At 54.6% G+C, this 278,060-nt stretch overlaps 12 protein-coding genes and 6 pseudogenes across 23 annotated transcripts; 5 read left to right on the top strand and 13 right to left on the bottom strand.

Moving 5' to 3' along the window:
* The first annotated feature begins 20,182 nt into the window (after nt 1-20,182).
* LOC311444646 (START domain-containing protein 10-like) lies at nt 20,183-24,579 on the top strand. The gene is made up of 6 exons (XM_084535926.1): nt 20,183-20,420; nt 22,551-22,698; nt 22,772-22,875; nt 22,952-23,069; nt 23,642-23,694; nt 23,852-24,579. Exons 1-6 carry the CDS (start codon nt 20,256-20,258, stop codon nt 24,062-24,064), a joined length of 801 nt encoding a protein of 266 aa, XP_084392052.1. The 5' UTR covers nt 20,183-20,255; the 3' UTR covers nt 24,065-24,579.
* Nucleotides 24,580-27,981: 3,402 nt separating this feature from the next.
* Nucleotides 27,982-46,754, top strand: ARAP3 (ArfGAP with RhoGAP domain, ankyrin repeat and PH domain 3). Of its 3 annotated transcripts, none has more exons than XM_084535880.1 (34): nt 27,982-28,118; nt 29,439-30,395; nt 30,927-30,985; nt 31,215-31,288; nt 31,493-31,563; nt 34,095-34,364; nt 34,594-34,663; nt 35,259-35,379; nt 35,577-35,764; nt 37,797-37,903; nt 38,183-38,382; nt 38,483-38,568; nt 38,688-38,870; nt 39,098-39,260; nt 39,531-39,647; nt 39,754-39,907; nt 40,078-40,180; nt 40,286-40,484; nt 40,559-40,622; nt 40,904-41,067; nt 41,203-41,415; nt 41,538-41,643; nt 42,089-42,236; nt 42,412-42,480; nt 42,763-42,837; nt 42,958-43,072; nt 43,186-43,314; nt 43,429-43,562; nt 43,648-43,730; nt 43,874-43,909; nt 44,424-44,487; nt 44,562-44,699; nt 44,935-44,973; nt 45,594-46,754. In XM_084535880.1, the coding sequence occupies exons 2-34, from the start codon at nt 29,479-29,481 to the stop codon at nt 46,161-46,163; spliced, it is 5,229 nt and encodes a 1,742-aa protein (XP_084392006.1). In that variant the 5' UTR covers nt 27,982-28,118; nt 29,439-29,478; the 3' UTR covers nt 46,164-46,754. The 3 variants fall into 3 exon arrangements, with proteins under 3 accessions (XP_084392006.1, XP_084392004.1, XP_084392005.1); XM_084535878.1 differs by having other exon boundaries at nt 30,924-30,985; XM_084535879.1 differs by lacking the exon at nt 27,982-28,118 and adding an exon at nt 28,953-29,319 and having other exon boundaries at nt 30,924-30,985.
* LOC311444644 (proteinase-activated receptor 3-like) lies at nt 46,706-49,480 on the bottom strand. Its single transcript, XM_084535924.1, has 2 exons — nt 48,789-49,480; nt 46,706-48,028 (listed from the first exon to the last, which is right to left on the bottom strand). Exons 1-2 carry the CDS (start codon nt 48,868-48,870, stop codon nt 47,016-47,018), a joined length of 1,095 nt encoding a protein of 364 aa, XP_084392050.1. The 5' UTR covers nt 48,871-49,480; the 3' UTR covers nt 46,706-47,015.
* An 876-nt stretch (nt 49,481-50,356) lies between these two features.
* Nucleotides 50,357-55,724, top strand: FCHSD1 (FCH and double SH3 domains 1). Its single transcript, XM_084535909.1, has 19 exons — nt 50,357-50,416; nt 50,517-50,614; nt 50,714-50,759; nt 51,637-51,710; nt 51,950-52,094; nt 52,177-52,313; nt 52,391-52,454; nt 52,552-52,680; nt 52,832-52,954; nt 53,045-53,140; nt 53,215-53,322; nt 53,415-53,519; nt 53,781-54,044; nt 54,149-54,232; nt 54,374-54,551; nt 54,629-54,834; nt 54,913-55,009; nt 55,079-55,146; nt 55,298-55,724. Exons 1-19 carry the CDS (start codon nt 50,396-50,398, stop codon nt 55,355-55,357), a joined length of 2,103 nt encoding a protein of 700 aa, XP_084392035.1. The 5' UTR covers nt 50,357-50,395; the 3' UTR covers nt 55,358-55,724.
* Nucleotides 55,704-66,050, bottom strand: RELL2 (RELT like 2). 3 transcript variants are annotated; one of them, XM_084535922.1, is made up of 8 exons: nt 65,800-66,050; nt 63,440-63,653; nt 62,473-62,538; nt 62,329-62,395; nt 61,798-61,986; nt 57,937-58,468; nt 56,467-56,509; nt 55,704-56,299 (listed from the first exon to the last, which is right to left on the bottom strand). In XM_084535922.1, exons 2-7 carry the CDS (start codon nt 63,645-63,647, stop codon nt 56,468-56,470), a joined length of 1,104 nt encoding a protein of 367 aa, XP_084392048.1. In that variant the 5' UTR covers nt 63,648-63,653; nt 65,800-66,050; the 3' UTR covers nt 55,704-56,299; nt 56,467. The 3 variants fall into 3 exon arrangements, with proteins under 3 accessions (XP_084392048.1, XP_084392047.1, XP_084392049.1); XM_084535921.1 differs by lacking the exon at nt 65,800-66,050 and adding an exon at nt 64,163-64,676; XM_084535923.1 differs by lacking the exon at nt 65,800-66,050 and adding an exon at nt 63,998-64,111.
* Nucleotides 66,051-67,077: 1,027 nt separating this feature from the next.
* Nucleotides 67,078-81,228, top strand: HDAC3 (histone deacetylase 3). Its single transcript, XM_084535918.1, has 15 exons — nt 67,078-67,217; nt 67,315-67,397; nt 72,232-72,374; nt 74,018-74,099; nt 74,597-74,653; nt 74,748-74,803; nt 77,074-77,207; nt 77,488-77,568; nt 77,660-77,733; nt 77,962-78,026; nt 78,406-78,495; nt 78,612-78,670; nt 79,096-79,175; nt 79,585-79,742; nt 80,020-81,228. The coding sequence occupies exons 1-15, from the start codon at nt 67,163-67,165 to the stop codon at nt 80,087-80,089; spliced, it is 1,287 nt and encodes a 428-aa protein (XP_084392044.1). The 5' UTR covers nt 67,078-67,162; the 3' UTR covers nt 80,090-81,228.
* A 66-nt stretch (nt 81,229-81,294) lies between these two features.
* On the top strand, nt 81,295-116,704 carry DIAPH1 (diaphanous related formin 1). The gene is made up of 9 exons (XM_084535929.1): nt 81,295-82,008; nt 82,652-82,977; nt 83,153-83,334; nt 83,906-84,004; nt 85,554-85,660; nt 86,259-86,816; nt 86,927-87,107; nt 89,302-89,549; nt 114,373-116,704. The coding sequence occupies exons 7-9, from the start codon at nt 86,973-86,975 to the stop codon at nt 114,398-114,400; spliced, it is 411 nt and encodes a 136-aa protein (XP_084392055.1). The 5' UTR covers nt 81,295-82,008; nt 82,652-82,977; nt 83,153-83,334; nt 83,906-84,004; nt 85,554-85,660; nt 86,259-86,816; nt 86,927-86,972; the 3' UTR covers nt 114,401-116,704.
* Nucleotides 116,705-119,449: 2,745 nt separating this feature from the next.
* LOC311444398 (uncharacterized protein) lies at nt 119,450-167,340 on the bottom strand. The gene is made up of 11 exons (XM_084535512.1): nt 155,171-167,340; nt 152,541-153,219; nt 149,737-152,213; nt 148,002-148,010; nt 146,988-147,102; nt 143,812-146,410; nt 141,116-143,456; nt 138,012-140,414; nt 135,948-136,006; nt 125,958-126,046; nt 119,450-121,692 (listed from the first exon to the last, which is right to left on the bottom strand). Exons 1-11 carry the CDS (start codon nt 157,613-157,615, stop codon nt 121,466-121,468), a joined length of 13,443 nt encoding a protein of 4,480 aa, XP_084391638.1. The 5' UTR covers nt 157,616-167,340; the 3' UTR covers nt 119,450-121,465.
* LOC311444397 (protocadherin gamma-A10-like) lies at nt 167,282-169,807 on the bottom strand (the record flags this gene model as incomplete). Its single annotated transcript, XM_084535511.1, has 1 exon — nt 167,282-169,807. One exon carries the CDS (start codon nt 169,805-169,807, stop codon nt 167,282-167,284), a length of 2,526 nt encoding a protein of 841 aa, XP_084391637.1.
* A 6,304-nt stretch (nt 169,808-176,111) lies between these two features.
* LOC311444396 (uncharacterized protein) lies at nt 176,112-185,801 on the bottom strand. The gene is made up of 2 exons (XM_084535510.1): nt 182,995-185,801; nt 176,112-178,815 (listed from the first exon to the last, which is right to left on the bottom strand). The coding sequence occupies exons 1-2, from the start codon at nt 185,510-185,512 to the stop codon at nt 176,249-176,251; spliced, it is 5,085 nt and encodes a 1,694-aa protein (XP_084391636.1). The 5' UTR covers nt 185,513-185,801; the 3' UTR covers nt 176,112-176,248.
* On the bottom strand, nt 185,576-196,939 carry LOC311444395 (protocadherin gamma-A10 pseudogene; annotated as a pseudogene). The gene is made up of 2 exons: nt 194,161-196,939; nt 185,576-186,012 (listed from the first exon to the last, which is right to left on the bottom strand). The product of its transcript is annotated as a protocadherin gamma-A10 pseudogene (transcript).
* Nucleotides 196,940-200,918: 3,979 nt separating this feature from the next.
* LOC311444618 (protocadherin gamma-A10-like) lies at nt 200,919-225,026 on the bottom strand. 2 transcript variants are annotated; one of them, XR_014697983.1, is made up of 2 exons: nt 220,987-225,026; nt 200,919-203,518 (listed from the first exon to the last, which is right to left on the bottom strand). XR_014697983.1 is itself a non-coding variant. In XM_084535897.1 (2 exons), exons 1-2 carry the CDS (start codon nt 224,946-224,948, stop codon nt 221,922-221,924), a joined length of 2,652 nt encoding a protein of 883 aa, XP_084392023.1. In that variant the 5' UTR covers nt 224,949-225,026; the 3' UTR covers nt 221,666-221,921. The 2 variants fall into 2 exon arrangements, 1 of the variants encoding a protein (XP_084392023.1); XM_084535897.1 differs by lacking the exon at nt 200,919-203,518 and having other exon boundaries at nt 221,666-221,996; nt 222,372-225,026.
* Nucleotides 203,512-206,327, bottom strand: LOC311444630 (protocadherin gamma-A10 pseudogene; annotated as a pseudogene). Its single transcript has one exon. The product of its transcript is annotated as a protocadherin gamma-A10 pseudogene (transcript).
* Nucleotides 213,008-215,898, bottom strand: LOC311444629 (protocadherin gamma-A5 pseudogene; annotated as a pseudogene). The gene has a single exon. The product of its transcript is annotated as a protocadherin gamma-A5 pseudogene (transcript).
* Nucleotides 225,027-229,901: 4,875 nt separating the features above from the next.
* On the bottom strand, nt 229,902-251,165 carry LOC311444623 (protocadherin gamma-A5-like). The gene is made up of 2 exons (XM_084535899.1): nt 250,841-251,165; nt 229,902-234,157 (listed from the first exon to the last, which is right to left on the bottom strand). The coding sequence occupies exons 1-2, from the start codon at nt 251,049-251,051 to the stop codon at nt 231,810-231,812; spliced, it is 2,559 nt and encodes an 852-aa protein (XP_084392025.1). The 5' UTR covers nt 251,052-251,165; the 3' UTR covers nt 229,902-231,809.
* Nucleotides 238,840-242,617, bottom strand: LOC311444636 (protocadherin gamma-A5 pseudogene; annotated as a pseudogene). The gene has a single exon. The product of its transcript is annotated as a protocadherin gamma-A5 pseudogene (transcript).
* A 6,115-nt stretch (nt 251,166-257,280) lies between the features above and the next one.
* LOC311444394 (protocadherin gamma-A10 pseudogene) lies at nt 257,281-261,570 on the bottom strand (annotated as a pseudogene). Its single transcript has one exon. The product of its transcript is annotated as a protocadherin gamma-A10 pseudogene (transcript).
* A 4,299-nt stretch (nt 261,571-265,869) lies between these two features.
* LOC311444613 (protocadherin gamma-A5 pseudogene) lies at nt 265,870-269,534 on the bottom strand (annotated as a pseudogene). Its single transcript has one exon. The product of its transcript is annotated as a protocadherin gamma-A5 pseudogene (transcript).
* Nucleotides 269,535-278,060: the final 8,526 nt, after the last annotated feature.

Genomic DNA, 278,060 nt, shown 5'->3' with positions numbered 1-278,060 from the left:
GAGCACGTCTTCTACCTGTGTGTGTCCTCTCTCCTCATGTGCATCCATTCTCCTTATGTGCATCCCTTCTCATAAGCATCCTTTTGCCCTTTGTGCATCCCTTCTCCTCATGCACATCCCTGTTCTTCATACACTTCCCTTCTCATTTTGTGCATCACTTCTCCACATGTGCATCCCTTCCCCACATGCACATCCCTTCTCTCCATATGCATCCCTTCTCCCTTTGTGCATCCCTTCTCCTTGTGTGCATCCCTTCTCCCCATATGTGTCCTTTCTCCCCATATGCATCCCTTCTGCTCATGTGCATCCCTTCTCCACTTGTGCATCCCTTCTCCCCGCAGGCTCCCATCATGACACAATGTCTGGGGGCAGTGCAGCCCCCCGGGAACCATCCAGACCCTGCCTGGCCGTGGGGGCTCCATGCCCGGGCACCCCAGGGCCAGCTGGGCTGGGCAGGGGTCCCGCAGCCCCAGCGCCCTGCCTGCTGGATTTGGCCTGCAGGGATGATGGAGCAGATGATGCTCTTGGTCTGAGGCAGAGCAGGGTTGCCATGGAGACCAGCGATGTCATTTTAAGGAGGCGCGGAGGCGTTCGCACCCATCCGTCTGGGATGCAGCCGGTGGCGGGAGCGAGGGGAGCGCGGACAGTGGGATCCCCTTAAATCCTGGGATCCCCTTAAATCCCAGTGTGGGGACAGCTGGTACCCGCAGTGTCACCCCGTCCCCATGGGGACAGCTGGGAGCAACTGGTGGCACTGGGGCTGAGCGCCAGCCTCAGCTGGCCACAGGGGAGGGACTGCAAGTCGCGGGGATCAGCCTGTGCCCCCTCCTAAAATTTCCCCTGCTCAGGAGAGGAAAGGGGCTGGGGTGAGGTTTGGGGTGACAGTGGCAGTGCCCTGGTTTCCTTCACTGTGTAAGCTTTAATTAAACTGAGGCTTTATATATTTGCAAGCTGCAGGAGCAGTGTTGGCCTCTGCCGGAGCCCCCCTGCATTGCCACAGCTCCTTTGCACCGAGGGGAAAAGTACTGGAGGGGGGGGGATAGATGCAGCAGGACCTCCAACAAGGCAAAGCAGCCCTAAATTCAGAGGCAAATAAAGGGACACACCAATGCCCCCCTTGCCCTGTGAGCAATATCACGCTTGTGCTGATCCTTGGGGCTGGCACTCGCTGCCTGCAGATTGCATTAGGTCCCCTGCAGCCCCGTGGCCATTGGCTCCGAGCTGCTGCCAGCCCTGGGGTGGAGGAGAAGCAGCACGGCCACACAGTGAGTGTGCACTGATGGTGTGTGCACACAGGCTGCACGGGAGGTGTGGGTGTGCAGAGAGAGGGAGGCGTGAATGCACCCAGTGTTCATGCAGGGCGAGCTGCATGAGGCCCTGCTTGCAGCTGCAGCAGCACCAGGAGCGTTGTGTGTGCGGCGCGAGGAGCGTGCACGCCTGCAGCACGGCGTGTGCAGTGAGCTGGCAGTCTGCCCTGCAGCCTGAAATGCGAGGTGAGTGCGTGCAGTGCGAGCTCACCGTGGGAGCTGCAAGCTGTGCAATGAGTGTATGCCATGCGTGCTCGCTGTGGGAAGCATGAGCTGTGCAGTGCAACGAGGTGTGTGCATGCAGTGTGTGCAGCAGGAAGCATGAGATGTGCAGTGTGGAATGCAGTGTGAGGTGTATGCATGCAGTGTGCACAGTGCAAGGTGCAAGCTGTGCAGTGCAGAGAGGTTGTGCATGCAGTGCACACTCACTGGGAGGTATGAGCTGTGCAATGTGATGCACAATGCAACGTGTGCGCATGCAGTGTGTGCAGCAGGAATTGAGTCGTGCAGCGTGGTGTTCAATGAAAGGTGTGTGTGTGCAGCATGCACGGTGCAGGGTATGAGCTGTGCATTGCAGTGAGGTGCATGCACACATTGTGTAGAGGAGGAGGTGTGAGCAGAGCAGTGAGGTGTGTGCATGCAGTGCGTGCAGTGGGAACTGAGTGTGGCACATGCTGCAAGGTGTGTGCATGCAGCGTGCACACTGCAATGTGCAAGCTGTGCAGTGCAGAGGTTGTGCGTGCAGTGTGTGCAGTGCAAGGTGCAACCTGTGCTGTGCAGTGAGGCGGTGCATGCAGCGTGCACAGTGCAAGATGCATCCCGTGCAGTGCAGTGAGCATGCAGTGTGCGCAGTGCAAACTGCAAGCTGTGCAGTGCAGAGAGGCTGAGCATGCAGTGCACACGACTGGGAGGTGTGAGCTGTGTGATGCGATGCACACTGCGAGGTTTGTGCATGCAGTGTGTGCAGTGCAAGGTCCGTCCTGCCCTCAGCAGCCCCTGGGCAGCTCCAGGAGGGGCAGCAGAAGCAGCTCCTGCCCTGCCTGCCAAGACTCCCACTGATGCTCTACGACAGCAGAAAAGGGAACAAAAATTCACGTTTTCACATTTAGCTTCCTTTGTACTCAGCTAATTAGCGCCTGAGTCTGGTGATGTCATTAAAGCAGCACTAAGTCTTTATTGGGGTAATTTAATTTTCCCTTTCATATCAGGATGATTTCCTTTGTTGGGGTAGGTGCTGGGGAGGGGGAAGGGCCCGTGCAGACAATTCCTATTGTCGGGATAAATAATTCCCCTGCGGATTGACAGGGGGGCGGCGGGCTGGGGGCTGGGCGCTGTCACTCACTGGGTGCCAGCAGGAGCTGGGTGCTGTGGGTGTTGTGGGGTGCTGTGGGGTGCTGTGCCTCCTCCAAACCATGCAGCCTCCAGGCTCAGGAGAATGCTGGGTCCTTTTTGAGTGTCCCCCATGCATCATGGGACCCGAATGGGTGGGTGATGGGGAACCCCATTTTCTGCTCACCCCCAGCACCACATCCCCAAGGAATGGGGTCCCTGCAGCCCTCCTGCAGCCCACCCCAGTGGTCCCACTTTTCCCAAAGCTCCCAAGCGAGGGGGAGAGGGGCTGCAGTGGGGGGACGTCACGCCCGGAACGCAGCCACCGGCTTGCGGGTAATTAGCAGCCGCTTCAAGAGGAGTGATGAGGAACCAGTGACAGGCGGGCGGGTTGCTATTAAAAGCTGCCACGTGTGATCTTCCCCGAGCCTGCCGGCCCCTCCTTACCTAGCACACGGGGGGGAATCAGATGCAAACCTGACATTATCGCGCCGTTCGGGGCCAGCTCTAATTGCAAGAGCCAGGGCTTGGGGGGAAGGCAGCTGGGCGATGGAGCCCTCGCCTTTGGGTGCCGAGGGGGGAGGCACGAGGCGGCTGCAGCATTTCGGTGCCCCGTGGGTCCCCGTGAGCGCAGGCACTCTCCGAAATGTTAAGGGCTTGTTTGCATCCAGCGGAAGGGAAGCACCAGCGGAGGGCCGGCGTGCCAAGTGCTCCCGCATGCCTTCCGGAGCCGAGGGGCCGTGAGGAGCTCATCCACGCTGGGAAGCATCCTCGAGTGGCTCCTCCACATGCTCAGCCCCTGAAATGCCTCTTTCCAGCCTCACAGGGCTTGTTTTCCCCGGTCTAAAGGCTTTCCAGGGCATCCTGGGCATCAGAGGAGGTGCGAGCATGGAGAGGGTGAGGGAGCGGGTGCATGGTGATGGGGTGGGCACTGCCCTGGCACCCACGTACCGGGGGATGCTCAGGGCAGCAGCTCCTGGTCTGGGCTCAGGGGGATCCACCAGCAGTGGGAGGTAACCTAATTGTGTCTTGGTGAGATTGGCTGCCCCCGTCCCTGCTCCGGGATTTGAGAGTGAGCAATTGCAGTCTGAGCAGCGAAGGAGGGCATCAGCCCAAGGAGATGTACCTGGGGCTCCTGGTGAGCTGCCCGGGAGTGACGTGGGCTTTTCTGCAGGGCTGTGGGGCTGCCTGGTCAGAGACCTGCTCCCAGCAAGGGGATGGGAAGCTCCTTCCACACCGGGTCCCCTGCCTGTGCAGCCGTGGCTCTCGGTCAGTGAGGGACCTTCCTGCTCCTGGTACGTGGTGGAGATGCTGCGGGAAGGCAGACACATGTCTGGGGACATCATTGCCCCCTGCTGCTGAGGCAACCCCAGCCCAGCAGGAAAACCCCAGTGAGGGTGCTTCGGGGTGGCCAGAAACATCTCCGGGGGTTATTACCCAAAGCAGTCCCACAAGGACCCTCTGGGGAAAGGTCTGCAGGGGCTGACCATGTCCTAGGGCTGGGGACAGCCACGAGGCAGCATCTCCTCGCTGGGTCTGCCTTGGACCCTTTCTGCAGACCCCAAGCATTGGCAGGGTGCTGTGGTGTCCCCTGTGGATGGTGGCACCTTCTTCTTCCCCTACCTGCTGTCCACATTGCCCTCATCACAGCCTGGAGCTTCAGGCACTCCCTTGGTTCCTGCCTGGTGCTTGGGTAGGGGCTTGGCCGTGCTCTTGTCCTCACTTTGGGGCCATCCCCCTGCTTCTGCCACCTCTCTCTCTGCACTCAGCCCCTTGTTTTAATCCTGGGGCATGCACTGGGGCTGCTTTGAGGTCTCCACCCCATCATCTGAAGCCACCAACTGAAGCCTGCCTGCTGTGGAGGGGCCAGCGTGGTGGGGATGCTCCACGTGAGCTGGAGAGGAGAGCCCAGGGAAGGTGTCTCCAGCCCATGAGGTGCTAGGGCGGGGGCCACAAGTGGAGGAGGTGACAGGGAGGTGCCTGAACTGGAGGTGATGCTTGCGGGCAGGCACCTGCTCCATCCCGAGGAGCTGGGGATGGAGCTGGGGACAGATCTCCATCCTCATCTCCTGGAGCACCTGTCCCCACGTCCCTTGCTGACCCAAGCCACCCAGACAGGGTGCCAGGAGGTGGCACTGCCACTGCACAAGGCAGGGAGAGGCACAGGGAGCCAAGCAGGGACACAGAGGGGTCCTGCCTCGGATAGAGGGGCGAGGAGCACGAGGAGAGGTCCTCAGCCCCGTGCTGCGCAGGAGATGGAGCACCAGGGGCCCTTGAGTGCCTGCAGGCAAGGAAAGGCGGGGAAAGGGGGGGGAGAGATCTTTTCATCTAAAAGGTTACATTTGTCCTACTTCCTCCCATCTCCAGCAATTAACTTGAAGGGAGACATCATTGCTAATTGAGCAGTGAAGATCAGGAGCAACAATTACGCCTTTTGACAAGAGACAGCACAAGAGGGACTGCTCCGAGGCTGAGAATGGTAGGGAACGGTTTCTATGGCAATATAACTTTCCTCTCTTCCTCTCCAGCCATAGAAATGATAAAAATGTAGATTTCTCCCTGATTAATGATTTAATGAAAATAAAGAAAATTCTTAAAAAAAATGAAAAGGGGGGGGGGGGAAGAAAAAAAAAAAAGAAAAGGAAAAATCGATAGAATGCAATGGTTAGCACGAGTCTGTGGCTGCGGGGAGAATCAATGTCCTTCTGGAGGCTGGACGCAGTGAAATCTATTACAGCAACGTGCCGAGGACTCGAGGCGGCCCCGCCGCTCGGTAATTAGGCAGCGGGCTCACACGGGGAAACGTGAGGGCTCTATTCAGATCTCTGATCAAAGGAGCTGCCCATCAAAGCGCTCCTCACACCGGCTTCTCCAGCAAACCTTCTCACTCGCTCCACGTCTCCCTTCCTTTCTCCTGCCTGCCTCCCCTCACCCCTCCCCGAAATCATTATTTTTAATGTTAATTATTCAGCCCGCTCCCTTTGCGAGGCAGCGGCGTCCCCCCGGGCGGGATGCTGCACCCATGCAAGGTGCGCAGTGCGCACAGCAGGGCGTCGGTGCAGAGCCCTGCAAGAGCACCCATGGCTGTGCCACGTGCTCTGCTGCCCATCTGCTTGAAGGAACAAATTGGGGCAGTTTGGGGTAAATTTTTCCATTTCAGGAGGCAGCAGCCCTGCCGTTCCCCATCACTTGCAAGGAGCTGGTGGAGCCCCGGGACAAGCATCTCCAGCCTAGGCGCACGGAGGGACTTTCCCACCTCCTCAGCTCCTGTTTTATTGCCAAACCGAAGCATAAAACACACATAAACAAACCCAACGGCAAGAAATGGGTTGCTACCAAATCAACAAATTAATCTAATTACAGGGCTGATTAAATCGTAGCGGATAAACCGCCGGCTCCTTCCCAGCGCTCCTCAGCCCCGTTCGGCTCTGTCCCCGCCGCCGTGGGGACGTGGTGGCTGGGTGGCAGCCGAGGTGGGGACGTGGTGGCCAAGTGGCAGCCCTGGTGGGGACGTGGTGGCCGAGTGGCAGCCGTGGTGCCCGGCGGAGCAGGGGCAGCCCCTGTCACAGCCAGCTCGGCTGCAGATGTGAATGGCAAAGGCAGATGCAAAGCGCCTGATTCCCTGGGATTAAAGATGCAGCTCCAGCCTGCGAAATGTATGCGGGAGCCGTCTTTGGAGCGAGATTGCTTAAACCTAAGCCTGCTTTAGGTATTTGAGGAACAATTTTATCAGTGCTGTTTGCAGAGCTTTGCCAGGGCCGCTTGCGCTTCGCCGTGCGCCTGCACATGCCCGCACACATGTGCTCATCCCGGTGCGCTCGTGCAGCAGCTTGCACACGCAAAGCCCTCCCTGCCCGTGTGCAAGGCAAAAATTTCATTTACAGCTAATCTGGGGTGAGGGCTGTGAGTGCAGGACTGCAGCAAGAGCCAGGCGGGCACCAGGTGGCTGCAGGTGTTTGCTGGAGCTGGCAGGCTTCACGGCTTCGTGCCCTGGCCACGCTCACTGCTCCCTGTGGGTGCTGAACTTCAGCTCCTGCCTCTTGTGAGCCTGCAGAGGGGGTGTGGGGAGCAGCAGGTGCCTGCCAGCATGAGGTAGGGTGAGCTCCCCATGGGCTTCCACTGCGCTACAACATCTCAGAGCATCTCGGAGAACCTTGGAGCATCTCAGAGCATCTCAGTGCATGTCAGTGCGTCTTGGTGCATCTCAGTGCCAGCGTGCACGCTCAGTGGCAAAAACCTTTTAAAAAACAAGTGTTGGGTCTGGTTTCACACATCCTGGAGTGTGGCAGTGATTTTGCCGCCAGCAGCAAGTTGTTTTCCTCTTTCCAGGGCATCCTTTGTTCCTTGCCATCGGTTCTATCAGCTGTTATTCCTCTCTTGCTCTTGTCCTGGCCATGTTGCTCTGTCCTAGGAAGAAGGGGGTCGAGCAGCAACCCCTCGTTCCCCAGTGCAGGATTATAGCAGAGTGCTGTCAAGCTCAGGAGAAGATAAGAGGAGCTGCAGAGCCCGGCACGGTGCAGAACTCCCTCCCCTCTCGGTGCTCCCAGCGGGACCTGCGTTGCCATAAGGTCAAATAATCAGCAGTGGGGCAAAGCAGAGCATCACCCACCTCAAGGGCTCGGAGGACTGGCAGGGAGCACGGGAGGTGTGAGGTGGTGCTGTCCTAACACACGAGCTCTCAGCTTGATTTTATTTTTTATTTATTTTTTAAAAATTTTATTTTATTTTAATTTATTAATAAATCAATCCTTAACCTGTCCTGGGTACAGACCAGCCCCTTGCTTGCACCCGGCTGCTGCAGCAGTTTGCAAGCTTCCTTCTGCATGCCCATGGAAAATTTTGTGTAGAGCTATATGCTGGTGTCCCTACACATACATGTGCACACGCGTGTGCATGCCCGTGTGTGCCCGCGTGAGCGCCGGGTGAGCAGTGCTGTGCAGGCAGGGGCGGGGGAGCTTGATGGAGAGGAACTGTTTTCCAGCCCGCGCTGATGTAGTGTAGCAATCAGAATAACTTCGCTGATGAATATTTAAGCCGAGTGCTGAATATTTAAAGCATTCAATTATTTTAATGGCTTCTAAGTGTGACAGCGGGAGGGGACGGGGGGCTGGCTGTCCCCGGGTCCGGCGGGCTGTGGGGCTGTGCTGTCCCTGGCGTGATGGTGGCACCGTGGTGCGGTGCCGGAGCACGGCTGTGCCGGGCCCTCCTGGCACGCCAAGCAGTGTCCCGGTGCCCTCATTCTTCCTGCATGCCAGCGCCACACAGTGCCAGTGGCTCCTCTATGACCAGGCACTCCCTGGCCACCAGCTGCCACCTCCCCAGTGCCTGCTGCCACCTCCCCATGCCGTGGGGACAGCTCGGTGGCACAGTGCACGGCAGCCCCATGGGCACCCAAGCGACATGGGCACTCAGCTGGGTGCTGCAGCCCCCAGTCCCCGATGTCCCCTGGAACAGGAGGTGTCAGGGAGCACAGAGGAGCACTTTCCCACTGCAGCCATAAATATTCATAGTCTTCTACTAATTTTCCATGTACTTTTCTGTCACATCCAATTTTATTTTAATTTCCCTTTATAAACCTTCGCAGCTAATGCACTCTGTGCTCCCATGATTACCCCAATCAGGCGGCACTTTCAGCACAGTCCCTGCTGGCAGCTCCTGGTGGAAGCTCTGGGATGGCCACATGTCCCTGCCGCATGCACTTGTGTCCTGTGCGGGGACACGGCTGTCCGCGTCACTGCTTCTCCTGCGCCTGCACCCAGCGCGCTGATGCTGCGGGTCCTGCTCCTGCTGCTCCTTCGGGATGGGCAGGAGGGAGATCGGGACACACCATGCAGTGGCTGCGTGCTGGGCTGTGCCATCCCTGCAATGCTGTGCCGTGCTGTGCCATGCCATGCTGTGCCATGCTGTGCTGTGCCATGCTGTGCTGTGCAAACTGCCCAGGCTTGGTGGTGCTGTGCTTTCCAGGAGGCACTGAGAGCTGCAGGACAGCACGTGTGTGGCTGTGCATGGGCTGTACACATGTGGCTGGCCCATGACAGCCCATTCCAAGGCTGGTGGCTGAGCTGTGCCCTGCCTGGTCGCCACACAGCCCAGGACCCGTGCTGGATGTGTCCCCTCCTGCACACCACTGGCTCCCCAGCAGATCTCAGTGCCACCGCTGCTCTCACCATACCACAAGGCACAGAAGCTGTGCAAAGGCTCAGCCAGCACCAGGGACACCAGGGATGTCATCGGTGTCCCACCTGCAGCATGCCAGCCTGCCCAGGGGACACATCCCCACCCCGTGTGCTGGGACAGAACACATCCACAGAAAGTCAGGAGACACCCCCGGTGGGACAGGACACGTCCCCTCACACAAGGACAGGGCTGAGGAGCCCCCGGCAGGGTCACACAACAGCAGGCGATGGGAAGCGCCGCTGGCAGAAGGAAACAGCGTGGATGAAAATTTGTTCCTTGCCATCCACGGGGACATGAATTAAGGATGCTCTGGGAGCCGGCACTGATTTCCTCCTGGGGGTCCCATGAGCCCCCCCTCCCTGGGCAGGGCCACGCTGTCCCCCCGCTCCTGCCAGCCGCGGGAAGCCGCGCAGGCTGCGCCAGCTCACTTCTGAAGACCTCTTGATAAACATTTATAAACATTTGTAGTATTTTAAATTTCCCCTCAATAATTTATGACTAGTTATTTTATATACTTTAAAGTGGGTAATAATGTAAAATTCATAAGGCGGGAGCGCTCGGAGTGGCAGCGCGGCGTCGCGGGGCTGGGAGCGAGGCGCAGCCTTCCCCGCCTCCCGCAGCCCAGCTCCGGTGGAAACTTTGAAGGCTGCAGCAGCGGCGTCAAACGGGGATGCGGAGGTGACGAGGGGCATGGGGGCGAGGGGACAGGGCAGGCAGCGTGGAGGCTGGACCGTGGTGGGGTGGGATGAGGGAGGGATGGAGAGGAGAGGAAGCTGGGGATGGAGGGGACGGGTGGTGGGGTGAAGAGAAGGGGAGCACGGTGAGGTGCAGGAGGCTGAGCAGAAGCAGGGAGGAGGGATGTGTGCGAGGCAGTGATAACCACGGCGAGAGAGTGGGGAGAAGGAGGGACGGGGGCTGCAGCGGGGAGAGGCGAGAGCAGCTGGGAGACGAAGATAAAGCAGGAGGAGAAGGGTGCCCGGCACTGGGCATGGGGAGGTGGCAGACGGACAGACGGATGTGGGGGTGGACAGGGATGAGCAGAGATTTGGGGGAGGAATCTGCAGGGCTGCGCATGGGTAGGGTGCTTGCATAGGTAGGGTGCATGCAACGGTAGGGTGAGTGCATGGGTAGGGTGTGCATGAGCAAGGTTTAGGGTCTGGGGGCACGGGGCTGCTGGTGTGTGTGCAAAGTGTGACTGAGTGGCAGAGCACAGGTAAAAAGAGCACAAGTGCAAGGGCAGGAACGTACACGCAGGCCACAGGTGCATGAGGGAGAGATAAGCATGCGTGCAAGGGTGTGCAAGGCATGAAGAATTGTGCAAGGGCTGCGTGTGTGCCCTGTGCATGAGCAGGGCAGGAATGCTCGTGCAGGGGTGCGCGTGCACGTGCTGCGGCAGAGCACGGGGTGGGCATGCACGTGCTGAGCGTGCAGAGCATGAGTGCACGTGCATCTGGTGGCACCGAGGTGGCTGTGTGACGCACGGAGGTGCCTACCCCCTGTCCCCGCTGCCACCAAGGCCCTCCAAGGCAGATCCCCAGCTGCCTCAGACATCCAAAATGCCCAAGAAAAATCCATCAGGAGCTGGCAGACACAGAGAGAGCCCTGCCACAGAATGATCCCATCTTCCGTGCTATATATAGTGCTGCCTTTACCTCCACACACAGATATATATTTATGTGTTCTGCTTCAAGGAGGGTGTCAGGGAGAAGGGCAGTACGCAGGCAGGGCATGTGCAGGACAGCAGGGGAGAGGTGTGCAAGGTGTGAGCTCAGGTATGACTGTATGTGCAAAATATGAGAGCCTGTGCAAGGTGTGAGCACACACATAAGGCAGGAGGAGCGTGCAAAGCGTGGGTGCTTGTGCAAGGTGTGCGAGCTGTCTGCATGCAGGGCACAGGCAGGGCAAGTGCATGCAGGTCTGCAAGCTGTCTTTGCAGGTTTCAAGTCCGCATGCAAAGCACGAGTGTGTGCAAAGGGCCAGCAGCCGTTTGCAGGTGGGAGGGCGCTGGACCCCAAATCCCTGTCCTCCCCCACCCGCTGCCCCTGCAGCATTTTGCTCCCCATCTCCAAAAGCTTTTGCAGAAATGGGGTGTAGTGCAGGAGGCCTGGGCACCGCGTCTCCAGCAGGGACAGTGACGCCACTGCAGGACCCAGGGTTCATGAGGTGCAGTGGGAAGCAGGGAAGGGTCACCCAGGGTGCCCAGCGTGGGAAGGAGTGCTGTCAGCAAGGGGAGGATTTCTGTATTTTGATGATAATTTCCCGTGTTCGTGGCTGTCAGGTTCCTGGTTAGCAGCTCCCCCTCCGCAGAGTTGCTCCGAGGATTTGACATTGCAATTGTTTTCTGAAGAGAACACGCGACTCCCTTCTTATGTATTCCCTTTCCCGGTGTTTGTATTTGCTTCAAAGTCTCCTCATCACCCTGTTTGGTGACAAAAACTCATGTCTGGAGATCAGGGTAATGTGTTGCTTTTCAAAGTCGGTGGAGGAGGGGGGTGACAGACACGTGTTTTGCTGCGTTATTTACTTCCCTGCGGTGCCCACCTGCCCCCCCGGCACCCACCCTGCCCGCCGGGGTGCTCATCCTCCTGCCTGGGGCACCCAGGCGCTGCTCCATGAGGATGCTGAGCCCACCCTGCTCAGAGAGACAGGAGTGCATGGCCATGCTCTGGGGTGCTGGCACCCCGGCCCCAGCTGCTGGTGTCACCTTGGATGGTGGCTGTCCCCTCCGCTGTGACCCTGTGGCTGGTGAGAAAACTGGGTGGAAAATGGGGTTTGGGACACCGTGGTGTGTGCAGCTCCGGGGCTCAGCGTGTGCCCGCCGCAGCAGTGGGCAGGCATGGGGAGTGCACAGGGGTGTGCACAGCTGGGTGTGCACCCCATACAGCTGGGTGTGCACGGCTGGGTGTGCACCGTATACAGCTGGGTGTGCACCCAAGAGAACCAGGTGTGCATGGCTGGGTGTGCACGGCTGGGTATGCACTGCATACAGCTGGGTGTGCACAGCTGGGTGTGCACGGCTGGGTGCACACCATGACCATGACCGGGTGTGAACTGCAGCACCCGCTCGCTGTGAGCTGGGACTGGCGCGTGGGCAGCTACACTGGCACTGCCTCCCCTCCATGTGCGTGCAGTGCCACGAGCACATGCAGTTCTCTATCTAATGGATCAATTAATTATCTCCAGCATTCACCTGCATATTGGTTTTAGATGATGGGATAGGCTAACGAGCGGATTAGGCGTGTGTGCCTTCAAGGGAAGGGACGGTGATGGGAGACGGGGGGGTGCTGGCACCAGGGTGCAGCCACAGCGGTGCAGAGGTGCTGAGCTGCAGGGGGGGTGCTCCAGGAATGATGCTGAGGCAGAGGACGCTGCAGGACTGGTGGTGCTGAGGCAGAGGTGCTGCTGTGGCACAATGGGGGTGCCCCCCCGCAGCATCAGCCCCCTCTTCCCCCCAGCCAGGACCTCTCGGCAGTGCCTGGTGGCTCCGAGCCCCCAGGGATGGCCCGAGGAGGTGGCTGCAGGTGTCAGCCCTGCCGCCCCGTAAGGGGGCTCATTAGTGGGACAGGCTGTCACTCAGGCTGCAGCCAGCCCTGGGGACACCCCTGGGGCTGTAGGGACCCCCCGGCCACCTGCAGGCAGGTGGCTTCACAGCATAGTGCTGTGGGGATGTAGGGGAGGCTGCGCGCTGTCACCGATCCCCACGGGCACCCACCCGGGCAGTGCCACCCTGCAGGGACAGGGATGCAAACGGGGCAAGGAGCGGGAGGCTGCGTGTGGGCAGGGGGGTGGCAGTGCCTGCCACTGTCCCTGCCTGTCCCCATCCCCTGTCCCCACCCCTGAGAGCACAGCAGCACCGCAGCCCCTGTGGCACTGTGGGCACGGGGTGTGACAGCCCCTGGTGACCTCCTGGTGCAGCAGGGCTGTGGACATCGGGGAGGGACAGCAGATGATGGGCTTCCATCGCTGTCACCTGCTCTTTGGAGGCCAGAAAGACACCTGACATGGTCCAGCCACCTCCCATGCCATGCCTCAGCGTGCACACATGCACATACACACCTGTGTACACACACACATTTACACACACACGTACAAACACAAGCACAAACCCTGTGCTCTGCAAACCTGCATTGTTTGCACACGGTATAACTCACAAACACGCACACCCAGCGTGCACACGGATCCTGCATGCACCCAGCAGGGAGCTGCACGCACGGAGCTGTGCACACATCCTACATCCCTTGTGCACACTGCTGGTGCACGCAGACTCACATATGTACACATCCCTTGTTCTGGGGGCATTCAGCATCAAGATGTGCCCAGGTGCTCATACACATCACACACACACCAATACACACTTCCCTGGGAACGCGTGCTTGCACACCCAGCCTGAAGAACACAAACACACCCATGCAGTGCTCTCAGACCCATCACCTCCATCGGGCACACAGCTGTGAGCAGGGAGCGCATGGATGCCCTTGCAGGGCTCACGAGGCACCAGCACATCCCAAACCACCCATATGGGGACTCTGGCCTGACCCTGCAGAGCCTGGCTCTGCTCACATCACCCCAAAACCTACCTGGGGAGGATGTGTGTGTCCCAGATGTGCAAGGATCATGTGTGAGTGTGCACAGATGTGTGCCCATCCTGCTACTGGGCTGCTGTCGCATCCCTCAAACGATTGCTCATGCAATGAGGGATTTGAGGACCTTTTCCCAGCTGCAGTGGTGTGAGCAGCACTACGCACAAATCTGTGTATCCACCCCTTAGGGAGAGAGGGAATAAAAAAGGGAGATGGTGTTCGCCATGCAGGGCATCCCAGATTTCATGCAGCATCTGTCTTTATCCTCTCCTGTGAGTGGGGAATTTTTTGCTGGAAGCTTTTTTCGGAACAGCAGAGGGTGGGAACAGCCTTGGTGAGGGACCTTCCCTGGAGACCCAGGGTCCTGGGCCACTGACAGCCTGGGGACAGGCACAGTGAGCCCAGCGCATGGAGCTTCACCCCTTCCGAGTGTAATATCAAAAAATGAAAAACCCGAGTGAGTGATGGGGCCGTAGCGAGGCAAATCAATAGTTGACACAGCCAACGACGTCTCCGCTCATATTAGCGCTGAATGAAGCTGTTTACTCCAACTTTCCCCGCACAAGGAGAGCCGGGGCTGGCGCAGGAACAGAAGATGGATGGCGTGCTGGGGGGCCGGGGGGATTTGTCTTGCCGTGACAGACAGCTTGCAGCAGCAGCCGTGTCCCCATGTCCCCACCTGCCTGTGGCTGGGGAGCGGGGTGCGGGCACAGTGGAAGCAGGGCTGGCACCGTTTTGTCCTGGTTCATGTCACCAGCAAAAATCTGGGGGAAGATCAAAAGGAGCAGGGGGCTCAGGTCAAACCCAGCCTCCAGGGTCCAGCTCCTGTCCCCGGGTGCAGAGCATCACCAGGACGCTGGCGCCCGGCGACATGGGTGACAAGTGGGCACAGGAGGGGGCCAGCACCCACCTCCTCCTCCTTTTAATAAAACATGAACGAGGTGCCAGCATGGATTAGATTCACTTCCCCAGTGACAGAAAATCAAAGGCTTCTCCCATCTTTTCTAGAGGCGCGTTCCTGATTGATCTGGAAGCAGCAGCTCGGTGCGAGGGAAGGAGTCTATACACACCGCAACAGCTCTTTAATTTCTTAATTTAATATCTGACACGTAAAGATTCTCATTAAGCCAGTCAATGAAGCCTGGAAATACAATTTTCGTGCAAACTGTCGCTATCATAACTTACACGAAACTTCAGCTGGTGCCCTGTAAGCGGCGTGATTAAAACCATTCATCTTCCCTGTCAGCCTCCCCGTCACCGTGACACCCGTGCCCAGCGCCGTGCCACCGCCGCGCGGGGCCCGTGGGTGCTGGGTCCAACGCTGCAGCCCCAGCACCCGCGGGTGGGGTCTGAGGGGCCGGATCCTGCGGGGAGGCGTCCCCAGGGTGGGAGGTGCGCAGGAGGGAGGCCTTGCCAGAGATGCTAATTAGGGAAATGAATTCCTGTTGAGTCTCAGCTCTTCTCGGCCATACGGAAGATAAAAAGCATTGTGCTTCAGTGCTGATTAAATCCCGAAGACCGAGGCAGGGATTAGTGCCGAAGCTGCTCCTTGGGGTGTCTGCAGCACGTGCACCAAGCGAGGGGCTGGGGGACACGGGGCTCACATGGGGACATGGGCGGTGACATCGCCATCCCGACAGGCAGGGGCTGAGGAAGAGGAGGGGACCCGAGTGTGCAGGTTGGGGTTTGTTCCAGAGGGGTTCGCTCTGCAGGATGGTTGGTTTGTGGGGCGCTCAGCTGCAGGTGGGGGACCTGTGGGCTGCACCCACGGTGCTGGGGCACTGCCGTGTCCTATTGCTGGTGGTGCTGTCGGGTAACACCAAGCACTGCCCCCCACCCAAAGCTGTCCCCACGTGCCTTCCTCGTAGAGACGGGGAGCATCCCTGCATCCACACCAGGTCCCTGTCTCTGCACCTGTGCTGTGCCCCCATCTCTGCACCCACATCCCGTGCCCATCCCTGCACCCACATCACATTCCCATCCCCACCGTGCCCCAGCTCCAGCTGCAGGTTGGCTCCAAAAGCTTCCAGCTCCCACACCCCACCACCCAGGGCACCCCAAAGGAGAGCTCCACGTCTCCAGGAGGGCACCTTGTGGGTGGCCCCAAGGGAAAGGCTCTGCAGGACGGGAGCCGCTTCACTCGCCTTCCTCCTGCCTGTTATCTCCAGCCGTCGGAGCTGCCAGCTCCTGCCAGCGCTCGTGCAGCCTGACGCTGGTGCAGCTTGAAAGTGCCGCGTGGCGTGTTTGATGTCAGGATTACCGGCTGGCTGTATTGTAAATGCTAAAATGAAATAAGAAGATTAGAGAAGAAAAGCGCCGCTCCGCAGCGCGCGCCTGCCGATTGCCGCCCGCCGGATCCCCCGCGGGTGACGGGGGCTCAGGCGTCACGCGGCGCAGGCGGTGGGGCCACGCAAAGGGTTAAAAAGGGCCACGAGCGCTGTCTTCCAGCCCAGGCAGGGGCAAAAGGCAGGAGGGAGCCTTTTGTGTGTCCCCAGAGCCCTCCACGGGGCAGGTGGGTGCTCCCCAGTTCCCCACCCGTGCAGTGGGAGCTGCTGGAGCTGGCCCCGTGCAGCACCATGCACCTGCCTCCCCCCTTCTCCAGCATCTGTTCCTGATCACGGCATCGTTTCAATCTGTTTGGGAGAACATTTCTCCCCCCGGTTCCTCGCCGGCTACCAAATGCTATTGTTTTTCTGTAGGTGTGGATGCTCGGCACCTGCCCGAATCAGCCACATGTGGGCACGAGCCTCGAGTGGGGACAGAGCCAGTGGCACCCCAAGGGGTCGGAAAAGTGAATTGGAACAACTGATGCAGCAGCTGGACTGTCTGTCCCCAAAATGCAGCGGCCTTGGGGCTCCCAGCACTGCCCCTGTCCTCTGCCCTCAGTGCCACCGAGGTGGCAGGGCCATGGTGGTAATGAAGTCCGCAAGGGTCAGGGCTGCGGGTGTCGGGAGGCGGGGTTGTAAATGCTATTTTCTAGCTCAGTGCCCTGTAACTCTCCCCGACGACGGTTGTGCTTAAATAAAGCAAATGGTGCATTTTAATCACCTTCACCATCCCGGCCCTGCTCCCTTCCGCAGGGCACAGGGCAGGAGAGGGGGACACCCAGGGGTGTCCTGCAGTGCTGCTGGGGCTGCCCATGGTGGCACTGTGGGGTGGGGACAGAGGTCACCGCGGTGCAGCACCCATCCCTGAGTGGCAGAGCAGTGGTGGGCTCAGTCACTGCTCTGCCAGCGATGGGAGAGGAGCCACGGTACCCTTACGTGGCCATGTGTGTGTCTGCATGCACGCTCACGTGGGCAGGAGCATGAGTGTGCAAGTGCATGCATGTGCAGGTGCATGCATGCAAGTGTGAGTGCGTGCACAAGCAATTGTGTGCACACAGAGATGCACATGCACATGTGCATCTATATACACACGTCTGCATGTGCGTGCACACTCATGAGGCACACCCATGCCTGCACAGGACACTCATGCACAGATATGTTTGCACCAAGCATGGGCGCACACATGCACAGCCTGTGTGTTTGCTTGTTGTGCACTCAGGTGTGCTTGCACAGCTCCCCACACCGCACGTTTGCAGCAGCCTTCAGCGCTGAAATCTCGGGGGAATTTCTCCTGGTTTTGCTGGCGGACGGGGCTGGGCGCGGGAGCAGCAGCAGCTGGCACAGCGCGCCCGCGCCGCAGATAAGTTCCTGCCACCAAGTTTCCTTCCCCTGCTCATTTTCTGATTAGCCCCTGTCTGATGCGTCGGCAGCCGCGCTGCACGGAGCTTATTCAAAGGCGGCGTAATCTTTGCAAAGCAGCAAACAGGGGGCAGGGACGCATCCAGCTCCCAGCAGTCGGAGGTAATAACTCCTCGGGGACGCGCTGACAAGCCGCCGGGAGGGCTGTGGAAATCCTTTCTGCGGCTGAGCCGAGAGGATTCTCCTGCTATCCCCTAAAGCCTGCGTGTCACCTAGTCCAATAAATGGCATTATCGGGAAGGTGGCACTTTGTTCCGGCGTATCTTGGCGCTGTGCTGGCTTTGCATGGGAAAGTGAGGCTTAGGGGGTGGGGGTGAGCGGGTGGCCGAGGGAGCTGGGGGTGGGGACGGCACGGAGACATCGCCCTGGGGTGGCCCTGGTTGTCCCATGTCCCTGCATCCTGCCTGGTCCCGGTGCCGCTGGGCACCATGCGGGCCAATAACTTCAAAACAACGTGGAGATTTGCAGCCAAATCCTCTCGTGAAGAGATTTAGGAGGATGACGGAGATAATTAACCATCTCTCCCCGAGCATTGACTTGCGGCTGAAAGGGGGAAAAATAATGATGTTTTTCACACGCCTCTTAAATCACCCTGATGCCCAGCCGGGGTATGGTGCAAACGCAGCTCAGCACAGCAGCTGTGGGGCTGGGAAAGCCGTGGTGGAGCTGAGCAGAGAAGGGATTTGGGTACAGGGGGACAGCCAGGGATGGGGACGCCTCGCAGGCCACCTGCACAGCGCTGGAGGAGCTGACTGGGGAGGGACCTGCCCTGGCCCTGCATCAGCTGTAGGACGCCGAGGGGTGGCACAGAGGTGCACAGCTACTTTGGGAAGCTTGGTGACATGTCACCCTGTGACCCATCTCTGCTGGGACCCACAGCCCTGCCCATGCCAGCAGGAGGTGGACCCACCACTGTGGAGGCACGAGGGGAGGAGGGCAGGGAGATTTGGGGGCAGAGGTGCCTGAGCCTTCCCCCAGCAGCCTGTATGAGCCATCTGCACCCCAGGCAGGGCACAGTGCTCCAGCAGGGCTGTCCCACCGCTGTCCCCTTGTCCTGCTGTGTTTCTCCATGCCAGCCCCTGGGGACAGGGAAGTGACCCAACAGGGCTTGACACCCCGGGTGTGCTGGGCGTTATGGGGGGCAGAACGTCCCCTCCCACCCCCCAAAACATTTCCCTGCCGCCCAAAGTCCCCAAAGTGGCAGCAGATGCCCCGCATTGGGGCACGGAGGAGATGCCCACCGGCAGCATCCAGCTGCACGGTGACACCCAGAGCTGTCCCCGCCCTGTCCCCCCATCCCTGGCAGGGCTCGGGGCGGCCAAGGAGGGGACCGTGGGTGGCTTCAGGCCCTGCCAGGAGCGAGGAGGACGCAAAGCAGAGGGAGGAGGAGGAGGAGGAGGAGGAAGGCCGTCGGTGCTCCATCCCACCCCCTGCCTGACGGCGAAACGCAGGCGGCTCCCCCCGGCCGCGGCTCGCCCCCACCTCCCGGCCCTCCCCCGGCCTCTCCCTGTCGCTGTCACCGGTGGAGCACGCGTGACACCCAGTGGGCGACCCACGGACTGCAGGGCCGGGAGCCGGGGACGCCCCGAGCCCAGCCCCAGCCGGGGGCCGGCCCCGATCGCTCCCCGCGGCTCGACCGCTCCGGGCGCATCCAGCCCCAGGACGGCCCCGGCACCCCCAGCACCCCCCCTGGGGTGGATCCTGCGGGGGCAGCCTGCGCAGGGCTTCACCGCCCTCATGGTAAAGAGTTTCTTCCTAACACCTCGTCTCAATCCCTCCTTTTTTAATTTAAAACCACCCCCCTCATCCGAGCACTGCGTGTCCTGGTAAAGTCCCTCCCCAGCTCCTTGCAGCCCCCTTCACACCCCCTTGGCCCCTCTCCAGCAGCCCCGAGCGGACCCCGAGGGCAGCGCTCTGGGGGCAGCAGGGACAGTCCCTCCCTCGCCCGCTGGCCTCGCTGCTTGGGGTGCAGCCCAGGATGTGGTCGGCTTTCCGAGCTGCTTACACACACGTTGCTGGCTCGTCATGCACTTCTCATCCAACAGCACCCCCGGGTTGCTGGGGGCCGCTCTCAGCCCATTCCCTGCCCAGCCCACACTCACATTTGGGGTGGCCCCGACCCAGGCGCAGCACCTTGCACTTGGCCCTGCTCAGCCTCGCGAGGTTCCCGTGGGCACAGTGAAGCCCTCAGTGACCCCGCAGTGGGGCCTCACAAACCAGGGGGTGGTTTTGGTGACTTTGGTTGTGCAGCTGAGCAGCTGGGGAGCTCCTTCCAGGGGCGTTTGCCCAAGTGAGGGTGCCTCAATGCCTGCTTGGTGGCTGGGCTCAAGCTGGGCGCTGCAGGGTGAGGGCTGGGGCTGTGTTCAGCATCCCCCCTGTGGGTTGGTTGGGGACCCACATCACCCGTGGCACAGCCCTGCAGGCGAGGCTGCACTGGGAGTGCAGCACAGGCCGAGCCTCAGCCCAGGTGGACACCGAGAAGCTCAAAATTGTGACCAATGGGGAGCTCATGGACATCACCCAGGGGGGACTGATAACGCCAGATTCCACCCAGAGCATGGGCAGGATCCCAGCAAAAAGCACCGGGGACAAGGTAGCAGACAAGAGGGTGACAACTGGGGCAAGCTGTGTCCTGGGACACGGCAGGCGCGAGGCCAGCAGCACGAGGGATGGGGCTGTCCCCTGCTGGGTGCCAAGGAGGGCACAGCTGGGTGCTGCATCTCCTCCTCCATGCTCCTGCCAGCGAGCTGCTGCTGCGAAGTCAGGCTCAGAGATTGCCAGGGGATGGCAGGGATGACAGGAACGTGGACACAGGGGGCCAGGGGCAGCTCTGCCCTGAAAACCGAGCCACCCGCGTGCTGCTACCTGCTGAATAATAGAGGAGCCGGCGGGCAGCCGGAGAGAAATGTGATCCCGGAGAGCCTGGGAAGACATCTGAGCTGCTGGCAGCTGCCGTAGCACCCGCAGGGCAGGAGCCTTCCTCCCCGCCGTGCCTTGTGGCCGCAGGGCTCTGTGCATCCTCGGGGCCGTGAGGATGAGGATGGCCGCGTGAGCCGCGCGCAGGAGCTGGCTCCCCGGGCGGTGAGGCAAAAGGAGCCTCCGTCAGCTCAGCCCCCATGTCCAGGGCGGGGGAGATGGTTTATATCCCGGATGATTCCGACTTCAGCTCCTTCAGGGAGCAGTGCGAGAGCCTGGAGGGCTGGCACTGCCACTACAACAAGGCTGGCATCACCGTCTGGAGCCAGGGCCAGGAGGAAAGCTGCACCGTGCAGAAAATCAAGGTGAGCCCTCCCCTGCGTGCCCCCTGCCACACCAGTGCCCTGCTGCAGCCCACCCCAAACACCGGGGCTTGGGGGATTTGGCCCCAAAAGCACTTCTGCTGCTGGCAAGATGCTCTGTGGGCTCTCTGCCTGCGCCACGCTCTCAGCATCTGGACCAGGATGCTGCTGCAGCATGTAAATGTGCCCGGGGCACACCCCTGTGTGCTCACCTTGCTGCTGCCCTTGCTCCAGACACATGTGGGAATGACCTTGTGGAGCTGGCCTTTTTGGGAGCCCCCAGGGCATGAGATGGGCAGGTCGGTGCCTCTCCCCTGGCTGTGCCATCCTGGGGCACATCGCCTCACTTCCCACACCAGCCGAGCAACCCTGAGGGTTTCGGATGCCCCACGTGCTGTGCCGAGGACTTTGCTGCCCGCCAGGGGATGGATCTGGGATGCTGTCCCTGGGGCTGTCACACCGTGCTGCTCACACCAGTGACAGTGCTGGGTGACCCCGAGTGTATCAAGGGTGGCTGTGGGGTGAGGGAGCCCCATCACATCCTCAGTCCCACTGGTGGGAGCATCCTGCGGGGCAGCGCTCAGCTCCAGGGCACTGTTGTGGCTTTTCTGCCACAGGATCCTCACCGAGGATCAGACAGGGATGGGGTCTGCCAGAGCAAATGGGGCTGGAGCACCTGACCAAGGGGCTGACCTGGCAAGGAGGGCATCTAGCTAGGAGCACCAGGGAAGGGTGACCACGACCTGGAGAGCTGGGAGACACGGGAAGGTGGAGAGGATTTTGGAGGAGGCTCTTGCACCTCTCTCCTGATCGCAGAGTGGCCGCAGCCCAGCGTGACACCAGGAGGAGGCTGCGGATGCCCCATCCCTGGGGGTGCTCAAGGCCCTGGGCAACCTGATCCAGCAGGTGGCATCCCTGCCCGTGGCAAGTGGCTGGAACAAGGTGATTTTAAGGTCCCCTCCAACCCCAAGCATTCTGTGATTCCTTGAGGAGCTGGGCATGCAGGCACGTGGTGATTGCGATGCTGCTGTGGATGGGGGCCCATCATGGTCAAGGCGATGAGGAAGAGGAGGAGGAGAAGAGGCAGGGATGCAGCTCTGACATGGGACGGGTGGTGAGCCAGGGCAAGCTCCCAGGCCAGGACCGAGCAGCACACAAGCCAGCTGGGCATTCACAAGTCCACAGGACTGTGTAGGATGCACCCAAGGGTGCTAAGGGGTCTGGCTGAAGTCATGGAGACTGCAGGAGGTCCCTGATAACCAGCAAGAGGCAAACATCACATCCACAAGGGCAAGAAGGAGGCTGCAGGGCTCCATCCCCGTACAGGAGGTGAAGCACAGCCAAGTGCAGGCACCCGAAGGACAAGAAGGGACGTGGGGACAGCAGCAGGGATTTTGGCACAGTGGTCAGGACAGGCTGGCAGGGTCCTGGCAAAGTCCAGCCCTGTTCAAACAAGCACAGCCCAGCAGAGGATGCAGCATTATAGCTCCCCTTTCCACCACTGAGCCCCATAGAGAAGGGGTCCCAGGAGGGATCGGGGGGCTGAGCATCGTCACGCCATCGCCCAGCCGGGGGCACTGCCAACAGCTCCTTGGTGCAGATTTTGGTTGGGCTGCAGGAGGATGGGCAGTACGCTTTAGGGGGGGATTTTGGGAGTGCAGTGATCCCACTGGGGCACCCAGTGCTTCCAGGAGGATCTGTGGGCCCCTCCTGCAGTAGCAGGTCCGGGTGAGGAGGGGCTGGGTGCTCCCACCCCACGGAGCCCCACGGGCACAGCTCCAGCCCCGCGGGGCAGGCACCTCACCCCGGGGAAAGCTGGCCCGAGATTGATGGGACCTGCCACCCGCGTTCAAAGGGCCGTCTCCCATTACACGGCGCTGCCGCGCACCTCATCAAAGATGCAAGGCCTCTAACGAGGAGCAGATGACATCTCCTTCCTCCAGCGCCAGGAGGAGCAGGGATGGGGCCATCAATAATGCACGCGCCTGCACCCGCGGGTGTCTCCAGTTGCAGCCGGACCAGCCAACAGGAGCAGCCTCAAGACCCCGTCCCCGGGGGTGGGCATGGTGCCGGGGACCCGAGGGGGACCCCAGGGGGACTTGAGGGGGGACCTGACCACCCATCTCCCCACAGACCCGCATCTCCTGCAAGGACGTCCCCGCCGAGACGCTCTACGACGTGCTGCACGACACCGGCTACCGCAAGAAGTGGGACTCGCACGTCATCGAGACCTACGACATCGGGCGCCTGACCGCCAACGCCGACGTGGGATACTATTCCTGTGAGCAGCCCCCAGACCCTCCCCCTGCACCCCTGGGTGCCCCCGGCCGGGCTGTAACCGGGTGTCTCCGCAGGGAAGTGCCCCAGCCCCCTGAAGAACCGGGATTTCGTCACGCTGCGCTCCTGGCTGCCCCTGGGCGATGACTACATCATCCTCAACTACAGCGTCAAGCACCCGGTGGGTGCCCGCGGCCCCGGGGCAGCCCTGGGCAGCTGCTCGGGCAGGCTCTGAAGCTTGTGGGGTCTTTTTGCAGAAATTCCCTCCCCGGAAGGATTTTGTCAGGGCCGTGTCCCTGCAGACCGGTTACCTGATCAAGGCCAACGGCACTGGTGCCTGCGTCCTCTATTATCTCACCCAGGTGGACCCCCGAGGTGAGAGCCGGGAGGGGACGCTGCGGTGTGCTCCCACGGGGATGGGTCTCCAGAGCTGAGAGCCGTGGCACTGCGGAGTGGTTGCACTGTGGGGTTGGGGTGGAAGGGACCCTAAAGCCCACCCAGTGCCACCCCTGCCATGAGCAGGGACATCTCCCACCAGCCCGGGCTGTCCCCAGCCCCATCCAGCCTGGCCTCGGGCACTGCAGGGATGGGGCACCCACAGCTCCTCAGACAGCCTGTGCCAGGGCCTCGCCTCCCTCAGAGGGAAGGATTTCCTCATTAGAGTGGAAATTCCTCATTAGAATCTAAACCTATTTTCTTCCAGTTTAAAACCATTACCCCTTGTCCTATCTCTACAGGCCCTTGTACAAAGGGCCCCATCTTTTTTATAAGCCCCTTTAGGTATTGGATGGGGAACCCTCCAGGGCACGGCATGGGGCAGTAGCCATCAGACCTGGGGGTCTTGGTCCAGCACCGGGCACTGCATTTTGGCCAATGCACCCGGCAGGGATTTTGGAGGTTTGTGGCATCTCCGGCTCAGCTCCGTGATGGGGCTTTGGTTCTTGCAGGGTCGCTGCCGAAGTGGGTGGTGAACCGGGTCTCGCAGTTCGTGGCACCCAAGGTAAGCAGGGCGTGGGGCTGGTGGTGGGGCCCCAAAGCAGCCATGGGACTGGGGGTGCCGAGGGGCTGGTGTCCCAAACCCAGACCAGCCCCCTGGAGAAGCAAGCGGTGGTGCGGTGCGGGGTGGCCGTGAGGGGCTGGACCGGCTCTTCCCACAGGCGATGAAGAAGATCTACAAGGCAGGGCTGAAGTACCCCGAGTGGAAGCGCAGGCACGACCCCGGGTACAAGCCCTGGGTGTACCCGGAGCAGAACACACTGCCCAGCCTCAGCCTGGCCGAGCTCTCCCTGCAGCACGCTGACTCGCTGGAGCGCATCGATGAGACCGGGCTGACCGAGGACCACCTGAGCACCAGCGACCACGAGGCCTGACGGGCCCCCACAGCGAGGGGGGGTGGTGGGAACGTGGCATTGATGCCCCCCAAATCCTCCGTTAGTCCTCCTGTGGGAGCCTGCAGCATGGGTGCTGGGAAGGGGGCAGGACCACCCTGGTGCCCATGCGCGGGGTGCCTGTGGAGATGTCCCCACGCAGGTGGCAGAGTGGGATGTGGGAGTGGGTGCCCCAGGGAGGCAAAAAAAAGGGGGGAGGAGACAACCTGGGGTGGGAAGGAGCTTGGTCTTGCTGCTCTGAGACCTTCAGGGTGTGCTCCTCACACTCCTGTGTGGGACCTGCCCAGGCTTGGCAGCAGCACAGGATGGGACCGTCCCTCTCTGTCCCGAGGTCCTGCCCTGCCAGCCCCACTCCAGGTCCCCCCCCAGGCTCTGTGTGACCCCCATCTCCAGGAGCCCCCCAGGTCCCTTCCTGGGCGACAGGTTCACTGCCTCTAGAGTTTGCTGCTGCTGTGGTTTCTGGCACGACAATAAAGGCGTTGGTGTGTGCACAGCCACCGAGCTGCGGGACGGCATGGGGCACCGAGCACCCCCGGGCTGCGCTGGGTGCCAGCACCCCAGGGTGCCCACCCAGCGGGTGCAGGGGCTGGGAGGGGGCAGTGAGGGGGACGCTGGGCTCTGCACATCTGGAGGGAGCAATGCTGGGCTCTGCACATCTGCACGGCCGCGGGTGGGTGTGCGTGGGCACGGGGCGGCTTCCGCCGGACAGCGGGAAGTTTGTCTGGACAGACGGCGCGGGGGGAACAAGCTGACGAGTGCTGGATTTTTCCACCCACCCGTTTGCTGCAGGATTCCTGCCTCGGAGAGGTTCCAGCCTGCTCTGTGCTGATGCAAACAGGGACATCACTGCCAACGGGGCTGGGCCCGAGACCTGTCCCAGCAAGGTTAAGGGTAGGGGACATGGGCCAGGATGTGGTGGCCCCCATGAGGATAACCCCCAGGGCCTGCAGAGCCACCAGCCCTTGGGGGTTTGGGGTCCCTCTGATCCCCCAGCCTCCCTCTGAGTGCTGCTGCTCTGTGCTCACTGTGCCTTGTGCTGCCCCTTTTGTGCTTCTCCCCATCTCACCCGGCCGCCCACCCCAGCATCCCAGACACAGATGCTCACTGCCCCCCTTTAGCCACCCCACACCATCACCGATGTCCCCTGTGGGATAAACTCCCCTGGGTGCTGCCCTGATGGGCACCCAGACCCCGCAAGGTGCTGAGATGAAGACCACCCCGCATGGTGGCAGCCTCCCCTTGCTCCCCAGGTGTTTCTCTTCCATAACCAGGCTGCAGCTTCTCCTGCGGGGGCATTTTCAGTGAATTTTCTGTGATTTTCAGCCAGCCCTCAGTAGGGGTGAGGAGCTGCTGCCTGAGCGCCAGGAGGCTGGTGGGGAGTCCCTGGTACCCAGCCCGTGATGCTGCCCCAAATGTCCGGGGTGGTGGTGGCATCGGGTGCACGGGGAGGACAGGAGGGGTGTCGGGGACAGGGACCCGCAGCCAGCGCCAGGCTGTGACCGAACTCCCAGCATCAAAAGGCCTGGGGGGCCTTGTGATACCCGTGGGGCTGGGAAGGGGACACCCCCAACTTTCTGGGGTGCTGGACCCCCAGCATGATATTTTGATCCCCAAAAACACCTCGCTGATGGTTTCCCCAGCAAGGGGCCACATGCCAGCATCCCCCAAGCGAGGGAGGGGGCAGGCAGGGTGCCAAGGGGGGGTGTGGGGGGACCGGAGCCCCCCTGGGTGCCCTTGCTGGGATTATGGGGGCGCGGGCAGCGGGGGCTGCGGCCCCCCAGGAGAGTGCATCTGGCCGGCTCTTCCTGCCTGGCCCCAGTGCAGGGATTGGAAAGGAAACGGGAAGCTGCTGCTGGGGGAGAGATTAGTTCAGCAGCGAGCGATGTCAGCCAGCCCCACGGATGGGGGGGGCGCAGGACCCGTGCTGCCCCCGTGCACCAAAGCATCCGGTGTCCCAAATGTCACCGGGCTAGGGGAGGGTGTCACCCTGTCCCTGGGATCTCACGCTTTGCAGGTGACATCTCCTGAGCTGGCAGGGGGGTCCCGTCCCCACCACCCACGCTGGGAGCAATGGGGCCCCCCGAGCAGGCTGCCCCATGTCCCCCCTGCAGCAGGTCTGCGAGAGCACTGCCTCCAGCCCCCTGTCCTGCTCCTCACCCTCCCTGCCCCTCTGCCGTGCCCCACAAAACCCCCGGGGCCACTCAGCCCCACGCTTCCAGCTCCCCCATGGGGTAATCGCCCTGAGCCCCCCACCCTCTGCTGCTCCTGCGTGGAGGGACAGAGGGAGGGATGGAGAGATATAGGGATGTATGGAAGGAAGGAGAGGTGGCCGGGCAGCTGCACACATGGACCTTGGGGCAGTGTCATCATGGGGTTTCCTAGAGGCTGGAAGGAGCAGGCCAACGTGCTGGAAGGATCCTAAATTCACTTTGATCTTCACTTCCTCCAACCCTTGCCTGCATGTTTGCCAAGCCCAGTCCCCTACCCCAGAGCTGTTTTCCCCAACCCCAGAGCTGTTTTCCACTCCTGCCCATCTTCCTCCCCCCAGGAGTGGGTGAGACCTTCCTGTTGTTGTCAGAGCCTCTAAATATAGATCCCATCAGCAGGTTGGCAGGCGCCAAAGCGATCAAGTGGAGTCCTTGAAAGCTGCACAGTAAGAGGCGGGCAGGTCGGAACCCCCCGAGGACCTGCGTGTGCCCTGCCTCCACCTGGGCGCACGGGGCTGGGAGGTGCTGCGGGGTGCCGCGAGCACGGGTCGGTCCCACACAGCACTGCCCCTAGCACACGTGCCTCCAGCACGGCGGGATTGAAACCGCATCCTTTGCTGCCACCACAGCCTCCATGTGCAGCCAAGGGGCTTCTGCAACGAGGCACGGGGCACGGGGTGGGTTCGGAGGGTCCCTGAGCACCCTGAGGGTCCCTGGGTGCCCTGCCTCTGCACCCCGCCATGGGGAGGACCATGGGGCCCCCCCTATGCCATCCCCAGCCCCAGAGCACCCAGTGGGGACAGGGGAGGAAGGGGGGTCTGCACCGGGGCTGTCACTGAGTTCTGCTTCTGCTTTGCAGGAGCAAGCCTGCGAGAAGGAGAAGCTGCATTTCCCCCCGTTGCTGCATGCACAGGCTCAGACAGGGTGGCTCTCGCACGCCAGGGGGGATCCCCACAACCTCCCCGCAGGAAATTCTGGAGCTGCAGGGATTAGAGGCAGCCCCGAGGTGCAGCACAGGGAGCCCCCAGGGCATGGAGCAATTATCAGCCTGGCCACAGGGCGCAGAGAAAGGCTGGAGGCAGTGAGATACCATCTCAGATAAGGGCAGGGTTGGGTAACAGCAGAGCTGGGCTAACTGTACGGGACTCTTGCAAAAAGCGTTGTGCTAGGAGCAGCCAGGTGGGTGAACGAGCAGGGTCCGTGCCGGGCAGGACCCCCTGAGCCCCCCTAACCCATCCCCGTGGCCATCCCATCACCACCCCCTGGTCACAGCGGTGGGATGCAGGGTTGTACCCACAGAATCCCTTGTGGGAATCCCAGTTTTTCACCCACCCAGTCAGTACCCATCCACCTAAATGCCCTCAATGGCCTCTTTGTAGCCTCTTTTAGCCCGATTTGGCCAAGCTTTCCACAGCCTTCCCAGCACGCCAGTGTGAGACCGTGGTGGATGTGGCGATGCCTCCCACCACCTGTAGCACCCAGGGCTGGGTGCACGCAGCAGCTTCAGGGATGTGCGGGTGCAGGGGGGCACCCAGGCTCCCCCCAGCCGTGCCATGGGAGCGGGACTCTCGCTGGGAAGAGGCAAGAAGAAGAGAGCATCAGGGGGCAGCACCCAAAGGAGGGCAGAGCCTGGAGAGGGGCAGGTCAGGAGGGTGGGGACAGGGCTGGGGACCAGAGGGCTGGCCCGGAGGAGGGACCGGCAGTGGGAGGCGCAGGCTGGGTGCTGCCATCGCCGCGGGCTGAGCCCCCTGCGCCCGGCGGGGACACCTTGGCATCACCCCTGTCACCATGCTGCCACCGCGCTGGAGCCGGCCCCGCTGAGCCCAGAGGTGAGGGAGAGCCCCAGGGGGCAGGGGATGGGCAGGCTTGGGGACAGGGCTCCGTGGGAAGGGCCCATGCCCAGTGCTTGGTATGGGCTGGCGGGGATGCGGAGGGTGGCAAGGTGACAGCCGGGCTGTCCCCAAGAGCCCCCCAGCCAGCAGGGAGCCCCAAGGGGAGGTCTCAGGGCAGGAAAGCAGAGCTGGCCGCAGATCCCCCGGGGTGATACGGCCACGAGAAAGGGGGAAATTGCCCCATTTCAGCAGCAAGCCGGCAGGCAGAAGCGGGGACATCACCCTCCACCCTCCCCACCCCAGACTTTCATGTAGGTCCTACATCAACAAGCCACTTTCCAGCGGCGATGTCCCCATATCCTGCTCCCTGTGCCCATCCCGGCCACCTCCTGCTGCGTGCCCATCACTGTCACCGCGGGCTGTCACACAGCCATCCCCTCGCACCCTTATGTGTGCATTGCTCCCAGAGCACCGTGCTCCCCCCACGTGCTCCCCACGCAGCCCCTGCCCACAGTCCCACCGGCAGCAGCGGTGCCAAAGCGCCGGCGGCGGCGCAAGCAGGAGCCTGGGACGGCCGGGATACGGCCCCCGCTGGAGGGGGCAGGGGGATGCGTGGGAGAGCGCAGGCAGCAGGAAGGAAGCCTGCGCTGAACAATAGCGGGAAATGGAGGAACTGGAAAAAAAGAGCCTGTGGCAGCACACTCAGCACAGATGGTTTCGTGCGGAGCAGCGTGATTCATGGGAAAAAGGCCCTCAGCGCCCCGCGGCTCCCTCCGGCGAGGAATTTGGGGATGGGGGTCCCCGGGTGGGTGGGCACGGTGCTGGGCGCCAGCCCTGCGGCTCGCCCCGCGCAGTGCATCTCTCCCAGCCCGTGAGTCATGCTGAACTCTCCCATGCCCTCGCTGGCAGCCGGATAGATTATGGTCTGGCCCTTCCGGCAGCAGAGCCCTCCCTGAGTTGGCCGGCACCAGAGCTCGTCCCCTGGGAGGGGCCCAGCTGCTGCCCCCCTATCGCCGGCGGCAGCCCCCCTCCGACGTGCCTCATCCCTTCCCGACGAGCCCCGAGCAGCCCTGAGCTGCGGCCCCTGGCCTCGGCTCGCCCGTGCCCCCTGCTCGCTGCTGGCAGCCCCGGGGAGGGGCAGAGGAGAGGCTTTGGGCTGAGAAACAACAGGATGCGGTCCTGGCTTCGGGTGCTAGAGGTGAGAGGTTCTGGGCAGGGTGGCGAGGCCGGGGGGGCCTCCAGGAGCATCCTCTGCGTGGGCAAGCCCCCGGCCTCCCCTCCTGCTGCCTCCTCACCCTTTCCTGCCTCCTTCCCCAGATGATGGGCTGAGCATCCGTCCCGGAGGCACCCCAGGGCCATGAGCTCGCCGTTCGGTCCTGACTCGGACATCGCAGACTGGCTGGCCACCATCCACCTGGAGAGGTACCGGGACGTTTTCAAGCAGCATGGGATCCACGTGGTCCGAGATGCCCTCACACTGGATGGCGATCACCTGCAGCAGCTCGGCATCACCGCCACCGGGCACCGCAAGAGGATCCTGAACCTGGCACAGCAGACACGGTTGCGTGCGCAGCCCCGGGCAGGAGGCCCCCAACCCCGAGCCCCCCCAATGGGTGAGGATGCCATGAAAGCTGAGCCAGGAGCAGCCACCGATGCTTTTGGGATGCAGCAACGCGGCACGATGCCCAGCCACGCATCATCCCTAGAGAAGGACCCATCCCCTCCCCTGGTGAAGCCCGTCCCCAAGCCCAGGACTGTTTTTTATCGCCCCAAGTCGGAGCCAGGCTCGGCACCCACACCACCAGCACGCACCACGGCACCGGCACAGAGCCCCGATGGGGCACCCACAGCCTTCGTGGTGCTGGAGGGCTTCGTGCCGGGGGAGAGCTCCACAGACATGGAGAGCCCAGGGACAGCTGCAGCCATGGGCACGGGGACATCCCGGCTGGAGGCACGGCTCCCCGCGGCCCCGGATCACGGACAAGCCCTGGATGTGTCAGAGAAACCCTTCCTGGGGGTCCCATCCGTCCCACCACGGCTCAGCCACAGGGTCGCAGTGGCCGAGCCCAGCCCTGCGAGCACCCCAGAGGGTCGCCCCTCACTGCCGGGCGCGGGGCAGGGCAGGCTGGAGATGGTGTCCAACGTCATCTATGAGGGGCTCAAGCCACCACCAGCACCCACGGAGGAATTGAGAGGGGAGAATGGTCCCCAGCACCGGGATCTTGCTCAGGAGCTGACCCCACAGGAGCTGACCCAGCTGGCCGAGAAGCCTGAGTAAGCAGATGCTTTCCTTTAGGGAGGGGAGGGGAGGCAGATCAGCCAGAATCAAGGACCCCCTACCCCACGGGACCCCAACCCTTGGGAGAATCACCCTCCCTGTGCCTTCCCCGGGCTCTGCATGGAGAGATCAGGAGGGAAACACATCCCGTGGGAAGCTGGGTCCTGGAGGGCTCATTCAGGTTTGGGGTGGAGGATGCTGCTGTCCCTCCTTGGCCCCCCAGGGCAATAGGGCTGGGGTCCCAAGCATGGTGTGGGGATGGCTGAGGGCTGGCTGGGAGCAAGGAGGGAGATGTTAGAGGGGATCAGGATGGAGGGGGTGGAAATGTATCCCCGGGAGATGCAGCCTCAGTGGGGAGAAGGGAGCAGGCAGCAGGGCAGGGATGCTGCACATCCCATGGGGACAAACCCAGTTTCAGCCCTGGGCAGATGCGGCCCCCAGCCCACCAAAAAACAAGGAGGAACCCCTCCAGCTGCCATGAGCCCCCACCCGCAGCCACAGTAACCCCTCTTCTGTTTTTCCAGCAGTCCCAGCTGGCCCATGGGGGTGCTCCCCCCTGTCCCACTGAGACCCACCGGCAAGCCAGGTGAGAGCCCCGTGCCCCCCGTGCGCAGTGGGGACCCGTGGGGAGGGTGTCCCCAGGGACATGGGGACCCCCCATGTCCCATCATGCTGCATGCCCTGGATGGATGGAGCTTGCTGGGGGGTGGGGGGATCAGCTTGAGGGGGTCTACAGGGGTCCCCCAGGGTTGGCAGGTCACTGTCCTTCGTCAGGCACCGCTGATGGCCTTTCCTTCCCGTGTCCCTGCCCGCAGAGGTCAGCGAGCCGCCCATCAGCCCCTACAGTGAAACCACCTTTGTGCATGCAGCCCTGGCCCGGGAGCAGAAGGTGAGAGGGGGCAGCGGGGACAGCGTCCTTCCCCTGCCATCGCTCTGTGTCCCCCCGGACCCTGTGCACCGCGGTGGATGCAGCTGGTGGGGCCACGGTGCCTGGCTGAGCATCGCTGCTGGGCAAGGTGGGGGGCACGGGCTGAGCGCCCTGGTGGGGTGTTAGGGGGTCTGGGGCAGGGATGTGACCACTGCTTCCCCGCAGGGCACGAGCATCCCCTTGGGGCAGAGCTACGAGGCGGTGGCTGAGCTGGAGCTGGAGCGAGAAGCCCGCAGGTAGGCACGGGGGCAGCGAGGGTGCATGGGGCACCTTAAAAATACGCTTCTGAGACGTACTTTCCGTGAGTCCTGATAGCATCTCAGAAAGAGGAAGGAAAGCTGCTCTTCCCATTTCGGATGGGGAGGGTTCCTTTTCCTGTGTTGCTTACAGAGAGGGAGGGAGCTGAGCCATGGCTCTGCATCCCCCAGCTCCTGCGGCCAGCATGTCCCTGCTGCCCCCTGCTTTGGGCTGGTGCTGCCCCGGGCTGGGCACGTGGTGTGCCTCGAACTTGGGCTGCGGTCAGCCCCAGCACTGCAGGCATGTGGGCTGCAGGGGGGAACTGAAAATACCTGGGAACGGGCTGAAGAAAAAGAGCGAAATCCCCGATCTCCTCTGGAGCTGCAGCGCAGGGCTGGGTGCTGGTCGTGGTCTCTGCTGGGGGCTCACAGGGAGCCGGGACCCCCAGCACCCCAGGGACAGCACCGGGCACCCACTGCACTGCCCACACCTCCTGCAAGTGTGGACCTGCTGGTCAGAGGCAGGATGCGGCCTCCTGCAGGGTGTCTGAGGCAGCATTCACAGGTTTTCACCCCTGGTGGGGCTGCAGCGGGTTGAGCAAGAGACACAAAACCTCCAAAGACCTTTTGGGCTGTGCCCTGGGGCCCCATCAGCCAGGTGCCCCAGCGCTTTCCTTCCCAGATACCCATCCTGACGCCCCAGGAAAAGAAACCCTGGGCACGGTGTGACCCCAGCAGCTCATCCTGTACCTCCCTGCCGGCCCCAGGTGCCCACCAGCAGGCTGACTGCCTGGCCCCGAGCCCCCAGCTGCAGCAAGCAGCCCCATCAGCAGCTCCTCAGTCCCGATGTCCCCCCTCCATCCCTGATCCTTCGTCCTCCTCCAGCTGTCCCACGCAAGCAGCAACAGGCTGAGATCACCCCAACTCGGTGCACCTCAGGTGTCACCCTCCAGGCTCAGCAGATCTGGAAATACCTCTGGTAAAGGGGCCTTCCCTGCTGAAGAAGCTGGACACACAGGCTGGGACTCCAGCCAGGCAAATCACCCGGCCAAAGCTCTGTTATGATAATTAAATAGCAATTCTGGCTGAGCTCTGAGCCTCCCAGCCCCTCGTGGCCATTTCCCGAATTTTGTGCAGACACTGGAGCCAGACGGGCCATCGTCCCTCCCCAGCCACCTCCTCAGCCCCGATGCAGGACAGCCGGTCAGGACCCTCTCCCAGACCATGCTCAGTGTTCCCTTTGGTGAGGCCTGGGGCTGTCCCTTCACTGCTGTCCCTGGTGCTCCAGCCCCAGCCTCCCCTCCCCTGGCCCCAATTCACCGCAGCGGCGGCGGACCTTGCATAGACAAAGGCAAACCGTTTTGTGTGGTTTCAGCCCAACATCTTCACAGGCCAACTTCAGGTCTTGCTTCGAGCCTGTGGTTCAGGGAGATCTGATGTCTGATGGCCTCACAAGGACACACGAAGGGCCCAGGTCAAAGCACAGGTCAATGCAACACCTTGGCTCCCATGATGAGGCACTAAAAAGCAGGTCTTTGGAGAATTTATGATGGGGGGAGTGCATGGGATAATTCTCCTCCTCCGAAAGCATTTCTAGACCATGAACTTGTAAGCTGGAGGAGGTCTCTCATGTGCAGTAGCCCCCAGTGGATTTCTCCACACATTTCTCCATTTACAACACCTCAAGCATGGGGACTCCCCCACACAGCCTCTTTCTATCTGTCTCTGGACCCCACTCCTGTTGGTGCTGTCTGGTGGCCCCCAGCTCCTGGGACTGGAGCGGAGGTGGCCGGGAGATGCCTCTCTGCCCTCCCCATGCCCCTGGTGACCTCTGGAGCCTCCCTCCATGGAGAGATGGAGCCCCTCAGCCTCCTCGGGCGCTGCTCGGGCAGAAGCTGTGCTATGGCTTGGTCCTACCCCGCCACCCTTCCTGCAGCCCGCTCCTCATCCTGGTGCTCGGTGCCGGTGCTGCCGCCTCCTGCCCATCGCCGTAGTGCCTGGGCAGCTCCCCCGTGACCATCAGACATTTTCCAGTCCGCTTCCTTTCGGGGAATGAAAAGCAGCTCTCTGAGGAAGGGGCAGGCGCAGTGGTTTATTTTTATGATTTCCTTTTATTGTTATGGCTGGATGGTCTCGACAGGCCTCTCCTCACCGGGGCTCCCCAAGAAAGCAAACTGACGCCAGAGCTCCCCCTGCACATTGTTTTTTTTCCCAGACCCTGTAGCTGTGCATGAGGGGGACACCCCGGGGACACAAACACTAGTGGGGCATGGGGAGAGGCCAGCCTGAGAGCCAGGATGGGGGCAGCTCTTACCCAAGGTGCAGAAGACCCTTTTACCAACTGCCCCCAGCCTCGCCATCAGGCAGGGAGGGCTGCTGGGGGCCATGGGGCTGGTGAGCACCAAGCCCTCATCCCACCCCACTCGTGGAGATGCAGAAACCCAAGGGTCTGGGTGTCCCAAGGAGCCCAGGATGAGGCCAGGAGTGGTGAAGAACATCTCCTGATGGTCCCATGGCCCCGTTCCTCGCAGGACAAGCAGCGAGTGCAGCAGCGAGGGGAGGAGTGAGGATGAGGAGACGCGCACCAGGCTCATCGAACGCATCGCCCAGAACGACACGGAGGGGTACTCCACCGTGGAGGCTCCGCGGGCCGAGGGCACCCCGTTCAGCCTGCCACCACATCTCTACCCCGACGAGGTGCTGGATGACCTGACCATCTCCCCCTACGCAAGCTACACCTCGCTCTCTGAGCCCCGGCCCACCATGCTCAGTGGTTGGCTGGACAAGCTGTCCCCACAAGGGTACGTGCCCACCACGGGGCGGTGATGGGTCCCCACGGTGAAGCCCCCTTGGGCAGGGTTGGTGAGGTAGGCACAGGGGTCTCAGAGCCATCCAGAGCTGCTTGGGTTCTGGGTCCCGTCAGTGTTCTGTGAGGGTCCTTGTGCAGCACCTCTGGGGTCTGTGTGTGGATGTGGGGCCCTCAGGGGACCACCCTTCTCCTAACAGCCCATTTTTCTGCCATCCCAAAAGGAACTATGTCTTCCAGAGGCGCTACGTCCGCTTCGATGGGAAGAACCTGATGTACTTCAGCAGTGAGAAGGTGAGAGGGGGCAGGAGGGGGCTGCACTGTGCTGCCTAAGCAGGAGAGGCTGAGGGCTGGGAGTTTCAGCCTGGGGAAGGCACAAAATAAACCAGAGGAGGCTCGCTCTGAACACCTGAAGGATTTCTGTGCTCTGTGGGTGACTCAGAACTGGCACAGGTTGCCCAGAGAGGCTGTGAAGTCTCCATCCTTGGAGTCTCCAGTCCACACCCTGGAATATCTTCAAAAACCACCTGGATGTGGTCCTGGGCAACCTGCTTGAGCAGGGGTTGAAGCAAGTGGACCCAGAGGTCCCTGCCAGCCTCTGTGACCCTGTGGCACAACATCAGCTGCCACTGCCCCTTGTCCACCTTCTGCAAGGAGTCAGCACAGCCCCAGCATCACCAGGGTCGAGCTGCTGTGTCCCTGCACCCAGGGGACCTGCCTGGCCCTGTTTCAGTGGCACCAAGGGGAGAGGGCCCATGTGTGGCCCCAGAGCAGCTACTATTGCTGGGGGCTCCTGCCCATTACCAGCGTTTGGTACTGGTGTGCCCAGTGAGGCAGGTGCGGGGGTCCCAGGGCACAGCGGGGTGACCCCCCCCGGGTCTGCTTTCAGGAGTCCTACCCCAAGGGTGTGATCCCACTGTCCGTCATCGAGATGGTTCGTGCCAGCAAGGACAACAAGTTCCAGGTGGTAACCAGCCACCGGATCTTCGTCTTCCGTGCCGAGAACGAGGGTAAGCCAAAACCTGGGCTGGGGCCATCGGTCCCCAGGGACCCATCCCTGCCTCTGTCCCACAGCTTCCCCAGGGCAGCCCTGTCCCCACAGCGGCCGTGCTGAGCAGGGGACGCCCGTCCCCACCATGCTCTGCCCCATAGCAGGGCAGAGGGAAGGGCTCGGGGCTGCCCCCTCAGCCCTGCCCTCCCCACGCAGCCCAGAGGAACGAGTGGTGCTCCACGCTGCAGAAGAAGGTGACCGACCAGCGCCTGGGGGGCTCCCGGCCACGGCCCCCCAACACAGCACACTGCCAGAAGTCGGGGACCCTGGAGCTGAAGGGCCAGAAGTCCAAGGTGTTCGCAGCCCTCAGCCTGCCCGAGATGTGGCTGTACAAGAGCGAGCAGGTTGGTGGCACTGCCCCGGCACCCACAGCGAACCCCACGGAAATCCCACCTCCTGTCTGCTGAAGTTTCTCAGCACCGTTTGCTTTTTTTGGCCAGTTTTCCTGCTGCGCACTAAGCCACCCCAAGCGGTTTTTGCTCAGGCTGATACTTGCTGTATGAGTGTGCTTGGCTCGGTGATGCCTTTTGTTTTAAGATCACACACAGAATCACACAGAATTTTCTAGGTTGGAAGAGACCTCAAGGTCATCAAGTCCAACCTCCAACCTAACGCTAACAGCCCTCCACTAAACCATATCCCTAAGCTCTACATCTAAGCGTCTTTTGAAGACTTCCAGGGATGGTGACTCCACCACTTCCCTGGGCAGCCTGTTCCAATGCCTCACAACCCTTTCTGTAAAGAAGTTCTTCCTAACATCTAACCTAAAACTCCCCTGGCTCAACTTAAGCCCATTCCCCCTCGTCCTGTCACCAGGCACGTGGGAGAACAGGCCAACCCCCACCTCGCTACAGCCTCCCTTGAGGTACCTATAAAGAGCGATAAGGTCGCCCCTGAGCCTCCTCTTCTCCAGGCTGAACAAGCCCAGCTCCCTCAGCCGCTCCTCGTAGGACTTGTTCTCCAGGCCCCTCACCAGCTTCGTCGCCCTTCTCTGCACCCGCTCAAGCACCTCCATGTCCTTCTTGTAGCGAGGGGCCCAAAACTGAACACAGTACTCGAGGTGCGGCCTCACCAGAGCTGAGTACAGGGGGACGATCACCTCCCTAGCCCTGCTGGTCACGCTGTTCCTAATACAAGCCAGGATGCCGTTGGCCTTCTTGGCCACCTGAGCACACTGCTGGCTCATATTCAGCCGACTGTCCACCATCACTCCCAGGTCCTTCTCTGCCTGGCAGCTTTCCAACCATTCCTCTCCCAGCCTGTAGCTCTGCTTGGGGTTATTGCGCCCCAGGTGCAGGACCCGGCACTTGGCCTTGTTAAACTTCATGCAGTTGACCTCAGCCCATCGGTCCAGCCTATCCAGATCCTCCTGCAGAGCTTTCCTACCCTCAAGCAGATCGACACACGCACCTAACTTGGTGTCATCTGCGAACTTACTGAGGGTGCACTCGATGCCCTCGTCCAGATCATCGATGAAGATATTAAAGAGGACCGGCCCCAGCACCGAGCCCTGGGGGACGCCACTAGTGACTGGCCTCCAACTGGACTTGGCTCCATTCACCACGACTCTTTGGGCCCGGCTATCCAGCCAGTTTCTAACCCAACGAAGCGTGCGCCAGTCCAAGCCAAGAGCAGCCAGTTTCTTGAGGAGAATGCTGTGGGAGACGGTGTCAAAAGCCTTGCTGAAGTCAAGGTAGACCACATCCACAGCCTTTCCCTCATCCACCCAGCGCGTCACTCTGTCATAGAAGGAGATCAGGTTCGTCAAGCATGACCTGCCTTTCATAAAGCCATGCTGACTGGGCCTGATCGCCTGCTTCCCCTTCAAGTGCTGCATGATGACTCTCAGGAGGATCTGCTCCATGAGCTTTCCTGGCACTGAGGTCAAACTGACAGGCCTGTAGTTTCCTGGGTCTGCCCTCCGGCCCTTCTTGTAGATGGGCGTCACGTTTGCTAGCCGCCAGTCGATTGGGACCTCCCCCGATAGCCAGGACTGTTGATAAATGATGGACAGCGGCTTGGCCAGCTCCTCTGCCAGTTCCCTCAGTACCCTTGGGTGGATCCCATCTGGCCCCATCGACTTGTGCACATCTAAGTGCCGTAGTAGGTCACCAACCAGTTCTTCATGGATAATGAGGGCCACATCCTGCTCCCCATCCCCTTCCACCAGCTCAGGGTACTGGGTATCCAGAGAACATCCGGTATTGGATGTGACCTATGTGCAGGATGCTTAAGCCAGACAGGGCAGGATGGGTTGGAAGGTGTGGGTGCCAGCTCTAGGTGGGCCGGGCAGTGCAGGGACGCAAGGCTGGAGGTGCTGGGTGCATCCACCGCGGCTGTGGGCAGAGCCAGCACCGACGTCGCTCTCATCTGCAGTTCTTCAAGATGGGCATCGGCATCTGCGTGATCGAGATGCGCGGCTCCACCATCCGCGAGGCCAAGAACCGCAGCTTTGAGCTCATCACCCCCTCCAAGATATTCAGGTACTGGTGGCGGGAGGGACGGGGACAGGGACAGGGACAAGGAAGGGGACAGGGACGGGGACAGGGACAGGGACAGGGAAGGGGACGGGGATAGGAATAGGGATGGGGATGGAGGATGGGGATGGGGATGGGGATGGGGATGGGGATGGGGATGGGGATGGGGATGGGGATGGGGATGGGGATGGGGATGGGGATGGGGATGGGGATGGGGATGGGGATGGGGAGCAGCTGGCTGCTGGAGCCAGGATCTCTGTGAGCTTTGGCCGCTTGTGCCCGCAGCTTTGTGGCAGAATCGGAGCGGGATAAGCGGGAGTGGATGGAGGCCCTGCAGGAGGCCATAGCCGAGATGCTCTACGACTACGAGGTGGCAGAAAAGATCTGGTCCAACAAAGCCAACAAGTACTGCGCAGACTGCCAGGCTCAGAACCCCGACTGGGCGTCCATCAACCTCTGCGTGGTCATCTGCAAGCAGTGCGCAGGCCAGTGCATCGCCCCGGGGGAGGGCAGGGTGCGGGTACCACCTGGCAGCAGTTCCCCTGGCCCTGCCAGAGGATGCTCACCCGCCTGCTCCCCCCACAGGACAGCACCGCAGCCTGGGCTCCAACATCTCCAAGGTGCAAAGCCTGAAGCTCGACACCAGCGTCTGGTCCAATGAAATCGTGCAGGTAGAGGCACTCAGGGTCCCTGGGGCAGGGCAGCAGCCCCACGAGCTCCATGGGGACACAGGGATGCTGGGCATCCCCTTCTACCTGCTGCTCACCCTCACTGTGGGACTCCCCCCCAGCTCTTCATCGTGCTGGGCAATGACCGAGCCAACCGATTTTGGGCTGCCCGCCTCCCCCCCGCCGAGGCTCTCCACCCAGATGCCAGCGCCGAGCAGAGACGGGATTTCATCGCCCGCAAGTACCGGGATGGGCGGTACCGCCTGCCCCATCCCCACTACGCCACCCAGGAGGAACTGCTCCAGGTAGGGGCCACCACGGGGTGCCTGCAAGGTGCCGGGGGGCTGAGAATGACCCTGGATCTCCACATCTGAGATGCCAACACCTTCTGCTTGGTTGATGTGCCTGTGTTCCCATGCTGGGCTGCCCCATGGGTGTGGGGGTTATTGTGCCAGCTTTGAGCACCCTGGCAGCGGGATGGGGCTCTCCATTAGCCAGGACGTGGTCCCTATGGGTGCCTGTCTCATTCCAGGCACTGTGCGCTGCAGTGGCAGCCCCAGGCTTGCTCAAGACCATCCTGCAGTTCTTCTCCTCCTCGGAGGCTGGGCTGGCTGCTGAACCTGCAGCCTACGAGATGGCCCCAGGGGCTGACCCATGGTGGGATCTGGAGAGCAAAAGGCCCAGGAATCATTCAGGTAACTCAAGCACCTTCAGGCTGTGATGGGGGGGCTTCCTCCTTGCTGCTGCCCCCGTGCACCAGGGCTGGGGACAGCCAGGGCATCAGGGCATGCCCAAGGGCACCCCTCCTTTGGGGAGGGGCAGGGTGGTAGCTACCTCTGGAGCCCCTTTTTTGGGAACCCCCATGCCTGGAGCATCCCTTTGCCTACACCTACATGAGTGGGGGTGTCCCTGCCCCTGGTACCCACATTTTGGTAGGTGCCTCCTCACAGTGCTGTTCCTCACAGGGGAACCAGGTCCGGAGGGCGTCTACAATGAAATCACGCAGCCGGTGACACACAGCGGGTACCTGCACCGGGCCACGGCTCCCCCCCGGCTCCCAGGCACCAGGAAGAGCAGAGAAGGTAAGTGTGGGGTGCATGGGAAAGTGTGGGGGGCATGGGAAAGTGTAGGGTGCATGGGAGAGTGTGGGGTGCCCACCCCACCAACACTAACTCCACCATCCCACAGACTTCCAGCGCGTCTGGTGCTCGTTGGAGAAATCTCTGCTCTTCTTCGAGACGGAGAAATGCACCGAGCCCCTGGGCCACATCGAGAGCGGGGAGCTCCTCTCCCTGGGCGTGAGCAGAGCCCAGGCACCCACCAACCCAGGCACCACTGAGAGGTATCCCCAGGGTGCCCCCTCCTCAGCACGGGTGGACCTGCAAGCCTGGAGAGCCCATGGGCATGCAGAGGGCAGGGATGGGCACCGCACCTTGCTTGGTGGCTGGGCACATCCCAAGCATCTCTGGGTGCAGGGAGGGAGCAGCCTTGATGGTTTCTCATCCTCCACAGGTTTCGCTTCACCCTCGAGCTCTTCCTCACTGGGGAAAAAGTGCAGCAACTGGGGGCTGAAAGTCCCGAGACGCTGCAGGCATGGGCAAGCACCATCGGCAAGGTGAGCCGGGCACCATCGGCAAGGTGAGCCCACCGGGCTCGGTGGGGACCTGTCCCCATCCTGAGCCCTGCCTTTGCCCATCTCATCTCTTGTTCCATCCCACAGTGGTTCACTCCCGTGAGCTGTCACTGCCTGCTGGGCTACGAATTCCAGCGAGCGGGCCAGCTGCGCTACAAGTGCATGCTCAACCCCGAGCGCTGGCAGCAAGCCTTCTTCATCCTGCAGAAAGCCCACCTCTTCATCTGCCCCGCCGAGGAGGACGGGGCCGAGGACAGCATCAACCTGCGGCGGCTGCAGGAGCTCAGTGAGTGCCCGGGCTGGGTGCATGGTGCGTGGCCGTGTCCCCCTCTGAGCCCTCTGCTTCTCGCCCCCACGCAGGTCTGGTGCCCCCCACAGATACACCGGAGAAGAGGGAGATGCTGCTGCTGGTGGAGATGGGGAGGTGAGAGCTGGATGTGGGATGGATGGGGAGGGTGCTGAGCAAGCTCGGCTGATGCTGGGATGAAGACATTGGTGTGGGGGCCAAGGATGATCCTGAGCCCACCACGGAGATGCTGCGGGGGTGGAGGCATGGTCATGGACAAGGGGCTTGCAGAGGTCACCCCGGATGGGGGTCTCTAAGGGTTGGGTGCCCCTTGGCTCAGCCTGGTGTGTGGGGCAGAAGGGGACAACCCAGCTCCCCGGCAGCCTTCATTCCCAGTTCTCCACCCTTGTTGTTCTCAGGACGTTTTACCTGCAGGGCTTGTCACGGGCGGACACAGCTGCGTGGTACGCTGACATCCAGGCAGCAGCAGGGGGCCGGGGCAACGCGCTGCGGGACCAGCAGCTGAGCCGTGGGGACATCCCCATCATCGTGGACAGCTGCATCGCCTTCATCACGCAGTACGGTGAGCGAGGGACCCACCCCAGCACTTGTGGGGTGGCCGAGGGGCACGGATAAGAAGCCCCTCTCTCCGGACACCAGTCCTGGTGGGGACATGCTGGGCAGGAGCAGGCCCTGTGACGCTGCGCCCCTTCCCCAGGGCTGCGGCACGAGGGGATTTACCGCAAGAACGGAGCCAAATCCCGCATCAAGGTACTGATGGAGGAGTTCCGGCGGGACGCCCGCAACGTCAAGCTGCGCATCAGCGACAACTTCATCGAGGACGTCACCGACGTGCTGAAGAGGTTCTTCCGCGAGCTGGAGGACCCCGTCTTCACCCATGAGCTGCACCCGCAGTGGAAGGAGGCTGCAAGTAGGTCCCTGATCCTGTGCTGGGTGTGCAAACAGTGTCCTGTGGGACGGGGTCCCAGTGCCAGGCCGGCTCTGGGCCCACCAGCCCCAGTGATGGTCCGTGGCTTGTTCTCCTCCCTGCAGAGATCTCCTCTAAGCCCCAGCGCCTGGAGCGGTACAAGGAGCTCATCCATCGCCTGCCTCGCCTGAATCGCAAGACCCTGGCTGCCCTGATCGGGCACCTCTACAGGTCAGCGTGCCACCTCCCCAAGGGGTCCCCCAGTGTGGCACCTCCCCGGGGAACGCTGGATCCCACCCCTGAGAGCCAGGCAGAGCCCAGTGCCCCTGGGACAGTGCTGGGAAATGTGGGAACATCTGAGACAGCTCAGACGTTCCCAAGGTTGTCCTGCAGTAGGAGGGAGGTTTGGGACTAGGGGACATCCCCTTGTAGGACGTCGACTTCACCCAGTGCCCAAAAAAGGGGAAAGAAAGTAAATTCCCACCCCTGACTCAGCGCATGGCAGGATGGCAGCTGGCAGTCCTGGAAATGGGAACTGCCCAGAGGGAAGTTCCCAGTCCTGGTGATCTGGGGAGCTGGGGAGAAACAGGCTGGTTTTGGGGTAGAAGAGGGTGGCTGGGGCCGACGGCCCCTCCAGAGCGGGGCCAGCCCCTCACTGCCTCTCTCCCTGCCCCAGGGTGCAGAAATGCGCAGACCTCAACCAGATGACCACCAAGAACCTGTCGCTGCTCTTCGCACCCAGCCTCTTCCAGACCGATGGCAAAGGCGAGCACGAGGTGAAGGTGATGGAAGACCTCATTGACAACTACGTCAGCATCTTCAATGTGAGTGCTCTGCAGGTCCCCCCTCCGTGCTGGCCCTGTCCTTGTCCCCACGCGTCCTCCCACGCTGGCCCCGTCCCTCAACCTGCATCACCCATCCTGGCCCTGTGGCCCTCTCCCACTCCACGTTGACCCCATGTGTCCCCCCCTCTCTCCCCATCCTTTCTTCCTCTGGCAGATTGACGAGGACCAGGTGTCCCAGATGGAGCTGGAGAACAGTCTGATCACCACCTGGAAGGACACCCAGGTACTAGGGATGCGCTGACCTTCAGCACAACAGGGCCCTGGGCTGGTGGGATGGATGGGGACGCACCCCGCTGCATGCTCTGGGTCCCTGCTGTCCCACACCTCCCCGTGGTGAGGCCAGACATTTGGGGAAGGATCTTCTCCCCCTTGTCTCCCTGTCATCCATCACCCTGAGGCTGAAGCCCAGCTCCAGCTCCCCAAGATGCCATCCCCAGCCCCTGGGGAGCGGGGACGTGCACAGCACCTGTACCATCACGGCACCAAAGCCACCCCTCTCCCACAGCTCTCGCAGGCTGGGGATCTCATCATCGAGGTGTACCTGGAGCAGAAGCTGCCCGACTGCTGCGTCACCCTGAAGGTGAGTCCCAGAGGACAGCCGTGCTGAGGAGGGGTGGTGGGACGTGGCCTCCTGGCGCAGCCTGTGCCTGGGTCCCTTCCTGCCACCGCCCACCGCAGCTCCCCATGTGTCCGGCCCCAGGTGTCCCCCACGATGACAGCGGAGGAGCTCACCAACCAGGTGCTGGAGATGCGCAACGTGGCGACCAGCCTGGACATCTGGCTGACCTTCGAGGTCCTGGAGAACGGGGAGCTGGGTGAGCACCGCGGGGCTGGGGATGCTTGGGGGAAGGTTTGCTGCCAGGAGCAAGGGGGACGGTGGCTGGAAAAGGGAAGGGACATGGTAGTGACAGTGTCCCTGCCCCCTCAGAGCGGCCCCTGCACCCCAAGGAGAAGGTGCTGGAGCAGGCGTTGCAGTGGTGCAAGCTCCCGGAGCCCAGCTCTGCGTACCTGCTGGTGAGGAAGGTCCCCATCAGCGAGGCCAGCTGCCTCTTCACAGGTGAGGTGACCACAGAGGGACACAGCACCCACGGGTGGCCCCAGCCAGCACCCATAGCGGGAGCCCCCTGTGATTAATCCCAGCCTCCTGACCCCCATCTCTTCCACCGGGCAGGGGCTAAGCGCGAGACCCCCAAGTGTGGGCTGCTGAAATGCCGCGAGGAGCCCCCCAAGCTGCTGGGGAGCAAGTTCCAGGAGCGCTACTTCGTCATCCGGGACAGGCAGCTGCTGCTGCTCAAGGAGAAGAGGGTATGGAGTGCTCAGAGAGGGGGACCTCGGGGACCACGGTGGCACGGTGGTGGCCACAGAGGTCAGCCGGGCTCTCTGTCCCCAGAGTGCCAAGCCGGAGCGCGAGTGGCCACTGGACGCAGCCAAGGTTTATATGGGCATTAAGAAGAAGCTGAAGCCACCAGCACAGTAAGTGGCAGCCTCCTGGATGTGGCCCTGGGGCATGCACCCCCCCAAAAGCTGTGCCAATAGCAGGCTGTGGGGCAACCTGACCCCTGCGCCCCGCTGCGTTGGGTGATGCCGCCCCACTGCCTGCCTCTTCCCTTCCCCAGGTGGGGCTTCACGCTGAGCCTGGACAAGCAGCAGCTGTGAGTATCTGCACCAGCTGTCCTGGGGCTGGGGGTCCCCTTGTTTAATGGGGCCAGGATGGCCAGGTTCCATCCTGCAGGGTCCTGAGGGCAGGGCAGAGCTGGTTGGACACTTGAGGGACAAAGCGGTGTGTCCCCATGCTCCCTGGCACAAGCTGGAGACCAGGCTAGGGGGGGAATCCACCTCCCCTTCCTCGCCAGCACCCCTGGGAGATGCATCTCCAAGTATTGGGCTCTGGTGGGACCTGCCCAGGTGGGTGTGCCACCCGTGTGGCTGTGTCCCCATGCAGCCAAAACCAGGCTGCTGCTGGGTTCTGAGCTGAGCTGCCTCAGGGGGGCTGGGTTAGCTCTTGCCTTGCACCAAAGCAGTTGTTTGGACATGCAGGGTGTTTTTGGGGGGTGTCCCACCAAGAGGAGTTGTGCTGGCAGCACCTCACTCACAGGCAAGGTGACAAGGGGACCCAAACCCCACCGTCCCTGCTGCCTGGCAGCTCCTCAGCTGTCTCCTCTGCAGGTACCTGGTGTGCTCGGGGCAGGCTGAGCTGTGGGACTGGACCACCAGCATCCTCAAGGCTCAGGTGGGTGCAGGCAGGGCTGGGTGGGGAGGGGGCCGGCCACGCAGCCTGGTGTGATACCCCTTTCTGGCTCTCAGCACGACGACCTGCGCCCCGTCATCATGCGCCGGCGCTCCTCCTCTGACCTCGCCAAGCAGAAATTCGGCACCATGCCCCTGGTGCCCCTGCACGGGGACAGCACCGACGCCACCATGCTCTCCGCCAACCAGACCCTGGTAAGACCCCAGCACCGACCCGACCCTCGGGTGCTCCTGCACCCACCCGTGTCCGTGCACCCACCCAGGAGCCGATCGGGTGCTTTGGGTGTGCATCCCCGTGCCTGGTGTGTCTGCATGCTGTGCTCGTGTCCGCTGCCCCTCCGTGCCCCCCCTGCCCAGGCAGGTCTCCCTGCACCCCTGCCCCGCTCTGTGCTATCAGGTGCTTATCTCTGCCTGTCTCCTCTGTTTCCAGCTCCGCCTGCACACACGAAGGACTTTGTCCATGTTTTTTGTAAGTACCCGCATGCGTGGGGCGTGTTTGTGCTTTGCGTTGTGCATCCCAGCTCCGGGGGGGGAGGGCTCGCCCACAGCATCCCGCTGCCCACCGGGGACGTGCCCGCACCGCCCTGCTCACGCTGTGCCCACCGTCCTGTGTGTCCCACCCCAGGGCTGGGGGCTCTGCGTGGTCCTGGTGTGCGCAGCCAAGAGCAGGGATGTCCAGTCCAGGTCCTAGCACCTCCCCAGAGGGGCTGGATGTAAGAAATGTGAGGAAGTAGGGTTGGGTGCTGCTCTCCATCAGGTTATTTTTGTCTGGCCAGGTGTCATCTTGCCTCGCTTGGCTTCGTGTGTGGGCACACGTGGCCTTTCCCCCCCCGCACCACCACTGCCAGTGGCTGTGGGACAATGCCCCCACTTGGTGACACTGATCTGGCCCCACTGGAGCCCAAAGTGCCCCATCTCCACTGGCCAAAAGGGCAGCAGGGACGTGTCCAGGGACCCAAAGCAGGGCCAGTGCCCCACAGGGGCTCTGCCTGGAGCATCAGCCCCACGGCAGGGGTGCAAAGCTCCCCGGGCAGCACCCTTGTGCGGGCACACGGGCACTGCCCTCACCCCACTCCCCGTCCCCCCCAGCCCATGAAGGTCCACCAGGACTCCCTGGAGGAGGAGCAGCAGGAGAACGAGGCAGACACCGAGCCCGTCTACGAGGAGGTGGGAAACTTCCCTGAGCTGGCGGCGCTGGAGCTGGAGCGGGGGCTGCTGGCGGACCCCTCGGCCGTGCCCCCCGTGGACAGGTCCAAGAAGCCGACCCCGAGCCCCGAGCACCCCCCGGCCCCGGCGCTGCGCTCCTCGCTGCCCACCAGCCCCGCACAGAGGCCGCCGGGCCTCTCCGTCACCAAAGCACTGTCCCTCGAGTGGGGGCTGAACCTGGAGTGTGACACGGCCCCGTCCTGCGGGCCCAGAGCCACCCACACGGCCTCTCTGGAGAGGAACACGGAGCCGTCCGCGGCACCGGCTGGGGACCAGGAGCCAGTGGCCGTGCTGGAGAGCAGCCCCGGCACCGAGAGCTCGGTCAGCAGGAAGAGGAGCATGCAGCTCTCCGCGTCCATCAACGAGAAGCTCATCCAGGAGCTCAGCAGCATCATCCTCAGGAAGAACGAGGGCCAGCCGCCAGCGACGGGGCCAGGCCAGCCGGTGACATGACCCGGGGTGGCACCGACCTGGGGGTCAAGTCACATCTGGTGGCAGCAGTGATGGGGAGGGGACTGCAGAGCCAGCACCCTCCTCCTCCTCCTCCCAGCCTCCCCCCGGGGCCGGGCTGGGAGCGGGGACAGGTGGGGACCAGCAGCCGGCACGGTGCCACCCCCCTTGGGGGCACAGGGGACGATGACGTGTGTGTCTGCGTGTGTGGACAGCACACCCGCTGCCGCCGGGCTCAGCGCCGAGGGGAGCGAGTCATAGGGAAAATAAAAGCAGAACTGAGATGCTCGTGAGCATCAGACGGGGCACGTGGTGCCAGGGACACGGGGTGCACAGGGTGCAGCCTTCCTCCCGCGTGAGCTCTGCCCAACGTCTCCTCCCCAGCCCCAATCCCCTGGCGCAGGGTCGAGGCACCCGTGTGCCCCCCCTTTCCCTTCCTGCACGCATCGTGGGGCATTTTTGGGGGGTGCCCAGCAACGGAGCTGGCCGCGTGTGCCCAGTGCGTGGTCCTGGCGATGGAGGACAGCTCCTGCCCAGCTGGGGCGTTTATACCTGCTCCTTGCACCAGCAGGGAGAAATAAAGGTTTATTTGGACTCTGGGGGGTTCGGTCACCGCAGGGCGAGCGGTGGGGGACACCGGGTGGGGAGGGACCCGCGGGACTGGGGCACAGAGGTGGCAGCACCAGGAATGGGGCAGTGGGGACCGTGCTGCCGAAGGTTTCGGGGCAGCAGCTCTGTCCCCCTTGGGTCATTCCCAGCTGGGGACGGGGGGCTTGGCGGGGATGAGCCCCGGGCTGGCAGCTGGAGCAGGGTCCCCTCTGTACAGGGGACACAGCCCCGTGTCCCCAGCCCCACCTAGAGCTGAGTCTGCTCGCTGGACCTCAAGCACGAGGCTGCCTTCTCCCACCCCCTCCGCGTCCGGAGCCGTTGGGGGCAGCAGCTGTTGCGGACCCAGCCCCGAAAATCCCGGGAGACGTAGAAGTAGATGAAGGGATCGAAGCAGTTGTTGAAGGCGCTGAAGGCCAGGGCCAGCGTGTACCAGATGTAGGCGGTGTTGCTGCACACCCTGTCCTGCAGCAGGTAGTGGATGAAGAGCAGCACGTTGCTGGGGGTGAAGCAGAGGATGAAGACGAGGAAGACCACGGCCAGGACGCACACCACGTGCCGGTAGTTCTTGTTCTTGGCCAGCAGCCGGGCCAGGATGCAGCTGTAGAAGATGGTCATGAGCACGAAGGGCACGCCGAAGCCCAGCCCCACCAGCGAGAGGAAATAGGACTTAAAGAACTTTTGCTCGTCCTTTTCAAGGACATCATGGCACGTCGTGATGTTCAGCTGTGAGTTGTGCTTTGTCTGGGGGTAGAAGAGCAGGGGGCTCATGCCCAGCCCCACCAGCAGCCAGATGCCCACGCAGACGCCCGCCTTGCCCCACGTCCACCTGGAGCCCCTCAGCGCAAACGGGTGGACCACGGAGACGTAGCGCTCCAGGCCGATGCAGGTGAGGAAGAGGATGGAGCTGTACATGTTCCCGTAGAAGAGGGACACCGTGGCGCGGCACAGGTAGTCCCCGAAGAGCCAGTGGTTGCCCAAGAGGTGGTAGCAGATCTTGAAGGGCAGCAGGAGGACGAAGAGGAGGTCGGCGCCGGCCAGGTTGAGCAGGAAGAGGGAGCTGGAGCACCTCCTGAAGTTGGCCGCCAGGACCCAGCAGGCCACAGCGTTGGCTGGCAGTGCCACGAGCAGCACCACGGAGTAGAGGGCGGGCAGGACGCGGGTGGACATGGTGCCGTTGAGAAAAGCTTCCACGGAGGCGCTGGGGCACTTGGCTTCTTCCTGGGGGGTGAGGGGCCACAGGACGCGCCCCTTGCCACGGGCTGCGGAGGACACGAGGCGTGGGGATGGGCTGAGAGCACCTCCCAGTGCCCCTTCCCCACAGGGACCCCCAGGTGCTGTCACCTCTCCCAGCGGAGGTGGCTCCCTGCAGCGTGGGCACCCAGGAACCTGAGCACCCCGCTGGGTGCAAGCCGGGGTGCCCGGGATGAGGGACCCTGGGGGGTCTCACCCAGGTTGGGGGGCACAGGACACGGCCACCCACACCAGAACAGGACTGGGACGAAGCCACCAGGGTCCTGCCTCCTCCTCCTCTTCCTCCCGGCGCAGCCCTGGCCGCATGCAGCTCGCCGGCTCCCTGTGGTCGGAGGCTTTTCCCCTGACGCAGCAGCAGGGAACAAGCAGGGACCCAAAAAAGCCACCGCCGAGCAAGTGACAGCCGGCCCCTTCCTGCAGCCGGGGCACCGCAGCCCCCCAAGACCTCCCCCTGCATTTTGGGCCACCGCATGCCTGGATGTGCCCCTGGGACCCTGCATGGGGACAAGGTGCCCTGCGAACCCTGCCACCGCTCCCGGGACAGGGGACAGGGGACAGCGTGTTGCTTTTTGGTGCCAGGAGGGGAAGTTGTCCCCTGGCACACCTGGACCAAATGTCCCCTGGGCTCAGGGGTCTGCACCACCGGAGCTGTCACCATGTCACACAGCCACCCCCTCCGAGTGCCAAGTGTCGTCCCCCCTGTCCCACTGCACCCAGCCCCATATCACCCGTGTCACCGCGCCAGGGGACAGCCACCAGGACACTTACCCAGGGGGAGCTGGGTGGCCAAGCCGAGCAGGAAGGTGGCGGCGGCGGTGGCAGCACCGGGAGAAGTCACCGGCAGGGACATTTCGGCAGGGTGGCCTCCGCCAGAGCTGCGTGCCCTCGAGAGCCACGGCCAGGGCTGGCCCCGCCGTGCGTCACCGCGGCTGGACGGCCACCGGCTCCCTTCCTCTTCCTCCCCTGCCACGTGCGTGCACGCTGCCCCCGTTCCCGGCAGCCCGGCGGGATGCGGTGGCCGGGGGTGACTCCTGGGGACGGGGGTGACCCCCCCCCCCCGGGGATGTCACCGGCTGTGGGGGACAGGGGGGTTCCCAGCCTCCTGCATGGACGGGCTGGGGAGGAGGAAGCAGGCGCCGGTGGCCGCGGGGGAGACGATTTGCAAACCACAGCAGGGAGGTGACACGCGACGTTCACCAGCGGCGCAGGGACATGCTGGGAACAGATGTCCCCGGGTCTGGTGGCTTCGGATGAGCCTGTTCCACACCGCCAGTGGGACCTCCTGCTGTCCCCTTCATGCGCCCAGATCGGTGCTGTGTTGTCCCGGGGACGTTGCCCTGGCTCCCCGTGTCACCCCGCAGCTGGTGACAGCTGGTGACACGGCACAGAGCAAAGCGTCACTGGGCAAAGGGACAAAAAGCCCCCCAAAATTCCCTGAGGGGGCAACAGGGATGGCAGGGAGCCCCCCAGGGACAGAGCACGGGACGAAAGCGCCAGCAGAAAGAGAAGAGAGGGGCAATGGGGACAGGGGACAGGGGGACAGGGCAGGGGGGTGAGGGTTGAGGGGACCCTCATGGCACTGTCCCCCCCACCCGTGTCCCTGCAGCAGGGGCTGGCTGGGCCAGGGTCCCGGCACCCTTCCTGCAAGGGGTGGCAGTGTCCCCGCACCCCACATGTCCCTGTGTCCCCCTGTCCCTGTGTCCCCATGTCCCCATCTCTCTGTCCCCGTGCCCCCTGTCCCAATGTCTCTTTGTCCCCTGTCCCTGTGCCCCTGTGTCCAAATCTCAGTGTCTCCATGTCCCACTGTCCCCCTGTCCCCATGTCTCCCCATCCCCATGTCCCTTTGTCCCCATATCCCCATGTCCCACTGTCTGTGTCCCCCCGTCCTCTATCCCAGTGTCCCCACATCCCCCTGTCCCTGTCCCCGTGTCCCTATCTCGGTGTCCCCATGTCCCCCCAACCTCCCCATGCCCGCATTGGGGGGGGGGGGGAGGTGACAGCATAGGGGGCGGAGCTTACCCCGGTGGGCGGGGCTTATAGGGACAGGAATATACTGAGTGGGCGGGGCTTCGTTTACAGGGTGTGGCTGTGTGGGCGGTGCCTAACGCGGAGGGGGCGTGGCCTATTACGGAGGGGGCGTGGTCAAACGCGGAGGGGGCGGTGCCTGTTGAGGGGGGCGGTGTCTAACGCGGAGGGGGCGTGGCCTATGGAGGAGGGGGCGGTGCCTTACATGGAGGGGGCGGTGTCTAAGTCATAGGGGGCGTGGTCTGATGCGTATGGAGGCGTGGCCTGTTGCGGAGGGGGCGGGGCTTTCCGGGGGCGGGGCGGGGCCGCAGTTCCGGGCCCGGCGGGTCGGGTCCGGGGGTGCCGGGGGGATGCAGCCGCCGCCGCGCAAGGTGGGCGCGGGGCCGGGGAGGGGATGGGGACGGGATGGGGATGGGGCCGGGGGGTCCGTGGCATGCCCCGGGGCTGAGCCGAGCCGTGCCGTGCCCGCAGGGTAAGCTGAGCCAGGAGGTGAAGCTGCACTTCCTCGAGCAGCTCTGCGGGCTGCAGGGCAAGCAGCAGCGGGACGCCGAGCTGCTGGAGGACATCAGGTACCGGGGGGACGGGGGGGAGCGGGGGGGTACTGGGAGGGTACCGGGGGGGTGCCGGGGTCTGCCACCAGCCCCGCTGCCCCCCTGCTTCTCCCGCAGGTCGTACAGCAAGCAGCGCGCTGCCATCGAGCGGGAGTACGGGCAGGTGAGGACGGGGCCGGGCTGTCGGGAACGGCCCCGGCCCCTCGGGGGGGCTCCCGGTGCCTCCCCGGGGTGCGCGGCCCTGCGGGGATGGGCACGGGGAGGGGGGGTGGCGGCTCGGCCCGGCCCGGCCCGTGCTGGCTCATCGCGGGGCTCCAGCACCGCAGCACGGCCCCGCTGTGTCCCTCGGGGTCACGCTGTGCACAGCCGGCACCCCACGACCCTCACCTCGTGTCCCCTCTGCCACAGCCCCTAAGGTTGTGGCAGTGCCACTGCGCCTGGCACCCCCTGCCCTGACCCCTCTGACCTCCCTGACCCCTCTGACCCCGTGACCTCCCTGACCCTCCGACCCCCTTGACCCCCTCTTCTCTCCCCCAGCAGCACCCAAGGGGCTCCAGGGGGTCTCGTCCCCCCGCTGTGCTGCGCCTCCTGCCTCCCTCCCGCTGCTGCCCCGCTGCTTTCCCGGCCGCTCGCCTGCTCTGTGCTCTCGGTGGACTCTCCGGTGGGTGCAGCACCCCGTGGGGACTGTTCCCGTGTCCCCCCGTGGGGCTCAGATCGCTCTGCGCTTGGCTTTGTTGGGGCTCCTCTACTCTGCCTTCGCAGCCAGCATCCCTCACCGATGTCCCCTTCCTGGTCCTTGCTCCTGAAAGCCACCACCCTGGGGGGCTTTCCTTTACCCTCCGCACACCCTGGCGCTGCCTTGGGGCCAGCCTTTGCCTCCTTTCCCTGCACGGGCTGCCTTCTGCCCCCAGCCTGGCCCCCCGGGGACACCCACAGGGTGGGCAGCCATCCCCAAAGGACCCACTCTCACCCCCGGGGTGGGTGGCAGGGTGCTGGGGTGCCCGGCGAGGGAGCAGCAGTGACAGCGGGTCTGTCCGCAGGCCCTGCAGAGGCTGGCCAGCCAGTTTGTGAAGAGGGACTGGCAGCGGGGCCGCAGCGATGCCGGTGACTCCAGGTGAGCTACAGGGAATGGGGACAAGGGGCAGGGGTTGATACGTGGCCCTCCCGGATTGGAGATGGCAAATGCTGGCCAGGATTTGGGTGCCTCAGGGATGCAGCCGTGGGTGGGATGTCCCCATGGATGCGGTACGCGGCTCAGCGGGGATGGCAGGGGCTGGTTTTGCTGTTTTTTGGGCATCCCCAGAAGCACAGGAGCCCCACGGTGTGGCTGATCCCCTGCCCTCATCCCTGCAGGGGCGTCCTCACTGTCTGGAAGGGCATCATCGAGGGCACCACGTACGCCGGGCAGGCCCGCGTCAACGCCTCCGAGAGCTACCGCAGCCTCGCCACCGAGGCCGCCAAGACCGCCCGCCTGTCCAAGGAGAGGATGCTCAAAAAGGTACGGGCTGAGGGCACATCCCCACCCCGGGACAGGGTGAGGGCAGTGGGGATGTGTCCCAAGGATGACGTCCCCCTCCCAGAGCATCGAGCAGCTGCAGAAGGCGCAGGCAGAGCTGCTGGAGACGGTGAAGGAGCTGGACAAGGCGAAGAAGGAGTTCACCCACCTCCAGCGCAGCAGCGAGGTGGCCAAGGACAAGGCGGCCGACGTGGAGGCACGGTGAGGAGGGGACGGGGGCTGCAGCGGGAGTGGTGGGGACACACGGGGGGAGGTCACGCTGTCCCCGTCCTCCCCAGGCTCCGCAAGAGCGACCGGAGGATTTTCCACACCAAGGCCAGCCTGCAGAAACTCAGCGCCAAGGTGGGCAGCGCGGGGACGGCGAGGTGCCCGGGCAAGGGGGTGGCACGGGGCGGTGTCCCCCACCTCGTCACCACCCCTCGCTGTCCCCATCCCCCAGTTCTCCGCGCAGCTGGCCGAGTACTCAAGGCAGCTGGCGGGCGTGCAGAACGAGTACGTCCTGACGCTGGTGTCCGCCAATGCCCACCTGGACCACTACTACCGCGTGGAGCTGCCCGCCGTCATGCAGGTGGGAGCTCTGGGGGGACACAGCCCCTGGGCAGGGCACGGCGGGGGTCTCGCAGGGCTGGGACAGGTCCCCGTGCTGTCAGCGTGGTCCCCTGCCCTGTCCCCGAGGGGACACGGGGGCCGTGTGGGGGTCTGCCACTGGCTTTCCGCAGGCCCTGGACGGCGACCTCTACGAGCGGCTGCGGGACCACTTGAGCACGGCGGGCCAGGCGGAGGTGGAGACCTGCAGGGCCACGCAGGAGTGGTTCCAGAGCGTTTCAGAGGCGGCCACGCGGGTAACGCCACCCGTCCCCGGGTCCCCGCTGGCTGGCAGGTGGGGACGGGTGAGCATCCCTCCCCCAGCCCCCTGCTTCTCCCCGCCGCAGGTGTGCCGGGAGCAGGACCTGCTCCTCTTCCTGCAGGACCACGCCGCCTTCACGCTGGCACCCGAGCAGCGTTTCCAGCTCACTGGCATCCCTGAAGTAGGTTTGGGGGGCGGTACAACACGGGCAGGCCGCACACCCAGACCCTTCCCAGCCACCCTGTCCTCGCCCAGGTGTCCCTGCTGGAGCCGGAGGACGGCGGGGCCAGCCTGGAGAAGGAGGCCCGGCGCTGGGCCACGCGGGTGACCCGGGACAGCAAGAATAAGGCGCACGGCGAGGAGGTGGGTGCGCGGCCGAGGCCATCCCTCATTGGGGGTCTCGAGGAGGGACAGCCCAGCCCCATCCCACCGCCCCCCGTCCCAATCTGCCCCAGGTGCTGCAGAGGCTGGAGGCCAAGAGGCAGCAGGTCTCCGAGGCGGAGGTGGCCGCTGTCGAGCGGCAGATGGAGGAGGTGCGAGAAAACATCCGGAAGGCAGAGGTGGGTCCCGAACGTGCTCGGGGTGGCCTCGAGGTTTGTCAGCCCCGAGGGGTTTTGGGGACGGGGGATACAGGGATGTGGAGCTGCAGTGGCAGCACGGTGCTGGGATGCTGTGCCACGTAGCAGCCATGCTGGGGGCCGGGTGCTTGGGGATGGGGCTTGGCTGTCCCCCACCCCACAGCAGTCACCTTATCCCTTGAAAACATCCCTCCCCATCCCTGCCCTGTCCGTGCCCTTATCCCCTCCTGGTCCATGCCTCAGGTCGGCAAGGCGAAGGCAGAGGCTCGGCTGGCGCTGCTGCGTGCAGCGGGGCTGGATGTGGACGCCTGGCTGGCTGGGGCCGTGCGGGCAGGCGAGGAGCACCCACGGACCCCCAGCAGCACCCGGCCAGGTGAGGAGGAGCCCGCGGGGCTGGACCCTGCTGAGTTCGATGACTACGACAGCGACGAGACGTTCGAGGATGCTGAGCCCGGCCACGCCGCCCGCACCTACCCCTACACCTGCCGGGTCATCTTTGGGTACCAGGTAAAGCCATGGGTGCCCTGCCTCCTGGGGATGGCACCACCAGCCTGGCTGTGACACTTTGTCCCCTGTCCTGGCTGTGACACGCTGTCCCCTGTCCCCCGCAGGGCCGCCAGGCAGATGAGCTGTCCATCGCGCAGGGAGAGGAGCTGGAGGTCATCGAGGATGGTGACATGGAGGAGTGGGTGAAGGTGGGTGTGGGCAGCCGGAGTGGACCGGGGTCTGCCCTCCACCTCATCCCAAAGCTGGGGGAAGTTTCGGAGGGTTCTGGGCCAGGGGGACCCGAATGCCATCATGTCACTGGGATGGTAGCGTGGCTTCTGCCCCACCAGGCTCGGAACAAGGCAGGCCAGATCGGCTACGTCCCCGAGAAGTACCTGCTGTCCCTGGGCTGTGTGGGCAGCGAGCCGAGTTTGGCCACTGGGACCGGTGTCGTGGGCCCCTCGGGGGCCGCCCTGCAGCGGCAGCTCTCCAGCATCATGGCTGCGGAGCTGGTCCTGGAGCCCGGAGGTGGGTGTGTGGGGCATCATCACCCCGGGATGGGGCTGTGGCACCTCGTCCCATGGTGCTGAGCCCCCTCCCCGCAGCCTGGCTGGTGCGAGCCCTCTACGACTACGAGGGGCAGAGCCCCGAGGAGCTGAGCTTCCCCGAGGGTGCCATCATCCGCGTGCTGCCCCGCGCCGAGGACGAGGTGGACGACGGCTTCTGGACAGGGGACTTCGACGGCCGCGTCGGCGTCTTCCCCTCGCTGGTGGTGGAGGAGCTCACCGGGGCTCGGGGGACGGCTGGGCAGGTTGGTGACAGTGGCCGTGGCTGCAGGGGGGTCCCGGTGCTGCCAGCCCTGCTCCAACACTCGGCTCTGTGCTCGCAGGAGCTGCCCTCACCGTCCCCGCCGCCCTTTTCCCCACCTGGCCTCGTGCCTGGCACCAGCCTGGGCTCCAACCCATCTCCCGAAACTCTGCTGGGAGGTGAGTGCTGGGGGTTGGGGGTGTCTGGGAGGGCCCACACAGCATGTCTGAGCTCCTGCGTGGGTCCAGTTGGCAGGCAGGAGGGCACAGGCAGCGGGCAGAGCTCTCCGGACCTGTCGGCCACCCGCATCCGTCCAGTAAGTGCCCCTTCACTGCGATGATCTCCCCAAATCCTGTCCCGGGTCCCCACAGAGGGGTTGTGCATCCCCACAGCCTCTCTACTGGCGGTCAAGGCAATGGGGAGCCCCTGGCCTCAGCCTGTGAGCATCTCCTCTCCTCTCCTGGCAGCTCCGTGCGCCTCCCCCACCGCCCGGCAGAGCCCCCGAGCCCGAGCTGGACTTCAGCTGACCCTGGGGGTGCCCCTGGCCCTCCCTGGGCTGCACAATCTTCACCTGAGCGAAACGTGCCCCCCACCCTCGGGCTGCTCCCCTGGGGCAGGAGGTGGTGTGGAGGGGAGCAGGACCTGCCCTGCACCCCGCTGTTCCCCGAGCTGGTCTCTCTGGGGGCCGCATCCTGCCCAGTGCTGCTTGCAGGGTGCTCCTGCACCCCTGTATGGCACCGGGCAGCCGTGCCCCTGCCCCTCGCCCACAGCATTACTTCCCCAGGCCCCTCTGCCCCTCCTCGTGCTGGGCACCGCACCGTGTTCGCTGCGGGCAGGGGGTGGCCGTGCCCCAATAAAACCAGTTCGCTCCACCGCTGTGTTCAGCAGCTTTAATGGTTTTAGCTCGTCTATTTACAGTGCACTTTAACACCAAAGCTCGCCGTGGGGGCCGGGTTGCCCTGTGCCAGGGCAGGGCTGGAGGCTCCCATCTCCATCAGCGTCCCCCGGGCGCTGCGCAGTCCCTCCCCAGTGGCGCTGGGGGCTTCGTGCCGGCGGGTGCTGCGCCGCGTCCTGCTCGGTGGCACCGCCGGGGCTGTGCTCTGCGGTGAGTTGGGGGATGCGGGGGGCTCGAGCTGGTGCCACTGCCCCTGCAGCATCCCTACAGCATCCTTCTGGGGGGTGCGGGGACCGGGTGGCAGCAGGGTGCTGGGGGAGGGGGAATCCCCACTTGTGCCAGGCTGGGGGGACCCCCGGGGTGGGGGGTGTTGGTGGTGGGTGGGAGTTGGGTAACTATTGCTGATGGGATGAGGTCTGTAATGTCCGCGCGTCGCTCTGGCCATGCCAAGCTGCTCGCCCAGGCTGGGGCTGGGGCCGGGGCCGGCTGCCCCCCGCGGCAGAGCCCCCAGCCCGGTGTGGGGCCGGGGGCCCCGTCCCTCCCGTCGGCTGCTGTGGCCGGGAGTGGAGAGGAGCTGCGGGGAGAGAGAAGTGGGATGGGGCTGGCCCACGGCCACCGCGGTGGCCAGCCGGGTACCCCCCACAGGTCGATGGGCGCTCTGCACCGCTCGGCCCCTCTCTGCAGCCGTGCCCCCCTGCCCCACCCCAGGACCTGGACTTGGGGCTGGGGACGAGCACTCACGTCACACGGTGGCTCCTCGGTCCTGTACCATGGTGCTGGGCTCCTGCGGGAGGGGGAGAGATGCAGGCGTGAGGCAGCGCTCCTGGGGGGACCCAGGGGGACCCAGGGGCTGGTGGCTGTGACCCTGCTGACTTACAGCCCCATCCCCATTTCTCTGCCCTTCTGCCGCCTGCAGGACGTGCCAGGCAGCAGATGACAGCCCTCAGGGTGGCCCTGGCAGGGACCTAAGGGACAGGGTAGCTGCTGAGCAGCTCCAGGGCTTGGTGGCCAACATCTCATTGACGTCCCATCGCTGTCCTCCCTGTGGCCACGTGTCCCTGATCATGCCAAAGCAACACCACAAAGCCCAGTGGAGCAGCCTCAGGGCTGGGTGCTTGGCTGTGCCCAGGGCTGTCCGTGCTTCTCCTGCCCCACATCTCAACCTTCTGCTTTGTCTGTCCCACACCTTCCCTGCTCTCCTCAACAGTGAACCAAAGGGAGGATGAGCAGAAGGAAAGGGCTGCGTGCTGGGCCACTGGAGGAAGGAGGACCTCCTGCTGCCTCTGCAGTCCTCTGGAGAGGCCTCTGAAGGAAGGCTGCAGCCCACCAGCCCATCCTAAGGACCTTCCTTAGGCTTTCCACATTCATGTCCATCCTCCTTCCTTCAAGCAGGCTCCCAGCCCTGGGACAAGTCCCCAGCACTGAGACGCACAGGTTCTTTCCCCAAACCCTTTGCTTCCCTCCTCCTCTAGCAGGTAAGAGCCTGGAGGCAGCAACGGGGAGCGGGCTGGTCCACTGAGGTCCAAGCACCCCATCTCTTCACCAGTGCTGCCCCGAGCTCGCTAGCAGCTCCAGCACGGTGTCAGGTTGGGAGGCTGGGAGCTGCCCAGGTGCTGCTCCCTGCTCCAAGCCCCAGGGTGGGAAGAACAACCAAGCCCCAGCCAGGTGGCTTCAACCCTTCCCAGACTTCAATCAAGGCCAGAAGGGCTCCTGGGGACATCTTGCCCTGCCTGCAGGTTGCTGGCTGCGGTGAGCTCCAACGGAGAATAAGCCCTGTGCAGAGGAGAAGGTGACTTCCCAGGGAGAAGTCACATCTCCTCTGACCTATCCCATTAGAAGCGCTCAGAGGGTGTCCATGGAACGAGAGCACCCCTCTTTGCCATTAGGCATTAGAAAAAGGATGGGAAAATCCAGCTAGGGAAAGGGAGCAGGGTGTGCAGGACACGGAGCAGGTCCCACACCGCAGCCAGCCCCGGCTCCTCAGTCCCTGCAGTGGGGCTCACACTGCTGTGTGGAAAAGAGGAGCCCCCAGAAGACCTCGTTGTGGCCTTCCCATGTATAAAGGGGCTCAAAAGAATGACGGAGGAAGACCTTGTCCTAGGGCTTGTAGTGACAGGCAATGGTTTTAAACTGAAAAAGGGTGGATTTCAGTTTGGATCAGCCCTTCCAACCCAGACGACCACCAGGGGACGAGGAAGAGGAGGAACCCACCTGCTGCCCCATGGCCTCCACTGCGGGCTGTCTTCGGCTGCTCTCCTCCCTTCCCAGCTCCTCCGCCCCTTCGTGTAGGCTCAGGCTCCCATGAATATCCGACACCTCATCTGCTGACCCCAGTCCGGCCTCCTCCTGGCAGATGCTGCCCCTCTGCCCTCCTTCCTGCCCCAGCAGCCCCGGGATGCTGGGGCTCGACCCTCCCAGATCCCGACGGCTCAGGTGCCTCCGCTGGTGACTTGTGCTGCCAGGAGAGCTGCCCACCCTGCCCGCCGCTCTGCCGTCCCGGCTGCCGGGCGTGTTTGGAGCTGGGGTGCTGGAGCGGCTCAGCTCCGTGCTTTTTACTCCCCCCTGGATGGCCCCGTTCTCCAGGCCACCCGTGGGGACAGTCCCGTTGCGAGCCCGCTCCCTCCGCAGCCGCTCGCTGCTGTGCTCCAGCTCCTCCGTGCTCGGCTCCCTGCTGCCATCAGGCTGGGCGCTGTCCTGCGGCTCAGGGAAGGTGGGCTTCTTCCCAATGTGCGTGACACGAAACCTGCAACGGGACGGGCAGGTCAAAAGCTCTTCCCTCCGTTCTCCCACTGTTTTCTTCCCAACACTATTTCCAGCTTGCCTCCAGCTTGGGATCCTCTCTCTTTGTCGCCGACCCGTGCTGATCTCCAAACCCTCAGACCTGTTCAGCATTGACTCCCACCCCAGCCATGCCCTGGCCACCTCACCCCAGATTTCCTTAATTTTCTGCGGAAAGCAGACCCAGTACAAAGTGCTGGTAAAGAGAAGGATGAAAAGGCCAATACAAACATTGGTGCCAGTCCTGGTGGTTTGTCATCCTGCAGCACTACGGGTGACAGCCCTGAGATGCAGTCTGGCCAAAGAGGGGCTTGTTCAGAGCCTTGGATGTGGATTTAGTGCATTTTGGGCTGGTCCCAGGGGGGAAGGGATGTGTGTGAGGGGCTGCAGGGCCGCTCTGCCAGCTGGGGCTGAAAGAAGAGCAAGACCTGAATGTAAAGCTAATGGTCATCCCGAAGGAGAACGCTGAGAAGGAGGGTCCAAGAAAGAACAGATCCAGGATGAGCTGCCAGAGCGAGTGAGTGAAGGAGACCGCCAGTGGTCGTGTGTCAGGAACAAGGAAGGACAGGCCAGCAAGCAGAGGACAGCAACGAGGAATGTGACTTCAAGAAGATATTTGGGTTACCCAGTGGTAGTTCTTAAGCCCTCTTCAAGCATGGGGGAGCTCCAGACAGAGGCAGTGCAGGCCTCAGCAGATGGCCAGAGCACCAGGTGGCCAGAACCGTAAATAACATCACCAGGGTAGGCAATACAGACTCCTCAGCATCACAGCTTGAAACGCTGCTCATAAATTGGGAGGGTTGAGAAGGGAAATACTCCAGCTCGGCATGATGTTCCCAGAGGACTGCTGGGGTTGGGCTGAGCCACAGCAAATGTGACCTTTGAGGTCTATCCAGGTATCTGGAGGCAGGGCACCAGCACGGTGATACGAGAAGGCCACAGAATGCTCCAGTCCCAAAAAGGGACCAGGAGGAGGCAGAAATGATGGGATTATTTCTCAGTAACACCTTTGAGCAGTGTCAGCCTGAAGGAGACGGGGAGGCACTCAGAGGAGGAGGCAGGATTCAGGCTGGAGAGGACACAAGAAAAACCTCCCTCCGGATGATGAGGAGAAGGGCAGGAGCGTTTTGGTGTCTGCCTAGTCAGCACGGCTAGGGCACATGATCCAACAGGACACGATGTGCTGCAGTGGAGCGAGCCAGGGATGAGACCTCTGTGAGATGTGGATGGGCTGCGGACGAGCTCCGCCGCTGGCAGGTTGGTGCGTGGTGAGGGAAGGCTCCTCTGATGTGGCCGCTCATTAGCATGGTAGTGATGGCAAAGATGAAAGGTTTAGGAAAGCCCTAAAATAGATGGTAAATTATTCAATAATATGAGAATACAGATCATTTGAACCTGAATACTGCAGAATTAGAGGACAGTTTAGGTGGGAAAGGCCTCTGGTACAACCCTCCGCTCAAGATGGAGCCATCTTCCACCCTTGGTCAGGCTGCTCAGGGCTCTCCAAAACCTCTCCAGCTGGGTTTGGAGATCCCCAGGGATGGCAATCCCCCTGCTGCTTGGGGCCACAGGGCAGCACAATTCACAGGGCACAATGCTTTCTCTTTGTGCCTCATCCAGATTTCTCTAGGTACAACTTGCAGCTGCTGCCTCTTGCTCTTCTTGGTGCATCTCGGAGAGGAGTCTAGTTCCATCTTCACTTAAACTCCCCTCGCCCCTCTGAGTGGTTTCAGAGCAATTAGATCCCTGCTAGACCTCTCCAGGCCAAACAAACCCCATTCCCTCAGCAGCTCCTCACACACCGCGTGCTCCAGCCCCTGACAGCCTCTGTGGACCCACTCCGACCACTCCGGACCTGGTTAATAGGAAAGGGGATCAGACTCCCAGCCTCTGTCTCCAAGGCAAAAGTGACAGCCAAAAATGGATGAACAAGACCTGAGGGCTGCAAAGAGAAGCAGGTTAAAGTGGAGTTTTTGTGTGTGGTCATGAATCAAGGTGGCTTGTGCAATCAGGATACTCATAGCAAGACACAGCAAGGGCACTCCCTGAAAAGTCATCAGGGAACTGGAAAAGCAGAGAGGCCAGCTGGGAAACACGAGCCAGAATTTGGAGGTAGTTTTGTACCTCACGGACACACAGGCCCCTTAGCAGTTGGACCTCATATCAAGGAGATTCAGGAAGTGGAAACTTCTAACATATAACCTTGGAAAAGGCTTATGTGACATGGGAACTTAACAAGGATAAGGAGAGAAAGTAAGGATGTGAGGGAAGGCACATTTAGGAGGGGATCATCTTCTCCAGGCACACAGAGCTGAGTGAGAGGAGATTGAGAAGAACATGGGTGAAGGACACAGAGGAGCAGAAGGAGCTGGGCTCCAGCCAGGGAAGATTAGCCATGAACACGCAGCTGTGCAGAGATCTGGCTTACCAACCACCAGCCCTGACACCAAGGACAGCTGGCAGCAACCAGCCCAGAGGAAGCCAGAAGCTTTCCTCCTGCAGAAAGGGGTGATCTCTGCCAGAGCTTGGCACGGGGAGGTCCTCCCCTTTACCAGCTCCCCATAAAGCTCCCATTTCACCTCCCTTCTGAGATTTCTGGCTCCGATGGTGAAAACAACCCCTCCCAATGCCCCATCTGGCTCATCATCACCATGGCAGGACCAGACCTTTCTGCTGGGGAATGGGGCAACCTGGGCAGGGTCGCAGATTGTATCAAAGGTTGATGACTGCTCAGAGACCACAGGCAGCTCTGGGAGTCCCTTGAGGTGAGAACAGATGGGGGCTGGGAGACTCTTTGTGGGAAGTGTCAAGTACACTCCCCTGCTCTCATATTCCTCCCACAGCATCTGATTACAGTCATCATTGCAGGCGAAGACCTGGAGGAGAATAGCCACTCTTTCATTCTGATGGTGGCAACTTGCAACAGGGACCTGTGTCACCTCCTCCCTCTCCTCACAAGATCCCTAAAACCTGGGGCCACTGCCCCTACAGCAAGAAGGACCCCAAGTCACATGTAGGTGGGACAGCAGGCTTTGAAGGGACATGGATTTGGGGCTCTGCCTGGTTCTGAGTCAGCAGAGCAACCTAGGCCTGAGTCACCTTGTGGAGAAGGAAGGGGAAAGGCACCCATGCGTCACGGCCTGCTGCACACCACGGGAATCTGGAGGTGCGGGAGGCACGTGGCCCTCAGGGATGTCTGGATCAAGGGATTTCTGGCACAGGGTAAGTGGGGAAGGGGAACTGAGAAGTCTCTCTGTAATGCTTGCTCCATCAGAGCAAGGCTCATTCCAGTACCTGCCCACTGAGAAGACGGTGGTCTCTCCGGGATGCATCCTGCCTTTGCCATCCTTGGACCTTCCTTGCCGGTGCAGCGGGTGCCTCTTCCTCTTGCTGCAGTGGATGCAGGGGGCCTGTGTGGAGCCCAGATGCACCGTGTGGTGGTGTGGGGGGCCCCCGTCCTGGCTGTTGCGGTGGGGACAAAGGCTGCAAGAGAAAAAGGATGTGACAGGTCGTGATATCTGAAGGAGCCTTCCCTACCCTGCTGCAGCACAGCACCATCAGCGCAGCAAGCTCTGAGAAGCAGCAGTTGCTGAGGGAACCTCCTGTGAGAACAGGAGGAAGGGATATTCCTGTTGGCAAAGAAGTGAAGCAGTCCTCACAACCCCCATGTCCCAGGGGAGAGGGACTTCTTGTTGGGAAGATGCTTTGTAAGAAGCTGCCGACATGGGAAGGGGCTGGGTGCAGAGTCTGAGGACCCAGGTGATGCCCAGCAGTTGCTTCTCCCTTACTGTGGAAGAGCCACAAGCTGGAATTGGCTTCCCTCACCTGGGCACTGGCAATGGGATGTCCCCTTCATTGTCCCCCAGCATCTCCTTGAGGGCCTCTGCATTGGCTGGAGAGAGAGGAAAAAGGCAGCGTGTCAGCCAAAGCGGTCAGCAAGGCTCCGAGCCAGCCCAAGGAAATGCTCACCTTCATTTTGGATGATGCATCTCACGATCTTCTCCACGGTGTCCTCGTTCAGCTCCTCCTCTTCATCTGAAAGGAGAAAGCATGGCACTGAGGGCGTGGGGCTGGGAGGCCCAGCTCAGCAGGAGCTGTGAGTGCCGACAGAGTCCCGAGGAGCTGCAAGTCCCCACGGCTGCAGGAGGAACCTGAGGAACTCCAGAGCTCCACCCTGGAAAGGAGGGAGGCTGAAATGGCAGCCAGTGGTGTGGCGAGGTGGGGGCACGTTGCTCCTTCTGGGGAGCATCCAAGGACACGAGTGGGTAGCAGGTTTGGAACAAGCTCCAAGAGGAGGCTCCTCGTGAGGACAGTTGAGCCCTGGGGCTGCCACCTTCAGGATGCTGCGGTGCTAAAGGCCTCCAAGGGTAAATGGGACAGGTTCACAGCCAAGAAAACCATGGGGGGCTTGCTAAATACATAGAAACCACCTCTGATGGAGAAAGTCCCTGAGATAGAGTGTTAGAAGCTTAAAGGAGCGTGCTGGGGAAACTTGGCTGGATGTCTGCCCTGTTGTGGCACCCGTCGCCAGCATTCATCACAACCTGCTTTGAGGGGGCAGGGGGCTTGGCTGAGGTCTGGTGGGCAGCTGCCCTGCACAGCACGGTCAGTGGCCACTTCTGCACTCCTGGAAGCCCACAGAGATGTTTCCCTGGGCTGTGGCGTCTCCAGCAGGCAAAGCCCACCTGGAAACTTCACACAGTGTCTTCATGCCCAGCCAACTCAACCTGCGAGCTCTGGCGTGCGCCCACGGGGCACAGCTCGGGGCTGCACGGACTCTGCGAGCACATGGTGGGGACAGGCCCTGGGGAAAAGGGTGGGCACCACATCCCACCACAGGGTCCCCAGCCACCCCCAGCCCGCACCCAAGGGTTGAATTTAAGGAGCACCAAAGGGCAGCGCCGCAGCCCCCCGGCACCCCGCTGCCCGTACTCACTGGCCTGGAGCTCCGCCAGCACGTCCTTGTTATCTGGGTCGAGCTCGTCCCGGAAAGTCCGGCAGCGGTAGCCCTTCTTCTTCAGGACATGGCAGATCAGGAATCCTACCAGCCCCATGATGAAGAAGACGAGGACGAGGAGGAAGACCATGGACAGGCTGTGCTGGGGGTCGGACTCCCCATCATCGCTGCTGCTCTGGTCGGACATGCGGATCTAGGCGAAGGGGGAAGGCGGCTCGGAGACCCCCGGCAGGCTCCCTGCACCTCCTCCTCTTCCTCCTCCTCCTCCTCCTCGTGTCCTCTGCGCTGCTGCCGGGCCCTGCTGGGTCAGACCCAGCTCCCAGCTCGGGATGAGGGCTCATCCCCGGCCCCGCCATGGCCGGCCCAGCGCGGTTTCCCAAGGACACATCGCAGCCGCCAAAGCATCCCAAGGGCAGCAGCGGCACCAGCCCGGAGGCTGCTGCATCGCCCCCCCCCACCCCGCCACAGGCAGCACCCCAAGGACACAGGCCCCCAGCATCGCCCTTGCCGGAGCCCCTCGCCCCTCTGGCTACTCACGGCAGGGAGCGGTGGCGGCGAAGGGCCGAGCCAGCCGCCAGCTCCCGCATCCTCCACCGGTCCCCCCGCAGCTCCTTCCCTCCGCCGCCGCCGCCTGCTCTGCGCGGGGGCTCCGGGGGCCCTCCTGTCCCCATCCCCGTCCCCGCAGCAGGGCTGCGGCGGTACCTGGGCCTGCGGTGCTCCGCAGCGCTGTCCCCGTCACCTTCACCTGCCTCCTAGCAACCCCGCATCCCCGCGGCTGGGGACCGCCGCGAGCATCCTCCGCTGCCCCGGCTTCCTCGGGAAGGAGCCAAGCGGCTTCTGCCTGCCGAGGCAGCGCCTGCCAGGCAAAGCACCCGCTTGTCCTCAGCTCGAGCTCTCCGGAGCGGCTGCGGCGGGGGCAGGCTGCAGGGGAGCTCAGGGAAATGCTGCTGGCAGCTGCAGCAAGGGGCAAACGGGAGCGCCGGGTGCTGGCGCGCTGCTCCCTGCCCCAGGGTAGCCTCACCTCACCCCAGCTCTGTCCGGGCAGCCCAGCTTTCCCAGCACCATCCTTTTTGGGCAGTTTTTGGGGGGAGCAGGGTGGAAGGGGTCTCGGCACGGGGGGTGAGGTGTGTTTATCTGCACCAGTGGGAGCCTGGCAAAGGAGCCCGCACACCCCAATACCCCACACTGGGGACACTGGCTCTCCCTCTTTCCCCAAAAAAGGACCGAGCTGTTCAACATCTCCAGCTGTGGCAGTGCCACGACCTCCTTCTCCTCGTCTATCCTCACTCCAGGAGGCTTTACCCAAATCTACTTTGCTGCAGCACATGAAGCCTCTGGGTCCTTCGACCGGTGCTGGTCCTCCACCCCAAAAGCACATGTCACCTCTGCAAGCCCTGGTGACACTGACCCTCCTGTCCCACCGCCACCAAGCCTCCTCCACCTCAAGGACAGCTGAACCATCCCGTGAGGTTGGGTACAGGTGAGGAAACCCATAACCTATCCACCGGCTGTACCACTGTGACAGCTCCTGTCCCCATCCAAAAGTGGCCAGGAGAGCCCTGGAAGTGGCCACAAGGAGCCCAGGACCTTCCTCCATCCCCGTGACTTCACGGGGTCACCATGTTTTACGTGCCACCCTCCTGCGTGCTGTCCCGGCAGGGAGACAGGCTGGGATGGAGGCAGAGCAGCCACAGCAGGAGAAGACCACGGGCAGTGGGACAGGAGAGGGCTCCTGCTGCTGGTCCAGCACTCTGCGACGAGCCACAGCATGGCACGATCTGCTGTCAGGATGTTAACAGGGGTTTGCTCCGTGGTCAAAGAGGGGCTCCTCGCATCTCCCAAGCCCTGGGGTGAGGCTGACTCCTTCTGCTCTCACACCCACGCTGTCCTGCACAATAAATCCTTTCTGCTCCCCGGTGCTTCCACCCACCCGGTGCATTTCTGCGTGGCAATCCTACAGGGGACGGAAACAAGCTCCGGTCCTGCCATCCCCCTTCCCACAGCCGGGGCCACCCTGCATGGGGAGGAGGAGGTGGAAGCAGGGCTCTGCTCCTGCCTGGCTCCTTGCAGGGTACTCCCAGCCCGTGGTGTTTCTCCTCCCATCCGTCCTTCCTTCCACCAACAGCTATAGGGCAGCACTGGGGCATGGAGTGGTGGCCCTGGTCACAACATCCCCGTGGAGCTGCTGCATCCCCATGGAGCTGCATCCTCCACCCCTGCTCAGTCCCTTCAGAAGCCTTCAAGGCTTTGAAGCTGGAGGCTCTGGTCCCCTCTGGGAAATTGCAGCATCTCTTCCCCGGTTCCAGCCCATCACCTTGCCCCCTGTCCCCTGCTCTCACCACAGCGGGGTGGCAGCCCCCAGGACACCACCCGTCTGCGCCGTGCTCGGCGTCCCCGTGGCAGCTAATGGGGACGGGTGTGGGAATCCCACAGGCGGGCTCCTCCTGGGGTCTCTGCTGCGACGCTCAGTGCGGAAATTGCCATAATTTCTATAAAAACGCTACGGCCAAAACCAACTCTCGCCAGACACTTTGCCCAATCTTCACCCCCCTGTAAGATTTCCAGACGTCGCTGGCACGTCAGTGGCCTTTAAAACGAGGGTGTTTTCATTTCTGGGGCCCGAGCCCCCCCCCCGTGCTGCCGCCGTGACGCCCAAGCAGCCCCGTGGGCCCGTCCGGGCGTTATCTGCCCCCCGCACCTTGAGGTGCCAGCGGGGGCGGCCCCAAGAGCTTTATCCCAGGGATCCCTGGGGTAGGACGGGTGTCACAGCACGTCCCCGGTGCCCCACGGCTGTGTCCCTGAGCCCCATCCTGCCAGCGCCTGCGGCTGGGCAAGGGGCAGGGGAGAAAGTGGATATGGGGCCGTGATACTGGGAGCAGTTGGGAGCTAACTGGGGGTGGGTAGGGGGTAACTGGAAGCTGATGGGGGGGAACGGTGGGCAGTTGGGGGTAACTGGGAGCTGATGGGGGTAACTGGGAGTGACTGGTGGGTGATTGGAAGCACCTGGGAGTAACTGGGGGGTAGTTGGGGATAACTGGGAGCAGCTGGGGGGTAATTGGAAGTACCTGGGAGTAACTTGGGATAGCTAGGGGGTAACTGGGGGCAGCTGGGGGGTAATTGGGAATAGCTGGGGGGTAACTGAGGGCAGCTGGGGATAATTGGGAGCAGCTAGGAAGTAATTGGGGGCAGCTGGGGGGTAACTGGGAGTAGCTAGGGGTAACTGGGGGCAGCTGGGGGGTACCTGGGGGCAGCTGGGGGTAATTGGGAGCAGCTGGGGGTAACTAGAAACAGCTGGGGGTAACTGGGAGCAACTGGGAAGCAACTGGGGAGTAACTGGAGGCAGCTGGGAGTAAATGGAAGCAGCTGGGGGATAACTGGGGGTAATTGGGAGATAACTGGGAGCGACTGGTGGCAACTGGGGGGCAGCTGTGGGGTTAACTGGAAACAACTGGGAGATGACTGGAAGCAGGTGGGGGCAACGGGGAGGTAACTGGGGGCAGCTGCGAGCAACTGGAGGGTAACTGGGGGATAAGTGTGAGGTAAGTATGAGGTAACTGGGATGTAACTGGGAGCTAACTGGGGGTTAACTGGCGCTGACTGGGGGGTAGACCCCGCCCCTCGGGCGGGCCGTGCCCCACAGCGCGGCGCGATGACGCAGCGGCGCCATGACGTAGCGGGGCGCGCGCGGCGGCGGCGGCGGCCATGGCGAAAACCGTGGCCTACTTCTACGACCCCGACGTCGGCAACTTCCATTACGGTGCGGGGGGGGGGCGGGCCCGGGAGGGGGCGGCGGGACCCCCGGGAGCCCCGGTGAGCGCCCCCTGACCCCCCCCCTTCTGTCGCTGTGGTTGCAGGAGCCGGGCACCCCATGAAGCCGCACCGCCTGGCGCTCACCCACAGCCTGGTGCTGCACTACGGCCTCTACAAGAAGATGATCGTGAGCGGGGCTGGGGGGCCGTAAATATAAAGAATAATTGATTTTATAATTAGTATAAGCGATATGTTGCTTATAATTGATGTAAACAGTGATTGATGTTTGTAATTGTTGAAAGGGGGAGGGGTGGGGGGAGGTAGGCCCTCCTGGGGGGCGGCCTGTGGCAGGGTGAGGGGCGGTGGGCGCGGGCTGTGGCACAGGGAAAATAAATTCCTGTTTTAATAGGAAAATAAATATTTTTCACGGTGAGGGTGACGGGACGTGGGACAGGTTGCTCAGGGGCTGTGAGGGCTCCTTTGCTGAAGATATCCCAAGCCTGGGTGCGTTCCTGCATGGCCTGGTCCAGGTGTGCCCGCCCCAGCAGGGAGATCGCACCAGGTGGTGTTTCAAGGTGCCCCCCAGTCCCTAAGGCGCTGTTCTGCTGTGTTGCTGTGGGATGGCAGCCTCCTGTGCAGCCTCTGCTCACAGTGCTCTGACTGGGGCTGGAGCGGCAACGCTGGACCTGAAGCACCCATGGCTGCAGCTGCTTGGCCAGCACTGTGTGAGCGTAACTGGTGAAGCTGAAAAAAGCTCCTCAGGAGGCTAGCCGGTTCATCTCGGTGCCCAAATGGGGTTCATTAACCCTGTCTTATACCTAGTAAGCAATATTCACAGTCCTTACTGACCACCCAATTCCCCCAGTCTAGGCCAGTGCATTCCTGGTGTCACTGTTAGAAAGATGGTCTCTTCTTGAACTCTGACCTGATAAAACATGGTTAGTATTTAGTGATGACCAGAAAGAAAACTTAAATCTTCACATGTTTGAAGAACAAGATTAGTTTGGGAATAATAGAATATCAGGACAAATATGTGGTACCGCTGTTGTGCACTACTTTATTTCACTAGTGCGAGGGGAGATGAACTGAGCCCCTTCCCTTCCAAAGCCCTGTTCCTCTTGCTGCCCACTCTTCCAGCATGGGGCATGCAACGTAGCACCTCGCAGTACCAAGGCAGGGCTGGTGAGAGGCACGTGCCTGCCCTTTACTTCTGAGATGGCTGCTGCACGCTTTGACCTGCAGAATTTGACGTCTGCAGCTGCTGCGTGCTTTGGGGCAGCTTATTCTCAGCTTCAGTACTGCAGGATGGCTTCTGGACTGCTTTGGGACAGGATTCCTGTGACAGGCAGCACAGTTCCAGCTCCCAGGTCACGGTGTCTGTGTGTGAGGCCAGGTCTGAGCGCTGCCTGCTGTCCCCAGAGCCTGAAATCTGCCTGATGTGCCCTGGGGAAGGACCGTGCTGCAGCTCCAGGCCCATCTGTCTGTGTGTGTGGTGTCCTCTCAGGGGAATTACCTCATTAAAAGGAGCGAAGAGCACTTCTGTCACTGGCATCATCACTCATGGTTAGCACACAGGGTGTAAAACCAGGGGTGTTGCTCCTTCCCCTCTGTTCCTGCACCCCAGCAGCGTTCCTTGCAAAGTCTCTGGGACGCTCCAGATTCCTGTGTTGCTGGTGTCTGAGCTGGGTGACCAGGGGATTACGCTGATACAGGCATTCTCAAAATGATTGTAGGCAATTACAAGTCACTGATAAAGCAAAAATAATCAGGACTTACTCTAGAGTTGTGAAGAAGAAAGCCTGGTCAGGCTCCGGGATGTGTTCTCACGTTTGCAGCCTGCTTTAGGGGCAGCTCGTGAGCTGCTGTAAAAACCCCATGGCTGCGCGTTTCTTTGCCACTGCTCTGTGCAAGCAGCAGTCTCCAGCTAGGCCAGGCAGCTCCCAGGTTCCCTCATCCCCAGCATCAGAAGCTAAGCACCACTAGCCAGCTCCCACTGTGCTTTCAGGGACCTGTCTGCATATTTAGCTATGACTGCAGAGCAGGGCTGTCCTTAAGGGACGCTGGCCAAGCTCTTGAGAATCGGGTGATGTTGGATCGAAGCTGTGTTACTGTGAGCACAAGAGAGCAGTGGAGATCCTGGCACATCGCACTCCGGCATGTTTGCAGTGTCTTCTGCAGGATATGAGGCAGGGCACAGTGCAAAATTCTTGCAGGTATGATAGCAATGAAGTTTTCCTGCTCTTTTTTTTTTTTTTCGTGGCAAAGTGTGAGCAGCCAAACCAATATCAGTGCCTGGCACTTGGAGCAGGCTCAAATTCAAGCTCCTCCATTCTCTATGCTGAGAGACCTGGCAGGAAACAGAAAATGAGCTGTCCCCAGTTTAACACACAATACCAGTTTTTAAAAGGGCATGTTAAAATGGATCAGTGAAACTGTTCCTTGATGCAATATGTGAAATTAATTTGGTATGCTTAAACTTTTTTTTTTTTAAACCTCTCTGTTGGAATTTATACAATTCCAGTAGCTTGATATCTGGTAACATAAATCCTTTGGATTTTATGGCTGCCCTCATAGGAGCTTTTACAGGTGTAGTAACCCGTGGCTGCTGAGTATTGTGCCCTCTGTAGGGTCCAGCCTGGTGCGAGATGATTTCCCGGTGCCTGCTGGCTGAAGTAAAAGCATTGGGAAGCCAGTCCCTGCTTCGTGCACTGGCAGGATGCAGCACCTTCTGTATTTAGCTTTCCCTGTCTTGCTTTCCGATCCTTTGTGTCCCCTGTCCTATCTGATCTCTTCCCAGCTCCTGGCCCTTGTCACCCAACTTGCCTTTCCCTTTGATTTTCTTGTCCCCCTCTCCTGCCCAGCTCTCCTGCTGGTCTTCTTTCTCTTTCCAACCTCGGATACTTCTGTCTGTTCCCCCTTTACTTTTTCTTTTCTTCTCAGATGCATCTCTGCCTTTTAATCAAACTGCTCTCTCCTGTCTTGCCTGGGTACCAACACTTGAGACCACTGAAACAACAGAAAATCGCCCCATTCCTGCTGTGCTCCCAAGGGAGATCTGGCTGGAGTGCACTCAGAGAATTGCACTCAGAATTTAGCTTTCAAATGTTTGCTGCAAATGTATGAACATGTATGAGTAGCTTCTTTAAAGTTTTTTTTCCTGCAGAAATGACAGAAAGCATGTTCAGTCATGGCACTGCTGTGTCAGGTCCCTGTCTGGATGAGGCAGTAGGCAGGGCTGTGCACTTCGATGTGTTTTTAGCCTTGAAAAGGTTTTTTTTGGTTATATTTTCCACAAAATGTCATCACGAAGCTGCAAACCGCAGAGGAAACTTCATCCTGAGCAGTCAGCAGCTGGCAGAGTGACAAGCAAATAAAAACAGGGGATTATTGGCCGGCTGTGCCTATAAAAGGCCCTGTTGACTTCGTGTTCTGGTTGCATCATTATCTGCCTTCTCCAAGCAAGAGGCTGCTGTTTTGTCGAGGTAGCTGAAGTGGGGTTTGCCTCTTCCCAGCTTATTTATGGCTGTGGTGAACAGATCCTTAGGGCTCAGCGTTGCTGAAGGACAGACAGTGTCTGCCCAGCTGCGTATCTTCCCTGCTCCTCAGCTGCTTGTTCTTGCTGCCTTGTGCCACATCTGGGTCCCTGCGAGAGCTGCTGTGACCTGGTCACTCGGCAGAAGCAGGGGAGCCCGGTGCTGAGCTGCCGGAGTGGGGTGCTGAGCACCAGGGCCTGCCCCAGAAACTGTGTGGGATCCTGTGGGTGATGGGCACGGAGGGGAAGGAGTCAGCTTTCTCCTGCTGCCAGCAGCTGAGTCAGGCTTGAAGCTTTCCGTCTTGTTTTTATTCCCCCCCTCCCTTTTCTGCTTTGAATTCCACGTCCCTGCTTTTCCTTGCCCAAGAGAGCCTCTTGATACCCCGTGAGGGTGGCTTCTTTTCCGTGGCGATTCTTCAGTGTTGCTTTTGGTCCTGCTGGAGCTGGTGTCTCGGGGAGGGTCTGGCCTCCACCTTCAGCTGCTGCAGTGTCATCCTGTCCTCCTTGTCCCAGGCAGCAGCCTCTGAGAAACACCAAACCCTGCACATTTGTCTGGAAAGCAGCGTGCTGCACAGGTCAGTACAGTTGTGCACTACAGGAGATGTTACGTGGCTTAGGCTCTATTTTCCCTCCGAAAATCAGCAGGTCTCTGCGGGGTCCTGCATAGCACAGGGAGCAGGCGTGCTGTGGGAGTTGCCCTGACACATTTTCCCTCTGGAGACAAGCTCGTTTCATATTATTTTCATCTTCCCACTGTTCTATTAAGTGCACAGTTTAATTAAGACAAGTTGTGAAACACCGAAGATCTCTTATTGATTTCAGTGTAGCTTTAATTTCCTCTTACGGGGTACGTGGTGTTGACTTTTAACTTCCTGGATGTTGAGGTATGTGTGGTAAGTGCCAAACTGGCAAGCGCGTGTTGTCACGAGAACTTCAGTTTGAATCCACCCAGCTCCATGGTTGTTTCTTGCTGACTTTCCAAAGGAAACAAAGCTTATGCGTATGTTCCATCTATCCCTGAGCCTGCTGCAAACAACTTCTGAACTCACCAGCCTGCTGCAGGCTGATCCGATGGAGGGACAGAAACCCCTCTTACATCAAGGTGGTTTGGGTTTGGTGACAGATGAGGGACTAGTGCTCCCCAGTGAAGAAAAATCTCAAGTTTAGAGTCAGCTGTTTCCTTTTGCTAGCTGGCAAGCCGTGGGCTGGGGGGGATGTTGGTGAAAAGAAGGGATCTGAGTGTAAGGGAAAAGCTGCAGTTGTTACAGGAGGCAGGAGACGCTCTCATGGCCAGAAGATAGACATCAGTAGGCAAACAGGCTTTGTGGAGCAGCTTGCTGCATTTAAATAAACATGAATGTCAGGAAGCCAGTGTGCTGGCCCACTTCTAGATACACCTCGTGCGGGTCATTTGTCAGCCTGGGACTTCTTGCGGCCAAAGCAAGCACAGCTTTGAATGGGAAATAAGTCTTGTCTTTCTGTCTTGAAGGTTTTCAAGCCGTACCAGGCATCCCAGCACGACATGTGCCGGTTCCACTCCGAGGACTACATAGACTTCCTGCAGAGAGTGAGTCCCAACAACATGCAGGGGTTCACCAAGAGCCTCAACGCCTTCAACGTGGGCGATGACTGGTGAGTGCTCTGTGCCTCCTGAGAACCGGGACCAGAAAGGCTGAAGTGATCCTGCTGGGTTTATGTCCGCAGAGCTCTGATAGCATGTGCTGGTTTTTATTTTCTTTAAACAGATCGAGCTGCATGCCCCTCCTGAGTATATCAGATTATCAGAACCTCCTTAATTCATTTCCCTTCTCTTTGGATCTTGCTGTCCATCTTTTTGGATTTATATTTACACTAAACATGTTGAGTTAGAGACTGTATGTCTGCTTGTTCTTGCAGAACCTCCAGTTCTCCTCGAGCATGCTATTTTTTTAAATAATTGCCTCTCTTTTCATCTACCTTTATATGTGCATGTTAAATTCAAGGCAGCTCTGAGAGCCTGATTTTCAGGTAGGACAGAGGAGAGTTTCAAGCTTCTGTACAAAACCACATGAGATCTTGCTGAGAATATTCAATCCAGCCTTTCATGTTCATAAGAGATGAAACTTGAAAGAAAAGTGTGGACGGGCTCTCTGGGTGACTGAGGAAGCAGACAGGTTGAGGAAAATAATGTCTGTCTGAGAATAGGATTGTTCTTTGTATTTTTTAGAAGGCAAAGCTCTAAGTACAAGCACAAGAGGAGTTATGTTACATAGAGAACAGTGTTGTCCCAAAAAAGTATCAGTATAGCCTGGTTTTTAATATTTAGGCTGGAATTGGAAGACTGTTCTGTAATGTCACTGCTCTGATGATCAGAAACCATCTTATCAGAATAGAGGAGGAAAAAAACAACACCACAGTTCTTAAGCCGTTGCTTGTCCATGACTGGTTTTAAACTAAATGGTTTTAAACCAATGGTTTTAGTTTCATTTTAGTTTTAAATGAAGAGAGGAGATTTAGATTAGAGGTCGGAAGGAAACTTTTCACTCAGAGGGTGGTGAGGCACTGAAACAGAGGGGCTGTGGATGCCCCGTCCCTGGAGGTGTTCAAGGCCAGGTTAGATGAGGCCCTGGGCAACCTGATCTGGGGGGTGGCATCCCTGCCTGTGGCAGGGGGTTGGCACGGGGTGATCTGTGAGGTCCTTTCCAACCCAGGCCGTTCTACAAATGACGTTTGTAACATGCTGCCTGTGAGGGGGTGACGCAGGGTCTCAGTGTCCTCTGTTTCTATGCTCTCCCAGAGATCCTGGTGCCTGGGCTGGCTCTGCATGTGGGTTGGTTGTGCCTCAGCTTTGTCCTAAGAGCAGTGTTTGGCTCTGCAGCGTTGTGCCTGATGTGCAGGGAGGCTGAGGGGGCCTGTGGGGACATGGTGTGGGAGTGATTCTCCTTCCTCCCGTGTCATGTCCTAGTTCCAGGCACACGTCCATGGACCCTGACGTGTGTTGTGGGCAGGGGAAGCGTTTTCTGTGCTGGCTTGGAAGCTTTGGTAATCATTATCAGATTCACTAAGTTTGCCATTGTGTTTGCAGTCAGATTTCTACCTGCTGGTACTCCGTGTTATAAGCAGGGTCAGAATGATCCCAAATTAACCTTGTCACGGAGAGTGAGTTTTGCTATTGATCAAGTAATGTCCCTAGACAATTTTATTCCTGGCTTTGCTCTGGAAAAACTGGGAGGAATGAAGTGTTCTTTGTTTGAATCATAATTTTTGTGTGTGTCTTTTTTTCTTTTTTTTTCCAGCCCAGTGTTTCCAGGTCTCTTTGAATTTTGCTCTCGCTATACTGGAGCCTCCCTGCAGGGAGCAACGCAGCTGAACAACAAGGTAACTGAGCTGATGGGCTTGCCTTTGAAACACAGGTAAAGCTAACTGGTTATCAGCTTAAGGATAGCCCCATGGATGTGTTTTGTATAACACCATAGTAAGCACTGCTGTGTTGCAGCATAAATTCTTAGCACTGCAGGACTGTGGAGTTTGAGACCATTCCTGTACTGTCAGAAGCAGCCTTTTGGTAGATGTTTAATCCTGAGGGAGCCACAGGTCATTAATACTACAGGATTATAGTCACAAAGTACTCTCAGCAATGTAGAACAACAAACCTGGGATCTTCAGTGAACCCAACTAATTTGGCATGGATGTGTTGTAACAGTGGGCTAATGAGCAAGATGAAGCTTTGGAAAAGCCTCCATAGGTAGAGGAAGGGGTAAAAAGGTGTGTGTGGGACACAGCGCTGTGCTGGCTGAAGTCCCTTTTGACTGGGGAAGTGGGTGCAAGGTGGTTGTTACCATGCTGTCATCTCTAACTTATTTTTCCTTCCTTAGATCTGTGATATTGCGATAAACTGGGCAGGGGGCCTGCATCATGCCAAAAAGTTTGAGGTAATGAGGTGAATCTGCACCCAGCTCTGTCTTTTTGAGTCTGTGTTCTGGGCTGATCCTGTTCTAATGTGAATTGGATTTCTTTGTATTGCAGGCTTCTGGGTTTTGTTACGTCAATGACATAGTTATTGGCATCCTGGAGCTGCTCAAGTAAGGACATGGGGCACGTGCAGTACTGCTGGGGATGGTGCTTTCCTGCTCTTCTCTGCTGAATCTCTCTCCTTGTCTGTCTGGTGGCTGTGTCTTTCTAGAGTCCAGGGAGGCCAACAGCTTGATCTCTTGTCCTGATCCCTTCTTTAGGCACAAGAAGGGGTCTTGAGAATTGGAATATCTGACTCCAGTTTTGTTGTATGTTGCTCAAGTGATATGGGAAAAGTTAAACTTTGTTACTCTTTAACAATCTGTGAAATATCCATTCCAGGGTCTCCTGAATCAGGGTTTTTGTCACAGTGAGCCTTTTGTAGGTAAATGTGGAGTGTGGCTTACTGGAGACAGAATAAAATGGCCTGCATCTGTCTTGATTTGCTTGACTGGCTTAAGAGCCAGGACTTGGGCAACATGTGTTTGATCAAAGGACACTTGCTGTGTGTAGAAAACTTCTTTTGTTGTTCTCAGAAATCAAAAATTTGAATGAGAGGAAAAGGTACCAAAATACTTTGAATTCCTTGGCTTAGTCTGTAAAGTTTTTTTATACTTTCAAATACCCTGTTTATTGCTGAATATGAAACAAGATGCTATGGAATTTAAAAAGAAAAAGTTCTTTTTAGGGTTGACTGGAGAATAGGTATGTGACCGGTGGCAAGCTTACTTGTTTGCAAAGTCAGATTTATGGAATGTACTGGCATTTCTTCTACCTCCTTCCTCTCTGCCAGTCTTCCCTATTTTGTTTTTGGAACCTCAGGTCTTTACAGTTTATCTACAGACCTATTTTCTAGTCTCACATGAGTCCTATTTATTGGAGGCATCAAATATAGCCCAGTTACCCCTCATGGGAGGTTATGATATATCTATTCTCTTGTTTCCTGTTCTGGTGAACCATTTCCGCAGGAGGTGGTTGCATGCTTGAGTTTGCTGCCCTGTGGTCCCTCTGCTCTTAGGAGGTCCCTTCTTCCATTTACCAGGGTGTGAAGGCTGGGTGCTTGCAGCCTCTTTTTCTCTTAGCCATCATTTGTCTCTAGGGATAAATCTGGACAATTTATATGGTTTGTGTCTCTGGGAGGCTGTAATGAGGTACTGATTTGCTAATCAGCATGGCTCAGTGCCATCAGCCAGCATGATTAGGTCACTGCAGATACACTGAATGCCATGCTTCCAGTGGACAGATGGCATGAGCCACATGCTCCTCCTCTCTGTTTCAGTGTTGTCTTGCTCTCTTGGATCTCTCTCTGTAGGGTTTTGGCATGGATGTCAAATTCCCTGCTCTTTGGGGATCAGATGCAGCGTTTCCTAAGGACACATTGCAGAAGTTCTCTGCAGCTGAGCAGGCAGCTCTAGATATGGTGGGCAGGGCATGGCTTTAGGGCCCTGTCTCCAGTGCTGTCACCTGCATGTCACCTTTGACCATTACACCAACTCTATTACTTGTGGTGATCTCCCTTTCTTCATTCCCTGTCTGTGACCCAGACAGCTTCTCCTCCAGTAAACATCATGCCTGCAATACCTGTTTGGATGGCTGAGCCAAAGGAGCCTGGTTAAGTCCAGTTACCCTTCTTTCCCCTTCTGTCTGAACATCCGTTCTGACTTGCGCTGTGCTCAGTGCTTCTCTCACCCCTGTAGTTGTTGATCAACCTCTCACCATCCTCACAGTGTTGCCCCAGGGCTGATCCCTACCCTTTGAGGGTGACAGGGCTCTGCCTGGACTTCCACGGCCAGCAGGAGCTGTGCCCCAGGCTCCTGCTCCTTGTTCAGAGCAAGGCAGTCTCTGCAGTCCACCCCGGTGGTGTTGGTGCAGTGAGGCATTAAGCACTCCTTGGCTAGCTTAACATTCAGTTCCAGATACGGTTAAATATTTTTGGAGCTCTTAAAGATTAACTAGCTGGAAAATTGTTTGCAGGGAGGGGACACACACACATACACAAAAAAAAAAAAAAAGAAGAGCTTTCTAACCCCATATGTTTTAAATAGATTTTATGTGGTTTCTAAGATATCTGTGGCTCTATCTGAAAACCTTCCGTGCTATCTTTTTTGAAGCATATCAGAAGAAAATGTTTTACTGGGTGTGTGTTTAAGTGGACACTATACAAATGTAACATGTAAAGCTGTTTGATACACCTGGGGTGGGACAAATGAGCTCTAGCAAGTGGGCTTGCAGGTAAACTTCAGCAGTGATTTTCTGAGCTCTAAGTGATACTAAGCCTTGTGGGTAGGAGTGTGGTTGGGTGCAGAGCAGACAATAATGCTGCTTTTCCTCCTGTTTGTAGATACCACCCACGTGTCCTGTATATTGATATTGATATCCATCACGGAGATGGTGTGCAGGAGGCCTTCTACTTGACGGACCGTGTCATGACAGTGTCGTTCCATAAATATGGGAACTACTTCTTCCCTGGCACAGGTATGCAGTTTCCTTTATAACATGAACCCGGCCTTGTTTCAGGGTCCTTCAGAGGTGCTGCTGGAGTCTGGAGGTGTAAAATCACAAAATGGCAACTGCAGGGAGCAAAGGAGGAAGAAAAGGCATGGAGGAGCAAGTAGAGAGGAACAGAACTAAAGCTGCCTCTAAGAAAGGGGGATCCTAGCTAGGGTATCAGAGGTCTCAGCCCAGACCAGATCTGGTGTTCCAACACCTCTGGAGTCTTGGAGCAGTTGTGACTCTCCTGTCTTTCCTTGGCCAGGGGACATGTATGAAGTTGGTGCAGAGAGCGGCCGCTATTACTGTCTCAACGTGCCGCTACGGGATGGCATCGATGACCAAAGTACGTAGGTGTCCCCTGCCTTTCCCCCTTGCCCAGATAGGTGCTGGTCCTTCTCTCCAGAGCCATGACAAACCTGTCTTTCTCTCCAAAGGTTATAAACACCTCTTCCAGCCAGTCATTAACCAGGTGGTAGATTACTATCAGCCCACCTGCATAGTGCTGCAGGTAAGAAACTGAGCCTCTGTGCATATGTACCTCCCTGTACAGAGGCTGTAGGTTGGTGGGGCATTTCTTGATTGGGTTACCCGCTGTTCACAGGGGTCGGGGGCAGCGTGTCCTAGCCGAGCTGCTGTCTGTCCCTCTGGTGAATGCAGGTGGCAGAGGGGTAGGATGGTGATGTAGAAAGCAGTGGTTACGTAGCCAAAATTCAGCTGTTCTTTTTCTCTTCCCCAGTGTGGTGCTGATTCTCTGGGTTGCGACCGTTTGGGTTGTTTTAACCTCAGTATAAGAGGGCATGGGTAAGTACAGCAGGGCTGGGGCACAGCCGTTAGCTGAAAGACTGTCCTTTAGTCTGAAGGGCTGCAGAGTGTCCTCTGCTGTGAGACCTTGACTTTGGCCTTCAGCCACACCAACAGTTTTTGGGGTTTGTTGGTTTGTGTGGGTTCTTCTGTCTTTTTCTTTTTTTAAACCCTTGTGTGATGGGAGGGGTTCTCAGAATGGGACTCTGACCAAGAGCAGCAGTTCACAGAGTAGCACCTGGCTCAGTTTCCCAGGGTAGGAGCCCTGAGTCCTAGGTGTGTCACATGAGCCGTGGTGGTGTTTGAGCACACAGTGACACTTCTGATGTGACCACGTGCTGCAATTAGCAGCTCAGACGTGTTTGTTTGGGATTTTTAGGGAATGCGTGGAGTATGTGAAGAGCTTCAACATCCCCTTACTGGTACTGGGAGGAGGCGGTTACACGGTCCGCAACGTGGCACGGTGCTGGTGAGTCTTTTCCATCCTAGTTGAAGGTCACAGGTTAAGCAGTCGCTGTGGTCTTTGCCCCTGCATGCACTGTGTAGCTTTCTGTGGGCTGAGCCCCTGTTATTTCATGTTTTTAGGACTTATGAAACGTCGTTGCTTGTAGATGAAGCAATTAGTGAAGAGCTCCCATACAGTGGTAAGTTAGAGTTCCTGTATTTTCTCCACTCGTTGAGCTGAAGTATGTCATATCAGATAAAAAAAAAAAAAAAAAATAGCACTTCTGCATTGACCACAGATAAGCAGGGCCAAAGTGACAGCGCTTCCTGATCTCAGAGATAACCCTGGTTCCCTTCTACCTCCTGCTCGTAGGCTTTGCTGGGCAGGCACACCCTGACTGTGTGATGTGTTATTTAATGTGGTTCACTTCCTCTTGGGTGATCTGAGTGTTACTCTTGCTGACTCTGCAAGGAATGGTATGGAACAGCTGCAGAGCTGTACGTCGCTGTGGTTTTTAGAGTCTGGTCACCTCTGGCATGGTGGGGAAGTGAGTTCAGCTGCTCTGCAGCTGGTGGCTGGCTCCCTTGCCTCTGTGCTTTAACCATTGTGCTTGTGCTATTGCAGAGTACTTTGAATACTTCGCTCCAGACTTCACCCTTCACCCTGATGTCAGTACGAGGATTGAAAACCAGAACTCCAGGCAGGTGAGTGCTCGCAGCCTCGCTGCGGTGTCCAGCTGTGTAACCCCAAAAACCCTGCAGCTGATGCTTTTGTGAAACCACTTGGGACCCAGGCAAAGGATTGTTGTGGGAGCAGAAAGCTGACAAAGAGCAAGCACAGCCTTTCCTCTTGGATGTCAGAAAGTCTCAAAGGGATAATAGTATTTGAGAATATGGTTGGATTGTCTTACTGTTTTCTAAGTGCAGGAGCCTCAGTGATTGAATTAACCCTCTTACCTTCTCTGCTCTGATAAATAGTTCTTTTTTGTTAAATGCATTTCTCATGGCCACCACATAGGTGGTGCAGGCAGATTGTAGTGCTAACAGCTGTAGCTCTGTCTGTGCAAAGTACCAGATCTGACAATGATGATCCTTCTCTGTTTTCTCTAAGTAGTACTTGGATCAGATCAGGCAGACGATATTTGAGAATCTGAAGATGTTGAACCATGCTCCCAGCGTGCAGATCCACGATGTCCCTTCTGACTTGCTCAGCTACGATCGCACAGATGAGCCTGATCCAGAGGAAAGAGGCTCTGAGGAAAACTACAGCAGGTATCAACTCTTGTTCTGGAGAAACGGGCTTCCCTTTCAGTCCCTGCTGGGATGGGTAGGGTACGTAGTGGAGACCATTTCCTGGAACAGATACAAACTCACTTTTGAGTCTGCTTTTTATCCAGGGATCCTCTCTGTAAATGTGTGGTCTCCTCACAAAACAGTTCTTGAGATATTTGGGTGCAAGGCATCTTCTGACGTGCAGTGAGACCTGTGGGCATTCTTTGTCCCAAGGGTGCCAGGGCTCTTCACTAATGATGATTGTCTCTTCCCCCAGGCCTGAAGCTGCCAACGAGTTTTATGATGGTGACCACGATAACGACAAAGAGAGCGATGTCGAGATCTGAGGGCTCTGGTGTGGGACTCTGGACTGTGGGGGGGACCCACCTTGATGCTTGGTGCAGTTAACTGGGCTGCACGGGTGCCAGCGAGCCCTCCCTTTGTATTTGGTTGCAAGCGGTGGCAGCAGAAACAGCACCACTGCAGACTTCTGCTGTCTGCAAGGCAGAGAGCAGTGAAATGTGTTCCTTACTTTCCACCACACGTCACGGTTCCAACTGTCACCGCTCGGGGAAATGGAAACTCAAGTAGTGCTCAGATCTGTGCCGTGTGCCCGCTGGCAGCCACGCAGCTGCTGAGCCTGACCTGCACCGGCCCAGTCAGCTCCTGTAACTCTGTGCGGGCTTCTGCCAGAAGGTGGGAGCTGGAGCTTGTGCCTCAACATCTGCCTCTCGTCAGCAACACACCTGCCGCGTCCCAGTCTCCCCAGCCCTCTGCTCAGGTACCCAGTCAGTTGTCCTCTGAAGCCTGCGCTGAGGCTTGCTTCCCCATCCCCTTTCTGACCATCTGATGCTCCACAGCTCAAGGAAAACCGTTCAAGAAGACAAGGCCAGTTCTGGGGTAGGGGTCAGGAGCATGACTGGAGCAGGGAGCAGCTTGCTGGAGCAAGGTGGAAGAATGTATGCAGAGCGTAGTCTTGTTTGTTTCCCCCCCCATACTCAGTTTTGCGTTCACAAATGAGTACTGCAACACTTTGCCAAGCTGGACCTAACTCCCCCATTTTCCTCATTCTGTGAGAGGCTAAAATCACTGTGGAACAGCAGTTTGGTTGCCAAGGTCAGTACACGGTGCGTCTTGCACCTCTAACACAGCTTCCAGCTGTTTTCCAAATTCACGCGTGGCCCTTCTGTGTGTTTGCAAGAGATTTGGAGCCCAAGCCACTCCCTCGTGACTGCCCAGGAGATGTCACTCTGCTCGTGGGTGAGGGAAGCTGCCTACTGCAGGTCCTGTCATCTTGCCTTCACACAGCAGAGATTTCCCAAATCCCAGACTGCTGCTGCTCCTTCTCCTGTGTTGTCACCTGGTCCTGTCATGGTTTGGAGGGTGCTGTTTGGGGAGAGGGGATGGGTTTAGCCTCTTATTGTGCATACTGTTGTTTGTTTACTGATGTCTTTAAACATTAAATGAAGAGGCAGTATTTTTCTTACCTGACCTGTCATTTGTCTGTTTAATGCTCACGCCTTTTGGCTCCCGTACTCTGGTGACTCAAGATGTGTGCGTTGTCCCTGGCAGCGTGGTGTCCTGCGCTGTCTGACCTGTCAAAATGAACGGAGGAGCTCCTCGAGGTGTACACCAGTGTGTGCTCAGCACCGCTGTGCAGCGAGGAGAGCCCTGGGTTCCTGTAAAAAGACCAGTCCAGAGGGCTCATCACCGCTCCTGCTTGTGCCCCTGGTTACAGAGAAAGCAGGTGCCCGCAGAGCTCACATTTCAAAAACAACACACCTTTAAAAACAGATTCTTTGAGTTGCACGCTCTGTGAGAGCTGCTCTTTGCCTCGTGGTATTCCCACAGCCCATGTCAGTGGCTGTTCCTCTCTGGTCCCGCAGCCATGTCCCCATCGCTCCATTATCCCCATTGTGCTGGCGGGTGGTGGGCTCGTGAATGTTCATCTCTGTGTGGGGCCAGGTGGTGGCACAGCGATGCCGTGACCTGCAAAAGGCTCGTCCCACGGTCACAGGCATGCAGTAGGTAAGCAACCCCACACACACCATCTGGAGGCCCAGAGGGCTTTGGCCTCCCCCAGTGCCAGGCCCTCAGAGGCTGGTGGTGCTGGAGACCAGGACTCACCAGAGCCTACAAGCAGCCTGGCTTCCCTCCTGCCACTCCTGAGGCTCCAGCAGCCAGCTTTGTGCTGCAGCTTGGGCTGATCTCAGCCAGCTCCAGTGACAGAGGCGCACCGTGGCTCAGCGCAGGACCTCCAGCTCAGGTAAGGTCTGCTCGTGAAGCCTGCTTTAGCCTCAGCAGCTGTGCATTGCTGCATCTCCAGTCCTCTCAAACACTTTTGCACAATTTGATTTTTGCTTCGTCTGATTGTGGCTGATGATTAAATGCAATGTAATCAATTTCCATTGTTTGCAAGCATGCACTAACTGTCTGCAAGCTTGCACATTGTCCCCTCTTCATTAGATGCCTGTTCGCTGCTGTGTTTGCTGCTGTGTGCTCAGGCTTTCAGGTGAGTCTTTCCTGCTCCTGTCATGGCCCAGCCTCTCTGTTGCAGCATCTGGGCTCTCCTGTTCCTTTTTTTCATCCCAAATCCAGCTCCTGAGGCTGTTCTGCCTCATAAAGAAAGAAGGGGCAGTGCAAAAAGCTGAGCTCTGCTGTGCATTTGTAGCATTTGCATCTCCCTTGGAAGAAACGTGTGGAATAAATGCCTACATGATGTTAGAAATAATAATCAAAAATAATTATTAAAATCATCAATTATAATTAATAGAATTAAACTAATTTTCTTCAGAACACGTAGTTAAGCTGGTCTATTTTTATTCCTTACCTTGCCTTCAGGATCATGTCTAATACCAAAATAGATGAGCACTGTGGTACCCATGCTGTTCCCTATCATTTTGTTTCAGGTTTCCATCAATGGAAGCCCCAAGTCCAGCCTCGGAAGCTTCTCCAGAGCTCGCCTGTGGTGCCAAGAGGGGAGGCAGGGCCCCAGCCTGATTCGGTGAGGACGGTGACAACAGGTTGGTGGCTGATTCCTGCTCCTCACCCTGCCCAGCCATCCCGTGGCATTCAGCTCCAGGAGCTGCTGAGCTCGCTTGGAAGCGACCGAGTGTCCGTGTGGTACTGACAGAAATCTTCATGTCCTCTGAGGAGGGGGAGGCAAGTCACTGGCTGGTCTCTGCCTTTAGTCTGCAGTTAGTGAGAAAACTGGGGGGCTTCAGGCTCCGATCAGGTAATTTAAGAGCTGTTTTCCCCTTGGTGAAGAGAGCTTTGTGCTCATAAAATCTCCTCTTCCAGTTCCTGGAAATGCTGGATTGGGCAATGGTTAATAATTACAGAGCAAGTTTTCCTAGTGGCACACAGAAACTAATGATGCCTTCTTGTTTCTTGTTCGTCTCACCCGGCAGCCTTTGATGTGATCCACGCCCCACACCGTGGGTAGGATTTTCCTGTTTCTGCTCTCCACTGCCCAGTGTGGGCTGGAAGGCAGGCTTCCCTCCTGTTCGTGTTTTTGGAATCAAGAAAACAACAAACTCACCTCTTCCAGGCAAAACACAGCTCTATGAAATCATGTCCGTAGTAGGGGAAGGTAAGTTTTAAAAAACAGGGCTGGGACACTGAGCAATGCTCCCTCCCTTGGGGCTTGGGGCTGTGCCCTGCTCACACGGTGCAGCTGGGCCAGGAGGTTCTGGTGTTCCTGGAGCCTGTCTCCTCCCTGTGTCAGCCTCCTGTCCCCTGCTTGGGCTTGGACAGAGCCAGGACCTTTCCTTCCTTGTTAGTTTGCTTTTTATTTGCTGTTTAAAAGGTTTATTGTAGCTCTTTGGATTATCGTTTTATAGACTAAAATAGAGGAAGCGTCAAGGATTTCTACCTAGGCATTAGATGTCCTTGTACCTTGCTGTAAGCCTTCGGCCTAATCTCGTAATGGTGTATGTTTAATGCTAATTTAATTCAATTAACTTTTAAATCTACAAGATTTGCCCTTGCCCCTGCTATTTCAGGGCTAATTCGCAACAGGTCATAAACTATGTTCCACTGTGCTTTACCAGTTCAAAACAATACACAACCAAAAACGTCTTAGTGCCCGCAGCAGTGAGCCTGTGCCTGCTTTGGGCAGCTCCACACCACAGGGAATTAATTAATTGTGGCCTGATCCTCAGCAGCAGTGCGTGTCTGAGCCCAGTGGCTGCGCCCTGACTCTTCACGGCGGGATGAAGGCGGCTGAAGGCTGGATCCTGTGCGAGCAGGTGTTGGACCAGGTCAGGCATCACCAAAAAGCTACTTGCGAGGTACCCTGCGTGCCTCTGGACGTGGGGGTGCGTGGCTCCTTCCTTGCATGGTCTCGGTGTAGGGTGCTGGGAGGCGATCACCAGCCATGGTGTTTGTGGTCCTGGGGGGAGGCTCACCTGCTGAGGTTTGTATGGTGTTTCTAATTCTGCTTCTAGGTTTTCCCATTAATGTTTTGAAAATGGTTTCCCTTCATAGCTCTGATACCTTTTTTCTTTTTTTTTTTTTTTTATGGCACCTGAATTGCTCATTCTCTTCTAGAAACCCCATAAATAGTTTTCGGGTTTATCTGGGAAGTGGATTGTTCTGACAGTGTTGAGGGGAAAGAGAAAGCAAACTTGCCTCCATAGGCTGAAAGCAGTTTTGGGGTAAAGCCACATCTCTGGCTTCTCCCCCAGTGTATTTTAACTCTCAAATGAGACTACAAATATTGGATAAGTTTAATAGGAGCTGTATCTGGCACCACCCTTGTGTAATAGCATCTGTCCTAAATGGTAAACGGTGCTTTGCTTCTGAGCATGGCTCCAAGAGTTTTACAGCTGCTGTGCTTTTCTTCAGTGGGCTCTTCAGTAATATATTGCACCACAATTATTTGGTTGGTTGCTTACGGAAGCTTTGCGGGAGGACTTCAGAGACGTGGTGGATCGTGCAGTAATTAGGTCAATCTTTAATTGTAGTAAAGGTTCTGCTTTATTTGTCCTCTGTTTCTTCACTTGGTCATCCTCCTTAGCTTGGTTTTACAAGAACAGAAGGAACTATGGAGTTCTGCACCTAGGTACCATGAGGTATCTCTTCACAGTTTTTATATGGTTTCTGAAAGTATTCTTTGTTGTTCAGTAAAAAATGTTTGTCTATTAAGAAATCCCTGATGTGTTATGAGTGTTTTGGGTATTCCTCAATTAGTTTAAAATGGATTCTTAGCAAGAGAGAAGACAGGTGGAGAGGCAGTACCTTATATCGTTAGAGGTGTCAAAGAATGAAAAATAAATTCAGATTTTGAGGAATGGCCCTATTGCCACATACTGGCCTGGAGAGCATACCTTACTAAAAGGCTGATTTTTGATTATGGATGCCCCATCCCTGGAGGTGTTCAAGGCCAGGTTGGATGGGGTCTTGGCCAGCCTGATCTAGTGGATGGCGTCACCCAGTTGGAGCTGGGTGATCTTTAAGGTCCCTTCCAATTCAAGCCATTCTGTGATTCAGATGGCCCCAAACCTTCTTTCAGTAGATGGTAAACGACAGAATCCTCCACATTCTTCCCATGCCTGTATGACTTGCTTTTAAACCTCTTTTTTTCCTCTCTCTTCACCATGTTTCTACTTGGAGAAGTTCTGGCTAGCTTGCTTGCTAGCTCGTCCATCATGGAGAAGCATTTCTATGTTTTTCTTATTTAATTGTGTGGTCTTATTCTCTGAAATCTTTAAAAATTGATTTGGCACGTTTACAAAAGCTTGTCAACAGATACTTCGTTGTAAGAATATTAATGCTTTGTTGCTTTGTCTCCTGCCATGGACCTCACAGTTAGAAGTTGATTGGTGAATGTGTCTCATAAATGATGCCGTACAAGAACGGAGCTGCTCCTGGCTTCACGTGCAAGCACCTTGCCAGGAACATTGAGTGGCTGGTGGGTAAGTCCCTTCACTGATTGTAGTGCAGATGAAACCTGCCCTGTCGATTATGGTTCTAGAGCAAGCCCCACTTCTTCATCCCTGTCCTCACTGGAGCTGTTGGTCATCAAAGCTTTCTGCTTTTTTTCCCCCATGTTTTTTCCTCGAGCTGAGCTGTTTGTTGTCTTGGTGTTTGTTTTCTGCTCCCACCCCTACCCTGCACACAGGACAGGGCTCCAGGCTACTGTTCACTACCCTCTTTGGGCCATGCCTGCCCCTGGCTTGAGGCACAGCGATGCCACTTGTATCAGATCCAGGATGCTGCTGTGTCTGGGCTGGGAGCGCTGCCAGGGTTTAGTGTTTTTATTGACAGCAGCTTCCAAAAGAAGCCAATATCTTGCAGTGTCCTCCCACAGGGAAGGGCAAGTCAGTCTGCAGGCAGAGGTGCTGCAGTAGCAGTATGAGAGTGGGCAGATGGGGTTTGCTGGCAGGGGCAGAGCATGGCCCCGCAGGGAGTGGTGGGGGGCATTGTGGGCTTGTGGCAATACTGCAGAAAGAAAAGGGGAATGTGTTTACAACAGTGTTTTTCTATTTGTCTTTCCCTTCCTTTCCTTTTTAGGTAACTGAATTGATAAACCAGATGAAGCCAGAGTGGTGGAACTGGAGAAAATGGGTTTTGGTGAGGTTGGATAACAGCTAGGATAGCAGGAATCAAAATGAAGCCTGTTGTACCCGATGCTGGACTACAAGTGCTGCCAGTCACTCCTGCTTAATTAATTACTGCTGTACATGTTATGCTTGACCTCTCTGAGGAAGAGCATGTGTTTGCATCTTAATTAACAAAAATGTTGCATCTGTCACAATGAGGGAAAACAACATCTGAGCTGTGGGCATGGGGCTTCCCTGTCTTGAGCTCACAGCCAGTCAGACAGTCACCTGCAATTTGACAGGAAACTGAAGCTGTGGTGGAATGTAATTGAAAAATACAGTTCCTGTCACTGCCAGGTGAGCAGCAGTCTCCAGGCTGTGCCAAATCTGACTTCTTCCCATCAAGCAAGGTGTTGCTGCACCAGTGTATGTGATCTGGGAAACCTGGGGTCCATCCCTACTGGAGTGGAGATCAGCTATGAGTTATTTTGGCCTCTTGGATTAGATAGCTAATCTGCATGATGGCCAGGTGGTTGAGGTTTTAGAGGTTTTGGAGAGCAAAAATAGGATGCCCCCCTCCCTATCCATACATATTCCTTGTACATCCCTGCTCAGCCCATCTGTTCGTTGCCTCTGCAGCTGGACCCAGAACTGACTGACTGCACAGCAAGAGCTGCAAATCCAAATGAAGAGGATGAAAAGGGACTTCATGGAGCAAGTACTTGATGCACGTGGTGAGGAGATCCCAGAGGTGAAGAAACAGCAAGTGGCTGAGGAGAAGCAGGAACTGGAAAGGAAATTCTCCTGTTTGAGTGAGGAGGTACATCATGGGCTTGGGGCATGGGCTGGTAAGTTGGGAGTGGGTTACAGTGAGACCAAGCTCTGGTCCTCTGTGCAGGAGGAGAAATAATGATGAGTCCACTGGTCAGTGATATTGATGGACTGCCCTCAGGATGCCCTAACCCACCTCTGCTTTAGCAGGTGGATTTAGGGGAAAGATGAAGAGGCTGAATGGTGCTGGGCTGCTTCTAGCTGCTTGCAGTTTCCCTTTTCTCTTAACAGTAGCCATAGACCTGAGGCAAAAAGGATCAGTCCGCAGATGACTACTTCATTTCTCCCTTGTCCAGATGTCTTTGGGTAGGCATTCTCTGAGTTGAGTCTTGCCCTGCTCTTCTGTTCCACAGGCAGCTCTGTAGTTTTGATGTGCGCTGAAAGGGTTTGAATCACACATTTAACATGAATAATGTTGTCTGTCTTGAATATTGTATTTTGTTGAGCACTCCCCTCACACACTTATTCCAGCCCAGCATCTCTCAGCTCTGAGCTGCAGTGACCTGGCTTCTGTGGGACAGGCCCTCGTGTCTTGGCTTTTCCACAGACACCCAGCCTCCTCCAGAAGTTGCTAAGCATATTCTAAAGGTTGTGCTTTTTTTCCTCTCTGTATTATCAAAGAAAAAGCATGGGAGGCTTGCTCCTAAGACTGCCATGCTCTCCTTCCTCTGTGTGAGGAGGAAAAAAGCAGAAATGCGGTGGGTGTCTGGCAAGGAGCCACATTTCAGTGTCCTCAGCTCCTGTGGATGCACCGAAGGCTGCGCTTTGCCTGGAGCACTGGCAGGCTGTGCACACTTGGGTTTGCTCTCTGCTTTCAATGCAGACGCTTCTGCCTCCTAAATCCTTTGTCTGATAAAAAAAAAAAAAAAAAAAAAAAAACAAAATGCGTGCTGTTCTTTGGAAATGTATCGACTTTATCGGCAAGAGAAACAGGGAGCAAGATAAAGCCCGTGGCAGTTATCCAAAGCAAGCAGTCTTGAAATGGAAACTTTATTGAAATCCCTTTCTTGGTGACAATGCGCTTTTGTAAGCGACTGCTCTGTTGGAGGAGAGGAAGAAAAACATCTCTGTTACTGAGTTTCCTCACTCTGGCTGTTTACCTTGGAGAAGATGAGAACAGATCTGAGCGAGGGCAGCGTTCGGCTCGCTGCAGCTTGGGCTGCCTCGGACTGGCAGCGGGCTGTGGCAGACCTTGGCTGAGGCTGGGGACTGCAGGACAGAGGCTTCATCAGGCTTGTGCTAGCTGATACCTGTGTCAGGTCAAAAGCTAAGGGAGATCAGGAGGGGAGATGGTGGAAAGGGGTCCAGCTGTCCAGGAGAAGGCCTGGCAGGGTCTCTGGTAGGTGAGACAGCAAGGGCTGCAGGCTGGCAGTGGTGTGGACATGAGCACAAGAGCACAGGTTCTGGCTGTCCTGCAGATCCCTTGTCCCAGTCCAAAGGCAGGTGCTTTGGGGAAAAGCAGGGACTTTGGGAAGAAATGCCCCTCAAGTGATTTCTTCTCTAAGACTTTTTTGTTTCAGGATATTTTTCTCATCTGTACACAACAAGTCAGTACAAGTGCTGGGCTATTAATCACCGTTATTTCTGCTTCAGCTCATAACTCAGAGCCTCAGTGCAGTTACTGAGTCTCTGCAGGAGCCTTTTTGTTCACACCTGCATAGAATTTCTTCCCTTTTTATATTCACTGGCATTAGGATCAGCAGATGGGGAGAAATCTCCATTCTGTTTGCACTCTTTTACAGAGCATATCTAGCAGGCTGCTGTTTGACATCCATAGGCATGAGTTGCTGGGGGGTTACTTTTATTTATTTATATATATTGAGGCAGACCTATAAACCACCACACCTGAGACCCGTTTCAACCACTGATTTCTGGGGGCACTGTTATGCTTCCTGCTGTAGCCTGCCAGCCAGACCTCTTTGGTGGTCACCCTGCTGCAGGGATGCATCTTTCCCTGCACCAGCTCCTGGGAAGAGGATTCCCAGCCCCTAAGTGATCATGCAGGTCACCTACAGTGCTGCCTTCTGCTCTCATGTGTCATTGAGAAGGGAATGTGATGGCATCTTGTGATGGAAAGAACAGGAATTTGAGATCACGTTTCCCAAGTGATCTGTCCTCATGTTTGGTGCCTTTTGCTCTGTGACACTGAGCTCTTCACCGTGTTCTCCATGTTTCTGCTTTAGGTCAATGGGCTGAAAAAAAAAGAACTTGAGGACGCCAAGAGAGAAATGGCTCCTGCTGCTGCACTTCCAGGCACTGTGGGGATTGTCCAGCCACCACCAGCACCTCTGCAGCCTCCACCAAGAGTGGCCGTTCTCCCCCCTTCAGCTGGCCTTGGATTCAGGGCAGACTCCGCACCTCGGGTGCGTCCATGGGGATCGTCCCTACAGCGGGTTTGTGAGCCAGCAGAACGGCTGCAGAGACCAAATTGGTAAGACCTGCCTGTAAAGGCTGCCTTGCACCTTTCACTCAAGCAAACTCCTCCTTCCTTGTGTTTCACATCACCCTTTTTGAGGCTTTTAATGGCACTGCTTCCTACAGTCTATAGGAAAGTGTTTTCTGCAGAGGGAGGTGATTTCATCACAACTTCTGTGTGCAGAGAGGGTGAGGCGGAGCAGCACAGAGAGCAGAAATCCTTGGTGACTCTGGGGATTGCAGGTGGGCCAGATGCCCTTTGCAGCGTGACGTGCTCCTTTCCATGTGTTAAGACAAGAGGTGCAGACTGTTCCTTAGCCTGTAGCCACTGATGAATGCGCTCTGGTATGTAATTAAGTTCATATTTCTGGTGTTAACTGAAGGCTTTCAGCCTTCTGTCCTGCAGAAAGTGTTCTGAGGTGGCTTTGTGATAGTTCCCCGTTCAATAATCCCAGCTATATTAATATGGAAGCAGCAGGTAACCACACTGCTTGATAAAAGTACATAACGTGGTGATGGTAAAGAGAGCCCAGCATCTGGTTGTGTGGTTCTGGGCTGTCTCTTGCCAGGACTCTGCTGGCTCCTTGTAGGGATCTGGATCCCCTACCTGGAGGGAGGCTGGGCTAGCTCTGTACCTGCAGCCAGGTGCCCACCTCCCATCTGCAGGCCCTCCAGTTTGCAGCCTGCTGGTTTGTGCTTTCCTCTGCCACCTTTTGAAGGCTCTGGTGGGCTCAGATGTCTTCATCGCTGGCCTGAGGTGTGTCAGCTGTGTGAGAGTTGGCTTAATAAGCTGTCAGTACTTAGTAAGATCTCGAGAAGGTTTTGGAAGCCCTTCAGAACAGCCAGATCCTCTCCAGCCAGGAGTTTCCTGGCTCTGTGCCTACGTCTTGGTGTGACTTGAAGCAGATTGTGAGGCAGAGCAGGAGTCAGCTGTAGGCAGTGTTCATGCTGGTGGCAGAGGACAGGCTGTGCAGTGATGAACTCCATGGCAGGACCAACAACAGGGGAAGACAGCAGTCAGCCTTCCTCAGGAGTCTGTGCAGTAGCTGGAGATGGTCCAGGCTGCACTAGCTGGGCTTACTGGCCAGAAAACGGGTGAGAGAAGTGAGGTCCTTGCACTGCTTTGAGCTAGAGCTGACTGAGTAATATCTCCTGTCCACCATGAGCCTCCCCTGGGCTTTTGTTATTTCCCTTCCTTTGTGCATGGGGAAGAACTGCAGGAGCCAGGCAGCTGCACGAGCACACTGCCTGGGCAGAGGGAGCCTGCCATGCCTGTGCTCTCTGCCCTCTGCTCCTCCTGGAGCTCCAGCCCTGCCCTTTGCAGGGAGCTTGTCCCCATCCTCACCGCAGGGTTTGTAGCTGTGTTCTGTCCTGATGCTTCGGGCAGGCCCTGAGCCCCTGCGGTAGAGGGGATGCATAAATGTGAGGGCTGGAAGGTGGTGAGCACAGACAGCTCCCTTATGTGCATCACAGGGTGGATGTGAGGAAGAGGCTCCTGCCTTTGAGCTTCCCTTCTCTCTTAAAACGACCTTGGTCATGGGAAGGGAGCTGCATATTCCTCAGAGACCTGTTCTTCCCCAGACACACATCCTGACATCCACAGGCCAGGCCTCAGCAGAGAGCAGGCTGCCTTGCAGTGGCCACCAGGTGGTGCTTGCAGTCTGGATGCAGCCCCTTTTCCTAATGCTTCCTTCCATAAATTCCTAATGCTTCCTTCTGTGACTTCCTGGCTTCCCCAGCACATCTCAGCCTCTCTGGGCAGGTGATGTTTGCTCTGATATCCAGGAATTTGTAATATCAGATCCAGAGCACGCAAACGTGCTGCAAGGCTGTGGCACATCATCTCAACTGTTTTGTTCCACATGCACAGGCAGGAGTAGGGACAGGGAAGGGCCAGGGAAGCTTCTGGGGGCAGCAGGCAGCTTGTTGTGCTACCTGTGCCTTGCTGGGGCTGTGTGTAGGGTTGTGTTTAGTCTCTTAAATGGCTGCAGCATCAGCTGGGGATAGTTTTCCACTCTGTCTGCCCAGTAACACAAAAGGCATTGTGCATCCTATCCACATTCTGCCTTTTGGCATCAATGCAAGAGGATGTTTAGCTTCCAGGTTACTCTGCTGTTCTGGAGTTCACAGTGATAGGGAAGGACCTGGAAATTCCCAGGCAGAAATGATATCTGCCTGTGTTTCTGGAAGCATCTGTGCTTTCTCATCTTCCCTCTGCTGCCCAGTGCCTCATCCCTTACCCAGCCTGGCTGTAGGCGGGTCTGTAAGCAGTTATTGAATCCTGCAGGGCTGGCTGTGTATGGGGTTAACAGCCCGTGCAGCGTGGGCATCTCTGGAATGCTGATCTCAGGGTCTGCTCGGCTCCCACATGCTGAAGGAGCACAAAATTTAACAGCCTTCATGAGCTCCCATTGCTCTCAGTGCCTGTTAAGGACCCTATTAGCTTCTGAGCACAGCTTAAATTAATTGGGCCCAGAGTTAGCCCCAGGCCCTGCACCATTTCTGCTCTGCTGAGCAACTGGGAGCCGGGGGTGGCATGGGAAATTAATGAGGTGGTTTGTGTCCCCCACACTGGGAGCCATGCCAGGCCCCAAAATACAGCACACCAGGGTTTGTCAACCTTGCTGTTGCTCTCAGCCCTTGGGCTCTTAAGCAGAAGCTGTGGTACAAGCTGGGAGAAGGTCTGTGCATCTTCCTGAAGGGAAAATCCTTATTGCTTTAGGTCTGTACCCTGTCATTTATTCTCATAATTAATGGGACTGCCTCACTGGGACCCTTGCCCTTTCTTCAGCTGTGCTGGGATGGGTCATTTGCATCTCTGCTCTGCCTTAGTTTTCCTTCCTCCTAATTACGCAGAGCAAGCACAACTAGCTAGCCTAGCCAAATAGAGAGAAAGCCCTGTGAAAGGGACCACGGATGAAGTGTAGGGATGAGATGCCCTCCAAAACTGAGGGAGCTCCTGTCTGTAGGAGCAGAATTTGGGACCCTGCGTGGTCAGGGCAGAGCAGTGGCGGGGGTCACCCCGCATCTTGCTGCTGCCAGGAGCTTGTACCTAATTTTTCAGAGGACATTAGAGCATTCTGGCCTAAATATGCTGTCATGCCTTCAGAAACAGACCTGGAAATGCTGTCACTAGGTTTCCAGCCCAGTTTTCAGGATGGCTCTGGATGCCCTCCCCTGTGTGGCTGCGCTCAGCCTGTCTGAGCAGGGGAAGCTGTAGTCAGCACTCCCTGGTGCTGCCAGGGCCTGGTTTTGGTGCATGCTGCCCAGCTACACCTGGTCTTTGTGCCCTAAAGCATCTTTCCCACCCTCTCCACCCCTTGGAAGGAGGTGAGACCTGCCATGCCTGGGCTGTGTTAGTACCCAGAAGACTGGCACATTTTCAGGCTAGTCACACTGGTGTCATCTTCTCTGCTCCCCAGACTCTCAGCCCTACAAGAGATGGGATGGGGAGAAGTGCTTGGCAGTCATCTCCCCTCATGCTGGGTGTGACAGGAATGTAATGGGAGCAGACGGTCTCCTTGGAAGTTTTCACAGGAGAAGAGTAGGGACCAGTATGGCCAAGCATCCCCTACAGATGTCCTGGAACAGTTTCAGGGAGTAGTAGCATGTTCTGGTGATCCTCTGCTACAAAACTGACATAGGAACGGGGCTGGCCTGCCTGATTCTGGAGGTGCAGTGCCACGTGTGTGCTGTGTCTGCTCTCCAGCACCAGAAGCAGTTTGGTGCTTTGCTCCAGGGCCAACCCTAGCTGCTCTGGCTGCTGATGGCCCAGCATCTGCCTGTGTGATGCCACCAGCTGTAGGGAGAGCAAGACTTTGCTGTGAGGCCACTTGACGCTGCCTCTCCATCAGCAGCAACTCGTTCTGTTGCTCTGCGGTGTCCCCAGACTTCAGTCACAGCAGCTGCTCGCACTGGAAGCATCCACTTTGTGTTTCCCTTCTTGGTTTATAGGCTGAGAGCTGCTCTTCTGAATGTCCTTTTTATTTTTTTAATTTAAATTAAGCTTTGTAGTTTGAGCCTATAGGACTCAGAAGCCTGGCAAACTGTTGCCTCAGAAATGACCTGTGAGGACAACATGGGTGTTTTCTGACGATCTGCACTCTGATGTATGGGTCTTTGGGACAGGTAGGGTGGCACCCTGTGTTACTGCAGCTGAGCTGGGGGTTGTTTGTCCTGGTGGTGGTATTATTTAAGTTTTAAACTTTAAAAATCTGTTAGCAATTCAGGTCACAGTGCAGATCTGCTTTTGGACACCAGGTGGCACATGGATCTCTTGCTTTCAATGGAGGCTTTGTCCCCATGCTGCAGCATGGTGTTTACAAACATAATTCAGGGACTTAGGGCAAATTTCCAGTCCTGGATGCGGATTTTTAGGGGGAGCAGGGCCCTGGCTGTGCTTCCTGTGAGAGGTCTGGTGGTTGTTGCACCCTGCAGAGCCTGTCAGAGGCAGGTTTCTTGCTCTGCTGTTACCAGGCTGTGCAGGAGCAGAATTTATTCACCAAAACAAGCAAGTGCCCCTCCTGGGTCACTTCTATGCTGGCCACACACACCCCAGCACGTGTTTGTGGCCAGCTTGGCCACCAGAGTGTGGTGCTCTGCCTCAGGTGTGGCAGAGCAGCCCTGTTACCCAGAGGTTCCTTCCACATTGGCACTTTTTCTTACTTTATGTGATTTTTTTTTTTTTTTTTTTTATACCCTCCAGCCACAGGGAGCTGTGCTTGCCCAGGCTGTACAGATAACACAGCGTGGGCCGGAGGTTCAGCCTCAGGTATGGGCTGGGGGCTTCAGTCTCAGGTACACTGCTGCAAATAATGCATTCGAGCACGCACAGTCGCTTTCTGTATTAGGCTGTTTTCTGAGCTAAAAAGCTTGTGGGAAAAGTTCCTTCTGTATTTATCTGTTTTATTTTCTGCTAGGAGTAATATAGAGAGGCAGGAGGCAGTGATACTGAAAGATTCAGAGCTTTGCTAGAAATCAGAGGCTCATTAGCTCCAAGGCCAGATCCGCAAAGGTATTCAGCTCCTAATACATGGAAATGTAATGTCCCATTACAGTTGGAGGGACTTCAAACACCCAGCAAGGAGGCAAGGCCATGAATACCTGATGTACATACCAAACCCAAGTTTGTTCTAAGAATGAAACTGTTTCTCTCTGAAAATGCCCAGCACTTTTGAGCAAGATAACTTTTTAACAAAATGGCTTTTTAACCAGAAGCTAGCTGGTGTGTCCAGGCACTCACAGATACAGTAAAGCTTCCCCACATGCTCTTTATACATCCTCAGATTTGCAGGACATTGTGAGGCTTTGCTTCCCCTGCTCACACGTGCCTTACTGCAGGTAGCTGGGGCATGTTGTCTGCCCTAACCAAAACCTCCCTTCTCCTTTTTCAGCCCAGACCTCTGGATCTAGTAAAGCAGAGGCCTTCAAGATCCTGAAGCCATTGCTTATGTCTTCTGTCAGATGTGTGTTTTGTGCTGCTGTTGCCTGAAAAATGGCACTGAACTGGAACAGAAATTTTTCTCTTCCTCTCTTGCTTAGAAATATTCTTGGACAAAATGGAAATCCCACCCCTCCAGACCTGTGAGTTAGTAAGTTCTGGTTTAAAACTGTCTGCTGAGGAGAGTGAGTGGGGGAACTCACCTGGTGTCCTTACAGCATTGCAGAGTAACACAGATTCACTCCGAAGTTACCTGTGCTTCCTTCTTCGGTGTTAACCACCTTTGTGAAAATAATTCAGCTTATATTGTCAGGATTTCCCTTGTTGGAAGTGGTGGCTATTCTCTCTTAAAAAATTCCCTGCTCTTGCTTCCTATTTTCTCCTGGCATGATGCTGGATAACACGTAGGGCAGTGTCAAGCTGAGGGCTGCCACCATTCCACTCTCTCAATCTCCTTCTTCAGAGGAATAGGGGAAGAAAACAGGATGGGAAAAAAAAAAAAAAAGGGCAAGAATAAGGTTGGGATAAGGACAGGGACATCCCTCACCAGTTACCATGCAAAGCAGACTCAGCATAGGGAGACTAATGTAATTTATTACCTATTGCTAACAAGCCAGAGCAGTGAGAAACTAAAAAACATCCTCCCTCCATTCACCTTCCACTCCCTCTTTCCCCCCCCCCCCAAATGGTGCAGGGGAATGGGGCCTGGGGGCTGCGGTCAGACCCTGGTGCTTCATCTCCACCATTCCCTCACGGTATTTCTCTGCCCCTGCTCCCCGTGGGGACCCTCCCACGGGATGCCTTCCTTCCCAAACTGAGCATGTGGGGGCTGCCCACAGGCAGCAGCTCTTCAAGCACTGCTCCCACACGGCTCCGTACCACGGGGTCCATCCCCCAGGAGCAAACTGCTCCAGCACAGGTCCCCCATGGGCTGCAGCTCCGGCCCAGGGCCTGCTCCTGCGGGGGCTCTCCATGGGCCGCAGCGTCCTCCAGGCCACATCCACCTGCTCCACCAGGGGCTCCTCCACCCATGGGGGGGCTGCAGCGTGGAGATGTGCTCCGTGTGGGACCCATGGGCTGCAGGGGGACAGCCTGCTCCACCAGGGGCCTCTCCACAGGCTGCAGAGGAACTGCTGCTGCCTGCCTGGAGCACCTCCTGCACTGACCTTGGTGGCAGCAGGGCTGCTTCTCTCTCCTTTCTCACCCCTCTCTCCCAGCTGCTGTTTTCAGCTTTTTTTCCCTTTTTCCACTGTGCTCTCCCAGAGGCCCAACCAGCACTGCTCCTGGCTTGGCTCTGCCCAGCAGCAGGTCCTTTTGGAGCAGGCTCTCATCTAACACACAGCAGCTGCTGGGCTGTGCTCAGAGTTACCCCTGCAGTCCCCCCGCTACCAAAACCTTGCCACATGAGCCCAGTAAAACATCCTAACAGCACCACTGTACTGTGACAGGGTTTGGGAAACAGCACTTTTGGAAAACTGAAGTTTTGTTTCTCAAAGGAAGCAGAATCTGTGTGGAGGGCTTCCTTCTTAGGGTACTGTCAGTGTTTCATCCCCATGGGATACGTGAGGTTCTTGATCCTTGTGTGATGTCATAGGAAAGGGTTTGGGGCCTGTACACTGAAAGTGCCGTTCCCAGAAGCTGGAGTCACTTCTCATTGCCAGCACACCACCGAGAAGCACAGGTGCACGCAGTGCCGGCTGGGCTGGGAGGTACGTGCACAATGCCACCGCTTCCACTTGCATGTCCATGCTCAGTAGCTTTCAGTAACCCAGCCTTGTGTTTTTGCAGCTGATGTTTTTGTCTTGTACCAGGCGTTGGTGTGGTCTGTACACCTGGGACTGACCTTTCCTTATGTTCCCTGTCCTATTACAGCATCGCCCGTTAGGCACCCTCTGCCCTCCAGCAGCAGCAGGGGTCCTGGTGCTGTGCTTTGCCTGCTGCCGTGCTTTGTGTGTGCCATGCTTTGCCAGGTGATGTGGCATTTCTGGCAGAGAACATGTAGAAAAGTGAGTGGGAGTGAGATGGGGCTGTGCTGGGGGCTTCATCCGCAGGATAAGGTGCGTCTGCTTTCCCCCCTGGTGCTGGCACCACAGGGGGTGTTCGCCTTCAGGAACTGGCTGGCAGCACTGGGTGCTGCAGGGCAGCTCTGGGGAACTGCTGCCACCACGGGAAGCACCTGGGGGATACTGGTGGGCTGTGTGAAGGTGTGGGGTGCTTACTGGGGGGCACTGGGGCCTAGACTGTGTCCATAGTGCTCGTCACACAGGGATGCCAGCACCAAGCTGTGGTTTGGTGGGCGAGACGCAGCCAGGTGAGCCCCAGCTGAGTGCCAGGGGTGCTCTAGGGTTTTGTGGCTTCACAGGGGTCCGGGGGCTCCTCTGGCCTGGAAAACTGGGGGGTTTTCTCTGGGGATACCTGTGGTCCCCTTGCTCTGAGCTGAAATTTCCAAGCTCCTTGCAGTACCACTTTCATGCGCCAGATGTGCGCAGTTGAGCCACGTTGGCTCGGAGCCTGGAAATGAGGTCAGGAGATGGGGATTGGGAGAAAAAATCAGCTGGTTGCTGACGGGGCTCTGATGCAGCAACAGCATCATCCCCAGCATCCTCTCCTGCATCCCCCCCGACCCCCCCTTTGACCTCCTTTTCCAGACAAAGAGGGGAAAAGCCGGCTGCGCACGCAGCATCCCCCGCTGCCCCCTCCCTGCGCCCGGCCTCTTGCAAGGAGCCTTTGTACTGCCAGACAGCCTGGCTCGGGACATTCCTGTTTCCTTTCTGGCTGTGTCAAGGCCGTGATTGGGAAGGGGAGGGGGTCCCCATCTGCTGCTGAGGGGCACAGGGGGGTCGTGGGGAATCTCCTGCCCTGGCACACAAAGGCAGCATCTCCAAAGCAGGAGCAGGGACCTGCAGGTTTTTTGTGTTGTTAAATAAAACACATCCCTGGGGAGTGTTATATAAGCCCTTCTCTCAATCCCTTTTCTCTCCATTGCAGGGCTCCCAGTGCTTTCCAGTACACCCCACTCCAGCCCAGTGCTCTGAGCCTATGGCTGCTGTGCTGGTGGGGTGCTCCCCTTTTTCAGCTGCCCCCCGTGCCCTCCCCAGCTCCTGTTACGGGTCCAGGAGCCAGCATACCCCAGTCCTCAGCTCCCAGCATTACTCCTGCCCTGTGGCACCATCCCACCAGGCTGGGGTCCACCCTGACATGTTGCCTGCACCCATACTGAGTCACCCTGGGTGTGCTGGGAATGCCCCGGTGTTTAGTAGCCACAAAACTATGTTTTGCAGTTACTCATCCCCCCGTTGCTCACAGGGTGAGATGTTCTGGCACTTTATCTTTCGATGCCCCTTCCTGGGCAAAAATGCCTGTGCTGTGCACTGATGCTGCTGCTCCTCCTGCCCTTTTTGGCCAGCTCTGACCTGTGGAGCTCTCTGCTGTGCCAGAGCCAGGTTCGCTTGTCCCCCTGTGTGCTGGGGATGTGTCTGTAATGTCTGCAGAGTGGTTGTGAGGTCAGGTCTGGGTGTCCCATCTGGGTGTCCTGCACCCAGGCACGCTGCTGCGGCAGGAGCATCGCTGCAGAGCTCCAGCTGCAGCTCAGCCTGGCCATGATCCCCCAAAAGGGACTGTCCCCTCCCAAAAAAAGCCCTTGGTGGCTCTTTGAGTTTGTCACATAGCCAGAGTGACTTTCTGCATGCAGCTTTATAGGGTGAGAGTACCAGTGCTCCCAGAACCAGTGTTGGCCAGGCTGGATGTGGTTATGGTGCCAAAATATGTTCTGGGCCCCTGCTCCTGGGTGAATATAATGTTTCAGTATTATAATTTTACTGCAGTTACCTACATGGGTGCTTTACCCGTGTTTTTCTCTCTGATGTTTTTAAATCCTTGCTTTGCTTTCTTATTCTCCTTGGTGTTTGCTCCAGTTGCCACAAAGGACATGGGAAGCTGCATCTTTTGGTGATTTTCCTCTCCTATCTTAATGATGCCTTCTGGCCCTTTCTGAATTCTGAACTGACCCTGGAAAACTTTCCATAAGGTTCACATGAGAATTAAAGCTTCAGATTCAGCTAGATTTGTCCCTAGGCTGATTTATTCCTGGCTTGAAAGCTGGATGATCAGGGAACAGCTTGCAAGGTGTCCTTGGGCTGGTTTTGCATGTTCTCTTCGGCTCCTAGACCTTGCTGAGGGGCAGCACCCGGTCACGTCGGTTCAGTGTCATCTTTGTCCCTTTCTGACACCCCTGGGCCTGGGTGCGTTCCCATGGGGGGTAACACACAGGACAGACCCTGCACTGAAGCTTTCCTGTGGTATTTAACACAGGTAAAACTTAGTGCTTTTCTCAAACCTGGAAAAAAATACATAAATTTGGAGGGTGACCTCTTTAGCTGTTGGGATTTGTTTATGTGAAAAGTGCCTGGTTTTTAAGTCTTTCCCTAAGAATTGTGAATGTAACACAGCGAGGAAAAACAGAATGGAAAAGGGCTACAGGGGAGAGGCAAGCAGGAAAGCTCAGGAGGAGCCCAGGATGCTAATGAGGTGTTTGGGGTGAATCTTTTGGCTGTGATGAGAAGTTATATGACCCACTGAATGCTGTTTGGAGTCTGTTTTCTGGCTGGAGCAGGGCTGGAGCATCATTTCCCCCCCCCAGGCCATCCAGCAGCAGAGGGTGCTCGTGCACTGCTGTGCAACTCCATCCTCTCCCTCAGCCATTTTAGACAAAGTGTTTTTCTTTCCTGCAGTCTCCATTTTATGTTTCTGACGCAGAAAATAAAAACCAGGTTCGGGAGAGGAGGGGGGAGTGAGGCCTGGCAGGGCAGAGCTCGGTGAGGGGGGGCTGGTTCTCTGTGGGGCTGCATCTGGGGGCATGGTGAGGGGATGCCCAGTGGGAGAGCCCCCACCTTGGGGTCTGCAGAGCTGAGCTGCTGCTCAGCCTGTCCCCTTTCCCCTGCCAGCCCCAAGCCCTTCTCCTGCTGGGGCAGGGTGCTTTTTTTCCCCCCCACATCTTTGGTTTGGGCTGGGCAGGTCCCCACGAGCTGTGTGGGAGCTGGGGGCAGCAGCTGAGGCTTCTCTGCACAGCCTTGTCCAGGCTCCCCGGCAAGTGGCCCTTTCCTGTTTTCGTTGTTCAGGATGCTGAGCTCTATTTTTTCCCTTCCTGCCCGTGCACGTTGGGGTGGGATGTTGCCCCAGGTTTGTTACCAACAAATCCCGGCAGCGTCACCTTTCCCAGCTGTGTGGAGAGCCCCAGGAGAGCTGCCAGCATGTGATATTTGAGTAATTGTTGTGGATGTCTCTGTTTGTAGTGATGGTTCTTATCTTACTCATCGCTGCGTCCTTTGTGCTGTGCAGTGGAGTGCTGGGGGGGGTGAGCAGGCATTTCCCAATCCGTGATACAAAGCAAGCCAGCAAACTGAGCTGCTGGAGCCCTCTCCAACAGTGACCTTTGCTGGAGTAATCGAGCAAGGATGCTGCAGGCTCAGGGACAGACTTGCATGCCCTACAGTCTGGGGTCTACTCTGCTCGCTGGGAGCTGCCTGCTTGCAGGCTCTCGCTGGGCAGCAAGCACAGCACATCTTCCCCTTCTGTGGCTGGCAGGAAAGTTAAGTGAACATCAGTACAGCTCCTGTTTGTGTGTTTGTTTGTTTTCCCAGCTGGAGAGTTTGGTTCCCTTTGTGGTATCTCTTATTCCAGTACCTGGGACCCAGGGATCAAGGTCCTCACCCTCAGCAACCTGAGTACGGAGATTGTACCTGGTTTAAATAGCTAACTTTGAGCTAGCTGATGCTGCCAGCTCCAAAACCTGCCTGCCGTGTGGATTAAACGCCTCACAGCTTGGTCCAAGTCCATCTGGAACCTTGGACAGGAATCCCTGGGAAGGTGCCTTGTTTGAACACAGCTGGGATGCGTCTGCACAGGCAGCTGCTCCGTCAGTGACAAAGGTTGGGGATGTCCGCAGCACTGTGCTGTCACACCTCATTTCCTTCCCTATAAATGTGTTCATTCCTCAGCGGTGAGTCCTAGGTGCTCTTAGTCCTAGGCCCAGTTTATTTGCAAGTTCTTGCATCCCTGGTGATTACCCTTTTGTTGCTTTGCTTGAAAAGTGATTTTGCAGCTTAATGGAGCTTTTTGTTCTGCTTTTACCCAACTGCTCTTTGTGCTTATTTTTTTTTTTTTTTCCCTTCCCACAGCCATGCACAAAGATGCTTCTCAGGAAGATAATAAACATCCTAAGAGCCGCTGTGGTTTCTGGAGACAGTTGCATCAGTGTCTTTTCCTTTAAATATCCTAAGCCAAAGCGCCCTTTGCTTGTGATCTCGTGCGTGCCCACACAGCTGAAAATAGGTCAGCAGCTCTGTGCCCGGGGTGCCTCCACGGGAGGAGGCAGGAGCAGGAGCACAGCCATAAGCTGGCTCTGAGGAGGGGTGCTCATCCCCCCAGCCCTAGCACCCTGGCTCCTGTGGCCACCCTTGGGCTGTGCCTGGTGTTTTTGGGGCACCCCAGCAGCAGGGGGTTGGGGGTGCAGGACGAGGTCTGAGCCCGCTCCATTCCTCCCTGGGGATGTTGTTTGGGCTGCTGGTGCTCCCGGGGCAGAGCCTGACATGTAGGAGGGGGGAACAAGCAGCAGTAAGGTCCAGGGACCTGATGATTTTGGGCATCCCTTAGTAATTCTAGAAGAAAGGAGGGAAGAGAAACTGCTCAGGTCTCTGCCGTGCAGCAGGGAGTCCCCCAGACACTTTCCCTGCGGTAACTTTTGGCCTTTTCAGGTCTTTCTCAGCCTCTCCATTGTCACTCATTAGGCTAATAGTGTTGATTGGAGCATGCTTTGATCAGGGGCTGATGTTTGCAGCGCTAATTGCCCGTTAAGCTTTGTATTGTGCTTCGGGGGGAGGCTGCAGGGCTCTAAGGGATCGGGGCCGCAGGGGTGCGGATGTGAGGAGCTTTGCACTACAGAGGCACGGTGTGGGTTTAGGAGCCCTTACACGCTCCTAGGTAAATAAAAGATCCTGGAAGGTCTCTTCCCCTCCTGGTCTTTATGCTGCACACCCTATCTTTCAGATAGGGACTTTGTTTCTGTGGTCTCCTTTCCTTCATCTTGCTTCGTCACTTGCCTTTTAGCAGCCAGTGAAGAATTTAAACGCTGTACTTAATTTGTTGTCTGCTAACGTTTTTAGCCTGCTTAGAGAGAAGTAATTCTCTTTGGACTTCTTAATCAGTACCAAATTTATTACCTTAGTTCCCAAGTAGGCTGACTCTGCCTGCAAAGGGGGAGCTATCACCTCACCCGGGTGTGGGGAGAGTCTAGATGAGCAAACTTTGGACTTGATGCATTTTTAAGACCCAAGCGGTATCAAAGGTCCTTATATCGGTTTTAGGGAGGAGGAAAAAAAAAAAAAAAAAAAGGAAAAAAAAAAATTGCTCTCCCTACTCTTGTTCCTGGAGTACAAGCTTTTATAAAGTGTGTGCATACCTGGGTTCACCCCTGTCAGGTTTTTTTGTTTGTTTGCTTGTGTTTTATTGTTCTTGTTTAAGGCAAGAGAAAAACGAAGAATTAGGAGCTCTATATTTGTCTTCCTCAAACATCCTGAGAGGATCTCAGGCGTCCTATTTTTGAGGCAGAGCTTTGGGCTGTCCACATAGGAAAAATCCGATGTTTGAAATGCAAAAGAATCTGGTGTGCTGTAAAACTCCAGCAGGATAAGTCATGCTTTCCTGACGCATTTAATTCCAAAACTTTGGTTGTGCAATGCCAGTAGTTAAAGTGGATCAGGATTTTTTTTTTTCCTTTCTTCAGTGCAAGAAGTCTTCATGTTGTCAGGTCCCAAAGCCTCCTTTCTCAAAGCCACTACTTTTCCCCGGTCCAGGTACCCCTGCTTGCTGCTGGCTCGCAGACAAGAGCTCGGTGCGAGTGGGACCTGAACTGAGAGTGCTGCAGCTTCTCTGAAACAGCAGAGTGGAAAATAAATCTGACCTTGTTACCAATGCCAGAACCTTCATAAAGTTTGAAAAATACAGGAAGGATTAAATACCTCAGAACTGCTTATTTCTTGTCTATTTTGTTTGTGGTCTTTTGCTGCTGTTTTTTCTTTTGTTTTTGTTTTTCTTTTTTTTTTTTTTCTTTTCCTTTTGTTGTTTTTAACTTTTTTTTTTTTTTTTGATCAGAAATAGCTGCACTCGTGACTGTCTCCACGACAGTAATTCTGCCATGGCTCAGCCCTTGCTGATGCTCTCTGCCAGCATCTCCTCGCTGTGCCCAGCTGTACGTAACCCCATACCCGCTGTCTGGACGTGGTCTCCCTCCTCCTCCCCACGCTCGTGGCTGACCTCGTGAACCCCCTCCTGGCTGTGACAGCGTGCGCTCCCCTGAGATTTTTCCTTTCCAGCGAGCTTGCCCAGGGATGATGTCTGAATGCAAAACTGCTCTGTAGACATCACCCAGCTGCTCAGAAAATCTTTCTGGTTGCTGTCACAAGTTGGGAAGCAGCACAAAGAACAAGCAGTTGTTTTTCAGTCATGTGGGAGCCACAAGTCCAAAACTCAGAGAGCTTTGCCTTGCGAGCTGCGTCAGAGCCGTGCCTGCGCTGCCCCAGGGCCCGTCTCAGGCACCATCCCTTCCTCTCTGTTTAACCACCACCCCGTGTTCTGCTGTTCTCTGTGCTGCGGGCTGTGTTGGACTCAGCTTGGGCCAGCAGGAGCTTGGTGTGTCTGAGGTCTGCGGGACCCCAGGCATCGCTTTAATGTTCCCTGCATCTGATCTGTCAGGAGGAGCTGGCTGCCTTGTGCACAAAGATTTCAGGCTGCCCATCCTAGTGCATGACCTCTCCTGCTTCCCCTCTCGCTGAGGCTTGATTTTGTGCTTGGCAGAGAGCTCAGCACCACTCAGCGAGGTACCGAGTGTGGCCATGGTCAGGACCCCCCTGCCCAGCCGGAGCTGTGAGTTCCCCTAGCAGTGACAGCCACGTCCCCTCCTCTGGGCTTGTCAGGGACAAGAGGCTACGGGTACAGGGACACGCACAGCACTCCCCAGGTTCACAGCACACATTTGTGATCCCCTCAGCACCAGCACAGTCCTTTTTCCCCCCAGCACACAGCCCAACACTCACACAGCTGGTCTGGGGGACAGGCAGCATTCCCACCCTGCTGCTAGAAGTTCACGCTCCTGCCCCTGGGGGCTGTCACTGAGCCCCTACAGCACACACACATGGGATGGGCTGTGAATACACAGAGAAGGAGGTAAGAGAGGATTTATTAAGAAAATGGGGCAGAGTGCAGTGAGTAGACACAGGACTCAGCCAGGCAAGCATTGATTGGCCCCTTTTATCCCCATTTCTGCCTTCCCTTCCCCCTGTGGGTTTGCAGGGCTCCATCTATTCCCATGCCCATGCTGGTGGCTGGGATTGGGATTGGGATTGGGATTGTGGCTGCTCCAGGCAATGGCAAGGCCAGGGGTGCTGGCGGAGGGCAGCTGCCAAGTCCAATGCCTTCTTTTTGTTCCTTGGACTGCTCCGGCTGCGTGGGGCAGCGAAGGAAAGAAGGATCAATGAAACAACCAGCTCTGGTTCCTGGAAGGAAGGATACCTCGTGTTTTTTCCTGTGATGAAAAGCCGGTGGTGCTGAGTCAGTGTCCAGGGAGGAAGGAAAGCAGGAGCCAGCAGCAGGATGCAGCCTGCGGATGCAGCCTTCCTTCGGGCAGGATGAGCGCCCTGCTCAGTGCCTGCCCCTGAACACTGTGCTCTTTGTCTTACCTGCTGGTGTTCCCTGCTTCTGGTCTGTGCTCCTGCTGCCAGACCTCCTTCGAGTACTTGGCCAGCGCTGCTCTGTCCCCTCCCTGACCCGTGCGGCTGAGCCACCGCCTGGCACCTGCGTGGGCATCCCACAGCCAGCAGTCCTTAAACAGCTTGGAGCAAACATTTCCAAAAAACCCACCTTTTATTACATTTGTAGAGGTTGGAGGTGGTTGGGGTGTGGAAAGCTGCTAAAATACCGAGGAATAAAAAAAGAAAAAAAGGAGGATGGAGCCTTGGTCTGGGCAGGGTGTAACTGAGCAAGGTGGGGGTGATTTGCCTGACTGAGCTGGGGGTGAGCCCCACGGCTGGCAGTGGTGTTTTCATGGGTACATCTGGAGTCCTGATGACAACTGTAGGGCAGAAAACACGCTCCTGGTTGAGGCAAGTATTTTAGGAATGCGCTTCTCTATTTTTGTCTTTTTTATTTTTGAGAACTCAAACAAAAGTATAAACAAGACAAAGGGATGGATTTTGAATGTGGAATATAGCATTCAGAGCTTTCCAGCTGACATAGAGAACAACAAATAAGTGGAAAAAAACAACAACATCCTTTTGCTTTTAAGAGTAAAGGTGCTTCAAAGTGTATGTGAGCTGTGGCAGAAGGGATTTCAAAGGCTCAGCACAGTTTGGTAGAGGGCAAGAGCAGAAGACAAAAGAGCAGCAGGTAGAGGCAAATGCAGGCATCAGATGCAGCTGGAGGTTTGGGACAGTGAAAGTTTTAGCCTGGATGCAAAGCCCTGGTAATGAGGTGTGCGAGGAGCTACAAATGAGGAGTCCCAGGGCTGGAGGGCTGGGGATGTCATGAGAGGAATTGCTCCCTTTGCTGGGAGGTAAATCCTGACAGCAGCAACTTGAGGCTTCGCCTGCAGAGCTTTGACCACAGGTGCTGGGTGAGCCACAGCAAACCCATCTCCTGCGATGTGCAGAGCCTATTATGAGAACGAGCCTTGGCCCAGCCTGAAAGCCTTCTTAATCTAAACAAATAATAAATCATCTAAATAAACTGCAGCACTCCCCACGACAGGCTAAAAGCCATGTGACAAGGTACTGCCGTTCCGTGCTGTAGCCCCGTGCTCCCTCTCCTCCTCCCTTGTTTTTCTGGGAGGCCCGGTGGGTATTGGCGCTGGGAGCGCTTCCCTCCCTGCTTTGCAAACAGTCACGCTGTGCTCGGCTCTGTTAATGCAAGCGTCTGGCATCAGACTGCCCTTTTCCAGCCACATGAGTTTCAGATTTCCTTGCAAACGCATTTTAAAGGAAAAGAGGGGGGGAGAGGTCACAGGCAGTCGTACGTGCTTTCCCAGGGCTGTTGCATGAAGCAGGGGGTCCCTAAAGCAGATGCAGCCCTCGGATAGCAGTGCAGTGATTGTGCTGGCCGGATTGAGCGGCCACAGCCTCGGACTCCTCGCTCCTGTGGGTGTAGATCTAACCCTGACACTTTGTAATGCATCCACCATTCCCTTCAACTTTTGCAAATTTACCTGTTAAATCAGGATATTTGTAAATTGGAGGCTGGAAGCCCACTGACCAGCTGCAAGGCCAGCCTGGAGGCACACAGGTGCCAAATGCCCCATCCAAATTTCATCAGCAGTTGTGACTTCTCAGAATTCAAAGGCCACAGCTTGCTCCAGAAAGTGAACCTGGCTGTACGTGCCCCGCACCATCCCCACAGCGTGGCCTTCCTCACTCTGCTCCCTGCTACCAGAGGCGTTCTTTGCTTGCAACATCTGGACTCGATTAGTCCCTCTCCGTTGATTTCCTGTGTCTCCGGGTTTCCTGAGGCGCATCCCCTCCTCCTGGCCGTTTGCACTCACGCTCCACAAGCAATCCTGTCCCTCCCTCCCTGCCTCCTGCAGCCAGGACGGCCCGATACAGACCCCAAAGGGACAAAGCTGCACGCCTGTGCTGGCCTTGGAGCTGAGCATGGGGCTTGGCTTGCCATGAGCAGAGCAGCCAGCGCGCTGGGTGACCCCTGCCCCAGCAGCATGCCCAGATCCCTGTGGGTTTTCCACCCACTGCTTTCTTTGCTTCAAGGCTGGGGCTTCCTGCTCCACCCTGAGCCTCTGTGTTTCGTATGGAGTGTCACACGCTCCAAGTTTTTCCTGGGGGGTGGTGGGCTTCGTTCCTGGCCCTCTGCTCCCGCACCAGAAAAGCTGCGTGGCCCTGGCTTCTGCCCTTGGGAGCGTTAGAGGAGGAGGGGAGCAGCACGTCTGCCGTGGTGCTGCCCTGGGGAGCCCAGGCACTGCCGCTCCGGGGTGCTGGAAATCTGAAATTGGAGCTTGTTTAAGAGCAGAGGGAGATGGAAATGGTTAAAACACGCAAAGGCGCAAGTTAATGATTTCCATCCCCTCGCTGGTGTGTTTCAGCTTTCAGAAGGGGGTCTGGCCGGCAGCTGTGCCAGCAATCACATTTGTAGCTCAAAGAGTATTTTCATCCTGTGTCAGCTTTCATCCGTGGCCCCTTTGGATTCCCCTGACTCCAGCAGACGCCAGGGTTTCCAGGGCTCCCGCTGCTGCTGGTCCCAGTGAATGTTTTCCCTCCCATGCCTAGCGGTTGAGTTAGACGATGGGGGGTGAAGAAGGCATTGCTTGCTCCCTGCTTTCCTCCTGCCCCAGGCAGCGGGGAGGCTTTCTCCCAGGGTCCGAGTGACTCAGCAGCATTTGCAATCAGAACAAAAAGCTGCAGCTTCTGCGCCTCTGCGTGCAAGAGCACAGGGGAACAGCTTATGGTACGGCTCGGGGTTTTATGCAGGGAAGTCAATAAATATCTGTGGCTGCACTCAGCTCCAGATGCAGGAGCCCACGCATTTATTGTGGATCCAGGTCTCACATCTAAGGATGCTAAGCCCTGGCAACAGATGCATGGGAATAGGTTACTCCTGGAGCTGCGGTCTGAGTTTCCCCTTGAGGGTCAGTGTCTGCTCTTGCCCATACCACAAAAAGCAGAAGCTCTTTAGCATCTTCCGATTCCTAGAGCCCTCTTTGCCCGGTATCTGGAGAGCCTGTTGTGTGTTTCTGGACTAAACTCAGCACTGCTTTTCTTACCCGCAGCAGGAAGGCATCTGGTGAGCTCTGCCGTCAGGAACATCACTGTGAGTGATTTTACATAGCACCTCACTAATTCCCAGCAACTTTTTCCTGACGCCTTTTCTTATTGCAAGCAGTGGTGGAAGCACAGAGCAGAGGATTAAACTTCTGAAATCAGTATGAGGGATGCTTACAAGTGCATTGATACTCTGAAGGAGGAGAGGAGAAAGTGAAGCCCCGGGCTGAGGCAGGGACCCCAACGAGCAGCATCCCAGCATCCCTCCTCTGCTCTGTGTCTGGCTTGGGCTGAGTTCAGCCTGAAGTCCCCCCACCCTGTCCTGTCCTGTCCTGTCCTGTCCCGTCCTGTCCTGTCCTCAGAGACCCTCCGCAGCAGCCTAGACCCTCTGCTTGGGCTCAGCGTAAGCGTAGGGAGCCAGAAAGCCCCGGCTGTACCAGATGCCAGTGGACTGCTCTCTCTCAGCCCCCCCCACTATGAGAGCCCCTAGGGATGAATTCAGGCTGCTTTGCTCTGGAAGGAGCAGCTCTGCCAGCTTTATGTGGCAAAACCACCGCCGTCAGTGCTGTCCTTCCCGGGAGACCCCCTGGCCCTGGAGACCTTTGGGGTGCGAGCCTGCGCCCTAGGGCAGTGCAGCAGCCTCCCCTCCAGCGCCCCAAGGCCAGGGCTGGCAGAGAGTTTTTGTACCCCAGATTTTCCCCTGCCTGGTGGCTCCTGGTCCCCCAGCGCCGTGGTTTTGGGGTGCCGGGTGCCTCTGCCCCGGCTGGGCGGGTGCTGCGCCGGCAGGTGGCACCCACCGCAGGCAGCCAGGCAGGCGCTCGCAGATGTTTAATGGGATTTTACAGCTCTGGGTTTCATCGGGAGCTGTTGTCCTGGAAACAGGGATCCGCAGAGCGCTCAGGCATTCAGCATTAACCGCTTCGGTGCCTCGCTGGCGGCCAGGGAGGATGCGCAGGACTGGGGTTTGTGGCCTTTTAAAATCTGCTCTGGTGCTGGATGAGCAGAAGGCTGAGCCCCGGGGGGATGCAGGGGGCTCCGTCCCCTGCCCGGGAGCCCTGGACCAGCGCAGGTCTGCCGGATCCCAGCAGGGTGCAGGTGCTGTGCCCAGCTTTGTCCCAGCACCTCTCCTGCCTGATGGCCCTAATCCAGCACCTCCCGTCCTGCTCTGGACCCATCTGCCCAGACAGGAGAGGGCACCGGAGCTTTGCTGCCACCAGGGTGATGGCAACACATGTGCCACCACCGCACGTGTGTCCCCATGGGGAGACATCCCTGTTGCTGGGGAAGGAGAGCAGCTGAGGCTGGGCTAATCTCCTTAGTGGCCTGAGCACCGTCGGGGGAGAGAAAGGGAGATTAGAGGGCAGGGGACGCATTAGCAGCCGGGGACTCCAATCGGAGAGGACCAAGGAGGCAACGCGTGGAGGGAGAGTGCCCAGGGAGATCAGCGGGGGAGCCTGAGGGGGCTCAGTCGGCAGCAAATAACCCAACAGCTGGGATCTCCAAGGGAGAGAAATGCTTTAGAAAACACGCCAAAAATCCTGGCTGAGCCGTGCCCCCCTTCTCCTTGGGGAGGAAGGTGTTGCCAGGCAGTCTGGGTCCTAATCCATCCCCGCCTGCCCTTCTCGCCCCCGCTGCACCACCAGCATGAAGGCATCAGTCAAAGAGCATGGGGGGGGGGGTGGGGAGAGTAAAACTGCTGGGGTCTGCCCCACACCTGCCAGACGTGGAGGAGCAGGAGGTGAAGTGTTCACTGCCTTTTTTCCCTGGCACGAGCGCAAAAGGCGCTCTTTTCTGCCCAGAAACCAGGCATGAGGCTCTTGTTCAGAAAGTGTGTCAGGGAGTCCAGATGCTGGGGCCCGTTCCCTGTTTCTGCCACATGGATTTCACAGCGTCCCATGTTTTCTCTGCAGATGGCGATGACACTGGCGTGACCGTGTCCCTGGGAGCTGCTGCAGATGGGGAGCAGGACAGGGCAGGGGCTGCCCGGCACGAGGCATCTCGGGGCTGGTCCGGGAAGGAGAAGCTGTGCCTCCCATTAGGGCCTGGAGTTTGTTCCTACCAGCTGTCAAGGAAACCATGGCACGGTTCAGATACCCAGCTGGTATTGCTGCAGCTGCTGAGGCGTTACATCCTTTTAATCTATTTCCAAAATAGCTTCTCCACTACTCCATTAGTGCTGGCTAACTCAGCGCTCTGTACTGTGTGCTGGCGTCTGTCCTGCCCAGCATCATGGAGCATCCAAATTCCAGAGTTGTTCCTGCAGGCTGAGCAGGTAGAGTTGGGCCTTTTACCTGTGCAAATGTGGCCAAGCTACTATTGTATTTCTGTGAGAAATACTCTCAAAGAGGTGGAAAGACTTGAGGTTGTATTGAGATGTGCGGAGGTAGACCCAGGTGCCAAAAGCTACGGGAGAAGATAGAGAAAAGGAGCTGGTGCCATGCTAAGGGCAGAAGGGAAAGAGATCAAAGGGGTTGGGAAAAGGGAAAGAGCTTGGAAGCAGGTTCAGAAATGTCAGGGTTCGAGGAGAACAATGTGAAAGAGATGGCTACAGTCAGCACAGCTCGTGCAGTGCTGAAACTATGGGAGATTCTGGGCACAGGGTGTGTGGTGCACTCAGTGGGAAAGGAAGCAGAGAGGAACAGGACCCAGGAAGGCAGAAATGAGGACACACACGTGGTGCCGGATCTGTGCCACAGCAGCGGCTGCAAGCTGGTGGCCAGACAGAAGAGTGGGGGAGGGAGATCTCTAAGCCAGGCCTTTGGAAAATGAAAACCCAAATACAGATACAGGAGAGAAAGCTACAACTCTCCTGTCTCACATCCAGGAGGAGCATCGAGAGAAACCTGCAATTCTGTTTCAGCAGCCCACAGGAGCAGTGGGATGCTTGCTCTTCTTTTACTTGCAGCAAGGGTCAGGGATTTAGAGTTACAGGGTACCCTGCAAGGTGGCAAGAAGGACCGGGACTGATGTTTCCTCTCCGGGGGTGGGGGTCCCTTTGCATACCTGCACAAACAAGGGGCCGTTGCTCACTGCCTCCCATGTGCCAGGCACGGTGCTGCTGGAGAAGCTACAGACGTGGGGCAGCTCATGGCTCAGGCAGTCATTGTGCTCCTGGGCAGGACAAGGATGGAAGGGGCAGGGGCATTGGTGGGACCTGCAGCTGCAAGAGAAGCCTCCAGACTCCCTCAGAGCCGTGACGCCAGGCTCCTTCTGCTGCAGTAGCCAGGCTGCCAGGGTAGCAGAGCTCCCTTTGCACCTTGCCCTTGGGGTAGAGGTTGGGTAAGTCCCAGGCACTCTGTTTTACCAAGGGATGTCTTTCAGCCCAGTGGGGTTTTTCCCCTTTTTGGTTCTTTTTAAGGTGCTTTAAGGGCAAGTACTTCAGGGCACAGCACCCACACAGTCCCAAGCCAGCTTTGGCTTTGCCATGGGGTACAACGGAGAGCGTGTGTTTTGGGAGGCTGCCGCTGGACCCTGCACTCTCCTATGGGCTGGGCAGTGGGCAGGCACTGCCTCTCGCAGCTCTTTCCCCACAACCCCCCTGTCAGATGCCCTGTGGTCCCCAGGAGCTCTCCCAGCGGGTCACATCGTGCTGATGTGATCGTCTCTCCATCACTGCACTGCCAGGCACCAGCAGCTCTCCTCCCCACCACGCTCACCCGCCCGGTGGTGGCTGCGAGGCTCAGGACTTGTCAGCGCCGATCTGACTCCTGCCCGCCCAGGCAGCTGCATCTGCTCAGGCACCAGCAGCTTCATGCAAACTCGTAAAGGAATGGGAAATGCTGGCGGGACTCTGCCTAATGGCTTAAAGGGCTCATTGTGGGGTAGAGGGGTCAGCAAAAGGGGATCACTGGAGCCAGCTCATCGCCTGCAGACCACGGCGGGTGCGCGCACAATAGCTCAGTGTCCTCCGGTCCAGCGCTGCGATTGTCCCGCAGTCCAAGCTTCAGCCCGGTGATTTGGGGCTGGTTTGTGGTTGCAGTGACTCAACCCAGCTCCTTTCCTGTCGCCTCGATATCATACACGAGCCATCTGCTCCCCATGGCACAGCACAGTGAACGCAGCAAATCAATGGTGAATCCATCCTGCACGCCCCGAGCTGTGGCCCAGCAGGAAGGAGGGCAAGGGCCCCGTGCAGGGGCCTCTTCTTCCTCAGAGGGGGTGAAGCTGCAGTGCATGGAGCCTAGAGATGACCCCATTGCCTGATCCTTTCCAAGTCCTCCTGAGATGTTTTGCGAGTCACCTGCAGAGACACTGTAATCTTGAACCAGGTCAGCACAGAAGGCCCAAAAATGCATTTCTGAGCTTGGCTTTCCAGCCTCCCAGTCCTTCAGCCCAGCCATAAAGACTCGAGCAGCATTAATATCCAGTGTTTTGCTCTTGTTCTACTGATGATGAAGAGGCTTGAGGAGCCAGCTGATGAATCCCACCTGGATTTCCAAAGGGATCTCTCACCGGTCTCCTAAAGATGCTCCCATGGGATGAGGGGAGAAGTCATTCATAGCTGCTAGCCCGTTATTTGTCAGGCTAAAAGGCAGGGAAATAAATACTTTGGGAAGACAGTGAATAGTAGGAACACTTCTAGTGTTTGAGCAGGAAAAAAAAAAAGGACTTCACACAGATGCTCCGTGGCTTATACAGTATCAAAGGGGTCATCTTGCTGCCTTTTCACCCTTTGATGGATGGTGATGCTCCGAGCTGACCATTGCCACTTGGAGCCTTTATGGGGAGTCTGTGACAATGTCAGCTGAGTGACCTGTGCTGGCTCAACCTCAAAAGCTCCATCTGAGATCTAGAAATCCCTGAGAAAGGAAGGAGAGGAAGGAAAAACAATCAGAGCATGGCACAGCAGTGGCTTTTTTTGGTTTTAAATGTGTCATGTGACTGCATCTTGGATGCTGCCTGCAGTGCTGCTTCCCCTGCCTGAGGGGGGATGTAATGAGCTTGAAACGATGCAGAGAGATGCAAGAAGAATGACTGGGGAGACCTGGGGCTGCTTCACCCAGCAGAGGGATGTGGAGGACCTGCATGAAATCATTTACCGGAGATTTTTGTGTGTCTGCCACAGACCCTTTGAGGCGTGAATGAAGCTGGGAGGAGCAGGCTTAAAAGCAAAGCTGTAATTTCACAGCACTCCTCCTTACAGGATGCTTGGGGGTGCTTATGGGTTATGTGGCTTAAAAAAGCAGCAGAGTACATTTATGGAAGAAAAGGGTGGGAGGATGTGAGAAAACTCACTGGTGGAGAAGGATGAGAGTGTTGGAGGGGGCGAGGGAGGATTTGGGGCCTGCTAGGACAGGATGTGGGAGGGCTCGCTGGCGCTGGGCTGGGGAGGGGAGATGGCAGGGAGGGGGGGGGGCTGTGCGAAGGAAGCAGAGGGAAGATGGAGACAAGAGGCCCATTGAATACAGGCTCCTGCCTTCTTTCTGATCTCATGCTGTGCTGTGGTCCAGCCGGCAGCTGCTGGGACATCTCTCACCCTACAGTCCTCTGCCGTAGCCCCGAGGGGATCGGCACACAAAGCCCAGCAGCTGTGAATGCTCCCTGTGTTGTCTGCCCAGACCACGCACTTGGTGCCCACTCAAGATGGGAGAGCAGCGCCCAGGCAGCCCGGCAGCAGCAGCACCCCTCTGGGACAGCATCTGCACAGGGTGGGCTACAGCTGGCACCCGCATCCAGCACCCAAAGGTGCCCACGCTGTGCAGGGGACGTCTGGCTGGCAGATGTGGGAGCGAGGTGGCAAATATCAGGGCTTGGAGGCTGTCGGTCTGCCTGGTGAGCCTCTGCTGGTCTGGCTCCTGTCCCTCTGGCGTGGAGGAGGCTGCGCCAGCCCTGGAGCTGCTGCCCCATTTCTGTGCCCCCTGCAGCGAGGGGAGCTCCAGGGCACGCAGCGGGAGGTGCTGGGCTCGCAATAGCTAATTGGCAGAGTCTCTGAAAGGCCTCTAAATCCTGTACAGAAGCCTATTGCCTGCCCCCCCTGCATGGCTTTGCATCGCTCCCCTCGGTATTTCAGAAGTCTGCTGCAGAAGGCTGCGTGACAAATTGCTCACAAAAGGCTTTCAGCTCTGAAACAGTTAATTCCTCGTGTCTGTGCAGCAATTCAGCTGCTGCTTTATAATCCTCAGCCCCCGTCCCTTATGCCATCCCCTCCCAAATGCAGGGCTACCTCTTCCTTGCTTGTTGTGTGCCCATGGGTGCTGTGAGGGGCGCAGCACCTCCTCTAATTTGGGGCTGCTGTGACCTTGGTGTTTGTTCTAGTCTCTAGCCTAACTCGTCCACATCCTCCTCCAGGGAACTGCTCTGCACACCATAACCCTTACATGGGGAGACATTCCCAGGAACCCATTTTGCCTTTTCCTTTCCTCAATCCCACCCTATCGGCCCTGGCAGCCCCAAGCAGGACTTTGACAGACCTCCCTGGACGTTTGCTGCCTTTTGCAACCCTGGCTGTGTCAAGGGAATTTCTTGGTCCCCAGTGTCTTGAGGCTGAGCAGAGACCCCATCCAGCTGGCCCAGGGGAAGGTGGGCTCTGCCAGAGCTGGCCTGCAGGGGGTTGTCTCCACTTTTTCTAACAATTTCTCTTCTTGCAGCAAAATGAAGACTTTTACTGGCTTCTGAGCAGATGAAAGATGTGGCCTTGTTTTCAGAACCAAGTGAGGTATGCAAGGGCAGTGAGAAAAGAGACAGAGGCATCCTTGAGGAGACCACAGAGATCGTCAGCTGCTCAAGCAGGACACTGTGCCTGGGCAAAGGCAGAAGCCAGTTGGACAGCCAGAGTAAGTAAAACAGTTTCACTCTGGGATCTGTGCTTGGCTAGGAAGGGTAATTTATTGTCGTTCTTGCTCTCGGGGCAAGTTTTTGTTTTCCAGCTCCCATGGCCAACCTTCAGTGTGCCCCTGAAGAGGACTGAAGGGCCAAAAGCTGTATCCAAGGTCAAGGCCATCATCTGCAGCCCTCCTGTTCTTGGGGTGAGCAAATAGGGCAGAGGGTAGAGACAGAGCCTGGCACCCCCAGCTCATTTTGGGGTGCGGAGCAGGGGTGCTGGAAGCTGCCTCAATCCCGACCTGTTTGGGTACTTCAGGATGCGCTGCTGAGTCGGGACAGCCCCAGCTCTGCTGCTGCAGACGGCTCCTCCAGCAGTGCTGGTGGCTCCTGCCCTCTTCCAATCTTGCCTCCCTGTGGAGGGAAACCCACAGGTCAGTTAACCTGGGCTCGTGCTCCTCTGAATGCTGGAGCTTTGTTGCGTCGGCACCTTCTGGTGCACCTTGTTTCCCTTGTGCAGGGAAGGAAGCTGGGTCTGGAGCATCGCACTGTGCTCAGCTGCATGGGCACCGGGGGGCTGCCTGCCCACACCCCCAGCCCCACGGCTGGAGGAGCTGCCCTGCAGGGGCTCTCCATCCTGGCACAACACCCAGGCTCTGCTCTGCTCATATCCCCCCTTGTCAGCACCTTCTGTGCCCTGCATCCATGGTACAGCTCCGCAGCTCCCAGGCGCTGCGTTTTGTTGTTGCTTTAACTCAGCATATTTGTAGCGGTGAGGTAATGGAGCCATCCATAACAGCCTGGCTGCTGTCGCACCCAAGAGCAGAAATGTTCCATCCTGCGTGGACGGGGCTTGGCAGGCATGTGTGGTGTGGGGTCAGGCGCTGGGCAGGGACTCAGGCTGCCCGCAGGGCACTGCCTGCTCCGGGCTGTGGGTCCGCAGAGCTTGTCCCCTCACGGTGCTTCTGGCTCAGGTCACGCTGAGCCTCCCAGCTTTTACATTTGACTCTAATTTTAGTACACTTAGTAAAGGAAAACACTGTTTTTGGGTCTTTCTGGGTCTTTCTGGGGCTTGTTAGCCCATTATGGGCTGCAAATGCGAATAAGGATTTGGGACAGCACGGGCAAGCACATGTCCCTCCCTGAGCCAGGTCAGCCCGTGCGGCAGCATGTGCGCTCAGTCGGGCACTTTGTGCAGGGCCTGACGTCTGCTCACTGCTTCGCTTCATGTCCATTAGCTCTGTCCTGGTTCAGGTCCCAGCTCTGGCGTACAAACCCAGCGGTGCGTGAACCGGAGACAATAACAGCTGGGGAGCTGGTGCGCTGCGGATGGGCCCTTGGGAAGAGAGAGACGTGCCTGCATGCAAGAGGTTTTCACTTGGAAGAGGGAAACGCTGATTGCAGAGGGGGGAGGAAGGGCTGCTGCTCAGCCTCCAGCTGCAGAAGGGCAGCAGGGTGCTGAACAGAGGTGGTGGCACCGCCACGCTCAGGGCTGGGTGCTCCGCGAGCCTGCTAGAAGCAAGGCTTGGACCCTTCCCTTGCCAGCCACTGCCCCCAGGGAGGGATGAGGGGGTCAAAGATTGCGGGTAGGGCAGCTCAGGCATTGTGCTCTGTTTTCTCGGTCCTTGGGGCATTGCAGGGCTGCCAGACGTGTCACCCTCGGGTCAGGGCGGCAGCGGGCGCTGCCGGGCTGGTGACTGCGTGGGCAGGGAGGAGTTGTCCTTGCACAGCTAAATGCCGGTGGCTGCATTCGGCAGCTCCAGGAAGTTGCAAAATGAGAGAGACATCAGGATATATGAGCTGGAGTCTTGCCCAAAGGCTTTCGTTTAATTGTAATGGTTCCTTCTATATAAAGTCACTTCTTTTGTGTGGCTTTGCAGCTGTGGACAATCGATGCTGTGGCAGCATCGTGATACCATCAGGGTTTACCAATGCAGCTTGTGTAGAAATAAACATTATTTTTGGTACAAAATAAACGTGATCTTGAGCGTCTTTGCCTCCATATCATAATTTTCATGCAGAGACCAGCCTGGAGCCTCGTGGCACTGAGTCACAGGGCCTCACCCAGGCTGGAGCCATCCCTGCGGGTGGACCGCTGGGCGCTGCTGCTGGCTGGGTGCTGCCACCCTCCCGCTCCCTGCACCGAAGAATTCCTTGACATCCACCCGTCCCCTGGGGATAAACCAGGAGGCATGGCCCTGGCCACGCAGCTCGAGCCTTTCTTGTCCCCAAAGGTGTCCATGTACCAGCATGGCTGTGTCTGGGCAGGATTTGGGTGAGCCTAGAGGCTGCCAGAAATCGGGCAAGCTGCAGCTCCCTGCCGGCTGCACAACTGTCGTGGCCAGATGGCCACTATAGTTGGGCAAATGCTTTGCCACGTGCTGGTGTCCCTGGCTTCTTGTCACGGGAGCTGTTTGTCCTTGTGAGCAGTTCTGTACATGGGGCAAGGGGACAATGTGCAGGGCTCCATCGCGTGTGGCCACCCATCATGGGGCCAAGCGCGTATTTCGGCAGCTGCTGATATCCCAGTGGCATCCAATGGTGGATGGAGGAGGAGGAGAAGCCACGGGGAGGTCAGGGCATTGGGGACCAAATGAGCTGGGACAAAGGGAGCCCAAAGCCACCTCCGTGGACCCATCATCATTGGAGGAGCCTGGAGCAGCTTGAGCATGGCAGCAATGAAACAAGTTCCTGAAGCAGAAAGGAGATGGCAGGGGGTGAGAAGGTGCTGGGGGGCCATGACCAAGGGGGTCCTTGGAGCCTCCTGAGGATGCTTTTTTCCCTTCCAGGTTCAGCACACTGCCACCAGCATCTCCCCAATGCTGTCCTCCTCACCTCCCTTGTCCCTTGCTTGGGGGCACGCAGCCATCAGCTGCCCCTGCCTTGTCCCCAACCCCCTTCCTGCTCGAGGTGTCCCTGCTGCTGCATCGGGAGGGATGAGCCAGGGAGCTGCTCCCCGCAGGCACAGACACAGGGGACAGCCAGGATAATTTTTAAAATGAGGGCAGAGACCTCGTTAGTGCCCCAGTTTGTCTCAACTCTCCCAAAGTGGTTTCTTTTTTTGATTAGCGAGGCAAGGACAAGTTGCTATTTGGGGAGCACGATGGCCCAAAACTGGGTACTGGTGGTGGGGGCAGCATGTCCTGGGGGGCTGCTGGGCCCATCCTCCATTTTCCATCCTCCAATTTCCATTCCATTTTCCCTCTTTCCATCCTCCAACAACACAGGGCAGCCCGCGGCATTGGCGAGAGCAGCCGCCTCCAAACTTTCTTGATCTCACTTCCCCACCAGTTAAAACATCTTGATCCCTCCCCCCCCCGTACATTTTTTATTGATGCACTTGTATTGGGATGCATTTTGTGCATATCGCAAAGCCCAGGCTAAGCCAGCTTGTGTCCCCAGGGAGGGGACAGGGACAGGGACAGGGACAGGGACAGGGACAGGGACAGGGACAGGGACAGGGACAGGGACAGGGACCCCCTGCGTGCCCCGAGCTGTGGCACCCCCCGCACGGCGCTCACAAGGTTTAGGCAATGAGAAGGCAAATCTGTTCTGCCTCCCAACACCGGGCTTAAGCTTAAAAAATAAATAAATAAATAAATAAAGCGTCAGGAAGCGGATTTATGGAGCAGGAAGAGATGCGGAGGATCGGTAAATGCCTCTCAACCCCCCCGGGTATGCGAGGCTGTAAAAGGAGCCGGCTCCGTTATTCGGGGGATGGGAAATAAACTGCCGGGGCATGCTGGAGCCCGTGGGAAGGGGCTGCAGCCGGCCAGAGATCAATGCCCGAAACCGCTTTTTTTTTTTTTTTTTTTTTTTTTTTTCCTCTCTCCCCTCAGCTTTTATTCTGCATTTTTTTCAGGGCGAGGTCCCGGCTGCGGGCGCTGCCCGGTGGGACTCCTCGTCCACCCTTTTCTCCCCTCCCCTCCTCCAGCAGCGAGCCCCGCTGGGCCATTCCCACCCCCCCAACCCCCGGCAATTAACCCTGAGCGCCTTTCCCTCATCAGCGCTAATTAGCCGGGGCCAGTGGTGTCCAACTTGCACCTCAGCGCCTTTGTCCTCTCCGTCCTCCCGTCGCCCGTAGGAAATTTCCGTGCAGCAGAAAAAGAGAAATAAATGGGAATTAAAGGCTCGTCGGGCTCTGGGGGGGGGGTGTGTGCAAATGGATTTGGGTGGGGGTGGTCTCGGTGGGGGTTGTAACAAGATTTCGGGGGGGGGGGTCCCTGTGGGGCGCCGGGGGGCTTGGGGTCTTGTGCGCTGCAGGGAGGTGCCGGGGGGGGTGAACTGTGTGCGAGGGCAGAATCCGATGGTGGTGCAGGGGGCTGCCCACGGCTCCCCCCCCCCAAAATAAAGCTTCCTCTCCCCCTTCCCGTGCTGTGCGGCCGCGCTCCTGCGGGGGCGCCCGCGGCCCGGCGGGGATGGAGGGGGGAGGACGGGGGGGGGGTGTGCCTGGAGCCTCCTGCGTGCTGCTAAAGGATGGGAGGGGGGCGGTCACAGCCCCCCAGGACGGAGAAAGGGGGTGTGGGGGGGTGTTGATGCCTGCCGGGGCTGTTCTGTCCCCCCCACCCCCGATCTGGCTTTGTCCCTCCGCGGTTGCGACACCCCGAGCCACGGGGTGCTTCCCCCCTGCAGGGCTCAGCCCCAGCACCCCCCCTCCCCATTCCGCCTCCCCCCATCGCAGGCGGGGAGCCCGGGACGGGAACGGACCCCCCCGGTGCTGGGGAAGGGGCTGCAGCAGTGGACCCCGGGGCTGCTCCGTGGGGAGCCACACCACCAGAGGAGGGGGGACGCGAGGACTGGGGGGACCCGAGAGCATCCCCGGACCACGCTTGGCCACCTCCCGCTGGCGGCCCTGGCACCCCGTCCTGCCCCCCCATCCCTTGACACAGCAACGACCACCAGTGATTCAGAAGAAACCATTTTATTATTTTTTTTTCCCAAAGAAAAAAAGCAATATAAATATTAGAGTATAAAACTTGCGTGTAACACATTGACGTTGGTCTATATGGGTATAAGAAGGATATAAGCATATATATAATATATAAGTATAATTCAATATTAGACACATTGAGAGGGCAAACGTGTTTCATCTCACGTACACTCGGAGCACAGACCACATGGAAAGAAGATACAGAGAAATTGAAAATACTGGTGTCCACAAGTTAGTTACCGAGATAAAAATAACACGCCACTAAATACACGACACTCACTACACTACCTTCAGCTTGCAGATTAAAAAGAAATATAAAGACTACGATTCATCTACAGCGTTTCTAGAGGGGACGTGACAGCTACGTGGGCCTGTGGAAGCGGCACTAGGGGTGGGGGCTGCTCCCTGCGGCCACTGTGGAGGTGGACAGGGCGCCGTGAGCATCCTGTGCGGGGCTGGACCTGCTCAGGTGAGTTATGTGTTAGTGATTAAAAAGAGAAAAAGGAACCCGCAGGAAACCGAGCGGACCCCAGGGTGGCCACTGCCTCCCCACCTCTGGGTACCAAAAGCCCCTCTCTGCCCGCATGGGCACCCACGACTGCTCTGAAATGGGAAGCTTGGGGTGCCCCAAACAGTGGGTGGCACGGGCAGTGCTGCTGAGGCCACCGGGACCCTTCTCCAGGCTGGGTTTGCTTGAAATGTGCTCAGCGTGGAGAAATCCTATTCCTCAACCTTCTGTTCCCTCTGTGGGGTGGCAATCCCAAAGCCAGCACCATCTCCTCCAAACTGGTGCCAGCTGCACCCCCCTTTGCAGGGACACCACGCACTCACCCCCAGCTCAAAGATCCCTGGCCCGGGTTGTATCCTCAGGTGCCACCACGCCAATTGTCACTTACTCAGTACCCAAAGCTCCCCAAGTACAAAATGGTGATCCCCCAGCCCCGGACAGACACGGCACCTCCACCGGCGCCTTCACCCCAAGCTGTGTGGGCATGCGAGGACACCCCGGGATCCGTGGAGCACAGCGTGACGCCAGTGACAGGCATGCAGGAGTGATGGGGGGAGACATGGGCAGACCCCAGCCCCCCCCACAGGTGGAAGGAGCCCACCGCGGGGGGGCTGTGGCTCCCTTAGCTTTAATTCCAAAAGGACATTTACTGTACATATAAATATTTACTGCAAAAGAGGGATGAGATGTGTCTGCTCTTCAGAGACCCCCAGAACTGCCGGGGCAGCTGCGCGCACCTCAGGAGCCCCGCGCTGAATTCCCTCCTGCTCAGACACCAGGAGTTTTTATCTCATTTTTCAGGCCATCGCTGGTTGCACTTAAAAAAAAAATAAATGTTTAGGATGCAGCTCTGCATTGTTCCCTTTGATTCATGCAATATAAACACTTACTTTTTTTCTTTTTTTTTTTTTTCAGATAACAGGTAAACAGGAACCGAAGCACTCCCTACCAACAAATCCACTGCTATGACTAGTTCAGGGTGAATTTCGCTAAAAGAAAGCTAAAGAGCAAAAAATCTGGAGCATGGGTTCTAGGCTAGGAAGTTGCTTTTTCTTTCCAAAAATGATCAAAGGTCTATAAATTAAAAGATCGCTGTTAAAATTATTTACACTGGACAAAGCCGAGCACAAGCCTCGTGCCTTTCTTGGACAATCTTGGAGCAAATCAAATCCGAAGACATGGCAGAAGCCCTTCCACCTTGCATATTCTAATACCCGAGGGGTCGTATAAAACGTTGGCTAGTATTAACAGGGCACTTGTTTGCGTTAGCTTTCGTTTTCCGGATTGGTTTTCATCATGAGATCTAACAGCAGAGACACCCTGCTCCTAGCTCTGATGATGACGATACATTCGCAGCGCTTCCTAACTTTTGCATCACCAAAAAAAAAAAAATCGTTAAAAATAAAAATAAAATCCACATTCGTCCTCCTGTGTTTTGGGGGAGTGCTGGAGCGCGCTGCCCTGACGCTCTGAGGTCTCCTCTCTACTTCTTCTCCTTCTCCTTCTTCCCGGATTTCTTCTTGTTGCCGCCCGAGGACCCCTTGGCGTTGCTCTTGCCGGCAGCGTTGGTGAGGGTGGCGGTGCTGCCCGGGATGTAGACGTTCTGCCGGTAATCGGGGACGTGCTGCAGGGTGAACTGGGGGCCGTAGCGGGCGCTCAGGCCCATGGTGCCCGTGCCCCCCCCAAGCGTCGAGTTGCCATCAGCAGCCTCTGCGGGGCAGAGAGAAGGGCAGGGCGTTAGCACGGGTGGTCAGCCTGCCCCCCAAATCCTTCTTCATCGCTATCGCACGGGGGAGATGCCCCCCAGCATCCTCCTCCTCCCTCCTGGCATCTCCTGGGAGGAAGGCCAGGCTGAGCCCTTGGGGTTTGGGGATGGGGGATGCCAGGGCAGGACACAACCTCTCCTGCTCTTCCCCGCTCCCCGGAGACCAACCCCCCCCCGCCCCAGCAGCCCAACATGTACACCGAGCAGCCCCAGCCATTAGCAGTGCATTATGGCAAATCCAATACCGAGCTCTACATTTTTTATTTTTTTTTCCCTGTCCCTGCATCTAAACCCCTGACTCCAGCGTTTTCCCAGCCAGGTTTATTCTGGGAGCAGACAGATCGATAAAGAGAAATCCCTCCCTTGCAGTACTGCAAAATGGCTCCAGGAAGCCGAGCACAAAGCGATCGCTGCGCTAGTGCAGATCTGGGAGTGAGCTGTGCTGGGGGAAGGGAAGGGAAGGGAAGGGAAGGGAAGGGAAGGGAAGGGAAGGGAAGGGAAGGGAAGGGAAGGGAAGGGAAGGGAAGGGAAGGGAAGGGAAGGGAAGGGAAGGGAAGGGAAGGGAAGGGAAGGGAAGGGAAGGGAAGGGAAGGGGATTGCAGAGAGCAGGGCTCCCCTAGGATGCTGGAGGCAGAGACCAGATGGAAACGGGGGGGGAGGGGGGAGAAACAAGTGTGGAGGGAGGGCAGAGCACGAGCAGTGCTCCTCCAGCAGCCCCGCACCATCATCTCCAATATGTGCAGCCCCAGCCAGCATCCCCACACAGCCTCACAGGGAAGCAGCCTGCTGAAATCCTGCCCCCCCTCTTATGAAGGGGGCTTTTAACTGCTCTCCTGGAGGGCTGGGAAACCCTGGGCGTCTGAAGGGCCCAAGGCAGAGCCCAGCACTGCTCGTCCCTCCTTCCCCAGCCTGCAGGAGTAGAGGCAAACCACCAGCAGAAGTCAGGGGCTGGTCCCCTCGTGCATCGCCTCTCTGGATCAGACCCACACACGCCTCTGTGTTGCCTTGGCTTTGCCCCCAGCAGGCAGAGGCGGCTGATCCATCCTTCTGGCAGGGCACTGAGCCCCCCAGTGCCCTGAAATATTCCTGCGCACGTGCCTCCTCGGAGAGGTCAGGGGCATTGAGCAATCACAGCTTGAAAAATTACAGCTGCTCCGCTGGAGCAGAGGGAGGAAAACACAGCACGAGCTCAGAGACAGGCTGGGGACAGCTCCTCCTGGAAGGGTCCCAGAATCTGGGGGCTCTGGGGACCTGGGGCAGGCAGATGGGCTGGGGAAGACGTGCAGGGCCAGGCGATTACATCTGCTGCAACGCTCAGCGCTCACTCTCTGTTTCAGGGTTTTACTGCTCACTACCTTCTCATTTTAAAACATCTCGCAGAGGTTTGTGATCCCTGGTCCCAGCAGAATCTCATTTCATTAAACCCAGCCCAGCCCCACACCCGCTGGGGGGTTCTGAGCTGCGCTGGGATGCCTGGAGCTGTGCCCAGGCCAGGCTGCAGCCAGGCAGATCTTTTTTGTGGTCTCGTCCATTGCTGCAATTTAGCCTGTGACAGCCTGGGTGGGGGCCTGGGGGGTTGGGAACAGTGTCCCATGTCCGAGGAGCATCCCAGATGCTTTGTGCAGGAAGGGTTTGGGGGTTCCCGGCAGCACCCAGCACAATTGGTCCCCACGAACTCATTTGCAGTCACAGCGCAGCTTTCCAGGAGAAAATGCCTCCTGTGAGGTTCCCAGCCCTCCAGTTGGTCCAGCACAAGAGCAAAGGGCTGTTTCTAGGTAACATTGCCATTAGGGCTGAAAAGAAGAGGGAACAGGGACAATAGAGGTTTATAACTCAGCACCGAGCTGCTCTTGCCAAGGAGGGCACTTCGCTTCTTCTTGCTGGAAAGGTTATGCTCAGCCTCCACCAGTGGCCAGCCGTTAGCCAAAAAAAGCCCTGAGGCCCCTGCAGCCACATGGTGAGGAAGAAAACAAGGCTTTGGCAAAAATAACCACCTTCTGGCTCCACTCCCCCATAAGCAGAGGGGACAGGAGGTCGGGGGAGGCAGCTCTGGGGCACTTGCTGCTGCTGCAGCTGCTGCTGGGGCTTTTGGAGACCCGATATAGTGAGGCTGCCCGGGCCGCCTCGCTGTCTGCGGGCTCTCTCGCTGTCTCACAGCACCCCTATAAATTCTTGACAAAAAAAAATGAAGTATTTTAAGGACAGTGTGCCTCATACGCCTGCCCTTCAGTATCTGGTTTCCTGGAGCATCCCTGCTCCTTGGTCTGTCCTAGCAGCTGCCTCTGCCCCTGCAGACTAATAAAAAAATACTGGATTTTCAAACTTCCCAGGCTCCCAGCTCCGAGGGCAGAGGAGCCAGAGGATTTGAAACGAAGCACAAAGATGGCACAGGGTAAAGATGCGGGTAGGACTGCACCAACCCTTCCCAGAAGCTGGTGGAGCAGGGCAGCATCAGAGGAGCTTCTGCCCCTGGAGGTCTCCAGCATGGAGCAGCTCAGGCTCATAGGAGCTTCCTCCCCTTTGGAGCTCAACCAGAGCCCAGCAGGGGACATTAAGAGACGAGAACCATTTAAACAGCCAGGAAACATTACCCGAGGATGAGCAACACAAGGCTTAGTGGGCAATTAGCCCTGCCCCTCATCAAAGCCTGCTCCAATCAGCACTATTAACTTAATGAGCGAGAACAGCAAAGCAGAGAGCAGAGACTGATGAAAATACAGCTCCAGTGGGGAAAAAAACAACAAAAACAACAACAAAATACTTTGGAGGACTTATGCTGCACTGAAGGTGGAGAGATGGGGTTGGGGCTGTGTCTCAGGGGAAGGAGACACCTCCGAGATGCCTCTCCCTGCGATGCAGCAGGGAAAGCCACTCGCCCTCCTCTCCTGGGGGGCTCTGCCTTAATGCAGCCCCCTGAGGAGAGGTTAGGGCCCTCAGAGACATGTGGACCGGGGGAGATTTGCCTAAATAGGGCCTGGGGCTACGCAGGAGCCAGAGCTTGACCTGGAAGGGACCTGCATGGCTCTCAGGTCCTGACGCAGCCAGAAAACCAGCTTATTTGTGAGCAAGGAAACGGGATCTGGAGGCACCAGGGATGATAACCACATGGGCCCCCACAGGCAGTTTTTTTCCAGGGCCGTTTTTCAGAGCAGAGCCCCATTTTCACATCATTTCTTTTTTTCCCCTGAGCGTAAACAACTCCATTGCCCAATTCCTCCGTCCCCTTCCCCGGCAGCTGTGGCTCAGGGCTGCCTGGTGGCTGCAGAGGGCTGCAGCGGCTTTCCGAGAAAGCAGCATCGAGCACTACCCTCCTCCCCCAGATTCCTTCTCTCCCAAGAGCTCAAAGAAAACATCCAAAGCATTTTACCCAGGGTTTTATGGCTGTGCTGTTGTTTCTATTTTTAAACCCGGGGGGGGGGGAAGCCTGGAGGTATTTATAAATAAAGGCTTTATGAAAACCGGGCTCTTTATCCCGAGTGTTGCGTAGAGTGGTAATTGCACTAACACAAAGCCAGGGAGATCGCAGGCACACAGAACACTCCTCCCCGTCTGCTGCTTTCACACAATGCAGCCGTAAAACAGGACAACCCAAGGAAATAGGGGAATTACCCCAAAGGAAGCCCAGCGACTGCAGCCCGGGGGCACAGCCACAGCCCCCGGCTGACCCCGGTGAGCCCCAGCGGGGTGCTGGACGGGAGCTGTGCTGGGGGTCCTGCTCTGACGACCCCCAGGTCTACCCTCAGAGCATCCCTGCTGCAGTGTGCTCCCCCTCGCCGTGGGGATGTAAAGGAGCCGCTTCTCTACAGCAGCCTCCTGCTGCCAAGCTTTGCCTGAATGCCTGCTTCTGACCACCGGCAGCCACAAGACCACGGCAGGTATTTTGTTTACTGCAGCCTTCTGGAATAAAACATCTCGTAATACATCCCAAGACTGGCTCATTCGTTCACCACAGTCCCATCACAGGGCAGATGACACTGTCCAGTGCACGGGCAGCACAGTTTGGGCGCCCTGCCTGCACTCTGCCGATGGCATCTCCCCTGCCTGCCCCCCCGCAGGGTAATGCAGACGGCCTCTGTTCAGCTCATCCACCCGAATCCACTCCAGCTAACCCGCTCACGTCAATCCCACAAGCATCTGACCTAATGGCACGCATCTGAGAAGCCCCTGTGAGGCAAGGGCCGTGGTTTCCCCGCACGCAAAGGACACTGACCGTTTGCCGACGCCAGGATCATGGCTTGCAGCATCTCCGTGTCAAACTGGTTGTTCGGCCAGGCTCCACCTTCCTCTCCATTCTGGGAGCTACAGGAAAAGAAAGGAAGCAGAAAGTTACCCCGGCTGGGTGAGGAGGAGTGGGCTTCAGAAGCCAAGGCTGTGGATGCATTGAGCAGCTCTGAGAGCAGTGCTGGCAGAGAGGAGGCTGTGGGCTTTAAATCCCTCTATTAAATAACCCTCCGGAGTCTAAACACTCTCAGAAGTCTCCATCCCTCTCCAAGGCTTTTGACGAATAACCACCAACACCAAAAGTACTTGGGGCTGAGTGGCACTTCCAGGAATGCCTTCCTAACTCCTGCTGGTTGAGACAGCCTGCACCTAAGGACCTTGAAATCCCCCTAAGTGCCTTCCCTCCAGTTAGAGACCACAAGAAATGCCAGCCCTAGAGCCACAGAGCAGCACACGCCCCTGTATGACCAGGTTCCTTTAGCAGGCCACATGAGGTGGCTGCCCTTTCAAGTTGTTTCAAGCTATGACTCCACTCTGCAGCTTCATTCATGGGATTGAGGGTGAGAAAATCCCACAGAGCCAGGGGATTGGGGATCAGCAGGGAGGCAGCTGCCCATCTCTGCGGCTCCTGCCCTGAAGGGAGGCCAGGAGCAGCCACCAGGAGCCACAAGAGGAGATGAGCAACCACCGTGGTTCCCTGGGGCAGGCTGACAGGGCCTGAGCACCACGGGTCTGCCTGGGAAAGCTCTGGGGGTGCCACCAGGCTTTGGTCCAGGAGGAGATTTTGTGGTGAGGTTACAATCAGCGCTCTGTGCACTGCCTAACAAGCTCTGCATTGATGCCTGCCAGGTGCCCGGCAGCTGTGCTCAGCCACCCTTCACTCGTGGCCTCACTTTCCCTCCAGAGTGGCCAGGGATGTTTTCCCACAGCCCTGCCTCCAGCATGGAGACCTCAAAATGCCACCAGCCAGGTGACCATGGCACAGATCCACCATGGGGACCTGGGTCTGGTGCTTGGGTCCCTGCCGCAGCTGCATCAAAGCTTTTCAAGGAGGGAAGTCCCAAATGCACACCAGCTTTCCCTGGTGTACCAGTGTTCTGTACACCAGAATTTAAAAAAAGCAGATGCTTGGCTGAGTGTGTTGGAGAGCTCTGGGCTACCCCAGGTAGTCCTGCTCTATCACACACCTGGTACAGACCCAGTGACAGGTATCCATGTGCAAAGTCCCTCCGAAACTCAAGGCGAGGTGAGCATAACGGAGACAGGCACATGGACCCTCCTGGGTACCCAACTGCAGAGCTGGTCTTAAGCAAGGTGCCTGAAGAAACACAGGACCTGTGGCAGCCCCACAAAATCGCCCTTCCTGCGGCTCCTTGCTGCACAAAGCAGCACAAACGTTCCTGCTCTCACAGCCCAGCTTTGTCTGCGTGGGATGCGAGCAGTCCCCGATGTAGCGGAGGCTGCCATGCCAGGCTGCCGAAATACCTGCCATCTGTTGCAACCCAGGGCATCCCAAAACCTATTTATATCGATCCCCTGCTGCGCATATGGTGGCACGGTTTCAAGACGGCCAACAGTGAGGTCTGCCTGCCTCACCGGCTGATCTCGGTGCTCGTACCAGGGCCGTGCCCTGACTCCGCAGGCCAGAGGACAGCTGAGGACCAGGGGCACGTCCGGGCTGGGAATAGAGCCCCAGGCTAGATCCTATAAAGGGCTTAGGAACCTAAACCCCGTGTCAAACCACAGCCCATGCAGCCATCGCTTAACCCCAGTGCTCCCCACCCCCTCCCCAACCGGCAGTCCCAGCTTTCCCAGTGCTGCCAGAACCCAGTCCCGAAATGCTGGGAGTGGGCAGCTCCACACATCCCTCCTGGTGCTGCCTCTCAGGGCAGCCCCTGAACAGCGACGTGATCTGGGGATGGAGGAAAGGAAAAGCAGAAGAAAGTGACAAATTTTTTAGATTGTAGCATTCTGGTGGTTTGACCTCTGTTCTGGAGTCAGAGACTGAGGTTTGACCCCTCTTTAATGTGACATCACAGCCTTGCCAGTACAACCCAGTTGTTCTCCTGTTCAACCTGACGTCCCCAGGTCCTTTCCCCCAAGCCTGCTGCACCCAGCACTCCCTAATTGCACAAACAGGCCCAAAGCATGTCCCTGCTCCCCGTGGTGTCATGCAGAAAAGCTATTTTAGAAATGCCTGAGTTGCAGAAATGGTATTGAGCTCATCTCTGCAAGCAGGAAATTCAAGTGCTGAATTACTTACGAGTGCAATCATTCAGAATTCAGAAGCAGAGGAAAAATAAATGCAGTAATCTAAAAACACCCTAAAATAACTTCTCACACTGAAAAAAAGAAAAACAGCCAGGCACACAGCTGATGACCAGAGCTGGCTGTCTGCCAGGGCTATAGGATGGAGCCCTGAATGGCTGGTGCACAGCTCAGCAGCGAGCATCCCGCTCCCCCCGGCTGCTGCGGGGACGCTGCCCGGAACAGGAGGCTGGTTCCTATGGAAATGACTGCAAGGACTCGCAGTTTTTAATACAAATGGTGTTGACTCAATAGGCTTTTTATAAAAACCCATCCTACAGAGGACAGATTTTTTTTTTCCTGTTTAATTCTATTCCACGCTTCAAAGCTCAGAAAATAGCTGGCTTTTGTTTTTGGGAAGGCATCCAGCACTAGGACTGGAGGGAAGGAAGCAAGCCTGCATTTGAGACAAAGAGGAACCCATTGATGCTGCATCCGAGGGGGATCAGAGCGCAGTGGACACACGGAGCAGGGGAAGCACATGGGGACGTGGGCGCCCACAGGTGCACGCACACAGCCAGGTCGATCGGGATGTCATCAAGCCCAGCCAAACGGGATGCGTGGACGTTAGGAAATGCCAAAATGAAAGGTCTGTCCTGCAGCCTTTGATACAGCTCCAAATCACACGGCTGGCTAATTACACAGCAGGGCAGGGGCTTTCCACAAGCATCTGCCCAAGCCATGCATGGGGTGGACCCCGGTGCTTTGCTGACCGACTGTTTTCTGCTTCCCCTGACCAACATGTTGTCCCTATTTAACTTTCACTTCCAGTACAGAATTATTCATTTCCTTGCAGGGTTTCTATGGAGCTTGTTACTATGGCATCCAAATGCCTCACAAACATTTATTTGCACAACTGCCCAGTGAAATTCCAAAAAAAAAAAAAAAAAAAAATTGTTTTCCTCATTCTGCAGCTGGAAGGCCAGGCTGTAGCAGTGCCACAGGAATAGGGAGAAGCTGATTTGTGCCAGAAGGGTGCTGCCAGGGCTCGAGTGGCTGCTGGGTGCCCCATACCCCAAGGATGAGGCTCTGTCTCCCCAAGGGTGCCAGGCAGGGTGGTGCCACCCTCAGCCACCTCTCACCTTCGGGGTTTTCCAGCTTCTCCAGCACCAGCCCCTGTGCCAGTGCTGGTCCCACCCCACAGCCCCAGCTACCCCCAGGCTTCCCTGCTGGGGGGGGGAGGGAACATGACTGGGGTCCACCTCACTCCCCAGCCCCTTCCCCTTTCAATCCCTGTCTCTGGGTGCTTCCCCAGCCTCCCATCACCTCCCTGCAGGGGCAGGACCAGCTGGAGCATCCCTCTCCCTGCCTCCAGGGCTGGGCGGTTTCTCCAAGCCCCTTCTCCCAGCCCCATTCCCAAGCAGCCCTGATGCTCCCAGCCTGCACCCCAGCCTGCCCCTCTCCCCTTGCACTGCTGTCTTTCCCCGCTCCGTCTGTCTCCTTTCCATCCCCCCACCTCCCCAAGCTGCCTCCCACACCCAGCCCCAGCCAGAGGCAGCACCAGAAATAAAATCTCAGCCTCCAGCGTTTTCACGCTGGCACGGTGACAAGCAGCAGGGAAAGGATCTGTCACAGCCAGCTCTGGAGGTGTGCTGGGGACACGGCCGTGCCCCGGGGCCAACATCCCCCTCCCTGCAGCCCCATCCTCCAGCAGTCCCACTGCCCAAGCCAGAGCCCTCCCAAATTACAGCACCGGCTCAGAAATTGCTGCAATTCCTTTTTTCCTTCTCCTCTAGCAGAGGATGCCGCCCGCCCTTCCCCCATGCTCTGCACATTCCCTGCCTCTTCCGTAATGCAATTACAGGCACTGGGGAGGGCTTGGGCAAGGCGCAGATTTCAGGCCCTGACTTTGCAAAGGGGATCGCCAAATTTTAGCAGCAAGGTGGGGGGAAGGCTCAAAGCCTGACAGAGCGAGAGGGATGCTGGCCAAGGCGCTGAAATGCTGCTCTGTGTGGCAGGGGCAGAACAAAGACCACAATGTCTCTGCGGGTGGAGAATGGGGGGCAGGGGGAGCCCCTCACCAAGACGGCTCTTCCAGCCCCCCCCCAAAAGCAGTGCCTGTGCTACACAGCCCATCACTCCCTGCCCTGTCACCCCCCTCCCGTGCCACAAAGATACCGGGGAAGCTATTTAGAGAAATTCTTTGGAAATGTTCTTGCGCCTGCTTGTCGGATCCCGGAGCCTCTGCAGCCAAGCGTGGCATGTGCTCAGCTGTGCAGGAAGCAGATGGAGAGAGAAAAATTAAACTAATACATGTCACACCTGCTAAATTCCCTAAAATAACGTTTCTATACATAACGCTGTGATGACGTAACTCCTGATGCGCTGGGGACTGTCCAGAGAGAGGGACACATCCCGTTAATGGGATATGTCCCTGTCCCCACGCAGGGCTCCCTGCCTCCTGTCCCTGCCTGGCAGGACCACTCCTGCCCCCAGCACCAGGTCAGCTCCTGCGGGGTCTCTCCCTCCTATCCCCATCCCAGCACCCAACAGCACCACAGACTGCAGAACCCGCTCGGAGCCAAGGCAGGCTCTGAGCAGCCTTGTAATGCATGAAAGCAGCGTTGTCATCATGGCAATCAACAGGAAACCAGAGAACCAGCTAAAGCTGGGAGCAGCTCCGTGGTCTTCAACTGTTCCTGCTTCTACACCCACCAGGGCAACACCTCACTTCACAAATGCAACTGCCCGGCCCCTGGTGGGCTTACGTGGCTCCCTCACAGGTGTTTGCTGAGCAAAAGACAGCCAGGCTGGGGGCAAGGACTGCACAGCAACCTCAAACAGTTACCAAAATGCAGCTCCTCTCCTGGGCAGCCCAGGACGTGGCACAAGCTGGTGTCTGAGCTCTGCAGCCCCACGCAGCTGAGAGGCTGAGAGCAGCCCCATGGTCTGCATGCTGCAGGAGGCACTGAGGAATCAATCAAGGCTCCAGTGTCTGCACAGGGAGAAGGATGAAAAACAGCCAGAAGCAGCAGCAAATCTGGCCCCAAGGTTGCCACACATCTTTGATTCACCTGCAGGACCTGTGAAACCTCCCACCCAGAAGCAAACACCACTGTCACAGCCGGTGGCCTCAACCCCTGGGTGCCTTCGGGATAGATACCAACAGATCAGACCCCATTTCCTAAAACTTCCCAGAAGTGCCAGAGGCCATCCACAGAAACTGCTGTGATACCCATGCCCCATTAGGCACATGTTCTCCGGGTGATACCACCTCAAACACCGTGTCCTGCTTGCTTTTTCAGCCTGCTTCCCCCATGCTGTCCATCTGCTCATTCCAGCACCAGGCTTCTGGAACCTGCTGTGTGGTTTCAACCAGAGCTGATGGCCAGGTGGAAGTTTCTGATATGCTACACTTCTGCCACTCACACAGAAATCAGCAAAGCAAGCCCCTCGTTGCTGTCTTCTGCTGGGAAAGGGCTCGGTTACTGGCTGTGCCACCCCACCAGCTTGCCCATCATTGCATGGTGGCTGGAGGTTGCAGAAGCCACTCGTCCCACTGCTTTGGGAAGTCTCACCTAGGTTTGTGGGACAACCTACGTGCCACCTCCCTGTCCTGCCATGCTGGGGTGATGCAGGTACATCCTGACCACACACCAGAAGCTCTCTCCTTCTGCTGCCAGCCCTTGGTGTCATGCAGGCTCTGCAGACACCAGGGAACCAAAGCCTCTGTGTGCTTTAGGAAATATTCTTGGGACAGTTTTTTTCTATTGTGGTCCTCCACCTTTCCCAGGGAGGTTCCCGTTACTCCTGAAAGCCCAAGTATTGGAGCTCAGGGAAAGAAAGAGAAAGAAAAGAAAGAAAGGAGGGAAGGAGGAAGGGAAAGGAAGGAAGGGAGGAAGGGAGGAAGGGAGGAAGGGAGGAAGGGAGGAAGGGAGGAAGGGAGGAAGGGAGGAAGGGAGGAAGGGAGGAAGGGAGGAAGGGAGGAAGGGAGGAAGGGAGGAAGGGAGGAAGGGAGGAAGGGAGGAAGGGAGGAAGGGAGGAAGGGAGGAAGGGAGGAAGGGAGGAAGGGAGGAAGGGAGGAAGGGAGGAAGGGAGGAAGGGAGGAAGGGAGGAAGGGAGGAAGGGAGGAAGGGAGGAAGGGAGGAAGGGAGGAAGGGAGGAAGGGAGGAAGGGAGGAAGGGAGGAAGGGAGGAAGGGAGGAAGGAAGGAAGACCCTTCCTATCCTTTGCAGCTCTGCCATCAGCACTGCTGCAGCATCTCCACAGCCAGCTGCAAACCCCCCTCGGGGCAGCTGAGGTGCTGCTTAACAGGCAAGTGAAGTGAGCATTCACATTTCACGTCCAGCCTGGGAAGGGGAGCACTGGAAACCAGTGGCACAGGGAGATTCAGGGTTAGAGCCCTCCACCCTCCTTTGTAGCTTTGCTCCCCCCTCCCCCAGCACCACATGGGGCTCTCACACTGCCCCCCACCCCCCGGCGAGGCCCCCCCATGGTCTCTCTGGGCTTGTCCCCATCATCCCACGACAGGAAGATTCCCCAACTCTTCTGCAACCCAGAGCCTTCCCCTGCTCCAGACCCTGACCTGAGGCCAGCGCTTTGCTGAACACACCGGCGCACAGAGATCCAGCCAACAAAGATGCTTGTTGGGAAAGTACCACGGATGCACAGGGCTGATTTTAATTACCCCTGTACCAGTCCCAGCCCTTGTGCTGTCCCCCACACACCATGCCCAGGGACATTCCACGCTGCCAGCCTCAGGGGATGCCCTGCGGTGCTGCCAGGCTCCACGCCTGCGCCACTTAGACCACTCGGCACTGTAATCCCCACTACAACCGCTGGTCTGATTTGTTTGGGAATTGCTTTTGCTGCTCAGCATTATTCTGTATTCATTAACATTTGCCCGGAGACAGCAAAGGTGCATTTCTTTCTTCTGTTCTTTTTTTTTTTTAGGCAATAAAATAAAAACATGATTATACAAATCAATTTATCCTCCATTTTCTCCCAAATTAGATTAATTGAAACTCGCTCTACTCAGCTACAGGACTGACTCCCTACTGTGTTTTTAAAGGATGCTGTCTGACCTCTATTTTCTGAGCATGTGCAACCAGAGCTTGTCCGTGTTTCAGATCACAAAGGAACAATCCCTCTCTGTTGTCCCATAACAGTGTGCTCTGAATGCAGTGACGTACGAGACTGGAAGATGGTCCCTGCTTTACTGACCTCACCCTGAGTTTCGGCTGCTTCCAGGTGCTCGGAGGCACATGGGGTTTGTTTCGGTGGCAGGGCTATGCTGAGAAAAGACAGCACTGTTCCCTCTTCCAACTGACACGGAGACAGCACAGGAGAAATCAAAACATGGGTTTTTAGCCTTCTTTCCAGCTTAGGGTCAGTGCTGGGCTCCCGCCGGGACCAATTCAAACTTCAGCCTAAGCCGCCTTGCCTTTATTGCTATTTAATTTGGAGCAGGCAAATGCAGTTATGAGCACATATCTTTTTTTTTTTTTTTTCTCTTTTTTTTTTTTTTTTTTTTCCAGCTGCCTGTGCTCCCCAAGCAAATGGGTGTCAGAGAGGGACATGTATCAGCAGGACATGACCTGCCTGCACACGGGCTGACACCGGGGACAGCAACAGTGGGCAGGGCTGGGGCAGCTGCCCTTGCACCCTCCTCAGTAGCTGGGGGTTCACACACCAGATGTGGAAATGCATGGCAGAGCACGGGAACAGCACGGGGGGGACAGCTTGTTTGATCACCCTGGGCACTGAGCATTTGATAATTTTTCTCCTACTGTTTGATGTTTTAACACAGGTTTAGACTAAAAACACCTCCCTGATCTAAGCCTGGGGACTGAAGGCCACTGTCCCATGACCTGAGAAAAGGGCCCTGACACAGGTAGGTCTGCACTGCACCAGCGCCGTGCCTTGAGCTCTGGTGTGATGCTGGAGAAGGGAGCAGTAATGCTCTTCTGACAGGGCTCATTTGCCCTCTTCTCACAGCAAAACTATTACAGTGACTCTCAAGTGCTTCTGCGTTAACACGGTTTTCCAGTTAATTGTCATTTGAACTAGAGCATAAAGGGCTAGGAAGATTTTTCTTGATTAAAAAGTTTTCAGTGCTGGGGACTCAACAGACCTCTGAGAAAACTTTTCCAGCAATAGCCTTGTTTTAAAGCCCATGCTTGGTTTCTGGTAGGAATACATTTAGCTTTACATCAAATCCTCAATCCATTTTACCTTTGTTGGCCAGGAGAGGCTAATGACAAAGTTTAATTGCTGCAATGCTCATTACAATTATCATAAGTCTCTTAACTTTCTTTCTGCCAAGCTAAAAGACTGAGCTGAGCCAGGGAAAGACTCAGACACAACCAGCTGCCACCAGTGTTTAACTGCAAGCTTCGACACCGAAATCCAGGACCCGATGGATGGCACTATGGCATGGTCACATCCCAGGAGGCCACCAGGAACCAGAGAGCATGGGGACATGGTGACTCCCCCCTGCAGCCACACAGGGCCTGAGCCAGACAGCCAAGGCAGCACAGCACCCAAATTTCCTCCTGCTGCTGTAATCTTTTAGCATAGGAGTTATCCTGGAGCCAGTCTCCTCATACACAATAACCTGTGGCTGGGGTATTTGCAGAGGAAGGTGGTCCTCCAAGGTAAGTCCTTTCTTACCCTGACGGTCCTCCAGGAAGGGAGGACCTCCTTGAGGAGGACCTCTGCCCATGCCTAAGCACTAGGAGGGAAGACAGGAGAGGTGAAGGGCACTTGTTCAACATTTTCCATCATTGCTTTCTCCCTGTGGACCACAAAGAGCAAACTTCTCTGGGCCAGAGACAAGAGAAATAGATCAGGGGACGGGTGCTCATTTGGGAGGCCAGTCTTTGCTCTACTGCCAGGGCTTGTTATCTTTTTGATATTATGCACAAATCAGCAAAAACTCAGCCACGGTTTTGAGAGTGAGACCAGAGCTTGGGTCTCCTTCTAGGCTCCTTCCTGTTAGTCTCCTGACCCCTTAGATTTAATTTCGCCTTCCTTAGTCACTCTGCCCCATTGCCCAGCTCCAGGGAGCACAGACAGCTCTGCACCCGGACAAAGCAAGGAACCGCCCTGTGCTGGTGATGATGCTTCCCAAGGAATGCAGGACAGGGTCCAAACACCCAAACAAAACGAAGCTCAGTTAAATGGAGCAGGGGCACATTTCTCTAACAGGGCCTTTGGAGACCTGGAGCCTATCCACACAATCTCTGGCTGCCATAGAGGCTCATGCAGTGGTAGGACATGAGATGCTCAAGTCAGAGCAAGCAACACACTTCAGCAGCTGGTAAAAGGACTCACAATGATTTCCCCTGGCCTCTAAGCAGGGGTAGAAATCATGATACTGGACTCCAGATACGCAGAAATCGAGACAAAATGCTCAAAATGTGCTTTAGATAACAAGCCCGTCTATGTGAAGCATGTTTTCCAGTCCTTTAACCAGTCCTCACAACTCCATCTCCTCCCAGTTCCTGACTGTCCTTTTAGACACCAACACAAGACACCTTATCAAAGAGCTTTTGCATCACCATCAAACAGAGCTGACACAGAAACATCCCTTATTTCTGGCCCTTTGGCTGGGCAATTCTACCAGCAACCCCATCCTCAGAGCTGCCCACTGAGGACTTCCCAGCACTGAAAGCAACAAGGAAAGGAACAAAATCTTCACCCGACACATGCACGGAGAAGGATGCACTTACCCACTCGTTCCAGGTCTCTGGGTCTGAGAGAAGCGCCAGTCTGTGTTAGGCTGAGCTTGCTGCAGAGAAAATAGAAAAGAGTTTTAATACCTCTATTCTTGCCTTTGAAAATGAAAGGGAACCAATCCTGGATTATTTCAGCCTGGAATATCAGCGTATTCTTTTGAAGTAAAACAAATCAATTAGAACAAAGAAAAAAAAAACATTCCAACCCCCCCCGCCTTTTTCTTCTGAGTATTTCTGAACCAGCATGAATACTAAAAAAGCATGACAAAAACTATTCAGCAAATAATCTTCTGGAGCAGCTCAGGAAACCAGGCTGTGAAAGAAATGAAGCATGAAATAAACTGATAAGGGCATCAATCCAGCAGGAGGAATCATACCAAAGTAATGAGCTTGGAGGAGTGGGGGAGGCAGAGCTAATTGATATCTAGAAAGATGCTTTTAATGCCAGAAGGTAAAATGATAACAGACCTTCCTAATCTGTCCTTCTTCTGTCCTTAACAAGGCCTGCCTGAGATCTTGATTTCACACATTGTATTTGAATGACTTTTCCTAGATGCTGTAGCCTTGGAGCATTACAATATTTTTCTGTCCTCAGAGAAAAGAATGAACTTCCGACAGCAAAAAAAAAAAAAAAGATAGTATTTGTTTAGGAGGCACAATAAACTTCAGACACAGCAGCATACTTTACAACTTCATTAGTAAGCCTTGCATCACTTGCTGCTCCTGTTATTTTAGCATCAGACAATGGGCATTTTGTAAATAAGGAAGGACATGAAGCAGGCCTGCATATTCTTGTTTGAATCACGCCTTTGTGAAGAGCACTAAATAGCAGAACTGTTTGCTGTCTGGAAGACGCATACTTCCGAAAATCATAATCTTCTTAATTAACTCCAGAATGATAATACACTACCTGGAAAGGACAACACTTCTCTCAGTTACCTTAGGAAGGAGCAGATCACAGCCTATACAGTGGAACATCAGTTTTATAGGATTATTCTGCTTGTACATGCAATTACTAAGGCAAAGTGAAAACGGGTACAGCTGACCTAGATTTTTCTTCAGCAGATGTGATTTTACTAATTTCGCCACAGCTTTGATGATTCTCATGAAAGAATACATTAGAATAAATTACTGAGTCCCCTAGAATAAAGACGCCACTGCTACCCATGCTGCATGCAAATCACCCTGTTTGAACACTTGCCCTCCAGATTTTAGATCCACGTGTTTTTGCACACGCTGACACACAACCCCCCCCCCCTCCACTAGATAAGCCCTTCCCAATCTATTTTTTGAATTTCTGTTGCAATTACTACTTTCAAATTTAGGGCAGGCATTTATGACACAAAGTGACTTTACTTTTTATATCCCAAAGTTAAAAAAGCTACAGCTAAATGCAGTCACTTATATCTGTTTTTAGACATCCGAATACATATGGCTAAAGTTTTCAGAGCACGCCGCTGCCCAAGTCTCTGCAAGTCCAAGGGCACATAAGGTCACCAGAATCTTTGCAAAAAATGACACCGATTTCAGTGCCGAGCAGGGAACTCAACCCCTCACTTGAAACAACCAGGCTGGAAAGTAATCCCTTGCCAGAGCACCATCAGTAATTAATAACATTTGAGAGTCAAGAAGTGAGAAACATCCACAAAACACCTCTAAAATAGAGCAAAAGAAACACCGAGCAACTTTGCTTTCAGGTCACCTCCTGCCTCTGCTTCCATACGGTGGAGAGAATAAAGGGCTTAAACAGAATAAAGGATTTCAGCACCCACAACCCCACTTTCCCAAACGTGTCAGGAATCACTTTAAAAAGAAAAGAGCACGGACGGGGCCAAGACAAAGCTCTCAGGCTTTGATTTCACGGTGATGCCCAGCCCCTTCCCCCACCTCCAGCAGAGCCAAACCTTTCCCCTGCCACCTCCCAGGAGGGGACAGTCACACTCGTGCCCTGCAGCCACCTCCTGCAGCAGCAGGACAGCCCGAGAGCAGCCGGGCAGCCCGCATCGTGCTGATGGCTGCATGTAGCAAGGACAGTAAGAACCCCCCCCTATCTCTTACCCCATCGCAGGGACTTGCTAAGGTGCTGGCCACCTGCTCGTAGGCAGCCATGGTCTCCGCAGTGCTAGAATGGCTGAAAGGTTTCACAAAGAGGAAATCGCTCTGCTCAGACATGGGGGAGAAACAAGAGGTGTAATTCCGTCCCTGGGAGGTCAGGCCCGCTCCTCCCACATCCAGGTACTTGATGAAGCCATCTGGCTTCAGCTGCCCATGGAAATGGGAGGTGGGCTTGCGGGCAGACCCTCTACAGCAGCCCACAAAGGTCCAGCTGCCAGAGCCCGCTTTCAGACACCGGGCGGCCGCCACAGCAAACATCACACAGGACACGAGGGAAATGGACACCAGCGAGACGATGAGGTAAAGTGTTAGGTTGGTATCCTTAGGAGAAGATTTGGGGAGGTCCAAGGACTTGGCAAAGTCCTGCACGCCGTCTTCCTCTGGAGAAATGACTATCACCACAGAGGCCGAGAGGGACGGTGTCCCATTGTCCCTCACTTCGACCACCAGCCGGTGGGGGACTTCTGTGTCCCTGAGAGCCTCTGCGACCCTTATCTCCCCCGAGCGGCGTTCCACAAGGAAAGGCACAGCTTCAGCGGTCTCCTGCAGCTGGTAGGACAGCCAGGCATTATGGCCACTATCGGCGTCCACAGCTACAATTTTGGTAACCAGATAGCCGGGTTCTGCCACGGAGGGGATGGTTTGGTGGAAGGCAGAACCCTTGGGAACGGACGGGTAGACAATGGTGGGGGCGTTGTCATTCTGATCCAGGATGAACACGTGGACCACAGCAGTGCTGCTCAGAGCAGGAGACCCAGCATCTTTCACCTCCACGGGCACCTGGAACATCTTGTCCTGCTCATAGTCCAGAGCCCGCACAGTATAGATAGTACCGTTGTCTGGGTCTATTCGAAAATAGCTCGAGATAGGTATGTCTTGCATGCCACTGTCCAGGATGGAGTAAGACAGCCTGGCATTACTACCCTCATCAGGATCAGATGCCGACACTGAAAAGACAGATGTTCCAGGAAGAGAGTTTTCCTGAACATGAGCTGTATCGAAAGGGGTGGAGAAGTTTGGTGCATTATCATTAATGTCAGCAATTTGGAGATAGAAGGTTTTTTGTGTGGCCCTGGGTGGGGACCCTGAATCTGTAGCCCTCACAGTGATGTTGTATCCACTGGCCTTCTCCCGATCAAGGGGACCATTTGTGACCAGTGAGAAATGCTCTTTAAAAGACGACACCAGTTTAAATGGGAGCTCTTTTGCTATCTGCAGACGGACCTGCCCGTTGTCACCAGAATCACTGTCCTTGACACCAATAAGGGCAATCACCGTTCCTGGGGTCGCATCCTCCTGCACTGGGCTGGAGAGCGAGGTCAGGACAATCTCTGGGCTGTTATCATTGATATCAATTAATTCCACTCGCAGGTGACAGTGTCCTTCCATGGCCGGGGACCCCTTGTCCCGGGCTCGAACCGCAATCTCGTAAGCACTGGATTCCTCATAATCCAGCGGGGCTTTGGTTCTGATCTCCCCTGTCCGGGGATCTAAGGTGAACAGCCTGGTGAATTTACCAGGTGCGTTATTGCTGGTTTTGAAAGAATACTCCACATCCCCGTTGGGACCCTCATCCAGGTCGGTGACATTCAGCTTGGTGACCAGAGTGCCCACCGGCACGTTCTCCTCCAGATATACCTTGGATATGGGCGGGTCGCAAACAGGAGGATTGTCATTTGCATCCAGGATGTGGATGGTGACCTTAGCAGTGCCAGATTTCACCGGATTCCCTCCGTCCAGGGCTGTCAGTGTTAGGTGATGAACAGCCACTTTTTCTCTATCCAGTGCTTTTTCGAGTACAATCTCAGGCATTTTAACGCCATCCCCTCTCACGTTGATACTCAGGGCAAAATGCTCGCTGGGGCTGAGCTCATAGGTGGAGATGGAGTTGGAGCCCATATCCGGGTCTTCTGCCACCTCCAGTGGCAGCCGAGTCCCGGGGTTGGCCACCTCAGTGATCTCCAAGACCACCACCGGCTTGGGGAACTGCGGCGCGTTGTCGTTGACATCGAGGACGTCCACCTCGACGCGGTGGAGCTGGAGGGGATTCTCCAGGACGAGCTGGAGGTGCAGCGAGCACTCGGGGCTCTGCCCGCACAACGCCTCGCGGTCCAGCCGGCTGTCGAGGAGCAGCACGCCCGCCACCAGGTCCACCTGGAAGTGCCGCCGCTCACCCTCGCTCACCAGGCGCAGGTTGCGAGCTGCCAGGCTCCGCACCTCCACCCCCAGGTCCTTGGCCACGTCGCCCACCGGCGAGCCCGGCTCTCGGTCCTCGGGCACGGAGTAACGGAGCTGGGCGCTGCCGGGCGGCTGCAGGCTGGAGAAGGCTGCGAGTAGCAGCGGGAGCTGCCATTGCAGAGCCCGGCCCCTCGGCATGCCGAGCCGGCTGAGCGAGCCGGGAGGAAGCGGCTCCGAGCAGCCTCCCCACGCTGCCGGTCCCGGGAACCGCCGCCGCCGCCGCCGGAGCCCCCGCGCCCCGGCTGGATCCGAGCGCGCTGCGCCGGGGCGAAGCCGCCGCCGGAGCCACGGGAACGGGGCAGGGTGGGAGGAAGGGAGGAAGGGAGGGAGAGAGGGAGGAAGGGGGGGAGGAAGGGGACGGGGGGGCGGCTGCAGCCCGGCCGGCTGAGCGGCTCCCCGGCACACAGAAGGCGCACAAAGTCGGCGAGCGGAGGGGATGGACCGAGTGACAATTCTACGTCTCTCAACAGCCCCCTCCTCCTCCTCCTCCCTCGCTCCCTCCTCCTCTCCCTCCTCCACCGCCTTCCCCAAAATACGCACGGAGCTGCCTCCCCCCCCTCCCCGCTCCCGCCGCCGCCTCCACTCCGCCCCCGCCGCGCCGGGAGGGCGCCGGGGATTCCCGGCACCGGGAACCGGGGACTCCCGGCAGCTGAGAGCGGGCACCGGCCGCCAAAATCCACCCTCCCAGCACCCCCCCCAAGCGGCCAGGGGGGCCGCGTCCCGAGCTGGGGGGGCGGGGGAGATCCAAGCCCCGCAGGTACCGGGGCTGCCGTGGGGCTGGGGACGGCGCTGCCCGCTCCCAAGCTCACCTCGCTGGGCTCCGGCGGGTTCGCACCGGCTGCACCCACGGAGGGTTTCACAAACACGAATTCGCTGATGTCAGAGACGGGCGAAAAGCAGGAGCGGTAACGCGGGGCAGGGGGTGCCGTGGCTGTCACCTGGACGCCCATCACCGTGTCCCCTTGCTTGGGCTCGTAGTGCAAGTGCCCAAAAATGTGGCTGGGAGGGGGATGAAGCGTGGCCACGCTCTCCACGCAGCAGCCCTGGGTGGTGGGCACGGGGCCCCGCCGCAGACACCGCACACCCAGCACCGCCAGTCCCACCAGTGAGACAGTGGAGATGAGCACCAGGGAAACAATCAGATAAAGCGTGATGGTAGGCAAGCCCCCGCCGTCTGTGCCCTGAGCCTCGGAGCCCTGCAGGGCCTCGGGGCCCCGCTCCTCCACCAGCACCACCAGTGTGACAGCTGTGGAGAGTGGGGGCTCCCCGGCGTCCCGGACCACCACCAGCAGTTCATGTGCAGAAGCATCCGTCTCCTGCAGGGCCCGGGTGATCCGGATCTCCCCAGAGCGCAGGGCCACGCTGAAGAGCCCCGGCTCAGTGGCTTCCACGAGGTGGTAGGAGAGCCAGGCATTGCGCCCCGAGTCCGCATCAATGGCCACCACCTTGGTGATGAGAGCAGGAGGGGCAGTGGAGGGGGAGATTCGCAACTGGGTGGTGGAGTCCTCCCCGACCCTGGGGAAATGCACCCGTGGGGCGTTGTCATTCTGGTCCGCGATAAAAACGTGAACCAATGTCCTGTTCCTCAGGGCCGGGGAGCCACCATCAGAGACCTCTACGTGGAACTGGAGATAGGTGGTTTGCTCATAGTCAAAGGGGAGTTTGGTTGAGATCTGGCCATTTGTGGGGTGTATGGAGAGGTAGCGAGTTGGATCCAGGCCTGGATCTGTCCCACCAGCTCGCAGGATGGAGTAGGAGAGGCGGGAGTTCTGCTCCGAGTCGGGGTCAACAGCAGAGATGGTAACCAGCACGCTGCCCACCGGGTTGTTTTCTGCCACCAGCACTTCATAGGATGCTTGCTCGAACTGGGGCGCGTTGTCATTGACATCTGCCAGGGCAATGGGCAAGATGGTGTGGCGGGAGAGTGGGGGACTGCCCAGATCCGAGGCTGAGACAGTGACGTTGTAGTAGGCAACGTGCTCCCGGTCCAACCGGCTGCTGGTTAGCAGTGAGTACTGGTGCTCGTAGTCCTTGCGTAGCTTGAAGGGAAGATCTGGAGACACATGACATTGGACCTTGCCCTGCTCACCGGAGTCCCTGTCTCTGACGTGTATGACAGCCACCACTGTGCCTGGTGGTGCATCCTCACTCAGGGAGCTGGAGAAGGAAGTAAGAATGACCTCGGGGGCATTGTCATTCACATCAGTGATTTCCACCACCACGCTGCAGTGCTCTTCCATCGTGGGCGACCCCATGTCCTTGGCTTCCACTTCGATCTCATACACTGTTGCCTCCTCAAAGTCCAGATTGCCCTGGACACGGATCTCCCCAGTTTGCTCGTCAATGGCAAAGATCTGGCGTAAGGCAGCTGAGTTGTGGCTGCTGAGGGAGTAGCGGATGTCTCCGTTGGGCCCTTCATCCACATCAGTGGCATTTAGCTTCACCACGAGGGTGCCGAGCGGCGAGTTCTCCACCAAGCGGGCTCCATATGATGGTCTGTCAAAGACCGGGTGGTTGTCATTGGCATCCAGGACCTGAATAGTGATGTGCATCTTACTGGACTTGGGAGGGGAGCCCCCGTCCTCGGCGGTCAGGACAAGGCGGTGGAAAGCTCTGAGTTCCCGGTCCAGGGCTCTCTCCAGTACTAGCTCGGGGAACTTCCCACCATCTGTGCGAGCCTTCACATTGAGGTTGAAATTCTCGTTGGCACTCAGGTGGTAGGTCTGCAAGGTGTTGGTGCCCACATCGGGGTCCTGGGCAGGCTGGATGGGGAAGCGGGCACCCAGGGACGCCAGCTCGTAGATGCGCAAGGACACGTCATCGCTGGGGAACTCCGGGGGGTTGTCGTTGATATCCAGGATCTCCACCTCGATGCGGTAAAACTCCACGGGATTCTCAATGGCGAGTTTCAGGTGGAGGAAGCAGCGGGCGTTCTGCCCGCAGAGCTGCTCCCGGTCTATCCGCTCACTGACCATTATAACCCCAGTGTTCACATTGACCGAGAAGTACTGGGAATCCGAATCGGACAGTACCTGCAGATTAGCTGCCGCCAGTTTCGCCACATCGGTGCCCAGGTCCTTCGCGATATTGCCCACGAAGGCGCCCCGGGTGAGCTCCTCCGGGATGGTGTAGCGGATCTGGGCTGAGGAGCTGTGCAAGAACAAACAGAAAGAGAAGACGCGGGGCAGCCCCAGGCACCGGCCCGCCTTCCCTGCCCCCAGCATCCTGGCCGGCGGCCGGGGAGCGATGCCCTCGGCGGAGGCCGCCCGCGCTGCGGGGCCGCGCTCAGCGCTCACCGCTCCCATTCATTGTTTGGGGCGGCCGCGGCTCGACGGGGGGGGCGCCGCGCAGCCGCCCTGCCATTGGCTCCGAGTGCCTCGGCGCTCCGCCAATCGCCGCGCTCCTTCCCCAGGACAGCAACACCGGCACCAATCGCGGCGCGCAACGGCTGCCGAGCGGCGCGAACCCGAGCGACGGCGGCCGCCGCCCCCCCCGCGCCCCTCACGTCGGGGCGGGGGGACAAAGGCGGCCCCCGCCCCGCCGAGCCCCGAGGGAGCGGCCCCGGGGGGCGGCGCCGTCCGGCCCCGGCCCGGCACCGCAATCCCCCGGCCCCGGGGCGCTCACCTGGCCGGGGTCCTGCAGGGTGCCGGTAGCGGAGAGGAAAGCCCCGGTTTCCCTCGGGAGGGTGGCGGGGGGCGGGCAGGGGCGCAGGAAGGTGAAGTCGCTCCGGTCGGAGCCGGGAGAGAAGCAGGTGCCGTAGCACTGGCTCTGGGAGTCGGTGGGCCGCAGGGTGACCTCCATGTACTTGAGGGTGCCGTCGGAGCTGAGCTGCAGCTTCGGGCTGGAGTGCTTGAAGAAGTCCCGGGACGGTGACTCACTCAGCCAGCAGCAGCAGGGCGAGGCGGCGGCACGGCCCCTGCGGCGCAGGCACCGGGCAGCAAGGAGGGTGACGGTGGCAAGTGCCACGGTGCTAACGGCTGCCAGTGCGATGATCAGGTAGAGGGTCAGGTCCGGCTTCTCCTTGGTACCAGCCAGGAAATCCCGAGGCTTGTAGCTCTCCTCCAGGGTCTCCTCCTCCAGGGCCACGCTGATGGTGACAGTGGTGGAGAGAGGTGGCTCGCCGTTGTCAGACACCAGGACGAGGACCTGCTGCGCCGCCACGTCGGTGTCCCGCAGGTTGCGTGCCGTCCGCACCTCCCCGGTGTACAGGGACACGTGGAACAAGGAGGGGTCGGTGGACTGAGGCAGCAGGCGGTATGAGAGCCAGGCGTTGTACCCAGCATCTGCATCCACCGCTGTCACCTTGGTCACCAGGTAGCCTGGTGGGGCAGACAGCGGGACCCTCTGGGGTGCTGGGACATCGCCATCGCTGGCTGGGTGCAGGATGGTGGGGGGGTGGTCGTTCTGGTCCAGCACAAAGATGTAGACTGTAACGTTGGCACGGAGAGGGGGGGACCCCGAGTCTCGCACGGCCACCGAGACCGGCAGAACCTGCAGCAGCTCAAAGTCGAAGGTGCGCTGAGCATAGAGGTTGCCATTGTCGGGGTTGATGTGGACATAGGAAGAGGCAGGGGCACCCTGCACGTGGCCACCCTCTATGGAATAAACAAGACGGGAGTTGTCCCCGTCATCGGGGTCGGAAGCGGAGACCGTGCAGAGCAGGGAGCCTGGCGGGCTGTTCTCCGGGAGGAAGGCATCGTAGGAGGGCTGCAGAAAGCGTGGTGGATTGTCATTCACGTCGGATATGTTGAGGAGTAGCATGAGCCTTGTGGTGAGGGGAGGAGACCCTCCATCATGGGCGGTCAGCTCCACTGTGTACTGCAAGGTGGACTCTCGATCCAGGTACTCCCGGGTGACCAGGGAGTAGTGGTTCTGCAGGGACCTGATGGCAAATGGCACATTGGGGGAGATTTCCAGGTTCACAACCCCGTTGGCCCCTGAGTCTCGGTCCCGCACGTTGAAGAGCCCCACGACGGTCTCCAGTGGGGTGTCTTCTGGCACTGGGTTCAGCAGGGAGGTGAGCAGCACCTCCGGGGGGTTGTCGTTGGCATCCTCCACCTCTACCCGCAGCACGCAGTGCCCCTCCATCTCCGGCACACCACCATCGCGGGCTCGCACGTGGATCTCGTAGAAGGGTGATTCCTCAAAGTCCAGCGCCCCACTCACCCGCACCTCACCACTGTGGGGGTCCAGGGCAAAGAGCCTCCGGACTGTGTCGGAGGTGTGCACCCCAAAGGAGTACTGTGTCTCCCCATTTGGGCCTTCATCAGGGTCCGACGCATTGAGCCGGAGGAGCAGGGCCCCCACAGGTGTGTTTTCCAGGACTTGCACCTTGTATGTGGCACGGTCAAAAGTGGGTGCGTTGTCATTGATGTCCTGGACCTGGACTGTTATCTGCGCTGTGCCAGAGCGGGATGGGCTGCCCCCGTCCACGGCCGTCAGCACCAGCTGCAGTTCTGGCTGCTCTTCCCGGTCCAGGGCACGCTCCAGCACCAGCTCCGGGAAGAGTTTGCCATCCTGCAGCTGTTTGACGTCCAGGGAGAAGTGGGAGTTGGGGCTCAGCCGGTAGGAGCCCACGGCGTTGGTGCCCACGTCGGGGTCCTGCGCGCTCTCCAAGGGGAAGCGCGCAGCCACTGCGGCGGACTCGGCGATGCGCAGGCTGCGGTGGGCGGTGGGGAAGCTGGGGGAGTTGTCATTCACGTCCAGGATCTCCACTTCGAGGCGGAAGAGCTGCAGGGGATTCTCTGTCACCACCTGCACTGACAGCACGCAGCTGGCAGCAGCTCCACACAAGCGCTCCCGGTCCAGCCGCTCGCTCACCACCAGCGCGCCGGTGTCCAGGCGCACGGCGAAGTGGCGCAGGTTCTCCTCCGAGCCCAGGCGCAGCCTGCGGCCTGGCAGCTCCTCCACCTTCAAGCCCAGGTCCTGGGCCATGTTCCCCACCACGGTCCCCACCTCTGACTCCTCAACCACCGAGTAGCGGATCTGCCCGGAGACCCAGCCCCAGCCGCAGAGCGAAAACAAACTCAGTACTTGCCATTTCCAGGCGGGTCGCTGGAGGCTGATGCTCTCCATGTTCACACGCATCTGGCCCAAGGCCGGACCTGGGACACAACCAGCACCAGGGAGCTGCTAAAAATCCCCAGGTCTCTCTTCCACAGCTCGGGAAGCAGCTCCGGGGCTGTAGCAGGCTGTAGCTCTGGCTGCCAGCATCCGAGCGGAGGGGGTGGGCTGGGGGAGGGGAGCTGAATCACAGCCCCAGCGTGAAGGGGGGGGTGGGGTGGGGGGAGCAGCAGATCCCCCCGCTTCAGATCAGCACCCAATTGGCCGAGAGCTCCATCCCCGCTCACCCAATGGGGGCTCCGTGGAGCTGCGGGAAGCGGGGGCCCGAGCCCGCGTCAGCGGGGCTGCCACCCCCGGCCTCCAGCCTGAGTCACTTGCTCCGGCAGCTCGCTTCCCGTTCTCTGGGAAACTGCACGTCCTGGAAGCCCGCTAGGTACAAGCCCTCCCTGTTCCCTCCCGCTCCCACAATGGTGGCTTCACATCGCGCCCGCAGACAAAGGGCAGCTGTAGGGAACGCGGGCCAAAGGACTTTTCATGCCCTATGAAAAGGTGCTTGTTTGAGCCCCGAGGTGCCAGGGGCTCTTCTCCCGCCCCTTCTCTCCCCAGCAAATGCTTTGCCCGTTCGGTTGGTGCCCGCAGCCAGCATCAGCCCTGCAAGCGAGGCTGACACCGGGGCCACCACCAGCCGGGAGGGCTCGCACCAAGGGATGCCCACGGCTGCCAGCCCCTGGGGCTGTCAGAGGCAGGGATCAGAGGGGAGGCCAGAGCCTGAAGACAAGTGCTGGCCATGCCCACCTGCCCAGGCACCCCTTCCCTGACCTGACCCCAGGACGAGGTAAATCTCCGCAGTGCCCAAGTCGCTGTGAACGCACAGAGCCAGCCGACAACCCCCCAGGTTGCCCCCAGATCGCAGCATTAGGCCAAGATATTAGACGGGGAAGGAAGCCCAGGCCTCGCACCTGGCTGACACAGGCATCGAAGCTCCGCAGAGGTCTCAGCCCCTGTCGGGGGGCAGCACCTGGGACCCCCTGACCTCCCCTGGGTGCACCCAGAGCCTGTGGGGCTGAGGAGGGGGGGGGGCGGCTCCGACCCTGCCGGACCCCCCCGCCTGTGCCCCCAGGGGCCTCGGGGACGGGGCCGAGGCTGGTCCCGGTGCCCAGCGCCCCGCCGTCGAGGGAGCCTGGGCTCAGCCTCCGTCCCAGCCCCCCCCCTCCGCGGCCCCTCCCGTCCCGTTCCCAGAGCCACGGGGCGGGACGGCCTGCTGCCAATCAGGGAGAGACTCCCCAGTCCTGGCTCCTGATTGGCGCAGAGCGCCGCCCAGGTCCCGCCTACTGCCCGCTCCGCGGTGGGGGAGAAGCTCTTAAAGGGCCAGCACAGCAAAACGCTGGACGAGCCGCTTCCCCGCCGCGCAGCCCGCTCGACCCCGAGGGCTCCCGACGGTGCCACTCGCCGTGACCGTGGCCCTGCCGTGTGCCCTGTCCCCACCCCGGACGGGGTAATGGGGGCACAGACACTGCCACCAGCACTGTGGGGCGCTGCTGCCGCGGGCAGGGGTCTGGTGAAGCCCACACGGCCCCGGGGGGATCCACTTACAGGGTCCCAGGAGGATGGAGCAAGTGGCAGGCAGCTCACCTGGGGGATCTGGGGGACCACGACAAGCCAAGAGGGGAACGGGGTGTCAGGGACGGAGGAGGAGGTGCCCCCATTCCAGGGCTCCGACACAGCCAGATGAAGGGAGCAGGGTGGGATCCTGCATGGCATGAGACAGCGCCTGCCCCGGACAGGGCCAGCACTGAGGCTGGTCCCTGGTGGGCTGCACCGTCCCCACCGCAGCAGTTTTGGGGGCTGGCTGCTGCCCTGCAGGGGTGCAAAGCCTTGGTGGGCACGACACAGTCCACAGCAGTGGGTTGGATCTGTTACCACAAAGCCTGAAAATCCACAGCCCGATGCTGGCCCAGCTGGTTTCTGGCAGCACTGGGGGGCTGGGGAGCTTCCCCCCTGCCTGTTACCACCTGGGTGATCCCCATCCCCAAGCTCAAATCATTTACTGCCCACCTCCCCTCCCCTAGCTTCTTGCCAGAAGCCTGGGAGAGGAGGGGGGACACACATCCTTGTCCCCAGCTGCAACACAACCTGCACAAAGGGAGAGGAACACTTGCTCTGGCAGCTGCCGCAGCCGTTCCTGCCTGCTGCAGATAAGTGCTGAGTGTGAGCAGCGACGCAAGAGGAGAAAAAAAAATAATAAAAGGCATAAAATAACTCTGGGAGGTTTCTGCTTCTGCCTGTGATTCAGCTGCAGTGAGCAGGCAGCACACACAGCACTGTGCCTGTGCACAGCTTCTGCTGCATCTCATTCCCTTCTGCCCTGACGAACCACTTGATCCTACTCACAGCCTCCCAGGAGGGGACACAAGACCGGCACCAACCACCTTGGAAACCCATCAGATCCCCCCACCTCTACTGGATCCACCACCCGGCCTCATCCCTGAGGATCACAGCATTCCCGTAATTGAAAGCTCTCAAATTAAGCTGCACAATTCCCACCAGGGAAGAAGCACAGGAGCTGCCTGCCATGCGCAAGCATTTTCCTGTCTGCAGTTTATTCAGCCTAGACATTCGACATCACCCTGAGACAGCATTATTACAAACTGCAATAGGGCTGCTAAAGCAAGACCTGGATGGTGCGCTCACCAACCAGCATCCAGCTCAGAGGAGCCCTGAGAGCAGCTGTGGAAGCCTGCAGCCCTACCCCACCGCCCCGAGACAAGCATCCTCACAGTGCTTAAATGGAAATAAAACCGGAACAATAAGGAGTCAAAGTGAGACACGGACAGGAGGGACAGCTCTACAGCCACAATTGGGGAATAGCATCATCATTCAGCTTTGAGTGCTACATGGTGGGATGCGACGTGCTGGTGCCCCACAAGCAGCTGGTGGCTTGCAGCCCACCTCTGCTGTCCCACACCGGGGCACAGCGCAGAGGGTCTGCGGGCCCCCTTTGATGCCTGGACCTGCAAGGACTCAGTTCTTGTTTTAAACAGGGAAGGAAAACCCACGAGCAACAGACTTTCTGTAAATGGTTGCAATCTGACCTTGGCCTCCACCGGCTAGACATGCAAGGCGTACCCAAAACTGCATCCAAAAGACACATGCTCACTACCCGGAATGAACAGACTAACTTGACCCCGCTCACCGCAGTGCAAATGTCATCGACGCACAGGATGGCTCATTCGATTTTGAAGAAGTCAACCTCCCTTTAGAGACACGGCGCAACTGGATATCCCTCCCCAAGCCCCAATCTGCTGCCATGGGCACATAGCATGGACCAGCGCAGCACTGGGACATGCCCAGAAAGGGGCTACATTACCTCGGTGGGTGTGGGGAGCCGGCTGGTGGTGCCCACAATCTGGTGGTATGGTCCTGGCTCACCATTCCTCATGGTGTTCTGGCGGCTCCCCAGCGGGCTGGAAGTGAAGGGTTTTTTACACAGGAGATCACTCTGTCGAGAGTCCGTGGTGAGATAGACCTGGTGGTAGAAGTTGGGCGGCATGAAACCACCTCGCACCGCATCAACGTGGTGGAAGGGCCCTGGTGTCCTGTACAGGGTGCTCCTGGAGCTGTTGAACAGCTCCTTTGACTGCCTCCACTTGTAGCACTTGAAGATGCCCACCGACACTATGGTGATGAAGAAAGCAGCTGAGACCAAAATCACAGCCAAGATGAGATAGAAAGTCACGTGCCTCCTGGGGTCGTGTGCAGGCACCATGTCAGTGAGGTCGGTGAGCGCCTCCTTGACCCTCTCAGCCACGGAGATGGAGACAGTGGCACTGGCAGACAGTGCAGGCTCCCCATGGTCCTTCAGCAGGATGACCAACGTATGCTGAGGAGCCTCATCCTCCTGGAGCTGGCGGGTTGTGAAGATCTCCCCACTGTGCAGCCCAACTGAGAAGAGGGTTGGGTCAGTGGCCTGCAACAGGGTGTAGGAGATCCAGGCATTGTACCCTGCATCTGCGTCCACCGCCACCACCTTGGTGACCATGTGGCCCGCAGGAGTACCTGGTGCCACCACATCAGTATAGGAAGAGGTGGAGTTGGGGAGAGGGTACAGCACAGTGGGGGCATTGTCGTTGAGGTCAGTGACAAACACACTGACCGAGAGGTTGGTGGCCAGAGGTGGAGAGCCACCATCCTGGACCTGCACTGTCATGCTGAACTCCACCTGGTCCTCATGGTCCAGGGAGGTCAGCAGATAGAGGGTGCCACTCTCCCGGTTGATGGAGAAGAGATGACCCACAGTGGTGTCACCCTGCAGGAGGGAATAGGTGAGGTGGCCGTTGCGCCCCAGGTCAGGGTCTGTGGCGCTCACGTTAAGAATGGGGATGCCGGGCACGTTGTTCTCCAGCACGTACACATCACAGAAGTCCTGGGAAGACTTGGGTGCGTTGTCATTAACATCTGACACCCGCACCAGAATCTGTTTTACCACAGACAAGGGTGGTGAGCCCGAGTCCCTGGCTGTGACAGTGATGTTGTACTCAGATGCCTCTTCCCGGTCCAGAGCTGCTTTGGTTTTCAATGTGTAATAATTTTTGAGAGAGGAGCTGAGCGTGAATGGGATCCCAGGGGAAATAAAGCAGTTCACCAGACCGTTGTCTCGGGAGTCCAAGTCTGTTACACTCAGAAGAGCTACAACCGTCCCTGGGGCAGCGTCCTCAGGCACAGGGCTGTACACAGAAGTCACCGTCACTTCTGGAGCGTTATCATTCACATCCACGACTTCCACCAGCACTTTGCAATGAGCAACGCCAGGAACAGCACCCTTGTCCTTAGCCTGTAAGTAAACCTCGTGCAGCTTTGTTTCCTCATAGTCCAGCTGCCCCTTGACCCTCAGCTCCCCTGTGGCTGAGTCCAGAGCAAAGAGCTCTCGTACCTTGGCTGGCGTGTGGCTGCTGAAGGAGTAGATGATGTCTCCGTTGGGCCCATCGTCCAGGTCGTAGGCACTGATCTTGGCGACCAGGGTGCCACTGGGAGTGTTTTCCCTCACGCTTGCCTTGTAGGTGGACTGGTTGAAGACCGGGGCATTATCGTTCGAGTCCACGACGTCGATGTGGATCTGCACGTGGGCCGAGCGTGGCGGGCTGCCTCCATCCAGCGCAGTCAAGACCAAGTGCAGCTCCCGCTGCTCCTCCCTGTCCAGCTCCTTCTCTAGCACCAGCTCGGCGTACTTGCTGCCATCCCCCCTCGTCTGCACATCCAGCACGAAGTGAGGGTTGGCACTCAGCTGGTAGGTCTGCAAAGAGTTAATCCCCACATCGGGGTCTTGCGCGCTCTCTAGCGGGAAGCGCGCCCCGGCCGCCACCGACTCGCTGATTTCCAGCCTCGCCTGGCCGCTGGGAAAAACCGGGTCGTTGTCGTTGATGTCCTGTATCTCCACGGCGCCGCTGTACAGCTCCAGCGGTTTCTCCAGCACGATCTCAAAGCTCAGGGAGCAGGGGGAGAGCGCTCCGCACAGCTCCTCGCGGTCGATCCGCTCGCTCACCAGCAGCGCGCCGCTCCCGGGATCCACCGCGAAGAACCTCCTGCTGCCGCCGGACACCACCCGCGGCCGGCGCCCAGGGAGCCGCGCCGGGTCCAGCGCCAGGTCGGCCGCCACGTTCCCCACGGCGGAGCCTCTCCGCGCCTCCTCGGGAATCGCATAGCGGATGGCGGCGGAAGCCCAGGAGGAAGCGCCGAGCAAAAGCCAGAGGCTCAGTACCTTCCCCGTCGTCACCCCGCGGCTCCGTGCGGCGACGCCGTTCATCGCACAGGACGGCAGCGCTCCCCGCCTGGCCCCCCCTAGAAATCCTCAGCTCGCCCCTTCCTGCCGCTGCCCGGCGCCCCGGGACGCGGCGTGCGGCGGGGAGAGGGGCATTGCTCGGCGGCACGGCACTGACTCACTCCCCGGCTCGCTCTCAGTCTCTCTGTGCCTCGTCCCGGCTCCGAGCGGGGCCGGGCCGCCCGATCCCCCGCTCCAGCATTGGCCGACAGCGGCACACAGAGTCCCGGCCAATAACTGCACGGAGCGCTGGGAGCCCCGCGGCCGGGAGGGAGCGCGGCCGCCCCACCGACAGCAGCGGGGCTCCAGTCGGCTGACACCCAGCCCAAAAAGCACGCGTCCCTTTCCCCACGTACGGGGCCGGTCAGACACCGGCAGGAAGGTGTGAGAGTTAGCAGAGGGGATGGAGCCGAAAGGGGCCCCCGGAAAACGAGGGGGTGCCCCCCGGGAAAACAAACCCTCGTTGGAGTCAGGCAGCAGGACAGAGAAGGGGCGGGGGGAAGACAGAGGGAGGGCGGAATGAGGCGGAGGAGGGGGTCTCACGGGACCTTCTGGCTCCCGGTCCTGCCAAGAGTCCAGCCCCTTCCGAGCGTCCCACAGCGTCGCGACGGCGCGCCGCCGTGTGCCAGCAAAGCAGCGTCGCCGACAAAGCGACAGCGCTCTCGTGCTGCCGCTCCCCCGGCGGGCAGACGCTGGGGTTCCCGGCAGCCGCGCCCCCGCCCCGCTCATCGTCGCCACCACTGTCCCAGGGGGAGATCCTCCCCGACAAATCGCAGAACCCTCGTCCTGACACTCCCTTCCTCCCTCCCCGCCGCCTCCCGGCTTGCTCCCCCGGTGCTCGATTCCTCCAGACGCCGCGAACTCACGGCCGGCGTCGTGCTGGCACCTGGGGCACCCTCCCCGCCCCCTGCTGCAGCAGCCCTGCGGGTCGCGGCACCGTGCAGATCTCTGCACCTGGCCGAGCACCGGCCGGTTCTCGGGCTGCCTTTCGGGTTGTTGCACCACTCGACACTGCGGGTTTCCGACGTTTAGAGCCTGCAAACGGACGCAAACTACCGCGGTGTTGGAATTCATTTTCTGTCACCCACGGAACTGTTCAGATGTCCCGGTGGAATAGGAAGGGAAGAATGGAGCTAGACACGGGAGCGCCAGGAGCCCTGTCGAAATCGGGCAGTGGCAGAGAAACAGCATCTTGCAGCACCAGACGCTTTCCCACAGCCGATAACGAACGAAAGGAAAAGAAACCAGCGCCCACAGCTGTTTGTCGAGGGAAACTGCAAGGACCTCTGCTCCCTGAATAATCTGCTCGGAATCGTTGCACCTGATGAGCTGCCGTCCCGAAGTTTGCCGTGCCTGAGGGCGGTGTGCGGGGGCTGCAAATCGCGCTCACCAACGTGGGGGACCCAACACCCTCCGGAAAGGGAGGGACCTCGCCTCTGTCTGCGCGTTTTCGCCCTGCGAACTGCTGGTAACTGCCGGGAGCACACCCAGATGCGCGATGTTTCAGCGTTTATACGCGGCACCAACGGAATCAAACGGATCGGCTCAGACTTTCCCACCCAACAATCATTCTCGCAATTAACGTAATTGTCGGAAGTTAAAACGTACCGGCGCTACTTACTCCTAGCTCACTCTTACCACCAGTCCACAGAATTTGATAAAAGTATACGCCTCGAGTCAATAAAATCCAACGTTAGAAATCAATAGTTTAACAGAAATGAATTCTAAAGCAATTGAAAGGCTTCCAAGGAAAATCAGATGCATTACCCACCGCAGCTGTATCGTGCACGTAAGTATCAACAGTTTTGCCACCCTATGCCTTCTGGAGCGCCTCCAACAAGCCGTGTCTGCAGGCTCACTGCTGAAAGCAGATTTCTTTCTTCACTAGCCCTTATGCAATAAAATTCCAATTGTCTTTCTTACATATAATCTAAAACGTAGAAAATCCACGGCTTCCTTCGAGCTAAACCCTGAAATAGTCTGCAGTCACTTATTTACTTTGAAATAAGTTCTGAATCTTCTTTTTTTTCCTCCCTACTGCCTCTTTTCCTAATACATTCAAGTCTTTCATAAGTTCTCGCTGAGCAATTTTTCTAACATATATATCGTAATTCGTAAAAAGTTTTTCCTCATATGGGTACCCATGCGAGCCCACCCAAAGTACTTTGTCCTGCCAGTAGTCAGCCAAGATGCAGAGTGCCGAGTACTTCCAGGAAATCTCCCTATCCAGGAAAGGCGCTGAAGACTCAGCATTTTCATCTTTCATGTTTCAAGTGATTTGAGGACGTTGCATCCCCTTCACTTTGATGGGAAACCAGACTATTAAAAGCGACATCCTCGGAGCTCCTGAAAACAGCATTTGAAGGAAGAGAAGCAGAACTATGCGGTAGCAAAGGGGAAGGCACCTTCCCCCTGCACAGGGAATTACTTCAGGGGCGAGTTCAAGAGAAATCCCGGGCAGAGCAGCTCAGCCTGTCCCTGTTTCTGGTCACACCGGGGCTCCGGAGGAGCCTGCGACAGCAGCAGACACAAAACGCTTTCTGCTCGGCTCCGGGCTCTGAGCAACAGCCCCGGGTTCCCGGTGAATGCAGGACAGAGGGAATTAATTCATACGTGTGCAAAACATCTTCCTTAAGAATGGTTGAGAGAGAGCAAAGAACGGAGCTGGAAAGGAAAACAGACAAGAAGTCTGGAGTTGTTGCCCTCACTAAGTGCAAAGCCCGCGATACATCAATTACATGACCATGCATCAATTTCACAAAGAAATACTCACATAGGGCACTTTAGAGACACTAAATGAAGCATTCGCTAAACCCAGATGAAAGGATTGTCTCAGCTTTTGTGCCCCAGGACCCTTATGCCATTGCTCCAACCTTCACGCTACCACCCCAGCTCGCTGAAACTCTCACCCAAGGCAGAACAGAGCGACAGGGGAAGAAGAAAGACCGCACGAGCAAACAGAAAAGGACCCGGGACAGCAGCTCACCTCTGCCGTGCTCTCTGAGCTGGGAGGGTCCTTCCCGGAGGGGCCTCCTGGGCCAAGGTCCCCCACCAAGACATGGTCAGGCAGCGCTGCCGTGCCCGGTCTCAAAAACGTGAAGTCCTTCTGGCCCGATTCAGAGGCCAAACACACCTCGTAGGAGTAGGGCAAGGGCAGCGTGCTGCTGCAGTAGTTGTAGGGTGCTTTGGGGCCAAGGCTGGAATAGAGTTCTTTATCGGAAGTTAGAAAAATGGGGGGGCTCCTGGCCCGTCGGCACCTGAAGAACACTACCAACATGACTGTGAAAACGAACAGCAAGGACACCAAAGCGAGCGCCACCACCAGAACGAGGTTTAGATCTGAAGTCAGCTCGGATTCGACAGCCTTGTCGCTCAGCTCCGGCAGCGCCTCCTGCAAGCTTTCGGCCAACACCACGTGCAGCGTGGCCGTGGCTGACAGCGCCGGCTGCCCGTGGTCCTTCACCACGGCCACCAGCCGCTGCTTCGCCGCGTCGCGCTCCGACACAGCCCGCGCCGTGCGCACCTCGCCGCTGTGCAGCCCCACGCGGAAGAGCCCCGGCTCCGGCGCCTGCACCAGCTCGTAGGACAGCCACGCGTTGCGCCCGGCGTCCGCGTCCACCGCCACCACCTTGGCCACCAGGTAGCCGGCCTCGGCCGAGCGCGGCACCACCTCGAACGGCACCGCACTCGCGCCCGCGCTGCCGCTCCCTGCCCCGCTCGCCGCCGCTGGCCACAGCACCCGTGGAGCGTTGTCGTTCCGGTCCAGCACGAAGACGTGCACCGTCGCCGTAGCGCTGCGCGCCGGCTCCCCGCCGTCCTGCGCCCGCACCGCCACGGCGAACTCGCGGCACTGCTCGTAGTCGAAGGAGCGCTGCGCGTACACCGCGCCGCTCCGCGCCTCCACCGACACGTACGGTGCCGCCGCGCCCGCGCCGTCGCCCTCCAGCCAGTAGCTCACGAGCCCGTTGGTGCCCGCGTCCGCGTCCCGCGCGTGCACCCGCAGCACCAGCGCGCCCGCCGCGTTGTTCTCGGCCACGTAGGCGCTGTATGTGGCCTCCTCGAACACCGGCGCGTTGTCGTTCACGTCCGATACCTCCAGCATCAGCGCCGCGCGGCTCGACAGCGCCGGGATGCCGCGGTCCCTGGCCACCACCGTCACCCGGTACTCTGCCGCCTGCTCCCGGTCCAGCGCGCCCGCCGTCACCACCTTGTACGAGCCGCCCGACGACGCCACGATGGACAGCGGCGCCTCGCCCGACAGCTCGCACCACACCTGACCGTTTTCCCCGGAGTCCCGGTCCCGCACTTTGAGCAGCGCCACGACGGTGCCGGGCGCCGCGTCCTCGGGCACCGGGCTTGACACCGACGTCAGCGTCACCTCGGGCGCGTTGTCGTTCACATCGAGCACCTCGAGCTCCGCTTTGCAGTGCGCCACCAGGCCACCCCCGTCCCGCGCCTCCACCAGCAGCGTGTAGCCCCGCGTGTCCTCGAAGTCCAGCGCCTCTTGCAGCGTCACCGTCCCGTTCTCTGCGGCCACCGCGAACTTCTGCAGCACCTTGGCCTGCATTTCTGCGAAGCCGTAAGTGATGCGGGCGTTGCTGCCCTCATCGCTGTCGGAGGCCGAGACATGCAGCACCACGGAGCCCGGCGGCGTGTCCTCCCGCAGGCTCACCCGATACCGCTCCTGCGCGAACACAGGCGCGTTGTCGTTGGCATCGGTGACGTTGATGCAGAGCTGGGCGGTGCCGCTCCGGGGCGGCTCCCCGCCGTCCAGCGCCGTCAGCACCAGGCGCAGGCTCGGTTCGCGCTCCCGGTCCAGCGCGCGGCGCAGCACCAGCTCCGCGAACTTGCTGCCGTCCTGGCTCTCCCTCACTTCCACCTCGAAGTACCCGTTGGCCTCCAGCTCATAGCCCTGCAGGGAGTTCGGGCCCACGTCCGGATCTTCGGCAATACCCAAGGAAAAGCGGGCGCCGGGAGAAGTCAGTTCGTTGATTTCCAGCTGGATGCTGTCTCGCAAGAAGCGCGGCGCATTGTCGTTAACGTCCTGGATGGCCACTTCGACGTGGAAAACGTTCAACGGGTTCTGCACCACCACCTCGAAACTGACGGAGCAGGACGCCGACTCGCCGCACAGCTCCTCCCGGTCCAGCCTCTCGCTCACGTACAGGTTCCCGTTCTCGCCGCTGACGGTGAAGTAGTGCTTCTCCGAGCTGATCCGCAGCTGGCGTGCCGGCAGCTCGGCTGGGCTCAGCCCCACGTCCCGCGCCAGCGGCCCCACCAGCGAGCCCCTGCTCAGCTCCTCGGGGATCGCGTAGCGGAGCCGCTCCGGCGCCGCCCGGCAGCAGCAGCAGCAGCAGCAGCACAGGAGCAAAGCGGGCAGCAGCCCCTGCCCGCCCGCTCGCCGCCGGCTCCTCCGCCGCCCGCCTGCCATTCGCAGCAGCGCTCGCCGCTCTCCTTCCACCCGCCCCCGCCGCCGCTCCTGCCAGCCGCTGCCCGCCCCGAGCGCCGATGCCGCCGGAGCGCAGCGATCTGAGCACCGGCTCGGCCGCCGCTCCCCGTCTCTCTGCTGCCCGCGCCTCTCCCGCTCTGGCGGCACCGGGCGAGCGAGCAGCCGGCGGGGGCAGGAGGCGGCGGCGGCGGCCAACAGCGGCACCCGGAGGCCCCGCGGCGCCACCGCAGCCGGCGGCTGCCCGCGCACCTCGGGTCCCGGCCGCTGCTCGCCGAGGAGCGCTGACAGCAGCCGCCCGGCAGACGGCGCCGGCAGCTAGCGGGAGCGCGATTCATCGTCGGGCTCTGCCGGTTTTCTGCCACCGCGCGGAAGGCGAGGCGAGGCGAGCAGCTCTGTTCGGCTGTGGAAGTTAGGAGTCTGGCTGGGGGGCGCGTTACCGAGTATCGGAGCAGCGCGCGCGGACATCGCACAGCAGAGCACAGGTAAGAACAGCCAGACGCACTGTAAGGGAAGCAGCCGACACCTTTCAGGAGTTTCCACTACTGCTGGGGGTGATCTTCCCCCAGCTCTCGCATTTCATTTTTCTCAGCTATGACTAGCAGCAGCAACAAAGTGCTTCTGGAGAAAAAGTGTTGTAGAAAGAGAGCACCAGATCCACCGTGAACGCTGTTTTCTTTTAGGAGCTTCTTGGTTACATCCATTTCATTTTATATATCTGTCATAGTGACTGGGACTACGGGAGAACACGGCTTTATTCTCTACAAAAACAGCATCAGCACTTGCTCCCAGTTTTGCAAATCAGTGAGATCACCACTACTTCCTACTCCAGCAGAATGAAGACAGCCCTGTTAAATCTGGTTTTCAAAAGTGCCTCTCTTTGTGAACAGAGTGAGAAAGTTGATGTAGGAACATAGGTGGTCAGCAAAAATGTACCCAATGTACTGGCATACTTCTATTACCAGTGTGCTGTTTCAGTGGTTGTGAAGAAAAGCAATTGTATACCACCCTGTGATGGTGCCTGATGTGTATGCAATATGTCAGCTACCTTTCCAAGCATGGTCAGACACTTGTAGAAAAGAAGATGGCAAAAAAAGTCACAAGACAAAGTCTGAGAAAGGCTTTGAAGACAGGCAACACTAAAGAAGGACGTTTATTGATGACATAAACACAGTGACATGCAATTTGCACCAAAAAGACATAGAGCATTCTGGGATGGGGGGCTCTGAAAACGGAAAGGATTCAACTCACCTGAGTGCAACATTTATGAAAAAGTATTTAATCTTCCTCAAAACACATTTTTATGATAGCACTGCCTCTTATCAGAAATCACAGGAAATTATGGAATGGAAGGCTCTGAAAGCCAGCAAAGCTTGGTTCATGAGCCTCGACACAATATAACCAAGAGAATAATCTCAACTCCATACAGACCACAAATTTGGAAAACTACAAATACAATGGATTTTCCTGACTCTCCTATTGCTCTAAACAAGAGTACTGAGATTGCTCTAAAACATGACTCCATCAGTGACTACTGTGCTCATTTTTAGGGTCCCAGTGATAACTCATTTCCTGATTTATATCTTAAAAGAGAGTCTCTTGCAGCACCCTTACAAGATTTAAAGATGCAGGCTGCAGGACTCAGTTTCTCCTTCATGAGACTATTCCACAGTCATCAAGAAACAAGTGCTTGTGGAGTAATCCTTCTATCATAGAAGAGGCCACAACGCCACTGTGTGAACACACTCTTCCTGGCAAACAGGACCTTTTTCACAAAGAAATATTACACTCTTCTTCAGTTGGAGAGAAACACACAAGAGGGTCACAGTAATGATCCCTGGGAGATTTAACCTGCTTTGACAAAACTACCAACAAGGTCGCTGTGTAGATAGGCTTCTTCCATCAGCAAGTCCATTCCTATAACCACATAAAGGGGCTCCTCACTGGCTGGTGAGGAGCACAGAAGTAGAAAGAAATACTCACAACCCACAATGCTATTAAGAATGTATGCTAGAGTATGCCTCATACATCGCTTGCATCAATTTTCAATCCTTACCATTAATGGATCACATGTTACTACAGGTAAGAGTAGACGAGGATACTGAAAGAGCTGCAAGGTGGCAAAGTGCAAATCATTAACCCTTCCCAGTAAGAGTATTTCCACATGCCTTGCAGTGCCACTCCATCTGTAACCTGTAATGCTGCCCAAGAGAAACTGCAAAAATACTCTGCATCACTTCCATTCCTAAATTGTTCAGCTCTCTGGAGCACAGTCCCACATACAAGATATATCACACAGCTTCACGACTCTGGGGTTTAGACCCAGACACCACCAAAGGTCAAACCCACTGCTGGATTATTCTGGTGTACGGACATTGCCCCAGCAATAAAGTACACTGTCTCCTGCTCTATGGATGCCACGGATGCTAGCTTTGACTGCTCCCCAAGGATGTGGGGATTGACACAAATGGGAGAGATGTGCAAGGGCTTGTTCAGTGCTGGTAACCTCTCAAACTGAAATATCTTCCATGACCTCATTTTCAAGCAAGACCTCAGAGATTCAGTGAAATAGGAAAATAATTAATTCCCCTGTCTCGATTCCTAACACTTCAACCCACTTTCAAGGACTGACAAGAGGCTAGTAGCCTTATATAACCACAACATTTAGTGTACAAACATGCAGTTTTTTGAATCCACTTAAGCACCTTTGAACCCACAGAACCACAGTTAAGCACCTTTGGGAGAACACACTGTTGAGTTGCCATCAAGGTCAAGAAGCGCAACCATACTCAACCACAAGTATCTTAGAATTTTACATCTGCCAACAAGTAATTTTGTTCTTCCACCCTCTTCCTCCATGCAGAGCTTGGAGCTCACTTTTGACCAAAACTGGGGAATTCCCACAGGCAACAAGGAACTCACAGTAATGCCTGGGAATGGTCTCGTGGCTGCGGAAAGCACCAAGTCCCATGTGGAAAACATACGTGTTCTGAGAATCACCCTTCTGTCACAACTGGCTGAGGAACACATTGTATGAAGAACATTTACCCATAAAATAAGTAGGACACTTGCCTAAAGCAGGCACAGACAAATGAGGTTCTGCATTCACTTCATATAATGGCTTATATACGTCCTAAAGAATGTTAAATGAAGAAAGTGACCCCTGCATCATTGATCCACAAACAGAGATTTTGTTGAAACACTTGAGACTCAACACAGAAGGTCACCAGGGCATCGCAGTCTTCACTGCGGGCACCAAAGTTCATCCCCAGATCACCTGGAACTCACTGAGGTCTTAAGCTGCAAGCAAAGCCTTCAAGTCTTCCTCTGAACTACACAGGAGGGGACTTCATTTTAAGAAAAATTCATCCTTTCTCATCAATTTTTCTACTCTGTGGCCTGCTCAGATTATAGATTATAGAACTATAAATGGAAAGGCCTTAATACAGGGTCTTTTCTCATCCTAACTCTTGCAAGTAATGTAGAGAGATTCAGTTTTAGCTTCTGTTTCATTTCCTTCATACACAAAAATTTGTCTTCAGATGTCTGGAAGGACCTTTTCAAAGGATGTAAAGATTTCCTGCAGTACAACTCCAGCATTTTCAAATACCAAAGCCCTATCCAGAAATGGGAAACATGAAGCACAACCTTCCTGGAAACAAAGATCAGAACACATAATTACGCCTACAGGAAAGCTACCCATCAAAATGTTATGATGAGATATGGATGGATACACAACTTTTCACAACGGAATTGTAAGCAGTTCTACCCATTAAGGCATCATTGTATATACATGGTTTTTACACCAATAACCAATTAACATTTCTTTCAGGTCAGGAAAACAAGGATCACACTGTAAATGGAACAGGCCTTGATACCAGTACAAAATCAAACCACTGTCCAAACAGCATCACTGTAGATCCACCTATTTTCCAGATTCAAAGTCAGTTTCTCACCTTCCTTGCTCTGCATGCACAGCTTTTAGTTGCACCATGGACAACTTTTGGCCATGGACATCTTTTGGCCATATGTCACCCCTCAGCAAGAACATTTCACTTAGTGACACTGTAGGAAACATAAGTATATCAGACTATATTGAGCTGTCTTGATAGCTGTAAACATTCAAAATATGTATCCCCATAGGACTGCTCCCCCAAGGCCTGCAGTTATAATAGGTCTTCCAAGCTTTGAAAGATTATCAGCCACATGGAGGACCAGTTTTAGACCCTGACAACATCAAGGCCAAAACCTGAAACCTGCAGATGTGAAGGAATCAGTTTTCTATTGCAGATTATGTCAGTAGGAGTATGTGAGCATAATAAGGGTAACCAGTAGACAGCAAAGTCACAGGAGGATCCTTCCAGAGGTTCCTTCCTAGCCAGAGGTAGTCAAAGTAATTTGGACAAGACAAAATGTAAACTGCAATATAACAACTATGATAAAGTTAATGTTAACACCTATCTTCTATGTGTTTAAAAGTAAAACACAATGAACTCTTTCACATGCTCTGTCTCTCTCCAGACATCAGCCTTCTATCTGTCCAGAGACAGCACAAGAAATGAAAGTGGTGAACCTGCAGCATGGCTGCTGCTACAGCATGTGTCTGTCAGTAAATGCATGTCCAGATCCATCCTTGATAGGTCAATGTTAAAAGACTGTGAAGCAGCAAAATACATCTGTTTCCTCCAGGAGCCCATCACACACAGCACCACTGAGGCATTCTCATATCCTCACAACATTCACAATTGCCTTTCATTTTCATAGCAGGCAAACATTGTCAAAGGACCAGTTGTGCAGACCGTTTCTCCACCAAGAAGAAACAGTCTCAAAGACCACAACATGGACAGATGCAAAGACATTTCTTTGCTCAACGCTTTATCATGAAGAATCATAAAGGTCAAGAAGATTGTAAAGGAGAAGTAGTTAAGTTAAATGGAAGGCCATTAAGATTCTGTTTCAAGACAGTCTCACCTGACTCATCAGGCACATGTGCTATCAGGAAGATACCTGGCTCTGCTAACATCAGCAAAGGAGCAATTGCCCAGCCTGTTTCTCCACCACATGCACAAAGACTTCACTATAGACATGAACATGAAACACAGACTTCCTGGAGAAAACAGCCTAGATATGTAACTACAACAAAGAAAAAACTCTGTATAATGATATTATTGAAAGAGATGAATAGAGAAATGAGGTTTCATGCAGGAATTACAAGCCATTCTACCTATGCATCATTGTTCTAAATGCACAGTTTTTATTCAAACATTTTATTATCAAAGGATTATTTGCCTTTCAGCACAGGAAAACCAGGATCGTAGCATAAATGGCAATGGCCTCAGCATTAATTATGAAATCAGAGTGTTGTCCAGCCCAAACTATGTTGATCAAGTTATTCTCCAAGTTCGACACCAGCCTCTCACCCTCCTTGCTCAGCATTCACAGCCAGTATCCAGCTTTTGGCCACATGTCAGACACAGCAACAGCATTTCATTCAGTGGTATTTTAAGGAAACTTAAGTATATCAAAATCATGACATCTGCAAACATTCAAGGTACATATGGAGTCAGCTCCCATAGTTCCATAATACAAACAGATCTTCCAATCTTTTAAGGGTTCTCTGCCATGCTGAAGCCCAGTTTAGATCCTGGCAACAAACAAGACAAAAATGTGAAAACTACACAAGTGAAGGACTTCACTATAACTCTAAAGACATTCTTCTTTGGTTTACCATGATATTGTGCAAAAAAATAAAATAAAATAAAGTAAAGTAAAGTAAAGTAAAGTAAAGTAAAATAAAAGTAAAATAAAATAAAATAAAATAAAGTAAAATAATAATGGACCTGCAACACTGTTTCCCCAGTCCTACAGTTATAAAAGATCTTCCAGTCTTTGAAGGATTATCAGACACATTGAGGCCCCAGCATTAGTCCTTGAAAACAAAGAAAGAAAGAAAGAAAAACAAAACAAAACAAATAAACATGAAACCTACAGAAGTGAAATAATCAGTTTCAGGTTATGCTGCTAGGTACTGTACTGCATACAGAAATAAGGAATAGAGGAGAGGAGAGGAGAGGAGCGGAGCAGAGCGGAGCGGAGCGGAGCGGAGAGGAGAGGAGAGGAGAGGAGCTAGGGCACCTCTGGTCTATACAGGAAAAATAAAAGTAGAGTGAACTCTGTCATCTGCTTTGTCTTTACAGAGACATCATATATTCACCTGTCCAACCATTATGAAATGACATGAAAGTGAAGGACACCAATGGTAATGCTGTTAACAAAATACAACTGTTACCTCACATGGGAAAGGAAAGGCAACTTGGTTTAACATCCACTGTATCGATGTCAAAAGCAAGGCATCCTGCTGCTCAAAATTTGTACTTTGACTAACTGATGATTAGACAACCAAAAGCCAGACTTGCAAAAAGTGCTTCAGCTATCAAGCTCTATAAGATAACACCTCTATTAGTCTTCTAGTCCATATCTGAAGCCTCAACCAGCTGGTGAAGACTACATTAAAAAAAAAAAAAAAACACAACACTTCTAAGCTGTATCGCTAATAGGAATGCATGCTACTGTGCACCTCACACAGTGCTGGCATCACCATTCAATCCTCAGCAAAGGCAGATCACGTGATGTTACAGGCGGAAGTGGACAAGGACAGAAAACAAGCTGTAGAGTGGCAGTCAACATGCAAATGATTAACCCTTCATGGTGAGAACATATCAACATAACTTGCAGTGCCACCCCATCTGGAACACTGCCAAGCAGAGAGCACAGCAATACTCTGAGTGAATTAGGGACATTAGGGGCAAAGCTCTCCTGCCAACAGTCCATGCCCACAAAGGACACCTAGAGGAAGAGTGCAGAAGGCTAAACACATGGGTAGCGAGACAAAAAAAAGCCCGAGAAAGAGAGTGTGAAGGGAGGGACTCAAGAGGCACCGTGAGAGTGATTCACCAGGAGGGTATTAGGGTGTACACAACAGGCACCGGCAGTATCTTCTCAGAGCAGCAATAGAACTCAAATGCTGCCAAGGGCATTCCATTCAGTGACATTTTAAGGAAACTTAACAAAGCTGTAAACATTCAAGCTCTGTATGGAATCAGTTACCTCAAGCCCACATTTCTTGCAGATCCTACAATCTTTTAAAGGTTCTCTGCCACACTGAGGCCCAATTTAGACAGTAACAATGAACACAGCAAGAATGTGAAAACTACAGAAGTGAAGGACTGCACGATCACTTTACAGATGTTCTCCTTTGCTCTGCCCAAGCATTATGCTTAATGAGATTCAAGTAATGGACCTGCAACACGGTTGCTCTCAAAGTATGTGTCTGCTTGCAAAGACAATTCCAGCTCTATTCCTGAAAGGTCAATGTTTAAAGGTCTTAATGAGAAGTCAAAGCCTCCAAGAGCACTTCACACATGAACAATTCCCAAACTACGCCCAACTGTTACAATTGCCTTCCCTCTTCATGACAGCCTGAACATCATCAAAAGACCAATTGGCCAGCCCGTTTTCTCCACAATGTGCACAAAGAGTATGCTATGGATGGCTCCAAAGAAAATTTTATTTTAGACAATATGCAGCTAAGTTACACACATGGACATTTTTGAGTATTCATAGTAGTAGGGCATATAAGGTAGATAGTAGGGAATGAATTCCCCAGAAGGTCTTCCTGAAGCTTCCAACACAGGAAAAATAGCACTTCAAATGCAAAACCTATTCATCAGAAAGACTTCAAATTGCATGAACCACAGCTGTATGCCTAGCGGAATAACTACAACAAGCAGGGAGATAGGCATCTGTTCTTCTAAAGCTCCAGACATAGTACCTGTACACTTCACCTCAAACCTTTCACGTCAGTGCTTTACTTTCATCCTCAGAATCTGCAAACATCTCACCAAAAGACGAGTTCAATGAACCATTTCCCTATATCACACACCACAGCCACACCATCAATGAATACCAAGAAGGGATACGTGCCCAGCCGTTCCAAAACCATACTAATGATCTAAGAGGAAAGAGAGAAAGGAACTTCCACCAGAGACTGGGTCATCAGAAACTTTTGGAGGGGAATCTCCCCCTCCTATAAACACATGCACTGCTCCACACAAACATTCCTCTTCCACTAACATCATGTATACATCCAATCTGGGGAAACAAAAATGGAAGAGAACACACAAGTACTCTCACATCTCCAACCTTCCACCCCAGCTCCAACTCTATTGAAATACCCTGCTATTGCCTCATGGGAGCAAGGCCCAAGAACACATAGCACATTGCTCAACACAGCTATGCTACTAAATAGAAGTTAGCCTACATACACAGATGAAAAGATGCAATCAGACTAGCAGCATGAGAAAGTATTCAAAGAGAATGCGTGGTAAGGAATTTCTCTGGAAGGGTGGCATGGTCTTCTCAGCAGGCACCAAAATTCCTTCCCAGAGCACTGGAAACACACCAAGGTTTTAAGCTGCAAGCAAGGCCCTAAAGTCTTCCCCTGGACTACACACTCTTTGTCTCTTTTTAGGAAATTTTAGGAAAAGTTAATCAGTTCTCTTTAATTTCTCTTTGAAGTATCCCTCTTGTCTCCAATAAATATGAAACTGTGAATGTGAAGTCCTTACTTTGTGACCTTTTTGCATGCCAAGTCTTCAGAGCAATGAAGAGAGATTCACTTTTATCTTCTGTTTCATTTTGCTAATATAAAAAAAACTTCTTCAGATGGTTGTTAGGATCTTGTTAAGGGAGGTAAGGATTTCCTGAAAGGCAACAGTAATGTTTTCAAAAGAAAAAGGTGTACCCAGAAATGGGAAATATGAAGCACAACCTTATTTAGAAAAAGGCCTAAAAACTGAAATCTGACTACAAAGAAACTCTATTTCACAACTTAGATATGGATGGATAAATCTGAATTCAAACAAGAATTATAAACCATTATACACAGGCATCAGCACACATAGTTTTTCTGCAAAACATGTTATCATCAAGGGATTACAACTGACATTCAAGGCAACAAACCCAGAAAAAAATTGTGTATATGTGCTGCAGGACTTTGCACCAACTATAAAACCAAACCTTTGCCCAAAGAAAATATCCATTAATCCACCTGTTTTCCACATTCACTACCAGCTGCTCACCATCTTTGCTCTGCATTTACAGCCTCCGCTTGCACCACGGACAATAACATTCTACCATATCTTGGCTGCTGCCTAGAACGGCTCATAGAGTGACATATTAAGGAAGCTTAAGTATAACAAATCTCTTGCTGTGAAAGCAACCAAAGTCCCTGTTCTTTATGAAAACAGCTCTCCTCATACGAAAAGTAACATACATAAGAGACTTTTAAGGGTTCTCTATGATACTAAGGCCCAATATTGACACTGTCAACACACAGGGCAAAATCATGAAACCCAAGGAACACAAAAAGGACTTCACTTTCACCCTTCAGATCTCATTATTTTATCTTAGCAAAAATTATGCTACATGAAATTGAAATAATGAACACAAAACGGCTCTGTTGCCATACAGTATGCCTGCTAGTAAACATTGCTCCATTCTTGTGAGCTCAGTGTTCAAGCACAATCATTACTAAGATACTCTGTCAAACCCAGCACCTCGGTGGCAATCCCAAATATATCTCTTTCATCGCTATAATACGCGCGAACAGCGAGACAGCAAAACGGGCGAGAAAGAGGCGAGCTCGGACGGAGGGACTCGAGAGAATCCGCAAGAACGACTCACCGGGAGGGCGTCGGGCGGTGCGCCGCGGGCGCCGGCAGCGTCTTCCCCGAGCAGCGGCGCGGCCTTGTCGGGCGCCGGCCGCGCCGGGAGGGTGTTGCAGCAGCTGTCGGCCGCCCAGCGCCGCTGGCTCTTGCGCGAGTCGGCGGTGAGCGACACCTCGTGCGAGTAGGAGTGCAGGAAGGCGCGGACGCCGTCGATGCCCACGAAGTGCGAGGCCGGCACGCCGCGCAAGGCGCCGCTGGCCGGCGGCAGCAGCTGCGAGCGGCGCCAGCGCCGCAGGCGCAGCGCCAGCAGCAGCAGCAGGAAGGCGACGAAGAGGCACGACACGGCCGCCACGGCCAGCACCAGCCAGCGCGTCAGGCTGCCGCCGGGCTCGGCCGGCGCCGCCGCGCTGCCCAGCTCCGACAGCAGCTCGGCCACGCTCTCGGCCAGCACCACCGTCAGCGTGGCCGTGGCCGACAGCGCCGGCCGGCCCTGGTCCTTCACCACCACCACCAGGCTGTGCCTGGGCGCGTCGCGGGCCAGCGGCGAGCGCGCCGTGCGCACCTCGCCGCTGTGCAGCCCCACGCGGAACAGCCCCGGCTCCGTCGCCTTGGCCAGCTCGTAGGACAGCCACGCGTTCTGCCCCGCGTCCGCGTCCACCGCCACCACCTTGGCCACCAGCGCGCCGGGCTCCGCCGAGCGCGGCGCCAGCTCCACGCCCGTCCAGCCCGCGCCCGACGCCGCCGCCATCGGCGGGTACAGCACCTGCGGCGCGTTGTCGTTCTCGTCCACGATCAGCAGCCGCACCGACACGTTGCTGCTCAGCGCCGGCGCGCCGCCGTCCTCCGCCCGCACCCACAGCCCCACCTCGCGCACCTCCTCGTAGTCGAACGAGCGCAGCGCGTACAGCGCGCCCGTCTCCGCCTGCACCGACACGTAGGACGACAGCGGCGCGCCCCGCACGCGCCCCTCCGCCAGCCGGTAGCGCACGCGCGCGTTCTGCCCCCAGTCCGCGTCCCACGCCCGCACCGTCAGCACCAGCGCGCCCTCGGCGTTGTTCTCGGGCAGACGGGCGCTGTAGCGCGCCTCCGCGAACACCGGCGCGTTGTCGTTCACGTCCAGCACGCGCAGCGCCAGCACCGCGCTGCTGCGCAGCGACGGCGACCCGCCGTCCGACGCCCACACCGTCACGTTGTACTCCGACACCTCCTCCCGGTCCAGCTCCCGCGCCGTCACCACGCTGTAGTAGCTGCCCACCGAGCTCCGCAGACGGAACGGCACGTCGCCGACCAGCGAGCACCGCACCTCGCCGTTGGCGCCCGAGTCGCGGTCCTGCACGTGCAGCAGGGCCACCACCGTCCCCGAAGGCGCGTCCTCCGAGATCTCGCTCAGCGCCGACCGCACCGAAATCTCGGGCGCGTTGTCGTTCACGTCTGTCACTGCGATCGAGACCGTAGCCGTGTCGAAAAGCTCCCCGCTATCCCGTGCTTGCACCCTGAATTCGTAGGAGTCGCCTTCCTCGAAGTCCAGGCTCCTCAACAGCCTGATCGATCCCCTCTCGGGATCCAGGTAAAACATCTTCGATGCTTTCGTGGAAAACTCTTTAAATGAGTATTTCACGTTCCCGTTCATTCCATCGTCCGCGTCGGTGGCCGTGAGGGTGAGGAGCGTGGAGCCCACGGGCACGTCCTCGGGCACGCGCACAGCATACACCGCCTGGCTGAACACGGGCGCGTTGTCGTTGGCGTCCAGCACAGACACGCGGATGCGCGCCGTGCCCGTCCGTGCCGGCTCGCCGCCGTCGCTCGCCCTCAGCACCAGCTCGTGAAACGCCGCCTCCTCCCGGTCCAGCGCCTTGGCCAGCACCAGCTCGGGACGCTTCTCGCCGTCGGCTCCCGCCTGCACGGACAGCGAGAAGTGCTCGTCGCCGCTCAGCTCGTAGCTCTGCAGGGAATTCACTCCCACGTCCGGGTCATGAGCCTTAGACAGGGGCAGACGCGTCCCGAGTCCCGTCGTCTCGCTCAGCGTTTCCTCAATCTGAATTTCGCTAAAGGTGGGTGCGTTGTCGTTAATGTCAGTGATTTCCACTTCGATCGTGTAAACTTTCATCTCGCCCTCCACGATCACCTCACAGCGCAGCACGCATCGCTGCACGCCCTCGCACAGCTGCTCTCTATCTAGCCTCTCCGCCGTCACCAGGTGGCCGCTGTTCGCATGCAGAGCAAAATACTGCGTCCTATCTGCAGACACCACTCGGGCGCCGCGGTCGCGGAGCGCCGCCGGCTGCAGCGCCAGGTCCTTGGCCACGTCGCCCACGAAAGAGCCCTTGGGCAGCTCTTCGGGCACCGAGTAGCGCAGCTGTCCCCACGCCGCCTCCCACGCCGCCACCAACACGCAGCACAGCAGCGCTCGCTGCCTCCGGCCCCAGAGCCCTTCTCTCGTCGCGCACATCTCCGACACGGCCCCGCCGCCAACGAACGCCCGCCGACAGCTCCCGCCGCTCGACTCTTCGCCTAGGGCTCCGGATCAGACACTTGCTCCAGTTCCCGTCCCCGGCTCCGGCCCCGTCGCCGCCCGCTGTCGCCTGTCCCTCTGCCTCTCTGTAGCTCGGCTCCGTACCGCGGGGCCGCTCGCAGCTCGCACGGCCGCCGACACAGCGAGCGAGCGAGCCGGGCTGCAGCGGGCGGGGCTGGCTGCAGCGCTCCGCTCCTTCCTCTCCTCTCCTCCGTGGTGAACAGCGGCGCCCGCAGCCTCCACCCGGCACTGCACGCACGGCTCACAGCGAGCGCCGCCGCCCTGCCTCTTCCGCGGAAACCTTCGGTCCCCGCGGACACGGCTCCACGGCACATTCCCCAGCGACACGACCTTGAGTCGATGCGTTTGCTTCCGGAACGACTTCTCTTCTTCGAGGAGAACATCGAATTCATTCTGGTCTTCAGCGTGGTCATGATCACAATGAAGGTAGTGTCCTCTGCTTGATATCTTAGTTCTACTGCATGGCAGGTAACATTACTCGTTTTAATTTGACCTCAGAGTAATTATCGCCCTTACACCATTTGTGCAGGACAGTCACTTCAAGGACTTTCAGAGATCGTTTCTGCAGTCCTTCTTGAATGAGTATTTCCTTGTCTCTCCAACTATTTATATTCATTTGAATCTTACATTTGTTGATAATTTGTGCCATCGTTCCAATGTCAACAACCGATATAAAACAGTTCTCGCTGTATATATGCAGCATCAAGGAACCAACAGGTGCCTTCAGCTCTCTGAGAAGCCTGGGCACTCTCCACATCCCTGTTATTTAGCAAAACAGTCTGCGCACTCGCCTCTGATCAGTTTCCTCCACTATAATTGCAATCCAGGAGATCACAACAGCAGAAGATGCTTTTCTAACTTCCATTCACTTTAACGGTTTTCCAGAAAAATGCCTACCCCTAAAACAGAAGAAAACCCCAGGGCATTCACTTTGAACGTATCAGAGAACTATGGGACATGAGCATGCCAGTGTACACAGAGGTGTAAGATGAGGGCAGAATTTGGCATCACTTATCAAACACATCCACTACATTCATTTGAGAAAAAGCCAATGGAAGACCATGAAATATCTCGAGCATTTAAGCATCAATCATATTTTCCTGATTCTGTCATGCTGAATCGCTGGAACTCATTCTACACAGTCAGCATTCACATTCATGGCTAATGGTTATTACATCAGTACTTGGCATCAGTTACAGCCCTAGATTATTGCTTTCATGGAACACCTGCTCCCACAGTACCCTTCTGCTCTTCTTTGACTTCACCTTCATAAATAGTGTTGACTCCAGTCTGCACCCTTTCAACTCAGAGACCTCTACTCCATAGGCACTTTCTGCCAAATACTTTATTCCCAGGGAAGCATCATTGCCTCTAAAGACAGGGACACCATGATCAGAACAGAAATGGCATAGCCCTTGGCATCAGGCATAAAACCAAAGCATTCCCCAGCCAAAGACACACTGATCCAACTATTTTCCAGGCTCTAAGCCTGCCTATTACCCTTTCTACTCTGCAGTCACAGTCTTTATTTGCATCATGGACAACATCCTACTTCTCACCATTGGTAAGAGCAGAAGGAAAATGGCATATAATTCTCTGAAAACTATAATTCTCTGACACTGAAAGAGAGATATATCAAAGTAGTTCTTTTCTAGTAGATCTTCCAGACTTTTTAGGGGTCTCTGCCACATTCAAGCCCAGTTCACAGCAAACAAGGCAAAAATGTGAAAATTGCACAAATGAAGGACTTCACTGTCACTCTACAGATTTTTTTTTTAAAAATCTGCCTCAACATTAGATAGAATGAAATTCAAGGGATGTACTTCCATTCCTCAGGAGATGTTTCAGGCTGTGTGCGGTGAAAATTAGAAGTGCCAAAGCCCAGCCGGAGCTCAAGCTGGCTATTGGTCTTAAAGACATCAAAAATAATTTTATAAATACATAAAAAAGAAAAGGAGGACCAAAGAAAAGACCCATCCGTTATTGCATGTGGAGGTGAAACACTGTGACAAGAGATGATCACCCTAATGTGTTTTTCGTGTCAGTTTTTAGGAACAAGACCTATTTTTCTCTGGGTACCCCATCCCCTGACTACCTGGTAGATAGGGACAGGAAGCAGAATGAAGACCTCATAATCCATGAGAAAAGGGTCAGCAACCTGATAAACTACTTAGACAGATGCAAGTCTATGGGGCCAGAAGGCTAAGTGACGGGTCCTTTGTTTGGGTCACAGCAATCCCATGCAGTGCTACAGATTGGGGGAAGAAGACTGGCTCAAAAGCTGGCTGGCTGAAAGCCACCTGCGAGTATTGGTCAATAGCCAGCAGTATGGACGAGAGATCCAGCAGCATCAGGACTTGTATCAGAAATAGTCCACCCAGCAGGACTATGAAAATGATTGTCCCTCTGTACTCGGCTCTCGTGAGGCTGCACCTCAAATACTGTGATCAGTTTTGGACCCCTCACTACACGAAGGTTACTGAGGTGCTGAAGCAGGTCAAAGCAGGGCAACAGAGCTGTTGAAGGGTCTAGAGAACAGGTCTCATTAGGAGCGGCTGATGGAGATGGGGTTGTTTAGCCTAGAGAAAAGGAGGCTCAGGGCAGATCTTACCGTGTTCTACAATTACCTTAAAGGGGGGCTACAGCAAAGTGCGAATCAGCCTGTTGCCAAGAACCATGTGATTAAACAATAGGAAATGGCCTCAGATTGCTGCAGTGGAGGTTTACATTGGATATTAGGAAAATGTGTTTCACTGAAAAGACTGTGAAATATTCAGCAAGGCTGCCCATCAATGTAGTTGAGTCACCAATATTGGAGGTCTTCAGAGATGTGCAGATGGAGAGCTTAGTGATGTGGTTTAACAGTAGACTTGGCAGTGCTAGGGTAAATGTTGGGCTAGATGATCTAAGAGCTCTTTTCCAACCTAAATGATTCCAGGATACTAGGAACACAGCTGTTGTCATAGCACGTCTGTTATGAAAGCTACTTCCAGCTCCATTCTTGAGAGGTCACTGTCCATAGCTCCTCTTTCCACCAAGAGAACGTCACACACAAAGAATTCTTGAACTACTCATGGCTCTTATGTTTGTCTTTCCTATTCATAACAGGCAGAAGGACTTCATTAAAAGACCAATTGCCCAGCCCACTTCTTCACAATGTGCACAGAGACTATACCGTGGACAGCTCTAAAGACATTTCTTTCCACTACATTAACATGACCTAACATTGTGAAGACAATAAATGTTATGCAGCTAGTTTATACACTTTGATATTTTTTTTATTTAGATATTTTTCTTTATTCATAGTAGTATTTTGGGGGATTTTTGAAACAGTAAAGATCCCATGGCTTGCTGCAACTGAACAAACCAAGCTACCAGGAACGACTATGAGAAGTTCCCATGACCGTGTTTCCACTTCGCCCAAATGAGGCATTTAGAGAAATATTGTTGCCAGCAGCTGGCTTCAAGGACAAGGTCTACATGACTGCTAATCACAATGGGGTTGTTTTCTTGTACTTGTTTGTCTGCGTGCTTTTAATCTTGTGTAAGACACTATTCAACCCTGTTAAGTTCAGTATAAGAGTCAGGCTATTCGAGTAATAAAATGGAGCATGATCTGACCATACTGGTGTCTGTTCTGCTTTCAGCCGTTCTTCCTGCATCAGTAGTAGACCACATAAGGTAGACAGTAGGGGATGAATTCTCAAGAACGCTCTCCCAAAGATCCCAGAAACCTCAGTAATATTTCTCAGGCAAAACTTATTGAGCAGACAGACTTCAAAGAGCGTAAACCACAGCTTTGTGGGGAATGGAATAACTAAAACAAGCAGAGAAAGGACCACCAGCCTTTCTACAACTTCTCACACAAAATTCCCCCAGCACGTCACCTCAAACCTTCATAACTTCAATGCTTTTTTTCACCATCAGAATTTGCAAGCAAATCTCACCAAAGGAAAAGTTCAACAAAAGTTTTCCCAATCTCACGCACCATGTACAAGCACACCTTCAAAGTATACCATGAAGGGAGCTACATTTCTCTGCAAGTATCTAAAGCCTCCTAAAAAGGGCTAAGGGACAGAGAGGATTCTTTCTGCAACAAAGACTGGGTCCTCGTAAATACAGCAGTAACGAAATATCCCTCTGCTTTAAGTGTAATTGTTGTTCCACAGAGACATGCCTCATCTACTTATAACATTGAGCTTCTATTTCTTCCCATTATACACAAAATTTTGTTGTCTGGTGGCTGACTGGACCTTCTCAAAGAAGATAAATATTTGCTGCAATTCAAAAGTCGCATTTGCAAATGTAAAAGCCCTAACCAGAAAAGGAACATATGAAGCACAACCTTCCTGAAAACAAAGACCTGAAAATTGAATTATAGCTATGTAGAAACTCTTTGGCACAGAGTTACAATAAATAGGAGTGAAGTAATGAGGATTCTCACAGGTATTATAAGCCATAATACGCAGGCATCATAACACCACATGCACAGTTTCTCTGCAAAGCTTTTTATTACCAGAGAATTAAAGTTACCTTTCAGGGCAGGGAAACCAAGATAAAATGGTGCATAAATACTGCAGGAATTGGCACAAATTAGGAAGCCAAACTTTTGACTAAACAATATCACTGCTGAGCTTCTAGTTTTCCACATTATTAAAAATAAAATAAAATAAAATAAAATAAAATAAAATAAAATAAAATAAAATAAAATAAAATATAACCAAAAAGAAACAAACAAACCAAAATTCCACTCAACATCTTAGCTCTGCATTCACAGCATTCATTTGTACCACTCACAACATCCAAGTTCTAGCCATATGGAGGCCACTGGCAAGAGCATTTCATCCAGTGACATTTTAAGGAAACATGAGGATATTAAAGACTGTCCTGACAGCACTAAGCAGTCACACTGGGAATGGAAGCAGCTCTCCCACTCCTATAACTCTAATACATCTTCCAGTCTTTTCAGGGTTCTCCGGCATTTTGTCATTGACAACAAACAAAGCAAAAATGTGAAAAAGACAGAACAGGAACAAGAAAATAGGACAGGAATGCAATCACACAGTTCACACAACATTTTTAATCCTAGTCAAATATTATGTAGCACAAATTAAAGCCTAAAAAGACACGTTACCCAGGCCATTATTCCACCACACACACTGAAACAGCGGCACAGAAGAATATAAAGACATTTCTCTGCTCAACCCATCTTCATGAAGCAAGAGAACAGTTGCACAGAGTAGAAAGGAAAAGAAGCTAAGTGAAACATGAGGTCCTTGAATATCATTTCAAGACCATCCCAATCCACTAAAACACCGTGCAGGCATTCTCAATCATTATTAGAATTCACTATTGGAATTTGCTGTTACTGAGAATAGTGAGTGCTGAATGGGTTAAGGGAAAGATGTATCTTGCCTTCCACATATTCTAACATGGAAAGGAAAGTTCCACCTATTTTGTCACCAGAGCGGGGCCCATGAAAGCATACCACATTTCCTCAACACAGCTATGCTGTTACTCATAACTCAGCCTACCCAGGCAGACAAAAGACCAGGAAAAGATAAAATCAGACAAGCAAAAAAAGCATTCAAAGAGAAAGTGTGGTAGAGAAATTCACAGGAAAGATGGCATGGACTTCTCTGCATTCAGGTAAATACCTCCCCAGAGCACCAAGAAATGGCTCAGGTCTTAAGTCTTCCTCTGCACTGTACAGTAGGGACATCATAGGAAGACAAGCTCATCTACTCTCATCAGTTCTTCCATGCTGTGCCCTGCTTATCTCAAATGAAAATGAAACTATAAATGTAAATGACTTATAAATGCAAATGGCCTTTTCTCATGATGAGTCTAGTGAGCAATTTGTTCCCTTATACGCAACATCTTATCTCCAGGTGGCTTATAAGACCTTCTCAAGGGAGAGAAGGATTTGCTGCAATAGAAACTTTGCATTTTAAAGGTAAAAGGCGTCCAAAAAATGGGAAATATGAAGCACAACATTTCTGCAAACAAAGACCAGAAAATGGAATTACAAATATGAAGAAACGCTATACCCCAATGTAGATATGGGTAGACTAATGAGAATCAGAAATCATACCTCTAAATACACAGTTTTTGTACAGAACACTTTGGTATCAGAGGATTAGTGTTGCTTTTCAGGACCGCAAAACCAGGATCAAATGGTCAAAAATGCTACAGAAGTTGGGATTCACAATAAAATCATACCACTGCCCAAACAATATCACCACTTATCACACCTTCTTTTCAAATTCAGAACCAAGATCTCAATTTTACTCCTCTACATTCATAGCATTCAGTTGCACCACTCTCAATATTCTCCTTCCAACTGTATTTCAACAGCTAATAAGGGCTTATCATTATGAGATATCGCAAGGGGAAGCAGAACGGGGATGGAAAGGCAATGAGCAGGAAGGGAGGCAAGCGCCGAGACGGAGGGCGTCGGCGTGTCCGGAGCGACTGACTCACCGGGAGGGCGTCGGGCGGTGCGCCGCGGGCGCCGGCAGCGTCTTCCCCGAGCAGCGGCGCGGCCTTGTCGGGCGCCGGCCGCGCCGGGAGGGTGTTGCAGCAGCTGTCGGCCGCCCAGCGCCGCTGGCTCTTGCGCGAGTCGGCGGTGAGCGACACCTCGTGCGAGTAGGAGTGCAGGAAGGCGCGGACGCCGTCGATGCCCACGAAGTGCGAGGCCGGCACGCCGCGCAAGGCGCCGCTGGCCGGCGGCAGCAGCTGCGAGCGGCGCCAGCGCCGCAGGCGCAGCGCCAGCAGCAGCAGCAGGAAGGCGACGAAGAGGCACGACACGGCCGCCACGGCCAGCACCAGCCAGCGCGTCAGGCTGCCGCCGGGCTCGGCCGGCGCCGCCGCGCTGCCCAGCTCCGACAGCAGCTCGGCCACGCTCTCGGCCAGCACCACCGTCAGCGTGGCCGTGGCCGACAGCGCCGGCCGGCCCTGGTCCTTCACCACCACCACCAGGCTGTGCCTGGGCGCGTCGCGGGCCAGCGGCGAGCGCGCCGTGCGCACCTCGCCGCTGTGCAGCCCCACGCGGAACAGCCCCGGCTCCGTCGCCTTGGCCAGCTCGTAGGACAGCCACGCGTTCTGCCCCGCGTCCGCGTCCACCGCCACCACCTTGGCCACCAGCGCGCCGGGCTCCGCCGAGCGCGGCGCCAGCTCCACGCCCGTCCAGCCCGCGCCCGACGCCGCCGCCATCGGCGGGTACAGCACCTGCGGCGCGTTGTCGTTCTCGTCCACGATCAGCAGCCGCACCGACACGTTGCTGCTCAGCGCCGGCGCGCCGCCGTCCTCCGCCCGCACCCACAGCCCCACCTCGCGCACCTCCTCGTAGTCGAACGAGCGCAGCGCGTACAGCGCGCCCGTCTCCGCCTGCACCGACACGTAGGACGACAGCGGCGCGCCCCGCACGCGCCCCTCCGCCAGCCGGTAGCGCACGCGCGCGTTCTGCCCCCAGTCCGCGTCCCACGCCCGCACCGTCAGCACCAGCGCGCCCTCGGCGTTGTTCTCGGGCAGACGGGCGCTGTAGCGCGCCTCCGCGAACACCGGCGCGTTGTCGTTCACGTCCAGCACGCGCAGCGCCAGCACCGCGCTGCTGCGCAGCGACGGCGACCCGCCGTCCGACGCCCACACCGTCACGTTGTACTCCGACACCTCCTCCCGGTCCAGCTCCCGCGCCGTCACCACGCTGTAGTAATTGTCCAGCGCCCGCTCCAGACGGAACGGGACGCTCTCCACGATGCTGCAACGCACCTCGCCGTTGGCGCCCGCGTCGCGGTCCTGCACGTGCAGCAGGGCCACCACCGTCCCCGAAGGCGCGTCCTCCGAGATCTCACTGAGTGCCGACCGCACCGAAATCTCGGGCGCGTTGTCGTTCACGTCGGTCACCGAGATCGAAACCGTAGCCGTGTCGGAAAGGCCACCGCCGTCATGGGCTTGCACCTCCATTTCGTAGGAGTCGCCTTCCTCGAAGTCCAGGCTCCTCAACAGCCTGATCGATCCCGTCTCAGGATCCAGGTAGAAAATTTCCGATGCTAGGTCTGTAGCTTTCTTAACGGAGTATTTCACATTCGCGTTGATTCCCTCGTCGACGTCGGTGGCCGTGAGGGTGAGGAGCGTGGAGCCCACGGGCACGTCCTCGGGCACGCGCACAGCATACACCGCCTGGCTGAACACGGGCGCGTTGTCGTTGGCGTCCAGCACAGACACGCGGATGCGCGCCGTGCCCGTCCGTGCCGGCTCGCCGCCGTCGCTCGCCCTCAGCACCAGCTCGTGAAACGCCGCCTCCTCCCGGTCCAGCGCCTTGGCCAGCACCAGCTCGGGACGCTTCTCGCCGTCGGCTCCCGCCTGCACGGACAGCGAGAAGTGCTCGTCGCCGCTCAGCTCGTAGCTCTGCAAGGAATTCATTCCCAAGTCCGGGTCGCGAGCCTCGGCGAGGGGAAAGCGCGACCCGGGAGCAGTCATTTCGCTTATTCTCAGTTCCGGTTCGGACTCTCGGAACCTGGGTGCGTTGTCGTTAATATCCGTGATTTCAACTTCGATCCCGTAGACCTTCATCTCCCCCTCCACGATCACCTCACAGCGGAGCACACATCGCTCTACCAGCCGGCACAGCTGCTCTCTATCTAGCCTCTCCGCCGTCACCAGGTGGCCGCTGTTCGCATGCAGAGTGAAGTACTGCGTCCTATCTGCCGATACCACTCGGGCGCCGCGGTCGCGGAGTGCCGCCAGCTGCAGCGCCAGGTCCTTGGCCACATCGCCCACGAAAGAGCCCTTGGGCAGCTCCTCGGGCACCGAGTAGCGCAGCTGTCCCCACGCCGCCTCCCACGCCGCCACCAACACGCAGCACAACAGCACTCGCTGCCTCTGGCCCCAGAGCCCTTCTCTCGGTGTGCACATCTCCACCCCTGTCTAGCCACCACCGGACGCCAGCCGAGAGCTCTCTGCCGCTGATCCGACTCCTCGCTTCCGGCTCTGGATCGGATTCTCTCTCCCGTTTCGTTTCCCGTCCTCGGCTTCGGCCCCGCGGCCGCCCGCTCTCGCCGGCCCTTCTGCCTCTATGTAGCTCGATTCTGCACTGCGGGGCCACTCGCAGCCCGCACGGCCGCCGACAAAGCGAGCGAGTCGGGCCGCAGCGGGCGGGGCTGGCTGCAGCGCTCCGCTCCTTCCTCTCCTCTCCTCCGTGGTGAACAGCGGCGCCCGCAGCCTCCGACCGGCACTGCACGCACGGCTCACAGCGAGCTCACAGCGAGCTCACTGCTCTCAGCGAGCACCGTCGCCCTGCCTCTTCAATGTAGTTGAGTTGCCAACATTGAAGGTCTTCAGAGGTGTGAGCATGTAGAACTTAGTGACATGGTTTAATGGTAGATGATCTAAGTGGTCTTTGCCAACCTAAAGGATTCTAGGATTCTATGAATACAGCTGTTGTCATTGCACGTGTCTGTTATCAAAGCCACTTCCAGCTCCATTCTCGAGAGGTCAGGGTTCAAAGGATCCTCTTTCTACCAAGAGAACATCACACACAAAGAATTCTCAAACTGCTCCCAGCTGTTATGTTTGCCTTCCCTATTCATAACAGGCAGAAGGACTTAATTAAAAGAACAATTGCCCAGCCCACTTCTTCATAACATGCACAGAGACTATACCATGGACAGCTCTAAAGACATTTCTTTCCACCACATTAACATGACCTAACATTGTGAAGACAATAAACGTTATACAGCTTGTTTATATACATTTATATTTTTTATATTTAATTATTTTTCAGTATTCATACTAGTAGATCTTTTAAGGTACATAGTAGGAAATTAATTGTACAGAAGGCTCTCCCTAAGATCCACAAAATATTAGTAATATTTCTCAGGCAAAACCTATTGACCAGACAGACTTCAAAGAGCGTAAACCACAGCTTTGTTGGGAATGGAATAACTAAAACAAGCAGAGAAAGGACCACCAGCACTTCTACAGCCCCTCACACAACATTCCCTCAACACGTTACCTCAAACCTTCATAACTTCAATGCTTTTCTTTCACCATCAGAATTTGCAAGCAAATCTCACCAAAGGAAAAGTTCAACAAACCTTTTCCCAATCTCACGCACCATGTACAAGCACACCTTCAAAGTGTACCATGAAGGGAGCTACATTTCTCTACAAGTATCTAAAGCCTCCTAAAGAGATAAGGGACAGAGAGAATTCTTTCTGCAACATGTCTGGGTCCTCCTCAATACATCAGTAAGGAAATGTCTCTCTGCTTTAAGTATAAGCGCTGTTCCACGGAGACATGCCTCTTCTACTAAAATCATGTTTACATCTACTCCTCAGACAACAACAAAAAAAAATAATAAATGGGGGAGAACACAGAAACACCCTGATATCTCCAGTCTTCCACATGAGTTCTGACTTTGATGAAATACACACCTATCGGCTAACATAGCCAAGGCACATGGACACATAACACATTCCCCAACAAAGCTATGCTGCTACTGACAACACAACCTACATGCAGGGAAGAAACACCAGGAAAAGAAAATATCAGACCAGCAGTACAAAGAAGCATTCAAAAAGAAATTGTGGTAGAGAAAATCACTGGACATAGGCCACAGTCTTCTCTCTGCACTGGAAAAGGCCTCTCTAAACCACCAAGACGTCACTGCGGTTTTAAGCTGCAAGCAAAGCCCTAGAGAGTTCATCTGGACTTCATTTTAAGAAATGTTCATCAGCTGTCATCTGATTTTCCATGAGGTGGCCTGCTCATAGTCAATGAATATGAAAATGTAAATGGAAAGGCCTTAATACTATGGGGACCTTTCTCATGCCACGTCTCGTGAACAATGAAGACAAACTCAGTTTCAGCTTCTATTTCATTTCCCATATACACAAATACTTGTCTCCAGATGCCTGATAGAACCTTCTCAAAGTATAAAATGATTTACTGCAATTCAAATGTCGCATTTGCAAACGTAAAAGCCCTTGCAAGAAAAGGAAAATATGAAGCACAACCTTCCTGAAAACAAAGACCTGAAAATGGAATTATAGTTATGAAGAAACTCTTTGGCACAAAGTTACAATAAATAGGAGTGAATAATGAGGATTCTCACAGGTATTATAAGACATAATACACAGGCATCATCACACCACACGCACAGTTTTTCTGCAAAATATTTTATTATCAGATATTTAAAGTTACCTTTCAGGGCAGGAAAACCAGGATAAATTGGTGCATAAATGCTGCAGGAATTGGCACAAATTAGGAAGTCAAACCTTTGACTGAACGATATCACTGCTGAGCTACTAGTTTTTCACATTCAAATAACAAAAACAAAAAAAAACAAACAAGAACAAGAACAACACAATAAAACCAAAAAGAAACAAATGAACCAAAATTCCACTCACCATCTTAGCTCTGCATTCACAGCATTCATTTGCACCACTCACAACATCCAACTTCTAGCCATATGGAGGCCACTGGCAAGAGCATTTCATCCAGAGACATTTTAAGGAAACATGAGGATATTAAAGACTGTCCTGACAGCACTAAATTGTCACACTGGGAATGAAAACAGGTCTCCCACTCCTATAACTCAAATACATCTTCCAGTCTTTTCAGGGTTCTCTGGCATTTTGTCATTGACAACAAACAAAGCAAAAATGTGGAAAGCACAGAAAAGGAAGAAAACAGGACAAGAATCCATTCGCACAGTTCACGCAACATTTTTAATCCTAGTCAAATATTATGTAGCACAAATTAAAGCCTAAAAAGACACGTTACCCAGGCCATTATTCCACCACACAAACTGAAACAGCAGCACAGAAGAATACATAGACATTTCTCTGCTCAACCCATCTTCATTCAGCAAGAGAACAGTTGCACAGAGTAGAAAGGAAAAGAAGCTAAGTGAAACATGAGGTCCTTGAGTATTGTTTCAAGACCATCCCAATCCACTAAAACAGTGTGCTAAACTAAAACATTCTCAGTCATTAATATAATTCATTATTGGAATTTGCTGTTACTGAGAATAGTGAGTGCTGAATAGGTTAATGGAAAGATGCATCTTGCCTTCCAGATATTCTAACATGGAAAGGAAAATTCCACCTATTTTGTCACCAGAGCGGGGCCCATGAAAGCATAACACATTCCTCAACACAGCTATGCTGTTACTCATAATCAGCCTACCCAGGTAGACAAAAGACTAGGAAAAGATAAAATCAGACAAGCAAAAAAAGCATTCAAAGAGAAAGTGTGGTAGAGAAATTCACAGGAAAGATGGCATGGTCTTCTCTGCATTCAGGAAAATACCTCCCTAAAGCACCAAGAAATGGCTCAGGTCTCAAGTCTTCCTCTGCACTGTACAGTAGGGACATCATAGCAAGACAAGCTCATCGACTCTCATCAGTTTTTCCATGCTGTGCCCTGCTTATCTCAAATGAAACTATAAATGTAAATGACTTACTATGGGGCCTTTTCTCATGACAAGTCTTTGGAGCAATTTGTTCCCTTATACGCAACATCTTGTCTCCAGATGGCTTATAAGACCTTCTCAAGGGAGAGAAGGATTTGCTGCAATACAAACTTTGCATTTTCAAATGTAAATATCCTCTCAAAAACGGGAAGCACAACCTTCATTGAAACAAATGCTTAAAAATGGAATTACAACTAGGAAGAAACGCTACACCCCAATGCAGATAGCGGTAGACTAATGAGTATTTTCACAGGTATTAGAAGGTATTACACTAAGGAATCATACCTCTGCATACACAGCTTTTGTACAGAACATATTGGCATCAGAGGATTAGCGTTGCCTTTCAGGACAGCAAAACCAGGATCAAATGGTGCAAAACTCCTGCAGGCATTCTCAAAATTATAAAATCAAACATGCTACAGATGTTGGCATTCACAATAAAATCGTACCACTGCCCAAACAATATCACCACTTATCACACCTTCTCTTCAAATTCTGAACCAAGATCTCAACTTCACTCCTCTACATTTACAGCATTCAGTTGCACCACGCTCACTAATCACCTTCGAACTGTATCTCAACAACTAATAAGGGCTTATCATTCTGGGACATCATAAGGTCAAGCAGAATGGGGAAAAAAAGTAAATGAGCATGAAGGGAGGCAAGCGCCGAGACGGAGGGCGTCGGCGTGTCCGGAGCGACTGACTCACCGGGAGGGCGTCGGGCGGTGCGCCGCGGGCGCCGGCAGCGTCTTCCCCGAGCAGCGGCGCGGCCTTGTCGGGCGCCGGCCGCGCCGGGAGGGTGTTGCAGCAGCTGTCGGCCGCCCAGCGCCGCTGGCTCTTGCGCGAGTCGGCGGTGAGCGACACCTCGTGCGAGTAGGAGTGCAGGAAGGCGCGGACGCCGTCGATGCCCACGAAGTGCGAGGCCGGCACGCCGCGCAAGGCGCCGCTGGCCGGCGGCAGCAGCTGCGAGCGGCGCCAGCGCCGCAGGCGCAGCGCCAGCAGCAGCAGCAGGAAGGCGACGAAGAGGCACGACACGGCCGCCACGGCCAGCACCAGCCAGCGCGTCAGGCTGCCGCCGGGCTCGGCCGGCGCCGCCGCGCTGCCCAGCTCCGACAGCAGCTCGGCCACGCTCTCGGCCAGCACCACCGTCAGCGTGGCCGTGGCCGACAGCGCCGGCCGGCCCTGGTCCTTCACCACCACCACCAGGCTGTGCCTGGGCGCGTCGCGGGCCAGCGGCGAGCGCGCCGTGCGCACCTCGCCGCTGTGCAGCCCCACGCGGAACAGCCCCGGCTCCGTCGCCTTGGCCAGCTCGTAGGACAGCCACGCGTTCTGCCCCGCGTCCGCGTCCACCGCCACCACCTTGGCCACCAGCGCGCCGGGCTCCGCCGAGCGCAGCGCCAGCTCCACGCCCGTCCAGCCCGCGCCCGACGCCGCCGCCATCGGCGGGTACAGCACCTGCGGCGCGTTGTCGTTCTCGTCCACGATCAGCAGCCGCACCGACACGTTGCTGCTCAGCGCCGGCGCGCCGCCGTCCTCCGCCCGCACCCACAGCCCCACCTCGCGCACCTCCTCGTAGTCGAACGAGCGCAGCGCGTACAGCGCGCCCGTCTCCGCCTGCACCGACACGTAGGACGACAGCGGCGCGCCCCGCACGCGCCCCTCCGACAGCCGGTAGCGCACGCGCGCGTTCTGCCCCCAGTCCGCGTCCCACGCCCGCACCGTCAGCACCAGCGCGCCCTCGGCGTTGTTCTCGGGCAGACGGGCGCTGTAGCGCGCCTCCGCGAACACCGGCGCGTTGTCGTTCACGTCCAGCACGCGCAGCGCCAGCACCGCGCTGCTGCGCAGCGACGGCGACCCGCCGTCCGACGCCCACACCGTCACGTTGTACTCCGACACCTCCTCCCGGTCCAGCTCCCGCGCCGTCACCACGCTGTAGTAGCTGCCCACCGAGCTCCGCAGACGGAACGGCACGTCGCCGACCAGCGAGCACCGCACCTCGCCGTTGGCGCCCGAGTCGCGGTCCTGCACGTGCAGCAGGGCCACCACCGTCCCCGAAGGCGCGTCCTCCGAGACCTCGCTCAGCGCCGACCGCACCGAAATCTCGGGCGCGTTGTCGTTCACGTCGGTCACCGAGATCGAGACCGTAGCCGTGTCGAAAAGGCCACCGCCATCGTGTGCCTGTACCTCCATTTCGTAGGAGTCGCCTTCCTCGAAGTCCAGGCTCCTCAACAGCCTGATCGATCCCGTCTCGGGATCCAGGTAGAAAATTTCCGATGCTAGGTCTGTCGCTTTCTTAACGGAGTATTTCACATTCGCGTTGATTCCCTCGTCGACGTCGGTGGCCGTGAGGGTGAGGAGCGCGGAGCCCACGGGCACGTCCTCGGGCACGCGCACAGCGTACACCGCCTGGCTGAACACGGGCGCGTTATCGTTGGCGTCCAGCACAGACACGCGGATGCGCGCCGTGCCCGTCCGTGCCGGCTCGCCGCCGTCGCTCGCCCTCAGCATCAGCTCGTGAAACGCCGCCTCCTCCCGGTCCAGCGCCTTGGCCAGCACCAGCTCGGGACGCTTCTCGCCGTCGGCTCCCGCCTGCACGGACAGCGAGAAGTGCTCGTCGCCGCTCAGCTCGTAGCTCTGCAGGGAATTCACTCCCACGTCCGGGTCGCGAGCCTCGACCAGGGGAAAGCGCGACCCGGCAGGTGTCAACTCGGTCATTCTCAGTTCCTTTTCAGCCTCTCGGAAGCTGGGGGCGTTGTCGTTAATGTCCGTGATTTCCACTTCGATCTCGTAAACTTTCATCTCGCCCTCCACGATCACCTCACAGCGCAGCACGCATCGCTCCACCAGCCGGCACAGCTGCTCTCTATCTAGCCTCTCCGCCGTCACCAGGTGGCCGCTGTTCGCATGCAGAGCAAAATACTGCGTCCTATCTGCAGACACCACTCGGGCGCCGCGGTCGCGGATCGCCGTCAACTCTAGCACCAGGTCCTTGGCCACATCGCCCACGAAAGAGCCCTTGGGCAGTTCCTCGGGCACCGAGTAGCGCAGCTGTCCCCACGCCGCCTCCCACGCAGCCACCAATACGCAGCACAGCAGCGCTCGCTGCCTCCGGCCCCAGCGCCCTTCTCTCGCCTCGCACATCTCCGACACGGCCCCGCCGCCACCGGACGCCCGCCGACTGCTCCCCGCCGCCGCCCCGACTCTTCACCTCCGACTCTGGCTCAGTCTGTCGCTCCGGTTCCCGTCTCCAGCTCCAGGACACTTGCTTCGGCTTAGACTGTCGCTCTGGCTCTTTCTGCGGTGACCGGTCCCGCCGTCTCCCGGTCTTTCCGACCCATCTGCCTCGTTGGAGCTCCGCTCCGGTGCGCTTGGAAGCTCGCAGGCCGCCGACACAGAGAGCGAGCGAGCCGAGCTGCAGTGGGCGGGGCTGGCTGCAGCGCTCCGCTCCTTCCTCTCCTCTCCTCCGTGGTGAACAGCGGCGCCCGCAGCCTCCGGCCGGCACTGCACGCACGGCTCACAGCGAGCGCCGCCGCCCTGCCTCTTCCGCGGAAACCTTCGGCCCCCGTTGACGCGGTGCCTCGGTATATTCCCCTGCGACACGGCCCGAAGTCGGTGCGTTTGCTTCCGCAACGCTTTCTCTTCTTTGAGGAGAAGATGGAATGCATTCCGGTCTTCAGGTTGGTTATGAGCACAGGGAATGTAGAGGGCTTCTCTTGGTATCTTAGTTCTACTGCATGGCAGGTAAAATTACTCGTTCTAATTTGACCTCAGAGTAATTATCACCGTTACACAACATTTACAGGACACTCACTTCAAGGAATTGCAGAGACCGTTTCTGCAGTCCTTCTTGAATGAATATTGCCTTGTCTTTCCAACACCTTATATTCAAACTCTGATCAGTTTCCCCCGCTATAAACACAGTCCTGGAGATCACAACAGCAGAAGATGATTTTCTAACTTTCATTCACTTTAAGGGTTTTCCAGAAAAATGCCTACCCATAAAACAGAAGAAAACCCCAGGGCATTCACTTTGAATGTATCAGAGAACCACGGGACACAAGCATGCCAGTGTACTCAGAGGTGTAAGATGAGGGCAGAATTTGGCATCACTTATCAAACATGTCCAATACATTCATTTGAGAAAAAAAGCCAAAGGAAGACCATGAAATATCTCGAGCATTAAGCATCAGTCATCTTTTCTGTCATGCTAAATCACTGGAACTCATTCTACACAGTCAGCATTCACATTCATGGCTAATGGTTATTACATCAGTGCTTGGCATCAGTTACAGCTCCAGATTATTGCTTTAATTGTGCTCGCAGCCGCCGCCCGGCTCTGCATGCACGGCTCACACCGAGTGCCGCCACCCTGCCTCTTCCGTGGAAATCTTCTATTCTGTGGAAACGCTGTCACGGCGCTTTCCCCTGCGATACGGCCTGGAGTCAGTCTGTTTGTTTCCACAACACCTTGTCATCTTCGAGGAAAAGACCCATTCTGGTCTTCAGACTGCTCATGAGCAAAGTGAAGGTGGATGGTTCCTCTGGCTGTTTTCGCTCTACTGCGTGGCACGTAGAATTATCCATATTAATTTGACCTCTAAACCCAGTATTACAGAAGCAGCATGTCCTTCACGAATTTCAAATGTTACTCTTGCCGGTCCTTCCCTTATTGAAAGTTTCCTCGGCTTTCCAACAATATATGATCATCTCAATTCAGTTCAGTTGTAATTTGTGCTGTTGTTTCAATGTCAACAAATGATATGAAACAGTGTAGCAGGTATGAAAGGGAGCAGCAGCACCCTTAGGGAGGAATGAGCAGCTCCCGTTAGCTCTCTGAACAGGCTGTGTACGCACTCCAGATCACTACTACTGATGAAACTAGTGGGGGCAGTGTCCGCTGATCAGTTTCCTCCGCTAGAAATGCAGTCTTGGAGAACAGAAAAGCTGAAGACCTGTTTTTGCTTCTGTTCACTTAAATGGATTTCCAGAAAATTAGATCCTGTTCTACACAATAGAAATTTACATTCATGCCTAGTAGTTATTACATCAATACTTGGGATCTGTTATCTCTAGATCAGCACTTCCAGGGGACACCTGCTCCCGCAGTAAACTTCTGCTCTTCTTTGACTTCACCTTCATAAATGGTGGTGACTCCAGCTGCACCCTTTCACCTCAGAGACCTGTCCTACATAGAAACCTTTTGCTAAAAACTTTATTCTCAGGGAAACTTCATTGCCTCTAAGGACAGGGACATGATGATCAGAACAGAAATGGCACAGGCCCTGGCACCAGTTATGACACCAAAGAATACCCTAACAAAAGCAACATTGACCCAAGTACTTTCCAGGCTCTAAATCTGCTTCAGATAGGAATGAGGAGCAGAACGAAGCCCTCATAATCCATGGAGAAATGGTCAGCAACCTGCTAAGCCGCTTAGGCATATGCAAGTCTATGGGTCCAGAATATATCCATCCAAAGGGATCCAACCGAAGTGCTCACCAAGACACTCTCCATCATTTAACAGAAGTCCTGGATATCCAGGAGGTTCATGCCAACAGGCGGCTAGCAAATGTGTTGCCCATCTACAATACGGGTCGGGACCGGTTATCTCCAGTATCGTTATCAAAATCTGTACAAAGGGATCAAAAGTGCACCCTCAGTAAGTTTTCAGATCATATGAAGTTAGTCATGCGTGTTGATCTGCTCAAGGATAGGAAGGCCCTGCAGATTTATCTGGATAGGTTGGACCAATGGCCAAGGCCAGCAGCATGTGGTTCAACAAGGCTAAGTGACAGGATCTGTACTTGGGGAACAGCAATCCCATGCAGTGCTACAGGCTGAGGGTAGATGGTCTAGGAAGTTGGCTGGCTGAAAGGGACTTCTGGGTGTTGATCGATAGCTGGCTGAATATGAGCCAGCAGTGTGCTCAGGTGGCCAAGAAAGACAACAGCACCCTGATTTGTATCAGAAATAGTCTGGCTGGTGGGACTAGGGAAGTGATCATCCCTCTGTACCCATCTCTGTGAGGCTGCACATCAAATGCTGAGTTCAGTTTTGGATCCTTCACTACAGGAAGGTTCTTGAGGTGCTGAAGCAGGTCCAAAGCAGGGCAACGGAGCTTTTGAAGGGCTTAGAGAACAGGTCTTATTAGGAGCAGCCGATGGAGCTGGGGTTGTTTAGCCTAGAGAAAAGGAGGCTCAGGGCAGATCTTACCGTGCTCTATGATTACCTTAAAAGGGGCTACAGCAAAGTGGGGATCGGCTTCTTCTCCCAAGAACCATGTGATAAAATTATAGTTAACGGCCTCAGACTGTTCCAGGAGAGTTTTATATTGGACATTAGGAAAAATTTCTTCCCTGAAAGGGTTGCAAAGTATTTCAACAGGCTGCCTGTCAATGTAGTTGAGTAACCATACTTGGAGGTCTTCAAAATGCATGTAGATGTAGTCTTCAGTGACATGGTTTAATGGCAGACTTGGCAGTCCTAGGTTAAGGGTTGACCTAGATGCTCTAAGTCTTTTCCAACCTATATGACTCCAGGAGTCTATGAACATGGCTGTTTTCATAGGACATCTGCTAGCAAAGTCACCTCCAGTTGCATTCTTGAGACGTCAGTGTTCAAAGGCTCCTCTTTCCAATAAGAGACCTTCACACACGAAGATTTCCCAGACTGCTCCCAGCTGTTATAATTGCCTTCCCTCTTTGTGACAGGCAGAAGGACATCATCCAAGCACCAATCACCAAGTGCATTTCTTCACAACGCACACAAGAACTACACCATAGACAGCTGGAAAGACATTTCTTCTTTTCATCACATTAACATGACATAATAAAAACATCATGAAGATAATAAACCATATTCATCTAGGTTATACACATAGATATTTTTGAGTATTCATAGCAGTAGAGCACGTGAGGTAGAGAGTAGGGAATGATTTGTACAGAACGCTCTCCCAAAGATCCCAAAAAAGTTCAATCACATTTCCCAGGAAAAACTATTGAGTAGACAGACTTCAAAGTGTATAAACCACAGCTATTTGAGGAATGAAATAACTAAAACTTGCATAGAATGGAGCATCTGTTCTTCTATAGCCCCTCACACAACATTTCCCAAACATGTCACCTCACACCTTTCACAACCTCAATACTTTTCTTTCACCCTCAGAATTTGCAAGCACATCTCACCAAAGGACTAATTCAACAGACCATTTCCTTATAACACACAGGCTCACAACCACACCATCAAGGTATACCAAGAAGGGAGGTACATTTCTCTGCAAGTTTCTAAAGCATACTAAAGAGATAAGGGGACAGACAGAGAGGATTTGTTCTCCAACAGAGACAGCGTCATTGTAAATATATTTGTAAGGGAATGTCCCTCTCCTGTAAGAGCATGAGTTGCTCCACACAGACATGTCTCTTTTACTAATATCATATTTACATCCACTCCCCAGATGAAAATAAACAAACAAACAAACAAACAAATAAATAAATAAATAAATAGAAGTGGAGGAGAACACACAAACACTCTGACATTTCCATCCTTCCACACAAGCTCTATCTCTGTTGAAATACTCTGCCAGTGGTTTGCATGAGCAAGTCCCATGAACACATAAAACATTCCTCAACACGGCTATGCTGTTACTAGATGCTACTCCTTGGACTAGGTGATCTTGGAGGTCTCTTCCAACCTAGACGATTCTGTGATTCTGTGATCTTGTGATAACTTAACTGACACATAGACAAAAGACCAGGAAAAGATAAAATCAGAGAAGTAACACAAGGAAGCACCCAAAGAGAAAGTGTGGTAGAGAAACACACCAGGAGGCTGTCAGAGTTTCTGCAGGCACAAAATTTCCTCTCCAGGGCACATGGAAGTCAAGGAGGTCTTTCCAGCAACTACGCATTGTAAGAAAAGTGCATCAGCTCAATTTTTCTATGATGCAATCCACTCATCTCCAACGAATATGAAACTGTAAAGGCCCTAACATGGCACCCTTTCTTATGCTACTTCTTGTGAGCAATGAAGAGAGATTCAGTTTTAGCTTGTGTTTCATTTTTGTTGTACATAACATTCTATCTTCTCTGGAATGTCAAACACTGCCAAGGGGATTCCATACATTGTCATTTAAAGGAATCATAACACAGCTGTAAATATTCAATCTCTGTATGGAATCAGCTACCCCAGCCCCACAATTCTGGTGGATCCTTCAATCTTTTAAAGATTCTCTGCCATACTGAGGCCTAGCTTAGACAGTAATGATGAACAAGGAAAAAAAACAGGAAAACTACAGAAGTGAAGGACTTCATGATAAGTTTACAGGCAAATTTATTTGGGCTGCGCAAGCATTATGCTTAATGAGATTCAAGTGACGGAACTGCAACACCACTGCTCTCATCACATGTATCTGTTAGAAAAGACACTTCCAGAACCATTCCTGAGATATCAATGTTCAAAGATTATGATGAGAAATCAAAGCCTCCAAGGCCATTACACACATAAAATATTCCCAGACTACTCCCAACTATTATGATTCCCTTCCCTCTTCATGACATCCAGAAGGACATCATCAAAGGATCAATGGCCTAGCTCTTTTCTCCACAACGGGCACAAAGACTACACCGTAGACAGATCCAAAGACTTTTTTTTTTTTTTTTTCCACATTATCATGGTAGAAGATAAGCACTGTGAAGAGAATAAATGATATGCAGCTAAATGGACATTTTTGAGTATTCAGAGTGGAAGTGCATGTAAGGTAGATAGCAGGGAATGAATTCTCTGGAAGGTCCTCCTGAAGCTCCCAACACAGGAAAAATAGCAATTCTAATGCTTAATCTACTCACCAGGAAGATTTCAACGTACATGAACCACGGCTGTGTGCCTAATGGAGCAATCACAAGCTGGGAGAGAAACGTCTGTTCTTCTACAGCACCTCATAAAGAGTTTACTTACTGTTTCGTCTCAAACTTTCCGCACCTTCAAAATATTTATTTTACCCTCAGAACCTCAGAATTTCCAAGCATATCTCACCAAAGGAAAAATGAGTTTTCCCAATACTACTCACTGCGAAAAACCACACCATCAAGGTATACCAAGAAGGGAGGTGCATTACTCAAAAATTTTCTAAAACACAGCAAGGGTCTAAGAGGAAAGAGAGAGGAGACATCCTCCAGAAGAAACCAGGTCATTAGGGAAAAACACTCTACCCAATACAGATATGAGGTCATTAATGAGGATTGTCACAGGTAGAAGAAGCCATTATACTCAGACATCACAGTTCTACATGCACAGTTTCTGTGCAGAACATTTTGGTATCAGATTAGCATTGCTTTTCAGGATCGTGAAACCAGGATCAAATGGTGCATAAATGCTACAGAAATTGGCATTCACAATGAAATCAAAGCACTGCTTAAAAAATATTACTGCTGACACACTGATTTTCCACATTTATAGCTAAACTCTTTCCCTCATTCCTCAAAATTCACAGTAGTTGCACTACTCTCAATAACCAGCTTCTAACTGTATGTCAGCTGCTGATAGGGGTTTAACATTCAGGGACATTTTAAGGGAACGTAAGGATATCAAAGACTTTCAGCTCAGAGCAGTAAACTTTCAAGGTATGTATGCAAACAGATCCAGCTGTTTGCACTGTCAACAATTAATGAAGGATCTCCAAGTCTTTTCAAGGTTCTCTGCCTCACTGAGGTCTGCTTTTGACATTGGCAGCAAACAAGGCAAAAATGCAAAAACTGCGGGACAAGAAAAGAACATCACTTTCACTCTTCAGACTCCATTCATCAATCTCATCACATATTATGCAACACCAATTCAAGTGATGAAGCCAAAACAAAGCTGCTGCCACATCCTGTGCCTGCTAGCAAAGCCTGCTCCTTCCTTTCCTTTTTTTCTTGTCAATATTCACACACTCCTCCTTCCTCCAACAGCCCTTCACACACAACACCTCCTTAGCAATCTCAAACAGAACTTTTACAGTTGACTGTAATCTCTATAACAACCAAATAGAAATCCTAAAAGGACTAGGAACCTGACCATTTTCCCATCAAGCACATAAAAACAGAAGCATGGAATGCTACAAAGACAATTTGGCTTTGCTCAAGCCATCTTCATGCAACAACAGAAAAGCTGCATAAAGTATAAAGCAGAAGCACCAAATGAAACGTGGTATCCGTAAGACTGTCTTTCCAGACCATTGCAGTCTAGTAAACCAGCCTGCAGACAACCTCATTCGCTATTAGCATTTCCTATCGGAATTCACTATTAATCAGAACAAGGAGTGCTGAATGGGCTACTGGAAAGATATACATTAAGCTCCTGGTATTCTAATACCGAAAGGAAAACCCACATGATACACGACAGGGGACGAAATGAGCAACCACCTGGCAAGTGAGGAAAAACACATTCTTGGCTTTTGAGAAAATCCAAGTCACAGGGTTATAATTGATGGCAGTGAATTAAAGATATTCACACAGGAACTATAAGCCACTAGACACAGGCATCATCACACCACATGCACAGTTTTTCTGAAAGATATTTTGTCATTGGAGAATTAAAATTGTGCTTCCGGGCAGCACAGCCAGGAGAAAATGGTGCATAAATGATGCCGGCCTTGGCACAAATTATGAAATGAAACCTCAGACCAAACAATATCACTGCTGATCCACGTATTTTCCACATTCAAACTCAACCACTCACCATCTTTGCTCTACATTCACAGCATTCAGTTGCACCATTCACAATATCCAAATTCTAGCCATATTTAGGCCGCTATCAAGAGCATTTCTATCAGTGACATTTTAAGGAAACATGAGGATATCAAAGACTTTGTGCCGACTGCAGCAAATATTCATGCTGTGTATGGGAACAGCTCCCCCAGTCCAACAACTCATAACACATCTTCCAGTCTTTTCAGGGTTCTCAGGAACATGAGGCCACGTTTTGTCACTGACAACAAAGAAGGCAAGTATGTGAAAACTGCAGGACAAGAAACAGAATCCAATCTCACACTTCACACAACATTAACCAAGCCAAATATTTTGCAACACAAATTCAAGTGATGAAGACTAAAAGGACGCGTTGCCCAGACCATTATTCCACCACACACACAAAAACAGCAGCACAGATTCATATAGACATCTTTTTGCATAATCCATCTTCACGAAGCATCAGAAAAGTTGCTTAGAGTATGGAAGTATGGAGGAGAAGTAGCCAAATGACATATTGGCCATTAAGATTTTATTTAAAGATAAGCGCAAACTACTGCATGTAGCTATTGGGAGGCTACCTTTTAACTTCCTGATAGTCTCAAGAGTACATTAACACAGAAGAGTGAAAAACAAAATGAATACCTGCATGATATATGCCAGGGGATGAAAGGAACAACCAGCAGATAAGTGGGAAAAAAGTTAGAAGATCATGTAGAGCGGAGTTGTAGGGAAAGACCCCCTCTTGTCTCCTGACTTCCGCAACATCTGTAACGCTGGCAGTGGAGCCCACACTTGGCTCCCTTCACAAAAAAGGACAACAACCTGATACGAAACAAAGCCGTGCCTTGCTGAGAAGGAAACCTGCCCACTCAGGAATGAGAGTGGTAAATTTTCAGAAAAACAAAAAGAAGTGAAGACAAACAGGAAATCCTGCATGATACATGTCAGGGAATGAAAGGAGAAACCACTTGGCATGTGGGAAAAAAATAGGAGTTCATCTGGAGCAGAGCTGACGTCAAAAGCCCACGCTCATGTCCCACATTCCACATTACCTTTCAGAGTTACCCAAAACCCACTGCCTAATGAAGCTGTGCTTTGCCCAGCACCAAACATCCCCGGCCGGGAAGGAGAACGGGGATGGAAAGGCAATGAGCAGGAAGGGAGGCAAGCGCCGAGACGGAGGGCGTCGGCGTGTCCGGAGCGACTGACTCACCGGGAGGGCGTCGGGCGGTGCGCCGCGGGCGCCGGCAGCGTCTTCCCCGAGCAGCGGCGCGGCCTTGTCGGGCGCCGGCCGCGCCGGGAGGGTGTTGCAGCAGCTGTCGGCCGCCCAGCGCCGCTGGCTCTTGCGCGAGTCGGCGGTGAGCGACACCTCGTGCGAGTAGGAGTGCAGGAAGGCGCGGACGCCGTCGATGCCCACGAAGTGCGAGGCCGGCACGCCGCGCAAGGCGCCGCTGGCCGGCGGCAGCAGCTGCGAGCGGCGCCAGCGCCGCAGGCGCAGCGCCAGCAGCAGCAGCAGGAAGGCGACGAAGAGGCACGACACGGCCGCCACGGCCAGCACCAGCCAGCGCGTCAGGCTGCCGCCGGGCTCGGCCGGCGCCGCCGCGCTGCCCAGCTCCGACAGCAGCTCGGCCACGCTCTCGGCCAGCACCACCGTCAGCGTGGCCGTGGCCGACAGCGCCGGCCGGCCCTGGTCCTTCACCACCACCACCAGGCTGTGCCTGGGCGCGTCGCGGGCCAGCGGCGAGCGCGCCGTGCGCACCTCGCCGCTGTGCAGCCCCACGCGGAACAGCCCCGGCTCCGTCGCCTTGGCCAGCTCGTAGGACAGCCACGCGTTCTGCCCCGCGTCCGCGTCCACCGCCACCACCTTGGCCACCAGCGCGCCGGGCTCCGCCGAGCGCGGCGCCAGCTCCACGCCCGTCCAGCCCGCGCCCGACGCCGCCGCCATCGGCGGGTACAGCACCTGCGGCGCATTGTCGTTCTCGTCCACGATCAGCAGCCGCACCGACACGTTGCTGCTCAGCGCCGGCGCGCCGCCGTCCTCCGCCCGCACCCACAGCCCCACCTCGCGCACCTCCTCGTAGTCGAACGAGCGCAGCGCGTACAGCGCGCCCGTCTCCGCCTGCACCGACACGTAGGACGACAGCGGCGCGCCCCGCACGCGCCCCTCCGCCAGCCGGTAGCGCACGCGCGCGTTCTGCCCCCAGTCCGCGTCCCACGCCCGCACCGTCAGCACCAGCGCGCCCTCGGCGTTGTTCTCGGGCAGACGGGCGCTGTAGCGCGCCTCCGCGAACACCGGCGCGTTGTCGTTCACGTCCAGCACGCGCAGCGCCAGCACCGCGCTGCTGCGCAGCGACGGCGACCCGCCGTCCGACGCCCACACCGTCACGTTGTACTCCGACACCTCCTCCCGGTCCAGCTCCCGCGCCGTCACCACGCTGTAGTAGCTGCCCACCGAGCTCCGCAGACGGAACGGCACGTCGCCGACCAGCGAGCACCGCACCTCGCCGTTGGCGCCCGAGTCGCGGTCCTGCACGTGCAGCAGGGCCACCACCGTCCCCGAAGGCGCGTCCTCCGAGACCTCGCTCAGCGCCGACCGCACCGAAATCTCGGGCGCGTTGTCGTTCACGTCGGTCACCGAGATCGAGACCGTAGCCGTGTCGAAAAGCTCCCCGCTGTCTCGTGCCTGAACCCCGAGTTCGTAGGAATCGCCTTCCTCGAAGTCCAGGCTCCTCAACAGCCTGATCGATCCCGTCTCAGGATCCAGAAAAAATTTGTCTGTTAGCTCGGCTGTCAACTTTATGACCGAATACTTAACCTCGCTGTTGCGTCCGTCGTCCGCGTCGGTGGCCGTGAGGGTGAGGAGCGTGGAGCCCACGGGCACGTCCTCGGGCACGCGCACAGCGTACACCGCCTGGCTGAACACGGGCGCGTTGTCGTTGGCGTCCAGCACAGACACGCGGATGCGCGCCGTGCCCGTCCGTGCCGGCTCGCCGCCGTCGCTCGCCCTCAGCATCAGCTCGTGAAACGCCGCCTCCTCCCGGTCCAGCGCCTTGGCCAGCACCAGCTCGGGACGCTTCTCGCCGTCGGCTCCCGCCTGCACGGACAGCGAGAAGTGCTCGTCGCCGCTCAGCTCGTAGCTCTGCAGGGAATTCACTCCCACGTCCGGGTCGTAAGCCTTAGACAGGGGAAAGCGCGACCCGGGAGCTGTCGTTTCGCTCATTCTCAGTTCCTTTTCTGCTTCTCCGAACCTGGGTGCGTTGTCGTTTATGTCCGTTATTTCAACTTCGATCTCGTAAACCTTCATCTCGCCCTCCACGATCACCTCACAGCGCAGCACGCATCGCTCCACCAGCCGGCACAGCTGCTCTCTATCTAGCCTCTCCGCCGTCACCAGGTGTCCGCTGTTCGCATGCAGAGAGAAATACGGCGTCCTATCTGCAGACACCACTCGGGCGCCGCCGTCGCGGATCGCCGTCAACTGCAGCGCCAGATCCTTGGCCACATCGCCCACGAAAGAGCCCTTGGGCAGCTCCTCGGGCACCGAGTAGCGCAGCTGTCCCCACGCCGCCTCCCACGCAGCCACCAACACGCAGCACAGCAGCGTTCGCTGCCTCCGGCCCCAGCGCCCTTCTCTCGCTGCGCACATCTCCGATGCGGCCCCGCCGCCTCCTCTCCAGCTCCGTCTGCCGCTCCGGATCAGGGTCTAGCTCCGTCTCCCGCTTCCGTCCCGCTTCGGCTCAGTCCCCGCCGCCGCCCGCTTTGGTCGGCCCCTCCGACTCTCTGTAGCTCGGCTCCGATCCGCGGGGCCGCTCGCAGCCCGCACGGCCGCCGATACAGCGAGCGAGCGAGCGAGCCGGGCGGCAGCGGGCGGGGCTGGCTGCAGCGCTCCGCTCCTTCCTCTCCTCTCCTCCGTGGTGAACAGCGGCGCCCGCAGCCTCCACCCGGCACTGCACGCACGGCTCACAGCGAGCGCCGCCGCCCTGCCTCTTCCGCGGAAACCTTCGGTCCCAGTTGCTGTGGCGCCTCGGCACATTCCCCTGCGAAACGGCCCAAAGTCGGTGCGTTTGCTTCCGCAACGCTTTCTCTTCTTTGAGGAGAATATGGAATGCATTCCGGTCTTCAGGTTGGTTATGAGCACAGGGAATGTAGAGGGCTTCTCCTGATACCTTAGTTCTACTGCATGGCAGGTAAAATTACTCGTTCTAATTTCACCTCAAAGTAATTATCACCGTTACACAAGATTTGCAAGACACTCACTTCAAGGAATTGCAGAGACCGTTTCTGCAGTCCTTTTTCAATGAATATTTCCTTGTCTCTCCAACACTTTATATTCATTTAAATCTTACATTCGTTGATAATTTGTGCTGTCGTTCCAATGTCAACAACTGATATAAAACAGTTCTCCCTGTACATGCGCAGCATGAAGAAATCAACAGGTGCCTTCAGCTCTCTAAGAAGCCTGGGCACTCACTCCACATCCCTATTATTTAGCAAACCAGTCTGGGCACTTGCATCTGATCAGTTTCCCCCACTATAAACGCAGTCTTGGAGATCACAACAGCAGAAGATGCTTTTCTAGCTTCCATTCACTTTAACGGTTTTCCAGAAAAATGCCTACCCCTAAAACAGAAGAAAACCCCAGGGCATTCACTTTGAACGTATCAGAGAACCATGGGACATGAGCATGCCAATGTACACAGAGGGGCAAGATGAGGGCAGGATTTGGCATCACTTATCAAACACATCCACTACATTCATTTGAGAAAAAAAGCCAAAGGAAGACCATGAAATATGTCGAGCATTAAGCATCAATCATATTTTCCTCATTCTGTCATGCTGAATCACTGGATCTCATTCTACACAGTTAGCATTCACATTCATGGCTAATGGTTATTACATCACTACTTGGCATCAGTTATAGCTTGTGGTGGTTTTACCGTGCTGGGCAGCTAAACCCCACAACCACTCTCTCACTCCTCCTTATCTAAAGGAGGGGGAGAAGTAAAGCAAAGAACAACTCACGGGTTGAGATAAGGATAATTTAATTAAAGGGAAATAATTATAATAATTAAATAAAGACTACCATGAACTAAACAATTTAACTAAGAGGAAATAAAAGGGAAAGGGGAAAAAGGAAGGAAAACAAACAAACAAAATAAATGAAAGCTACATGGAAGTGCAGAGGAAAGAAATTACTCTCTACTTCCCACAAATGAGCGATGATTGACCACGTCCTTGAAGCAAGGCCTCAACGCACGCAGCCGGTGTTCGAGAGGAGGACCGACATCTTCTCAACGAGAGCCCACCCCTCCCCTCTTCTTCCTGTTTCCACCTTTTATTGCTGAGTGTGACACCACATGGTATGAAATATCCCTTTGATTGGTTTGGGTCAGCTGCCCTAGTGAGGTTTCTCTCCTCACTTTTTTGCCCACCCCCTAGGAGGGTTAGAGAAAGGCCCAATGCTGTGCCACTGCTGCTCAGCAGTAGACACAACACTGGTGTGATAACACTGCTGTTCCAGCTACAAGTACAAAGTACGGCACTGTATGGGCTGCTGCCGGGAAAGTTAATGTTCCAGCCAGACCCAGTACACAGCTCCAGATTATTGCTTTCATGGAACACCTGCTCCCACAGTACCCTTCTGCTCTTCTTTGACTTCACCTCCATACATGGTGGTGACTCCAGTCTGCACCCTTTCACCTCAGACACCTCTACTACATAGGCACTTTCTGCCAAATACTTTATTCTCAGGGAAACATCATTGCCTCTAAGGACAGGGACATGATGATCAGAACAGAAATGGCATAGCCCTTGGCATCAGGCATGAAACCAAAGCATTCCCCAGCCAAAGACACACTGATCCAACTATTTTCCAGGCTCTAAGCCTGCCTCTCACCCTTTCGACTCTGCAGTCACAGTCTTTATTTGTGTCATAGACAACGTCTCACTTCTCACCATTGGTGAGAGCAGAAAGAAAAGGGCAAATAATTCTCTGACACTTTACTGAAAGAGAGATATATCAAAGTAGTTCTTTTCTAGTAGATCTTTCCGTCTTTTAAGGTATCTCTGCCACATTCAGGCCCAGACCACGGCAAACAAAGCAAAAATGTGAAATTGCACAAATGAAGGACTTCACTGTCACTCTACAGATGTTTGTTCTTTTTTTTTTTGTTTGTTTGTTTTGTTTTGTTTTGGTTTTTTTAAATCTGCCTCAGCATTAGATAGAATAAAATTCCAGGGATGTACTTCCATTACTCAGGAGATGTTTTAGGTTGCGTGAAGTGAAAATTATTAGGGCCAAAGCCCAGCTGGAACTCAAGCTCTCAAGCTGGCTACTGGTCTTTAAGACATCAAAAATTATTTTATAAATACAAAAAAAAGAAAATGAGGACCAAAGACAAGCTCCATTCATTATTGGATGTGGAGGGGAAACACAGTGACAAGAGATGATCGCCCCAATGCGTTTTGGTCATAGTCTTTAGCAACAAGACCTATTTTTCTCTGGGTACCCAATCTCCTGACTACCTGGTAGATAGGGACAGAAAGCAGAATGAAGACCTCATAATCCACGAGAAAAGGGTCAGCAACTTGATAAACGACTTAGACATATGCAAGTCTATGGGGCCAGAAGGCTAAGTGCCGGGTCTGTTGTTTGGGTCACAGCAATCCCATGCAGTGCTACAGACTGGGGAAAGAAGACTGGCTGAAAAGCTGGCTGGCTGAAAGCTACCTCCAAGTATTGGCCAATAGCCTGCTGAATATGAGCCAGCAGTGTGGCCGAGAGATCCAGCAGCATCCTGGCTTGTATCAGAAATAGTCCACCCAGCAGGACTACGGAAGTGATTGTCCCTCTGTACTCGGCTCTCGTGAGGCTGCACCTCAAACACTGTGATCAGTTTTGGACCCCTCACTACAGGAAGGCTACTGAGGTGCAGAAGAAGGTCAAAGCAGGGCAGCAGAGCTGTTGAAGGGTCTAGAGAACAGATCTCATTAGGAGCGGCTGATGCAGCTGGGGGTGTTTAGCCTAGAGAAAAGGAGGTTCAGGGCAGATCTTACCGTGTTCTACAATTACCTTAAAGGGGGGCTACAGCAAAGTGGGAATCAGCCTGTTGCCAAGAACCATGGGATAAAACAATAGGAAATGGCCTCAGATTGCTGCAGTGGAGGTTTACATTGGATATTAGGAAAATGTGTTTCACTGAAAAGACTCTGAAATATTCAGCAAGGCTGCCCAGAGATGTAGTTGAGTTGCCAACATTGAAGGTCTTCAGAGGTGTGAGCATGTAGAACTTAGTGACATGATTTAATGGTAGATGATCTAAGAGGTCTTTTCCAACCTAAAGGATTCCAGGATTCTATGAAGACAGCTGTTGTTGTAGAACATGTCTGGTAGCAAATCCACTTCCAGCTCCATTTTTGTGAGGTCAGGATTCAAAGGATCCTCTTTTCACCAAGAAAATTTCACATGCAGAGAATTCTTGAACTACTCCCAGCTGTCATGTTTGCCTTCCCTATTTATAACAGGGAGAAGGACTTCATTAAAAGACCAATTGCCCAGCCCACTTCTTCACAACGTGCACAGACTATACAATGGACAGCTCTAAAGACATTTCTTTCCACTACATTAATGTGACCTAACATTGTGAAAAAAATAAATGTTATGCAGCTAGTTCATACACATTGATATTTTTTATATTTAGATATTTTTCAGCATTCATAGTAGTAGATCATGTAAGGTACACAGTAGGAGCTGAATTCTACAGAAGGCGGTCCAAAAGATCCCAAAAATCTCAGTAATATTTCTCAGGCAAAACCTGTTGCCCAGACAGACTTCGAAGAGCGTAAACAAATCCTTTGTGGTGAATGGGTGAATGGAATAAATAAAACAAGCAGAGAAAGGACCACCAGCCCTTCTACAACTTCTCACACAAAATTCCCCCAACACGTCACCTCAAACCTTCATAACTTCAATGCTTTTCTTTCACCATCAGAATTTGCAAGCAAATCTCATCAAAGGAAAAGTTCAACAAAAGTTTTCCCGATCTCACGCACCATGTACAAGCACACCTTCAAAGTATACCATGAAGAGAGCTACATTTTTCTGCAAGTATCTAAAGCCTCCTAAAGAGATAAGGGACAGAGGGGATTCTTTCTGCAACAAAGACTGGGTCCTCGTAAATACAGCAGTAACGAAATGTCCCTCTGCTTTAAGTGTAATTGTTGTACCACAGAGACATGCCTCTTCCACTAAAACCATACAGATTCTGTTTCTTCCCATTATACACAAAATTTTGTCGACCAGTGGCTGACAGGACCTTCTGAAAGGAGATAAGGATTTGCTGCAATTCAAGTGTTGCATTTGCAAATATAACAGCCTATCCAGAAAAGGAACATATGAAGCACAACCTTCCTGAAAACAAAGACCTGAAAATTGAATTATAGCTATGTAGAAACTCTTTGGCACAGAGTTACAATAAATAGGAGTGAAGTAATGAGGATTCTCACAGGTATTATAAGCCATAATATGCAGGCATCATCACAGCATATCCACAGTTTTTCTGCAAAGCATTTTATTATCAGAGAATTAATGTTACCTTTCAGGGCAAGAAAACCAGGATAAAATGGTGCATAAATGCTGCAGGAATTGGCACAAATTAGGAAGTCAAACCTTTGACTGAACAATATCACTGCTGAGCTACTGGTATTTCTCATAAAAACAAACAAACAAACAAAAACCACAATAAAACCAAAAAGAAACAATCAAACCAAAATTCCACTCAACATCTTAGCTCTGCATTCACAGCATTCATTTGCACCACTCACAACATCCAAGTTCTAGCCATATGGAGGCCACTGGCAAGAGCATTTCATCCAGTGACATTTTAAGGAAACATGAGGATATTAAAGACTGTCCTGACAGCACTAAACAGTCACACTGGGAATGGAAGCAGCTCTCCCACTCCTATAACTCTAATACATCTTCCAGTCTTTTCAGGGTTCTCTGGCATTTTGTCATTGACAACAAACAAAGCAAAAATGTGAAAAAGACAGAAAAGGAACATGAAAACAGGACAAGAATCCAATCTCAAACTTCACACAACATTTTTAATCCTAGTCAAATATTATGTAGCACAAATTAAAGCCTAAAAAGACACGTTACCCAGGCCATTATTCCACCACACACACTGAAACAGCGGCACAGAAGAATATAAAGACATTTCTCTGCTCAACCCATCTTCATGAAGCAAGAGAACAGTTGCACAGAGTAGAAAGGAAAAGCAGCTAAGTGAAACATGAGGTCCTTGAATACTGTTTCAACACCATCCCAATCCACTAAAACACCGTGCAGGCATTCTCAATCATTATTAGAATTCACTATTGGAATTTGCTGTTACTGAGAATAGTGAGTGCTGAATGGGTTAAGGGAAAGATGTATCTTGCCTTCCACATATTCTAACATGGAAAGGAAAGTTCCACCTATTTTGTCACCAGAGCAAGGCCAATGAAAGCATACCACATTTCCTCAACACAGCTATGCTGTTACTCATAACTCAGCCTACCCAGGCAGACAAAAGACCAGGAAAAGATAAAATCAGACAAGCAAAAAAAAGCATTCAAAGAGAAAGTGTGGTAGAGAAATTCACAGGAAAGATGGCATGGATTTCTCTGCATTCAGGTAAATACCTCCCCAGAGCACCAAGAAATGGCTCAGGTCTTAAGTCTTCCTCTGCACTGTACAGTAGGGACATCATAGGAAGACAAGCTCATCGACTCTCATCAGTTTTTCCATGCTGTGCCCTGCTTATCTCAAATGAAAACAAAAGTATGAATGTAAATGACCTACTATGGGGCCTTTTCTCATGATAAATCTTGTGAGCAATTCCCTTATACACTACCTCTTGTCTCCAGATGGCTTATAAGACCTTCTCAAGGGAGAGAAGGATTTGCTGCAATACAAACTTTGCATTTTCAAATGTAAAAATCCTCTCAAAAGGGAAATATGAAGCACAACCTTCATTGAAACAAATGCTTAAAAATGGAATTACAACTAGGAAGAAACGCTACACCCCAATGCAGATAGCGGTAGACTAATGAGTATTTTCACAGGTATTAGAAGGTATTACACTAAGGAATCAAACCTGTGCATACACAGCTTTTGTACAGAACATTTTGGCATCAGAGGATTAGTGTTGCCCTTCAGGAAAGCAAAACCAGGATCAAATGGTCAATTATGCTGCAGGCATTGTCAAAATTATGAAATCAAACTTAATATATGCTACCGAATTTGGCATTCACAATAAAATCGTACCACTGCCCAAACAATATCACCACTTATCACAAATTCTCTTCAAATTCAGAACCAACGTCCCAACTTCACTCCTCTACATTTACAGCATTCAGTTGCACCACGCTCACTAATCACCTTCGAACTGTATCTCAAGAGCTAATAAGGACTTATCATTCTGGAACATCGTGAGGGGAAGCAGAACACCGAGGGAAAGGCAAGGAGAAAGAAGGGAGGCAAGCGCCGAGACGGAGGGCGTCCGCGTGTCCGGAGCGACTGACTCACCGGGAGGGCGTCGGGCGGTGCGCCGCGGGCGCCGGCAGCGTCTTCCCCGAGCAGCGGCGCGGCCTTGTCGGGCGGCGGCCGCGCCGGGAGGGTGTTGCAGCAGCTGTCGGCCGCCCAGCGCCGCTGGCTCTTGCGCGAGTCGGCGGTGAGCGACACCTCGTGCGAGTAGGAGTGCAGGAAGGCGCGGACGCCGTCGATGCCCACGAAGTGCGAGGCCGGCACGCCGCGCAAGGCGCCGCTGGCCGGCGGCAGCAGCTGCGAGCGGCGCCAGCGCCGCAGGCGCAGCGCCAGCAGCAGCAGCAGGAAGGCGACGAAGAGGCACGACACGGCCGCCACGGCCAGCACCAGCCAGCGCGTCAGGCTGCCGCCGGGCTCGGCCGGCGCCGCCGCGCTGCCCAGCTCCGACAGCAGCTCGGCCACGCTCTCGGCCAGCACCACCGTCAGCGTGGCCGTGGCCGACAGCGCCGGCCGGCCCTGGTCCTTCACCACCACCACCAGGCTGTGCCTGGGCGCGTCGCGGGCCAGCGGCGAGCGCGCCGTGCGCACCTCGCCGCTGTGCAGCCCCACGCGGAACAGCCCCGGCTCCGTCGCCTTGGCCAGCTCGTAGGACAGCCACGCGTTCTGCCCCGCGTCCGCGTCCACCGCCACCACCTTGGCCACCAGCGCGCCGGGCTCCGCCGAGCGCGGCGCCAGCTCCACGCCCGTCCAGCCCGCGCCCGACGCCGCCGCCATCGGCGGGTACAGCACCTGCGGCGCGTTGTCGTTCTCGTCCACGATCAGCAGCCGCACCGACACGTTGCTGCTCAGCGCCGGCGCGCCGCCGTCCTCCGCCCGCACCCACAGCCCCACCTCGCGCACCTCCTCGTAGTCGAACGAGCGCAGCGCGTACAGCGCGCCCGTCTCCGCCTGCACCGACACGTAGGACGACAGCGGCGCGCCCCGCACGCGCCCCTCCGACAGCCGGTAGCGCACGCGCGCGTTCTGCCCCCAGTCCGCGTCCCACGCCCGCACCGTCAGCACCAGCGCGCCCTCGGCGTTGTTCTCGGGCAGACGGGCGCTGTAGCGCGCCTCCGCGAACACCGGCGCGTTGTCGTTCACGTCCAGCACGCGCAGCGCCAGCACCGCGCTGCTGCGCAGCGACGGCGACCCGCCGTCCGACGCCCACACCGTCACGTTGTACTCCGACACCTCCTCCCGGTCCAGCTCCCGCGCCGTCACCACGCTGTAGTAGCTGCCCACCGAGCTCCGCAGACGGAACGGCACGTCGCCGACCAGCGAGCACCGCACCTCGCCGTTGGCGCCCGAGTCGCGGTCCTGCACGTGCAGCAGGGCCACCACCGTCCCCGAAGGCGCGTCCTCCGAGATCTCGCTCAGCGCCGACGACACAGTCAGCTCGGGCTCGTTATCATTTACGTCGGTCACCGAGATCGAGACGGTAGCTGTGTCGGAAAGGCCGCCGCCGTCTTGTGCCTGCACCTCCAGATGATAGGAATCGTCTTCCTCGAAGTCCAGGCTCCTCACCAGCCTGATCAATCCTGTTTCGGGATCCATGTAGAAAATTTCCGATGCTAGGTCCGTTGCTTTTTTAAGTGAGTATTTCACTTTGCCGTTGAGTCCCTCGTCGGCGTCGGTGGCCGTGAGGGTGAGCAGGGTGGAGCCCACGGGCACGTCCTCAGGCACGCGCACCGCGTACACCGCCTGGCTGAACACGGGCGCGTTGTCGTTGGCGTCCAGCACAGACACGCGGATGCGCGCCGTGCCCGTCCGTGCCGGCTCGCCGCCGTCGCTCGCCCTCAGCACCAGCTCGTGAAACGCCGCCTCCTCCCGGTCCAGCGCCTTGGCCAGCACCAGCTCGGGACGCTTCTCGCCGTCGGCTCCCGCCTGCACGGACAGCGAGAAGTGCTCGTCGCCGCTCAGCTCGTAGCTCTGCAGGGAATTCACTCCCACGTCCGGGTCGTAAGCATCGGCCAGGGGAAAGCGCGACCCGGGAGCAGTCATCTCGCTCACTCTCAGTTCTATTTCGGACTCTCGGAAGCTGGGGACGTTGTCGTTAATGTCCGTGATTTCAACTTCGATCTCGTAAACTTTCATCTCACCCTCCACAATCACCTCACAGCGCAGCACGCATCGCTCCATCAGCCGGCACAGCTGCTCTCTATCTAGCCTCTCCGCCGTCACCAGGTGGCCGCTGTTCGCATGCAGAGCGAAATACCGCGTCCTACGCCGATCCAGAATGCGAGCGCCGCGATCGCGTAGCGTCGCCGGCTGCAGCGCCAGGTCCTTGGCCACGTCGCCCACGAAAGAGCCCTTGGGCAGCTCCTCGGGCACCGAGTAGCGCAGCTGTCCCCACGCCGCCTCCCACGCCGCCACCAACATGCAGCACAGCAGCGCTCGCTGCCTCCGGCCCCAGCGCCCTTGTCTCGCCGCGCACATCTCCGACACGGCCCCGCCGCCACCGGACGCCCGCAGATAGCTCACCGCCCCCGACCCGACTCTTGACCTTCGACTCTGGCTCTGTCTCTCGCTCCGGTTCCAGTCTCCACCTCCAGGACACTCTCTTCGGCTTACACTGTCGCTCCGGCTCTTTCTCCGGTGCCTGATCCCGCCGTCTCCCGCTCTCTCCGACCCATCTGCCTCTTTGGAGCTCTGCTCCGTACCGCGGGGCCGCTCGCAGCCCGCACGGCCGCCGATACAGAGAGCGAGCGAGCCGTGTCGCAGCGGGCTGGGCTGGCTGCAGCGCTCCGCTCCTTCCTCTCCTCTCCTCCGTGGTGAACAGCGGCGCCCGCAGCCTCCGGCCGGCACTGCACGCACGGCTCACAGCGAGCGCCGCCGCCCTGCCTCTTCCGCGGAAACCTTCCGTCCACGCGAACACGGCGCCACGGCATATTCCCCCGCGACGTTGCCCAACCCCGGTGTTTTTGCCTTCTCCTTCGAGGAGAGGATCGAATGCATTGTGGTTTTCACGGCGGTCATGATCCGAGTGAAGGCGGAGGAATCCTCTGTAGTCTTCGTTCTACCGCATGGCAAGTAGAATTCATATTATTTCGATCTCTAAAATAGTCGTTAGACTCAACCTAGTATTGCAGAAGCACCACGTCTTTCATGAATTCCAACCTTTATTCTTGCCTTCTGTCTGTATTGAAAGTTTATTTGGCTTTCACAGTATGTATGATCATGTAAAATCTACGTTCAGTTGTAATTTGTGCTGTTGTTTCAATGTCAGCAACTGATATGAAACAGTTCCCCCTGTAAGGGTGCCGCATCAAGGAACCAGCAGCTTCCCTCAGCTCTCTGAAAAGGCTGTGCACCCACTCCACATCACTGTTACTGAGCAAACCACTCTGCGCACTTGTCACTGATCAGTTTACCCCACTATAATGCAATCTTGGAGACCATAACACTTGAACACCTGGTATTGCTTTTGTTCACCTAAATCAATTTACAGAATAATGTCTTCTCATACACAAAAAGAAAACCCCATGCATTCACTATGAAGGTAGCAAAGACCTGGCCACACCAGTGTATGAAGAGATGTAAGATGAGGGCAGTTCTTGGCGTCAGCTGTTAAACACTTCCCAGTACATTCATTTGCGAATATGTCAAAGTTAGACCAGGAAATGTCTCCAGCGCTAAACATCAATCATATTTTCTTGATTCTGTCATGCAAAATCAGTGGGTCTCATTTTACATCGTAAGCATTGAAATTCATGGCTAATAGATCTTATTGTACAGCCAGCACTATAGAACACAGGACATCATACAGGCTGGCAGACCCTCTGTTTTCAGTCCTCCAGGAGATGAGAACATCCCACAGGTAGCTGGCATTGGCCTGAAGCACTCCACACCAGTTCGTACCATGTTCCTTTGTGTAACCAGCATCCCACTGGAGGATCAGAGGTAATGTAGGTATGCAGTGCTTCAGGATCTACTGCTATCACTTAAAAGCAGCAATGGGTAGGAAATCATGCCTGTCTTCCCCATAGTTTCTTTCCTGCAAAGCAGTAGCATGGCTCTCTGTTTGTTGTTGTTGGTTGGTTGGTTTGGTTGGTTTTTATTTTTTTGATTCTAGATTCTGGACTTGCTTTCCTTTCTTTTCAGTTGGGATATGCCCTCATGGGAGACAAGCCCACAGGCACAAATGCAGGTGTAAGACAACAACAGTACTTGGGATGAGTTACAGCTCTAGTTCAGCACTTCCAGAGGACATCACCCTTCTGCTCTTCTTTGTCTTCACTTTCATAAGTAGTGATGACTCCAGTTGCACCCTTTCAGTTCTGACACTCACCCTATAGGCACTTTTTTTGCCAAAGACTTTATTCTCAGGAAAACACCATTGCCTCTAAGGACAGGGACACCGTGTTCAGAGCAGAAATGGCACAGGCCTTGGCGCAAGATTTGAAACCGAAGTATTCACCATTCAAAGCCACATTGACCCAGCTATTTTCCAGGCTCTAAGCCTGCCTCTCAGCCTTTGTACTCTGCAGTCACAGACTTCATCTGCAACATGGACAACATCCTACTTCTTATCTTATGTCAGACAAGACAGGGGAATATAATTCACTGACATTTTTATTGACACTATTTTTAACGAAAGGAAAATATATCACAGTAGTTCTCTCCACAGGAGGAAAAACATTCAAGGTCTGCAAAAAAATTGCTCCACGAGTCCCACAATTCTAACCGATCTTCCTGTCTTTTTAGGATTCTCTGACACATTGACCCCCAGTTGAGGCAGCAGCAGAAAATGGGGCAAAGATGTGAAAACTACACAAGCGAAGGACTTTGCTATCACTCTACAGACATCCTTTTTTGATCTGCCCTAAATTTATCTAAAATGAAATTCAAGGGATGCAACTGCAACACTCAGGAGGACTACAAAGATAGTGTGAGGCTATGCAGGGAGAAAATTAGAGGGGCCAAAGCCCAACAGGAGCTCAATTTGTGTAATGCTCTTAAAGTCAGTAAACATGATTTTGTAAATACATAAACAAGAAAAAGAGGACTGAAGAGAATATACACCTTTTATTGGATGTGAGGGGAAACACAGTGACAAGAGATCATCTCCTTAATGCCTTTTTGGCCTCAGTCTTTAGAAGCAAGACCTACATTTCTCTGGGTATCCCATCCTCTGACCACCTGGTAGACAGGCATGGGGAGCAGAATGAAGCAGTCATAATTCATGAGGAAATGGTCACAAACCTGAAAAACTATTTAGACATATACAGGTATATGGGACCAGGAGGGATCCACTTGAGGGTACTGAGGGAGTTGATGGAAGTTCTTGCCAAGCCACTTTCCACCATTTATCAGCAGTCCTGTCTAACAGGTGAGGTGCAAGCAGTTGAAGGCTGGTGTCCCCAGGGCTTAGAATCAGGGCCAGTTCTCTTCAGTATCTTTATCAAGATTTGGATGAGGGGATTGAGTGCATCCTCACTACGTTTTCAGATGACACCAAATTAGGTTAGACATAAGGGTTGATCTCCTTGAGGATAGGAAGGCTTTGCAGAGGGATCTGGATAGGTTGGGCTGATGGTCTGAGGCCAGCAGTATGTGGTTCAACAACGCGAAGTGACAGGTCCTGTGCTTGGGTTCAAACAACCCCATGCAGTGCTACTGGCTGGGGGAAGAGTGGCTGGAAAGCTGCCAGGCTGAAGGAAACCACTGAGGACTGGTTGATAGATGACTGAATATGAACCAGCAGTATGCTCACGTGTCCAAGAAAGCCAACAGTATCCTGACTTGTACCAGAAATATTCCAGCCAGCAGGGCTAGGGAAGTGATTGTCCCTCTGTACTCATCTCTGGTGAGGCCACACCTCTAATACTGTCTTCATGCTTGAGCCCCTCGCTACAAGAAACACACTGAGGTGCTAGAGGATGTCCAAAGAAGGGTAAACAGAGCTCTTGAATAGCTTAGATAAGTAGACTTACAAGGAGCATCTGAGGGACCTGGGGTTGTTGAGCCTGGAGAAAAGAGGACTTGGGGCAGACCGTATCATTATCTACAATTACCTTAAAGGGGGCTACAGAAAAGTGGGGATCATCCTCTTTTCCCAAGCACCAAGTGTTAAGATGAACAAAAATAGGCTCAAGTTGAACCAGGGGAGGTTTAGTTTGGATATTAGGAAAAATATATTTCCTCAAAGGGTTGTGAAGTATTGGAACAGGCTGCCCAGGGAAGTAGTTGAGCCACCATCCTTGGAGATCTTCAAAAAGCATGTAGGTGTAGAGCTTAGTGACATGGGTTAATGGTGGACTTTGCATTGCTAGGGTAAAGTAGCAATGTTGGGCGTACCATGTGTCTGCCAGCAAAGCCATTTCCAGCTCCATTCGTGAGAGGTCAGTGTTCAAGGACTCCTCTTTCCAACAAGACACCTTCACACATTTTGAAACTACTCCCAATTGTTATGATTGCCTTCCCCCTTCACGAAAGCCAAAAAGGACATACATGTACATCATTAAAGGATGAATCACCCAGCACATTTCTTCACAATATTCACAAAGACTACACCATGGACACACCAAAAGACATTTTTTTTTCATCACATTATCAGGATGTAATATAATCACTGTGAAAAAAATAAAAGCTCAGTAATGTTCCTCAGGCAAAACCTGATCAGCACACAGACTTCAAAGTGTGTAAACCACGGATGTGTGTAGAATGAAATAACAGAGAAAGAAGCATCTGTCCTTCTAAAGACCCTCACACAAACTTCCCCCAACCTGACACCTCAAACCTTCCACAACTTCAATGTTTTTCTTTCACCCTCAGAATTTGCAAGCAAATTTCACCAAAGGACAAGTTCTACAGACCATTTCCTAATACCACAAACCGGCACAATTGCACCATCAAGGTATACCAAGAAGGGAGCTACATTTCTTTGCGACTTTTTAAAGACTACTCAAGAGACAAGGAAAAAGACAGAGAGGAGCTGCTCTCCAACAGAGACTGGGTCATTGTTAGTATATCTGTAAGGGAATGTCCCTCTTCTTTAAGAACATGCACTGCTCCACACAGACATGCCTCTCCTACTAAAATCATATTTACATCCAATCCTGGGAAACAAACATGCATGAGAACACCCTCATATGTCTGGCCTTCTACACAAGCTCCAACTCTGATGAAATACCCAGCTTACATGAGCAAGACCAATGAACACATAACACATTCCTCAAGATAGCTATGTTGCTACTGATAACTAAACCTACACAACCCGTCAAAAGATCAGGGGAAAAAAAAAAAAAACAAAAAAACAAACAAACAAAAAAAAAGACAAGAAGCAAAACAAAAGGAAGAATTTAAAGAGACTGCTTGGTAGAGAAACTCACTAGGAGGGCAGCATGGTCTTCCCTGTGTGCAAGAAAATTCCTCCACAGAGCACCAAGAAATTACTCAGGTCTTAAACTGCATGCAGGGCTCTGAAGTCTTCTTCTAGACTATACTGTAGGGGACATATTAAGAAAAGTTTATCAGCTCTTATCAGTTTTTCCATGATGTGACCAGCTCATCTCCAATGAAAATGAAACTGTAAATGTAAAGGCTGTACTATGGGACCTTTTCTCATGACAAGTCTTGTGATCTAGTGGATATATTCAGTTTTAGCTTCTGTTTCATTTCCCTTATACTCAAAAATTTATCTCCAGTTGGCTGATAGGACCTTCTCAAGGGAGATTAGGATTTGCTGCAATACTAACTTGGCATTTGCAAATAAAAAAACCCTCTCATAAATGGGAAATATGAAGCACAACCTTCCTGAAAACAAAGATCTGAAAATGTAATTACAACTTAGGAAAAATGCTGCAGGACAATGCAGATATGGGTGGATTAAGGAGGCTTTTCACAGGTAATAAAAGCCATTATACTTAGATATCATAGCTCTACATGCACGGATTCTGTGCAGAACATTTTAGCATCAGAAGATTAGCATTACCTTTCAGAACAGCAAAACCAGTATAAAGTCATGCATAAATGCTGCAGGAATTGTCAAAATTATGACATCAAATGTAATAGATGCTACAGAAATTGGCATTAAAAATGAAATCAAAGGAGTGCCCAATCAAATTAAGTGCTGACACGTCTATTACCTAACATCATAACCATCCTCTCATCCTCAGTCCACTACATTCACAGCATACAGTTATGCCACTGTCAATAACCAACTCCTAATTGTATGTTAGTCACTGATAAGGGCTTATTTGTAAGTGACGTTTTAAGGAAACATAAGGATATCAAAGCCTTTCATCACATAGCAGTAATCTTTCAAATTACATGTATATATGAAAAGAGCTCACTCAGTCCAACAATTAATAACATCTCCAAGTCTTTTGAGGGTTCTCAGCCACACTGAGGACTACTTTTGACATTGACAACAAACAAGACAAAAATACAAAAACTGCAGGACCTGAAATGGATTTCACTCTTACTCTTCAAACCACATTTTATAACCTACTCAAATATTACACAACACAAATTTAAGTGAGGAAGCCACAACAAAACTGTTGCCATAGTACATGCCTGCTAGTAAAGCCTGCTCCTTTCTTGAGAAGCCAATGCTCACACACTCCTTTTTCCTCCAACAGCCTTTCACACACAGCACCTCCTTTTACCTCCAACAGCCTTTCACACACAGCACCTCTCAAACACAAGTCTTTTTCTAATTCTTCATCCCTATAATGACCAAACAGACTTCCTAAAAGGACTAGTTGAACAGGCCCTTATCACACCACATGAACAAAAAAAAAGCACCATGGATGCATATAAATATATTTCTATTAATCTTCATGCAGCAACACTACAGTTGCGTAGAGTATACAGCATCAGCAATGAAGTGAAACATGGGGCCATTAAGATTCTGTTTGCAGGGAACCACACACAACTGACCAGGCACACAGATTATTGGTGTGATATATTTTAAACTATTGATAACCTAAAGTGAACATTTACTCAGGATGCAGAAAAAGGAAAACCTGCACGATACATATCTGTGTAAGAAATGAGCAACCATATGGCAAGTGAGAAAAAAGTTCCTCTGGAGCAGAATTGCAAGTAAAAGGCCCCACTCATCTCTGCCTCCCACACCAAGGATAAGGCTGGCAGCAGAGACTGTGCTTCACTCCCTCGAGCAAGAGGCAGCCATCCACAACCCGTTGCACAACAAAGCTGAGCATTGCTGAGAAACCAATCTACCCGCTCAGGAATGAGAGCAAGAAGGATTCAGAAAAGAAAGAAGAAATGAAGGAAAAAAGGAAATCCTTCGTGATAAACATCAGGAGACAGAATAAACAACCAGATGGCAAGTGTAAACCTAAGATAAGCCTAGCCAGAGTGGAGATGCATGCAAAAGCCACCTCTCGTATCCTGCCCCCCGCAAAAAGTATAACGCTGGCAGCAAAGCCCGCACTTGCCTCCCCTGAGACAAGGGCAACCACGCACAAAAGACAGCCGAACGAAGCTGGGCCTTCATGAGCAGCTAACGTCCATACCCGGGAACGAGAACGGAGAGGGAAAGACAATGAGCAGGAAGGGAAGCAAGCGCCGACAGGGAGGGCGTCGGGGTGTCCGGAGCGACTGACTCACCGGGAGGGCGTCGGGCGGTGCGCCGCGGGCGCCGGCAGCGTCTTCCCCGAGCAGCGGCGCGGCCTTGTCGGGCGGCGGCCGCGCCGGGAGGGTGTTGCAGCAGCTGTCGGCCGCCCAGCGCCGCTGGCTCTTGCGCGAGTCGGCGGTGAGCGACACCTCGTGCGAGTAGGAGTGCAGGAAGGCGCGGACGCCGTCGATGCCCACGAAGTGCGAGGCCGGCACGCCGCGCAAGGCGCCGCTGGCCGGCGGCAGCAGCTGCGAGCGGCGCCAGCGCCGCAGGCGCAGCGCCAGCAGCAGCAGCAGGAAGGCGACGAAGAGGCACGACACGGCCGCCACGGCCAGCACCAGCCAGCGCGTCAGGCTGCCGCCGGGCTCGGCCGGCGCCGCCGCGCTGCCCAGCTCCGACAGCAGCTCGGCCACGCTCTCGGCCAGCACCACCGTCAGCGTGGCCGTGGCCGACAGCGCCGGCCGGCCCTGGTCCTTCACCACCACCACCAGGCTGTGCCTGGGCGCGTCGCGGGCCAGCGGCGAGCGCGCCGTGCGCACCTCGCCGCTGTGCAGCCCCACGCGGAACAGCCCCGGCTCCGTCGCCTTGGCCAGCTCGTAGGACAGCCACGCGTTCTGCCCCGCGTCCGCGTCCACCGCCACCACCTTGGCCACCAGCGCGCCGGGCTCCGCCGAGCGCGGCGCCAGCTCCACGCCCGTCCAGCCCGCGCCCGACGCCGCCGCCATCGGCGGGTACAGCACCTGCGGCGCGTTGTCGTTCTCGTCCACGATCAGCAGCCGCACCGACACGTTGCTGCTCAGCGCCGGCGCGCCGCCGTCCTCCGCCCGCACCCACAGCCCCACCTCGCGCACCTCCTCGTAGTCGAACGAGCGCAGCGCGTACAGCGCGCCCGTCTCCGCCTGCACCGACACGTAGGACGACAGCGGCGCGCCCCGCACGCGCCCCTCCGACAGCCGGTAGCGCACGCGCGCGTTCTGCCCCCAGTCCGCGTCCCACGCCCGCACCGTCAGCACCAGCGCGCCCTCGGCGTTGTTCTCGGGCAGACGGGCGCTGTAGCGCGCCTCCGCGAACACCGGCGCGTTGTCGTTCACGTCCAGCACGCGCAGCGCCAGCACCGCGCTGCTGCGCAGCGACGGCGACCCGCCGTCCGACGCCCACACCGTCACGTTGTACTCCGACACCTCCTCCCGGTCCAGCTCCCGCGCCGTCACCACGCTGTAGTAATTGTCCAGCGCCCGCTTCAGGCGGAACGGGACGCTCTCCTCGATGCTGCACCGCACCTCGCCGTTGGCGCCCGAGTCGCGGTCCTGCACGTGCAGCAGGGCCACCACCGTCCCCGAAGGCGCGTCCTCCGAGATCTCGCTCAGCGCTGACGACACAGTCAGCTCGGGCGCGTTGTCGTTCACGTCGGTCACCGAGATCGAGACCGTAGCCGTGTCGAAAAACTCTCCGACATCGTGTGCCTGTACCTCCATTTCGTAGGAGTCGCCTTCCTCGAAGTCCAGGCTCCTCAACAGCCTGATCGATCCCGTCTCGGGATCCAGGTGGAAGATCTTCGAGAATTTCTTGGAAATCCCTTTAAATGAGTATTTCACTTTGCCGTTGAGTCCGTCGTCGACGTCGGTGGCCGTGAGGGCGAGGAGCGAGGAGTCCACGGGCACGTCCTCGGGCACGCGCACAGCGTACACCGCCTGGCTGAACACGGGCGCGTTATCGTTGGCGTCCAGCACAGACACGCGGATGCGCGCCGTGCCCGTCCGTGCCGGCTCGCCGCCGTCGCTCGCCCTCAGCACCAGCTCGTGAAACGCCGCCTCCTCCCGGTCCAGCGCCTTGGCCAGCACCAGCTCGGGACGCTTCTCGCCGTCGGCTCCCGCCTGCACGGACAGCGAGAAGTGCTCGTCGCCGCTCAGCTCGTAGCTCTGCAGGGAATTCACTCCCACATCCGGGTCGTGAGCCTTAGGCAGGGGAAAGCGCGACCCGGGAGCAGTCATCTCGCTCATTCTCAGTTCATTTTCTCCTTCCCCAAAGCTGGGTGCGTTGTCGTTAATGTCAGTGATTTCCACTTCGATCCTGTAAACTTTCATCTCGCCCTCCACAATCACCTCACAGCGCAGCACGCATCGCTGCACGCCCTCGCACAGCTGCTCTCTATCTAGCCTCTCCGCCGTCACCAGGTGGCCGCTGTTCGCATGCAGTGCGAAATACCGCGTCTTACCTCGGTCCAGGATACGGGCACCACGGTCGCGGAGGACTGCCAGCTGCAGCGCCAGGTCCTTGGCCACGTCGCCCACGAAAGAGCCCTTGGGCAGCTCCTCGGTCACCGAGTAGCGCAGCTGCCCCCACGCCGCCTCCCACGCCGCCACCAACACGCAGCACAGCAGCGCTCGCTGCCTCCGGCCCCAGCGCCCTTCTCTCGCTGCGCACATTTCCGACACGGCCCCGCCGCCACGGGACGCCCGCAGACAGCTCTGCCGCTCGACTCTTCGCTTAGGGCTTCGGATCAGACTCCCTCTCCGGCTCCTGCTCCGTTTCCCTTTTCCGGTACCGGCCCCGCCGCCGTCCGCTATCGCCAGCCCCTCCGCCTCGCTGGACCTCTGTGTAGCTCTGCTCCGTACCGCGGGGCTGCTCGCAGCCCGCACGGCCGCCGATACAGCGAGCGAGCGAGCCGGGCCGCAGCGGGCGGGGCTGGCTGCAGCGCTCCGCTCCTTCCTCTCCTCTCCTCCGTGGTGAACAGCGGCGCCCGCAGTCCCCTACCAGCACTGCACGCACGGCTCACAGCGAGCGCTGCCGCCCTGCCTCTTTCGCGGAAACCTTCGGTCGCCGCGGACACGCCGCCACGGCACATTCCCCTGCGAAACGGCCCAAAGTCGGTGCGTTTGCTTCCGTAACGGCTTTTCTTCTTCTTCGAGAAGATCGAATTCATTCTGGTCTTCAGGTTGGTTATGAGCACAGGGAATGTAGGGGGCTTCCCTTGGTATCTTAGTTCTACTGCATGGCAGGTAACATTACTCGTTCTAATTTGACCTCAAAGTAATTATCACCGTTACAAAATGTTTGCAGGACTGTCAGTTCAAGGAATTGCAGAGATCGTTTCTGCAGTCCTTCTTGAATGAATATTTCCTTGTCTTTCCAACTATTTATGTTCATTTAAATCTTACGTTCGTTGATAATTTGTGCTGTCGTTCCAATGTCAAAAACTGATATAAAACAGTACTCCCTGTACATGTGCAGCATCATGGAGTAAACAGGTGCCTTCTCTTCAGCTCTCTGAGAAGCCTGGGCACTCACTCCACATCCCTGTTATTTAGCAAAGCAGTCTGGGCACTCGCCTCTGATCAGTTTCCCCCACTACAAATGCAGTCTTGGAGATCACAACAGCAGAAGATGCTTTTCTAACTTCCATTCACTTTAACGGTTTTCCAGAAAAATGCCTACCCCTAAAACAGAAGAAAACCCCAGGGCATTCACTTTGAATGTAACAGAGAACCATGGGACACGAGCATGACAGTGTACACAGAGGTGTAAGACGAGGGCAGAACTTGGCATCACTTATCAAACATGTCCAATACATTCATTTGAGAAAAAGCCAATGGAAGACCATGAAATATCTCGAGCATTAAGCATCTATCATATTTTCCTGATTCTGTCATGCTGAATCACTGGATCTCATTCTACACAGTCAGCATTCACATTCATGGATAATGGTTATTACATCAGTACTTGGCATCAGTTACAGCCCTAGATTATTGCCTTCATGGAACACCTGCTCCCACAGTACCCTTCTGCTCTTCTTTGACTTCACCTTCATAAATGGTGGTGACTCCAGTCTGCACCCTTTCACCTCAGAGTTCCATAGGTACTTTCTGCCAAATACTTTATTCTCAGGGAAACATCATTGCCTCTAAGGACAGGGACACCATGATCAGAACAGAAATGGCATAGCCCTTGGCATCAGGCATGAAACCAGAGCATTCCCCAGCCAAAGGCACACTGATCCAACTATTTTCAAGGCTCTGAGCCTGCCTCTCACCCTTTAGACTCTGCAATCACAGTCTTTATCTGCATCAAAGACAACATCCTACTTCTCACCATTGGTGAGAGCGGAAAGACAAGGGCATATATTTTTCTCTGACACTTTACTGAAAGAGAGATATATCAAAGTAGTTCTTTTCTAGTACATGTACCAGTCTTTTTAGGGGTCTCTGGCACACTCAGGCCCAGTCCACAGCAAACAAGGCAAAAAAGTGAAAATTGCACAAATGAAGGACTTCACTGTCACTCTACAGATCTTTTTTTTTTTTTTTTTTTTTTTTTTTAAATCTGCCTCAACACTAGATAGAATGAAATTCAAGGGATGTACTTCCATTACTCAGGATATGTTTCAGACTGTGTGCAGTGAAAATTAGAAGGGCCAAACCCAGCTGGAGCTCAAGCTGGCTATTGGTCTTAAAGACATCGAAAATTATTTTATAAACACAAAAACAAGAAAAGGAGGACCAAAGACAAGCTCCATCCGTTATTGGATGAGGAGGGGAGACACTGTGACAAGTGATGATCTCCCTAATGCGTTTTTGGTCTCAGTCTTTAGGAACAAGACCTATTTTTCTCTGGGTACCCCATCCCCTGACTACCTGGTAGATAGGGACAGGAAGCAGAATGAAGACCTCAGAATCCATGAGGAAATGGTCAGCAACCTGATAAACTACTTAGACATATGCAAGTCTATGGGGCCAGAAGGCTAAGTGACGTGTCCTTTGTTTGGGTCACAGCAATCCCATGCAGTGCTACAGACTGGGTAAAGAAGATTGGCTGAAAAGCTGGCTGTCCAAAAGCTACCTGCGTGTATTGGTAAATAGCCAGTAGTGTGGCCGAGAGATCATCAGCATCCGGACTTGTATCAGAAATAGTCTGGCCAGCAGTACTATGGAAGTGATTGTCCCTCTGTACTCGGCTCTCGTGAGACTACACCTCAAATACTGTGATCAGTTTTGGACCCCTCACTACAGGAAGGTTACTGAGGTGCTGAAGCAGGTCAAAGCAGGGCAACGGAGCTGTTGAAGGGTCTAGAGAACAGGTTTCATTAGGAGTGGCTGATGGAGCTGAGGTTCTGTAGTCTACAGCAAAGGAGGCTCAGGGCAGATCTTACCGTGTTCTACAATTACCTTAAAGGGGGGCTATAGCAAAGTGGGAATCAGCCTGTTGCCAAGAACCGTGGGATAAAACAATAGGAAATGGCCTCAGATTGCTGCAGTGGAGGTTTACATTGGATATTAGGAAAATGTGTTTCACTGTAAAGATTGTGAAGTATTCAGCAAGGCTGCCCATCAATGTAGTTGAGTCACCAATATTAGAGGTCTTCAGAAGTGTGTAGATGGAGAGCTTAGTGATGTGGTTTAAAGGTAAACTTGGCAGTGCTAGGGTAAATGTTGGGCTAGATGATCTAAGAGCTCTTTTCCAACCTAAATGATTCCAGGATACTAGGAACACAGCTGTTGTCATTGCACGTGTCTGTTATCAAAGCCACTTCCAGCTCCATTCTTGAGAGGTCAGGGTTCAAAGGATCCTCTTTCCACCGAGATAATGTCACACACAAAGAATTCTCAAACTACTCCCAGCTGTTATGTTTGCCTTCCCTATTCATAACAGGCAGAAGGACTTCATTAAAAGACCAATTGCCCAGCCCACTTCTTCACAATGTGCACAGAGACTATACCATGGACAGCTCCAATGACATTTCTTTCCACTACATTAACATGACCTAACATTGTGAAGAAAATAAATGTTATGCAGCTAGTTTATACACACTGATATTTTTTTATTTAGATATTTTTCAGTATTCATAGTAGTGTGTTGAGGGATTTTTGAAACAGCAATGATCCCATGGCTTGCTGCAACTGAGCAAACCAAGCTGTCAGGAACGCCTCTGAGAAGTTCTCATGACCGTGTTCCCACATCGCCCAAATGAGGAATTAAGAGAAATATTGTTGCCAGCAGTTGGCTTCAAGGACAAGTTCTACATGACTGCTAATCACAAGGGGGATGTTTTCTTGCAGGTGGGGTTGTTTTCTTGTAGTTGTTTGTCTGCGTACTTTTGACCAATAATCTTGTGTGAGACACTATCCAACCCTGTTAAATTCACTATAAAAGTCAGGCTGTTTGGGTAATAAAATGGAGCATGATCTGACCATACTGGTGTCTGTTGTGCTTTGTGTCCTTCTTTCGGGCGGTCTTCCTGCATCAGTAGTAAAATACATAAGGTAGACAGTAGGGGATGAATTCTCAAGAAAGCTCTCCCAGATATCCCAGAAAACTTAATAATATTTCTCAGGCAAAACCTACTGACCAGACAGACTTCAAAGAGCGTAAACCACAGCTTTGTGGGCAATGGAATAACTAAAACAAGCAGAGAAAGGACCACCAGCCCTTCTACAACTTCTCACACAAAATTCCCCCAACACGTCACCTCAAACCTTCATAATATCAATGCTTTTCTTTCACCATCAGAATTTGCAAGCAAATCTCATCAAAGGAAAAGTTCAACAAAAGTTTTCCCAATCTCACACACAATGTACAAGCAGACCTTCCAGGTATACCACGAAGGGAGCTACATTTCTCTGCAAGTATCTAACGCCTCCTAAAAAGGGATAAGGAACAGAGAGGATTCTTTCTGCAACAAAGACTGGGTCCTCGTAAATACAGCAGTAACGAAATGTCCCTCTGCTTTAAGTGTAATTGTTGTTCCACAGAGACATGCCTCTTCCACTAAAACCATTCAGCTTCTGTTTCTTGCCATTATACACAAAATTTTGTTGTCTGGTGGCTGATAGGACCTTCTAAAAGGACATAAATATTTGCTGCAATTCAAATGTCGCATTTGCAAATGTAAAAGCCCTAGCCAGAAAAGGAACATATGAAGCACAACCTCCCTGGGAACAAAGACCTGAAAATGCAATTATAGCTACGTAGAAACTCTTTGGCAGAGAGTTATAATAAATAGGATTGAAGTAATGAGGATTCTCACAGGTATTATAAGCCATAATATGCAGGCATCATAACACCACATGCACAGTTTTACTACAAAGCATTTTATTACCAGATATTTAAAGTTACCTTTCAGGGAAAGAAAACCAGGATAAAATGGTGCATAAATGCTGCAGGAATTGGCACATATTAGGAAGTCAAACCTTTGACTGAACGATATCACTGCTGAGCTACTTCTTTTCCACATTCAAAAATCAAAACAAACAAAACAAACAAACAAAAAAAAAACCAAGCAAAAAACAAGAGCAACATAATAAAACCAAACAGAAACAAACAAACCAAAATTCCACCCACCATCTTTGCTCTGCATTCACAGCATTCTTTTGTACCACTCACAACATCCAACTTCTAGCTATATTAAGGCCACTGGCAAGAGCATTTCATCCAGTGACATTTTAAGGAAACATAAGGATATTAAAGACTGTCCTGACAGCACTAAACAGTCACACTGGGAATGGAAACAGCTCTCACACTCCTATAACTCAAATAGATACTCCAATCTTTTCAGGGTTCTCCGGCATTTTGTCATTGACAACAAAGAAAGCAAAAACGTGAAAAAGACAGAAAAGGAACATGAAAACAGGACAAGAATCCAATCTCAAACTTCACACAACATTTTTAAACCTGGCCAAATATTATGTAGCACAAAATAAAGCCTAAAAAGACACGTTACCCAGGCCATTATTCCACCACACACACTAAAACAGCAGCACAGAAGAATACATAGACATTTCTCTGCTCAACCCATCTTCATTCAGCAAGAGAACAGTTGCAAGGAGTAGAAAGGAAAAGCAGCTAAGTGAAACATGAGGTCCTTGAATATTGTTTCAAGACCATTCTAATGCACTAAAACATCGCTCAGGCATTCTCATGCATTATTAGAATTCACTATCATAATTTGCTGTTACCAAGAATAGCGAGTGCTCAATGGGTTAATGGAAAGATGCATCTTGCCTTCCAGATATTCTAACATGGAAAGGAAAATTCCACCTATTTTGTCACTAGAGCAAGGCCCATAAAAGCATATCACATTCCTCAACACAGCTATATTGTTACTCATAATCAGTCTACCCAGGTAAACAAAAGACTAGGAAAAGATAAAATCAGACAAGCAAAAAAAAAGCATTCAAAGAGAAAGCGTGGTAGAGAAATTTACAGGAAAGATGGCATGGTCTTCTCTGCATGCAGGGAAAAACCTCCCGAGAGCACCAAGAAATGGCTCAGGTCTCAAGTCTTCCTCTGGACTTTACAGTAGGGACATCATAGCAAGACAAGCTCATCGACTCTCATCAGTTTTTCCATGCTGTGCCCTGCTTATCTCAAATGAAACTATAAATGTAAATGACTTACTATGGGGCCTTTTCTCATGACAAGTCTTTGGAGCAATTTGTTCCCTTATACGCAACATCTTGTCTCCAGATGGCTTATAAGACCTTCTCAAGGGAGAGAAGGATTTGCTGCAATACAAACTTTGCATTTTCAAATGTAAAAATCCTCTCAAAAAAGGGAAATATGAAGCACAGCCTTCATTGAAACAAATGCTTAAAAATGGAATTACAACTAGGAAGAAACGCTACACCCCAATGCAGATAGCGGTAGACTAATGAGGATTCTCACAGGTATTAGAGGGTATTATACTAAGGAATCAAACCTCTGCATACACAGCTTTTGTACAGAACATTTTGGCATCAGAGGATTAGCGTTGCCCTTCAGGAAAGCAAAACCAGGATCAAACGGTCAATTATGCTGCAGGCATTGTCAAAATTATGAAATCAAACTTAATATATGCTACAGAAGATGGCATTCAAAATAAAATCGTAGCAGTGCACAAACAATATCACCACTTATCACACATTCTGTTCAAATACAGAACCAAGATCCCAACTTTACTCCTCTACATTTACAGCATTCAGTTGCACCACGCTCACTAATCACCTTCGAACTGTATCTCAACAGCTAATAAGGGCTTATCATTCTGGGACATCGTAAGGGGAACCAGAACACCAAGGGAAAGGCAATGAGCAGGAAGGGAGGCAAGCGCCGACAGGGAGGGCGTCGGGGTGTCCGGAGCGACTGACTCACCGGGAGGGCGTCGGGCGGTGCGCCGCGGGCGCCGGCAGCGTCTTCCCCGAGCAGCGGCGCGGCCTTGTCGGGCGCCGGCCGCGCCGGGAGGGTGTTGCAGCAGCTGTCGGCCGCCCAGCGCCGCTGGCTCTTGCGCGAGTCGGCGGTGAGCGACACCTCGTGCGAGTAGGAGTGCAGGAAGGCGCGGACGCCGTCGATGCCCACGAAGTGCGAGGCCGGCACGCCGCGCAAGGCGCCGCTGGCCGGCGGCAGCAGCTGCGAGCGGCGCCAGCGCCGCAGGCGCAGCGCCAGCAGCAGCAGCAGGAAGGCGACGAAGAGGCACGACACGGCCGCCACGGCCAGCACCAGCCAGCGCGTCAGGCTGCCGCCGGGCTCGGCCGGCGCCGCCGCGCTGCCCAGCTCCGACAGCAGCTCGGCCACGCTCTCGGCCAGCACCACCGTCAGCGTGGCCGTGGCCGACAGCGCCGGCCGGCCCTGGTCCTTCACCACCACCACCAGGCTGTGCCTGGGCGCGTCGCGGGCCAGCGGCGAGCGCGCCGTGCGCACCTCGCCGCTGTGCAGCCCCACGCGGAACAGCCCCGGCTCCGTCGCCTTGGCCAGCTCGTAGGACAGCCACGCGTTCTGCCCCGCGTCCGCGTCCACCGCCACCACCTTGGCCACCAGCGCGCCGGGCTCCGCCGAGCGCGGCGCCAGCTCCACGCCCGTCCAGCCCGCGCCCGACGCCGCCGCCATCGGCGGGTACAGCACCTGCGGCGCGTTGTCGTTCTCGTCCACGATCAGCAGCCGCACCGACACGTTGCTGCTCAGCGCCGGCGCGCCGCCGTCCTCCGCCCGCACCCACAGCCCCACCTCGCGCACCTCCTCGTAGTCGAACGAGCGCAGCGCGTACAGCGCGCCCGTCTCCGCCTGCACCGACACGTAGGACGACAGCGGCGCGCCCCGCACGCGCCCCTCCGACAGCCGGTAGCGCACGCGCGCGTTCTGCCCCCAGTCCGCGTCCCACGCCCGCACCGTCAGCACCAGCGCGCCCTCGGCGTTGTTCTCGGGCAGACGGGCGCTGTAGCGCGCCTCCGCGAACACCGGCGCGTTGTCGTTCACGTCCAGCACGCGCAGCGCCAGCACCGCGCTGCTGCGCAGCGACGGCGACCCGCCGTCCGACGCCCACACCGTCACGTTGTACTCCGACACCTCCTCCCGGTCCAGCTCCCGCGCCGTCACCACGCTGTAGTAGCTGCCCACCGAGCTCCGCAGACGGAACGGCACGTCGCCGACCAGCGAGCACCGCACCTCGCCGTTGGCGCCCGAGTCGCGGTCCTGCACGTGCAGCAGGGCCACCACCGTCCCCGAAGGCGCGTCCTCTGAGATCTCGCTCAGCGCCGACGACACAGTCAACTCGGGCGCGTTATCGTTCACGTCGGTCACCGAGATCGAGATTGTAGCTGTGTCGAAAAGGCCACCACCGTCGTGTACCTGTACCTCCATTTCGTAGAAGTCTCCTTCCTCGAAGTCGAGGCTCCTCACCAGCATGATCGATCCCGTCTCGGGATCCAGAAAAAATTTGTCTGTTTTTGCTGCTGTCACTTTTATGACCGAATATTTAACCTCGCTGTTGAGTCCCTCGTCGGCGTCGGTGGCCGTGAGGGTGAGCAGGGTAGAGCCCACGGGCACGTCCTCGGGCACGCGCACCGCGTACACCGCCTGGCTGAACACGGGCGCGTTGTCGTTGGCGTCCAGCACAACCACGCTGATGCGCGCCGTGCCCGTCCGTGCCGGCTCGCCGCCGTCGATCGCCCTCAGCACCAGCTCGTGAAACGTCGTCTCCTCCCGGTCCAGCGCCTTGGCCAGCACCAGCTCGGGACGCTTCTCGCCGTCGGCTCCCGCCTGCACGGACAGCGAGAAGTGCTCGTCGCCGCTCAGCTCGTAGCTCTGCAAAGAATTCCTTCCTAAGTCCGGGTCGTGTGCCACGGTCAGAGGGAAGCGCGATCCAGGAGCAGTCATCTCGCTCATTCTCAGTTCCTTTTCTGATTCTCCGAAACTAGGTGCGTTGTCGTTAATGTCCGTGATTTCCACTTCGATCTCGTAAACTTTCATCTCGCCCTCCACGATCACCTCACAGCGCAGCACGCATCGCTGCACGCCCTCGCACAGCTGCTCTCTATCTAGCCTCTCCGCCGTCACCAGGTGGCCGCTGTTCGCATGCAGTGCGAAATACCGCGTCTTACCTCGGTCCAGGATGCGGGCGCCGCGGTCACGGAGCGCCGGCAGCTGCAACACCAGGTCCTTGGCCACATCGCCCACGAAAGAGCCCTTGGGCAGCTCCTCGGGCACCGAGTAGCGCAGCTGTCCCCACGCCGCCTCCCACGCCGCCACCAACACGCAGCACAGCAGCGCTCGCTGCCTCCGGCCCCAGCGCCCTTCTTTCGCCGCGCACATCTCCGACACGGCCCCGCCGCCACCGGACACCCGCCGCCACCTCTCCGCCGCAGCCCCGACTCTTCCCCTGTTGTTCCGGATCAGATTCTCGCTCTGACTCACGCTTCGTTTCCCGTGCCCGGCTTCGGCCCCGCCGCCGCCCATTCACGCCAGCTTTTCCGCCTCGGTGCAGCACGGCTCTGCACTGCGGGACCGCTCGCAGCCCGCATGGCCGCCGACACAGCGGGCGAGCGAGCGAGCCGGGCCGCAGCGGGCGGGGCTGCCTGCAGCGCTCCGCTCCTTCCTCTCCTCTCCTCCGTGGTGAACAGCGGCGCCCGCAGCCTTCGCCCGGCACTGCACGCACGGCTCACAGCGAGCGCCGCCGCCCTGCCTCTTCCGCGGAAACCTTCGGTCCCCGCGGACACGGCGCCACGGCACATTCCCCTGCGACACGGCCCAGATATTTCTTTTCGTTTGCTTCTGCAACGCCTTCTCTTCTTCGAGGAGAAGGTCGAATGCATTCTGGTCTTCACGGCGGTTACGATCAGAATGAAGGCAGTGTCCTCTTCTTGATATCTTAGTTCTACTGCATAGCAGGTAAAATTACTCGTGTTAATTAGGCCTTAAATTATTTACAAATATTACACCTTCTTACAGAAGGACATTCACTTCAACGAACTGGAGAGATCATTCTTGCACTCATTCTTGAATGGATATTTTCTTCTCTTTTCAACACTTTAATTTGTACATTCATTTATAATTATTGTTGTCGTTCCAATGTCAACAAGTGATACAAATCTTTTCCCCCTGTAAGGGTGCAGCACCAAGAAATAAACAGGTCTTCAGCTCTCTGAGAAGCCTTTGCATTCACTCCACATCCGTGTTATTTAGCAAGCCAGTCTGGGCACTCACCTCTTATTAGTTTCCCCCACTATAAATGCAGTCTTGGAGATCACAACAGCAGAAGATGCTTTTCTAACTTTCATTCACTTAAATGGTTTTCCCGTAAAATACCTACACATAAAACAGAAGAAAACCCCAGGGCATTCACTTTGAGTGTATCAGAGAACCATGAGACACGAGCATGGCAGTGTACACAGAGGTGTAAGAAGAGGGCAGAATTTGGCATCAGTTATCAAACATGTACAATACATTTATCTGAGAAAAAGCCAAACAAAGACTTGGGATCAGTTACAGCACTACATTAGTGCTTTCATGGAACACCTGTTCCCACAGCATCCTTCTGCTTTTCTTTGACTTCTCCTTCATACATGGTGGTGACTCCAGTCTGCACCCTTTCACCTCAGACACCTCTACTACATAGGCACTTTTTGCCATATACTTTATTTTCAGGGATACATTATTGCCTCTAAGGACCGGGACACCATGATCAGAACAGAAATGGCATAGCCCTTGGCATCAGGCATGAAACCAAAGCATTCCCCAGCCAAAGACACACTGACCCAACCATTTTACAGGCTCTAAGCCTGCTTCTCAGCCACTGTACTCTGCAGTCACAGTCTTTATCTGCATCATGGACAACATCCTACTTCTCACTATCCATCAGAGAAAAAATAAAAGGGCATATAATTTTCTGACACTTTGCTGAAAGAGAAATATATCCAAGTAGTTCTCTCCACAGAAGGAAATATTCAAGGTCTGGAAGGAAACTGCTCCCCCAGTCCCACCATTCTGACAGATCTTCCAACCTTTTTAGGGGTCTCTGCCACACTCAAGCCCAGTTCAAACATTCACAGCAAACAAGGCAAAAATGTGAAGATTACACAAACGAAGGATTTCACTGTCACTCTACAGATGTTCTTTTTTCATCTGCATCAACATTAGATGGAAGTATACCCCTTGAATTTCATTCTTTTACTGAGGATATGTTTGAGGTTCTGTGGGGAGAAAATTTAGAACGGCCAAAGCCCAACTGGAGATCAAGGTGGCTACAGCTCTTAAAGACATCGAAAATGATTTTATAAATCCATAAACAATAAAAGGAGGACCAAAGACAAGCTCCATCTTTTACTGGATGTGGAGGGAAAACACATTGACAAGAGATGATCTCCCTAATGCGTTTTTGGTGTCAGCCTTTAGCAACTTACTAAACTACTTAGACAGATGCAAGTCTATGGGGCCAGAAAGGGTCCACCCAAGGGTACAGAGGGAGCTGGTGGAAGTGCTCACCAAGCCACTTTCCAATATTTATTTGAAGTCACAGCTATCTTGAGAGGTCCGAGTTGTCTGGTGGCTAGCAAATGTGATGCCCGTCTACAAGAAGGGCCCAAAGTACAATCCGGGAAACTACAGGCCTGTCAGTGCTGGGGAAGCTTGTGGAACAAAACAGCTTTAGTGCCATCATGTGGCACTTACAGGGCAACCAGGTGATCAGGTTCAGTCAACAGGGCTTAATGAAAGACAGGTCCTCCCCTTCATGAATCTGATCTCCATCTGTACAAGGTGACATGCCAAGTAGATGAGGGAAAGGCTTTGGATCTGGTCTACCTTGACTTCAGTAAACTTTTGAACACTCTTTCCCACAGAATTCTCCTGAAGAAAATGGCTGTTCATGGCTTGGACAGGTGGGCACTTTATTGGCTTGAAAACTGGCATGTTAGTCAAGCCCAAAGAGTCACTGTGAATGGCGTTAAATGGAGATGGATGTCGGTCTCAAGTAGTGCCCCCCAAGACTCAATATTGGAGCCAGTTCTCTTCAGTTTCATTTGTCAATGACCTGGATAAGGGGACTCAGTGCACCCTCAGCACATTTTCAGATGACAACAAGTTAAGCACAAAAGTTGATCTGCTGAAGGGTAGGAAGGTCCTACAGATGTATCTGGATAGGCTGGACCAATAAGACAGGGCCAGCAGCATGTGGTCCAACAAGGTTAAGTGACAAGTCCGTTGTCTGGGTCAGAGTAATTCCATGCAGTGCTACAGGCTGGGGGAAGACTGGCTTAAAACATGGCTAGCCAAAAGGGATCTCTGAGTATTGGTTGATAGCCGGCTAAATACGAGCCAGCAGTGTGTTCCGGGGGCCAAGAAAGCCAACAGCATCCTGAATTGTATCAGAAATAGTCTGGCCAGAGGGACTAGGAAAATGGTTGTCTCTCTGTACCCATCTCTGGTGAGGCTGCATGCCAAATGCTGAGTTCACGTTTGGACCCGTCACTACAGGAAGGTTACTGAGGTGCTGAAGCAGGTCCAAAGAAGGGCAATGGAGCCATTGAAGTGTCAAGAGAACAGGTCTTAATAGGAGCGGATAAGGGAGCTGGGGTTGTCTAGCCTAGGGAAAAGGAGGCTCAGGGCAGATATAAAATTCCTTTATGATTACCTTAAAGGAGGCTAGAGCAAACTGGGAGTTGGCCTGTTCTCCCAAGAACCATGTGATAAAACACTAGGAAAACGCCTCAGATTGTTTCAAGGGAGGATTACATGGGACATTAGGAAAAAAAATCACTGAAAGGGTTGTGAAGTTTTCATACAGGCTGCCCAGGGAAGTAGTTGAATCACCATCCTTGGAGGTCTTCAAAAAGTATTTAGATGTAGCTCTTAGTTACATAGCTTAATGTGAGACTTGGCAGTGCTAGGTTAAAGGTTGGGACAGATGATGTAAGAGGTGTTTTGCAATGATTTTTTTCTAAATGATTCCAGGATTCTATGACCATGACTGATGTCATAGGACATCTGTTAGAAAAGCCACTTTCAGCTGCATCCTTAAGAGGTCAGTGTTCAAAGGCTCCTCTTTCCAAAAAAAGACTTTCACACGTGAAGAATTCCCAAAGTATCCCAACTGTTATGATTGCCTTCCCTATTCATAACAGGCAGAAGGACTTCACCAAAAGACCAATTGCCCAGTCCACATCTTCACAACGTGCACACAGTCTTCACCTTGGACAGTTCCAAAGACATTTTTTTTTCCATAACATTAACATGACCTAATAAAAACATTGTGAAGAGAATAAATGGTATGCAGTGAGTTTATAAACATGGATATCTTTCAGTATTCATAGTAGTAGAGCATATAAGGTAGATAGTAGGGAAGGAACTCTCCAGAGAGCCAGAGGGCTCTCCCAAAGTTCCCCAAAAAGCTCAGTAACATTTCTCAAGCAAAACCTATTCAGCAGACAGACTTCAAAGTGCATAAACCACAGCTCTATGTGGAATGAAATAACTAAAACAAGTAGAGAAAGGAGTGTCAGTCCTTCTACAGCCCCTCACACAACATTCCCCCAACATGTCACCTCAAACCTTCATAACTTCAACGCGTTCCTTTCACCTCTCGAATTTGCAAGCACAGATCACCAAAGAAAAAGTTGAACAGACAATTTCTCAATACCATGTAATGTGCACAATGACACCGTCAAGGTATACCAATAAGGGAGATACAGTTCTCTGCAAGTTTCTAATGCCTTCTAATGAGGTAAGGGATAGAGAGGAGCTGTTCTCCAACAGGGACTGGGTCATCGTAAGTATATTGGTAAGTGAATGCCCCTCTGCACCACAGAGACATTCCTCCTCTACTAACATCATGTTTACATCCACCACCCAGACAAAAAATAAATTAATAAAAAAATGGAGGAGAACACACAACTAACCTGATATCTCCAGTCTTCTGCACTAGTTCTAACTTCGTTGAAATGCGCACCTCCTGGCTTACTAGGGCAAGGCACGCGAACACATAATACATTCCCCAGCAAAGCTATGCTGCTATTGACAACACAACCTACATGCAGGGAAGAAACAGCAGGAAAAGAAAATATTGGACCAGCAGGACCTTTCTCATGTTAAGTCTTGTAATCAATGAAGACAGACTCAGATGGAGCTTCTATTTCATTTCCTATATACACAAATATTTGTCTCCAGATGGCTGATAGGACCTTCTCAAGGCAGATAAGGACTTGCTGCAGTACAAACTCTGCATTTTCAAATGTGAAAGCCCTAGCCAGAAAAAGGAAAACATGAAGCACAACCTTCCTGAGAACAAGGACCTGATAATGGAATTATAGCTATGAAGAAACTCTTTGGCAAAAAGTTACAATAAATAGGAGTGAAGTAATGAGGATTCTCACAGGTATTATAAGCCATAATATGCAGGCATCATCACACCACATGCACAGTTTTTCTGCAAAGCATTTTATTGTCAGAGAATTAAAGTTGCCTTTCAGAGCAGGGAAACCAGGATAAAATGGAGCATAAATGCTACAGGAATTGGAACAACATATAACGTTAAACCTTTGAATGATACTGAACCACTTATTTTCCACGTTAAAAAAATAAACAAAAATAAACAAACAAACCAAACCACCAAACAACAACAAAAACAATAAAACAAACAAACAAACAAAAACCTCTCACCATCTTTGCTCTGCATTCACAGCATTCATTTGTACCACTCACAACATCCAAGTTCTAGCCATATGGTGGCCACTGGCAAGAACATTTCATCCAGTGACCTTTTTAGGAAACATGAGGATATTAAAGACTGTCCTGACAGCACTAAACAGTCACATTGGGAATGCAAACCACTCTCACAGTCCCATTAATCAGAACAGATCTTGCAGCCTTCTCAGGGTTCCCCAGCATTTTGTCATTGACAACAAACAAAGCAAAAATGTGGAAAGGACAGAAAAGGAACAAGAAAACCAGACAAGAATCCAATCTCAAACTTCATACAACATTTTCAATCCTAGTCAAATATTATGCAGCACAAATTAAAGCCTAAAAAGACATGTTACCCAGGCCATTATTCCACCACACACACTGAAACAGCAGCACAGAAGAATATAAAGACATTTCTCTTCTCAAAACATCTTCATGCAGCAAGAGAACAGTTGCACAGAGTAGAAAGGAAAAGCAGCTAAGTGAAAGATGAGGTCCTTGAATATTGTTTCAAGACCATCCCAATCCACTAAAACACCGTGCAGGCATTCTCATGCATTATTTCAATTCACTATTGGAATTTGCTGTTACCGAAAATAGTGAGTGCTGAATGGGTTAATGGAAAGATGCATCTTGCCTTCCAGATATTCTTACATGGAAAGGAAAAGTCCACCTATTCCCTCACCAGAGCGGGGCCCATGAAAGCATATCACATTCCTCAACACAGCTATGCTCGTAACTCAGCCTACCCAGGTAGACAAAAGACCAGGAAAAGTTAAAATCAGACAAGCAAAAAAAGCATTCAAAGAAAAAATGTGGTAGAGAAATTCACAGGAAAGATGGCATGGTCTTCTCTGCATTCAGGAAAATACCTCCCTAGAGCACCAAGAAATGGCTTAAGTCTAAAGTCTTCCTCCGGACTGTACAGTAGAGACATGATAGGAGGACAAGCTCATCAACTCTCTTCAGTTTTTACATGCTGTGCCCTGCATATCTCAAATGAAAATGAAACTATAAATGTAAATGACTTACTATGGGGCCTTTTCTCATGACAGGTGTTATGAGCAATTGGTTTCCCTTATACACAACATCTTGTATTCAGGTGGCTTATAAGACATTCTCAAGGAAGAGAAGGATTTGCTGCAATACAAACTTTGCATTTTCAAATGTAAAAGTCCTCGCAAAATTGGAAATATGGGAAGCACAACCTTCCTACAAACAAAGGCTTGAAAATGGAATTACAACTAGGAAGAAACACTACACCCCAATGCAGATAGGGGTAGAAAAATGAGAATTTTCACAGGTATTAGAAGGTATTATACTAAGGAATCATACCTCTACATACACAGTTTTTGTACAGAACATTTTGGCATCAGAGGATTAGCATTGCCTTTCAGGAAAGCAAAACAAGGATCAAATGGTGCAAAAATGCTGCAGGCATTGTCAAACGTATAAATTCAAAATTAATATATGCTACAGAAGTTGGCATTCACAATAAAATTGTACCACTGCTCAAAAAATATCACCACTTATCACACATTCTGTTCAAATGCAAAACCAAGATCTCAACTTTACTCCTCTACATTCATAGCATTCAGTTACACCACTCTCAATATTCTCCTTCCAAATGTATCTCAACAGCTAATAAGGGCTTATCATTCTGGGACATCGTAAGGGGAAGCAGAACACCAAGGGAAAGGCAATGAGCAGGAAGGGAGGCAAGCGCCGAGACGGAGGGCGTCGGCGTGTCCGGAGCGACTGACTCACCGGGAGGGCGTCGGGCGGTGCGCCGCGGGCGCCGGCAGCGTCTTCCCCGAGCAGCGGCGCGGCCTTGTCGGGCGCCGGCCGCGCCGGGAGGGTGTTGCAGCAGCTGTCGGCCGCCCAGCGCCGCTGGCTCTTGCGCGAGTCGGCGGTGAGCGACACCTCGTGCGAGTAGGAGTGCAGGAAGGCGCGGACGCCGTCGATGCCCACGAAGTGCGAGGCCGGCACGCCGCGCAAGGCGCCGCTGGCCGGCGGCAGCAGCTGCGAGCGGCGCCAGCGCCGCAGGCGCAGCGCCAGCAGCAGCAGCAGGAAGGCGACGAAGAGGCACGACACGGCCGCCACGGCCAGCACCAGCCAGCGCGTCAGGCTGCCGCCGGGCTCGGCCGGCGCCGCCGCGCTGCCCAGCTCCGACAGCAGCTCGGCCACGCTCTCGGCCAGCACCACCGTCAGCGTGGCCGTGGCCGACAGCGCCGGCCGGCCCTGGTCCTTCACCACCACCACCAGGCTGTGCCTGGGCGCGTCGCGGGCCAGCGGCGAGCGCGCCGTGCGCACCTCGCCGCTGTGCAGCCCCACGCGGAACAGCCCCGGCTCCGTCGCCTTGGCCAGCTCGTAGGACAGCCACGCGTTCTGCCCCGCGTCCGCGTCCACCGCCACCACCTTGGCCACCAGCGCGCCGGGCTCCGCCGAGCGCGGCGCCAGCTCCACGCCCGTCCAGCCCGCGCCCGACGCCGCCGCCATCGGCGGGTACAGCACCTGCGGCGCGTTGTCGTTCTCGTCCACGATCAGCAGCCGCACCGACACGTTGCTGCTCAGCGCCGGCGCGCCGCCGTCCTCCGCCCGCACCCACAGCCCCACCTCGCGCACCTCCTCGTAGTCGAACGAGCGCAGCGCGTACAGCGCGCCCGTCTCCGCCTGCACCGACACGTAGGACGACAGCGGCGCGCCCCGCACGCGCCCCTCCGACAGCCGGTAGCGCACGCGCGCGTTCTGCCCCCAGTCCGCGTCCCACGCCCGCACCGTCAGCACCAGCGCGCCCTCGGCGTTGTTCTCGGGCAGACGGGCGCTGTAGCGCGCCTCCGCGAACACCGGCGCGTTGTCGTTCACGTCCAGCACGCGCAGCGCCAGCACCGCGCTGCTGCGCAGCGACGGCGACCCGCCGTCCGACGCCCACACCGTCACGTTGTACTCCGACACCTCCTCCCGGTCCAGCTCCCGCGCCGTCACCACGCTGTAGTAATTGTCCAGCGCCCGCTCCAGACGGAACGGGACGCTCTCCACGATGCTGCACCGCACCTCGCCGTTGGCGCCCGCGTCGCGGTCCTGCACGTGCAGCAGGGCCACCACCGTCCCCGAAGGCGCGTCCTCCGAGATCTCGCTCAGCGCCGACCGCACCGAAATCTCGGGCGCGTTGTCGTTCACGTCCATCACCGAGATTGTCACTACAGCATTGTCGGAAAGTCCGCCGCCGTCATTGGCTTCAAACTCCATTTCGTAGGAGTCGCCTTCCTCGAAGTCCAGGCTCCTCAACAGCCTGATCGATCCCGTCTCGGGATCCAGGTGGAAGATCTTCGAGAATTTCTTGGAAATCCCTTTAAATGAGTATTTCACATCGCTGTTGAGTCCCTCGTCGGCGTCGGTGGCCGTGAGGGTGAGGAGCGTGGAGCCCACGGGCACGTCCTCGGGCACGCGCACCGCGTACACCGCCTGGCTGAACACGGGCGCGTTGTCGTTGGCGTCCAGCACAGACACGCGGATGCGCGCCGTGCCCGTCCGTGCCGGCTCGCCGCCGTCGCTCGCCCTCAGCACCAGCTCGTGAAACGCCGCCTCCTCCCGGTCCAGCGCCTTGGCCAGCACCAGCTCGGGACGCTTCTCGCCGTCGGCTCCCGCCTGCACGGACAGCGAGAAGTGCTCGTCGCCGCTCAGCTCGTAGCTCTGCAGGGAATTCACTCCCATATCCGGGTCGTGAGCCTTAGACAGGGAAAAGCGCGAGGCGGGAGCAGTCATCTCGCTCATTCTCAGTTCATTTTCTCCTTCCCCAAAGCTGGGTGCGTTGTCGTTAATGTCCGTGATTTCAACTTCGATCCCGTAAACTTTCATCTCGCCCTCCACGATCACCTCACAGCGCAGCACGCATCGCTGCACGCCCTCGCACAGCTGCTCTCTATCTAGCCTCTCCGCCGTCACCAGGTGGCCGCTGTTCGCATGCAGAGCGAAATACCGCGTCCTATCTGCAGACACCACTCGGGCGCCGCGGTCGCGGAGCGCCGCCAGCTGCAGCGCCAGGTCCTTGGCCACGTCACCCACGAAAGAGCCCTTGGGCAGTTCCTCGGGCACCGAGTAGCGCAGCTGCCCCCACGCCGTCTCCCACGCAGCCACCAACACGCAGCACAGCAGCGCTCGCTGCCTCCGGCCCCACCGCCGTTGTCTCGCTGCGCACATCTCCGACATGGCCCCGCTGCCACCGGACGCTCGCCGAGAGGTCTCTGCCGCTGACCCGACTCTTCGCTTCCGGCTCTGGATCAGACTCTTCCTCCGGTTCCCGTCCCTTGCTCCGGCCTCGCCGCGGCCCGCTCTCGCCGTCCCCTCCGCCTCTATGTAGCTCGGCTCCGTACCGTGGGGCTGCTCGCAGCTCGCACGGCCGCCAACACAGCGAGCGAGCCGGGCCGCAGCGGGCGGGGCTGGCTGCAGCGCTCCGCTCCTTCCTCTCCTCTCCTCCGTGGTGAACAGCGGCGCCTGCAGCCTCCGCCCGGCACTGCACGCACGGCTCACAGCGAGCGCCGCCGCCCTGCCTCTTCCGCGGAAACCTTCGGCCCCCGTTGACCCGGCGCCCCGGCACATTCCCCTTCTGCAACGCCTTCTCTTCTACGAGGAAATGATGGAATGCATTCGGGTCTTCAGGGCGGTCATGATCAGAATGGAGGTATTGGCCTCTTCTTGTTATCTTAGTTCTACTGCATGGCAGGTAAAATTACTCGTGTTAATTAGGCCTCAAATTAATTATAAATATTACAACTTTTTGCAGAACGATGTTCACCTTAAGGACTTTCAGAGATCGTTTTAGCAGTCCTTCTTAAGTTAATATTTTCTTGTCTTTTCAACACTTTGTATTCATTGAAGCCTGACATTTATTTATAATTTGGGTTTTCTAGTAGATCTTCCAGTCGTTTTAGGGGTCTCTGCCACATTTAGGCCCAGTCCACAGCAAACAAGGCAAAAATGTGAAAACTGCACAAATGGAGGACTTCACTGTCACGCTGCAGATCTTCTTTTTTAATCTGACTCAAAATTAGATAGAATGACATTCAAGGGATGTACTTCCATTACTCAGGAGATGTTTCAGCCTGTGTGGGGTGAAAATCAGAAAGGCCAAAGCCCAGCTGGAGTTCAAGCTGGCTACTGGTCTTAAAGACATCGAAGATGATTTTGTAAATACATAAACAAGAAAAGGAGGACCAAAGACAAGACCCATCCATTATTGGATGTGGAGGGGAAACACAGTGACAAGAGATGATCACCCCAATGTGTTTTGGTCATAGTCTTTAGCAACAAGACCTATTTTTCTCTGGGTACCCCATCCCCTGACCACCTGGTAGATAGGGACAAGAAGCAGAATGAAGACCTCATAATCCATGAGAAAAAGGTCAGCAACCTGATGAACTACTAAGACATATGCAAGCCTATGGGGTCAGAAGGTTAAGTGACGGGTCCTTTGTTTGGGTCACAGCAATCCCATGCATTGCTACAGGCTGGGGAAAGAAGACTGGCTCAAAAGCTGGCTGGCCGAAAGATACCTCCAAGTATTGGTCAATAGCTAGCCGTATGGACGAGAGATACAGCAGCATCCAGACTTGTATCAGAAATAGTCTGGTCAGCAGGACTATGGAAGTGATTGTCCCTCTGTACTCGGCTCTCATGAGGCTGCACCTCAAATACGTGATCAGTTTTGGACCCCTCACTACAGGAAGGTTACTGAGGTGCTGAAGCAGGTCAAAGCAGGGCAACGGAGCTGTTGAAGGGTCTAGAGAACAGGTCTCATTAGGAGCGGCTGATGGAGATGGGGTTGTTTAGTCTACAGAAAAGGAGGCTCAGGGCAGATCTTATCGTGTTCTACAGTTACCTTAAAGGGGGGCTACAGCAAGTGGGAATCAGCCTGTTGCCAAGAACCATGTGATAAAAAAATAGGAAATGGCCTCAGATTGCTGCAGTGGAGGTTTACATTGGATATTAGGAAAATGTGTTTCACTGAAAAGATTGTGAAGTATTCAGCAAGGCTGCCCATCGATGTAGTTGAGTCACCAATATTGGAGGTCTTCAGAGGTGTGTAGATGGAGAGCTTAGTGATGTGGTTTAACAGTAGACTTGACAGTGCTAGAGTAAATGTTGGGCTAGATGATCTAAGAGGTCTTTTCCAACCTAAATGATTCCAGGATACTAGGAACACAGCTGTTGTCATCGCACGTCTGTTATCAAAGCCACTTCCAGCTCCATTCTTGAGAGGTCAGGGTTCAAAGGATCCTCTTTCCACCAAGAGAATGTCACACACAAAGAATTCTTGAACTACTCCCAGCTGTTATGTTTGCCTTCCCTATTCATAACAGGCAGAAGGACTTCATTAAAAGACCAATTGCCCAGCCCACTTCTTCACAATGTGCACAGAGACTATACCGTGGACAGCTCTAAAGACATTTCTTTCCACTACATTAACATGACCTAACATTGTGAAGAAAATAAATGTTATGCAGATAGTTTATACACTTTGATTTTAGTTTTTTTAATATTTAGATATTTTTCAGTATTCATAGTAGTATATTGAGGGATTTTTGAAACAGTAAAGATCCCATGGCTTGCTGCAACTGAGCAAACCAAGCTACCAGGAACGACTATGAGAAGTTCCCGTGACAGTGTTCCAACATCGCCCAAATGAGGAATTTAGAGAAATACTGTTGCCAGCAGCTGGCTTCAAGGACAAGTTCTACATGACTGCTAATCACAAGGGGGATGTTTTCTTGCAGGTGGGATTGTTTTCTTGTACTTGTTTCTCTGCGTGCTTTTGACCAATAATCTTGTGTGAGACACTATCCAACCCTGTTAAGTTCACTATAAAAGTAAGGCTATTTGGGTAAAAAAAATGGAGCATGATCTGACCATACTGGTGTCTTTTCTGCTTTCGGCCGTTCTTCCTGCATCAGTAGTAGACCACATAAGGTAGACAGTAGGGGATGAATTCTCAAGAAAGCTCTCCCAAAGATCCCAGAAACATCAATAACATTTCTCAGGCAAAACCTATTGACCAGACAGACTTCAAAGAGCGTAAACCACAGCTTTGTGGGGAATGGAATAACTAAAACAATCCGAGAAAGGACCACCAGCCCTTCTACAACTTCTCACACAAAATTCCCCCAACACGTCAAATCAAACCTTCATAACTTCAATGCTTTTCTTTCACTGTCAGAATTTGCAAGCAAATTTTTCTGTTTTGTTTTGTTGAACTATTTTCTGTTGAAAAGTTCAACAAAAGTTTTCCCAATCTCATGCACCATGTACAACCACACCATCAAATTATACCATGAAGGGAGCTATGTTTCTCTGCAAATATCTAAAGCCTCCTAAAAAGGGATAAGGGACAGAGAGGATTCTTTCTGCAACAAAGACTGGGTCTTCGTAAATACAGCAGTAACGAAATGTCCCTCTGTTTTAAGTGTAATTGTTGTTCCACAGAGACATGCCTCATCTACTTATAACATTGAGCTTCTATTTCTTCCCATTATACACAAAATTTTGTTGTCTGGTGGCTGACTGGACCTTCTCAAAGAAGATAAATATTTGCTGCAATTCAAAAGTCGCATTTGCAAATGTAAAAGCCCTAGCCAGAAAAGGAAAATATGAAGCACAACCTTCCTGGGAACAAAGACCTAAAAATATAATTATAGTTATGAAGAAACTCTTTGGCACAAAGTTACAATAAATAGGAGTGAAGTAATGAGGATTCTCACAGGTATTATAAGCCATAATATGCAGGCATCATCACACCACATGCACAGTTTTTCTGCAAAGCATTTTATTACCAGAGAATTAAAGTTACCTTTCAGGGAAAGAAAACCAGGATAAAATGGTGCATAAATGCTGCAGGAATTGGCACAAATTAGGAAGTCAAACCTTTGACTGAACAATATCACTGCTGAGCTACTTCCTTTTCCACATTCAAAAAACAAAAACAAATAAGCAAAAAACCAACAATGCAATAAAATGAAAAACAATCAAATCAAAATTCCACTCACCATCTTTGCTCTGCATTCACAGCATTCATTTGTACCACTCACAACATCCAAGTTCTAGCCATATGGTGGCCACTGGCAAGAACATTTCATCTAGTGACATTTTAAGGAAACATGAGGATATTAAAGACTGTTCTGACAGCACTAACCAGTCACATTGGGAATGCAAACCACTCTCACAGTCCCATAAATCAAAACAGATCTTGCAGCCTTCTCAGGGTTCCCCAGCATTTTGTCATTGACAACAAACAAAGCAAAAATGTGGAAAGGACAGAAAAGGAACAAGAAAATAGGACAGGAATCCAATCTCAGACTTCATTCAACATTTTCAATCCTAGTCAAATATTATGCAGCACAAATTAAAGCCTAAAAAGACACATTACCCAGACCATTATTCCACCACACACACTGAAACAGCAGCACAGAAGAATATAAAGACATTTCTCTGCTCAACCCATCTTCATGCAGCAAGAGAACAGTTGCACAGAGTAGAAAGGAAAAGCAGCTAAGTGAAAGATGAGGTCCTTGAATATCATTTCAAGACCATCCCAATCCACTAAAACACTGTGCTAAACTAAAACATTCTCAATGATTAATAGAATTCATTATTGGAATTTGCTGTTACTGAGAATAGTGAGCGCTGAATGGGTTAATGGAAAGATGCATCTTGCCTTCCAGATATTCTTACATGGAAAGGAAAAGTCCACCTATTCCCTCACCAGAGCGGGGCCCATGAAAGCATATCACATTTCCTCAACACAGCTATGCTGTTACTCATAATCAGCTTACCCAGGTAGGCAAAAGACTAGGAAAAGATAAAATCAGACAAGCAAAAAAAAGCATTCAAAGAGAAAGTGTGGTAGAGAAATTCACAGGAAAGACGGCATGGTCTTCTCTGCATGCAGGAAAACACCTCCCCAGAGCACCAAGAAATGGCTCAGGTCTTAAGTCTTCCTCTGGACTTTACAGTAGGAACATCATAGCAAGAAAAGCTCATCAACTCTCTTCAGTTTTTACATGCTGTGCCCTGCATATCTCAAATGAAAATGAAACTATAAATGTAATTGTCTTACTATGGGGCCTTTTCTCATGACAAGTCTTGTGAGCAATTGGTTTCCCTTATACACAACATCTTGTCTCCAGATGGCTTATAAGACGTTGTCAAGGGAGAGAAGGATTTGCTGCAATACAAACTTTGCATTTTCAAATGTAAAACTCCTCTTAAAAAAAAAACGGAAATATGAAGAACAATCTTCCTGCAAACAGAGGTTTGAAAACGGACTTACAGTTAGGAAGAAACGCTACACCCCAATGCAGATAGGGGTAGAATAATGAGAATTTTCACAGGTATTAGAAGGTATTATACTAAGGAATCATACCTCTACATACACAGTTTTTGTACAGAACATTTTGGCATCAGAGGATTAGCATTGCCTTTCAGGAAAGCAAAACAAGGATCAAATGGTGCAAAAATGCTGCAGGCATTGTCAAACGTATAAATTCAAAATTAATATATGCTACAGAAGTTGGCATTCACAATAAAATTGTACCACTGCTCAAAAAATATCACCACTTATCACACATTCTGTTCAAATGCAAAACCAAGATCTCAACTTTACTCCTCTACATTCATAGCATTCAGTTACACCACTCTCAATATTCTCCTTCCAAATGTATCTCAACAGCTAATAAGGGCTTATCATTCTGGGACATCGTAAGGGGAAGCAGAACACCAAGGGAAAGGCAATGAGCAGGAAGGGAGGCAAGCGCCGAGACGGAGGGCGTCGGCGTGTCCGGAGCGACTGACTCACCGGGAGGGCGTCGGGCGGTGCGCCGCGGGCGCCGGCAGCGTCTTCCCCGAGCAGCGGCGCGGCCTTGTCGGGCGGCGGCCGCGCCGGGAGGGTGTTGCAGCAGCTGTCGGCCGCCCAGCGCCGCTGGCTCTTGCGCGAGTCGGCGGTGAGCGACACCTCGTGCGAGTAGGAGTGCAGGAAGGCGCGGACGCCGTCGATGCCCACGAAGTGCGAGGCCGGCACGCCGCGCAAGGCGCCGCTGGCCGGCGGCAGCAGCTGCGAGCGGCGCCAGCGCCGCAGGCGCAGCGCCAGCAGCAGCAGCAGGAAGGCGACGAAGAGGCACGACACGGCCGCCACGGCCAGCACCAGCCAGCGCGTCAGGCTGCCGCCGGGCTCGGCCGGCGCCGCCGCGCTGCCCAGCTCCGACAGCAGCTCGGCCACGCTCTCGGCCAGCACCACCGTCAGCGTGGCCGTGGCCGACAGCGCCGGCCGGCCCTGGTCCTTCACCACCACCACCAGGCTGTGCCTGGGCGCGTCGCGGGCCAGCGGCGAGCGCGCCGTGCGCACCTCGCCGCTGTGCAGCCCCACGCGGAACAGCCCCGGCTCCGTCGCCTTGGCCAGCTCGTAGGACAGCCACGCGTTCTGCCCCGCGTCCGCGTCCACCGCCACCACCTTGGCCACCAGCGCGCCGGGCTCCGCCGAGCGCGGCGCCAGCTCCACGCCCGTCCAGCCCGCGCCCGACGCCGCCGCCATCGGCGGGTACAGCACCTGCGGCGCGTTGTCGTTCTCGTCCACGATCAGCAGCCGCACCGACACGTTGCTGCTCAGCGCCGGCGCGCCGCCGTCCTCCGCCCGCACCCACAGCCCCACCTCGCGCACCTCCTCGTAGTCGAACGAGCGCAGCGCGTACAGCGCGCCCGTCTCCGCCTGCACCGACACGTAGGACGACAGCGGCGCGCCCCGCACGCGCCCCTCCGCCAGCCGGTAGCGCACGCGCGCGTTCTGCCCCCAGTCCGCGTCCCACGCCCGCACCGTCAGCACCAGCGCGCCCTCGGCGTTGTTCTCGGGCAGACGGGCGCTGTAGCGCGCCTCCGCGAACACCGGCGCGTTGTCGTTCACGTCCAGCACGCGCAGCGCCAGCACCGCGCTGCTGCGCAGCGACGGCGACCCGCCGTCCGACGCCCACACCGTCACGTTGTACTCCGACACCTCCTCCCGGTCCAGCTCCCGCGCCGTCACCACGCTGTAGTAGCTGCCCACCGAGCTCCGCAGACGGAACGGCACGTCGCCGACCAGCGAGCACCGCACCTCGCCGTTGGCGCCCGAGTCGCGGTCCTGCACGTGCAGCAGGGCCACCACCGTCCCCGAAGGCGCGTCCTCCGAGATCTCGTTCAGCGCCGACCGCACCGAAATCTCGGGCGCGTTGTCGTTCACGTCTGTCACTGAGATTGAGACCGTAGCCTTGTCGGATAGGCCACCGCCGTCACGTGCCATCACTTGGAGATCATAGGAGTCGCCTTCCTCGAAGTCCAGGCTCCTCAACAGCTTGATCGATCCCCTCTCCGGATCCAGGTCAAGTACCTTCGAAGCCTTCGTGGAAATTTCTTTAAAGGAGTATTTCACGTTCCCGTTCATTCCATCGTCGGCGTCGGTGGCCGTGAGGGTGAGGAGCGTGGAGCCCACGGGCACGTCCTCGGGCACGCGCACAGCGTACACCGCCTGGCTGAACACGGGCGCGTTGTCGTTGGCGTCCAGCACAGACACGCGGATGCGCGCCGTGCCCGTCCGTGCCGGCTCGCCGCCGTCGCTCGCCCTCAGCACCAGCTCGTGAAACGCCGCCTCCTCTCGGTCCAGCGCCTTGGCCAGCACCAGCTCGGGACTCTTCTCGCCGTCGGCTCCCACCTGCACGGACAGCGAGAAGTGCTCGTCGCCGCTCAACTCGTAGCTCTGCAGGGAATTCACTCCCACATCCGGGTCGTGAGCCTTAGATAGGGGCATACGCGTCCCGAGTCCCGTCGTTTCGCTCAGCGTTTCCTCAATCTGAATTTCGCTAAAGGTGGGTGTGTTGTCGTTAATGTCAGTGATTTCCACTTCGATCTCATAAAATTTCATCTCGCCCTCCACGATCACCTCACAGCGCAGCACGCATCGCTGTATGCCCTCGCACAGCTGCTCTCTATCTAGCCTCTCCGCCGTCACCAGGTGGCCGCTGTTCGCATGCAGTGCGAAATACTGCGTCCTATCTGCCGACACCACTCGGGCGCCGCGGTCGCGGAGCGCCGCCGGCTGCAGCGCCAGGTCCTTGGCCACGTCGCCCACGAAAGAGCCCTTGGGCAGCTCCTCGGGCACCGAGTAGCGCAGCTGCCCCCACACCGCCTCCCACGCCGCCACCAACACGCAGCACAGCAGCGCTCGCTGCCTCTGGCCCCAGCGCCCTTGTCTCGCTGCGCACATCTCCGATACGGCGCCCCCCCAACACCGGACGCCCGCGGACAGCTCCCGCCGCTCGACTCTTCGCCTCTGGTTCCGGATCAGACTCCTTCTCCCGCTCCTGCTCCGTTTCCCTTTTCCGGTACCGGCCCCGCCGCCGTCCGCTATCGCCAGCCCCTCCGCCTCGCTGGACCTCTATGTAGCTCGGCTCCGATCTGCGATGCCGCTCGCATCCCGCACGGCCGCCGATACAGAGAGCGAACGAGCTGGGCGGCAGCGGGCGGGGCTGGCTGCAGCGCTCCGCTCCTTCCTCTCCTCTCCTCCGTGGTGAACAGCGGCGCCCGCAGCCTCCGCCCGGCACTGCACGCACGGCTCACAGCGAGCGCCGCCGCCCTGCCTCTTCCGCGGAAACCTTCGGTCCCCGCGGACACGGCGACTTCTCTTCTTCGAGTAGAAGATCGAAGTCATTCTGGTCTTCAGCGTGGTCATGATCACAATGAAGGTAGTGTCCTCTGCTTGATGTCTTAGTTCTACTGCATGGCAGGTAAAATTATACGTTTTAATTTGACCTCGGAGTAATTATTGCTTTTACACCATGTGTGCAGGACAGTCACTTCAAGGAATTACAGAGACCGTTTCTGCAGTCCTTCTTGAATGAGTATTTTCTTGTCTTTCCAACAATTTATATTCATTTGAATCTTACATTTGTTGATAATTTGTGCCGTCGTTCCAATGTCAACAACTGATATAAAACAGTTCTCCCTGTACATGTGCAGCATCAAGGAACCAACAGGTCCCATCAGCTCTGAGAAGCGTGGGTACTCTCCACATCCCTGTTATTTAGCAAAGCAGTCTGGGCACTCGCCTCTGATCAGTTTCCCCCCTATAAATACAGTCCAGGAGATCACAACAGCAAAAGATGCTTTTCTAACTTTCATTCACTTTAACGGTTTTCCAGAAAAATGCCTACCCCTAAAACAGAAGAAAACCCCAGGGCATTCACTTTGAATGTATCAGAGAACTATGGGACACGAGCATCCCAGTGTACACAGACGAGTAAGATGAGGGCAGAACTCAGCATCCCTTATCAAACATGTCCAATACATTCATTTGAGAAAAAGCCAAAGGAAGACCATGAAATATCTCGAGTATTAAGCATCTATCATATTTTCCTGATTCTGTCATGCTGAATCACTGGATCTCATTCTACACAGTCAGCATTCACATTCATGGCTAATGGTTATTACATCAGTACTTGGCATCAGTTACAGCCCTAGATTATTGCTTTCATGGAACACCTGCTCCCAAAGTAACATTCTGCTCTTCTTTGACTTCACCTTCATACATGGTGGTGACTCCAGTCTGCACCCTTTCACCTCAGACACCTCTACTCCATAGGCACTTTCTGCCAAATACTTTATTCTCAGGGAAACATCATTGCCTCTAAAGAGAGGGACACCATGATCAGAACAGAAATGGCATAGCCCTTGGCATCAGGCATGAAACCAAAGCATTCCCCAGCCAAAGACACACTGATCCAACTATTTTCAAGGCTCTAAGCCTGCCTCTCACCCTTTCTACTGTGCAGTCACGGTCTTTATCTGCGTCATGGACAACATCCCACTTCTCACCATTGGTGAGAGCAGAAGGAAAAGGGCATATAATTCTCTGACACTTTACTGAAAGAGAGATATATCAAAGTAGTTCTTTTCTAGTACATATGCCAGTCCTTTTAAGAGTCTCTGCCACACTCAGGCCCAGTTCACAGTAAACAAGGCAAAAATGTGAAAATTGCACAAATGAAGGACTTCACTGTCACTCTACAGATCTTCTTTTTTTGATCTGCCTCAACATTAGATAGAATGAAATTCCAGGGATGTACTTCCATTCCTCAGGAGATGTTTCAGGCTGTGTGTGGTGATAATTTGAAAGGCCAAATCCCAGCTGGAACTCAAGCTGGTTATTAGTCTTAAAGACATCTAAGATGGTTTTCTGAATGCAAAAACAAGAAAAAGAGGACCAAAGACAAGCTCCATCCATTAGTGGATGTGGAGGAGAAACACAGTGACAAGAGATGATCTCCCTAATGCGTTTTTCGTCACAGTCTATAGCAACAAGACCTATTTTTCTCTGGGTACCCAATCTACTGACTACCTGGTAGATAGGGACAGGAAGCAGAATGAAGACCTCATAATCCACGAGAAAAGGTTCAGCAACCTGATAAACTACTTAGACATATGCAAGTCTATGGGGCCAGAAGGCTAAGTGACAGGTCCTTTGTTTGGGTCACAGCAATCCCATGCAGTGCTATAGACTGGGGAAAGAAAACTGGCTGAAAAACTGTCTGGCTGAAAGCTACCCCTGAATGTTGGTCAGTAGCCAGCTGAATATGAGCCAGCAGTGTGGCCAAGAGATCCAGCAGCATCCAGACTTGTATCAGAAATAGTCTGGCCAGCAGGACTATGAAAAAGATTGTCCCTCTGTACTCGGCTCTCGTGAGGCTGCACCTCAAATACTGTGATCAGTTTTGGACCCCTCACTACAGGAAGGTTACTGAGGTGCTGAAGCAGGTCAAAGCAGGGCAATGGAGCTGTTGAAGGGTCTAGAGAACAGATCTCATTAGGAGCGGCTGATGGAGATGGGGTTGTTTAGCTTACAACATAGGAGGTTCAGGACAGATCTTATCGTGTTATACAATTACCTTAAAGGGAGGCTACAGCAAAGTGGGAATTAGCCTTTTGCCAGGAACCATGTGATAAAACAATAGGAAATGGCCTCAGATTGCTGCAGTGGAGGTTTACATTGGATATTAGGGAATTGTGTTTCACTGAAAAGATTGTGAAGTATTCAGCAAGGCTGCCCATCGATGTAGTTGAGTTGCCAACATTGAAGGTCTTCAGAGGTGTGTATATGGAGAGCTTAGTGATGTGGTTTAACGGTAGACTTGGCAGTGCTAGAGTAAATGTTGGGCTAGATGATCTAAGAGCTCTTTTCCAACCTAAATGATTCCAGGATTCTATGAACACAGCTGTTGTCATAGCACGTGTCTGTTATGAAAGCTACTTCCAGCTCCATTCTTGAGAGGTAAGGGTTCAAAGTTGCTATTTCTACCAAGAGAACGTCACACACAAAGAATTCTCAAACTGCTCTCAGCTGTTAGGATTGCTTTCTCTATTCTTAAAAGGCAGAAGGACTTCATTAAAAGACCAATTGCCCAGCCCACTTCTTCACAACGTGCACAGAGACTATACCATGGACAGCTCTAAAGACATTTCTTTCCACTACATTAACATGACCTAACATTGTGAAGAAAATAAATGTTACGCAGCTTGTTTATACACATTTATATTTCTTATATTTAGAAATTTTTCAGTATTCATAGTAGTAGACCACATAACGTAGACAGTAGGGGAGGAATTCTACGGAAGGCTCTTTGAAAGATCCCAATAATATCAATAACATTTCTCAGGAAAAACTTATTGACCAGACAGACTTCAAAGAGCATAAACCACAGCTTTGTGGGGAATGGAATAACTAAAACAAGAGAAAGGACCACCAGCCCTTCTACAGCCCCTCACACAACATTCCCTCAACACGTTACGTCAAACCTTCTTAACTTCAATGCTTTTCTTTCACCATCAGAATTTGCAAGCAAATCTCACCAAAGGAAAAGTTCAACAAACCTTTTCCCAATCTCACGCACAATGTACAAGCACACCTTCAAAGTATACCATGAAGGGAGCTACATTTCTCTGCAAGTATTTAAAGTCTCCTAAAGAGATAAGGGACAGAGAGGATTCTTTCTGCAACAAAGACTGGGTCTTCCTCAATACATCACTAAGGAAATGTCTCTCTGCTTTAACTATATGTGCTGCACTATAGAGACACGACTCTTCGACTAAAATCATGCTAACATCTACTCCCCAGACAAAAAAAAAAAAAGGAGAACACACAAACACCCTGGTATCTCCAGTCTTCCACACGAGCTCTGACTTTGATGAAATACAAACCTATCGGCTAACATAGCCAAGGCACATGGACACATAACACATTCCCCAAAAAAACTATGCTGCTACTGACAACACAACCTACATGCAGGGAAGAAACACCAGGAAAAGAAAATATCGGACCAGCAGTACAAAGAAGCATTCAAAAAGAAAGTGTGGTAGAGAAAATCACTGGACATGGGCCACACTCTTCTCTCTGCACTGGAAAAGGCCTCCCTAAACCACCAAGACATCACTGAGGTCCTGAGCTGCAAGCAAAGCCCTAGAGAGTTCATATAGACTTCATTTTAAGAAATGTTCATCAGCTGTCATCTGATTTTCCATGAGGTGGCCTGCTCATAGTCAAAGAATATGAAAATGGAAATGGAAAGGCCATACTATATGGAACTTTCTCATGCCACGTCTCGTGAACAATGAGGACAGATTCAGTTTCAGATTTGGTTTCATTTCCCATATACACAAATATATGTCTCCAGATGGCTGATAGGACCTTCTCAAGGCAGATAAGGACTTGCTGCAGTGCAAACTCTGCATTTTCAAATGTAAAGGTCCTAGCCAGAAAAGGGAAATATGAAGCACAACCTTCCTGAAAACAAAGACCTGCAAATGGAATTATAGCTATGAAGAAACTCTTTGGCACAAAGTTACAATAAATAGGAAGGAAGTAATGAAGATTCTAACAGGAATTTAAGCCATAACACGCAGACATCATAACACCACATGCACAGTTTTTCTGCAAAGCATTTTATTACCAGAGATGTTTAAAGATACCTTACAGGGCAAGAATACCAGGATAAAATGGTGCATAAATGCTGCAGGAATTGGCACAAATTAGGAAGTCAAACCTTTGACTGAACGATATCACTGCTGAGCTACTTCTTTTCCACATTCAAAAAACAGACAAACAAACAAAAAGCAATAAAATTAAAAACAAACAAACAAACAAAAAATATTACACTTACCATCTTTGCTCTGCATTCACAGCATTCATTTGCACCACTCACAACATCCAAGTTCTAGCCATATGGAGGCCACTGGCAAGAGCATTTCATCCAGTGACATTTTAAGGAAACATGAGGATATCAAAGACTTTGTGCCAAATGCAGCAAATATTCATGCTGTGTATGGGAACAGCTCCCACAGTCCAACAACTCATAACAAATCTTCCAATCTTTTCAGGGTTCTCAGGAACATGAGGCCACTTTTTGTCACTGACAACAAAGAAGGCAAGTATGTGAAAACTGCAGGACAAGAAACAGAATCCAATCTCACACTTCACACAACATTAACCAAGCCAAATATTTTGCAACACAAATTCAAGTGATGAAGACTAAAAGGACGCGATGCCCAGACCACTATTCCACCACACACACAAAAACAGCAGCACAGATTCATATAGACATCTTTTTGCATAATCTATCTTCATGAAGCATCAGAAAAGTTGCTTAGAGTATGGAAGTATGGAGGAGAAGTAGCCAAATGACATATTGGCCATTAAGATTTTATTTAAAGATAAGCGCAAACTACTGCATGTGAGCTATTGGGAGGCTACCTTTTAACTTCCTGGTAGTCTCAAGTGTACATGAACACAGAAGAGTGAAAAACAAAACGAATACCTGCATGATATATGCCAGGGGATGAAAGGAACAACCAGCAGATAAGTGGGAAAAAAGTTAGAAGATCATGTAGAGCAGCGTTGCAGGGAAAGACCCCCTCTTGTCTCCTGACTTCCGCAACATCTGTAACGCTGGCAGTGGAGCCCACACTTGGCTCCCTTCACAAAAAAGGACAACAACCTGATACGAAACAAAGCTGTGCCTTGCTGAGAAGGAAACCTGCCCACTCAGGAATGAGAGTGGTAAATTTTCAGAAAAGCAAAAAGAAGTGAAGACAAAAAGGAAATCCTGCATGATACATGTCAGGGAATGAAAGGAGCAACCACCTGGCATGTGGGAAAAAAATAGGAGTTCATCTGGAGCAGAGCTGACGTCAAAAGCCCGCGCTCATGTCCCACATTCCACCTTACCTTTCAGAGTTACCCAAAACCCACTGCCTAATGAAGCTGTGCTTTGCTCAGCACCAAACATCCCCGGCCGGGAAGGAGAGCGGGGATGGAAAGGCAATGAGCAGGAAGGGAGGCAAGCGCCGAGACGGAGGGCGTCGGCGTGTCCGGAGCGACTGACTCACCGGGAGGGCGTCGGGCGGTGCGCCGCGGGCGCCGGCAGCGTCTTCCCCGAGCAGCGGCGCGGCCTTGTCGGGCGCCGGCCGCGCCGGGAGGGTGTTGCAGCAGCTGTCGGCCGCCCAGCGCCGCTGGCTCTTGCGCGAGTCGGCGGTGAGCGACACCTCGTGCGAGTAGGAGTGCAGGAAGGCGCGGACGCCGTCGATGCCCACGAAGTGCGAGGCCGGCACGCCGCGCAAGGCGCCGCTGGCCGGCGGCAGCAGCTGCGAGCGGCGCCAGCGCCGCAGGCGCAGCGCCAGCAGCAGCAGCAGGAAGGCGACGAAGAGGCACGACACGGCCGCCACGGCCAGCACCAGCCAGCGCGTCAGGCTGCCGCCGGGCTCGGCCGGCGCCGCCGCGCTGCCCAGCTCCGACAGCAGCTCGGCCACGCTCTCGGCCAGCACCACCGTCAGCGTGGCCGTGGCCGACAGCGCCGGCCGGCCCTGGTCCTTCACCACCACCACCAGGCTGTGCCTGGGCGCGTCGCGGGCCAGCGGCGAGCGCGCCGTGCGCACCTCGCCGCTGTGCAGCCCCACGCGGAACAGCCCCGGCTCCGTCGCCTTGGCCAGCTCGTAGGACAGCCACGCGTTCTGCCCCGCGTCCGCGTCCACCGCCACCACCTTGGCCACCAGCGCGCCGGGCTCCGCCGAGCGCGGCGCCAGCTCCACGCCCGTCCAGCCCGCGCCCGACGCCGCCGCCATCGGCGGGTACAGCACCTGCGGCGCGTTGTCGTTCTCGTCCACGATCAGCAGCCGCACCGACACGTTGCTGCTCAGCGCCGGCGCGCCGCCGTCCTCCGCCCGCACCCACAGCCCCACCTCGCGCACCTCCTCGTAGTCGAACGAGCGCAGCGCGTACAGCGCGCCCGTCTCCGCCTGCACCGACACGTAGGACGACAGCGGCGCGCCCCGCACGCGCCCCTCCGCCAGCCGGTAGCGCACGCGCGCGTTCTGCCCCCAGTCCGCGTCCCACGCCCGCACCGTCAGCACCAGCGCGCCCTCGGCGTTGTTCTCGGGCAGACGGGCGCTGTAGCGCGCCTCCGCGAACACCGGCGCGTTGTCGTTCACGTCCAGCACGCGCAGCGCCAGCACCGCGCTGCTGCGCAGCGACGGCGACCCGCCGTCCGACGCCCACACCGTCACGTTGTACTCCGACACCTCCTCCCGGTCCAGCTCCCGCGCCGTCACCACGCTGTAGTAGCTGCCCACCGAGCTCCGCAGACGGAACGGCACGTCGCCGACCAGCGAGCACCGCACCTCGCCGTTGGCGCCCGAGTCGCGGTCCTGCACGTGCAGCAGGGCCACCACCGTCCCCGAAGGCGCGTCCTCTGAGATCTCGCTCAGCGCCGACGACAGAATCAGCTCAGGCGCGTTGTCGTTCACGTCGGTCACCGAGATCGAGATTGTAGCCGTGTCGGAAAGGCCACCGCCGTCTTGTGCCTGCGCCTCCAGATGATAGGAATCGTCTTCCTCGAAGTCCAGGCTTCTCACCAGCCTGATCGATCCCGTCTCGGGATCCAGGTGGAAGGTTTCCGATGCTACGTCCGTTGCTGTCTTAAGCGAGTATTTCACGTTGGCGTTGAATCCCTCGTCGACGTCGGTGGCCGTGAGGGTGAGGAGCGTGGAGCCCACGGACACGTCCTCGGGCACGCTCACAGCATACACCGCCTGGCTGAACACGGGCGCGTTGTCGTTGGCGTCCAGCACAGACACGCGGATGCGCGCCGTGCCCGTTCGTGCCGGCTCGCCGCCGTCGCTCGCCCTCAGCACAAGCTCGTGAAACGCCGTCTCCTCCCGGTCCAGCGCCTTGGCCAGCACCAGCTCGGGACGCTTCTCGCCGTCGGCTCCCACCTGCACGGACAGTGAGAAGTGCTCGTCGACGCTCAGCTCGTAGCTCTGCAGGGAATTCACTCCCACGTCCGGGTCCCGAGCTTTAGACAAGAGAAAGCGCGACCCGGTAGCTGCCATCTCGTTCACTGTCAGTTCCATTTCTGCACTGCGGAAGCTGGGGGCGTTGTCGTTAATGTCGGTGATTTCCACTTCGATCTCGTAAACCTTCATCTCGCCCTCCACGATCACCTCGCAGTGCAGCACGCATCGCTCTACCAGCCGGCACAGCTGCTCTCTATCTAGCCTCTCCGCCGTCACCAGGTGGCCGCTGTTCGCATGCAGAGCAAAATACCGCGTCCTACCTCGGTCCAGGATGCGGGCGCCGCGGTCGCGGAGCGTCGCCGGCTGCAGCGCCAGGTCCTTGGCCACGTCGCCCACGAAAGAGCCCTTGGGCAGTTCCTCGGGCACCGAGTAGCGCAGCTGCCCCCACGCCGCCTCCCACGCCGCCACCAACACGCAGCACAGCAGCGCTCGCTGCCTCCGGCCCCAGCGCCCTTCTCTCGCCGCGCCCATCTCCGACACGGCCCCGCTACCACCGGACGCTCGCCGACTGCTCCCCGCCGCCGACCCGACTCTTCGCCTGCGGCTCCGGCTCCCGCTTCGGCTCCGGCCCCGCTGTCGCCCGCTATCGCCGGCCCCTCCGCGTCTATGTAGCTCGGCTCCGCACCGCGGAGCCCCTCGCAGCCCGCACGGCCGCCGACACAGCGAGCGACCGGGCGAGCCGGGCCGCAGCGGGCGGGGCTGGCTGCAGCGCTCCGCTCCTTCCTCTCCTCTCCTCCGTGGTGAACAGCGGCGCCCGCAGCCTCCGCCCGGCACTGCACGCACGGCTCACAGCGAGCGCCGCCGCCCGGCCTCTTCCGCGGAAACCTTCGGTCCCCGCGGACACTGCGCCTCGGCACATTCCCCTGCGATATGGCCCAGCGCCGGTGCGCTTGCCTTCTCTTCTTCGAGGAAAAGATCGAATGCATTCTGGTCTTTAGGGCCCTCAGGAGCAGAGTGAAGGCAGGGTATTCCTCTCGCTGTCCTCGTTTTTCCGCATGGGAAGTAGATTATTATTTTTTTTTGTTAATTCAGCCTGTTAATAGTTGTTAGTCTCAACTTACTATTGCAGAAGTATTGTGTACTCCACGAATTTCAAATGTCATTCTTGCCTTCCTTCTTGGTTTAAAGCTTCCTCGGCTTTCCAATAATCTATGAGCAACTAATTCAGTTTCGTTGTAATTTGTGCTCTTGTTTCAATGTCAACAACTATATAATACAGTTCTTCCTGTAAGGGTGCATCAGCAAGCAACCAGCAACCCCCCTCAGCTCTCTGAGCAGGCTGTGCATGCGCTCCACATCCCTGCTATAGAGTAAACCAGCTGGAGCACTCACCACTGGTCGGTTTCGCCCACTATAAATGCAGTCTTGGAGACCACAAGAGCTGACGATTCTTTTCTAACTGTCATTCACTTAAATGGATTTCCAGAAAAAATGTCTACCAATACACCAAATAAAAAACCCCAGGCATTCACTGTGAAGGTAGCAAAGACTCATGAGACATGACCACGCAAGGGTATTGTAGTGTCTTGCAGTTGTAAGATGGGGGCTGAACTTGGCATCCCTTATCAAACACGTATTAGTACATTCATTACATAAAAAGCAAAAGTTAGACCAGGAAATATCTCCAGTAATAAATATCAATCGTATTTTCCCGATCATGTCATGCAGAATAAGTGGGTCTCATTCTACATAGTAAGCATTCACATTCCTTGGTAATAGTTCCTTCTGCACAGCCAGAACTACAGAACGTAGTACATCAGACAGACAGGCACGCCTTCTGTCACCAGTTCTCCTGGTGCTGCCAGCATCACAGATAGCTGGCATTGGGCATTAAGCACTCCACACCAGTTTCTACCATGTAACTCTGTCTAGCCAGCATGGCACTGGAGGATCAGACATGATGGTTGTATGCAGTGCTTCACAACATTGTGCTATTAATTGAAGGCAGCAATTGGTAGGAAATCATGCCTGTCTTCTCTACAGTTTCATTCGTGCAAAGCAGTAGCACGGCTCTCTCAATTACTTCTGATTCTAGATTCTGGCCATGTTTTGATTTCAATTTAATTTCCAAATAAATACCCACCCATACACGCGAAGAAAATGCCATGACACTTGGTGGGAAGGGAACAAAGCCTCATGGGAGACAAGCATACAGGGGTACAGGCAGCTGTAAGACAACAACAGTACTTGGGATCAGTTGCAACTCTAGTTAAGCATTTCCAGAATACACCAGTTCCCACAACACCTTTATGCTCTTCTTTTCTTTCACCTTCATACAGGATGGTGACTCCAGATGCACCCTTTCACCTCAGAAACCTCCACTACATAAGCACTTTTTGCCAAATAGTTTATTCTCAGCAAAGCATCATTGCCTCTAAGGACAGGGACACCATGATCAGAACAGAAATGGTGTGAGCCTTGGCATCAGGTATGAAACCAAAGCATACCCCATTCAAAGTCACATTGACCCAGATATTTTCCAGTCTTTATGCCTGCCTCTCAACCTCTGTGCTCTACACTCAAAGATTTTATCTGCACCACAGACAACATCCTACTTTTCTCCATTTGTCAGACAAGAAAGAACAAGGCACATCATTCACTGACATTTTATTGAAAGAGAAATATTTCAAAGTATTTCTCTCCACAGGATGAAAAACATTCAAGGTCTGGAAGGAAACTGCTTCCCCAGTCCAACAATTCTAAATGATCTTAGAATCTTTTTAGGGTTCTCTGGCACACTGATGTCCAGTTGAGACGGAAGCAGAAAATGAGGCAAGAATGTGAAAATTACAAAAGTGAAGGACTTCACTGCCCACTGCCACTCTACAAATGTCTTTTTTTTTTTTTTTTTTTTTATCTGCCCCAACATTATGTGAAATTCAAGGGATGCACCTGAAACACTCAGGAAGAATATAAAGATATTGTGAGGCAGTGCAGGGAGAAAATTAGAAGGGCCAAAGCCCAGCTGGAACTCATTCTGCCTAATGCTCTTAAGGACAACGAAAATGTTTTCATAAATACACAAACAAGAAAATGTGGAGTAAGAAGACTTAATCTTTTCTTAGATGTGAGAGGAAACATAGTGACAAGAAATCATCTCCTTAAAGCCTTTTTGGCCTCAGTCTTTAGAAGCAAGTCCATTTTTCTCTAGGTACCCCATCCCCTCACAACCTGCTAGTTACAGACAGGGAGCAGAATGAAGCCCTCATAATCCACAAGGACATGGTCAGTGATCTGCTAAAGTACGTAGACCTATGCAAGTCAGTGGGGCCAGATGGGATCCACATGAGGGTACAGAGGGAGCTGGCCAAAGCGCTCACCAAGCCACTTTCCATCATCAGTCCTGGCTAATTGTTGTGGTCCACTCAAACGGGTGGTTAGCAGTTGAAAGCTGATCAGGAGTGGTGACCCCCAGGTCTCAGTATCAGGGCCAGTTCTCTTCAGTATCTTTATCAAGATTTGGATGAAAAGATTGAGTGCATCCTCACTACGTTTTCAGATGACACCAAGTTTGGCATGAGCTTTGATCTCCTTGAGGATAGGAAGGCTCTGCAGAGGGATTTGGATAGGTTGGGCTGATTGTCTGAGGCCAGCAGTATGTGGTTCAACAACGCGAAGTGACAGGTCCTGTGCTTGGGTGCAAAAAACCCCATGCAGTGCTACTGGCGGGGGGAAGAGTGGCTGGAAAGCTGCCAGGCTGAAGGAAACCACTGAGGACTGGTTGATAGATGACTGAATATGAACCAGCAGTATGCTCACGTGTCCAAGAAAGCCAACAGTATCCTGACTTGTACCAGAAATATTCCAGCCAGCAGGGCTAGGGAAGTGATTGTCCCTCTGTACTCATCTCTGGTGAGGCCACACCTCAAATACTGTCTTCACATTTGAGCCCCTCACTACAAGAAGGACACTGAGTTGCTAGAGCATGTCCAAATAAGAGTAAACGGAGCTATGGAAGGGTTTAGAGAAGTAGACTTAAAAGGAGCATCTGAGGGACCTGGGGTTGTTGAGCCTGGAGAAAAGAGGACTTAGGGCAGACCTTATCATGATCTACAGTTACCTTAAAGGGGGCTACAGCAACGTGTGGATTGGCCTCTTCTCCCAAGCACCAAGTGTTAAGGGGACGGAAATAGGCTAAATGGTGCACCAGGGGAGGTTTAGGCTGGATGTTAGGAAAAATGTATTTCCTCAAAGGGTTGTGAAGTATTGGAACAGGATGCCAAGGGAAGTAGTTGAATCACTGTCCTTGAAGATTTTCAAAAAGCTTAGAGACATGGGTTAATGGTGAACTTAGCAATGCTAAGGAAAAGGTTGGGCATACCACGTGCCTGCCAGCAATACCACTTCCAGCTCCATTCTTCAGAGATCAGTGCTCTAAGGCTCCACGTGCTAGCAAGAGACGTTCACACAGGAAGAATTCCCAAACTACTTCCAACTATTAGGATTGCCTTCCCTCTTCAGCAAAGGTTGAATGAATTACCCAGCGCATTTCTTCACAACATTCACAAAGACTACACCATGGACACATCAAAAGACAATTTGTTTCATCACATTATCAGGATGTAATATAATCACTGTGAAGAGAATAAACAAAATGCAACTAAGTTATACACATTAACATTTTTGAGCATTCGTAGTAGTAGGGCATGTAAAGTAGATAGTAGGAATTAATTCTCCAGAAGGCTCTCCCAAAGATCCCAATGCAAGCTCATACCATATGAAACTGTAAATGTAAAGGCCTTAATGTGGGACCCTTACTCATGCTAAGTCTTGCGAGCACTGAAGACAGATTCAGTTTAAGCTTCTGTTTCATTTCCCTTATTCACAAAAATTTGTCTTCAGATGGTTTATAATGCCTTCTCAAGGGAGATAAGGATTTGCTACTAAACCACGTAAACATATACAATTCCTCCGTACTTGCTGGAAGAATTTCCAAACTACTCCCAACTGCTATGATTGCCTTCCTTCTTCATGACAGCCTGAAGGACATAATTAAAGGACCGATTGCCCAGTGCATTTCTTCACATGCAACATGGATAGCACCAGACAATTTTTTTCTTACCACGTTATCATGATGTAATACAAACATTAAGAAGAGAATAAATGATATGCAGCTAGGTTATACACGTGGATGTTTTTCAGTATTCATAGTACTAGAGCATGTAAGGTAGACAGTAGGGAATGAATTCTACAGAAGATAACCCAAAAATCCCAATACAAGCTCAATAACATACCTCAGGCAAAAACTAATCAGTAGACAGACTCCAAAGTGCATAAACCACAGATGTGTGTGGAATTAAATAAACAAAAGTAGCAGAGAAAGGAGCATCTGTCCTTCTATAGCCCCTCACACAACGCTCCCCCAACCTGACAACTCAAAACTTCCACAATTTCAATACTTTCACCCTCAGAATTTGCAAGCAAGTCTCATCAAAGGAAAAGTTCAACAGACCATTTCCCAGTATCAAGTACTGCGCACAACCACACCATCCAAGTATACCATGAAGGGAGCTACATTTCTCTGCAAGCTTATAAGGCCTACTAATGAGATAAGGGGAAAGACAGAGAGGATTCATTCTCCAGACACTGGATCTTCGTAAATATATGTGTAAAGGAATGTCCCTCTCCTTTTAGAGCATGGGCTGTTCCATGCAGACATCTCTTCTACTAACATTATGTTTACATCCACTACCCAGACAAAAACAAAGAAAAATAAAAAAAAAATTCACAAGTACCCTCATGTCTCCATTCTTCTACACCAGCTCCAACTCAAATACTCAGCTGGTGGTTCACATGAGCAAGGCCCATGTACACATAACACATTCATCAACAAGGCTCTGTGCTACTACTGATCACTCAACCTACACACACAGACAAAACACTAGGAAAAAAACAAATCAAACAAGCAGCAGAAGGAAGCATTCAAAGAGAAAGTCTGGTAAAGGTGTCACCTGTGCCACCGTGAATGTGGCACAATCTTCTCTCTGCACAGGAAAATGCCTCCCAAGATCACCAAGAAATGACGCAGGTGTCATGCTGCAAGCAAAGCACTACAGTTTTCATCTGGACTTCATTTCTATAAATATTCATCTGCTCTATTCCATTGTTCCGTGATATGGCCTGCATATCTCCAATGAACATAAGTATCGAGAGCACAGAAGACAGATTCAGTTTGAGCTTCTGTTTCATTTCCCTTATACACAAATATTTGTCTCCTGATGGCTGATAGGAATGTCTCAAGGAAAATAACGAATTGATGCAATACTACCTTTGTATTTGCAATGTAAAAGGCAAACGAGAAATGCAAAATATGAAGCAAAAGCTTCCTGAAAAGAAAGGTCCGAAAATGGAATACAACTAGAGAGAAACACTATAGCACAAAGCAGATTAAGGAAGTGGATTAAGGAGGATTTTTACAGGTACATGTATTAGAAGCCATTATGCACAGACATCATAGCTCTACAAGCAGTTTCTCTGCAGAATACTATAGCATCAGAAGACTAGCATTCCCTTTGAGGAAAGCAAAACCAGGATCAAATAGTGCAAAAATCCTGCAGGAATGCTCAAGATTATAAAATCAAACTGTTCTCCCGCCAAATGGACCAGGTGTTATGCTGGGGGAAAAAAATAAAAAAATTAAAAAATTAAAAAATAAAAAAATCAACCTCGGTTGTGGAAGAGTTGCAGCCAAAATCCTCCCTCATTTCCCACCATCCACACTAGAGTGTAAGGCTACCAGCAGAGCCCATGCTTGGCTCTCTGAGTGCCAGGCTCTCACGAAAAACACGCTGCTCAGAGAAGCAACAAACCACCCCGGCTGGAAGGAGAGCGGGAATGGAAAATCCAGGAGCAGGGAAGGAGGGAAGCACCGACAGGGAGGCCGTCGGGGTGTCCGGAGCGACTGACTCACCGGGAGGGCGTCGGGCGGTGCGCCGCGGGCGCCGGCAGCGTCTTCCCCGAGCAGCGGCGCGGCCTTGTCGGGCGCCGGCCGCGCCGGGAGGGTGTTGCAGCAGCTGTCGGCCGCCCAGCGCCGCTGGCTCTTGCGCGAGTCGGCGGTGAGCGACACCTCGTGCGAGTAGGAGTGCAGGAAGGCGCGGACGCCGTCGATGCCCACGAAGTGCGAGGCCGGCACGCCGCGCAAGGCGCCGCTGGCCGGCGGCAGCAGCTGCGAGCGGCGCCAGCGCCGCAGGCGCAGCGCCAGCAGCAGCAGCAGGAAGGCGACGAAGAGGCACGACACGGCCGCCACGGCCAGCACCAGCCAGCGCGTCAGGCTGCCGCCGGGCTCGGCCGGCGCCGCCGCGCTGCCCAGCTCCGACAGCAGCTCGGCCACGCTCTCGGCCAGCACCACCGTCAGCGTGGCCGTGGCCGACAGCGCCGGCCGGCCCTGGTCCTTCACCACCACCACCAGGCTGTGCCTGGGCGCGTCGCGGGCCAGCGGCGAGCGCGCCGTGCGCACCTCGCCGCTGTGCAGCCCCACGCGGAACAGCCCCGGCTCCGTCGCCTTGGCCAGCTCGTAGGACAGCCACGCGTTCTGCCCCGCGTCCGCGTCCACCGCCACCACCTTGGCCACCAGCGCGCCGGGCTCCGCCGAGCGCGGCGCCAGCTCCACGCCCGTCCAGCCCGCGCCCGACGCCGCCGCCGCCGGCGGGTACAGCACCTGCGGCGCGTTGTCGTTCTCGTCCACGATCAGCAGCCGCACCGACACGTTGCTGCTCAGCGCCGGCGCGCCGCCGTCCTCCGCCCGCACCCACAGCCCCACCTCGCGCACCTCCTCGTAGTCGAACGAGCGCAGCGCGTACAGCGCGCCCGTCTCCGCCTGCACCGACACGTAGGACGACAGCGGCGCGCCCCGCACGCGCCCCTCCGCCAGCCGGTAGCGCACGCGCGCGTTCTGCCCCCAGTCCGCGTCCCACGCCCGCACCGTCAGCACCAGCGCGCCCTCGGCGTTGTTCTCGGGCAGACGGGCGCTGTAGCGCGCCTCCGCGAACACCGGCGCGTTGTCGTTCACGTCCAGCACGCGCAGCGCCAGCACCGCGCTGCTGCGCAGCGACGGCGACCCGCCGTCCGACGCCCACACCGTCACGTTGTACTCCGACACCTCCTCCCGGTCCAGCTCCCGCGCCGTCACCACGCTGTAGTAGCTGCCCACCGAGCTCCGCAGACGGAACGGCACGTCGCCGACCAGCGAGCACCGCACCTCGCCGTTGGCGCCCGAGTCGCGGTCCTGCACGTGCAGCAGGGCCACCACCGTCCCCGAAGGCGCGTCCTCCGAGATCTCGTTCAGCGCCGACCGCACCGAAATCTCGGGCGCGTTGTCGTTCACGTCGGTCACCGAGATCGAGACCGTAGCCGTGTCGAAAAGCTCCCCGCTATCCCGTGCTTGCACCCTGAATTCGTAGGAGTCTCCTTCCTCGAAGTCCGGGCTCCTCAACAGCCTGATCGATCCCGTCTCGGGATCTAGAAAAAATTTGTCTGTTAGCTCGGCTGTCAGCTTTATGACCGAATATTTAACCTCGCTGTTGAGTCCCTCGTCGGCGTCGGTGGCCGTGAGGGTGAGGAGCGTGGAGCCCACGGGCACGTCCTCGGGCACGCGCACAGCGTACACCGCCTGGCTGAACACGGGCGCGTTGTCGTTGGCGTCCAGCACAGACACGCGGATGCGCGCCGTGCCCGTCCGTGCCGGCTCGCCGCCGTCGCTCGCCCTCAGCACCAGCTCGTGAAACGCCGCCTCCTCCCGGTCCAGCGCCTTGGCCAGCACCAGCTCGGGACGCTTCTCGCCGTCGGCTCCCGCCTGCACGGACAGCGAGAAGTGCTCGTCGCCGCTCAGCTCGTAGCTCTGCAGGGAATTCACTCCCACGTCCGGGTCGTGAGCCTCGACCAGGGGAAAGCGCGACCCAGGAGCTGTGGTCTCGCTCATTCTCAGTTCCTTTTCGGCTTCTCCAAAGCTGGGCGCATTGTCATTAATGTCTGTGATTTCCACTTCGATCTCGTAAACCTTCATCTCACCCTCCACGATCACCTCACAGCGCAGTACACATCGCTCCATCAGCCGGCACAGCTGCTCTCTATCTAGCCTCTCCGCCGTCACCAGGTGGCCGCTGTTCGCATGCAGAGCGAAATACTGCGTCCTATCTGCCGACACCACTCGGGCGCCGCGATCGCGGAGTGTCGCCAGCTGCAGCGCCAGGTCCTTGGCCACGTCGCCCACGAAAGAGCCCTTGGGCAGCTCCTCGGGCACCGAGTAGCGCAGCTGTCCCCACGCCGCCTCCCACATAGCCACCAACACGCAGCACAGCAGCGCTCGCTGCCTCCGGCTCCGGCGCCCTTCTCTCGTTGCGCACATCTCCGACACGGCCCCGCCGCCACCGGACACCCGCCGACAGCGCCCGCCGCCCCGACTCTTCGCCTAGAGCTCCGGATCAGACTCCTTCTCCGGCTCCTGCTCCGTTATCCTTTTCCAGCTCCGGCCCCGCCGCCGGCCGATTTGGCCAGCCCCTCCGCGTCTACGTAGCTCGGCTCCGTACCGCGGGGCCGCTCGCAGCCCGCACGGCCGCCGATACAGCGAGCGTGCGAGCGAGCCGGGCCGCAGCGGGCGGGGCTGGCTGCAGCGCTCCGCTCCTTCCTCTCCTCTCCTCCGTGGTGAACAGCGGCGCCCGCAGCCTCCGCCCGGCACTGCACGCACGGCTCACAGCGAGCGCCGCCGCCCTGCCTCTTCCGCGGAAACCTTCGGCCCCCGTTGACCCGGCGCCTCGGTACATTCCCCTGCGACGCGGCCCAGCGCCGATGCGCTTGCTTCTGCAACGCCTTCTCCGAGGAGAAGATGGAATTCATTCTGGTCTTCATGGCGGTCATGGTCAGAATGAAGGTAGCACCCTCTTCTTCATATCGTAGTTCTACTGCATGGCAGGTAAAATTATACGTTTTAATTTGACCTCAAAGTAATTATCGCCCTTACACGATGTGTCAGGACAGACACTTCCCGGAATTCCAGAGATCTTTTCTGTAGTCCTTTGGAATGAACATTTCCTTGTCTCTCCAACACTTTATATTCATTTAAATCTTACATTCGTTGATAATTTGTGCTGTCGTTCCAATGTCAAAAACTGATATAAAACAGTTCTCCCTGTACATGTGCAGCATCATGCAGTAATCAGGTGCCTTCACTACTCTGAGAAGCCTGGGCACTCACTCCACATCCCTGTTATTTAGCAAAGCAGTCTGCGCACTCGCCTCTAATCAGTTTCCCCCACTATAAATGCAGTCCAGGAGATCACAACAGCAAAAGATGCTTTTCTAACTTTCATTCACTTTAACGGTTTTCCAGAAAAATGCCTACCCCTAAAACAGAAGAAAACCCCAGGGCATTCACTTTGAACGTATCAGAGAACCACGGGACACAAGCATGCCAGTGTACACAGAGGTGTAAGATGAGGGCAGAATTTGGCATCACTTATCAAACACATCCACTACATTCATTTCAGAAAAAAAGCCAAAGGAAGACCATGAAATATCTCGAGCATTAAGCATCAATCATATTTTCCTCATTCTGTCATGCTGAATCACTGGATCTCATTCTACACAGTCAGTATTCACATTCATGGCTAATGGTTATTACATCAGTACTTGGCATCAGTTACAGCCCTAGATTATTGCTTTCATGGAACACCTGCTCCCACAGTACCCTTCTGCTCTTCTTTGACTTCACCTTCATACATGGTGGTGACTCCAGTCTGCACCCTTTCACCTCAGAGACCATAGGCACTTTCTGCCAAATACTTTATTCTCAGGGAAACATCATTGCCTCTAAGGACAGGGACACCATGATCAGAACAGAAATGGCATAGCCCTTGGCATCAGGCATGAAACCAAAGCATTCCCCAGCCAAAGACACACTCATCCAACTATTTTCCAGGCTCTAAGCCTGCCTCTCAGCCTCTGAACTCTCCAATCACAGTCTTTATTTGCATCATGGACAACATCCCACTTCTCACCATAGGTGAGAGCAGAAGGAAAAGGGCATATAATTCTCTGACACTTTACTGAAAGAGAGATGTATCAAAGTAGTTCTTTTCTAGTACATATGCCAGTCCTTTTAAGGGTCTCTGCCACACTCCGGCCCAGTCCATAGTAAACAAGGCAAAAATGTGAAAATTGCACAAATGAAGGACTTCACTGTCACTCTACAGATCTTCGTTTTTTGATCTGCCTCAACATTAGATAGAATGAAATTCAAGGGATGTACTTCCATTCCTCAGGAGATGTTTCAAGCTGTGTGTGGTGATAATTTGAAAGACCAAATCCCAGCTGGAGCTCAAGCTGGCTATTGGTCTTTAAGACATCAAAAATGATTTTATAAATACAAAAACAAGAAAAGGAGGACCAAAGACAAGCTCCATCCGTTATTGTATGTGGAGGGGAAACACTGTGACAAGAGATGATCGCCCCAACACATTTTGGTCATAGTCTTTAGCAACAAGACCTATTTTTCTCTGGGTACCCCATCCCCTGACTACCTGGTAGATAGGGACAGGAAGCAGAATGAAGACCTCATAATCCATGAGAAAAAGGTCAGCAACCTGATGAACTACTAAGACATATGCAAGCCTATGGGGTCAGAAGGTTAAGTGACGGGTCCTTTGTTTGGGTCACAGCAATCCCATGCAGTGCTACAGGCTGGGGAAAGAAGATTAGCTGAAAAGCTGGCTGGCCGAAAGCTACCTCCGAGTATTGGTCAATAGCCAGCAGTGTGGCTGAGAGATCCAGCAGCATCCTGGCTTGTATCAGAAATAGTCTGGCCAGCAGGACTACGGAAGTGATTGTCCCTCTGTACTCGGCTCTCGTGAGGCTGCACCTCAAATACTGTGATCAGTTTTGGACCCCTCACTACAGGAAGGTTACTGAGGTGCTGAAGCAGGTCAAAGCAGGGCAATGGAGCTGTTGAAGGGTCTAGAGAACAGATCTCATTAGGAGCGGCTGATGGAGATGGGGTTGTTTAGTCTACAGCAAAGGAGGCTCAGGGCAGATCTTACCGTGTTCTACAATTACCTTAAAGGTGGGCTATAGCAAAGTGGGAATCAGCCTGTTGCCAAGAACCGTGGGATAAAACACTAGGAAATGGCCTCAGATTGCTGCAGTGTATATTAGGAAAATGTGTTTCACTGTAAAGATTGTGAAGTATTCAGCAAGGCTGCCCATCGATGTAGTTGAGTCACCAATATTGGAGGTCTTCAGAGGTGTGTAGATGGAGAGCTTAGTGATGTGGTTTAACAGTAGACTTGGCAGTGCTAGAGTAAATGTTGGACTAGATGATCTAAAAGGTCTTTTCCAACCTAAATGATTCCAGGATTCTATGAACACAGCTGTTGTCATCGCACGTCTGTTATCAAAGCCACTTCCAGCTCCATTCTCGAGAGGTCAGGGTTCAAAGGATCCTCTTTCCACCAAGAGAACGTCACACACAAAGAATTCTCAAGCTACTCCCAGCTCTTATGTTTGCTTTCCATACTTATAACAGGCAGAAGGACTTCATTAAAAGACCAATTGCCCAGCCCACTTCTTCACAATGTGCACAGAGACTATACCATGGACAGCTCTAAAGACATATCTTTCCACTACATTAACGTGACCTAACATTGTGAAGAAAATAAATGTTATGCAGCTAGTTTATACACTTTGATTTTTTTTTTTGTTTATATTTAGATATTTTTCAGTATTCATAGCAGTAGAACACATAAGGTAGACAGTAGGGGATGAATTCTCAAAAAATCTCTCCCAGAGATCCCAGAAACCTCAATAATATTTCTCAGGCAAAACCTATTGACCAGACAGACTTCAAAGAGCGTAAACCACAGCTTTGTGGGCAATGGAATAACTAAAACAAGCAGAGAAAGGACCACCAGCACTTCTACAACTTCTCACACAAAATTCCCCCAACACGTCAAATCAAACCTTCATAACTTCAATGCATTTCTTTCACCATCAGAATTTGCAAGCAAATCTCACCAAAGGAAAAGTTCAACAAAAGCTTTCCCAATCTCACTCACCAGGTACAAGCACACCTTCAAAGTATACCATGAAGGGAGCTACATTTCTCTGCAAGTATCTAAAGCCTCCTAAAAAGGGATAAGTGACAGAGAGGATTCTTTCTGCAACAAAGACTGGGTCTTCGTAAATACAGCAGTAACAAAATGTCCCTCTGCTTTAAGCGTAATTGTTGTTCCACAGAGACATGCCTCATCTACTTATAACATTGAGCTTCTATTTCTTCCCATTATATACAAAATTTTGTCTCCCAATGGCCGTATGGACCTTCACAAAAAATTAAATATTTGCTACAATTCAAATGTCGCATTTGCAAATGTAAAAGCCCTAGCCAGAAAAGGAAAATATGAAGCACAACCTCCCTGGGAATATGGACCTGAAAATGCAATTATAGCTTTGAAGAAACTCTTTGGCACAAAGTTACAATAAATAGGAGTGAAGTAATGAGGATTCTCACAGGTACTATAAGCCGTAATACGCAGGCATCATCACACCACACGCACAGTTTTTCTGCAAAGCATTTTATTACCAGAGAATTAAAGTTACTGTTCAGGGCAAGAAAACCAGGATAAAATGGTGCATAAATGCTGCAGGAATTGGCACAAATTAGATAGTCAAACCTTTGACTGAACGATATCACTGCTGAGCTACTGGTTTTCCACAGTCAAAAAACAAAAACAAATAAAAAACCAACAATGCAATAAAATGAAAAACACTCAAATCAAAATTCCACTCACCATCTTTGCTCTGCATTCACAGCATTCATTTGTACCACTCACAACATCCAAGTTCTAGCCATATGGTGGCCACTGGCAAGAGCATTTCATCCAGTGACATTTTTAGGAAAATGAGGATATTAAAGACTGTCCTGACAGCACTAAACACTCACATTGGGAATGCAAACCACTCTCACAGTCCCATTAATCAGAACAGATCTTCCAGTCTTTTCAGGGGTCTCCAGCGTTTTGTCATTGACAACAAACAAAGCAAAAATGTGGAAAGCACAGAAAAGGAACAAGAAAACCGGACAAGAATCCAATCTCAAACTTCAAGCAACATTTTCAATCCTAGTCAAATATTATGCAGCACAAATTAAAGCCTAAAAAGACATGTTACCCAGGCCATTATTCCACCACACACACTGAAACAGCAGCACAGAAGAATATAAAGACATTTCTCTGCTCAACCCATCTTCATGCAGCAAGAGAACAGTTGCACAGAGTAGAAAGGAAAAGCAGCTAAGTGAAACATGAGGTCCTTGAATATTGTTTCAAGACCATCCCAATCCACTAAAACAGTGTGCTAAACAAAAACATTCTCAATCATTAATAGAATTCATTATTGGAATTTGCTGTTACTGAGAATAGTGAGTGCTGAATGGGTTAATGGAAAGATGCATCTTGCCTTCCAGATATTCTAACACGGAAAGGAAAATTCCACCTATTACCTGCCCAGAGTGAGGCCCATGAAAGCATATCACATTTCCTCAACACAGCTATGCTGTTACTCATAATCAGCCTACCCAGGTAGACAAAAGACTAGGAAAAGATAAAATCAGAGAAGCAAAAAAAGCATTCAAAGAAAAAGTGTGGTAGAGAAATTCACAGGAAAGATGGCATGGTCTTCTCTGCATTCAGATAAATACCTGCCCAGAGCACCAAGAAATGGCTCAGGTCTTAAGTCTTCCTCTGCACTGTACAGTACGGACATCATAGCAAGACAAGGTCATCAACTCTCTTCAGTTTTTCCATGCTGTGCCTTGCTTATCTCAAATGAGAATGAAACTATAAATGTAAATGGCTTACTATGGGGCCTTATCTCACGACAAGTCTTTTGAGTAACTGGTTTCCCTTATACACATCTTGTCTCAAGATGGCTTATAAGACGTTGTCAAGGGAGAGAAGGATTTCCTGCAATAGAAACTTTGCATTTTCAAGTGTAAAAATCCTCTCAAAAACGGGAAGCAAAACCTTCATTGAAACAAATGCTTAAAAATTGAATTACAACTAAGAAGAAACGCTACAGAATGTAGCGTTTGTACAGAACATTTTGGCATCAGAGGATTAGCGTTGCCTTTCAGGAAACCAAAACCAGGATCAAATGGTCAAAAATGCTGCAGGCATTCTCAAAATTATAAAATGAAACATAATATATGCTACAAAAATTGCCAATCACAATAAAATCGTACGACTGCCCTAACTATATCGCCACTTATCAGACATTCATTTCAAAGTCAGAACCAGCGTCCCAACACCACTCCTATACATTTACAGCATTCAGTTGCACCACTCTCAATATTCTCCTTCCAAATGTATCTCAACAGCTAATAAGGGCTTATCATTCTGGGACATCGTAAGGGGAAGCAGAACACCAAGGGAAAGGCAATGAGCAGGAAGGGAGGCAAGCACCGAGACGGAGGGCGTCGGGGTGTCCAGAGGGACTGACTCACCGGGAGGGCGTCGGGCGGTGCGCCGCGGGCGCCGGCAGCGTCTTCCCCGAGCAGCGGCGCGGCCTTGTCGGGCGCCGGCCGCGCCGGGAGGGTGTTGCAGCAGCTGTCGGCCGCCCAGCGCCGCTGGCTCTTGCGCGAGTCGGCGGTGAGCGACACCTCGTGCGAGTAGGAGTGCAGGAAGGCGCGGACGCCGTCGATGCCCACGAAGTGCGAGGCCGGCACGCCGCGCAAGGCGCCGCTGGCCGGCGGCAGCAGCTGCGAGCGGCGCCAGCGCCGCAGGCGCAGCGCCAGCAGCAGCAGCAGGAAGGCGACGAAGAGGCACGACACGGCCGCCACGGCCAGCACCAGCCAGCGCGTCAGGCTGCCGCCGGGCTCGGCCGGCGCCGCCGCGCTGCCCAGCTCCGACAGCAGCTCGGCCACGCTCTCGGCCAGCACCACCGTCAGCGTGGCCGTGGCCGACAGCGCCGGCCGGCCCTGGTCCTTCACCACCACCACCAGGCTGTGCCTGGGCGCGTCGCGGGCCAGCGGCGAGCGCGCCGTGCGCACCTCGCCGCTGTGCAGCCCCACGCGGAACAGCCCCGGCTCCGTCGCCTTGGCCAGCTCGTAGGACAGCCACGCGTTCTGCCCCGCGTCCGCGTCCACCGCCACCACCTTGGCCACCAGCGCGCCGGGCTCCGCCGAGCGCGGCGCCAGCTCCACGCCCGTCCAGCCCGCGCCCGACGCCGCCGCCGCCGCCGCCGGCGGGTACAGCACCTGCGGCGCGTTGTCGTTCTCGTCCACGATCAGCAGCCGCACCGACACGTTGCTGCTCAGCGCCGGCGCGCCGCCGTCCTCCGCCCGCACCCACAGCCCCACCTCGCGCACCTCCTCGTAGTCGAACGAGCGCAGCGCGTACAGCGCGCCCGTCTCCGCCTGCACCGACACGTAGGACGACAGCGGCGCGCCCCGCACGCGCCCCTCCGCCAGCCGGTAGCGCACGCGCGCGTTCTGCCCCCAGTCCGCGTCCCACGCCCGCACCGTCAGCACCAGCGCGCCCTCGGCGTTGTTCTCGGGCAGACGGGCGCTGTAGCGCGCCTCCGCGAACACCGGCGCGTTGTCGTTCACGTCCAGCACGCGCAGCGCCAGCACCGCGCTGCTGCGCAGCGACGGCGACCCGCCGTCCGACGCCCACACCGTCACGTTGTACTCCGACACCTCCTCCCGGTCCAGCTCCCGCGCCGTCACCACGCTGTAGTAATTGTCCAGCGCCCGCTTCAGGCGGAACGGGACGCTCTCCTCGATGCTGCACCGCACCTCGCCGTTGGCGCCCGAGTCGCGGTCCTGCACGTGCAGCAGGGCCACCACCGTCCCCGAAGGCGCGTCCTCCGAGATCTCGCTCAGCGCCGACGACACAGTCAACTCGGGCGCGTTATCATTTACGTCGGTCACCGAGATCGAGACTGTAGCTGTGTCGGAAAGGCCACCGCCGTCATGGGCTTGCACCTCCATTTCGTAGGAGTCGCCTTCCTCGAAGTCCAGGCTCCTCAACAGCCTGATCGATCCCGTCTCGGGATCTAGGTCAAGTACCTTCAAAGCTTTCGTGGAAATTTCTTTAAAGGAGTATTTCACGTTAGCGTTGATTCCCTCGTCAGCGTCGGTGGCCGTGAGGGTGAGGAGCGTGGAGCCCACGGGCACGTCCTCGGGCACGCGCACAGCGTACACCGCCTGGCTGAACACGGGCGCGTTGTCGTTGGCGTCCAGCACAGACACGCGGATGTGCGCCGTGCCCGTCCGTGCCGGCTCACCGCCGTCGCTCGCCCTCAGCACCAGCTCGTGAAACGCCGCCTCCTCCCGGTCCAGCGCCTTGGCCAGCACCAGCTCGGGACGCTTCTCGCCGTCGGCTCCCGCCTGCACGGACAGCGAGAAGTGCTCGTCGCCGCTCAGCTCGTAGCTCTGCAGGGAATTCACTCCCACGTCCGGGTCGTGAGCCTTAGAGAGGGAAAACCGGGACCCAGGAGCAGTTATCTCGCTCATTCTCAGTTCCTTTTCTGCTTCTCCGAACCTGGGCGCGTTGTCGTTAATGTCCGTGATTTCCACTTCTATCCTGTAAACTTTCATCTCGCCCTCCACAATCACCTCACAGCGCAGCACGCATCGCTGCACGCCCTCGCACAGCTGCTCTCTGTCTAGCCTCGCTGCCGTCACCAGGTGGCCGCTGTTCGCATGCAGAGAGAAATACCGCGTCCTACCTCGGTCCAGGATACGGGCGCCGCTGTCGCGGATCGTCGCCAGCTGCAGCGCCAGGTCCTTGGCCACGTCGCCCACGAAAGAGCCCTTGGGCAGCTCCTCGGGCACCGAGTAGCGCAGCTGCCCCCACGCCGCCTCCCACGCCGCCACCAACACGCAGCACAGCAGCGCTCGCTGCCTCCGGCCCCAGCGCCCTTCTGTCCCAGTGCACATCTCCGCTACGGCCCCGTCACCACCGGACGCTCGCCGAGAACTCCCCGCCGCCGCCCCTACTCTTCTTCTCTGGCTCCGGATCAGTTTGTCGCTCCCGCTTCGTTTTCCTTTTCCGGCTCCGGCCTCGCCGCGGCCCGCTCTCGCCGTCCCCTCCGCCTCGTTGCCCCACGGCTCTGCACTGCGGGGCCGCTCGCAGCCCGCACGGCCGCCGACACAGCGAGCGAGCGGGCGAGTCGGGCCGCAGCGGGCGGAGCTGGCTGCAGCGCTCCGCTCCTTCCCCTCCTCTCCTCCGTGGTGAACAGCGGCGCCCGCAGCCTCCGCCCGGCACTGCACGCACGGCTCACAGCGAGCGCCGCCGCCCTGCCTCTTCCACGGAAACCTTCGGTGCCCGCGGACGCGGCCCCACGGCACATTCCCCTGCGACATGGCCCAGATCCGGTGCCTTTGTCTCCGCAACACTTTATCTTCTTCGAATATAAGAATATCGAATGCATTCTGGTCTTCAAGACCGTCATGAGCAGAGGGTTCCTCAGGAATTCTTTCACCGCTTGGCAAGTAGAATTATTCGTATTAATTTGACCTCTAAATAGTTTTTAGACTTATCTCAATATTGCAGAAGTACCACGTCCTCCATGAGTTCCAAACTTTATTTTTGCCACCATTCTGGACTGAAACTTTCCTCAGGTCTTCAGCAATGTATGACCATGTAAATTCAATGTTCAAATGTAATTTGTGTTGTTGTTCCTATGTCAGTAACCAATATGAAACTGTTCCCCCTGTAAGAGTGCAGCATCAAGGAACCAGCAGCTTCCTGACTAGGCTGTGCACCCAATTCCACATCCCTGCTATTGAGAAAAAGTCTGGGCACTATCCACTAGCAGTCCCCCCCTACTATAACTGCAGTATTGGAGAGCACAACAGCTGAAGATTCCTGTTTATACTTTCATTCACTTAAATGGATTTCCAGAAAAATGCCTACCCATACAGAAAAAGAGAACTCACTTTGCATTCAATGTGGAGGTAGCAGAGACCTACAGGAGATGACTATGGTATTGTATATGCAAGTGTAAAACGAAACAAATACTTGGGATCAGTAGTTATGAAAGTACATCCATTTGAAAAAAAAAAAAAAAAAAAAAAAAAAAAAAAAGGAAGAAAATTCTCCAGCAGTAAGCATCAATCATATTTTCATCATGACATCATACAGACTGGCAGGTTCTCTGTTGCCAGTCTTCCAGGAGATGAGAACATTCCACAGGTATCTGGCATTGGCCAGAAGCACTCCACACCTGTTTGTACCACTTTCCTCTGTGTAACCATCGTCCCATTGGAGGATCATACATAATGGGTCTATGCATTGCTTCAATACCTCCTGATATCATTGAAGGCAGCAATGGGTAGGAAATCATTTCTGTCCTTTACACAGCTTCCTTCCTGCAAAGCAGTAGTTCGTCTCTCTCGGTTCTTTCTGATTCTAAACATAAGGAAACAAAAACTTCCAGCGGACCTATGTGAAGCAAACATTTCGCTACAGGTAGGAAATCACACCTATCTTCTCTGCAATTTCCTTCCTGCAATATACTAGGTCATCTCTCTCGGCCAGGATACCTGCTTCCACAACACCCTTCTGCTCTTCTTTCTCTTCACCTTGTGTCACATGGTGGTGACTCCAGATGCACCTTTTCATCTCAAAGACCTGCCCAATATAGGCTCTTTTTGCCAAATATTTTATTCTCAGCAAAGCATCATTGCCTCTAAGGACAGGGATACCATGATCAGAACAGAAATGGTGCAGACCTTGGCATCAGGTATGGAACTAAAGCGTTCCTCATTCAAAGCCACAATGACCCAACAATTTTCCTGACTCTAAACCTGCTTCAGCCTGTGTATTCTACAGTCACACACTTTATTTGCACCTTGGACAACATGCAACTTCTTGACATATCTCAGACAAGAAAGAACAGGTCATAACAAGTCACTGATATTTTATTGAAAGAGCAATATATCAAAGTATTTCTCTCCACATGGAAACATTCAAGGTCTGGAAGGAAACTGCTTCCACAGTCCTGCAGTTCTAACCTATCTTCCAGTCCTCTTAGGATTCTCTGCCACACTGAAGTACAGTTGAGACAGCAGCAGTAAATAAGGCAAAAATATATATATATATATATATATATATATATATATATTGAAAACTAAAGATGTAAAGGACATCACTGTAACTATACAGACATCCTTTTTTGATCTGCCCTAACATTATGTACAGTGAATTTCAAAAGATGCACCTGCAACACTCAGGACAACTATAAAGATGTTGTGAGGCTGTGCAGGAAGACAATTGGAAGGTCTGAAGCACAACAAGAGCTAAATCTGGCTACTGCTCTTAAAGACAATTAACAGGCTTAATAAATAGATAGAAAAGGAGGACTAAGTAGAATTCCTTATTGGATGTGAGGAGAAACATACTGACAAGAGATCATTAATGCCTTTTTGGCCTCAGTTTTTAGAAGCAAGACCATTATTTCTCTGGGTATCCCGTCCTCTGACCACCTGGTAGACAGGGACAGGGAGTGGAATGATGGCTCATAATCCATAAGGAAATGATAAATGACCTATGAAGGCACTTAGACATATGCAAGTCTATGGGTCCATGAGGGATCTACCCGAGGGTACTGAGGGAGCTGGTGGAAGTACCCACCAAGCCACTTTCCATCATTTATCAGTATTCTTAGATATTGGGAAAGGTCCTAACCAATAGCTGGCTAGCAAATGTATGCCCATCTACAGGATGTTCTGGAAGGAGGATCCAGGGAACTACAGGCATGTCAGTCTGACTTCAGTGCTAGGAAAGCTCATGGAGCTGATTAACTTGAATGCCATCACTTGGCACTTACAGGACAACTGGGCAATCAGGCCCAATCAGCATGAGTTTATCAAAGGCAGGTCTTCCTTGATGAACATGATCTCCTTCTATGACAAGGTGACATGACAGTGGGTGAGGAAAAGGCTGTGGATTTAGTCTACCTTGACTTCACTAAGGCTTTTGAACACTCTTTCCTGCAGATTTCTCCTGGAGAAACTGACTGCTCGTGGCTTGGACAGGTGTACGCTTCGTTGGCTTAAAAGGTGGCTGGGTGTGCAGGCATAAGGTGTTGAAGTGAATGGAGTTAAATCCAGTTTGAGGCTGGACACTTGTGCTGTTGCCCAGAGCTCAGTATAGGGGCCAATTCTCTTCAGTATCTTTATCAATATCTAGACGAGGGGATCAAGTGCACACTCTGCACGTTTTCAGATTACACAAAGTTAGTCATGAGTGTTGATCTGCTCAAGGGTAAAAAGGCCCTGCGAATGGATCTGGATAGGCTGGTCCAATGTGCCAAGTCCAGCAGTATGTGGTTCAATAAGGCTAGGTGATAGGACCCGTACTTGGGGCACAGAAATCCCATGCAATGCTTCAGGTGGGGGAAAGAGTGGCTGGAAAGCTGCCTAGGAGAAAGGAAACTAGGGGTGTTAGTCAAGAGCTGTCTGAATATGAGCCAGCAGTGTGCTCAGGTGGCCAGGAAGGCCTAAAGCATCCTGGCTTGTATCAGCAACAGTCTGGCCAGAGTAAAGTGATTGTCTCTCTGTACTTGGCTCTGGTGAGGCAGCACCTCAAATACTGCATTCAGTTTTGGGGCCCTCACTACAGGAAAGAAATCAAGGTGCTGGAGATGGTCCAAGGAAGGGTAACGGAGGTGTTGAAGGGTCAAGAGAACAAGTCTTATAAGGAGCGGCTGAGGGAGGGGTTTATGTTTTTTTTTTTTCTTCTTTTTTTAGCCTAGAGAAAAGGGGACTCAGAGAAGTCTTTATCATGATCTACACTTACCTTAAAGTAGAGCTTCAGCAAGGTGGGGATTGGCCTGTTTTCCTAGGCAGCACGTGATAAGAGGATGGGAGATGGTCTCAAATTGTGCCAGGGGAGATGATCTAATTATTAGATGATCTAATAAGTCCTTTTCAACCTAAGCGATTCCAGGATTCTATGAACACAGCTGTTGTCATAGCACGTATCTGCTAGCAAAGCCACTTCTAGCTCCATTCTTGAGAGGTCAATGTTCAAGGGTTCCTCTTTCCACCAAGAGACATCGACATATAAAGAATTCCCAAACTACTCCCAGCTGTTGTGATTGCCTTCCTTCTTCACGACAGCTAGAAGGACATCATCAAAGGACCAATTGCTGAGTGTGTTTCTTCATAATGTGCACAAGGACTACACCATGGACAGCTCCAAACATTTTTTTTTTCATCACATAAACACAACATAATAATTTTTTTTTTAAGAGAATAAATGGTATTCGGCTAGTTTATACACACAGACATTTTTCAGTATTCATAGCAGTAGAGCATGCAAGGCAATAGTAGGGAAGGAATTCCCCAGAAGACTCTCCCATGGTTCCCAAAAAAGCTCAATAATATTTCTCAGGTAAAACCTATTGAGCAGACAGACTTCAAAGTGCATAAACCACAGCTATGTGTGGAATGAAATAATGAAAACAGTCAGAGAAAAGAGCATCTATCCTTCTACAGCCCCTCACACAAAATCTCCCCAACATATTACCTCAAACCTTTCACAGCTTCATTGTTTTTCTTTCACCCCTGGAATTTGCAAGCAAATGTCACCAAAGGACAGGTTCAACAGACCATTTCCCAATACCAATCACTGCGTACAACCACACCATCAAGGTATACTAAGAAGGGAGGTACATTTCTCTGCAAGTTTCTAAAGCATACTAAAGAGATAAAGGGAAAGACAGAGAGGAGCCGTTCTCCAACAGACGCTGGGTCATCATAAATATATTTGTATATATTTCTCAACACACATATGCAACAAAATTTCAAGCAATGAAGCCATGACACAGCTGTTGCAATTGCATGTGCCAGCTACCAAAGGCTCTTAAATTCTCTAGAGATCAACGTTCACACATTCTTTCCTGCAACAGCCTTACAGACACAGTATACCTTGCATGGAATATTTATGATCCTCTTTCTGATCTTGATTACAGAAAAAGGGACATTTCTGTCCTGGGAAGATCTTCATGAAGTAAAAGATATAATGGGCAGACTATACAGAAAAAGCAGCCAAATGAAACATGGGGACACTAAGATTCTTTTGAAAACAACTTCAAACTGCTCATCAAGCACATGGGCTATTGGGATGATATACACTTACTACCTGTTAATCTAAAGTGTACACTTATTAAGAATAGTGAAAAAAAAAAAAAAAGGAAAACCTGCATGATACATGTCAGGGGAAGAAAAGAGTAACCACCTGGCAAGTGAAAAACAAAACAAAACTAAGAAAAACAAACAAACAACACCCGGTTATACCAGAGTCGAAGGCAAAACCTGCTCTCATCTCCTGCTTTCTGCATCAGGTGTAACGCTGGCAGCAGAGGCCACACTTGGCTCCCCTCAATGAGCAGCTACCCACAACCTGCTGCCTAACGAAGTTCTGCCTTGCCCAGCAGCAAACTTCCCCAGTCAGGAAGGAGAGTGGGGAGGAAAAGGCAAGGAGCAGGAAAAACAACTAGGAAAAAATGCTATACTCCAATGCAGATAGGGGTAGATTAATGAGGATTTTCACAGTTATTAAAAGGAATTATACTCAGAAATCATACCTGTACATACAATTTTTGTACAGAACATTTTAGTATCAGAGGATTAGCATTGCCTTTCAGGAAAGCAAAACCAGGATCAAATGGTGCAAAAATCCTGCAGGAATGCTCAAATTATGAAACCATACTTAATAAATGCTACAGAAACTGCCAGTCACAATAAAATCGTACCACTGCCCAAACAATATCACCACTAATCACACCTTCTTTTCAAATTCAGAACCAAGATCTCAACTTCACTCTACATTCAAAGCATTCAGTTCAACCACGCTCAATAATCACCTTCCAACTGTATCTCAACAGCTAATAAGGGCTTATAATTCAGGAACATTTTAAGGGGAACGACAGTGGGGACGGAAAGGCAATGAGCAGGAAGGGAGGCAAGCGCCGAGAGGGAGGGTGTCGGGGTGTCTGGGTGTACTACATTCCTGTGTGTAGCCAACGTTCCACCCAAGGATCACACGTAATAGTATGCAGTCCTTCAGGACCTCCTGCTATCACTTAAAGGCAGCAATGGGCAGGAAATTGTGCCTGTCTTCTCCACAATTTCCTTCCTGAAAAGCAGTAGCTCATCTCACTCAGTTATTTCTGATTCTAAACTTAAGGAAACAAAAACCTTCAACTGACCTACATGAGGCAAACATTTCACTACTTATGTAGACACAACTCTTCCTGGAGAAGTCATCTCCCAGAGCACTTGAAAGTCACTGACACCTCAAGCTGAATGCTCATGCAGCACCTTTGGACATCCAGAGGTCCCAGATTGAAGGCCTATGCAAAGAAGATAGTTATCCTCTTTAGGAACATGGAGGAAAGGGTCACAGTGAAACAGCCACAGACCTTGGCACTGCGCAAGGAATCAAAAGTTGCACGGCCATATGCCCAGCTGACTCTTTCGTCTTCCTTGCTAGAAGCCAGACTTCTGCCATTCCCCTGCATGAAAACCTCTTTCTTGGGCCATGGAAAGAGTTTTCTTTGGTCAACTAAGACAAGCAGGGACTGGAGCATCTGTACTGAAGTGACATAGAAACAATTTCTGCCATTCTTTGTCATCTGGGCAGTCTCCTCTCATCTGTTCCTTCCCTTCCAAAAGTCATCTTTGTGAGGAATGTTTTAACAATTCGTGTCCATAAAGAACAATTCTGTTTGAATCCTGTCTGCCTCTGGGCCCTGCACTGGCAATTTAATTCTTGAACCACAGATGCAGTGTGTCCCAGTCTCCCCCTCATTCTAGTCAATTTATCACTTCTTAAATTTATGAACCTGTTTGCTTTTGTTATTCCGGACTTCTGTTTCTAACACTGCTATAGATGTGTCTGTGAATGGCTGGGGAAGAATGTTTTAATTACTCGTGTGTCTGGGAGTTTCAGAACAACTGATAACAACTAGTGACTGTTATGGGATACTATGTGGATCTTTGGTATCTGGTTAGGGGGGGCCAAGAGATAAAGAGGAAGGAGAAAGAAGCTGAAGGGCGGCTGGGAGACAAGACTTGAAGAAGATGTTCCGTAAACTTGGTATGGTGCCCAGTAAGTACAAAGGTGGAGAGGAAGACTACGAGCCTTCAGCATGAAAGACCCCTAGAGACCCCCAGAAGAGACCCCAGAGGAGACTGCGCATGCTCCAGTAGGAGGGACTGCACCCCGGAAGCTAATTTTAATAATCTATTTTTTTTTAGAAGTAGTAATGAATATGCATTAGTCTAGGAGCATAAAAATCAGCTGCTTGATGTAACTGGTGTGCGTCCTGGTGGAGCGGAGACTCCCGGTGCAACCAGCGCTGTTTGCTTACCTCTATTCCTTTATATTCTTTCAATAAATCCTATTTTTTTATTTAATCCTAATTTGAATCCTGAGCCATTTATAACAATTTGGGGGCTCGTCCGGGATGGCTATAGTTCCTGAATTCTGATTTAATCTAGGAGAGGCGCCCCACCATTTGGTGGCTCCTGTTTGAGTCAGATCAGGACTAATGCCATCCTGAACCTGAATAAAGGTAAGCAAAGAATTTGATTTTTTTTGAGCTCCCTTGCCGGCTGTTTTTTGCCCGTAATTCTGCGCGCGAAGATCCGGACGAAGACGACAGGGTCGTTTGGATACCGTTCGGTTGGGTTCCGGTGTCCGGAATTGAACCGGATGAAGATGACAGTCGTTTGGATACCGTCTGGTTCGATCCCAGACGAAGACGCTTGTGGATACCGTCCGGTTGGACTCTGGACGAAGACGACTGATTCGTAAGATACCGTCCGGTTGGGTAAAGGTACGGTTGCCCGTGTTTGTGTTTGAGAGTGTAACTGAGACTTCTAAAGTCAGCGTGGAGGTCTTTTTGTTTTCTCACCAGTTCTAATCTCCTGTCGGGGGGGGCTGGGCTGGTGAATGGAGTGATACGTGGGTGGGTGATAGGTCCTAAACCCCCTGCAAGACACTCTCACTGGGGGCAACCAAGGGCTGTGGGAATTGCCACTAGTAAAATTCCCGGATGGGTCAGATAAAATCGAAGACCAAGGACCAGAAAGGGAGCAAATTACCAGATATATGACCAAAAAGTCCATTATGAATAATGATTAGAAATTGGAACAATAGGGGCCCCAGAAAATTAAAGAGTAAATTGAAAATGATCCAGTATTATATGATAGAATGACCAAAAGAACCCTTAAGACCCCATGTATTTTGATCCACGGAGGACGGGGTCTGTCAGGCTTTAAACATTAATAGTAGAATACCTGTGGATCCGGAAAAGAGCAAGCTGAAACAATGGAATTAGAAATTAGAGAGCAATTGATTAAGAATGAATATGTGCTGCATTTGTGCCTGTGCTGCACTTATACCACCAGATAACAGGAGCCTCTCGGACACCGAGAACCAGATCAAAAACAACCTCATGGTTCAGATTTTAATCAAGGGGTCTGAGATAAGGAGGACTGTTCACAAAGGGACAGGTTAGGAATATGTATATGTATAGGAATGTTCATGTATATGTAACTGTTTACTAGAGCAATTTGCCACGTTAGGCGTGCACGACTCTGGTGGGACTACCCGCCCCGTGCTGCATGGAACTGAGTAAACATACCTACTTTACAATCTTACTGATGGTGGAGTCAGCTTTCTGTGAGTCATTTTGGAGAGCCAGGCAGGAGACACTCTGCTCGGCTGCGGGATCAGCTGCAGCGCGGACGCCCCTAGGTGCACCCTGAGCGTTTTGCTCGGAGGGGACTCCACACTCGGCTGCTCACCGCAGGAGCAAAGATCTCCTGAAACTGCAAACGGTATGTTTTCGGCTGCTGGAGGGATACTAACTGGAGTGTTAATAATTGTATGTGTTTTTATGTATGTATTTTGTGTTGTATTTTGTGTTGAAATTTTGTATATTGTAATATTTGCATATTGTACGTATTTTGTGTTGAAAGTATTTGTGTAAGTGTAAGGGTTTGAAACAAAGTGTTACAAGTCACTTCACGAAGAACACAGTCAGAGACAATACTTATTTGGTTGGTTATCATTCTAAGTTATATTCCTGTGGTATGAATGAGATGTGCTGGAGGCCTCCGTGTGCGATTGTGCTGTGTGAGTGAGACGCAGTGTTGCTGCAAAGCGAGTGCAGAGTTCCGATCCGTGGTTCTGTACTCTCTGCAAGGGGAGTGGGCAGAGATGAACGAAGTGCTTGACAGACTGAAAAGAAGTGCTGTTTTATCCAAGTTTGAGTGGTGGTGCCTAATATATGGGCCCGGTGTATCTTGTGTATCTCGTGTATCCTATTTTTGCTCTTAAATGTTTTGACTGTGACAAGAAAAAGGCAGGAGCATGATCTGACTCTACTGGTGCTTTCGGCTGTGCTTCCTGCAACATATGAGGCCCGCACAGGCCGAGACCTGGACTCACTGAGACCTGAACAGGCCGA

Source organism: Aythya ferina (assembly GCF_964211825.1).
Source record: "Aythya ferina genome assembly, chromosome: 14".
Taxonomy (NCBI): Eukaryota; Metazoa; Chordata; class Aves; order Anseriformes; family Anatidae; genus Aythya; species Aythya ferina.
This window is presented reverse-complemented; position numbering and strand designations above follow the sequence as displayed.

Bases quoted from the DNA above. Each gene is read 5' to 3' on its own strand.
- LOC311444646 (XM_084535926.1), top strand. From the start codon at position 20,256: ATGTCCAGGGCGGGGGAGATGGTTTATATCCCGGATGATTCCGACTTC. The intron at 20,421-22,550 runs GTGAGCCCTCCC...ATCTCCCCACAG, and splicing joins GCACCGTGCAGAAAATCAAG to ACCCGCATCTCCTGCAAGGA. The intron at 22,876-22,951 runs GTGGGTGCCCGC...GTCTTTTTGCAG, and splicing joins ACTACAGCGTCAAGCACCCG to AAATTCCCTCCCCGGAAGGA.
- ARAP3 (XM_084535878.1), top strand. From the start codon at position 29,479: ATGAGCTCGCCGTTCGGTCCTGACTCGGACATCGCAGACTGGCTGGCC. The intron at 40,623-40,903 runs GTGAGAGCTGGA...TGTTGTTCTCAG, and splicing joins CTGCTGGTGGAGATGGGGAG to GACGTTTTACCTGCAGGGCT. The intron at 43,563-43,647 runs GTATGGAGTGCT...CTCTGTCCCCAG, and splicing joins TGCTGCTCAAGGAGAAGAGG to AGTGCCAAGCCGGAGCGCGA.
- LOC311444644 (XM_084535924.1), bottom strand. From the start codon at position 48,870: ATGTCCCTGCCGGTGACTTCTCCCGGTGCTGCCACCGCCGCCGCCACC. The intron at 48,029-48,788 runs GTAAGTGTCCTG...TGTCCTCCGCAG, and splicing joins GGCCACCCAGCTCCCCCTGG to CCCGTGGCAAGGGGCGCGTC.
- FCHSD1 (XM_084535909.1), top strand. From the start codon at position 50,396: ATGCAGCCGCCGCCGCGCAAG. The intron at 52,314-52,390 runs GTGAGGAGGGGA...CGTCCTCCCCAG, and splicing joins GCGGCCGACGTGGAGGCACG to GCTCCGCAAGAGCGACCGGA. The intron at 52,955-53,044 runs GTAACGCCACCC...TCCCCGCCGCAG, and splicing joins TTTCAGAGGCGGCCACGCGG to GTGTGCCGGGAGCAGGACCT.
- RELL2 (XM_084535922.1), bottom strand. From the start codon at position 63,647: ATGTCCGACCAGAGCAGCAGCGATGATGGGGAGTCCGACCCCCAGCAC. The intron at 62,539-63,439 runs GTGAGTACGGGC...TTCTCCTTTCAG, and splicing joins GCTGGCGGAGCTCCAGGCCA to ATGAAGAGGAGGAGCTGAAC. The intron at 61,987-62,328 runs GTGAGGGAAGCC...TTTCTCTTGCAG, and splicing joins ATCCCATTGCCAGTGCCCAG to CCTTTGTCCCCACCGCAACA.
- HDAC3 (XM_084535918.1), top strand. From the start codon at position 67,163: ATGGCGAAAACCGTGGCCTACTTCTACGACCCCGACGTCGGCAACTTC. The intron at 74,654-74,747 runs GTAATGAGGTGA...TTTGTATTGCAG, and splicing joins ATCATGCCAAAAAGTTTGAG to GCTTCTGGGTTTTGTTACGT. The intron at 74,804-77,073 runs GTAAGGACATGG...TCCTGTTTGTAG, and splicing joins GGCATCCTGGAGCTGCTCAA to ATACCACCCACGTGTCCTGT.
- DIAPH1 (XM_084535929.1), top strand. From the start codon at position 86,973: ATGAAGAGGATGAAAAGGGACTTCATGGAGCAAGTACTTGATGCACGT. The intron at 87,108-89,301 runs GTACATCATGGG...TTTCTGCTTTAG, and splicing joins TCTCCTGTTTGAGTGAGGAG to GTCAATGGGCTGAAAAAAAA. The intron at 89,550-114,372 runs GTAAGACCTGCC...CTCTTCTTGCAG, and splicing joins CGGCTGCAGAGACCAAATTG to CAAAATGAAGACTTTTACTG.
- LOC311444398 (XM_084535512.1), bottom strand. From the start codon at position 157,615: ATGGCAGGCGGGCGGCGGAGGAGCCGGCGGCGAGCGGGCGGGCAGGGG. The intron at 146,411-146,987 runs GCAAAGCATTTG...GTTGTGTCCCAG, and splicing joins TGCGGGCACCAACCGAACGG to GTCCGGCCTTGGGCCAGATG. The intron at 126,047-135,947 runs GTAAGTGCATCC...CTTTTCCTGTAG, and splicing joins CAGAGACCTGGAACGAGTGG to CTCCCAGAATGGAGAGGAAG.
- LOC311444396 (XM_084535510.1), bottom strand. From the start codon at position 185,512: ATGTGCGAGGCGAGAGAAGGGCGCTGGGGCCGGAGGCAGCGAGCGCTG. The intron at 178,816-182,994 runs GCTTGACCTTAT...GTGGCTAGACAG, and splicing joins TTACTTTTTTTCCCCATTCT to GGGTGGAGATGTGCACACCG.
- LOC311444618 (XM_084535897.1), bottom strand. From the start codon at position 224,948: ATGGGCGGCGGCGGGGCCGAAGCCGGGCACGGGAAACGAAGCGTGAGT. The intron at 221,997-222,371 runs GTGAGTCAGTCG...GCTTTCCTGAAG, and splicing joins CACCGCCCGACGCCCTCCCG to GGCAACGCTAATCCTCTGAT.
- LOC311444623 (XM_084535899.1), bottom strand. From the start codon at position 251,051: ATGGGCGCGGCGAGAGAAGGGCGCTGGGGCCGGAGGCAGCGAGCGCTG. The intron at 234,158-250,840 runs GTAGGACGCGGT...TGGTGTCTGCAG, and splicing joins CGCCCGCATCCTGGACCGAG to ATAGGACGCGGTATTTCGCT.